Source organism: Anopheles coluzzii, chromosome 2 (genome assembly GCF_943734685.1).
Source record: "Anopheles coluzzii chromosome 2, AcolN3, whole genome shotgun sequence".
In the NCBI taxonomy this organism is placed as follows: Eukaryota; Metazoa; Arthropoda; class Insecta; order Diptera; family Culicidae; genus Anopheles; species Anopheles coluzzii.
Genome location: NC_064670.1, coordinates 57,874,166 through 58,117,958, shown reverse-complemented (window position 1 = coordinate 58,117,958; position 243,793 = coordinate 57,874,166). Strand labels below are relative to the sequence as shown.

Below are 243,793 nucleotides of genomic sequence, written 5' to 3'. Positions count from 1 at the left end.
ATAATAATAATAATAATCATAATAATAATAATAATAATAATAATAATAATCATAATAATAATAATAATAATAATAATAATAATAATAATAATAATAATAATAATAATGATAATAATAATAATAATAATTATTATTATTATTATTATTATTATTATTTTTATTATTATTGTTATACAAAATAATAATAATAATAATAATTATTATTATTATTATTATAATAATAATAATTATTATTATAATAATAATCTTTCTGTTCTTATCCGTTCTTTCTTTTCTTTTCGTTTCTTCCCAGCCTCCTTATCTCTTCTCACCCTCTCTTTTCAGGATTTATCTATTTCTTTCTCTCTTTAGCTCTCTTTTCTTTTTCTTCTATCAAATTTCGTTTCAGGAGAGCTGCCTTACGTACTTGGAGTGGTGATGCAGACCCCCCATTGCCCACCCGAACGATGCAGACCCCCCATTGCCCACCCGAAATGTGGGCGATAGGATCACAGGGTCCGCGTCGCACCGCGGAAAGCAGCGTAAAAAGCAGCAACATGAGACCAGATCGCCACAGCAGATGTGCGTCTTCAACCAGAGTGCAGCGCACGCACGAATCCGCATGAAGCAATACGCACCACAGCGCACCGGCAGAATTGGGTAAGTCGGGTAGGAAGATGGAATACGCTCACTCCTCGTTAACAAAAAAAAATCTGCGCCAGGGGGACGGGCTTGTCTCCCATTCAAATTGGCGCTAGAGAAAATTCACCTATCTTGGGTCAAAGGTTAGCAACGACAATAGCATGGTAGCTGAGTTGCGCGCAAGGATACTGGCTGCCAACCGGTCATTCTACAGCCTGAAAATCAGTTCACCTCAAATAACCTGTCGTGGCGGACGAAGCTGGGACTATATAGTACCTATATAGTACCGGTAATCACATACGTCTCTGAGACATGGACATTGTCCAAATCTGACGAAGCCCTCTTAGCCGCGTTCGAGAGGAAGATGATATTTGGAAGGATATTTGGCCCCGTATGTGTGGAAGGACAATGGAGGAGCCGCTATAATGACAAGCTATACGAGATGTACGGCGACCTCACTGTCGTGCGGCGTATAAAGCTCGCCAGGCTCCGGTGGGCTGGCCATGTTCTACGCATAGAAACAGACGACCCAGTCCGTAAAGTCGTCCGTCATTAAGGCCGGGATAACGGACTGGAAGACAAAGACGCGAGAACGTGAGCGGTTTCGGACACTCCTGAGGCAGGCCAAGACTGCAAAGCAGTTGTAGTGCCGGATAAGTAAGTAAGTAACTGTGGCTATTAGGAGACGGTTATAACAGCTAACTTACCAAATACGCAGTCTACAGGCCTCAACCCTATTAAGCATTTATGAAAAGTTTCTTAAGCTAGTCATACAAATTTTGAAACTTTATGGAAAGTAGTTCGGGACTCATGGAAAGCTATTTCTATAGCTCATTTCGTTAATATTGCTTTTATTTTGAACACAGCCTTTTGAAGTTTTACGGAATTAACCCACGGAAACAAAAGTAAAGTGAAATAAATAGGTATGCAATATAGTTTGATTTTATGTTTTTGTAATTTCAAAAAATATAAATTTAAGTTATCTTACTTACGTGTCTTTGATATAAATCGCAAACGTACTAATATTTAGGACCGTTAACTTAGAGAGATATTCATGTTAAGGAAAACTTATGAAGTTGTTGCTTTGAACTTTCCAAGAAATCACCAAAAAAACTAGGCACCCTTCGTTCATTATTTTTTATGAACTGTCGTTCAAAAAAGTATTTTAGAGAATTTCGGCTGCCAAATCGATTATGCACCTTATGGAATGTTCACCTTAGAGAGGACTTGGAATATGAAATATGACGAGTCCGTCAAAATATTCATCTTAAAGAAACAATTCATCTTCAAGAGGCTAGGGTAACTGTACAAGTATTCGGCAGTGTACCTGTTTTCGACAGGGTAACTAAAAACGCGTAATTACGCAAAAATGCGTTGAAAATTGTCTCAATACATATTTTTTAAATAAAGATATGCTCATTTGTTATAAATATACGAAGTTTCACATCATTTCCTTGCATATTTTTCAAAATATCAAACAAAATGTGCCGAGTTCAACATGTTTCGGTAAATTTGCTGTCAGCCAATAGTTCTGCAGGTTTCATTATTAAGAGAACCAGACCACTACCACAAGTAAAGTGTGTTTTTATGAAAGACTCTATGGTTGTTGAATTTATACTAGCTCGCTTGGTATGTTTAAATCACTAAAAACAATAAATTATTCACTTTAAATGCTGCCGAAAAATGGTACGCGGTAAATGTTGATTTTTGACAGATCAATGATGTGGGCTCTTGTTGCAACTGAAAACAGTAACACACTTTTGATTTTTCTAAATATTCACGAAGAACTTGCAATTCACAACACTGCAATGCGTAGGTCGACACATAAAACAACATTTCTTGTATTAAATATCACCAGTTTCACTATAAATAATCCAATAACATTTGAGAAAAATAATAATTTGTGAGTCGGTCGGAGCCGTACTCTATAGCCGTCAGGCAGTCTCATTTCTCCAATGCCTACTTTGTTTGTAACTCACATCAAAATGACTGTATAACTACCAAGCAAAATGCCCAAAATAGGCAACATAAATTTACTAATTTAAGTACTTTTCAACACCAATCTTAGGAAAGTGAGTGAGTGTACACTTGTTTGTTTTACAATTTTGTCTACCTATTGGTATTCATTAAAACATTTACCGACTCGTATTCGCGTACTAGGACGCGAAAATAGGACCAAATTGCCGAAAATAGGAACAAAAACAGTGTTTGCATTTTCATGAATATCGCTAGAAAATGCATTTGAAACGGCAAATAAAAAATAGCACAACATAATACGATATTTTATCGCCCATAATAATCTCACAGTAAAAAAACAATAATAAACATTGTGAGTGTACGAGTTGTTTTAGTGAAACTGCTGCACTAACCTGCCCAATACTGGTACATTTACCCTACATCTTAGAGAGATTTCACTGTATCTGGATTGCGCGATCTCATTATTATTGAATTCATCTAGTTGATTCTGTTCATCTTTTATTAATAAGGATTAATAAGGATGCTTGTCATTTTGCTGACATTGTAACAAAAAATGGCAACCTTTTACACGCTGCGTTTTTAGTGTTTCTAGAGAAAAGGTTCCAAGTATTTTTGTCCTACTTTATACGTTCTATTTAAATAATTAACTTTTGTCAATTAAACAAAATGTAATGATCAAGCGTTTAACATTATTTCCTTATATATATTTTTTGCGCATCCCAAATAGATATTTCAAGTAAACTGTAATAGAAGAGAGTAATATTGTTTCTCAACACAAAATAAACCATGCAAATCATAAATGCTATTAAGTTAATAGTATTAACCATAGAGGAATGTTAATGAGCTTGAACGATTATGTAATTGATTCGTATGCTTTATACATTTTCAAAGCTGTATACTTGTACTTATGTACCAGAAAACATCTATGAAAATAATGCATGTATTATTGTGTGAAATCCATATTCCCATCTTTGTATGTCTTACTTATCAAAATTTATAACTGTTGATATAGACTTATTACGAAAGAAACTAATTTAGCTACGGGATTCTTCTAAAATGTAGATAAAAAGCAATCTATAATTTTTGAATATTTATTTATATATCTATGTATAAAAGCTTTTAAAACAATTAGACTAGGCAATAATCTATTTATTCAACTTTTTTGGTTTGTGAAAAATAACACATATGTCTATAAAGCCCCCGTTGAAACGTCAATTAAATAATTAAAACTTTTCAAAACATCTCTGCTGTTTTCAAACGGCGTAGCATCTTTGCATGATTCTTGGTTTTTGTAAATGAGAGTCTGAACTCACAACTTTGTGGTTTACAATAATTTTCCTACCCATGAAATTATATAAGGTAGCGCTGTAATGTATCCGTGGGAGATAACGTAACAGCAATGTGCAATGTAACGATCTCAAATAAAAAGGAGAAGAAACCTTTAAATATTAAAAATAAAAATAAACAAGTTTAAAAGCCTTTTGACAGCTTCTGAGCTTTTTTAATACAAAAAAAAATCCTAAACACCGTGAGTATACTTTTATTGCTCCTTTGATTCAAATATTAATTGTATTTGTAGATATGAGTAGGGGAAGGTAGGTAAAGACGGACACTGCGGGAAAGATCAACACTTCTCATAAATGCATAAAAATGGTAATTTTCGAAAAAAAATCACCAATCCAGCATCCCAACTTAGAGTTAAACAACACATTTGAGAATATCTTTGGCATAATATATGCAAAATTGTTTAAATCCATGAAAAAAAGATGATCCACGAAAAAGATGGACTTCGAAATTATTGATTTATTTTTCTTGTATCAATTGGTGACGAAAAGATTCCTTCAAATACCTGCAATAAAGGTATTCCGAAGCTATAAACCAATGAGCAACTAGATAAAGTTTTGAAATAAGCGAGAAATGAAACACCGGTCAAAACAGTAACCATTTGTTATGCTATTACTTGCTCGACGCTGATGAGGCGCTTCACGAAATCCAACATCTTGTCACGACTTGGACAACTTAAAACAATAAAAAGATGAGACATTGATACGAAATCATTGAGGAATAGATGAGAAATTCTATGGGATTACAAATATCAAATGTTGAATTTTGACATGGTGGAAAATGGCTATCAAGAAGTTGCTTAAACAATACTGGGGTCGTGGACTTTTTGCGGAGTATTTTCCTGAAAGGAAGTTCTAGACTGTTGTTCTGTTAGCTGGAGCAACGTCAACTATTAGTGCGCGATATTTCATCAATGCTCTAGATGCTGCTTTTTGCGATATACTACAAGTATATCACACATGCGATATACTACAAGTACAAGAATCAAACGGCGTTGCAATTGACCTAGAATTGGTTTATGTACGTACCAGGACGTGGAAATCAATGGGATATGTTAAAATACTATAATTCTCTTAAATTTCCACGATTTGTACAAGTGTCCATCTAACCCTTCATGGTGACAATCTTTCCCATATTAGGTGTCCCGATACCCGATCATTTCAAAACTGCACGAAAAAAACATATTTTTAATTAATGAAAAAACACAAAAACCAATAGGCACTGAAAAGATTCAACATACTTTCTGATAAACCATAAGTGTAAGATAATGTATGCACAAGTTCATGGTCGTTGCATTTGTACATCCCTTGATTTTTACCATTTTCATTAACGTGTTCGTCTTTACCTACCTTCCCCTACACGTATCACCAGACATTGAACCGTTTATAACTTTACACTTTTGCAAAGTGAGTTGATGTATCAGGTGAGCTTATCTAGTACCATTTGACGTCTAAAAACGAAAAGAGGAAGAAAACCTGGGGTGACAGTTAGATCCATAACAAACTGGGTGATTTGATGATTTTTCTATGTACTTTTTTGAAAATCTATCCCAATTTTTCACAATGTTACACAATATTTGAGAACACTCGGAGGTCTGTTGAATTAAACAAATGGATATTTGCACAGTCACTCTAATAAGTTCCTCACTTTAAGTATGATACCGCATTTGGTTCGGTAGGTTCATCATCGGCTTTTTGTTTGCTGACAGAACAGGTTCAATAATTCTTGCCTATTTATCAGATTGTTCGAAGGAAATGTTTTGTTGGAATCTTGAAACCCTCAGATCTTCGTTTTAATCCAAGAACTGGATGCCTGTAAGTTTTTTTGTTTCGTTCGTCGTGCTACGCCTGAGTAAAACTAAATACGTACCATTTCTGTGAGATACCGTTTCAACTTCAAGACATACTAGATTTTGTTATGGAGCTGTCAAATTGTGTGTCGATGTATTATGAGGAAGAACACTATAAGCCTACATGATATACAGTGGAGCGCCGATTATCCAGGCTCTTCGGGACTCCACCTCGCACGGATAGTCAAAAAACACGGATATTGAGTCTAATAATTTATTTTATTTTCTAATTATATATTATTACCGTTTTTTCAAATATCCTCTTCAGTCCGCAATGTCACCTTTGTATTGAACTGCCATTTTTCAAAAGCACGGATAAACAGACAACCGGATAAAAGGTACCCGAATTAACGGCACTCCACTGAATACCAAAGTGTATGAAGACCATACGTATACGACCATACTATCCTGCTATGGTAACAATAAGTCAAAGAAAGCCAAGCTCACTTCTCCAGTGGGTACACAGGTAGGCCTTGACCGACAACGGTTGTTGTGCCAAAGAAGAAGAAGAAGAAGTAGAAGACCAGGTGGTTTCAAAAACTGTTTCATATGAGAAAATTTGAACGTCACTTTTTGACAGAACGGATTAAAAATTTCCTCAAAGAAGCTTTCTGGCGACTTTCCGAGTACACAAACATTCTTAAACTCTTGGTTCATTTCAATAAAATACCTTCAAAACACGTACAATATTTCTATACATTTTCATAGACAAAAGTAAACGACTTCAATAAAAAAGTGTAAAAAAGTGTACAATAAGAATAAGAATAATAAACAGCAAGTAAACTATAATGGAATCTTAGCTCATATTGTAACATCCAACCAAACTGCTAATCTTTGATTTAATATGTTAAGGTAATGATAAATAAAATTTCCCTCAACTCCCTCCTGAGTAGAAGAAAACTAAAAAAAGTATGCACTATTATTTGCATTTTAATTTTATGATAAATCATACAACGTCTGCAATAACAATATAGGTCGTCATTTTTGGGACTTACTTAAAATGTGGAAGATATCTGTAAACTCAATTCATGTATGACTTGAGTACAATGCTTTTTTTTATCTCTGCATGTTTTTCACATCGTAAATACCACTTTACCCCATCTGGGACGGATTTAAGGACGTAACATAACTATTCAAACATTTAAAAAAGTAGGGTTTTACATCAAAAAAATAATGTATTTAAACTTTGTCGATTTATCGTTGATTTAGCTTGTTTTTATTTGAACCATGAATAATTTGAAATAGTATCATACTGATGGTTTTGCTTTGACTGAAATTAACTGTTGTTGATCTGTGCATCAACTGCGTTGTGCACAGATAATACACCCGCGCGAAAACTGTGAAGGGGTTAAAAAGTGTAGTACAGTCTTTTCCCAAGTTACACGACATGCATACACAGGTATGCGAGTTACGCTCATTTTTATTTTTTGCAGCTTATATCAAATTAGTACCATTTTCTCCAACAATTCCCAAGTACAAAAAAGTTATTAAATTGTTACAATTTGGTAATCGGTAAAAAACAGAAATAACGGAATTGTATGTACGATTTGTAATAAATAAGTAATGAAGTTCACAAAAGTATTAAATTTATTCAAAAACAATTCTTAACCAACCATATTTTGGCTGTAATTCGACCATGGGCTATAAACGTGATATTCGACTCGAATATATCTGGAACACATTATACGCTTATCTCATGGAAAGACTCGTGAAAAACGACTAAAATAGAATGAACATTAAATTATAGATATATTTATTGTTTTGAAGTAGTTCTGATAATCATGACTAGCTTTTAATTCGTGTTTTATTTGTTCATTACACATTTTCATTGTTCGTGTTCAATCATTGATGAATGATTGTTTTCGAGAAAAATAGAGCATTCTCGCTTATTTAACGCAAGAGTTTTTTGCAGCACTTATTCATCTTGTTTTTGTCGGCGTCGCAATGGCTTATTTTTTATGAGATCCATTGCATTAAATTTCCTACTCGCTAAATTCTTTGGCATCCATATTTATCAGTATTATGATAATAAGTCTCGATCTTGAATAAATTTGAAATAAAATTGTTACGCCACGTCAAGCAAACGTGATATATTTGTTGATTTTTCCAAATATTTTTTTCTTCGTATGGCTTTTATTGTGAAGATTTTCGTACTATTAGTTGCAGTGCGTTTCCCATTTTGGTCACATTTTTTCTTCTTCGACGCAGTACCGCATTTCTGTGTCTTCCTTTATCAGGATTTCGATAGCATTTCCATGCTCCTTTTTGGCATTCCCTTATCTCCTAAGATGATCTTTTTTCCGTTTTCCCAGTTTCGCGATTTTGTTTGTTTCGTTCCAACAATGGGGAGAAAATTCCGCAATGTCATTTCCCACCATGTCCGTTCGCCATTTTCTCAAGATGCTCCTAGTAGTGCTAAGACTGCTAACGCTGAACCATCGTTCTCCCACATTTCTGACCAAAATAACTTTCTCGGGGAACAGCCTTCGGCGACGCGTTCTTCTAGACAGTCGGTTACTTGCTACCAGAAGTATCAGCAATAGATCTTCCTTTCTCATGAAAATTTATCGTTGTTCTTTGCAATTTTCTTTTTCTGACATATTTTATCTTTCTTTTCAGTATTCCAACACCCTCGAGTCATTGCCATGGAGATGGTAGGCAGGGCCACCAAGCTTCCATTTTCGTCAAATGTTTCGAATTTGGTTGGTTTCCCTCATTCTGCTTGTGTAGGGAAAAATAGTGTATAAACGGTATGAGGATGGTGCAATACAAGAGGTGGCAAGGTTTGCTACTCGGTATCCTTGAGATTGTTTCCTTCATGTGCCTGGTTATGTAATGGCAATGGCAGTATTTCTTCGGATAAAAGGATGTGGACCATTCGAATGTACATCCTTCGATCAATACAAGCTTCAGGGATATTTCCTCAATGTTTGCTGGCAACAATGAGTTGTGAAGATAGAGAAGGAGAAAATAAGATTTATTATTTGGTAGCACTATGTTTTATTTGTGAGATATGGTTTTGTTATATTTGGCTTATTTATGTACTAAATTGAATCAATTTGATCAATTGTGTCCGGTTTGTTTCTAGTTGTATAAATAATTCATTCAACGATATTACGAGTTTATCGATTCATCAATGAGGGTTTTAGAAAGTAATATGAATGTAAAATAATTTAATTTAATATAAATATAATATAAATATAACAATTTATTTCATAAAACTACCGTAGTCAGGTACTGTATCTAAATTATTTAAAGTGTTTACGGTATTGCATAGCTTTGCGTGTATTAATAAATAAATTCAAATGTGATTAACATTCTATTAAAATATTGTAAATCGGAATAAATAAAACAAAACACAGTTCTTTTTAATGTGTTGAAAAACATATCGTAAACTGTAGAAAATAACGTTTACTAGGCAAAGTGACTCGGAAAACCCTATAAAACATTGTATAGGATTGCTTATTTGGGAAAATATTGTATTGTTTATCATTTTTAATTCAATAATCTATGTTACTACCCTACATTTCACGGCTATCTGCACAAAATTAGAACCATGAAGAGCTTGCAAAAAATGTTATTATCGCTAACACATAAACATGACTTTATATTAGTATCTCCGCAACTTAATCCAATTAAAATGACACATGATTCTTTTCTAGAGCATCGCTACAAAATAGAACAGCATTGCACAAGTGTCTTGAAAGTCGACTATTAACCTCCACTCTTGAATCGTTTCAAGGGACACAACAGCATTCAATTTCATCAATTTAAAATAATTACCTGTAATTCAGTACGATAGTAAATGTTTTCAAATGTAAGACGAACAAGAGAAATTTTTTTAATATGGATGTAAACTGATGAAAGGTTGTACGAGTGAAAAGATTGCGAATATTATATTGTTCGTCATATTTAAAATCTATAATGCTTAAGAAATTAGAATGTATGGTTTCCAAGGGGCTAATCGGAGATTCATTCGAAAACTGCATCAACTTTTACAAAGCCAGACAAAATTGATTCCCAACCAGATCGTCCCCCATAGGACTGGAATATCCATGACACATTTCCTATGCCTTTTACAATTAAACATGTCTAATGAATGCATTATTAGGAGCGTACTAAGCCATATAGTTGTAACATGTACTTTGAAGATGCTAAACAGTCTTTAAAGTGGTAAAACCTTTAAAATGTTTTGATGTCGCTTATTAGATTGCCTGTTAAAACCAAAATTGGAGTTTTGATGGCTGGCTTTATTCAACCTGTAAACGTATTTGAAAGAACGTTTCCAAACTTTTTATTTAAGACCTAGGCTTCAAGATCTACTGATTTTATTAAACGCATGTTATGTCTTAGATGAAGGGTATACTGCCTATCCATGAAATACGCTATTAACGCGAAACGTGGAGAAACCGAGTATTTTTAATTGCTGGATAAGGCTTGGGACAGATCGAGTGAACGTGAAATGTTGTCGTTTTTTATACATTTTAATACATATTGATCATAATATGGCTTTTTTTCAGCAAAAGAAAGGAAAATTGTTTCGTCAACTAATTAGACCATGAAACATTTTTAAATTATGAATTTCTATGGGATTCTCCGCAGCCCACAATTTTTTATCGTGAATGAAGCTTAAATAGTTGAATTGAATTTCCTTTTTTTTGACGTTCAGTAAAACATATTCCGATTACAATTGTTTGTAATATAGCAAAAAATACGTTCGATTAAACTCGATCTGTAACCCGGGCTTAAGTTGTATCTCAAGGTTTTCTACCATAAAATATTTGATTTTCTTTTCGTTTTGCTCGCAGTAGTAGAATTAATCGACTGCATAGCCTATTAGATATGATTTCAAGTGATACGTATCATTCTCGTTTTTCTTTGGTTTTGAAACTTAAAAAAATCATTTTTTTCATTTTTTTTAAATCATTTTATAAAAATTATAGAGTTATCAATTTTTATTGTTTCAAATCAATATTATTTCTTCAAAGAACTGTCACATTCAGAAAACCGCCTAACAGGTTTCACGTGTTTGGACACTAGCTGTACGTGGAGAATCTTAAAAGTTGTTAGTCTGCACAAGTACTTTCTAAAGTTGTGTACTGTTCTAAAATTATCTTAGCCACACAGATTGAACTACAAATCGTCCCTGTGATGTAAAAACTTGTGTATAGGAAAGCCTTTCTTATATTGCTGATGGAATCTTATTGAAAGAATTGTTTATTTGTGTTTCTAGTATGTGGGCCGGTCCGGTGGTGCAGTCGTTAACTCGTGCGACTTAACAACATAACATGCCCGTCATGGGTCCAAGCTCCATACGTAGGACTTACTATCCTGCTATGGTAAGTCACTGAAAGCCAAGCCCACTTCTCACTACTGGATACAGGTAAGTCTTGACCGGCAATAGTTATGATGAGAGAAAAAAATGTGTAAGCCATGCTGATATTTTAATAACTAAATTCACAATTAACATGACAAATAGAAAAATTTCAATTTCTTTTTCAAAACGCACGTGTAATGATTAACATGGCATAACCTTAAAATAACCTTTGGCGCAAATTGCGTGCGTTTAAAACAAATCTATGCGTATAAAATAACACTGTTGAAACTAAAAAGATGCATTTTTTTTTCTTGAAAAAATGTAATGAAGGTTTTATTGCTTATAATGTAATGAAGGTTTATTGGCGTTTTAATAGCGCTATATTAATTCGTTGTTAAGTAAAATAATAACTAAATGTTTATAGTCTATTTTTCATTTTTCCTTTTTTTTATTCAGAACAATACGAATGCATATTTTGTAAATATCAAGTTGGCTTTCTTTTAAAATTCATGTATCATTTTATACATACTATTAATTTTAATGCAATATACTAATTTGTGTTTAACGGTTTACATTTGCACACAGAATTTACAATTAGGTTAAGCTACCATTTCCTTGCAAATATTTTTTCTCTGTAAAGATTTTTTTTGTTTATGAGTTCATAATATAAACTTCGTTCCTGTGAGATCATTTTAGTATTATTAGTGTTTTTTTCAAATGCTCTTCCAATTAAAATTTCCATTTTTGATATTTTTGCATTGTGCGGAGGGTTTCTATGGATAGCAGATTTAGTTTATTTGGATGATTGGCTGAAGTGGGAGATGTTCCTGTATGTTTAGGGGACATATGCAATTTCGGTGACTATTGTTTTTAAACAGGGATAAAGGCTTGATAAACGTGTTATGTTTGGAGGGTTTGCAATAAATTCTATTATTTTATTTGTATCATTAGGACTAGTGCATTTTTTGTGGTGGCTTCCCACTTTGAGTGCACCATTAGCAAGGAGTTTATTATTGGGGATTCAGAGCATTTTCCGATATACATTGAGACTGTTTTGTTACAATTTACTTTAGCTCCTGCATCATAGCCAAACTATTCAAATTAAATTTTAATATATTCGATTTTACTGCATAAGTTCGTGAATGCGTTAATTATATCATTCGGACTATTGCTAACATTTCCTAACTTGTTGATATATTTCTAATTGTTCTTCTATTTGGCGTAACGTCCTATGCGGACATGCCGGCCTATACAGGCTTTCGAGACTTAATTTCTAATTGTTATGAAGTATTTTTTGTTCATTCGAAATTTATTTCTTCAGAAAGATATCAAGACAACATTTGGAAACTATTTAATCATTATGATTCATTGGAAATTATTAATCATAACAATTGGCAGTAATTTTGATAGCTTATGTGCGCGTCAAACCTTTAAGATCTAGCAATCTTTTAACTAGTACGCGAGCTGTGTAGATGGGCCCTTTTTGTATTAAGTGAGTTTTATTACTTAATATGCATTCAAGACTAACATGACATTCAAATGAAAAAGGGAATCTTAATGAATCAATCGTTACGTGATACTAATTACTCTTGATTTTTTTTTTTTGACATAACCATGTCAATAAAACAAAACACATAAAACAGCAAAAAATTGATTTACGATTAATGTAATGTTTAAATTATTCCATCCGAAGGAGCCCTTCATTATTTCAAAAAGATTTTTTTCTCATATGCAATTTTATAGTGGACAGTTCATATCAACACTCCATTCAATAGCACGCGTCTAAATTATTATGTCAATAGACGACGATTTACCTCCTTCGCAATCGGGTTAGCTCATGTATGATTTTTTTTAAATGAATCATAAATATTTTGTCAAGAAAATCAAATGTGTGTATCGACGTTTTCAATTTTACAGTTAATGTAGTTTTTTAAGTATGGGAAATATAACCCGGAAGATACATATATTTCCTCTTACAGGTTGAAACGTCAGTCTGCGTTTGTCTGGTTGTGGGGTGTTTTACAATACTAGCCAGATGTTTTATATCGATCTTGACCCTTGGCTGTTGATATCATGTCAACTCTCCATACAAAACCACACGCAAAATTAGCCTCAGATGTTCAGCCTAGATTATTTTTAACCAGGAATGTATATAAACAAACGCCGATTAATGGCGACCTTGATCAGGCACTTTATGATAGATTGATTTGTGGTTTTTTTTTTGCTGAAAGTTTTATGAACATAGATATATTTATTTGTTATCGATACTTATTATGAGTACTATAATGCATTTCGAAAAGAAAACAAAACTATTTTAACATACATCTTTGTTTGTACTAAAATGCTGAAATCCTATATGGCGGAACGTAGTTGTAGGATACATCCCGGATTATAAAAATTGTTCTCTTATACTAAACATATTCACTAATAGCTTTTTTTTCTTCGTTTTGCTCGATAATTTATTCAAATTAATTTTTTTAACATCATATTTTATATTATCTATTCCAGCCAAACATTCTGTTAGATTAAATTATAGGTTCATAGTTTTAGTTTTAGATTAAAATGTTTAAAATTATTAGATTATTTTTGTAGATTTAATTATACAAAACCAGTAAATATGTACGAGCGTTGTATTGCAACGTATATGATACATAAAAAATCACTTCTTTCGTCCCATGTCCAACGATCTGGACAAAGCAGTGGCTGATTTATGGAAGGTAAGATTAATCAGGAAAAATAAATTGGTCACAGTAATGACTGAAGGCAAAGTTTGTCTCCTTTCCTGCAACCAACCATTAACATGGATTTTTTCTTCATTTCAAAACACAAATGCTAGAAAAGAAAATGAATGCTAGATAAATTTATAGAGCAAAGTTTTATTATTTGTTGAAGAAAACTTTTCCGAGATTTTTTATAGAGGAAAAGACAAAAGCATTCTGCGTCCAATTTTCTTTGTATCTTCAAAGGATAGAAATCACATGCGCTTGTTGCAAAAGAAACAATAAAAGACGGCGATGGCGCGGGCACGTATGTGTACTAAATTTTCCTTGAACTCGCGTAAATTTAATGAGAATTTATCGTCCTTTCCTGTGGATCATCATTATTCATCGTACTAGCGGCAGGTTTGTATGGACGAATAAGTCCCATGCAAATATGATATAAAGATGACAATAATGTAATTGAACATGTTATGGATGTAATTTCAATCAATCAATCTCGGTGTATGTTTATAACATTTGGTAAATTTAGATTTTCTTTTTCAATACGTTCATGAGAAGGATAAAACCAATTATTACGGTAAAAAATATACCACATTTATGCTTGGATAAATCATGCTTGGATTAAAGATATCTTGTTATAGATGATTAAAAAATCCAGGTTTTATTCGTGTATTGATATGTACGTCATATAATTAAGTTTATGAAAACTATCCTGCACAATTGCTGTGTCAACTATTAGCGCTTCGTATGCATTGGCGCTCCAAAATGGAATGAATGTTTTGAATATAAGATGAACAAATAGATAAACAAGTTTTTACACTTAGTGAGTTGTGTAAATGTTAGTAGCTGCTGAAACAATATGGCAGGGTAGATTACGAATTAATGTTATCAGCAATATTTATATTGCCCGGGTATAAAATTATTTGTTCAAAACTCCGACAACTTAAGAGCATTTCCTAACAAAATTAAATGAACAAATAACATTTTATTCAAAAACTAAACATTTTTTTTGGTTTCATTCATCAGTTTCTAGTTTTTGGCAACTATGAACCCCAAAAATTTCTCTAACAAATATAAGTTATTACTCAAACGGTTAGCTTTACAGTTGTTAGGTAATACAGGTGCTGCATATTGGCGTCAAGATCATCGTCGTAGTTTTGTGATGTGATAGGGTGCTTTAACTGCTTTGATTACGTTCTTCATACTTAACCCAGAAAGAGGATGATACAGTTTTAGATCTACTTTTCCTCTGGAACTAAGCGTAGTCATATAATCGTTTCATTCACGGAACTCGTAGGTTTTAGGCTCTCTATGCTTATTTTGTTCATAAATCACAGTTTGTTCATAAATCATTTCATGCGACAACATTCTCTCGTTTCTTTTTTACCTTTAACAGACTGCTTTACCAAACATTCGGCCATAGCACAGTCAATGCGTCCAACCTGGCACTAAGAAATGCTTCTTGATCATCTTGCAGCAAGGTTGGATGACAGAGAAAAAAATGTAACGTATGGTGAGGAGGAATACTCTACAAGGCCTTCGCAGAGCGGATGTTTTATTGTGTATCCTCGTCATTGGACAGGTCACCGTCACTGATGGCGTAAAGTTGTTTTCTGACTTATTATTTATCTTTTTTCTCGTCTTTGGGCCTAGCGACACCTTGGATAGAACCAGCACGCAACGATGTATTTTAATAGAACAAGTTGATTTCAGCATGCTGTAATGTCTGGGTTAAACATATACATATCCCAAAACAGGTATACATCCAAACCATTATCATTAACCTTGACGTGTTTGAGCAATAAACATTAAATTTGCAACATTGCAAACTATTATATAATGTGACACTGCAAACAGCCACCTAATAACGTTTCCATCTCTTTTGAGACACTTGTTCTTTGTAATGGTGATTTTTTTTCTGCCCTAACCCAAAATGAACCTTGAGTATAGCGAAGGTCTTTGACCAAATAAAAAGATGCTTTGTTCAAGACGATGGTAATGATTTTCTGTAGAGGTATACTGTAATATTTAATGTCACCTGCAAAACAAAACCATTATTTAAAACATTCAACGAATGCGTACTATTTTTTTAATTTAGGGTTTTTTATAATCGTAACACATATAGAGTTATAAGCCAAGTCATTTTTTCATTGATTTCTTCAAATTAAACAACCGACGTAAATTGTACAATGCTTCAATTCTATTCTTATCTATTTATCTTATATTATCTATTACAATAAATTTTATTATATTCTATCAATTTAATAGAATTGTTTTATGATCAACATGCTAATCTACTAATCTGATTCTATAGAAAATGTTATTTGATACCAAAAGAGACTTTTTTTACCTAAACCATCAGGTGAAATAATGGTCATGAATAAATAGCAAGCTGTGGTCCAATATTTATTGTCTACCCCACATTAGATGGGTGGGGGGAAGAAGATTGCAGGAATGGTAAAACAAATGGACAAAATTTCAAGAGCAAAAGATCGTTTTTTCGAGTGCAGCATCTGGAGCAGTAGGAAAGGTTTTACACATCTAGGGTGTTATAGTTTGAACCATCGGCCAAGAAGAGCCATGAAAGCTTGTATACATTTCATCCTATCCATGACGTGTGAGTATTTTGCATTGGTGTGCGTAGCTCGGGTTTTCGGGGGAAGAGTTTCGAATTTTATGGGGTATGCTCATTTTGTCGAGAATGGTAAGGAGTAGATTCGAAAGGTGTTTGCCCTAAAAATATCGGAAGTACGATTGGTTCGGAATCGGTGAGGCGTGAGTGAGACTCTGGCTAAACAGTATAGCAACGATGCAGTAGGCACGAGAATGAACAAGGGGAATGCGGTTGTTTCTGAATTAAGGAGGATGAGTTCCCGAGAAGATCGGAACCGAGAAGAGAGTGTGTGCGTGTGAAACAATATTTGCTGTTATACATTATTTTCCGTATAGCATGAGGGATTACATTGTGATTTATGAAGGATCCCGAAGATATATGGTGAGAGTGTGTCGGCAATTTTTATTTGAAATTTTTCCTGCAGGCCACCCGAGACTTGACTCGAAGGGGGACTAGTAGTAAAAGAAACAAAAGGAAAACAAAGTGAAAGATGCATACAGTGTCGGGGAGTCTTGCACGTTTTCTCAGCTCATGTTATGTTTTCCAAATATTCCTCAACCTTAATTTTCATTTTTTTTAAATATTTGTTTTCAAATTTATTTTCAACCTATATTCATCTATATATACTAACCATCCAATTGAATTATTAAAAATGGGAAGCTACTTTCTTTGTTTATTTTGTTTCAAATATCTATAGTACTTTGTACAACTTAGTTTATTACACTTCTGTTTGGTTGTCACAATAAACGTAATCTATCATCAATCAAACTCGCCTAATCGACTTATGAACTTGGCGATATGTGAACGATTGAGGTATACATAATAGGATAATTATGCGTTGTTTTGAATGATAGAAAAGTAGTGAATATAACAAATATAGTAAATAGAATAAGGAAAACAACACTCATGTAACAATCCTCCTTCTACTTGGCGTATCGTCCTACAGGACATGGTATTGTAGGCCGACTTACGAGACTTTTTAGGTAACACGTAGTTAAGTCATTGAAACGACGACTGTATTACCGAACCGTTCCGTATGTAACATATTTGAACATATTTATACACCATATTAAATCATACATAAAACTAATTTTGGTTTGTTAAACCATGAAAAAATTAACTTAGTTACTTCAAAAATCGCATTCTCTAATTCACCTTTTTATAACAATAAAAAAAAATCATTATCCTGATAAAACGTATGTATTTCTTAATTAAAAATATGTATAGATAATTAAATAATATTGCAACTAATAAAAATTAGGTCAATTAGGAAATTGACGCAAAGAACAATAATTTGTCTAAAAACGAGGTAAAAAGTAAAACAGAATCATTTTTTTCAATAAACCAAAAAAACATCTGTAATGTTCACTGCGGACTCGCTAAAGGGAATTTCATGCAAACTATTTAAACTAAATTTTGGAAACCTTTAGATATGTTTGAAATAAATAGTTTTTGGACATATCATTTGAATGTTATGATCATCATTTTAGTTGATGATTGGAAGATTTTATAATAAATTTCTTTTGGATAAAAAACAAAATAATTGACCCTGCGATAGCTTTTTTAATAGTAAATTAGAGAGGTTGTACAAGAAGCAATGTAAGGATTTATAGGAATTCCATATTTACGAGAACTACGCTACCAATTTCTGTTTAGATTTCGGCATATGGTTTGACAAAAAAATGAAGAAATACTTTTGTATAAAAATACGAACGTATGAAAATACCTGAAGAAATACACGAAAAATCATATTAGATTGAAAGGTACCTAAGAAATATTTATGAAATATATTAATGGTTTATACACTCTAAATGTTAAGTATTGTGACCAGTAGCGGTTTTTATCTTTATTAAGGGTGCTTTGAAACGCTCATGTGGCCTATCATTATTTATACATGTGTCTTATCTGTGATTTAATCATGTTTCATCACAAATTGTTGGAGATTGGTAAGCGTGTTTGTTCTTCTGGACCTTGTGTTGTTAATAATACAGTATATAAAACGTATAGATAGATATAAATATATCACGAGAATTATACAAGCCAAACTGTAAGATACATTTGGAATTTTAATTGATGGACGAATGTACAAATTTCATTTTTGTTGATCGATAGTGGTTACCAAAAGCGTAAAAAGAATTATGTTCCACCTTAAGTATGGGAAAAACACTCCACGTGGTGGCACGCAATCCATTATTTATGTTGTTCGGCAAAAAATGAGTTTTGATCGTGCGAAATGAAGTCATTAAATCAAATCCACACGCATAATAAAACAATTCAAAAGCAATACGGCCGAAGCCGTTCCTTCTGAATAAAACTAAAACAATTCAAAAGCAGAAACCCACTTCTTCCGATGGGTTTAGTTGATTTGATACACACTTGATTGTAGGTGATAGAACTCCATACTTTATTCCATTACGATTAATCATAGGATAATTTTACGTTTGCAATCAGCAATATATTTCATACTAGACCGTATGTGACGGATAACAGTTTTCTTCAAACAACAATCACAATCGCATCATACGCGCTAGTGTGTCACTGTATAACATTATTCGTATAACTGTGGAAGTAACAATGAATACTATTATGCAAATTAAGGAAATAATTAGTCGAAATTGTTAATGAATCACTAGCACAACCACAATATGCCTCATTTCGAATATTTTATACATCTTATCAACCTTCAAATCACCATTATTGTCTCATCGTACTGAAATAAAATGGTGTGATAGTAACGTTAAAAAACGAAAGAAGTTTCTACGTATATGTCTACGTGACGCTGGAAAATGTTTCTGACTCATTTATCATACTCCCTAAAATCCCATCCAAAGGGTCATTCTCTGTGCTGCTTCTAGCTTGAGTAGATCCGGCAAAGAATCGTAGATTGCTGGTTTCCGGGATCACAAGCGTTGCAACCACAGAGTCATTTTCGACAACTGTCCCACGAAACCGTTTAGCTTCGCTTACCGATGGTTGATGAAAATTTCACTTTCATGCTTCGCACGAACTACATCCTCAAGGTGTGAGAGAACGTATTAAAATGCTTTATAGCCAAGAGTCACATCTAACAGCTATCGATGCTCTTCTCTTTTTTTCTGTATAGATAGCTCACTTACACAGTCACAGAGTGGGGAAGGAATAAGGACAGCATGTCGAATTTCTAAAAGTGTCCGCCTCTCAAACTACATTGAGGAGGCTGGGGGCGGCACATACTTCTCGTTTCGTGAGTGTTGCTCGTGCTTTGTCTCACGGTAGGTGACGTCGCAGCGGTTGTGTGAGTTATTTGCGCCTGAGCTGTAAAATTTACGACGTATTTAAACGTATTGCTTATTGTATCGTATTTATGAGTGCTGAGTGTCCGAGTGACTAAGAGAGTGTGCGTCATTCAGTTTACTTCATGGAAACACCGTTCAAATGAGCGCCATGAAAGCAAACGAATATTCGCCCTCTGGGAGATTTCACTTCGATAATTGAGTTCCGAATCAAATCGTAGTAAACACAATTATGGCGATGTCAATTTCCAGTTAAATGATTTTCAAATCGTTCAAATAATGTTTACGACAGTTGCAAGTACACGCAATAACCTCCATACATTGATAAGAAATAAACCGACGAAGCTACCGTTAAAAAAAGTGCAATTTACAATGCATTGTGCATTGGTTTAAACTATCATGTGAGATCTCCATCTATTCAAATATTTCATTTCAGAACTAAAACGCCTGCTTGCAAATGGCATTCAATGCCCGTCGGGTGAATCCTGCTTGAATACCCCGTCGGTATTTTGAGAAAGCCAATTGCTTGTAGTTCAAACCAATATTAACCAATAATTCACGTTATTCAAGCCCACTACATCCCAGGCCTACACCGATTTCCTTTAGTTCATCTAATAAATTAAAACAAATAGAAGGTTTTTTTTCAGTCTCTAATCAAATCAAATTCAAGTCTAAAGACGAGCAGATATTGTAACATAATTTATGAAAACTTTAATTAATTTGCGTTCAGCCTATATATACATGCTAGACAAAAAAACTTGTTCTACATCCTAAAGAAGAGAAATTTAATTGTAAAATCAATATATGATGATCTTCCACGATTTTTTAAATAAAAATATTGTATGCGTGTGCTCTTTCATGTAATAAAGGCAAAATATCACCCATATATCAATCTTTCTTCAACATCAACCAACATTCAAAACATTAAGTCATTTGTGTTTTTAACAGTATGTTGTATTTATTCAAGCTATTGATAGTAGTCGTTGGTATTACCTGTCTGAATTATAAAATTACGTGACTCGAATGAGCAATGATATGGTTAGCGAGAGTGGGCTAGAGGGGGGCCCCCTCCAAATATCCGTATTCAGCTAAAACCTTACCATGAGCTAGGAAAGTGTAGCTTAAAATTGCACATGTTTTGCGTGTTTACTGCACCTGCATAAGTTATCAAGTTTAGCTATCTTTGTGGCTGATCGATTGACAAAAATATCAACGACGATGATATGAAACAGCAGTAATCGTGGTTAATCTTACATAAAACAATTTGTACGCACATCACATGCTTACTAACATGTACAGAGGTGGAAACGTTGGAAACGGTGGAAGAAAGGCACAGGAGAGTGAAAATAGCGTTGCTGGAAGATATGATAATTCGACCATGAGGTGAGAAAACAATACGTAATTAAAATTGCTTGAAGTTTTCTTTGCCTTTATAACGCCAGTCACGAAGATTCAGTACATGTTGCGTTTGGCGGCTGATCGACCAGCAATCCAAGAGTGTGAGGTTGTGTATAAAATGGACACACAGTGATTATTTTCATATTTAGAATGCTTTACGGCCTTTTTAACCAAAATGTTGAACAGCATGTCACACGTGAGAAGACAGGCTAAATTTAATGATTTATTGTTGTTGGGCTGGATTTGAGGGTGGTAGAAAGCTTCAGATTACTACTTTGTAATGTTTAACTTTTCGTTGTGTTTTGTTTCGAAGTAATTGCAATCAATCTGTATGCAGTATGCAAACAAGTCCAATTTAGCACTTTAAGTCAAACAATTTGCACATAATCACATTAACGCTCATGGTGGGCCATGACTTTAAACAAATATGTACATAGTGATACACGGAAATATGTGTCAATATTTGCATAGTTAAAACGAACAAACATATTACCTTTGTTTGCTTGTTTTTTATTACGGCCTGGCCGTATTAACCCCTTTGGGGGTAGTGTATTCCATATTACCTTCATGAATATATTTTTACATTTTTAAATATCTGTCAAATAATAAAGTTTTATTAACATTTACTTCTATTTACATTTTATATAAATTATTTTACTATTATTTGGCTCGTTTTCACTTAATTAATAATTAGTCATTTTAAGGCACGCATCAAAAACATTGAAAAGAAACATGTGTTATAATTTATAGATATATATACGACGTATGCGGACATTATTATTATTATAATTACCAATAATAATTATTATGAATGTGCTTTTTTTATACTGATTGATAATAACAAATTTCATTTTATATTATATTTAACAATTTCACATTACCTATGTTTTCACACCGCATATTCTGCTAGAGAAATCTGCCAAACACACTTTTTTGCATGGGTAAGGGAAGTCTAGCCACTTTCGGCGAATCTTTTTCGAGCAATCTAAGCTATCCATAGTTGGTTCGGTAACAACAATTTTTGCTTGCAATCTTTTGACAGGACGAGATAAATATCAGCTTTTTTCGTATTTAAACATTAGTTTACAATTGTTCTCAAGTCCTGAGTGTTCTAGCTTTGATTTATTGTGCATTTCTTAGTACAAACCCTATATATTACGCTTTATATAGTTAAAATACGGTAATTGTATCCAGAAAAGCTTCGTGGTGTGTAAACGCAAAAAGATTGGCGATTTTTTATTCCTTTTTTTCTCGTGGAAGGGAACAGACTCGTGAAAAAGATATGGCTTGTGAAAATGTAATTTTTAAATTTTGTTATGCGTTATTGCAAAAAAAAAAATAAATTTTAAAACATTAATGTTCTTTTTCCTGTTAGAGACGCATAGACAAAAATACAGGTCTATAAAATGTCAATAGGCCAAACTTCTTACCTCTTCTTCATTAAATAGGCTTAATAACTCAAAATGTGTTTGTATTAATTACTCATAAAGCCAAAAGGCGAAAAATTCAATTAATAAATGCAACTCTCCGTTTGATAAATTATTTCTCTTTGGTTTCGTTGGTGCTCATGGTAATGTATTTAGTAATACGATTCTTAGCTATATAAAGACAAACTTTTTCGATGCATGAAATGAAAATTTCCAGTTGGTAAGACTAGAACAATTAGAAAAGCAAGGTCAACACTTCCATGAGTTCTACCCTTTATAAATCACTAGTGAAAGCATACGCCACCAGTTACACGATTCTAATGACTACTGTACTAATACTTAGACGAAGAGTGTCGATGGGACAGTTGAGATACCAATTGATATTTTTCAAGGCTGCACACATACAACGTTGTCGGAACGCGATTATAATTGCTGAAAATTAATTATGGAACAACTGTTGATATTTCAAACGACATTGCGGAGGTAGATATAATTGTTATACTTTTTGTTTTGGTATTTTGATACTCAAAAGATAACTTTCCACGAAACGGTTGTTTAATAGCGCATCTTTCCCCTTGCATCGTGAAAAAGATTCGCGAAAGTTTTTGCGTTTCCATGACACAATTATTTTGTTGATTCGAAAATGGCGCTGTTATGATCGTATACACATGAACTCTTTTTTAAGCCATTGGAAATCACTAAAAACCTTTTAACGAATGTTCTCCCATTCGCAGGTATCCCAAAAATAAGTTAAATTGAGAATTTGTAAGCACCATAGTGCAAATAAAAAAAAAGTTGCTAAATTCGTAGAAAAACATTATCTGTTCTGCCTCGATTGTAATCCAAATCCTCGTTCAACTAGAACGTCAAACTTGTCTGATTTTGAATTTTTTACTCTTGAGCTCAAAATTAAATCGTTTTCTTTATCGTATCTTATCGTAAAGGCTATGCAGTTGATCCAACAGCACAAATCATCCCAATGTAAATATATTATATAACTAATCTATAACTATTATGAGACAATGAGACCAGGTATGAACTCCTATAGATTGATCTTTAATATTTGTTTTGTTTTGTTGGATGTTTCTATTGATAATAAATTGTGCGGTTGAACTTTTGCGTCGAACTACGCTACATGATCTTCAGTGATGAGTTTTCGGGTTCATTTGTGAAATTTTGTAAAGACTATTTTTTTAATTGACCGTATGAAAATATCAATAGCTTAATATAGTCAAATTCATGATTAAGCAGTTCTGACGTCACCTGTAAAATGTCAATCGTCATTTATTCTATTTTTGCGATCATGTCATCGCAAAAGCGCTCAAACTAAATAAAGCACGATGGGGATAACAGCGTGAATTTGTCGATGGGGATAACAGCCATGAACGAAAAATTATTTTGTGCCGCTTACTACTAATGTCGGTAATTAACAACACTGCTTGTGACATTGTTCTGCAACTTTCAAATATGTCATCCGTCTGTATGATAAGAAGGAAGATGCTTAGGTGGTTTATTGTATTGTTTTTTTTATTGTACTATAATTTTTATTAATTCGATTTGTCTGCCATGAGCTAACCTAATGCTGCTGCTATGCGTAAAGAAAAGATAGACTGAGAAAAAGCTAACTGTTCAGAAGAGGTAGTAAAAAGAACGGTACAAGACAAAGGATCGACGATGAGGGAGAGAAAGAAACAAACGATTATGTAACTTGTGTGCTGGGACATATAAGTTATTCTGAGATAACAAGAAGGGAACGTGGGTTGCATTAAGGAGTAAAGATGAACATATCTAATAGAACTCGAACTGGTATGAATGGTCTGTTTAAGAGATTTCACTGATGCAAGGAGTTGATAGCTAGAGTTTTCGTACGTTTGACATGACCACAGTGATTGATCGATGCCATGGTGTCCTATACCACACTGGCACTTTTTTGACAAGCCGATGCGCTGGATGTTCAAGCCATAAGGGCCAATTATGTGAATCAAGGGGAAAAGTGTCAAACAAAACCACTCTACACTAATGGAAACAAAATCAATATTATACACACTTTTTAGTAACTTCTCTATTTTATTGTAACGTAATAGAAAATCAGTATTTTTGACATATTTTCTCTTTTCTCGTTTGAAATAGCCCAGATAAAAGATCGTCATCTTCACTCCAGCTTTGTTACCACTTGTCAATACAAAAATGTCGTGGTACCATTAGCACTCCTAGCAGATATATAGTACGACTAAATATTAGAAATATTCGAGTTCGATCCTGCTTTCACCAGGCTGTCAGCATGCTCTTTACCAGTTATTGAGATGTGAGCATGATTCTAGGTAATGGTCATCTTGAAGCCTCTATCAGAAAGAAAACACAAACATATTTTTATCTATATTATCATTCATTGAGAGTAGTTCGAGTAACTGATGGAGACGACGAGACGTAATGGCACGTAATAGTCTCACTATTTGTAAAAAGTAAGCATCGACCCGGCTGTCTAGAAACGATGTCTTCCATCGCATAGGAGATTCGATAGGATGTGTCACTGTGTATCACGGGATTTGTCATTCAATAACTGTAGGATGTGTGAAATGGGCAGAAAAAAATGCGCCTTTTTCAGACAACACTGGCGGACTCAATGTCAGACGTCAAGCTAGAATTTCATCATCTTTCTGCTTCTGCACTACACTACACGTATCATTTTGATATCATAATATTTCTAAGACTCAAAAATACTCCACAACCTGTTTTACCATCCCTTTTCACTGCGCTGGAAAACTAACACGTAGTATCTCGCATACACACTAACAAAATGCAATTGAAAAATGCGAAAACTACCGTTAACAACAACAACAACAATCATCCCTTTTTGAACTATTCGTAAAGTACGTGTTATCGAAGTATATATTCCTAAAACGCCCTCTGAATAGTCTTAAATAGTTGAAAACTTACTTTAGCGATATCTTAGCTTTATCATCGAGTAACTCCATGTCCTATTTTTGTGCAACTACAATTGCAACTTCTTTTTCTAATTGAGTGCAAAATTTATTCATGACTAAAGGCCTGCTAACATAATTGACTGATGTGGCATGTTGACTGGTCGGAGTAGAAATGTTGGTGTAACCGGTTTGTTCGTTTTTGTGTAAAAATATTGGCGTTTGATTTTGAATATTGGTAAAAATATTGGCGTTTCAAATATTGTTTTCAAATATTCTCACATAGTTGCTTAAAAGCGACTTGTTGCAAATTAAAAGTTAAAGAGTTAAAGCAAAAGCTAAACACCTTTGTCATTTTAAACACACAGTTAAAAAAGTACATCGTTTTGACTACTAGAAATATGTTATCGATTTTACGAAGTTTACGAATATTTGTTTGCATGGAACTTCATACGTTTAGAAAGCCAACATATCCTAGTGCTATCACCTAAATTGTTACACCTCAGAAGGAAAGGTTTTATGCAGACAAGTATCATCAGAGACATTATTACTGCAGAAAATATTATACATCACTTGATATCACTCATGTTATCATCTTTACTACGAAGATTAACTCACAAATTAATGAAGGTCTAGCAAAATTGATAGGTTATATCGCAACTGGTAACGTAGAAGCTATTCAAGCAGTTAGATTGATAAGTTCAATCCTTTTAGGTGCATCAATGTTTAGATACACAACATGATTATTTTAAAAATGAATTGAATAAATTTCACAACACACATTGAAACCCAATCTTTCACATCCCATGGGAGTTAACAATATGCTCGTCATGGGTTCAAGCCCCGTATTGACCGTGCCTCAACGACAGACTATTCTGATATGGGTATTCAATACAGGGTTTTCCAAGTCAGTTTTGAATGTAAACATTGTTATTCATCGTACCCAAAATGTTTTTCAACAGCTGTCAGATGGATTATTTGTTTAAATGAAATTTCAAATTTCATTTTATTAATTAAATGAAATTTCAGCTTCAACTCATGTTTTTCAACACATAACAAAGAACTGTCATACTCAATTCAGCTTGAGACGTTTGAAATCAAGCTGTAGATTTCAAAAATTGTTATGATGGAAATGAAATGTTAGATCGATGTGGAACACCATTTTGCATGCGGTGAATAACAATGTTTACATTCGAAACTGACTTGGAAAATCCTGTAAGTCACTGATAGTTCAGACCGGTTGTTGCGCCAATTATTAAATACTAGATCTACTATCTCCTTCAAGCTTGAACCTTTGTGTCACCGAGGTTTTCAACCTCTCAATGTTTTCCTCGTGTCGTTAAGAGTCTGGCTGAGATCGAGACCATAGGGAAAGAGTGCGCATCGACAGAAATTTTAATACTAAGCTGTTAGAAACTAAAATAACCAAAAACGGGTGGAATTCGTTGCCAGGAATTATTACGTGAAACGCGTCAAAAAATTAGTCATTTTTTCCCGCTGGTTATTTTAAGAACCTCGAATCTTAACCCACCGCTCCTATTATGCCTTTTCCAATCAGTTCGGCTCCTATCGTTTCGGGTTCGGATTGCTTTTGTTTATGACAGGTCGTTGGGCACTTTCCTACCACAAAGTTAACAATAACAGTTAACAAAGGCGAATAACAGCGTTTACGTTCGAAACTGACATGAATAACCCTGTATAGCAAAAAAAACGAAAAACTTACAAAACATTTGTTTTTGTTCCATAAAATTAGCTATTGGAAGGTGGGAGGGCTCAATCTGTTACGTAGTTTTTGAAGGTCCAAAATGTTAATTACATCGCTTCGGCATTTCATTTCCATTACAAAACAAACAAGTCGTTTAATGGTTGGGCTCAAACATCCATACGTTCTAAAATTTTTATAACATTTTATTAGCATTAAGATAATATCATCCTTCTCGATACTAGACAGGCGAAAGGGAGGGACTATCATCATCATCATTATCATCATCATCAGTGGCGGATTTTCCTATAAGCGGACTGAGCGGCCGCGTGGGGCCCGGCCTGAAGGGGGCCCCGAGCTAATTTTTCATATGTTAGTTCACTTTTATAAGAGATTGATTTTTTGTTAATAATGCACAAACGAACGGAAAACTAAATCATTCTCAAAGTAATACATTCTTACAAGTAAGTGTGTGGAATGTGTTGATAACGTTTATAGCAATTAAAAGTTGTTACGAACTTTGGAGATAATTTTTGAAGGCCAAAACAAATATTACATACTTTCGCACTCTTGCATATTAAAAACAATAAATCCTCTCCTGACAATAAGACATTAAGAAGCTCCTGGGACGAATTATTTATATTTTTTAAGAACTTCCTAAACTGTCTCGATTGCAAGGACAAAAAGACTACAAATACGCAAGAGCAGGATAACCATTGTCGGACGCTTGGATTTCAGCCACATGTTTTATGTATCTGTGAAACAGGAAATCACACAAGCTTTGTATAGTGGCTTTCACTGCTCATGTACATGAATAAGCAAACAAATGTATTGCAAACTCTGCTCTAAAAATACAAAAGTATAAATAAGTAAAATTCAGATTTTTGTTAGGTTTTCCAGTTATATCTTTATCTAGATATGCCTAGATCTGTACTGAAATTCGGAAAGTTTGGAGTTTTAATAACTACAGTTTATCATTTCATCGTTCATTGATTCATTTCAATATAAAAGACTCTTAGCTTGGAAAAACGATCCAATGCGTACTTGTGTTGAAAAACTACTTCAGAGAATGAAATGCTTCTTTACTCTAAACACTAGTAAAACTAGTATAGCTAGTATTTAATATATATATTTTTGATGTTTGCAATACCGGAAACAACGATGATGCACATCCTAAAAATATGCAAAATATGTTAGCTTGATTACACGAAGACTATAGAAGCTATTAAAATAATTACCTAACTGCCATAAAAAAACGTTCGAAGAAAATTAATCCCTAACGAAATCAGGATGACATATTTGGTATTCGTAACGAGGTATTCATAAAAATGCGATATAATTTTCTGGACGTTTAAGGAAACTAGGGGCCTCAATTCTATCCCCCGCTTAGGGCCCCGAGAAGGATAAATCCGCCTCTGATCATCATCATCATCATCATCATCATCATCATCATCATCATCATCATCATAATCATATTTAATTCATTTGATTTAAATTTTATTTAGCATGATTTTCAACAATTCAACAGGATGTTGCCATCGTTTTTTTTTTCAGGATCGCAGGATCGCATCATCCGGCTGTTGAAGCGGTTGATACATAATACAGGGAATAACTTTTCAGCTGGCTCATTCAAAATAATCATAGCTGTAGGTTTAGCAACAAAACTTGTTTTTGCATGGAAAACAACTAAAACTAGTAACTTCTCCCCTTATTACTTATAAACCACTCCAATCCTCCTATTTACAGGGTTTACCTAGCCTATCTTGCATTGTAAAAGCGTTATCGGTCGCCGTAAATACTCATTCGGACGGAGTTAACCCTCAATTGGACACTGTCATTCCTATGTAAGCCTTACTAAGTATGAATCGGGCATAGTAAACAGCAAAATTTACCATGGATTTTCGTGTTTTGCAGTGTTAAAACAAATTACAGTTTTTTCAATCGTAATTTTTTAATAAATAAACAATAAAAATAATTCGTTCTTATGAGCAAGATTTTTGCGACCAAGAAATTTTTTGAACAAGGATTATGCTACCAAGAATTTTACGACCAAGAATTTTGCGAAAGAGATTTTTCCGACCAACAATATTGCTAGCAAAAAATCTTTAAGATCGCTTTCATTGTCTACTATGGTCATTCATACTTCACAAGGCTCGAAAATAAATGACAGAGCCCAATTGAGTGTTAGCGTTGCCCGAATGAGTATTTACGGCTTTTACGATATTGAATTGGCTAAGGAAACCCTGTATTTGACAATTCTTGTAGCATTCCAAAAATAAGTATTGACTTTCATTTTCGGGCTCGTTGTAGACCTTCATACAAACCTCAACACTGTCATTTCACTAATCTTGCGCATTTATATAATTTACAAGCGAAGCTTCGGAATAAATATGTTGCACTAGCATAATGGGGCCCTTCACGATATTAGCCAGTTTTTTGTATGGAGTTTGACAGTTGGAGGCTGAAATCATGTAAACACTCCATACAAAACCACACAAAAAAATAGCCTGCAATTTTCAGTCTAGATTATTTTAACCTCAAAGCTAGAATTATATTCGAGTACCTGCTCGAAAAATGGTAAAACAAGATGGTGTTTACGTTTATCCCAAGGTGCATTCAAGAGATCTGGTGATGGAATCTAGAATCAAAGTGTATGTAGTCCAGGTGGTCTTTTTACAACCAAATTTGAATATCACTTTTTGACTTGATGGGTGAAATTTTTTGTTCAATTATGCTCTCTAGAGGCTTGACAAATATATAAAACACTCTTAAAATCTTCATTCAGAAACAGAAGCGATAAAATCAGCCTTCTAAATTCATACACCTTGGGACAAGCTCATCTATATGTTATACCCACTTAGATAGCTGCTCGAAAAGTGCTATACAATGCAAACTGCTGGCAGGCTGAAATTTCAGCCTACCAACTTAAAACGGAAAGGACCCCAATGTCAGGTATTTTGCATTACTTTGAATGCTCTATTCGACCAACGAAATATGTAAAACTTCGAAATATTCAAAATTTCAGAAACATTCAAACTTTCTTGTATTTAAAATTTTAGTGAATTATTTTCTTCTTGGCACAAAGGGAGAGTAAGATCATTTCAATCTTCGTACTCGCTTTAAAACCTCGTAGTAACCCGATTGGTATCATTCCACTTAACTTGCGCAGATTCATCCGTTACACACGAAGCACCTTGGAGATGAACCATTATCTCACCATTATCTCACTCTCACACTTCGCTACAATGCATATATCAAGCTAGACCGCTGTTGATAAATAATATTTTTACTTCAATACCCTAGACCGGTCTCTTAGAAAAGTCGTCATCTCGCACATCTGTATAAGCCACCAAAGCGAATGAACCCCACCCGTTTAATTACGTCACGTGCAGAGCTGTGATTGGAACAATATACATCATACGGATTGTATTCATTTGATTATTAGGTTCAGCCATATTAGATTTCAGCATTTGTATGTATACAAACTAAGATGTATTTCCAATACGTTTTGTTTTCTTTTTTTCTATATGAAATGAAGTAAAACACTTTAAATACAATTCTAAACTAATATTCAACCAGTTTTTAACCTTCCTCGACACAATATTCATGCTTCAGTAAAAACATTATATCATACCAGAGCTAACCTTATTAAACATGGGACGAATCGGCATTTGTTTACATATTTTTCAGGCGGAAATAATCTAGACTGAAAATCAGTGGCTAGATTGACGAGCGGTAAGGAAAGTTGACATAATTTCAGCCACCAACTGTCAAACTCCATGTAAAAAAAGCTGGTTAGAATCGTGAAACTCCCCGCGAGACTACGGGAGTGACCAAATGCTGACAAATTGGCCAAAACTTGAGCTTTTGTCACTTTTTTGAGCTTTTGTCAATATTTTGTAACCTGGAACAGCTAGGAAATAAAATTGGCTAAAGTTTAAAAATTAGACGTTTTCGAAGAAGTATACACAAATGAATATCTGGCGCAGTTGTGATCTATTGCTAAGGTTTACTAAATAGCATGTTTCTTGTTGATTTATGTTCCTATTTAGTACTTTATAAACAGCATTTCGAGCTCTCGAAAGCTCTTCTCTTCACGATTCTAGTTAGTTTTTTGTATGGAATTTGACAGTTGGCTGAAATCATGTAAACACTTCATACAAAACCACACAAAAAACTAGCCTGCAATTTTCAGTCTAGATGATTCTAGCCTCAAAGCTATAATTAGATTCGAGTACCTGCTCGAAAACACGGTGTTGTTTACATTTATCCCAAGGTGCATTAAAGAGATCCGGTGGTGGAATCTAGAATCAAAGTGTATATATTCCAGGTGGTCTCATAGCATGTTTTATAACCAAATTTGAATATCACTTTTTTGACAGGATGGGTGAAAACTTTTGTTCAAACAAGCTTTCTGAAGGCATGACGAATACTCAAAACACTCTTAAATTCTCATTCAGAAGCAGAAGCGATAAAAATCGGCCTTCTAAATTCATACACCTTGGGATAAGCTCACCTATATATTATACTCAATTAGATAGCTGCTCGAAAACTGCTATACAATGCAAACAGCTGACAAGCAGAAATTTCAGCCTACGAACTTCAAACGGAAAGGGCCCCATTTATAGAATATATCTGTTATTGAGAAGCAATAGTCAGACGTTTAAAAAATAAACCCAGTAAATGAAGTCTTGTATCATTATAATTATAATCATACAATAATCATTGCTCTTGTTAATTTATCTTGCTCTTATTTTTATTATTAAAATTAATATTATTATTATCATTTGGTGACATCGCAAATGAAAGTCGTCCAAATTAACGACGGTTAAAAAAGACGACATCTGCTCGATAGCAGTGTTTCATCGTCAATTTAACAATGGTAGTAGGCTAAGAGTAGTTTGTTTTCCTGTTAAATTGAGGTGTGAATAGTGTGTATTTATATTTATGAATGTGTATTCATGGATTAGGCCGGTCTCGAAGTACAGTCGTCAACTCGTACGACTTAAAAACATGCCCGTCATGGGTTCAATCCCCAAACAGACCGTGCCGCCATACGTAGGATTGACTATCCTGCTATGGGGGGGAATCAATTAGTCACTGAAAGCCAAGCCCACAAGTGGGTACAGGCAGGCCTTGACCGACATCGGTTGTTGAGCCAAAGAAAGAAGAAGAAGATTCATGGGTTAACATATTCCAAACGAACAACATACCCGCCATGAGTTCAAGCTCCGAATGGACCGAGCGTCCATACGTAGTCCTATCAACATACGAACTATCTTGCTATGGTTAAGAAATATATCAGTGAAAGACCAGCCCATTAGTTGTAGAGGCAGACTAGACTTGACCAGCTATAATTATGGTGCCAAAGGAGAAGAAAAAAGAGAAGAAGAAAGATTGTTGAATGAAATGTTGCACAAAGCTGTAACTGTTACGCAGCCAATTGTCTATAGCATATGTGTCCACGTTCTTCATCCAGCGTTTCTACTACTGCGTGGTCTTGGCCTGTTGCAGGAGTGTCCAAAACTACACCACCAGACACCAATTTGTCCTATCATCATAAGCCCAAGGCGGATAATGGAGCCTCTAATGATGTCGGTGATTCGAGAATTAAGGCTAAATATAGAATTTACTCGCATTCTACGCGATCGCTTAGTCTTGATCCGCCATACATCTCTGGGAACCAGCGACCTGGAGTCATTCTGATCGACCCGAAAGGCTCAGCAGGTACTATAAAGCATAAGCGACTCCGAAATCGGGTCGAGCCAAAGTAAGTTCAAGACCCGACCTGAACTTGCTACAATAACAGGTCGATGTCACTTAAGTTTCATTGCACCTTCCGATCTTACGATCAAGCTGCATCCCTGGGTAGAAATCGATTCCGATAGACTCGCATCCGACTCCGGGTTGCGTCGTGAAATGAATCGTTTGACGCAGTACTAGTCCATAGTACTCATACACAGCACGCTCATAAACATTTATAAATTTGAGGTAGTGAAGGTTCTCGTTGATACTTACTAACTTACTTATCCGGCGCTACTTCCGCTTGACGGTTTTGGCCTGCCTCAGGAGTGTCCGAAACAGCTCTTGCTCCCGTGCCTTCGTTTGGCAGTCCGTTATCCCGTCCTTAATGGCAGAGGCGTCCTCCATCTTACCTTCACAATTTGGGCCTACCCTGCCTTTTATTTCATTGTGGTCGGCCTAAAAGACTACACGGGCATGAGACAGAGGTTGACGTACATCTCGTATACCTCGTCATTATAACGGCTCCTCCATTGCCCTTCCACGCATACGGGGTTAGGAATCCTTCTGAGCAAAATCCTCTCAAACGCGGTCAGAGGGGTTTCATCAGGTTTGCACAGTGCCGAACTTTCAGAGGCGTATGGGAGTACCGGTACTATATAGAAAATTGAGGAACGGAACGAACCTGACAATCTGAAGAAAAAGAATGGAACGCAGAACGAAGGTTCAAGATAACCTGGCATGATTACGCTTTTTTCGGTTGCTCGCTTTATATACAACTTTAAAGTATTCATCGAATATTGTGTAATATCTTTTATGTGCCATAATCACACATTTCCAATTCAAAATTAAATAATAGTTTATTGAATGAATAAAACTAATATACTTCTTAAAGAAAAACGCTTAACTTAAGTAACCCGATACATAGTGCATTTGTAATTAAAAAGTTAAGACATTTAGGATTTATTTAACTAAGTAGGATAAGTGAAGATTTTAACAATTGTTAAATGCACGTTAATTACTTACGAGATAGAAATTATTGTTTTTGGCTTAAAAAGTTAACATTTTTGGCGGCCACTATGCTTAATTTTTATTATACATTAACCACATATGTACTTAGTTTGAACCTTCCGAAATAGTTCTTTAAGTTAGCAACAAACGGTATCGGAATACTAAGTGCAAATAATTTCTGTAGGTTATTCATGACCAAGAAGCATATAATAAAATAAAATGAACTTCAAATCATCTAAACCATTTTATTGGTAGAAAATGCGTGATTACACGTACAACAGGATATTTTATGCCAAAGCCCACTTTTGAAGCAAGAACTAAAATTTAATATGATCTCCAACTCAGTATTTAGCCGTGTGTGATAACCACTTGGGGCCTGTCTGGTGGTACAGTCGTCAACTCGTACGACGTAACAACATGCCCGTCATGGGTTCAAGCCCCGAATAGACCGTACCCTCATACGTAGGACTGACTATCCTGCTATGGTAACAATAAGTCACTGAAAGCCAAGCTCACTTCACTAGTGGGTACAGGCAGGCCTTGACCGACAGCGGTTGTTGTGCCAAAGAAGAAGAAGAAGATAACCACTTTAGTAGTACGTTCGCAGCCCGCACGATAAGCCAAGAATGGAACGTCCTCCCCATAGCAAAGACTAACTATCTGGTTGTATTCTACTAAATAAGCATCGAAAATCTGTATAGGCCAGCACGTCCGCTTAGGACGTTCAAGAAGAAAATGAATTGGAATACTATCTTCGCATATTGATAAGAATTTGTTTTGGCTTTGCTGATGCAACCATGTTGACTTCTAGAAAATCATAAAAAAACACTTAGCAAAGCCATTAGAACATTTTTGGAACTGGTGTCCTAAACTTAAGATACATAAAACGCATATGAAGTACCAAAAAGTACTAATAACAATAATTATTTTGTTTCAACACCATATTGCATATGATTTGTAAGCAATTTCAGCAACGACATGGGTTTGGCAACAGCACAAGGATATGTATGCGGTCGGAACCAATGTCTCTCTTTACCCACCTGTTACCCATCACAATCTTCAGTAGCGATTAGAATTTTCAGTAGTGACAGTTACGATAAAAGGCACTTGGGAATTGCGTTGTCTTTACAAACAACCTATCCTGTGCCTGAATCCTGTGCCTTAATTCTGAATTTACTAGTTATCCCCAAAATTATATTGCTTAATCCTGTAACCGGGACAAATGGCAAAGTAAAATTGCAAGAAACTCAACAAACAAACTTGCTGAAAATTGGCATTCAGTCGTTATACAATATATATTATACTAAAATCAAAACGTAGTTTTTATGCACTCAATTGTTGTTGTTGTACAGTCGCTAATTGCAGCGTATTTTCCTTTTCCTAGCTTATGTTACGAAAGAAACCCAAAATTACAAAGCAAGTGATACGATTTTTCAATGGTTTCATTCAATGATTCACTTATGGAAAATTGAAGGAGAACTAGTTTTATTGAAAGATTTTCCCGGGGCAACAGATGATCTTGTACCATACTACTATCCTGTAGATGGGTCTAGTCTAAGTAAAAAGAAACGTAACAACAAAGGGGACATAACATAATTCAAAATGTATGCGATGAGCACTTAGATTTTTTTTACTGATGTGTTGAAAAATTAAAGCACTGATAGTTTTCTAGCATTCTTTTTCTAGATTTCCTTCTTTTTCATTCACTTTGGAGAATACAACCAGTTTCTTATCGGCATTATTACATGATGAATATACACATCCAGAAATTTCAAACACCAAACTACAACATCTTGTAACAATTTTGCAACCAATATTTGATTGACACTAGTTAATTTGGCCCGGCTACAGGGTTATGCAATATAATTGTGAGGTTATCAGGATGCGCGCACAGATTAATTTCAGGATATTTTACATAACCCGTACTGGAACTGATTCAGATTCCAGGTCTTAGAGTTGGTTTTAAACCTACACAGAGTCAGCGGTAACTCCTGCATCTTAACAACATGCCCTTTATGGGTTCAATGCTAGAATAGATCAGCCGCCCGTATTAAGGACTTACTATCCGGTTACTTGGTACTGAATAAAGCATGGAAAACCTGTGAAGTCCGGTATGTTCGAGTAGGACGTTTACATCAAATTGGAGAGTATCTATCTCAGTCAAGGAAATATTAAGCCCAGTTTTTTTCCTGTATGCTTATTTGCAACAGGTACAAAAACGTCCTATTTAAAAACCAAGATTTATTTATATTAAGCAAAATACATAGTACACAGTAGAATACATAAAAAAGAAAAATCTGGGTATGTTGCGATTGCAGTAAAATTGCCGCGACATTTTCATAGATCCGGATCAGTAGTAGCTGCTACCTAAAATCAGATATCTCATATTTTAACCTACCTTTTGACCGTTAGACTTCATGGACAGTTTTTGGACCAATTATCAGAGAACATTGTTTACACGTCGTAGAGAATACTTTTTGGTTATTATACTGTAATTTTTTACAGGTTCATTTTTAGTCCGATACCTTGAAATATCTCTGAAAACCATGCATAAATGTAATCTTAGCTCCTCAATAGTGACCAATATGAAGTAGAATTTGAATAATTAAAGTTGCTAGAAATTTTTGGTATTAAATGAGCGTACAGTATACGCTCGGTAATCTGCACCATTTTAATCCGTAAAACATGAATTTTCATGTATGTAATGTAACAATTATCTTATGAACCGAGACAACAATCAGAAGTTTGACGAATTAGACATATACTCATTCAATCATGTATGAGCACAAACACAAACCTTCATTATGAACCAAACCTGCGGCTTTGTAAGAACACACATTACACGCCACAATGGTACTTCGTAATAAGATTACGAATCCTGGACGATTTTTTTCCAATCATGTAAAATTACAAGCTTTGATGAAAAATAATTGTCCCTGCATTGATTTGTTACACCATGCCACTGTTGAAAATAAAAGTCAATATAAGATAGTCAGCAAAATCGAAAACTACGGAAGCTGATGAACCGACATATTTCCTCTTTATCAAAATGCACTTTCTTCTAGCTAGGATCTCTATTACAGCTAAACCACTCAGTGGATGTTACGTTATTGCTGTAGTACAGTTAACGGTTAATAATTAAATGATGATATTTTTTCTTTGATTTTAAACACTATATTCCTCCAGCAAGTGATTAGAAATGTGTTAACAGCAAACATAAGTAGTATAAAGTGCAGTAGTATGTTCCAAAGGCAAACAATTTTTAAAAAATGCCATGGTATTTCGTAGACTTGATTATGATTGATCCAGAAAAAAGAGTTATTGTTATATGAAATTTGAATTAGTTTTCAAAGAGGGTTCGAAACATGCAAACCAACACCAATACGTTATTGGTGATAACTAAAATAAAAATTATAAGATCATTTAAACATAATGTTAAAATATGTATGAATGGTTGCAATCTCTCTTTTTTATCTTGTATATTTATTAGATACCCGGTCTCGTAGTACAGTCGTCTACTCGTACGACTTAACAATATGCCCGTCATGGGTTCAATCCCCAAATAGACCGCGCCGCCATTCGTAGGACTGACTATCCTGCTATGGGGGGGAATCAATTAGTCACTGAAAGCCAAGCTCACAAGTGGGTACAGGCAGGCCTTGACCGACATCGATTGTTGAGCCAAAGAAGAAGAAGAAGATATTTATTAGATTCACAAATTAGTTTAATAAGCAAGTTAAATAAAACAGTAAATATATCCATATTTTTTCAAAGGATTGCTTGAACTACATCTAGGCTTGATCAATGGAAATCTATGATGACTAATATGTGTGCCCATAAGAGGATAATCTGTCCATGCCACTGACATTCGATAATCACTGTCCATGAAATATTTACATAGTCCAATGTTAACAGGGTCAGCACATATTAAGGAGTTTCATCATTTTATTCAGTGTGCTTTTTATTAAAACTTATGGAAACTGCGATAAGATGCTTGGATTTTGTGTTATTTTTTTCTCAATAAGTTGTACCAAGGCGGGCAATGTGGTACAAAAGTGTGTAAAGACCTAAATATTTTTTACTAAGCCAGTTCGAGAACCGGAAAAAGCCTGCGTGCGTGTCAATTCCAGGGTGATACTCTGGCCACGAATCAAGGTAGTTTAATTTAATTTTTTGGTGGTGTGAGATGCAATTTAAGCTGTCGTATCTAGAACCGTAAATCAAGTTGATGTATAGCGTCTTACAGTAAAAAGATAGATTCTATATTTTTTCTGCAAAGCTGTTTTTTACCTTTTCCCTCCCTAGCTTAATATCCCAGGTTCTTCAAGTGTTGGCGAACCGCAAAGGCCGTAGAGACTGATTCTTGTCCTATTTCATGATTCACGCCATCGCCCATCATCCGATAGCAAGGCGTTGATCTAATTTCTCTCTTCATGTCTTTTCAACATGCTTCGTACCAGCATCCCTTGCGACAAAACGATAACAGCAACCCGCTTAATGTCCTATGCTTTTCTAAACATGGAAGAAGGTAGCAAGACAGTGTATGAGAGGGTAAATAAGTGTGCGTTCGTAACATAGTGGTTGTTCTGAAAGCTGTAGTGGCCTTGAGCACAGCATGACTTACCGACACACGCCATGCAAAACGAGTTCACTTTCATCGCCTTCATTCTGAGGTAATTATAAATTCATGTTTATTAGATCCACTGCGATAATTAGTCACTGGCAGTCGTAAACACGAGAGCGAACATGAATTAGACATAAAAGAAGAAATAATTTAAAATAATAAAGAAATATGATTTTCTTGGGAATGAATCAAAACGACCCTTCGAATGAACATGACAAAACAGGTGAGAAAGGCTCACAAATACACCATTCCATGCTCTTTCTCTCCTTAACTTATTCTTCGCCGATATATTGCACCTTTTCAGTGGGTCAGTCCGTCCTGCAGAAAATAAAACTCACAACACAACTGAGCATGTAACAAGAACAAATGTCAAAAAATAAATTTGCTAAAACCATTCTACAAATGTCCCTATTATGTCAAGGAAGCACATTTTCCACCGTTTCATGTAACATCCTCTTGACTAATGTCAATTTATTGCTCTGAGTGCGCCATAATTGAAGTACAATGACACAAAAACGTGTGAAGTTGTTGTATAAAATGGAATATTAAAAATGTGGTTTAGTAAGTCTAGGCGTTACAATGTAAAAAGTATTAGGCGTTTCGTCCTACGTTATCAACAATCGATGAAATGTTTGGTATCTTGATACGGATGAGATTCGATCCTATCTAGTCTTATAGTAGCCAGTGCTTTGCCCCAATCTGCTGGATGCATTATGCCCCAGTTCGTTGTTGATTTTTCATTTTTTGATTTAAATACGCGTAAATCGGCATAGGTACCCATCGAAACATTTATGCGAAGTTTGAATTTATATATATATATATATATATATATATATATATATATATATATATATATATATATATATATATATATATATATATATATATATATATATATATATATATATATATATATATATATATATATATATATATATATATATATATATAGGCGTATATATATATATATATATATATATATATATATATATATATATATATATATATATATATATATATATATTTCTTTTCATGTGTTCTTCTCCAGTTCCAGAAGTACTCACCTAAAACTCTTTTCGTGGTTTTGTGTAACCCAGTTTTCTTTTCATCAATCTTCCTCTTGCTCATTTCCTGATATTATGCTTTGTGGCTTGTTGCACTTCCCATCACATTTCGTTGAGCGACGCAATGGCCTACATAAGCGTGATCATCAAACCCCTCTGTTACTGGGAGCTACATAGCATGAAACAGTTCACCACTATTTGTGCGTGTTTTCTCGATCTAAATCCGGAAAAAAGGATAACGCCATGTTGGAATAATTGCATAATCATTTTCACGCTCAAAGGATTTCAGAGTGCTGCTTTGATTTATGGGAGATATTAGAAAATGGAAACTAACGATGCTGTTACCAGCGGAGACCATTTATGAAAGAATGATTGTATTTTATTCACTATAAAAATAAAAAATCGTTATTCTGAAAAGGAGAGTAGATCAACTAAAAATTAATGCAAAGGTCTTCAATTACATTGCACAATAAACTTTCTAAACGCTTATTAAAAGCTGAAAAATGCAGAAGTGCTGTATATGCTGAAACAATTCAAAACAATTCAGAAAACAATTCAAAAACAATTCAGTTTGCAGGGACAACACAACATAAACAATACTGTGTAGCTCTATGTATTTTAGTTTAACTTAAGCGTGAGCCGGTTTCGTAGTGCAGTCGTCAACTCGTACGATTTAACAAAATGCCCTTCATGGGTTCAATCCCCAAATAGACCGCGCCGCCATACGTAGGACTGACTATCCTGCTATGGGGGGAATCAATTAGTCATTGAAAGCCAAGCCCACAAGTGGGTAGAGGCAGGCCTTGACCGACATCGGTTGTTGAGCCAAAGAAGAAGAAGAAGAAGAAGCGTGTTAAGCCAAGAATTGATGAACCCACTAAAGGGTACTAAACACATAGCAAAATAATTTGAAATTGTTTTTGTTCATATTTTTGATTAGCTCATTTACAAAATGAAATAGTCATATAATTCGTATTTACACTTTGTTATGAATATCGTTTAGACGAATGCTAAATATATTTAATCGTCTCTGTAGATGTCATCGATGTTTAAAGAAAACAAAATCTATATTTACCATTAAATTTCATCAATCCAATGCCTGTAGGTTTTCTATGCCTGCTGACATAAGTTGACCAACGATTATTATTTCCACCAGATAACTAAATTTTACTGCAATTGACACTTGCATGTTAGTTATTAACGAAAGATCATGAGTCACACTGTTTTATCCAAGCCTGTCAAAGTCAATATTTTATGTTAGTTGTGAGTCGTTTGAACGTTCCTCTTGCTAATTTCTCTAAAATTCATGTTCTGGTTTCATTGACAGGCTTTTATAATCGGCATAAGCAGATTGTCGATTTCGAGTCGAAAGCATTGAATATGGCTGTTCAAAGGCGAGCCACTGCCAGAAACATGTTCTTTCTAATATTGGCATTACTCAACCGAAAAAGTCGTGCATAATGCTAAAGATTCTAAAAAGCAATAAGGATTCTAAAGATTATTTTGTTCATGAACAAGCAAAGATGTAAGTTCAGTTAAATAAAAAAAAAAAAAAAAAAAAAGTTCAGTGAAATAAAAATTATATGGACTTAGTTAACTGATTGAAGCAAATATGTATTGTTACGTATAACAAAATGTTGCATCTTACATCCATACATTCATAGATTTTGTTTTTATGTTGTATGTGTCTCAGATGCTCAATTATAAAGATATCATTTCATATGCATAATCCATTATTTTTTTAATAATACAGTTTTACGAACACCGTACTGTATCTTCCCATTATGTTCTTTCATTGTTGTTATCATCATCTTGTTCTCTCAAGTCGACAAACCCCCAAAACGTTTCTCGGATATTCATTTGCCTCCTATTTTGATTAACAATTTATTCTTGTTGTTGTTTCATAAGCTACTAATACCCAAGTTTTTCAGCAACGTTCATTGAAGCTGATTTCTCAACGTGATGTCTTCCAAATGTTGACCATCAATTTAACATTACTTTTCGTTGGTTTTACAATATTTTCATTTCTCTCACGGCTAATGTCTTAATTTTTGTTATAGCAACCGCCCACCCTTCGGGTTTCACGCTCTTCCACACAACTGGCAGCTCCTGTCTTACAGTCACGCTGAGACATTGCTGGAGGAGTGTACGCAATGTTAAGGCATTTTTGAAAGGCAGTAAAACATTTGGCGGTAAACGGTGGGGAAGGAAAAATCTTCATATATTTTAATGATTTATGCGGTTGTTAATATTTTTGTTCACCCGGCTGGTTTTGCCATTTTCATCTTTACCTATTCTTCTTGCATTATTTTCTTTTTTCCCTATGGCCATACGCAATTTTTTTTTCGCTTGTGATCTACTTAACATGTTCTTCGAAAGTTTTCATTCATATCGGAAAATATTATATTTACATTTATTAAAAGGATAAAATGTGTATTAAATGTTTGTTTTCTGCAAAAAAAAATATTTTGGAGATCAATTTGATTCTAGAAGTAAATATATATTAATATTAATAATATAAATGGTGCTATACTATTGGCGCATTTAATTAATGTCTTAATTGTACATTTAATTTTTTTTTGCAAAAATATTCAAAAAATAATTGTTCAAACAGAAACTATGTAAAAAAATTCAAAGTACAAATGGATAAGACATTTAAAGGACATTTTGTTTGATGGCTTCAAGTATCGTTACTGGAAGTAAGGACATTGCCGAATGTCATCATATTTTCTTCATTTTTCTTTATGAAATGGACTAACGTCTACGAATTTTTCTTAGCTTTATAGAATTATTTATTTTATGACTCATTTTAACGACTTTTAACCTTTTTGTAGCGGATGCATCTATTAGGAGATAATGCTTAGAGATCTTTAAAACGTTAAAAATCTATCTTGTTAATTCAATAATGAGTTGTTTAAAGCGGGCAGTTGACAATGCATTGCTGCGTAATGCTTTCAATATCAATGCTTTTTATGTCTAAGCAAACAAAATTAAAATTCATGAAATTGTGCAATATTTCTAAAATATGGTCATTAAATAAAAAATATGTTTTTAAATAGTAATTTAGACGTTTGCACAGCAATACGAAGTATGTATAGGTGTAAAGATAAAATAAATTCATTCATTCAATATTTTGAATGGCACTCTTGTGTCTGATGACTCAGTAAGTGTCATATTTCATATACATGCCTATGAGATTGATTGTATTTAAATGTTGATAATTCACAATAAAGTACAATGTATAGTATTCAACTATGAATACATAAAACAGTAAATAAAAAACATAAACAATAAAATATTATAAATGATGTTTCATCTTCTTACATTTCGGGCACCGAGTTATTCGAACATGTTAGCCGCCTAAATGGACTTTCGATACTTATTAGTTCAGAGAAACCATATGAGGCTTGAACCCATGACGTTCAGGTTAATAAATCGTACCAGTTAATTATTGTACCACGGAACAGCCCCCATATATTTTTTTCAATTCGTGATGAACATAAAAAATCAATGAAATTTTGTTGGAAACATTTATATTAATTCAAACATTACTGTTTCAAATTCAAAACTTAAAAAAAATCATGCTATTGCAGGATTATAAACATAAAAGTAATACAAAAATGCCATGTACAATTTGCATATGGTACGTTTGATCAAATTCCATATGAAAACAACTCAAAAGGATGTTCTTTAGAAAATATCATCGAAATTAATTCGAAGCTTTTTATACAGGCACTCAAAGTCTGATGACAGCTCCGCAGTATTCTTGCAAACCTCCATATAATGCTTGCACGATTCCACTACTGGTTTAAAACATTTTTTATCATCAATATATAATTCGATATCTTGTAATATCTACTAGGTGATCGATAGGATCATTCGACAATAAAATGATTTATGTATCCCAGAATGTAGTTTTTTCGTCCAAATAAATGGCTTATTTATTAGATGAATCCTTTACCTTACCATTACAACTTTCACAATATTGATGCTAAATGATGGGCATGTTTCAACAGATGTTATTGAAATCAACTAAAACATGAACGGTCAATAATTTTACTACTCACGTCGTCAATAGTTTTCATATCCCACTGAGTGTTTCAATTGTGCTGTTGATATTAGGGAAACCGATTTGTACATTCATTCTCTCTTACATTCATTCTTAGTCCTGTTTGCGTAAAATAAAATTTTTAGTAGTTAGTTTCCCGTACTATGTTTCCCTAGCATGAATTACTATCACGCTGACTCGGTACCCTTCTAACACGTTCGATGTTCACACCCTCAAGTAATAAAAATCTTCATCATAAACCTACAGTGCGTCACAATTTTTGCGGAAGATCACACATTCTTCACATTGGTAACTCACTAAGACACTCATTGAACGAGAGAGTGAGCACCAAAAATATGGGTTGGCTATAAATAACATTTTTGTACACGGGCGGAATAGAAAAAGCGCCATATCTCTTCTCTGAATGGTTTATGACGATTGCTCCTCCTATTTGCTGTCACCATCTTTGTTTTGTGCCTATTCTCGGAGGGGAAATTGAGCATATGATTTTAATGTTTTTGCACTTCATTCGAGTCTCTATTGCAGACGTACCACAGCCAGCACGTGCTTCTGCAATCCCATTCGAAAGGAGAATGTATTCGAGGAGATAGAGCATAATCGTGCTTTATTGTATTGCTCAGCTCGGTTATTTGTGCACGCTACATTTTTTTTTTGCCTCGTGAGTTACCTCTACATTTGTTACCGCAATCGGGTTAGTAGAGGGCAGGAATAGGAAGCTCCACCACCGCGTGGCGCATACACGCTTAACGATCGTAAATTTCCGACGACTGCCTTCGCGTCGCTAGGAAACCCTTGCCGAACCCCGAGAGCAGAGTTCTCATCGTAAATCTTGACTCGCTCGCGTATGGTTTACGAGCGTAACGCCGAAAATAAAGCAAACCTGAGACAAAACCGTGTGCGCCAGGCCGGTTCGTTCATCTCTTTTTATCACAAATTTGATTGTTATTGTTGTCTCGTCTGTGGGTCACGCACTCTTCATCCTCCCTTTGATAGCTATTTCATCCAACAACTTTCGAAAGGTAGTTTATGTGAGAGAATCTCACAAATTTCAACCGTCATTTGAAGAGAGGTTTCCAACAAAGAGGGTGGATAGATGGCAAGTCAGAAAGGGCGAAAGAAACAGGAATGAAACGAAAATATACGAGGCAGATATTGAAGCACCCGCGTGCGTTCAGCCTCGATGTCGCCTGGTGGATAGTTTTACACATCGTATGAAAAAGCGGCATCGACATTCTCCACGAGAGTGTACCAAACTCGGTACAATTGTGTGCCACATGTGAGTGCGTTTAAAGGCTAGTCACAAACACATAGCCAAGCTTCTACTATTTGCCTCTCATTTTAGCCAATTGAAGCTGCTCTGCCCGGAACTGATGGGACAATCCATCACCGTCGGAGAGCTCAAGTCCCGACACACGCACACACTGGCAACCAGTAAAGGGGCATACACACTGTTTCGAACCTTTCTGATTGCTTGCACAGCACGGCCAACAAGGGGCCCTCGTACGCAATACGACTTACGACCAACCAGCCAGCATGCCCGAAGCCGGGTCAGTTTAGAGTGAGCAGAAAAGAAATCGTATTTTATGGTTTAGTTTGATAGAAATCGTAAAGAAATAAACATCAATTAGAAAGGCATAAATACGGACAAATAGAAGGATATCAACCACGCTTGCAGTCGCGTTCTAGAATCCTTTTGCCATTACTGTTGTTCCTAGAGCAGTGCATGTGGTAACTGTAGATTTTCACATCCTGGATTTATTCATGGTTCATGTCAATGCCTGACAAGACAAAGTTGTATGGCATGGCATGGCGGTGTAGAGATAAGCACAGCCGATATTCAGAATACTTGTGTGACAATTACGGTGTAGTAGTGTGTCGTCAACTCTAGAGTAAGGAAAGAGCGTCTGTTTAAGGCGGCAAAAACAGTCACAACAAATCGTAAAATTTTATTACGCTTCTTCTCTCCGTCAAGGCCGTTCAACAGCTTACTATGTATATCCCTCGATGGTCCTAAGCGAATCCTGCTGAGAAGGTTTGAAGTGATCGGTGAAGTGTTATTATTTACATATTTGGTTTGATGAAAATATTAATTATGGATTGAATGGTTCATATAGTGTAATTTTATGTACGGAACAGTTTTGAAACCTAAAACTGCCACATAGAAAATAGATAAAATAATGTTATTCTTCTTATGTAGTTCTGTGACGTGTGACTAGTCATTACATATATCTGACTTAAGTGTTATATTAAAACAGTGCAATCATTTAAGCTATTCTGTGTGCGTGATTTACTATACGTGCGGTGCATAAAAATGAACACATATGTTCTTTAACTGTACGAGTATGGTACATAAATAAGCAATAACGAAAGCTTAGTGGATCTATATAGTTGAATACATGTGACAAAAACAGTGCTTTTTAAGTGAATATTGAATACTAGAGTAAAAATTCATGCCTAATACAACAATTTACAGATCTTAAAGTAAAGATCTTAAGTTCATTCGCAAATTATAAAAAAATATGATGCCAATGTAGTGTGAAGTATCAAAATTTTATATTAACAAACGTTTCATGATTAGAGCTGTACTAGAAAAATTTCCAGACCAATAACCCAGGAAATTGGAAAGTGTTTAGCTGCTGTATGTAAGTAAGCATGTTTTTACTCTACTCTTATTGCCCGTCGGTAAAAAGCATGATTCAAAATGAGCATGCATTTATCTTGAATACTTGGTTTTCAAGGTTAATTTATAGTTAAAACGATGTATGTTACAAAAAGCCGTATTATTTTACAAAATTCTGTCTCATATTACAAGCTTTTAATATTTTAATTACGATTTAAAAAGATTTTTCAAAAGCATATTAAAAGATTAAAGTGTTTTTTTCACATTTGTATCGGGCCGCAATACGTTACGGCAAGTCGAAGTAGAATTTGATAGTTATTTAATATTAATATTTTAAATGATGGTGCAATTTAACTGTATTGAAAATTATTTAAATTAAGTATTTCATACAATTTTTTATTTAATAATGTACAGACTGTTTGTACATTGAAAACGATTCCTGGAATATAAAAAATAGTTGATGTATAAAATAAATATCGTATTACAGATCATTACCTTTTTACAGACACAAGTAAAAAATTAATTAGTTACTTTAAACAAATGACTCTTTAATCTGTCTTTGTTCTTTTATTACCTGAGTCCTTTTTTCAAAAATTAATAGAAATGTATTTGACTTATTCAGTATACATTTAATTGTTTTCTGCATTCGATTTTCATGAAAACCAGTACAAATTTGCATTACAAATAGTCTGTAATGATAGGCAATCCAATAAATAATACTGTATTTGCTAACAATACGAAAATATAATCAAAAAGTTTATAACCATAAAATACTTTTTATTTTTTCTTCGATTTTTTATTTTTCAAGTACAAAAGTTATAGCTAAATAAGAATGAGAACATAGAGCTGAAACATGTAAACCAGTTTTTGATTTGACAGACCTATATCGTTATGATTTTCAAAGATATCTATTTTATTTCCTTAGAATATATCACACGCTAAAACACTCATCGATTTTTTCTTGCTACAAAACAAACCCGGCTTTAGTCTGTCGGTAATTAACCGTGTTCACACAACACAAAGAACACGCAAGCTGTATAAAATCGACAAACATGGAAATTTTTGAATTGAAACGTTGGTACGTGTTATCGCATGAAACTTAAAAGTGACTTCTGCTTGTCGAAAGATGTTCCTGCATAGTGATGGCATTTCACATTATTTTTTCCTATCATGTCAATGGTGAGTTCTGTTCGCAAATCTGGAAAGGAGTGATATAGTTACGAACAAAAATAAAGCCGTAATCAAAAAACAGATGTGGGTAGCTCCAATGTAGTGTGATACAAAAGAAGCACAGGGGAAAATAAAAGTAAAGGTGAAATACGTATCTTAACAATTTTACAATGATATTTAATTTAATAATGTACGATTATAGAGCAAATGGTTTGTAATACGTTTATTGTATAACATGTATAACACTAATGAAACATAATCGATGTTATGAATTAAAAAAATCACTTGGCATAAAACCATGTCACCAAAAAGAAACTAAAAATTGCAAATATAATACACAATACCACAGACCTCGGCGTAATGATTTGGTGTATACGCATATATTGATGCTAATATCTAATCATTCAGCCAAGTTCAAGTAATGCTAATACTGGTGATAACGGAATATATCAAACAGATGTAATGCGAAACGTGGTACAATCATCAACTAGCATAATTTAACAGCATGTCCTTCGTGGGTTCAAGCTCTGGCTGCGTGGTACTTGATAAGCTGCAAAAACTTGTATATTAGTGAAAGTTTTGCACATTATGTCAAAAAATGGCTGAGTACTAAGTTGTACATTATTAAGTAAGAAAAAATAAAGTAAGAGTAAAGAAGACAATTCAACATCAAAACTAATACTTCATTTTTCAGACAGTAGACTACCGTCTACTAGTAGTAGACGTCGGTGAATGCAAACTGTATTTAACAGTATGTATAAAGTCGAAATCAAAATCCGTTAAATGAATTATGTAACAATCAAACATTTGCATGGCTTTCATCATTACCTTTTTCGTCAGAATTACTGTTATCAATCACAATCATGACACTCTTACAATAACTTCTAATGCCACAGCAAACTTGAATTGTCGGTATCATGAATAAGTTATTAAATGGTTATTTATCTTTTGTGTAACACGAATATTCCATTGGATTTTTCATTGGCGTTTTTATAGTTTTTGCAAACAACAACATTTCAAGTATGTACAGCGAAACAAGAACGATATAGCAAGAAGCTCCAATCCATCATCAATAAACATTATCATAGCTATTTGTATGAACTCAATTGCCACCTAATTTTGTATATTACATAAAAAAGACAATAATTAACCAATACGGCCGAAGCCGTTCTTTCTGAACAGAAAAAAAAGACAATACTCTCTGTTCAATGTACAAATTTCATTAAATTGTATCCTGTATAACTCATAGCAATGTTATCTTCAAAGTTATCAAACATATTTTTTAGCATATACATTATTTTTGATACCATGAACCATCAACATGCATTAACAACTATCTTCTTTGAAGCTTCTTCTGTTAAGAATAATAACACAGTACCCATGTGTATACATGAAAACAGATACAAATGATATGCATGAAATGTATTGAAATATTATACACAATCAATCTGTATGGTGGATCACTATGCTATAGAAGTCAATTGCATGAATTAGTTATGAAGGTGTCATACTTGATTCTTGATAAAAGGTCACGCTATTGTTTTCGTTCTTTCGAAATATCCAAAACATCGAAAGGATTACTATCGGTCATTCGAGTGTGTAACGAGCTCCAACCAAACGAGCTAAAAGGGTAGCAATTACAAACCCGTTCTAAATATGTCACTACGATAGTTGAGGATGGATTGGTCGATGCTTGTGATGAAGCAGTTAGGATCGAACAAGTTTTTTTGGCATACTTTTTAGCTCCTTTCGTGAGTTGTAACATCATACCACGAAGTGTGCGATATTATGTCAAACAAAGCATGCGTTAGCTATGTCAGTGCCGATGAGCTGCTTTACAAGCGTTCGAACATCGATAGCAATCTAGATATAAAAAGAGATGAACCACCTGCAACCACCACTCCCTCATAGGCTACGTTTGGAGTAACGCGGAATAGCCTACCTACTCCGGTGAATTCCGCAACCGCTGTCGTTTAAGTACTTAAGAACATCCGTGAGCTGCAAACTCGGTTCCCATGGATGACGTATTCACGTCCTGCACTTTTATGTTTATATCGATTTTCTTTTGGTGTTCGTTCATTGGCCGATTGTCCATGATGACTTTTTTCTGGACCAGCTGGATGCCGGTTTCACTACAGGCGTTTGTGTTCGGTGTAGCATGTGCGTGTTCGTGTCGCCAGACTGGGCTGCAAACTGAACTGAAAAAAGAGACACGTCGAGGCAATGAAGTGATTTATTGTGATAATAATAATGCAAATTTTCAGTCTCCTACTCAATTCTTTCTTGCATACGGCACGTTACTTGTGATGCACAATGGTTGCATTTGCCCACTATCTTTGCCGAATGGATGGATTGAAATTTTTGCTAGTAAATTCAAATGTTCAGAGAATGCCTATTTGGCAAAAAAATGGATTCAAACGTTTTGTTAAGAGTCATGTTGCTTAATGACTGCTAAAATAATAAGCAGTAATGTTATTTTTTATTTAAATAGTAATTTTAGTACACAGCGTTTATCAAAAGTTTACTTTATATATTGTTATATATAAAGGTTCTACGGTGCGTTATTTGTGGGTTGCTACTAATTTAATCAGCAACCGAATTCGGTCTTATCCTTCCCTGCCTAGGACTGAAAATGAATATATGTATGATTTGTTATGTATAATATTATGATTTGTTTAATTTGTTTTTCTCCCTTCTAAATTCGAATCGAATGTTGAGATCATTTTTGTATGTTGTTTAAAAATGTGTTGCTACATTCCTCTACAGTTTTTTTATAATGTGATTTTTTGTGTACTTTTATTTTCCTACAATACAACTCACATGCGATATTAATGCAAAATTAGTATATCTTTAAAAATTTTGTATGTGTTCATAACGTTATCTTTAGGGGAACTCGAATAGGATGCAAGTACCAACGAAATTACGTTGGTTAATTAAAAATCATTGTTTAATAGATAGCAATATGATTGCATATCTATTCACCAGAATAGCATGTCTATTTTTCATAGCATAGAAGCATGCATTTAAAGAAAATCTTCTGTCAAAAAATAGAACAGCTACCGAAACAATTTATAAGAAGACAAATTGTACTATTTACTCCTCGTGACAAAGCTTAGTTGATTTTCTTTGATAATTGAAAAACTAAAACTGGAATATTGAGTACCTGATACAAAGATACATTTCAAAATTGATTAGGACACTAAACATAAAAGCACAGTTTGAAACTTTGGTAGGAATAGAAGTTGACGAAAATGTTCGTCCGCACAACAAACAGAATGAAGAAAATGTGTAATGAATTGTTGGGGTTTTCCCGTCGTTGCATAGCAATCAAGAATAATCGTACTGCTACATAAAACAAGTAATAAATCAATCTCGGAACATATATATAATCTATATGGTACGTTCACCGATATAAATTCCACAGCGCCCGGTTATTGATTATGATACATATGCAATGTTAGAAATATAATAAAAGTTTGAAGCAAACAGATCAAGTTTTTTTTTAAATTCAGTTAAAATTGATTTAGAAAACTGAAGATTCAACCTTTAATACGCGAAAGAAAGAGCTTCGTTGCTGGAGGCAACATACACGTTAAGGATAAAAATAAACTTCTTGAGATGTATAAATACAGTGATTGTGAAAATGAACTAAACTTTTGGTTTTAAGTTTCTATCAAACTTCATGTGTTTGCCATTAATTACAAAAAAAAAGTGTTTTTATGCATTATTTGTACTTTCGGGAAAGGCGGACGTTTGATATGGGATAGTTGTACATCATAAAGGCTGAGATGAACATCGACTGAAATTGTTAAAATTTCAATAATGTTCAAACATTTTTATATTATGTATTAATTTTTGTTTCCTATTAAAGGAATACAAAATTCGCATCATTTGAGACGGCAATTCGCTCTGATGGTTATTTTAGGAGTATGAAAACGGTTTTCATTAACTGTAGAATATAAAAACTAAGGTGTTATTCAAAGCTCTGGAGTAGGTAGCTAAAACTAACACGGAAGAACAATGGGGCCCTTCATGATTAAGCTTTTTTATATGTAGTTTGACTGTTGGAGTCTGAAATCTTGTAAACACTCCATAAAAATCTACTCACAAAACTAGCCTGCGATTTGGAGTCTAGATTATTTCAGCCTCAAAGCTAGAATTATATTCGAGTACATGCTTGACAAAATGGAAAAATAAGGTTGTACTCAAATGACAATTGTGAGATCGAAAATCGGGCTTTCGAGCTATTTTCATTGAACTGGTGCCTTAAATATCCCTTAAACTGCACCAGTTTGAGGTATTTTTAGAACAAGTCGTTTAAAATCGACTGTGATGTTGCCTTTTCTTTGCTTTCTTCTCTGTCCTTTAGTAAATATCGTTTCCAATCCTTATCACTGGAAGTATAATAGTTTTATACGAAAAAAAGAACCCTAAGCTTCACAAAATAACACCGCACGAAGTGGGCCTTCTTTTTTGTCAAATATTACAGCAAATTAATCTGAAAGGAAGTGGACGTTATCTCCATTCAATAAAAGAAGGTCATACGCACACAAACGAAAATTTAACATTTTCTATACGATTTATTACAAACAATTTCACACTTTTTAGTATTTCGAGAACTATTTGAGCAAATTATGGTTACACATCTAGAACAAATGTCAGTTGAGTATTTTCATTTACCACAATGCGCATTAAAGAAATCAGATGGTGTAATCTTGAATCAAGGTGTATGTATCAAAGGTAGTCTCGTAGCATGTTTTATAACCAAATTTCAACATCACTTTTTTACAACTGGTGAAAGTTTTTGCTCAAACAGGCTTTCTGGTAGGTTGACGAATACACAAAACATTATTAAAATCTTCATTCAGAAGCAGAAGCAATAAAAATCAGCCTTCTAAATACATATAACTTGTCATCATTATCATTATACCGACTTTTATAGCTGCTCGAAAACTCCTTTACAATGCAAACAGCAGACAGACTGAAAATACAGCCTGTTGACTTAAAACAGAAAGGGGTTCAATGGAAGATTTCACTTTAGGAAATTACTTAAGTATGCGACCCCACAAGGTTTGGTGAACTAGGTCAGGGGTCTCCAAACTACGGCCCGCGTGCCGCATGCGGCCCTCAAGAGCTTATAATGCGGCCCACGATGACTTTGCCAGAGTTAATATAAATATACGTAATGATTATGACTTTTTCAAATAAAATTTTATTTTTTACTTTTCTTAGACAAAAATCAACCTTTAGTAATACCAAACTGTACAAGTATTGTTAGTTTTTTGTCATAAAAATGAGATTTAAACGTTCACCCATCAGTTGAAGGTAGTGTCAAATGGCCCTTAACATAGCTATTTTTGAAGCAATGCGGCCCGCGAGCTGAAAAGTTTGGAGGCCCCTGAACTAGGTCTTTTGGCAACCACCAGTGTAAAATGCAATATTTAATCTTCGATCGTTCAGATTTCACAGAAATTTTGAGTTCTTTTTATTTCATTATTTCCATAATAAACTATACTATACTAGTATTAAATTTAATATCCGCCATCAAGGCTAAATAACGCAGATTTACAACTAATTTATAACTAGCAAACGAACAAAATCATTCATGAAAAACTAACAATAACTAAACTAGTCCAGACCTAGCAAAAAATAAAAGAAAAAAAACACAGGTAGAGCGAAGAGACTATCAAAAACCTAGAGAAAAATAATTAAAAGAAAACTAAGAAGAATAATTATAGAAAAATAGAAGAAAGAAGACGGTTACAGGAAGAATTAAGAAAGGAGTGGAAATTAAAGGTATAGTAAAAGTGGTTAAACAACCTGAAACAGGATAGAAGAGGTTCATTGAAAGTATAAAGAGTATGACGTGTTTCAATTGACAGAGGATCAGGTGGACGAAGAGAATGAGAGGGAACATACAGCATAATGGACGAGAGTTAATCAGGAGCATCAGTAGCGGAAAGTAATAAGCCACCAATAAAACATGGATGAAACACTTGGCGGGGGAAATTTACTATGTAAGAAAGGTGTTGTATCAGTTTCCTATTCTTGTTGTTGAATTAATACATCATACATACATCAGTGTCGTGCCAGTCACAGTATAATCTATGGCTACTGTTCACCGGTGTTCATAGTAGATTTCAAATGTTTTTACTTGATTTGCTGATCTTGACTTTTTATTGCTTTTATTGGAGCTGTACATGTTAATTTTATTTATATCTATTTATTTAACAGACAAATCTACTTTGCTAACATCTGCGCTTTAAACATTGATAACAGAAGCAAATTAAATCTAATACAGTGAACCCTCTCTTATTTGACACCTCTCCAATTTGAAAAACCTCTCTTATTTGAACATTTTGCACAGTCCCTTGATTTCCAGTACATTTTTGTTCCTCTAATTTGGAAAACCTCTGAAATCTGTGTCCCTCTTATTTGTGTATGGTGTTGCCATGGTTATTGAATGATGTATGCTCAAATTGGCAATCCTGTTCGCAGTTTCCTATAGCAACTGTTAAGGCTGCATACTGAATGTTCTGTCTCTTTCTTGTTTGGATGGACCTTTCATTCACTTTCCACCTCTGTAATTTGAAAACCCCTCTTATTCGACAGTCCCATCGCCTCTCAAATAAGAGAGGGTTCACTGTATTTCTATGTATATCCTTGTCCACTACTGGAAGCGCATGTTTTACAATGTACAATGCAAGTTTTAATACCCGTAGTATTAAAATTAAAGCGTGCACAAGGTTTATAAATTTTGATTTTTAATTTCACCAAATAGACATGATAAAAAAAGTTTTCAAATGTATTTTTACAATCTTGGATTGGATCCTACATTGTTGCATTATTTAGTGATTACTTTTATAATCTCGGTTTTTATGACATCCCGGTTTTTTACTTCTCCAAAGTAACTGACTTCACCAACATTCGCCTTCTTTTTCTTATTGGCATACGACCTACTAAATCACACCAGCCTATACAGACTCTCAGAGTATCACTTAGCTGGATCGTCTATTTCATCACGATAGTAAGAAACGTGTGTCTAAAAATAGACTTGTTTTCCATTTTTTTTTAATTTTTCTTCATTAATTATAATTTTCATGCATGAAAAATCAGACTCATAGCTTAGATAATCTTTTTTTCACTAAAAATAATTAATTTTTATCGTTGGTGCAACAATCATTTTCGGTCAAAACCTTAAAAATCACAAATGGCTTTGACTATTAGTTTTTTATTGATTTACCCACAAAAGAATAGTTATTTATTGCTTTGGGGTACATAGTCCATACATGATTTGAACTCAAAATGGTTTTGTTGGTAAGTAAACCATTAATAATAATAATAATAATAATAATAATAATAATAAAACAGGACAATGATTTCATAAATTCAATACATACTTGTTAAAGAGTTGAAAGAATGAAAGAACTACAAAAGATATATCAAGGCATAGTAAATTATTAATATAGGTAAAATTCATTCCATGTTACGTTAAGCTTTAAAAAATATATCGAACAAAATTTCAATTTTAATTCCTTTGTGCTCAGCTGAATCTTTCGAGTGTTCTAACTTTCGGGCTATAAAATATCGATGATGATCTACATATTTAATCCCTATACGTACAACAGTATATATTTTCTCTTTCCGAACGCACATACACACCTTTATCGTTCATTAGAAATAGTTAGACATGTTGTGGTGTTAGTAATGGCGAATGAATGAGCATTATGGCTTCCTTGAGCATTTCCACCGCCATTCCAAAAGAAAATTTCACGCATACTGTCGAACAGTGAAACAGATTCATCATTTATTTTGTACCCAGATGAGCGCAGACTAGAATCTGTTGGTTAAATTTGAAAAAGTTGTATGAAACAAAATGGAGAACGAATATGAGTGGCTTTGGTGGCCATTATAATTAACACCACGATTTTACATTAAAAATAGCTCTTGTAGCTAGCTGCTTGTTTGTTTGCTGTGTCTTATTGCGTTATGGTTTATTACGTAACCAAAATGATAAATGATTAAGTTCTTACTGATTCTTAATAAGTGAGCTGAATTATTGAAAGTCATTTCAGTGATTCAGATTCTGGTCTGGTCTGGTCTGGTACTAAAGAGACGATGTTGTCGATAATTTTTTGTGAAGGAATTTATTATCTTAGAAAGATTGCAATAGACACTCACGTCGGCTACAAAGGGTATCGATAAACAGATAAACGTTTTTATAAAAATTGTATATTTGACTACGTGGTAGTAAATCAATTTTATTCGAATAAAACCGGCGCAACCTTCAAGAAGAAAATATTTTATAATCTTTTTATGAAAAACATCAAATAGCGTAGTCAAGTCTTTAACTGTCCATTAAATAAAGGCATTATGAATCAATGTCGGTCTGACTAATCTTAGGTTTTATATTTAAGAATTGCAAACATCTCGTTGTTCACTGCAAAATCATCATAAGGAAATAGATAAATTAATAAATAAATAAATAAATAAATAAACGAATAAATAAATACAATTAGCATTTTTTAGATAAAGAATTTTAATTATTCTAGGTCGTGTTAATCGCAAATTCAACATATTAGAATAATATGGAATTATACTTAGTCTGCTATAATAAAAAATATCGGGGTCGTCGTGATTTTTATGGAAAATCTATACAGGGGTTCAAGTCACTTTTGAATGCAAATGTTGTTATTCACTGCGTGCGAGAAGTTATTCTATATGACTATGATATTTCATTTTCATCATAATAATTTTTAATTTCTTCAGCATGACTCTCAATAACTTATGGGTCTATCTCTATGTTAAAGAGGTTCTGAAGCCGAATCCCATTACTCTTTAAGAGTTGAAGTGTTGCAAATTATGTTATAGTAGTTAAAAAATATCACAGGGTTAAAAATAATACCAGGAAAGTGATTAGGAAAACCCTGTAATATTAAACTGCCATCGTTTTTTCACCGGATTTTAAAGCCAGATCTCATCACCCGTTGACAGATGAAGTGTTGAAAAACATACTGAAGAAATTAAAAATTATTTTATAAAAAATGAAATATCAGAGTGGATTAGCATTAAAAACAATGTTTGCAATCAAAACTGAAAACCCTGTATTACATGACATAAGTCTAACAAAACTCATATAACCTTAAAAACAAGTTACAAAAATACTTTATAAATGTATAAATGTTTTTCTGTGAAACCTTTCTATAATATGTAATTTCTATTTTTGGAAGATTTTTAAATGCATTAGTAAGTACAAAACACTTTTTTCAAAGTGTCTTTATAATTCTGGCTCGTTCCTAAATTTATTTTTTATGACTATGGCATTGAAGTCATATAATCTTTATAATATGCCTTAAATTTTTTTAAACAAAATACATAAAAAGATGTGAAATAATATTTTGCACAATTCATACATTCAATGTTTCTATCTATTTCTTCCAGATTTTTGCAAATCCCAAAAAATGACGTACAGTTTAGGTAGGCGGTGTTTATCAGTACCAATAAAAATATTTTTTATTCAATGAAGCAAAAATATTATAACAAATCACGAATATTTACTATAAACATTTTCAAATTCGGTTCATTATTACAATTAATAGATATGAACTTTTTCAGCAGAAATTTAAAAATTTGAAATTGAGCATTATTATCACAATTATTAATAATAAATCAAAAATAGCTTAGTTTATTATTCAAAGCGTAACGATCTTTACCGTTAATCTGTAACAAGAACGTAATATACAGTGACGTCATATAATTTGATCCAGTAAGAGGATGTTGGACATAAATGTATCACGTTACTTTATATTATGTTATTGTTGCCGGTTGACGGTCAAGGTAACTCTTAGTAATAAAAATGCATTTGAGCGATTTTTACAAGTAAAATTCTGTACAAATATAGTTTTTTTCCTGCATCAGATCGCTAAAAGCAGCATATAGCGTTTACTATTTGATCAATCGGTGCAAGGTCAATGTGTAGGCACGTTATGCGTATCGCAAACTTACAAACTCAGATATAGGCTCAAATTTAAAAAAAATGAAAAGACTTAGGTGTTTGAATAAAGCACTATGAATGTTCATAGCTGATCTTTGAAAGAAAGAACAAACCAAATCACTTCCTTAATAGTCGAAAGCCGTTGGTCACAGAAAAAGTAAAATGGATTGGACGGCCAAGGGATGATATAAAAAATGACACATGTATACGTTGCAAACGACAACACAAAAGCAATGCGAGTTTTCACAGAATTGGTACATCGCTGAATCACAGCAGAGGTGCCACAGAATCGATTTTGGGTAAGGCAACGCCAAAAGAAAAACAATCGAATTTTTCAAACGAATACACCGCGGGATCTTGTCTGATCTTATTCGAAGATCCTTAATACCGCTTATTGATTCCTACCAAATAACTTACACCGACTAACCTAACAGAACGAGATCACATGTGATTGAGATTATTTTTTATCATTAATGTACAATAACAGCTCATTTTCCAGTGCTGCAGTGTTTCTTATGCTCATCCTCTTACTTAGATGATTAGATTGATTTTATCGAACAGTAAAACACAGCTCTTCTTCTTATAGACCGCCCTATTTTCTATTTGTTGCAACAGCCCTGATTTGCCAAGGGCTGCATATATCATTAATAAGCTTGACAACCATTCACTTATTTATTATCCGAAGGAAGGTTATGACGGGCAGTTGTTAAATTGTGCGAGTTGACTGTTGTACTGTTGAACTGTTGACCGGGACTGTTACCCAAAACAGTTATGATTTGCATTTCGTATTATCAAGTCTATCAATAAGATCGCTTGCAATACACAACATTTTATACTTGTTTATAATTTCACACCATCAGTATCAGATCAGTATCTACAGCTCAGTAACTAACCAATAATAAGGCCATAAGATTATTATCCGGCTTGACTTGATCCGACTAACAAAAGCATAAAATGCTTTACAATCAAAAGATTGCATTCAATATTCAATGTATTCGAACAATTGTCTGTTTTTTTATCCAAAACAATGCATTGCATCAGATACCAAATTGCAAATAGTAATGATAATGGCAATAGATGCTATCATTACGACTGAAGTTATTGTATAATAGTCAGGCACAGCATAAATATCGTATTGCAGTGTCAACTCACATTTACAATGGAAGGCTTGCAAAACAACTGAAGGACTAATGGACGAAGTAAGAGTAACATATCTCAAAACTGTTCAAAGTTCAAGTCAAAAAAAACATTTTTTGTTTTGCTTTTTAATAGCTGATTAAGTTCTCCAAATAATTTGACCTATGATGTAAAATTTTAAATTGCAGGATTTAAATGATTTAAATAAATATAGAAGATCTACTTCGACTATACTGAAACAAAAACTTGTTAAAATTTTGTTGCATACATGTTTGAAAAGTTTATTATTATTATTATTATTTATTATCATCATTATTATTATTATTAGTATTCTTATTATTATTATTATTTTTATTATTATTATTTTTATTATTATTATTATTATTATTATTATCATTATTATTATTATTATTATTATTATTATCATTATTATTATTGTTATTCCAATTACTATTAGTATTATTATTATTGTTATTAGTATTATTATTATGCAAATAATTGTGTTAGCTCACATATTGAATCCGTAAAACATTGAGCGTTATTACAAACATATGCTACTGTTATGTACCGTTTAATTTTTTTTTATCAAAAATGTTATGTACAAATTTAGCGTAACTGCACATATCAAAACGGTTGTCAAAATCAAGTATGCAATCTCAGTTGCGCTGTGATTGCGCTCAATGTTTGCTTGCTCAATGCTTTAATATTGGATTGTTACTGTTCCAGTGTGTCGGAATAATATTCTTCTTTTTTTAGTAAGTTGCAGTTCTTCGAAGGATTAAATTTTAAAATGCCGTGAATTTTATTCAAAGGATTTTTTACAATTGTTCAATGCTAGTGTCATCTGTATCACATTTCATATATTACAGCGCCACCTAGTGTTAAATCTTTACTTAAATGTATGCAATGTTACGAACAGTCTTGATTTTATTCCACTACTATCAGCCTAGTTGTATGCAATGTGCTAACCTTTCATCTGGATGACTGATACATAAACCTATTTGAAATTATAAACGTTTTTGAATTTTGTAACGTCACATTCTTACAGCAAAAACAGGAAGGACGTTATGTGCTAATAAATAATTGCTATTGATATAAATATTCATTTTGCAACTATTTACGTGTATGCATGGATAAAACAATATTTAAAAAAAATATAATAAATAGTACTAAATAGTAAAGTTGTTGCAGAAATTAGTTGAATTAAAATGCTCCCTGCAAAAGTTTGCTATGTGGAAGCTAAATAAACAATTGTTAAGCCCCTGAATATTTGTTTATAAATATATAGAAACAAAAAAAAATATATATATATATATATATATATATATATATATATATATATATATATATATATATATATATATATATATATATATATATATATATATATATATATATTTTCTTTTTTTTTATTTATGTCTTTATTTTTTTATTTATGTATTACTTTCTATACATATATCATATTACATACTGTATGCTACATGAATAATATTTTTGTAATCATTTGTTTAAATTTATTTTTTGCAGATAGACTGTTTCACTCCATGTAGCAAAAACAAATTATCAAACCAAAGAAACGATTACATTGAGCTTATCTTATCAAAGGTGAGTGGAAATTAAACAACTCTGATTACCAACGTACCATTGATTACTCTATAATAAGTATATTGAAAATAGGTTTAACAAAACCAATATCATTGATATAGCATATATAGCAATGATAAAGTCCTTTAAACATCATTACAGAAATATATTAATTATTTACTAAGAATAATCAACCTTTTTTTCATTACAAAAAATAAATACTTGATGAAAGGGAAACCATATCAGATACCACTTTAACTGGAAAGGGGGAAACAATGATTTATAATCTATAATTTGTCTAATATTGAGGTACATTTATGATAAAGCGGACTAAAGTCTCGTCGATTCAATCATTATATTTATATCCAGAAATGATTTTCTTGTAAAAGAATTGAACGACCACGATGGGTCCCGGCTTACAGGGTTTCTCTAACCATTTGAACACAATAAGTTTCATTTCTAATCCGTAAAAATGCAATTTAATATTGTCAAATGTGTTTAACATATACAAAGCCACCAATCATCCGTTTACAGTTTCCAGCCATTAAGATGAAATTTCAGCCGGTCAGTGGAACAATAACCATCATTCGAGCAATAGCGCATTAACATGAGTGGAGGCCCCAAGCGGGCACAAGAATGTATGCCTATCTAAAGTGTCGAACGAGAAGTTGTATGAGACATTCTAAACCAAGGAAAGATTGAGAAGCAAATTCACTTGTGAGCAAGCGTTGGTCTCTATTTCTCAGGGAACGTCAAGTTGTAGAATAAAACAGAGAAACAAACCTCACCACACTCAATATTGAAAACTGTTACTGGGGCCCTTTCCGTTTGAAGCTCGTAGGCTGAAATTTCAGCCTGTCAGCTGTTTGCATTGTATAGCAGTTTTCGGGCAGCTATCTAAGTGAGTATAATATACAGGTGGGCTTATCCCAAGGTGTATGAATTGAGAAAGCTGATTTTTATCGCTTCTGCTTCTGAATGAAGATTGTAAGAGTGTTTTGAGTATTCGTCAAACCTCCAGAAAGCTCGTTGGAGCAAAAGTTTTCACTCGTTCTGTCAAAAAGTGATGTTCAAAATTAGTTATGAAAAAATGCTATGAGACCACCTGGACTACATACACTTTGATTCTAGATTCGATCACCTGATTTCTTTAATGCACCTTGGGATAAATGTAAACAAACCCGTGTTTTCGAGCAGGTACTCGAATCTAATTCTAGCTTTTAGGCTAAAATGTTCTAGACTGAAAATCGCAGGCTAGTTTTTTGTGTGGTTTTGTATGGATTGTTTACATGATTTCAGCCTCCAACTGTCAAACTCCATACAAAAAACTAACTAGAATCGTGAAGGCCCCCACTTTTGGAGTTTTTATTTTCATTGCAAATATAAGAGCTATTAGGCAAAGATAGATATAAAGATATAAGAGCCCAACATTTACCTTTATAATACGTATTCAAACAGTAGAATTTATTTAGTAAGGAAAATGAAAAAAAAAAAACAGACAAACGTTGGATTATCATTAACAATATTTTGATTGAGAACTGGGATTCATAAACATTATAATAGGTTTTAATGTTGGTGCATTTCCTCTGTGTGAAGTTTTTCAGAGCTTAAGTCGCTACACACTGCTTAAAGCCTAGAAATGTATAATTCTTACTTAGTTTAAAAATAAGTGAAATGAGCTACCTATTTGTCAAAATAATTTATTGATAATTGACAACAATGGAAAATAAATAGTTTTTTTAATTGTAATGAATGGATGTAAACAATTAACAATAGGCTTATTTTTCATTCTTAGAGCAGTTTGATAAGAACTGTACTAAATTTTTGTATAGAACTGTACATGTTTTTTCTTCGTGATTATCTTCCAATGTTAGTATGTTTGCTGATTTGTTTTTTTTTTGTAAATTTGAAAGACAAGTCCGTAATTCGCATAAAATTTACGTACATCCGTTAGTCGCACCAAATTAGTAAATCAGAGAATAGCTGCAAAACAGATTTGTTTTCATTTTGGCATAATGACCTACACCGTCGTGCCGACCTATGCAAACTCCCGAGACTTATGAGTACCACGCATCCGGATAGTCAGTCTTTACTACTTAAGACGGCCCGGATGTGAATCGAATCCTACGGGCCTTTTTGAAGCCGACGCAGTTCAAATAGGCAACCGGACCTTCAATAGCAATTTAATAAAACTAAATTTAAAGCACGCTAACCTTAAAAGCTTTTTCTAGTATAATCCGCATAGACTGACATACATACATAGTCTAGTCTTTTAACTGAAGTTGTAAACAACTATTGAATATCAATCTAGTGTTTTCATTGTTTTAGTTTGTGGTAGGTTAATCCCGTTTCCTGTGAGCTGTACGTAGCTTATGGATGGCCTCTTACTTTTCGAAACTTAAAAAAAGGTTGTAATGTCAGAAATGGTAACGCAAAAAACATTTTTTTATGTTTTCAACATTTGACGATCAACAAACTTTACAGATTTTGCACCTAACAATGTAGATCTTTTTTATCTTTTTTTGGTTTCAGACCAGGAGCCCTTTCCAACCACCGATCTATCATATTAGTACATCATAGTTACATAGGTACTTCGAATAATAGATCATTTTGAAAATATGCTCGTCATGGGTTCAACCCCCGAATGGACTGTGTCCTCATTCGTAGAATTGACTACCGGTTGTTATGCCAAAGAAGAAGAAGAAGAAGAAGAAGAAGAAGAAGAAGAAGAAGAAGAAGAAGAAGAAGAAGAGGAATAAGAAGAATAAGAATAAGAATAATAAGAAGAAGAAGAAGAAGAAGAAGAAGAATAAGAAGAATAAGAAAAAGAAGAAGAAGAAGAAGAAGAAGAAGAAAAAGAACATTTATTTCATTTAAATACGCTCGACAAAACATCTTGAGCCTGTCTCATGGTATAATCGTCCAATCGTGCGACCAGACAACATGCCTTCATAGGTTCAAATTCAGAATAAACTGAGCTCCTATTTCGACTGTTTTACGATCTGGCTTTTGATAAACCTATAAAACTAAATTTTCTTATGTTGTTAATGCATCATCAGTGATTTACGCATTGTTCACAAAATAGTCCATAACGTGTATGTGGTATAGTTAATCCGAAATGGTATATTTTCTTTAAAAAACGAATGAATTATATTCAAATAACTTTCGTAAGGAACCTATCATACCGACGGCTTTTCAAATCCATCTGGGTAGTGTTGACATATACTGGTAAATGAATAATGGCCGCTCTTTAAAATATACACACAAACACACTTGCATGTTCTCTCACCAGTTCGTGTTGGTGTTGCAATTATCCAGGTAGTGTATTTAACACTGGATGAGCTTTTTGTTATATTAGCAGGTATATTTGCTCATGAATAATTTCTTCAACTAAGCAATTTTTTTGGACTTCTAAAATATAGTATAACTTTACAATTCCAGTCTTTTTTGTAAGATTCATTTGATATAAAATCCGTTTTTCCAAAGAGAGAGACTCTTTGCTCTCTCGTAGAGTCATTCTCACAAAATTGATATGTTGCGTCGCGTTGAACAGACACAGGAAATGAAAAATGCGTTTCTTAAAAATGTTACCAAAATATTATGCTTTAGCATGGTAAAGTAGTTACATTGATTGAACTACGTGGGTTTAGATTCATGTACATGGAAGTGATTCATTCTAATAAGAATATATCGACTGAACCGTATGTATTTCTTTTCGATAGACATATTTGAAAAAAGAGTGTTTTTAATTGTTGGGTATGGTGTCTAGAAATATAACATGAAAAATAAAAAAAAATAATATTTCTAGTTTCATACGAAAAAACAAACGATAAACAAACTGAACGCCTTGTAGATATTTTTTATTAATGGCCATCCCACTTAATATTTTAAGAACCCCGACGGCATTTTGAAGTTGGACTTACTCAGAGCCTCATGCCGTGTAATCTTTATGAATTACTGATGAAATAAAATTTCCATTGAAAAATATATTAATTTCTATTCAAATAATTGAATCCTGGGGTAATAGGCACAACTGGACTAATGAAACATTCCCAGTTGGATATTTAAAATATAATATTTACACATACCGCCAAACCACTGTTATAATCAGGCACATTTTTGACAAATTGAAAACAATGAGGGAACATTTGTTGCCAAATTGTATTTACCAAATAAAATATGAAAATACCAAAGATGAAAATGGAAAGCTATATAACAAATACTTCAGTCCTACAAAATAACGCATATTGTGTGGTTCTTTCCAAAATTGTGATAATTCACTAAGTCATAGGTGTTTAGCGTTTTATTATCATTTTTTGTATGATGGATTCTCAGAAATTAATTTTCATAAATAAATAAACATAAATATCAAAAAAACATACAAATAAATTAAATAACAAATTGAATAACCAATACTTTCAATTTGTGATCTAAAAATATATTTCTTAATGTGTTTGGTTACCATTTCTTTTTTACATTTGTCAATGCCTTTTCTCCTTTGCTTGTTCATTTCGGATCATAGTGCTGTGAAATTACCGTGATATCATTGTTAATGAATTAAGTTGTTTCAAATAAATATTTGCCCTACATACAAGACTTCATAAGTCATTTGCAAACAGTTTTATTTGCAGTTATTGCTTTTCTTTGCAATGTTGTTACAGTCGAATATCTTTATGCCCTTATTTAAAAAAATACCAAAAAATGTATGACAAAGGTATGGAATCAACATTGAATCATAAGTAAATGTTTATTCTAACAGCAAAATTAGAGGAGCAAGATTGTGCGATTCGGTAACTGCTCTCAAATTACCAGAAAACAATCAATCTGAATAAGAAACAATCTGCTGGACACTGATGGCCTATCCTAAGATCTTGAGAGTAAGACAATAACTGGAAGAGACCATAACACTCAATTCGTATGAAAAAAAATGCACATGTCTTCGAGCATACGTTAATTGAACAGAAAACTATAAACATAAATAAATGCTCCTGCTAACCAGTAGCAAAATACGGAAAATGATGAATGAATAAGTGAATGTGGGGAATTAAATTGTTCATTGACTTACATGATAAATAAACATAAATCTACCTTTTCCTAAAGAACCTTTGGCACAACAATTGAGTATTCATTGTTCTCGTCAAGGAAAACTAGATAATTAGAAAGGTGTTACAACGATTAAAAACAAAATGCAATATTAATTTTATTAAACGGCATACACGTCTGTGAATTCAAAATTTGTCAACATGTGATCGCATAGGAATTAACATACCTGTTTGTTTTTATCATCGGCGTGTTTTCGAAATAAAATTATAATAAGAAATTCTTGCTCTTGTTTGCTTCATTGCAAACTGTTTTTTTAGATTCAGAACAATGCCTTAAGAAATTTGATCCTTCTGAAGGCATTGTTCTAAACTTAAACTTAAAAACTTAAACTTACACTGGTATCGTATTTACCTTATGAATGGAACATCAATGGATTTTCTTTGCGACTATCCTGAGATTGTCACCCTAGTTTCTTGACGTTCTTCAATTTTGTGAGTGCGACAATCTTTTGGTTTGCGAGTGGAAAATCAACATTCAGTTCAGTCAAAACCGTGATTTACGAGCATTGGATGGAATTTTAAACTGTTCCATTTTCTACTTCTATTCGTTGCTGTTGAAGTCGTAACGACAAGCCAAATGTTGGCGCATTAAATCTATAAAGGTGCAATAGCGATTTCATGCAAGAGAAACCATAAGATTACATTTTGTTATTGATTAATTAAATGTAATGTTAAAGTTTTGTATTTTTTATATCACACAAAAAAGAATAAGAATACATTTTTTAATTAAAATAAAACACCTTATTACTCTATTTGTCTTTGCCTTTTTGCCTCTTTTGCCAGATATTTGAATTTGAGATCGTCTAATCATCAAAGGGGTCCCGTCATACAGTAGGTACGTAGGACGTTACTCCAAATGGAAGACGAAATATATAAAAATTTAGTTCAAAAAGTTTACAAGTGATCCTCGGTTGTTTATATATTTAAATATTTGTGACTATGGAGTGTGGAGAGAAATAATTGTGTCTTTTCTTATTTTTAATTTCTTTTTCTGATACCTTACCCGGTTCTTATGTGTCTTATCAAGTTTTGATAAAGATGTATTATACAAAACATGTTTACAAGTATGTGTATATATATTTAGGATTAATCAACATGATCATTTGTCTTTTTTGATGTCTGTTCTTCATGCTCAATCAAGTTTTAACGAGTATAATAAGAGCTTCGTTATTTAACCTGTCAGGCAAACTCAAAGCTAAGCTTCTTTCAAAAGTTTGTTCTGCTACGTGGAACAAAGTAACTTTTTTTATCTTTCCTGAAAATAGGTTCAGCAAATTACAAAAGGGATCAGTTGCTCAGGAAAATCTTATGAGTAGTTAAATTACTTTTCATTCATTTTAGTTTACTTTGTAGTGTGAATTAATTTTATTTGTTCCGCTGTTCTTATATATTATTGTCTCGATTTTCGTAATTTTGTTTAAACTATTTCTATAGAAAAGCTTGAACGTAAACAAAAATAAATCTTATAAGCATTTTGGTAATAATGCGTGATGTGCAGTTTTGTGAAACTTCATTATGTTCCTAAAGATTTAATTAAAAAAGTAGATGTGCTGCACAAGAAACTAAAACTCAGTTTACAAATGAAATCTCAACTTAGCGAATTGAGTCCATGCAACGGATACCAATTGTTATGTACAAATAACGAGTGATAATACTCATTTGATGACACATATGGGGCGTTGTGAACATGTTATTGTTGTTTTACATGTCTCCCTTATTCATTTTTAGTATGAAGCTACGGTTATTTCAATACATTTATCTTTATTGTAAATGATCGCCACACTGAAGACGCATTAAACATATTAAAAACCCCATAACTAAAAACGCTGGCATAAAACGGTTGTGGCATGAAAGTGAGTTGTTTAACTAGATTGCAAAACCAAATTGCCATAAACAACCATGATACAGACATAACATTTTTACTCAGGTTTCTTTCAAACGACAAAAGACATCCCGTGCAGACACAGTTGCTTTAAGAGTACCTTACGATTTGTTCGTACTCGCCTTTTTTCTTTGCAGTTCCTTATCGGGATGTCACGATCATGATCGTGTGTCAGCGGGCCTGCTCCAATAAACGTCGCTCAATGGTGGAATTGATTGAATAATTCTACAATTGTCAGTCACTACATAAAATTTCGGTATCGATATAAATGTTGTATTTCTGAGTGATTGCACAGTTGCAAAACATTCAAAAAGAAGAAACAAGAAATGTGAACATCAATGAATAAAATGTAAGACGCTCAGAGATCTAATGATACAGCTCATTGTCGTCGTTAAAAGATATTAAAAGATATAGAAGATATTAAAAAAAAAAACAAAAAAGAGATTTCGTTAACAAAATTTTCCAATATGGATTCAATTTTCGAGTTTTAGAGTGGGTTTGTTTGACACTTTTACGTTTGACTTGGATAATTGCCTGACATGATAGGGTTAAGGTATAGAATAAGGAGAGGAAAAACTTAGAAATAAAACATTTTCTACATCAGCTTTGCATATATGATGATCTGTTTTTCGTTTGATAGTTCACAATTTTGCCGGCTGGATTATCTTCTCTGCCCTGATTATCGCTCTGATTTCCTTCTTCTTCTTCTTCTTCTTCTTCTTCTTCTGCTTCTATTTGGCTAACGTCCTACGCAAACATGCCGGCCTATAAGGCTTTCGAGACTTAATGCATTACCACACAGCCGGATAGTCAATCCTTGCTACGGGTAGATGGTCCACTCAAGGCTTGAACTCATGACGGGCATGTTATTGAGTCGTTCGAGTTGACCACTGTATCAAGGGTCCGCCCGTAATAATAAGATAGGTAATTATTTTTTCCGACCCAGTAATACGACCTTTCTGGACAGCTTTCTAGGTTGTTAAGCTTGCAATCATTAGTTAGGCAGTCAAGCTAAAACTTTTAAAGTAAGGTATAAGCGAAAGCAACATTTGAAATAATGATTGAGAGTAAGGGAAACCATTAAGTTACTTGTTATAGAAATTATCTCAGCAAATGAGCGTTTACTATTCTATTCAAAGATTCTTATTTGCAACTATACTAAGCTTAAATACACGTATATTGAATAGACTTCTCTGTTTACAACCACTTACACTACAGTTAAAAGCAAAAGAAGCTGAAGAAATGATTTATGGCTCTCAATGCTGAAAGAGGCGTTTTTGGTTTGGGTGAAGGGAATATAATAAAAAGCAACAAAAACAGAAGCGACAAAACGCAGGGAAAGATGAAAGAAGCGCTTGTTCATCGTTTGATTCGCAAGAAATTCTAGAAAGCTTTGAATGTTGTTGCATATGCGCTGTGGTTGTTTAAGATATGAACACACTACAAATATCAGGACAAACTATCATTTTCCAGGTAAATAACTCATTTAAGACTGCAGTTGCTGCTGACGAAAGAGGACAAAAGATACTAGAACTAAACTCAAAATATTAAACTCACAAACTCACAAACAGTAGCTATTTTTCATATAAATCGTACACATTAGCGTATAATCGTATATTGTATAATCTTAAAGGAAATTATAACGCTACAGTCTATATAATATGTGAAATGGCAGATTTGTATGCATACCGGACAAAAGGCAGTTCATACCCAATCCCAAACAATTGGTAATTTCGAGAAGGCAGAACAGAGATCCTAATGAATGATTTCATCAATTTCAGTAAACATAAGAGAATGTTTAAAGTGTGCAATATTCTATTTTTTATGCTCTTTATGATTTTTTACAGCACCGGATACCAGATGTTGTTGTAATACTGTTGTTTGTAGTTTCTTTCACCACACGAACCATCTTCGGTTCATTCTCCTATGCTTAAAGTACGCTTTATACTTGAATTAGAGAGAATACATTGCTCAGTATGGATTGAGTTTCTCAGAGAATATTGTTGAATTGCAAGAGTAAATAATGAATATTGAGTATAATCGTACTGCTTACGATTTATGATTTGTTATTGTTGATCTCTCTTTCATACTACCGTTCATATCCTCATTTAGATACATAAAAGCACTCGTACAGGTATTTAATTGAGTCAAATAGAAAAAAAATTTATGTTTTGGTTAATACAATTTAGCCAAAAAAAAAATTAAACACCTATTTTCAGTTTCGATTTCGTTTATTTTACATGACAGATAAAAAGATAAATACATATAAAAAATCAACACAAGTATTTCATTACGCTTATTTATGCCTATGATTGTAAATACTTGTAAAGCAACATTTAAGCAGCAGCATGTATGTATATTGAAATAGAAGAAGGCATTTTTGAATTGTATTACGGACTGGCTCCATGCAGCATCTTTTCAAAGCAATATGCAGAGAGTGCAGAGAGTGTGCAAAAACTATGAGTATCACAATCTACGTGAGAGTAATTCATTCGCTCTCATTATCAGAATCGTAGAATCGTGGTCGAAAGCTGTCCTGAAAAGGATTCAGTATGATATTCTACATTTTTGACCAGTTGTCAGCAGCATTCTTCATAGTCGTGCCTTGGTGATCGGATGTTGAATAAACAATTTAAAGATAATTTCGTGTCCTTGTACGTTTTAGCTTGTCTCGATATGTGGCAACCTTGGTTTACCAGTGTACGCCAGTTTTTTTTGGTTGTGTCTTATAACATTACTACGTTAATACCTATTCTGACATGATTGAAATCATTTTATTAGGCAAAATGTTGTGACGAAAATAATTATTGGTACATGAAATAATATCATGTTTTTGAAGTGTATATGCTTGATTGGAATCATCTGCTGCCGAAATCAAGTTGATTTTTGTTTGCTTCAATATTGTGTTGCTGATTGAACAGAAAAGGTGTAAAATGAATCCTTAACTTATGCGTAAAACTTAATTAGGTAATAAGATCTCTAATAAATTTGGTTTCGAGTGTCATTAAATCTTTTTTCTATTATTTAGTAAACAACTTCATTACGAATGTATTTTTTTCAGTGGGAGTGAATTTCAATTCAATTGTAAATTATCCAAAACTAAACATAAAGCTACTAATTTGACATCGTATATGAGAGTATTTACAATAATGATTCCGTTAGACATAAAGTGTCCAGAAACTATGTTTAGTGAACAATGCTTTTGTGCAATAAAAATGCAAGTTTCTTGGAATGAAAAAATGAACCCGTGGGAATTTTCAGCATCATGGATGACTAATGTTAAATCTATAAATGAATCAAATCTTAAATCTGATTTGATATTGTCTCACCAGGAAAAAAAGGTAACTATGAAAATGGTATTTTAAGTCTTACATATTTCACCATAAGTAATATGTGTGCAATAGCTAAAAAAATGCAACATAGATTAAAAATAAATAAACATAAATACATTAATCTATTACGAGTAAAACAATTTATCAATGGACTTGCGTAGATAAAAACTGATGTAAGTTATGACGATGGTCTTGAAAATTACCATCTAAGCAAGATGTTTAATAGTTGCTCTTTTACCTTATTAATGCTATAGAAAATTAGCTTGTTGATGTTTGTGTTTTTCATCTTTTGATATGTGTAATCGTTCCTTTAATCATGTAAATTTTTGACATCGAGCGTTAAATTTTTTATTTCCAGCACTAATTTTTTAGATATCCAGCACAAGGCACAAATATGGAAAAAATAAATAGTTAATCTATTTTAGAACAAACCATTCTGATTTTTCTAGCCTTTTTTCATTCATATATGCTTGATATTATGTCATTAACAAAATCCTACTTTTAGATTTTGGCGATAGGGTAAATGTACCAATAGTGGTGCAATTTGTAGTGGTGCCGATGTGTTTTAATGGATTTAAAGTGTCAGGAAGGACAATTTCTGAATATTTTAACACAAACCAATTGGAATATGTTTTATCTACGCAATCACAAACATTTTTATCATAAAAAAACATCAATTTTACGAAAAAATACATATTTTTGTGACTGCTTCGTTGTACCTATAATGGAGGTATGGTTCCTATAGTCGTCGTATTGTGTTCCTATAGTGGTGGTAAACAAAGATGCATTAAAAACGGTGTATAATATCAATGAAACTTAGTTTCGAAGCTGTTTTTCGTATGAATAGCAAGGATTACTGCCATAATATAGGTTTCTTGCGTAATTTGATCGTAAAAAAATGTATAAATTTGATCAATGAAACTGTTGACAAAAGTACTGCATCACACCTGTCGTCAACCTACACCCGGAAGAGTGTGATTGATTTGAAGTCAATTTTTATTCAGCCATAAAAGCAAATTTTGGCCTGTTTTTCGTAAATTATCTACATAAAACTCATTTCTGTTGCTTATTTTAGTGAAAACAGTACGACATGTCAAAAATATCCTCGAAAAAATCTAAAACGACCTGCTTTCATTGATTTTATAACTATAACCACTATAGGTTGTTTTGTGTACCTATAATGGCACTATGGTAAAAAAACACTTAAAAATGCATAAATATGGTCAAAAGACAAATCATTTTAGTAAAACAATAACATTTCATAACAGTTATGTTGAAAAACTAGTAATTGCGTGGTTATGTGGTCATTTAGAACGTTAACAGAAAAATGAGTTTCGTTATGAAATCCTAAGGATTTTGGAAAAATGTTGACACATTTCACAAAATAATGGATTTTTCGGTCACTAAATAACGGAATGGCCCCATTTAACTTTTAAAACCTTTGTAAAAGGCTAAAGAACATTTCACACTAACGTAAATAACGTAATTACTTGTAATTTGCCGTATGAGCCGCATTTTAGTGCAATACCACCACTATTGGTACTACCACCACTATAGGTACATTTACCCTACTTGGTATTTGGTTTTGAAAATTGGCCGGAACTCAATGACTTTTTTGCAATGAGCTATTGATTATGACAAGCTTAGGCTGGCAATAATGGGCATAAACACAACCAATAAAACATAATTTGTTTTCATTGCAATTGATTTTTTAGTAGTCTTACAGCTATAACATGTCAGTCATAACTTTTAGTTTGTTTCTTATGATACATTTTAAAAGCATGTTTATTTGAATAAAACTTCATCTACAACAAAAAATCTATTCAAATTATTTCTAAACCAAAATGTAAGCTTTGGTTTTCATATGTTGAATAACAATGATATAAAAGCACAAGTAGAAGAAACGAAAAAGGTGTTACAACAGTGAAAAAAAACAAATTTGAAGACATTTTACGAGGATATACCGAGTAACGACAACTAATTGTTAATTTTAGTTATTAGTTCTCCTTAAGCTTCTTCTTCTTGGCGTAGCATCATACACGGGCATGTTGGTCTAAACAGACTTTGGAGACTTATTCGGTACCACGCAGCCGGAAGGACTATTACTAGCTACGTAGGGAACTTTGCATTCTAGACTTGAACTTACGACGACTGAACCACACGACCGCCTCTCAAACAATTTTAGTTTTATTCTTTCTCTAACATATAAAGTTGGATTATTTTAGCATGTATATCAATAAACAAACGCCGATTCGTCGCAGATGCGATCATGTGAGTCCATGAAAGATTGAGAAGGATAAGTAAGGTGTAAAAAATCTAGATTTATTTTTTTCTAGTCTTTAGAAGTAATATAAATCATTTCCAACAGTTTTAAACAACAAACAATTTTAAATGCATATTTGTTCAAAAATGCTGAAATCCAATATGGTGGACCGTAACTGTCAAATGGATACAATCAAAATGATGAATACTGTTTCACTGACGGATTGAAAATGGCAGTGAAAATATGAGATACAGCAACTCTAGAAAAGAAAACAATCATTAATACCCGATTTTGTATTAAGCATGATCTTAGTGTTTTGTCAATGTTTTTAAGATGGCGTACGATTGCAGGCTGGAAGTCAATAGTAAGCTAGTTAGTCGCCGAAGTAACACAAATGTCACGCGTATGGACATTTTTGAGTGAATTTGTTTTAAGGAAAACGAAATATAATTAATATATATATTGTGAAATTTTAGTTCCATGGTAACTGTCGTCTTGACGAATCTTTTACCCTTTCTCTATGCTGTGTAACAATCTACCGACTGTTATTCATCCACGCATGTATATTCTTATTGATCATTTTCTTCAACTTGCTGGTCGCTGTTAAAATGTAGCCAAATAAGAAGTTTTTTTTAAGGTCCGAAGGAAATTTTTGACAGAAACATAATTTATGACTCTCCACTTACTAGACTTTAAGGAGTGTGCGTGGATGGAAAAGAGCGAGGCATAATGGTTAGTTAGGAAGACAGACGCAGATAACAAAAAGAAGAGACTACGAACCAGATCAAACCATACTGCTATCGAGCGTATGCAATAAAAGAAACAACTGAAAACTAAGGAAACATCACATCTTCGAGCTTTTCGTGTATGTTTTTTTCTGGGTCCTCGCCACGTCCTGGATTGTTACATCTTTTGCAGTCTAACCTTGGACTTTATGCATTTTTGAAAGATAAATAAAATAAAACCTAAAGAACTGTCAATGAAGAGTCACCAAAAACTCTATAAATGTATAATATAAATTTAAACAATATAATAAAACATAGTATAATATAATATAATATAATGTAATATAATTTTCTTCTTTTTGGCGTAACGTCCTACGTGGACATTCCGGCCTATACAGGCGTTCGAAACTTAAATCATTACCACGTAGCCGAATATTCAATCCTTGCTACGGAGGGACGTTCCATTTTGGGCTTGAATCCATTACGGGCATGTTATTGAGTAGTTAGAGTTGACGACTGTACCCCGCCCCAATATAATATAATGTTATAGAATATAATATTATGTTATATTAATATATTATAATATAATATAATCTAAAATACACTTCCTCGAAAGGGGTGAATACGGCCAGGCCGTAATAAAAAAACAAACAAACAATCAAATCATGTAATATGATATAACTTATTGTACTATAACATAATATAATATAATATAATATTCATCCACCTATAACTTTATAGCATATTTTTATAACTTTGAGTCTTTTTTACAAGTAACACATTGCTTAGTTAGGCACAAAAAATCCCAACACATCTATTTCAATGCAGACCTTATTTTACTTTAGCAATTTAGTTATTATTTGCAATTGCATAAAAGCTTTTTTATTGAAATATATGACAGACATTCTCGTAAAACTTCAAAACAGCAGCATGGTTTCATACTATTCAGTTCCGGAGCGTCTGTATCACTACGAACTGGTTCGAGAGGGTCATAAATCAATTCCATCACAAACAGTTTGTTGACGCACACCTGACAACCCCTTTCTTGCTGCTCTAACCGTTGAATATCATACATAGTCGAGTATTGGAGTTCCATCAGAATCCTTCCGCATTCCATAACCCTCAAACAACATAACAATACTGATATGAGTTATTGTTCAACGGAAATGGAAGCCATTTCCACGCTTTGTCTGTTGTTTTTTTTCCAATTGCATAGGATTTACATTCTCGTCATCCTTTCATTTGCTTCTATTAACAAGAGATCCCAGAGTCTCCCAAGTAAGTCATGCGTCCTTTACCAACAGAATCATTGGCAAAATTTTATTTAATAGGCATTATCACTTACATACCAAAATAGATACAGAGATTTGTATGGTATATTGTATTCTTCTATCACAATCATCAGTTTCAGTAGACGTAACCGGATAAAATCAATGAAATACTGCATCGTATGTTCCCAGAGTGTACTTCATACATTCATACATTTAATGCGTATCGAGATAGCGAGATAAGTAAAGTAAACATCTACATTTTATAATCATTAATTAGTCAATTATTGGTTAAAATACAAACGTCAAAGAAATTTTTAATATTTACGAATAAGTGAACTACGGTTCGGTTCTATTCTATTTTCGAAAACCACTGTGCACACTGTGCTAAGAAAAGCGATTCGTTCATATGGAAATTCATTTCACCCATTCTATGAAAAGGAGCTTTTTATTATTATTATGCGTTTTATTATTGAAGTCGCTTACTTTTGGCTACGAAAATGTAATGCTTGTCACATCGCCGTGTTTTGCGTGCATCATTCTCACAAAATCTCTCGTATCTTACGCTCTAGATTGCGCTCAAAGTGTGTGTATACCAGGTGGTCTCGTCCCATACAAATTGATAACTAATTTCAGAAACATAAAAAGCTCCTCGTTCCAGAATGGGTGAAATGAATTTCCATAGCAACGGTTCGCTTTTTTTTGCAACACATACGTAGTATACACTGGTGTCCTCATCCACGGCATTATTTTGCTACAGAAATGAATTTTAATTAGTTCAGATTTGATTTAGCTTACAATTAGAAATATTCTACGTGTTTCAAGGTATTTTATTGAAAAGAACGAAGAGTTTAAGAGTGTTTGTGTCATAAAAAAACAGTCTTTGAAACCACCTGGTCTTCATAGATTTTGATGGCGCTCTGCCTTTTTCTATTCGTTGCTAGAGTGAACTTTGCCTTCTTTCTCTGTTTCTTGGATTTGGTGCAATGTACTTGAAATGATTCTAGTAACCATGCTCATAAAACCATAACCATCCGTTCATAAAAAAATATTAATCGCAGTTGGATAAAAATACTAGAAAAAATAATTCAAAAATTAAAACACGTTTTTCATACCCTTACAGAAAATGAAGTTACCTAAAAACGTGTTTTAATTTTTTTAATATTTTTTTTACTCAGAAATTTGTTGTCAATTTACATGGGACAAGGCCTGGTCTACATACTCTTTGATGGTTGGCATTTATTTTGTTGGGTTTTGCCCAAGGTGCCTAGATAGACTACAGTTGGGTCCTTAGCTTTGATTTTGGTTTTGATTTTGGAGATTTATATGGAGATTGGCAGATAAGGAGGAAGGGTTGTTAAGGACTTTTTATGAATTGCTAAGTAACTTTGGACTGCCTAGCTGTCAAATGAAAATTTGTCGAATTACACTGGACGGATCGGCTAGTAGGAATGTATGGACTTTGATTTTGCCCCGATGTTTATGGCGTTTTTTAAGTATGTATGACTTTAGACCTTCAGATACATCGCGAGATAGTAAGTATCTCATTATTAAACCATTTTGCAACAGCTAACAATGTGAATGCTCGTATCGCTCAGCAACATACTCTTTCGGAGAAAAACTATTCAAGAGAGTTTAGGGCGTTTTTCAAGATGCGTTATTAACATGCGTTATGTCCCGTTGTTATGGTACATTTTACCCCAGCACATGTGCATATTGCTCTTTACAGAATCATAAAATTAATTAATGAAATGAAATTAATTGATAACATCAACAGTCGCTAGCAAATTTTATTTTAAATTAATCAATTTACCTTAAATGGCGGCAAAATTCCATGAACCTTTAATAAATCCAACTGAAACTGGGACATGATATATGTTTTATTACATGTAAGCCTCAAACTACGGCTTCATGTCCAGTTCAGGCTTTTGCCAGAAACCGGTTTCAAAAATGCGGCTCCGAACTAAAAGTTTTTACATGTTGGTGGAACTACCTACTTACTTGTTTAAACAATGATGTATACTATTAAATATTAAAATAAAACGCTTGGATTCAAAGAGTACTTGTCATAAAAAGTGATAGAAAAAGATAGCAGTCGAACATCAAAGCGACCCAGGCAAACAGCCACTTTCCAAAACTCGATCGAATTCGGGAACGATCGTAGCTACTGACTCAAAATGACATAAAATGGTGGTTTCCTTGGTTGTTTTTTTTTACATTTTGCCATATAGTACTTATAAGTGAGCAGGATACTCATGAAATAAATAAAGCGGTAGATACAATGGTTTCTAGGCAACTGCAACTATTGTTCCTCTTAGATCGAGTTTGGGAAAGTGGCTGAAAGTTTTATTGTTCGCCGACATTCTCGCGATACGCTGATTGCGGGCTTTTGGTGAATGTTATACAGTTCAAATGATGTTTCATCTTTGACAGTCGTTTTGAGTTATCATGCTTATTCTGTTTCAGTAGCTTTTAGTTTTTTTGCCATTATTTTGCAGCTCTTAGGTGCATTTGTAATATGTCTTATGTGTTTAGATATGCCGTTATGGTCTACTGATTAGGTTTACGGGACCATGGTGTGAAAAAGAATCGATCCAAATTCGTAATATGTAGCTGACGGGAAACTCGATGTATAACTAATCCCCCGTTGAGCAAACGTGTTTCCGCACAATATCAGAATGGAATATGTGGGAGAAATGGTAGCAGACGAAAAGGACCAAAAAATGTTCTTCAATCCCAGGAAATGTACGCCCCTTATAATGTTCGATGAAACGAACGAAGGGTCGTAGTAAACAAAATTTGAACTGAAACCAACTGTAGAACAACACACACACATAGGACAAGACTCGACACGCTACCCTTACCGGACTAGCGACTTTTTGCGGAAAAAAGCCCGTTCTGTTTTTGTTAACACCACGACGCTCGTTGTACTTCCCTGACATAAAAGAAACTACTGCCTATGATATTTGGTAGCGGGTTTGCCGATGTGTCAGCTGCATTTGGTGTAGCTGTAGGTTCACAATTCTGGTGGCGTAACTTAATTCCTGCCAGTTACTTCCAACTGAGCAGACTATCATCGAACTCCTACCTTAAAAAAAATCCCTTGGAATTTTTATAAAAAAATCTTCTAAGTTTATGGCAAAATATTGCCCAAGCTTCATAGACAAGTCAAACAGTCATGTCTATAATGTTTTGTGAAACATGTTTATTTAGTGCTATTTTCACTTAATATTTCCCACTCTTCTGATCCCAGAATACCATTTAAATGTTTGATGGAAAATGCGGGAGTATCTTTACAGGGTGAACTATTTTCACTAGTGGTATCAAAATGTTTGTTATTATAATACAATATACAATATACAATAATACAATCTCCAGCGCATAGGCTTGTCAAAGACAAAAGAGTGTCCGTGTGGTATAGGACACCATGACATTGACCACTTACTGTGGTCGTGTCAAACGTACGAAAGCTGTAGGTATCAACTCCTTGCATCAGTGAAAACTATAAAAAAGACACCACTCATCCCAGTTCGAGACCTATTAGCTATGTTTGATATAGATTATCTTAAAATTATCCACACGTTTATTCAAAATAATAATATTTCCATATGATCATTACATTTCACACACTTCTACACAATCAATACAGCTTACAATAGACAGGTTTTTTTCAAGTTTAACAACATACACTTCCTCGAAAGGGGTTGATACGGCCAGGCCGTAATAAAAAAAAAACAAACTAACAAACAAAAATACAATATACTAAATAGAGATAGTTTTCTTTTCATTTTTAAATCATGCGATTACACTAGCCGCCGATCTGGTGGTACAGTCGTCAACTCGAACGACTTAACAACATGACCGTCATGGGTTCAAGCCCCGAATAGACCGTGCCCCCATACGTAGGACTGACTATCCTGCTTCGATAACAAAAAGTCACTGAAAGCTAAGCCCGCTTCACTAGTGGGTTCAGGCAGGCCTTGACCGGCAGTGGTTGTTGTGCCAAAAGAATAAGATTACACTAGCCTGTGAGTATATTAATATTAATCGTCAATAATATTAGTCATCCTGGTTATACTATGTTCCATATCGTATTTGCAGTTGCATTTTACTACATTGGAATTCAATAAAGTAGAGCGTCGATTATCCGGGCAGCTCGGGACCGGACAGTTGCCGATTAAACGATTTGCACGGATAATGGTCCAAGAAATACCATACGCATATTAAAATTATAAAATTCACTTATTTTATGATTTATTCTTTTTGAATCAATCGGTTAATCGATAGTAGAATATTATTTTAATCAATAACTATAGGTTTAACAACTGTTTATGAACAAAAATGAATTTCGAAAATACCACTAGACACTAAAGAGCTGCACAAAAAATTGGTTACCCACTTGACTATGAATCTAAGAGCCACTGAAAGCCAACTCTTCAAATAATACAGGCAGGCTTTGACCAACAACGGTTGTTGGGCCAAAAAGAAGAAGAAGAAGACTAATCTAAACACAAAGCTTAACCTATTAGAATATAGGTTCGTAAGCTATCTAACCAAATAGCTTCAAAATATCTTATAAAATAACAAACACTTAGATGACGACAAAGACGATCTTTAACCCCTGACGATTAAATAAATGCATTAAGTAAGACCGAACAAGCCAAACACAAGATTTAAATCATGATGCATAGTTTGCAGTGGGTTACATTGTCCGTTAATAGTCCTCGTCGGCGCGGTACAGAAGTAAAACCACGTGTTCGGTATCCGGAACTACCAGAAGTTAGTGCGAAAAAGGATATTTGTATCAACATTGTTTGTTGACTATATATGCCATATCGTTGGTAACAACGATGGTTTGATAAATCTAGAAGTTCTTAAAACTTCAATAAATTATTTTATTTAGCCCGGTTACAGGGTTTCACTATCGAATTTATGAAGGTATTCGAAAAAACCAAAGCGTATGATATCGGATTTCCGTAAATAGTGTATACTCATAATGTTTCACTGTTCCTGTTTTTTCATTTTTTCAGTTCATGTTTTCAATAACAGGTTACACAATGCCAGGCCCGGGAATGCGTCTATTTAGTATTTTTGTATTAATTGTGCGTACAGTTTTTATTCGCATCATGGGACAACCGGTTATCCTGAAGTCATATTCTATCAAAAACTCTATTCATCGTTTTTTTCTTTATCGTTTTCATTTTTTTTGACCAGGTAGTTATCGCTTCTTTGGTTTGTAATTTCGGTTACACGTTTTGGTTTATTCCCAATTCTTGTTAATATGGCCCGATGACAGAGTTGTGCCAGGACGTATGGTAATGGAAGGTTGCAAGGATTTATTGGACACATTTTCTTTAATTTACCTTATACTCTCGTTTTAAATTCTGAAACACATGAATTTAACGATTTCATAAGTAATTTCTAAAATTGTTTCATTTCAATCGATGCTAAATATTATAGATTATAATCAATCAAACTGATTGCTGAAATATTCACAATTTCTACTTCGTAAAAAAAACCTTTCTGTTTGTTTTTTCTACTTTTCAGAGCCATTTTGTCCTGTTAATAGTATTTTACGTTACTGACACCACCTCACTTTTCGTGCCATAATTCAATTTATTTACGTCATCAACAAACAATTCAGGCAAATAGCTAAAAGTGTAGATAGGATAGATGTCATCAATGAAATTGAATAGAAATTCAATTTTCACACGTAACAGCGCATTGCTTCTCCTATATCTATTTCACTTCAATTTTACATTGCAGGACCTGAGAGAATTAGTTTCCTGCGCAAGACAAAAACAGCCAGAGATAAACGTGTCCGTATTCTCGTTTCGTAGGCAGACAGTATAGATAAATCGCCTTTGCCACCGTGGGGTAAAATACATGAGAGTTTAGATCAATCTAAAACCATCGTATCGAATAAATTCGTCCATAGCGTCGTCTGTTGCGTGGCCACTCTCAACCATTGCATTCTGTAATATATCCCCTACATTGCGTAGGTTTTTCGGCAATGCTCAAAGACATTTATTGACTAAAGAGCACGGCCAATGCCAGATTCATCGTTTGTTGCGTACGTCAAATAATACGTAGACTGTGTATTCTGATCGTTACCATGCACATGGTGTAATGAAACAATAAGTTGACTATAGCGATATACAAACATCATGCACAATTAAGGTAAATTGAGGTCACCCTACGCTGCAATTTCTGCTTGGTTTTCAATTTTGCTGCTTCTTGACAAGCGACAATTTGTGTTATACAGTGTTTAGGGTGAAACCTGGCGAAATCTATAAATATCTTTCATAGCCTTAGGAAATTTTGCATGAGACAGTCTGGTGGTCTATTCAATAGACTCAACAGTACCTGCAAGGCCACGCAGGCTCGAATCTTATCCGGGCCGTCCCTCCGTATCAAGAACAGATTTTTCTGTTCCATATTGCTGATGAGTATAAGAACCATATGAAGGCACTGCATGATCGTGAAGATCGTAACATAATTAAATATGGTATAATAACATATGCTCTAGAATCCAACCTTAGACAAGTAGTATCGAAATGTGTTTTTGCATCAATAACATTAGCAGCTTTAGAAAGAACTCTAAGGAAAATTGGGAGGATGCACAATAAAATGCAATTCATATCAACTACTGATCATGATGGAAAATAACAACAAAAACATTTCCGGCTAATGTTTTTAAAGTTTATTCTAGAAGTGATGGTCCTTCTGTTCATCTGATTCCGCAGCATGCTAAACATACCTTTTTACAAAGGTTGTTTTTTCCTTTACAATGGCCATACCGCATTTTTAAATTATAAAATCTTTTCTTTTGTGTATAAAAACATTCATTTTCTTTTATTTCCATTATTTACTAAGCAGACGATCTCCAGAATATAATATTGTTTATGAAAAAACATTTATATTCATGTTATTTTACACAAGCTTAGCAATTTCCACGTTTTTCATGTCTATATCAATACTAGCATAGAAACAAATATCAATTTTAAAAATCTATCAAAAAATCAATATGTAAATAGTAAAAGCTATACATAGATTTATGTATATTTGTTAATCAAAAACATTGATTTGAAAATATTTTTTTTGTTCTGCATACAAATGTACGATTGTTTTCAATCGATATTTGTAAAGAATAGAATTTATTGAAAGTAGTTCGCTTTAAGTAATTTCACAGTTTCATTTAGTTACATCCTATAACAAGATCGGAATGAAGCAATGGCGTTGTACCCAATCCGTGACAATGGCAGCATTTGGGATGGAAAACATATTAGTAATACGCTTTCAATGATGGGGAAAATAAAATGAAGAGGAAACACAAACGTCAATTCCTGATTGATTGATGTTCTTTTCTCCTGAGTAATTCTAGAGGCCTCTGATTGCAGAATCCATCCATTGCTTCATGATGCACCCCTAATGCTCGTTCCACACAACATCATTGGTTTTCTTTTGAGTTAGATCAGCGTGAAATGGTTTTCTGCTAAAATGAAACTAAACACAAGAGGGAAAAAACTTTTTTCACTCGCAACACACTTGCTAACTAACAATGGCGAGTGCGTTTCTTGTAACATTGCCCGATCTCAAAAACTTGGCTAATCTATACTTTTTACGTCGAGGGAAAGTGAACAGATGACTGCTCTGCAACTTAACCTCGGTGTCTTTCAATCATGCCTTTGGTATTATCCACCATTCACATTGTTGTGGTTGTATCACGGCTATCGTTGTTCTATAAGTTTCGAAAACAGGGGGAGAATATCGATTCTGTTGGGACAAAGACAAATGCGTGAAATCACGATGCGTTCAGTTCGACATATTATTTTATCCAGTGTGTCTACTTGTGCTGTCTTTTTACTAAAACATACTGTTTTGAAGATCACAAAATTAACACAAACGCATTCGGATTACAACAAATAGAAAAACTTGAATTTTTTACATTCGCATCTTTTTTTACAAAACCAGTTCAAATATATAAATAACGTTCAAGGAAACGTTCACACGTTTGAAATCAATATAAAAAGTCTTGAATGTTACTAAAATCATCCATTCTTTCTCACGAATATTTTTATTCAACCACTATCCTTGAAAAATAATAACAGAACTACTCCGATTTGGACAGATGAGCCTCGATGCCAACATTTCCGATAGCCTCTAGCAACACACGAACGGAAACATGGTACATAGCGCAGAAAACAACTGGTCTCGCCGTCGGCCAAATAATTATAATGTAATAAAAACGTTCCACATTATTGATTTATTGTTTTTTTTTTCAAAGCTATTAATGATGGTAGACATTTGTGAGACGAGTGAGCCGTATTCACATTGTTGTAAGTGATAGCTTTGAGCCTTTAACTTGCTTTACGTAGTGGTGAAGGTATCTCTACAGACCGATTGTAATATTTCCATGACGAGATATCTTGAAGTAAGCGACTAATATTGCCCTGACCACTTTACCTAGGAACTGGTTATTCTTGACAGCAAAGAGTAACATATTTTTCAACCTTTACTTTATCCTGGTCTTGAAAGATTACAGCGATCAACCGCTCGATTCATATGGCAGTGGTTTTGAAGACCTTCATCCAGCATACCTGCAAAACATTTCAGCATATAAAGCAAATGAAAAACTGCCTGTTATTCTACTCGGTCGTCTTCTGGCATCCTATAATTGGGATAAAATATTACAAATTATATAGCTTTACTGTAGATTTTAAAGGTTGTTGTGGGAAATGATGATGGGGAACCATTGTTAATCAGTGATGAACACGATTTTGGCATTTATCTGACACTATTTTAGTGGTGTAATAAGAGTTTATAAAAATAAATTCATAACATACATATGACAAGATCGTATACGATTTTTTTTAATATTACAATACAAAATCAAATCGGAAAATGGTAATACCATATGAATCGACCAACGCAGTCATCCCGCGTTATATTCATATGGAAGACATAAAGCTTCATTATATAACATTTTCATTTGTAGTAAAATGCAAGACAGTTAATAGAGAATACATGAGTTTTTTGGGATATCTTTTTATTCTAATTTTTAAAGGAAGAAGTAAATAGTTTGAGGACAAATTTTATTATTTTCTATTCACAATATGAACATTGCACCGCTAACCTCAGCTCTCCCAAAATGAAGAATTAACTGTTCCAGGGTAACTGTTGCACAGTGGGGTAATATAGACCAAAGACACCCACTGTTACCCAACCGTGACGAATATGACTCACATGATATTATGGTACAATGGTATGGATAACATAAAAAGTACTTTTTTGTATTTTGGATATAAAATGTGCCATACTTGATACTTAATAATTAATAAATAAGTAGATAACCAACAGGTTTGGTAGCAAACACATCACATTAAAAAAAATTTACTATCCTTGCGTGATTTGAACATTTTCAGTGAAAAACATTCTTCTCAATCTTGTAAAAACTAAAGTAATATACATTAGTACCCATCCAAAATAGACTACAAGCCAAGAGAACGGCCTGTCTATTAGACCATTCCTATTCATAAAAATGTTCTGTATTGTTTTATGATAATATTATTATAGAATGTGGTAATAAAACAAATTTTTGCTTTTTTTATAAACTATTCAAAGCGAAAAGTTTTAGGTAAATTTGCATAATAACCATTTTCTTGAATTTTTTTAGGAGATATCTTTTTTTTCGCGAAAATTTGTATACACGCACAAGCGGGATTAATTCAGACCCAGATCGTCCTCCCACGGCAAGAACTGGTTATTGGGTTCTTCATTTTTATAGAACGCTTGCACATTCCAATCGTTACAATTATCGCCATTATTTTTTAGTCAATGTCCGCCCTTTGTCCCAACGTGCGTGCGACGAAAGCCCTGCAATAAATCACTGGATGACTCTTTTGCTCCTCACCGCTCTACTCAGCTGCGAGTACAGAAAATGGTATGTTGTCTGTATGTCCGCCATATTCCTGGACCTTTTTTCACACGCTACTCAACATTCGCATATCACCAATCATAGTTGGCCTCGAGCTCGATCCAACTTTTATGCCGTTATTGGTTTACAGGGTCTAGGAAATAAAATAATTTATGCATGTGACGATATTTGCTGATGTTAGTAAAAATTGCTGGCTGGATCAGCGAATCGTATAGTTCAGCGACAAAAACTGTACTGGCCCACATCAAACGCATTCGTTGAGCTTGCTCCTGCACTTTCACGCATTTAATTTTCTCTTGCGTTTTTAAGTGTTGACGTTCAATGAATTAATAGAACTCACCGGACACTAGAATCAGTCCTATAGGAAAAAAAAACATAATGTATGATCCTATATCCCAAATTGTATGAAAACCAGGTGGTCTCAAAGACTGTTTTTATGACAAAATTTGTACATCACTTTTATTTTTTTTTATTTATCTACATAATTGCTGTCTAAATTTAATTCTTAACAACATACTTACTTACCAAACTTATTAAATATTCACTCGGAGGATGGTAAGGGGAGATGATGGTCAAACAAATGGGCGCAGCAATTAAACAATCTTACAGCACGTAATCAAGGATCATTTAAACCAACTGATGTGCGTCGATTTAGAACAAATAGAGGAGCACGAGGGCGTAAGGAACGGGTTGGGACATAAAAATGCAGGAATGAAAGAATGTTTACTTTTTGACATAACGGGTGAAAACTTTTCCTCAAACAAGCTATCTGGCGACTTGCCGAATACACAAACACTCTTAAACTCTTCGTTCTTTTCAATAAAATACCTTGAAAACACGTAAAATATTTCTAATTGTAAGCTAAATCAAATCTGAACTAATTAAAATCCATTTCTGTAGCAAAATAATGCCGTAGATGAGAACACCAGTGTATACTACGTATGTGTTGCAAAGAAAAGCGAACCGTTGCTATGGAAATTATGTTCACCCATTCTGGAAAGAGGAGCTTTTTTTTGTTTTTGAAATTAGTTATCAATTTGTATGGGACGAGCCACCTGGTATACACACACTTTGCTCTATCTTCCAAAAATACCCCTCGTTAAACGCGAAACGCGTAACCATGATGTGCTGATGAAGACATTATGCATCAATGGGGTAAATATATTAAAACCACGACTCTTTTGGTAAATTGTATATGCTTTACTGCAAATGATCCGATATTGACACTTGTAAGTTTGATCCAAATTAAGTTATATATATATTTTTTAAGTATTGTTTATATATTCTTTTATACATTTAAACCTATTATGTATCCTCGACCATACCTACGCGATAAGGATAGTTTCTAACAACTTGTTCTAAACATGTTTCTGATTTTGTTCCATATGGGATTAATCACTTAAAAAGTGGTTGAGACTAGTAGAGGTTAAGTTTTCCTTAATTTCGTTCTTTTATCTGTTACTATGTACATTTATTCATATATGTTCGACCTCGAACGTTACCAACAGTTCTAAATTTTTTTTACAGATGTTTGCAAGTCGGCAACCTTCATGGTAACAAAATTGATCATAGCCTTAAATCATAGTACCTTGTATTAGTATGAAAGGGGTATTTGAATATCTCGACCTTGCTACTAAAAGAAGTTTTTGAGTACTATACAAAGTTCAGGTGAATTATAAAATGTATTCAAAATAAGAATTTATGAATTTAATTTTTGTTGTTTCAAACTTTTATAATTTTGTAAGGAGCTAGACTATAATTACAATATTTATTAATAATTCTAAGATAAACAATCACATAACATGGTTGTAAACTCGTCGTGAAAAGGTTGGAAACCAACATGCACCACACAAATATGTACATCGTACAATGCAGCGTAACTGAAAAAAAGCAAACTCATCAAAGGCCTACTACATAAAGGGGGAGTGCCGTTGAAGTGAATACACATATAGAAGATATGATGTCCCTTTCGAGATAGTTATCCATCAAACATCGTATGTTTTCATTGTAGTATTCATGAAAATGTCCTCTTAATTCGTAATATATGTACCACAAGCTTTGTGTAACTGTATTGTCCTTGCAGATTAATATGTATTCTCAAGTCGCAGCATAAATTTTGCAATGAAAAGAATTTTTTCTAGTTAAATTTCGTTACTAGACGATTTTACTGTACTCTACTCTACATACAGTAAACTTTCATTAGGACTCTCTTTTTTACTGTCTGCTTGTTCTATGATGCTGTCCCTTTTTCTACAGAGTGCCAGCTGCACTGATCCTGTATATAAACAAAGCATAAATCTTTCCACACACGCGTCAATAGCGCTCATCATTTCGCGTTTCTGCTCGTGCAATTCTCTCACTCTCGTCAAACCGCAGCACGCTCTCTGGTGCAAATGGATTCGTTGGATTATTTACTCTGCCGCTTAGAAAGTTAGCAGTACATCCTTATGTATAGCTTTAATTCTCTTGTTCGCTATTCTCTGGGACTTATTCGTCCTCCTCTTTCGTTCTTGTTTGAATGTACGTAGAGTATAAAAATAAATGAGTGCTAGATGTTCAAAGTAATGGCGGTGGCTTTGCCAAATGTGAGCATTTTAACTAAATTGGTGAGAGAACAGTTCTCAATTGGGAAGAACATAAAATATGGCCTGTTTACAATTTTTAGTATATCACCAGCGCCGGATTGTAAAAATATGGAATATTTTTGCTTCACCAACTTTCGAGCATTGCTATTATGATGTGGAAAGATGGAACCGATATGCTTTAGTGTATTATGTAGACAAAAATTTTGAATATTTCACTAAATGTATGATTTGTTTACAAAAATTCAGCACGTGTAACATACCTTAATATGTTATTATCTAATTGAAAAAGGTGATGGCGTTGTAAAAAGTTTTCATTTGAAAAAGCATGCTTGCTATAGATTGTCACTCGAGTCACTCAGTTGATGTACATGTCTCAACTTGCGTATTTCCTCTCCTATAAATCATACATCTGCTCATCTGTGTACGATTTCTGCTCGTCACGCTCTTCTTGCAAAAAGAAACCATTTTTGAGAATATAGCAGCGCATATAAACGGTGGAAGAGTGTTTAAAGAGAATGAGCGATGCAGAGAGCAAAAAGAGTTCAATACATCTGCAAAACTGCAACAATGTGAGAAGTGACTGAAAATTTCATTCATCGTCTATTGAAACGCTCTCCGCAAACGCTCACTGCAACGGATTCGTGAAACGAAGTGTAGTTGTAGCGTAGAGTAAAGCACGCGTCTCAATAAGAACGATCGCAACGGAAGGGCGCCAGATGGATTGACTACTGTCGGTAAGGGTAGCAGTTGCACATTTGGAACCCAGCCGAGATGGCTTAGTTGAAATGCAAGCACTCTTTTACTCTCCCATATCTGTTCTCCCTATACCGCAACGACGCCGGTTGAATCAGCAACAAATGGCTTGTATCGAGTATGTGTGTTACGCGAGTTTTACATTTAGGCTGGTTTAGTATTTGGATGCCGTTCGAGTAAATAAGACATACACACATCCCCGAGCAGTTTCCGTGAATGTATTAAGTGAATGAAATTTACGAGCACAGATTGTCGAGTTTTTTTGACTAGTGATCAATTGTACTCTTTTTAAGAGCGACACAAAATGTCCCTGTAACTCGGTTGGTGTGTTTAAAACATATCGGTCTTAAAATGATTTTCTTGGGATGGTTTTTTTTAAATAAGCCGGCGTCAACAGTGTAACCCAGTAATAAAATTATAATGATCGGTCGGTAGCTTATCACATAGGATCACGAGGTACTCAACAGTTTGTTGGGTCCGCCCAATCGGGATAGAGTTTTCAATTGTTCTTTCTCATATCATAGTGAAACCCAAGAATTGCTGCCAATCACAGCAGTCTGCGACAAACCAGTTACCGACGTTGTTTATAAGTGTAATTTTTGGTCGTTTGATTAAACAAGAAAATGTGAATGAAAACAAGTGTCCGCTTGATGTGGTTTCAAAAGTTCAAAGCGTGACAAATTGTGATTAAAAATTCAGTGATTCATAAAAAAGGTTTTTTGCGCAGATCATAGCACGGTGGTATAATACGTCTAGTGTACGATCAGTGATCTAGTGATAAGTGAGCGATTCGAAATCATTCCTAAATGTACGTTTTAAACGTACGCTCTGCTTTGTGCCTTTGTGTATTTTGATGATAGAATCATGCAAACACCAACGTCATGTATATTCAGCCACATATGCGAATTTAAATATTAAAAATGAGAGTGTGATGATGTTTCCATGTTCGTTGTTAGTTATTCAGTTTGGTGAAACAAGAAATGATCTTCTTTTTCTTAATCGAAAACACGGTCGGTAGCCCAAAGCAGCTCATCATAAAAAAATGGACGATCAAACGAATTCGTTATCGTTAGGATCTACGATATAACGACATCACGGATGTAATACATTTCCAGTTACATTTGAGTTTTATTTGGGCAAAAAGTGCTTGACTATATGAGGTATTTATATTATGCAATGATTAAATGCTTGAACATTTCGAAATTAAGTCTAAACAAAAATTGATTTTAAAAATTTAGTTTCGCTCCACATTACACGAATTTAAAAATATATATTAAAGGAAAACTGCCATATCTTGGATTTTCATTCTTAACCACTTCACCGAATGAAAAAGAACACGCATTTTGAGTTGTTGCATAAGGCTACAAATTGAGACCTTGTTATCCCTTCTTTGTCATTCTCTATGCCCAGTAATGATAGAAACCTGCGTACACTGCAGTGTTTGTGTCTTCTTACTGGGAATCGTTAGAGAACCGATCTCTATCCCTGATCATATCGATGTTCAAATTAAAAGTAAATAAACATAGTAATAAATTATTATCCATGGCAGTCACTGTGTCACACTATACTCTCTTCAACGAAGAGCTAAACGAAATACTGTACTACCTGAAAGGGGGGTTTTGTAGGGATACGCATATTTCAAAACTAGGTGTGACGCTTTGTTGATTTGATTTGCTTTATATATAAACTTTGCACTTATTAGTGTGTATATTAAACAATTATTCAAACCGAAAATGATCAGATATATTAGTTGATAGTTTTTTCAGCATGTAGGGGTACAAGTACACACGTTCGTCGCAAAAACCAAATGCCTTTATTTGCATTACAACTCAAATGAGGATGTATGTATGATTTGAAATAAAAAATATTCGTATTACGTCATTAAAAGAGTCTTATTCAAATTTTACACTGAGTTGGTGTCGCCAACATATATTGTATAACCTCGTCTTTAATTCCTACTTTAAAAATTAACATTTGACAATTTATACAACTTTCTGGATGAGAAACCTTCCGAGTCAAAGACATGTTTTTAGAAAATTTTCAACAAAACATTTTAGTTTACGTTTCTTGTTATTATCGTTATCGTTTTCTTGTTCTTCTTTATTTCTTATTATCGACAAAAATAATCCGCAAACAGAAGAAACAATTCTTAATTTTCCATCATACTTTGTTATGCGCTTCATACGTTAGCCGTTAGAGCTGTACCTCAAACTTCGTAAACAAATATTTTACTGCCTCAAAAACTGGCATTCAAAACACCACAACAAACCGTGACCACTGTTTTAATGCCATTTATTAATATTGCTTCAAATCTGAAAATTCGTCTTAAATTATAATATTGCAGGATAAAAACATATATGCGAAACATACATGTGAAAAAATAAGAAAAAGAAATGCAATAATACCATTTGAACACTAAACCGTAAAAACCTGTAGTTTCGGAGATAGTTGTATTTGTTTTTTATCTAACAGAACTTTGAATTTAAAAAGGTCACGGTTTTTCGGACACAAAGAACATAAATAATTTGATTTTTGTATTGTTGGTGTGATCAGTTTCAAAGGTATAACTAGTTATTAAATTTCCAACAGTAGACACTCACACGAGCATTTTTTTCTACTTCCTGAAGTTCGCAAGACTTACATGAAAAAACCATAATTTGGTAAAGAGGAACAGTAAGAACCGTAACCTCTTACTGGATTATCGTTAGAAATATTTTGATAAAATATCTTCTTCCCGATTTTATGATTTGCGTTTTCCCGAACTTTCACCCAGTAAATCAAAATAGGTATTTTCATTCCAACTGTATTTGTATGTGATGATTGTAATAAAAAAATATATCTGGTGAATATAATTTTTATATAAGGTTGACAATTGAATAGCACTGCTTAGTTATTTTTTCACATTTACACGTTGAAACCTTCTTCATCTCATGATAAAAAAATAAAACAGTGCCTATAAAAAACATTTTTAACAATCGCAGCCCATTATGCAATGCATGGATTAATTTTAAACTAGAATCCTTTCTGCATAAACCACCTATGTAACTGTGAAAAGAAAATATTTTTGGCAATTCAGGTGAAATCATAGCAAAACGCAACCTTCAGCAATTATACAATGCAATTGTCATTTGTTTGTAAAAGAAAGCGGCATGTATACTGTTATTCAATAAAGGTATGCCAGATCTCTTTAACCAGTGTTTAACCGTTGCATCTGCATTGCCCATGATACAAACGATTGGCATATGTACAGACATCACGATTTAAATATAGAACAACCTCATAGATTGGAATATGATTACGTGGTAAGTAGTCGATTCGAGCCTGATAATTTGGTTGTTTGAGAATGTCCGAGAATGTCATGAATAAAATCTGCACGGAACTATCGGCGTTACTACCGAACTTTTTTCCGTAAACAATAATTTGTAGCTTGGATGACAACCCAACTACAGTATACGCTCGATAATCCGCACCTTTTTAATCTACACGCTCGATAAACAGCACCTCGATAATCCGCACTTTTGACATTCAAATTCATGAGCTTAACAGTGTTCTATCAAAACTAGTGAACTATGATTAAAAAGATAAATATCTTTCCATTTTTTTATTATAAACATTCTTTGAACAACATGAAAATGTATGTAATGTAACAATTAACTCATGGACCTCGACATAAATAAGAAAACACGTTATTTTGTTTTTTTTTTTCTTTGCTTCATGCGTAGTGAACATGTTTGTAAAAAAACTGTACATCAATCGGCCTCATATGCTTTACTGTAAATTATAGTTAAAAAAGTAATTACATTATGGAAGCATCGATTAGCATGCCTTGGAAAAGGTTGACAACAAATTCAAAGATAATTTTATTGAAACCCTTGAATGTTACGTATAAGTAATTTACAAAATAGCATATTACGGAGTTACTACACGATACCATAATTTGGCAATTGAACTGAAGATTGTGGCACACTCAATTGAAATTTTAATTGAAGAACCTTGAGTAAGGCAAACAAAGCGTCACTAATGATAGGTTTACACTAGCCGGCCGCAAACTTTACGACCGAAAGAACCAAATTCTACAATAATGTTCGTAGGGTTTTACGCGAAGAGCCAAATTGTTAAACCAAGAGCAAAACTGTGTAAAAATGCTATGAAATATATGAAATGTTAAGAACCGCCATCTTGATATCAAAGATGCTGATTACAAAAAAAAAATTATTTCACGTTCTGCTAGACTATGATGCCACAATGTTATCTTTCGTTGCGTGATCATTAATATTTATTCACTTGCATTGCAAAAAAAAACTACAGCAATTTTAACTAATATCATTACAGTCTAATTACGAATTGAACGCATCTGATCACTTTAAAAAAAAACATGATTGTTAAAATTTCATAACGGATCGTTATACATTATAAGTACATACATTCAGAGGAATAACAATTGCATGAATAGCATTATCAATAGAATAACCCAGAAAAAGTTTCAAGCTAAGCATTTTTTTACAGCTTACTTATTGTTATTAATTACTCAATTTTAATAACGTTGCTATTGTTGTTAGTATGGTTTAGAGAGGCTTTGGCTCATGCGGAGTTCTTTCGCCTCTAATGTTGCTATTAGTAGTGAAATTGAAACATGACAATTTTTTTTCCTTTCCTCTTATCTTGTTTTTCTTGTCATTCCTACTTACTTACTTATCCGGCGCTACAACCGCTTTGCGGTCTTGGCCTGCCTCAGGAGTGTCCGAAACCGCTCGCGGTCTTGGCCTGCCTCAGGAGTGTCCGAAACCGCTCGCGGTCTCGCGGCAAATTCCTATCAATCAGTTTATTTACAGCTTCAACAATATTAGTCAGTTTAAAGCAACAGTCGGCAATCTTTGTGACTTAGTGATCCAAATTTTATAAAAATACTATGAATTCTGTAAAATACAAATTCTTTAAAAAACCTCATATTCTTCTTCCTAACGAGCCAAAATCATTAGCTACGCATGAAAATGCATGTACCCATACCATAACCAAGTGTTACCAAGTGCATTACGCGTCTTACGGGTCTTGAACCTATGAGGGACATATTGCTAAATCGCGTAAGTAGACGGTAGTACTATAGTACCATTATTCTCAAATGGTTACATATACATATTATGATCAAATGTGTCAAGATCAAGAATTGAATAAAGAGATTTGAGTCTTCTATTAAGCACTATATGCCATTGTGGATGGCTCATCTATTGTCTTAAGTTGGAAGTATTTGGTGTATTAAGTTGGAAAAACCGGTTTTTCAAGATTTTACATTTAATCGTTGATTGGTGCATATTTCAGCATATTTTCTGATAAACTGATTTTGCAGATAAATCATTTTGCTACTTGATAATCTTATGCTGGATTTAATAGAGAGTTTTAGTCCTACAATTATAGTTGCAACAAACTTTTACAATGTTTAGCTGATTATTAGATGAATAATCGTTTTTTATCTTTCTTTTAAAAAAATATGAATTATCTAGTTTTGGCGCATCGCCATTTTGTTAAATTTTTATCGAAGATCCCCCCAAAAAAGTCAAAATTCTCCCTGTATATATATATATATATATATATATATATATATATATATATATATATAAATATATATATATATTTAAATTTTTTAAATTTAATAATAAATATATTTGAAAACAGCTTAAATGAAATAAAGTAAAAAAGAAAAGAGCTGCTATTTTTTTTAATTCGTAAAACTGCCCGCGTTGGCCTACTTAACTATTTTATGCAGCATTTTGACATGTGAGGGCAAGATAGACATTGCTGATGTGGGCTTTATTAAGCAAAATTACTGCATTTCGTGAGAGAATTGTGGATATTAAAAGTAATTTTCGACTGAAAAGTTGGCACTATAGGGCCTTACTATTTGGCGCAACATGCGTAGTCGGTCTAGCTCAGCGGTGTTAAACCGGAGGAGAATTCTCCCCAAGGGAGAATTTTGACTTTGTTGGAGGGGATCTAAACTTGCTTGCTAACTTCTAAAAAAGATCAAAACTAGATAATTCATATTTTTTTAAGAGAAAGATAAAAAAACGGTTATTATATATACAGCAGGAACAATATTACATTAGAAGGTGGTAATTATTTTTCATTACCTTCTTCTTCTTCATTAGCACAACAACCGTTGTCGATCAAGGCCTGCCTGTACCCACTTGTGAAGTGAGCTTGGCTTTCAGTGACTTATTGTTACCATAGCAGGATAGTCAGTCCTACGTATGGGAGCACGGTCTATTCGGGGCTTGAACCCATGACGGGCATGTTGTTAAGTCGTGCAAGTTGACGACTGTACCACCAGACCGGCCCACCTTCATTACCTTAGTGTATGTTATGTAACAATTTTTTTTCAACTATTATCTCTAATATATTAAATAAGTTCGTCACTCAAAATTACGCTTTTTAATTTACTGTATATGCTTTTTTGCAACTGTATGAATGGTATTTCGCTAACGAACGATTTCAGAATTGATATGAATTTTCTTTCGAGCGTACCATATTTCTCATTTACTTATTTTTAACTTGTTAGTATTTTCTCTTTTTCTGTTTTGCGCTGCATTATACATTGCAATTAAAAATAGCCCAAATCTACCACCGTGAAACAATAAGAATTCCTTAAGCGTATGATTTAACACATGCTATAATAATTACAACGCCGTTTCCAGGTGTTTAATTGCTATTGCGTTTGAACGAGCATAGTAATATAAATATGGAATGTACTTTATACGAGTATGGTCAAAGGGATTTAGTTTTACGTCTTTAATATAAAACTCTCCAAAAGGTCATAAGACTCTGGACATAACCGTGATTCTTGTTTGTCATGCAGTAGGCCCAAACATGATGGACTTTAGACGTTAGAGAATATTATCTAATTCAAGACTATGAAAAGGTATTGTAATTTTTCGTCATGTACTACATTCAGTTATGAATATGAAATGGTATAACATTGTTATTTTTAAGTGATAATAGTAAAGGATAATTAAATCCTCTCGTTTCGTTATTTTTTTACACATTTAAAGATAATTTAAGATAATTCTGTAAGAAAAAAAAGTGAGCAAAATTCATACAACTACACATAAAACTCACAGTCAAATCATAATAGCTACGGAACCATAACCATCTGACTTTTTGAAATGGGAACACCTCTGGGGGACGGCGCAACATGCGGCAATAAATGAATGCAACTGAAGCGTTTGCGGATACAACCTCAAAATAAATGTACCAAAGTTTGAAACATGTGAGGGGTGACAAGTGATCCAAATCAAATGAACATCAAACAATAAACCCCTATATATTTTTTTAATAATAAAAGGTCTCTTTCGACGTGCTATGTCATATCATACATGACCCTAGTATTATAGCAATTTTTGCGGTTTAAAATGAGGCTCTAAACTCATTTAATTATGTGTTACACTATTGTTCTTTATATATGTTTCTATAATCCAATTATATTCTCTTGATCCATATTTCCACCCGTTATTACCCGTTATGAAGTTATTTCGATGTAAGTAAATGCATTCATTATGCATTTCGTACACTGCCAAACTCGGATGAAACCATCGTTTTCTTACAGTCATTGCAAGTAAATATAATAGTATGAGTCATTATCATATTTCACCAAGTTGACGCTATTAATAGCTGGTAGAATTAATAGTCGGTGGAATTGCAAGGGATCTGTTTGTTGAAGTAGAGATGAAATTCATAGGACTTTTTTCTTGCTGAATATAACTCTTATGTTCTGCTTGTCTTGACAGCCGACTTGCTAATATTAATGTAGTTGATTGCACTCTGATCGTTGTTGCAATGTGTTGTGATCGTCAACGTCGTAGAATGATCATTCAGGAGGATGGAATACATTTCGTGCATTTGATGGGTGACAAATAGTCACTGTGCTGAAGAGTGGAATTGTGACACCATGAAATCATGATCAAGACGATCATGTCATTCTATCCTTTGCCATTCATATTAGATGTAGACAGGACGACACACATTGAAACATAATAATAGACAATCGTGGAATAAAAAAAAATCAGGCTGTTGCACATAATCTCTGTGATCTCATAGACATATATACAAATAAGTTATTAAATATAAATTTATAAGGAAACAAGGATTGAATGCAAATACTTTCAATTAGATTTAAAGCACAAAATGAACAACATCGATAATTTTGTTACTTAATTTTATTCTTAAGCTATATCGTGTTGCGTTATCGTCACGGAATTTTTCAAGTAAATATATCATCGAATAGGTTTATCTATATGACTTGAATGTTTTATAGTGCCACTGATTCATTTTTGCAATATTATTGACTACCTCATTTAATTTAGTAGTAATAGTAAGTAACCATCTTTATCGTTTGTTTTCGTTCGAAAACTTGTTATATGCAAAGCACATGTTGTCAAAAACAAGTAAAAATTTCAATTATATTTCAATTATTATTGTTTCTATCTTTTTTCGACAATTTTTTTGTAATCAATTTTCAACAAACTTGTTTACAAAACTAGTAAACAATTATTCCATTTTGGAATATAGTTTCAGAATTATGTAATCGTTTTTATTAATGTAATATGTCTATTGATCACAATGTACAGTTACGCATTACAAGGCAATAGGTTGTGCGTAATATGTTGTGCGTTTGGCTTCTTCAAAGACCTGTTTTTCATGACATGGTTGTTGCTTATTCGTTAGTAGTACTTATATGTAGTGCTATAAACATATAAGTGGTATTAACACAACAAAAGTCCAAGTGAAAAAAAAACCAGAAAAATCAAGAATGCCAATGAAGAGGAAAACCATTTAAACCAAAATCAACTTGAGCAGCACGTAAAATGTTTCAAACATATTATGAGACAGCCTGGTATGGGTAAAGCATCAGAATGGCAAGATGCCTGTCATGTGGTGTTGAAGCTGACTTTAATCGTGTTTTCACAGTTGCATCATCTAAGGTCACTTTTGCCGTATCCTAGCTATGGCCTTATTTTACTGTTGGTTCAAGGTTAAAATTAGAAAGCTACATTATTTGTCCCCGATTCGGCACCAGATGAGACCTTCAACAGTGACAAAGGAAGTGAAAGTTGGGACATGTGGAATAATTCTCACCTTACCTCTAGCACAAATGATATTGTAAAAGTATCAATTGAAAGCAATATAATTGAAACTTTCTCCGTGTGTATCTGGATATGTTATACAGTGAGATTGGAATATTGGGTTCTACTGTTTATTTTAATGAGCTCCATGTAATGTTTTAGAAAGCGAAGAATGAATAATTTGTTACATGTGATAATGGACAAAGCATTTTATGTATACAGGATACCCTCACCATGGCGTTAGCGATTTGCGTGTTCAAAGCTAATTAATAATTATACACTCTGTGCTGTACATTCTAAAACAGTCGTTATTTTAGTGTACAGAAACCTTACAGAACACAGACATATAATCCCTTTACAATCCTCGGAAATACAAAAACCTAATTCAATAACTTTTTTCTTGAAACTTTATCAGACCGTAATATCAATCAGCTCCGGTCTCGTAGTACACTCGTCAACTCGTACGACTTAACAATATGCCCGTCATGGGTTCAATCCCCAAATAGACCGCGCCGCCATACGTAGGACTGACTATCCTGCTATGGGGGGGGAATCAATTAGTCACTGAAAGCCAAGCCCACAAGTGGGTACAGGCAGGCCTTGACCGACATCGGTTGTTGAGCCAAAGAAGAAGAAGAAGAAGAATATCAATCGTTAACTCGTACAACTAAACAATCTGCCCGTCATGGGTTGAATCCCCAAATAGACGGTGCCTTCATACGTAGGCCTGACTATCCTACTATGGTAATCAATATCTCAGTATAAGCCAAGCCCACTAGTGGTACAGGCAGGCCTTGACGAATAACGGTCGTAGTGTCAAACAACAACAAAATTTTGCTACAACCACCAAAATAGTTTATTTTGTTTTACTAAGCTTTTCATTTTACGAGTAGAGGTTAATGCATAACTCGATTTCGGCCCACCATTTTCAAAACTTGTTTTTAACAGTTGGATAATATACAAAAATTTTCACATAACCAAACATATTTTGAGGCAAATTGTACTGTTACTGTACGAAATGTAGTATAAATATACATTTCGATTTTACGAACGTAATTTCATCAGGATACCACAACCAGGATACTAGCCTTCTAACTTTTGCCATTTTGAACTGTACATAGTTTTGTCATGATTTCAGGCAATACTTTTATTATGTTCGGTGATTGCACTATTTTTATCTATTTTGTTGAATTATTTAACTTTTTTACAATAAATGTACCAAACTTGTAAAATTAGTACATATAATTAGAATACTTCATGCAATACAACCAACTAACCAACGTATGGTACGATGAAACGTTTGAAAATATTTCTGTTGAAACTGTCAAATATTTCACATGGTTTGTGAACAAATTCACCGACTCGTCTCGACCTTTATATTACATATACTCTGCTGTCAACGATCCGTTCTCATAGAATGTGAACCGTAGCAATCGGGTAACTCTTCAAAGGAAAGTGAGAATACATGTAAATAAACGAATGTTCACGATTCTATCGAACCAGTTTGCCAAACTTGATCCAAAGAGAAATGGTAGCTACAATCATCCTATTTAGTTATGCGTATAATACGGCGAATTATTCTAAAATATGTTTGAGGGACTGGCTAATTGTATAAAACGCATGGTTTTATGTGATGAAGATATTAAATGGTTTGTATAGAGAACACAGCTATTAATTTAAGTTATTTCTACTTTATCAATCGCTATTAGTCATTTCCCATTTTCCAGTAAAGGTTATGTTTTAAGTGAGTTGAGTGTTTGATAAAAACAATAGGGTAGACTTAAGTACCTGACAAAGTCCTCCGTTTTCCTAACGCAACGATCTTCACAGGAACGTACATACGTGTTTTTGTAATCTATATGAAAACATAAAAAATTAAATAAAAACACGTAAAACACGTTGTTCACGAAATTTTATTTTGGTGTTGATGAATTAAAGGCGCGTTTTAATGTATTTATTATATTTGTTTTTAGTATTTCTTATCTAACTTCGTTTGATTTCCGTTAAACAGATGGTTATGGTTTTCTGAACATGGTTCCTAGGATCATTTCAAGTACATTGCACCAAATCCAAGAAATAGAGAAAGAAGGCAAAGTTCACGTTAGCAACGAATAGAAAAAGAGGAGAGCGCAATATAGAGTGTTAGGTGCATTTGAGAGTGTTGGTGAGAATAATGCTCGCAAAACACGGCGATGTGACGAGCATTACATTTTCATAGCCAAAAGTAAGCGACTTCATGAAAAAGAAAGCGAAAAAACATGCAATAAAAAAAGAAATCACTCAACACTGAACAAGTAAAACTCAATTTTTACGAAAAAAAGTTATTAAAAAAATATATTGAGTGATTTTAGTAAATACAGATACAGCATTAAACTCTATTTTGTGAAGTATTAAGAGATAAAAAAATTGAGTGCTTGAAATGGTAAAAATGTATATAATTATTATTTATTGATATTATTGTAATGGGTAATGAATAGTGTGTAAATAAATGTGTGAATAAATTTACATTATATTAAAATTAATGAGATATCTTATACATCTTAGCTAAGTAAATGTGCCACAAAACTAAAAATGGTCAGATAAATTCAACAACTAACAGAACGATACTCAAAACTCGGTATGATAACGACATAACGACTCTTTCTAGATTTGTGTAACATAAATGTCTTTCATTCCTTCATTCAATTCTGGAGTAAGCGGTTTCTCAACACAATGAACTATAAAGCAATTTTGGTACATACTTGCTATGTTGCAGATAATGTATTTGATGTGAATTGCTTTATCATAAAATCATTTCAACATTTTAATCCCCGAAAGACTGTGGCTTTGTATGAAAGCTCGAGAATATAAAATATTGTTTTACATAGTAATTATATTGATCAACGTTGTATGCTCATTTTTTTTATTTATTTATTTATTAATCAGGTATTGAGCCTCCATGGCCTACATACACAAATACAACTAATGTCTTAAACTATGGGTTCCTAAAATTAGACGTAATGCAGTCTCGTATGACACTAGTACATTTCGGTACACTAAAGGATAGGTCTACAAAATTTGAAAATAAATTAAAATTCTTGGACATCAATAACAACGGATAACTAGCACAGAAAAGACGATAACGAAAACCAGTTATTAAAAATTGTCGAGTTCTTAAAGGTCTAGTAGGGACATAAAAATTTACATTACTTAGCAATAGAGGTGCATCGATTCTTCCAGTTAATAGTTTCAACATAAACATTCCTTGGGCAACCATTCTTCTCTTTTCCAAAGTTTCAAGCCATAACAACTGACACCTTGTATGATAAGCTGGTAGCACGTCGGTATGTCTCCATGGAAGCCGCTTACTATATATAATTTAAAACAACAATACAATTTAATATAATTTACAAATCCATAATACAAATCACAAGTACAAGTTGACTTAAGCCACTCCTTTAATCTTTTATTACCATTGAGAAAAGAATTTATAGTTCCAACTGTTTTGTCATCTTTACACGAATGCTTAGAACGCTCTATGAAAACAGTGAAACAATGCTGAAACATATATTTCTGTTTGTTAAAAATTAAACGCACTTGATTTCGTTATGTTGCAGTTAATTTTAAGCTGTCCTCATTATGTATACGTCATAACGTCATTTAAAGCAACAAGTGGGATGTATAATTTATTCTATCACAATCTCAGTAACGAAAACAAAATCTCTGTTGTCATCGATACGAAGCGCATGTGAGAAATAAATTGACCAATAGCTAATATACGAGACACATTGCCGCCGGCAAATGAGATACCCCCATGTTATTCCAATAGCAAAGGGAAATCAAGTGAATAACAATAATAAAGTAATATTATTGTTTACTGTAATAACACCAATATTTATGAAATAAAACACCCTATTTAATAACTATCTAGGGAATAGTAAATACTGGACTGTATACGGGACCTCATGTTTCGTAAAAGAACAACCTAAGTAAGGCAATAATTAATCATGGTCATCATCATCATCACAATCATGTTGTTGGAGGTCAGTTTGATATGAATAATGACTATAAAGCTTCGTTTTTGTACATCATCGTCCGTTATTTGTCTTTAACTCCACCAAATTAATATTTTCCTACTGGGGAAAAAAATAAATAGACCCCAAGAAATTCAGGCTGCTCCGAATCTTTTTCTTATTCAATATTTTCAAATACACACATAAAGTAGTTATTATAATGATGGCGCATAACACGAGAGAAACAGGAATAACACTGATCACTTTGAAAAGGAACCGCAGAAGCTGGATGGCATGAGAATTTCGCATTGAAATTTATTACCCTCGATTAACACATCGTTAAATTGAATTACTCCGAATTAAACTTTGAACGCCAGAGCTCGTCACACACGTTGCATTGGAACGATCGACAAGCGATGTTGTTTAGCTTTTTCTACCTCATACCCACAACATGATCTTAAAACATTGTTGTAGCATAATAACAAATATAATAATCACTCGAATGTATTCTTCTGTTGATTAAACAGTTTCTATACTTTTATTTATGTGTTTTTTTTATGTAATGAACGAGAGATACGGCTTTTTTGTACTTTGTTGGTAAACAAAATACTGCAAATTATTTTGAGATATAGATAACATTCTGATTTTGACTAGCTTCTTAAACAATAGAAGGATATTGAGATAGGTTGCCGACAATGGCTAAATTAACAATGATGGTCGAACTAAAATTGATAACAAATGTGGGTATTTTTTAAACACTCTCAGAGAAAGAACATCAAGAGAATATGCAAAATAGCAAAAAGCCAACCAACTTACGTTTTCATCAAAACCATTTAGCAGTTGTGACCGAGGTAGAATACATTCGTTTTTATGACTTAATTATCTTTGGAACGACCCTGTTGCTTTCGATCGCATTACACCTCGTAGCACAACGTGAGCGTTGCATTGAGAGGACACGCATTGGTACGTGCGTCAAAGTGACATCGATTTACATTTTATTCGCTTTTTCGCGATAAATCTCACAGCAACCCTGTCTTGAACAATCTCAGTTCCACGGGTCGCTCTCCACACCACCCGATGCGTTATTTAATTCGTCGTTTTCAGTTGAATTCGATGATAGCTTGTGGTATAATGTATGCTGTGCACGTGGCAGGTACCGTTGTCGGACATCTTTTCTGCAATAAATGTAAGCATGGAACATTATTTTGAATGTTCTTCACTAATACATCTATGATATTCGCACTAAAGGTGTTTATCTGATGTTACTTTTTTTTCATGTAAATTATAATGGTGTGAACCATTAAATTTGAAGTATCAAATATTGAATTTGTGTTATTGCGTAATCATTATCATCATCGTCATCATCATCATCATCATCATCATCATCATCATCATCATCATTACTTTTAATTTTTTCCTAATTGAATGGAATGGCCATTTTGCCGACGGCAAATTTTATTACATCTGCAAGATGGGCTTGTATCTACTTTTGATTCAGTATACAAAGGAAAGGTTTTAGTAGGATTTTTTCTCCTTTTAAGTTTAATCATGTATTATTTTAAAACGAGACTTGTAGTAATAAATTGGTTCGTTTATATCATTATCTTGTAAGGATTCAACTAAAAGTACAATACGAAGATAATGTAAACCAAAACGCGATAAAACCTACAAAATATTATAACCTTGCAAGACGTTTCAATCAAATTAGCTAACGTCTACGTACAAATACTGCCACAAACGAAATGGCCAAACGACGCAGTAAAAACAGAATGGAAGAATTGAATTATTATTTATAGGCACGCCCATCCATCAAATTCTTTTTCGAGTCGAGCAGAAAACTGCTCGAAAATAATCACTATGGACTATGAAATGTATGCATACGTTATTGAATCATTTTTATTCTTAGGTTAACTTAAACAAATAATTTCAAAAAAACATTCTGCATTGAAATCGAACTAATTAAATAAAGTGAATAAAAAATTTATACGTTTTACCCTTTCCTTTTTTGCTCTTGACTGACTGTGGATGTAAACCATACATGCAGTCTACTTGATTTAATACACTTATGTTCATGTACAGAAAACTTAATAAGGAACATAACAATATTAATAGTTTTTATAATAATAATAATGATTAAAAATTATCATAATAATGACCAAAATAATGAAATTAAGAATAATAACATGATTACAAATAAAAATAATGATTATAATCAAAATAATAAAAAGTTAAAAAATTATAGTAATAGTTTTTTTTATAAAATGTTTTATTGAAAACGTGCTAAGGTTCTAATTAACATTAATATTTACAAAGAACAACGCAGAACTTCTATGTCAATCACAGCATCATTGTTTCCAATGATGTGGATGACGTAGTTCGCAAACAAACTTAGGATATGGGTAGTAAAAATAATATTGAATGAAAATAAAAATGATCAATGATATTAAAAATTGTTGTTGATTGATATTATTATTATTATGATATCAAAAATAATAATCACAAAGAAATAAATATATTAATGATAATAATAATAATAATAATAATAATAATAATAATAATAATAATAATAAAAATAATAATAATAATAACATTAATAATAACAATAATAATAATAATAATAATAATAATAATAATAATAATAATAATAATAATAATAATAATAATAATAATAATAATAATAATAATAATAATAATAATAATAATAATAATAACAAACATAATAATAATAATAATAATAATATTAAAAATAATAATAATAATAATAATAATAATAATAATAATAATAATAAGCATTTTTTTTTTATAAAACATATATATATATATATTTGCGAGTAAAGTTTAATGCTTATGAACTAATTTATGTACAAAAACAGAATGACGCGGGGAAAAAAACATAACATATTTTATAACGTTAGACAACAATTGAGTATTATAATAATAAATTTAATAATAAAGATAATAATAATTATAATAACAATAATAATAATAGAAGTGACAAAATTAATTCCAAAATCACTGTTATTGTAGTGATAATTATGCAAATAATAAAAAAAGATAATTATAATCAATATAATATTTATAACAACTTTAATAAAAATAAAAATTGTTATTAAAATACTGAGAAAAATAATATCAATAATATTCATAATACTAGCGTTTTTTAGAATATTAAAATAATAATAGTTCCAGACAACTCTCTCTAATTTGAGAGGCGATGGGACTGTCGAATAATACGGGTTTTCAAATTACAGAGGTTGAAAGTGAATGAAAGGTCCATACAAACAAGAAAGAGACAGAACATTGAGTATGAAGCCTTGCTATAGAAAACTGCGAACGCGATTGCCAATTTGAGCATACATCATTCAATAACCATGGCAACGCCATGCACAAATAAAAGGGATACAGATTTCAGAGGTTTTCTAAATTAGAGGACAAAAATGTACTGGAAATGAAGGGATTGTAAAAAAAATTCAAATAAGAGAGGTTTTTCAAATTGGAGAGGTGTCAAATAATAGAGGGTTCACTGTAATATTATTATTATTCTTATTCAATTTATTTTTTTATTAAAGCTATATTTTTTAAATAAATACTATAGAAGCTATAGAAATATCCCCACTGTAGAAACATGCCATATAGCCGCAGTATTGACGGGAAACGTGTATAGCTTGTATTGTCAATTTGATTATACAATGTAACATTCAGTTGATCGTGGAGTAATCGTGGAAATACTCGTTAAAGTTCAAACACTGTTTTTGTTCCTATTTTCGAAAGTTTGTTCTTAATTACGTTAGTACATCTATTTTTGGCAACGCAAATACGGGTCAGAAAACGTAAGTAATATCAATAGGTAGAAAAATGTTTAAAATAGTTTTACAATCTCACATTCCTGATATTGACGTTGAGAAGCACTTTAGTTAATCATTTCATGTTGTTTTGATCACTTCGCTGACAATATTTACAGTCCTTTGGATATGAGTTACACATAAAGTAGGTATTGAAAAAAGTAAGAGTCTGACGGCTAAGGAATACGGCACAAATTATTATTTTTCTGTTAAGTTTTTGCATTATTCGTCCTGAAATATGTGATGTGATATGTGAATCTTTATCCGGTTGCTATGGATCGCAATCCATGAAAATGGATCGCAATCAACTACGTCTGAATCGTTTTCAGCTACGTTTGAATCGCTCTCAGCTTTTTTTGTATGTTCCAGTAGCTGAGCCGTCTCGTGGTATAGTCGTCAACTCGAACGACTTAAGAACATGCCCGTCATGAGTTCAAGCCCCCAATGGACCGTGCTGCCATACGTAAGACTGACTATCTAAGCCAATCCCACAAGTGGTACAGGCAGGCCTTGACCGACAACGGTTGTTGAGCTAAAAGAAGAAGAATTAGTACTGTATCATTTGAATCGTTATTTATCAGTGAATACAAACTGTAAAATTACCTGTTGCGTGTAGTTGTTGATTGTTTTTCGAAAAAAAAATATTATCACAATACAAAGAATTCTAAATTACTTTCTTATCGACTAATTAACAAATCAATGATTTCAATATAAGATTATCTTTTATCTAGAGTATTTCTTTCTTTCATATAAGTTCTACATAATTTTTGAATAGACACATTAATTAAGGGGCCGTACATAAATTACGTAACGCTGAAATTGGGATTTCTCGACCCCCTCCCCCCCTATCGTAACAAAACGTAACGTTGGAGGAGACCCCCCTTCCAAAATTACGTAACGCATGATCGAACACCCCCCCCCCTTAATTTGGTTTTGCATCAACAAATACAAAAAAATATGGGTTTATATTTTTTTATTTGATTGCTTTTAGAAAGTATTCAGAGTTGTTTTAATTAATGTTTAATTAAAATTAATGTTTAATTAATGAAAGGAAAGTTAGATAAAAAAATTATAATTAAAGAAACGCATAATATATATGTTGAGCATTTTTAGACATCTTGCCAGATTGGCTTCAATTGTTCAGTAATGTTTATGATGGGAACACTATCTGTTTCGATTACATTGGCATCTTCTTTATTCCATATGGCATCTTCATTATGTATGTGTATTACTTCTTTAAACCTATCATCATTCTTTTGTTCTGAAGTAAGGTTTTTTTCCCTTCTCCTTGGCTAGCATGCATTCTCAAATGCTCGTTTAGCAAAACATGTGATGCAAAATATATTTCACATTTTTTACAAATTCGGTTTTGTATAATCTTTTGGACAGAAGGGCAATATAAATCGTATGGCTGCTCCCTAAACGAAAGCAGCGATTTTGGAAGTATTTTAGCAATAAAAAGGTGGGCGATCATTTGTCAGTGACTAGTGATAGGATTGTATTACGTTACGTAACAGAATGTGAACCCCCCCTCTCCCCTATGTAACAAACCGTAACGCTACAGGGAACCCCCTCCCCCCCTTTGAGCGTTACGTAATTTATGGATGCCCCCTAAGAACATTTTGTCAAATTCAAAAATTTTAATTGTATTCTTACCAGCTCTTTGAATGCGGAAAACCTTATGTTAAATCATGTTTCTGCTTCTACAAACATCTAACAGCGGTTTTCAACTGATTTGCAGGTTTTAAATTTATTCATTGTTTGGTAAAATTAAAAACAACGGTTGTTTACTTGTTACACCTGAAACACATATGCGCTGGGTTATCTGCTCATACATACAGCCCGTCCCCAAGTTACGTGGTTTATGAGTTCCCAAGAAATCCGTGGATGTTTTGATCGGGCAAATTCGGAAAACAGCGTAATTCCGAATCCGCGTAAATCGAGAACCGTGTAGCTCGGGAACAGACTATACACATTACAAGCAAATACAAAATAGCGTCCAAAACGAAGGTAGCAGAATAAAGGAGATAAGAACAACCTGGGGGCCAAAATGCGCTCCCCCAGGGCGAGCGCAAATGTAGAACACCTCGAGCACTGTTCTAGCAAAACTGTGAAAGGGTTAAAGTCATTGATACAATTTGATTTTATTTCGACCTAAATATGTTATGTTACGTTATGTTACGTTATGAAAGGAAAATAATCAGACTTCAGTTTTTACGTGTAACTGTTACAATGTTTAGTGCTTAGGAGTTCATAATCAGTGCAAACTTTAAAAACTTTAGCCTCCATTTTAAAGCGCATGTGTAATCTAGTTTCAATTCCGTTATATTGCGGACTTCTCATTTGTTTATTTAGCTATGACTTACAGTTTTAGACCAAATAATCAAATAATTGATCAAACTTTGCATAATTAAATTAAAAAAAAAACAATAAAAAAGGGTCGAATCTATGCAAATTCCAAAATCATTTGTTGAAAAATTTAATGGACGACATGCCAAAATCTGAAGCGAGAAAAGCAAGCATAAGCATGAAATATTTTCTTATTGCAAGAACGTTTTCAAACGCATGTTCAAACCAAAACGTTGATGAATGAATCTTCTTCTTAATTTCAAATAATTTTTGTGCACAGTTTTGTACGTGTACTGTTTTTGGAATGAATATAAATTTCTTAAAGCCATTTAACTAATGGCACGGTTTGACGAGTAGTTGAGCACGCTGTAAAACATATCTTTTTGATTTTTTGACGTACAGTAAAACCGTTATTCCATCCTAGAGCATATTCGAAGTAATCCGAATAGTTGCTGTACCAAGGCCTTGAAGACGTGAAATAGGCAATTTAAAGCATGTGTTCAATGTTCCTTTCGCTAGACGTAGGTTCACGTTTATTTATCTAGTTTGTTTATTTGATCAAGTAAACCCATCGAACTCGTTTGGTTTAAACGAGTAATGTTAAAAATAACTACGGTCATATTAGGATAAATGTACCAATTGTGATTATAGCACCAATTATGGCTATAACCAGTAGGGGCCTTTTTTGTTTTTAAGGCCCGTGTCTGTGCTCCATCGCATGCGATTTTATCGCACGTGGTGTCAAACGCTTTTTCGTATAATATTGCGATTATTTGGATGATTTTAATAATATTACGATTATGTAAAATTAAGTTGAGATTGTTCCTACAAAACACCACACATTTAGTTTGACAGATAAAATCGGATGCGGTGTCTGACGAAATCAAAATTTTTTGATTCCGTCGTACGACCAAATCGCACGTCCGACGTTATCTGTCAAATCTCATATACAATTTTGACAGGCCTTCCGATAAAATCGCATCCGATGGAGCACAGACACGGGCCTAAGTTTCTGTAGTAACGGTAGTCTGAAATTTCTGCCTGTCAGCTGTTTGCATTTTATAGTTTTTGAGCAGCTATCTAAGTGGGTATAATATACAATTAGGCCTATCCCAGGATGTATGTATTTTGAAAACTGATTTTTATTGCTTCTGCTTCTGAATGAAGTTTTTAAGAGTGTTTTGTGTATTCGTCAAGCCTCCAGAAAGCCTGTTTGAGCAAAAGTTTTCACACGTCTTGTCAATAAGTGATGTTCAAATTTGGTTTTAAAAAACATGCTATGAGACCAGCTGACCTACATACACTTTGATTCTACATTCCACCACCTGATCTCTTTAATACACCTTGGGATAAATTAAAACGCCCGTTAAACATTGCGAGGGTTGCGAATAGTACTATCTACTCGAAGTCTTATGGTGTTGTAAATAATCTTTATGTTTAATTCATTTTTTTACGGTGTAATTCGTTGAAATTATCACTATTTCAATGTTTGTGGATGTTTGCAAAATAAAATGTGAAAACTCAGATGTTTAGTATGCTGCCAATTGCACTGTTATACCTGCTCTGGGGGGTGCTATAATTATAACTGCTATAACTATACTCGCTGGGCAAAATCGAGCAGTTTTCTGTCTAGTTTTGTGCGTCGTTTTTGCGCTGGCCAGCGCAGTTATGGCAGTTTTTAGGTGCGGAAGCACCATCTGTTGAAGGAATGAGTGAACTATTTTCGACGGTGAAGTAAAAAAACGGCCGAAAAGTTCAAAAATATTTGCGCTCATTTCATCCTCCTCTTGCTCTCGTTCCTTCACCATGCCGTGCCTTACTTGCACTCCAATCCGTGTCTTCCACCGGGCTGATTGTGTGTTGTGGTGTATGCGTAGATACATATACAGTGTAGTACGTCGATTATCCGGGCAGCTCGGGACCGAACGGTTGCCGGTTACTCGATTTGCGCGGATAATCGTCCAAGAAATGTCAAATTCATATAAACATTATAAAATTCACAAGTTTTATAATTAATTCACTCGAACTAATCGAATCAATCGATTAATTGTTAGTAGAATATTGTTTCAATCAATAACTATAGGTTTAACAACTGTTCATGACCAAAAATGATTTTTGAAAATACCTCTAGACACTAAAGAGCTGCACAAAAACCTGGTTGCCCACTTGACTATGCAAATTTTCGCAGTATGTTTGAACAGCTGTCACATTTATGCGCACGGTTAAGTCGTCCTACGGTTAATCCGACCCCAGATAATCGACGTTCGACGTTCTGACTGTGCATTGCGGTTGTGTATTTTAGTTGGTTGGTGCAGTGCTGCAAAATGTCGCTATCAATGTCATAAAAAAAAGCTGACTGACACAAAATCCATATCAGCGTCATGCACTTAATTGTGATAATCAGAGGTGATACTCAGAATGATTGGTGTGACTAATACATGCTCATGACATGTTAGCGACCATCGCTTGGTCAGTCACTATGTCACGACTTTTTTTTTGCTGTGATCAATTTTGCAAAATATCACTGACATAGTCATGACAAATTCCGGCTGAAATAAAATCATATCAGCGTCACGAGCTCTGCTGCAAAGATCAGAGGCGAGCCTCAAACAGTTGGTGCGACCATCACATGCTTGGTGACATTGTGTGCAACCAACTCTTGGTCAGTCACTTGGTCGCGACATTTTCAGTCGGTGATTATCGCGATGGTCACGGGAGATATGCGGTGCGTGTGAGTGGTTCCAAGAAAAAAAAAAATGAGCATGTTTTCTCGCTCTGTTTGACCGGACAAATAATCAAAACAGATAGAGGGAGAAAGCATGCTCATTTTGTTGCTAGAACTCATTTGACCAGCAAACAGAGGAGGTGATTACCCGAGGTAATCAATTGCTTGGCATGTTGTTTCGGATAACAAGAGATTTCAAAGACCCAGTCTGCATCAAAGCGTTATACTGTGGTATTATCCGCCCGGTACTCGAATACGCCTGTGTCGTCTGGAAGCCCTCAACCCAAAGACTTTCTGAGAGAATGGAATCGATACAGCGTCGCTTATCCCGATACGCAACACGCTTGTTACTTTGGCCACCTGGCAGTCAGTTACCACCTTATGAAACGCGACTTCTGCTCCTTGGACTGCAACCGCTCCACATCCTACGCCGTACCGCACAACAACTATTTGTGGCTGGTTTACTGCAAAGTAACATCGACTGTCCTTCCCTACTCCAGCAGTTAAACTTTTACGCGCCTGCTGTTCAGCTTCGCTCTTGTCCGTTACTTGCCCTGAACCGTAGTCGAACTGGATATGGATCTAGAGACCCCCTCAACTCCATGATTAGGGTGTTTAACGAAGTTCGTCATTTGTTTGATTTTGGAACCTCAGTGCAATCCTTTAAAAACTGCCTTAGAAGCGAATTATTAAGATGATCTTACTACTTATTTTAATTTAATATTAGACTTAAGAACATTCACACGGATCCATTGTTATCCATTGAACGAGTAATAAACAAATTAAACAAAAATTAAACAAATTAAACTCACGCGCCACGTATATTCCAAGAATGTCGCGATTATCGCCGACAAAAATCTCGTGACCAAGTGAGTGACCAAAAGTTGGGTGCTAAACTAAATGTCACCAAGCATGTGATTGATTCTCCATCTGTTGGAATATAGTCACTGATCATCTCAGCTGTGTATGTGATCTGATTTGAGCTTCGTTTCAGTCATGAGTGTTGATGATTGAAACAGTGGCAGTTGGCAGCACTATTCACAGCCTGGAAAAAATCATGATTATGCTTGCCACGGCATTAAGCTAAGCTTGTTAGTCAGAGTATCGCGTTGGACTCAATTATTCGCATGTCGTGTTCAGCATGTCACGACGCACTTTAATTGACAATCGGCAATGAGCATCAAGCTACAACGGATATGTTCATTCTTTTCGTAGGAGAAAATCTCGTGATACTTATGACATTTAACAGCACTGGGAAGGTGTTTTCATTTATTTGTGTGACCTCAACGATTCGGGAGAAGCTGGTTAATTTTGGGATTGAAAGTATTATCGGCATAACGCCCTACGCGAGCATGCACAAACAAACACAAACACACACAAACAAACACAAACACAAACACACACACACACACACACACACACACACACACACACACACACACACACACACACACACACACACACACACACACACACACACACACACACACACACACACACACACAAACACACACACGGCATAAAGGCCGGGCTACATTGATCGTACTCGCAAGCGTAATTTTGATTTTCACTAGCGCATCTGGCGGCGGCTGACCGAAGCATTTTGCCAAACAATTTGAAGCCGCTCCAGAAAATATGTTATTTCTCCATGTTTTTTACGTTAACTGGACTGGAAAAGCTTTGTAATTGATAGATAAATATATTGTGCAGTTCAGCCGTTTTCGCATCAAAAAACGATGAAAAAACTACTTAATTTTGAGATCCGGCACAACCATTCCCTCGATGACCAAAAAAAGCTTCCTCCAGCCGCCGCCAGATGCGCTAGTGTAAATCAAAACTACACTACGGAGTACGATCAATGTAGCCCGGCCTTTAGAAAAATCAATGATTTCATGTTCAATTGCATTGGAGCTGTAACCAGGGCTTATGCTGGGACCATTGGCCTTTATCGCATACCATTTCGATTGCGATCGAAATCGATATCCGATGAACAAAAGTTCATTTTGAATGTAAAAAAATCACTTTGGCATCTCATACGGATTGTTAATTCGAACGTAATCGAAATGGAAAAGTCAGTTTCGACCAGTAGACAGATCCTATGTAAAACATCGAGCTGTCGACAATTTTGTCGACAATTGGTATCGCATACGCTCTTTGTCGATGAAATTCATTTCGAAAAGGTACGGAGTAGTCAAAATCTCTTGTATTATCTGATTTAATTCAATTTTTTTTAGAAAAATTATTTCAATATGCATGTAAACATGAAATATATATATATATATATATATATATATATATATATATATATATATATATATATATATATATATATATATATATATATATATATATATATATATATATATCTATATCTATATATATATATATATATATATATATATATATATATATATATATATATATATATATATATATATATATATATATATATATATATATATATATATATATATATATATATATATACATTTATTTTATAATCCCATTCCATTCTTTTGTTGATTTCTTATTTCTTAGCTTGAAGTATAAAAACTAGATATCTATTATAAACCTAAATTTATGTATTTTGATTGTATATTAAAAAAGGTTAATTTATATTCTCTAAAAATAATATATAAGCTAAATAGAGTGAAAAAACATCTCAAATAACTCAAACAGCGATAAAACATCCTTTTTACGAGCTGATAAACATTTTTTTTGATATAATTTAGTTTTCCACTGGTATATTGATACATCAACTGGGGTAGAGAAGTAGATGTGGCTATCCGACTGAAATGATGTTTTTATATGAAGTTTTCAACTGCTCGACATTTTAACCACGTTGCTATGGTGGCAAACACCATTCCACTCCACTGCCAAATCGATCGGTTAGCGAAGATTATGATTGAGAAAACGCAATTGGATAACATTGGAAATTTGCTAACCGATCGACTAAATTATCCACTCCGTTATCGATTTTCGTTCCCGATCAGGCCCATATTACATTTACTATAAATCCACACTTTCCACAAATTATACCGCTTGCGCATACTAAAAAAAACGCTTCATCCTGGATGTAGTTTGCTATAATTCTTTTATTTGACGTAACGTCTTACGCGAACATGGCAACCTATACAAGCTTTCGAAACTTAATTCATTACTACTGCAGCCAGATATTCAATCCTTTCTACGGGGCATGTAATTGAGTCAATCGAATTGAAGACTGTATCATGGGACCGCCCGTTTGATATTTATGTATGTTTGCTATAATATACAACACAATTTCACGTCGGCAAGTTTTTATAGGAAAGTGTTGAAATATTTCTATAGTAACGGTCGTTTTCAACCATTAACTATAAAATTGAAAATTGCTCGAAATTTGAAATATTTTTATAATATTTCACATCTGATCCGTTGCAATCCACGTTAGGCCCGGGTCTATGAACATATTTCGGAACATAAACATATATATAATATTTGTTCTATGGTAACATTTCTGGATATTTCTATTTACATACTTCATTTACTTGGAGGAAGACGAATGTCTACACTCGCACTTGTCTCGCTTATCCGGCCCAAGTGGTTTAGCAGTATCGTCTAAGTCAGGGGACGGCCGAATAAGCCAAATTCTACACAAAATGTTCGTAGAGTTCCATGCGAAGAGCCAAATAAATAAGCCAAACCAAAAATTGTATGCAATGTAAATGAAATATTTAAACGATCATTTCGAAATCAAAGAGCCTCATGCGGCTCGAGAGTCGCACTTCTCTGATCGCTGGTTAAGCATTTGACCCGGCATTCCATTGAAACACCCGGCTAAAGCTAGCGATTTTTTAAACACAAGAAAATATTGTTTACCAATCGAATAAAGTGTTTAAAAAAGATAGCTAAAGTCTTATCATTTCGAATTAAGATCAAATCACCTGTTGCTCGAAGTAATACCAGCATAAATATTTGACTGTATGACAATCAAAACGTATTAGGTGGAGTCTTATCGCGTTTGCCTGAGGCCCGTGCATGGTTCATTAACTGTAGTGTCTACGACCAAAAAATACACGTTGTTCTATGACCGTTTATTCGGCTAGGACCATATATTTTGTATGGGAGATTGCAATTATGCGGATTCAAAAGAGTGTTTTTTTATTTGCTTGTCGTATTTGCATGAATTTTTTATCAGACGTTAGTCATCTTGTTTGTCAACTAATTACATGATTCTAGAATGTAAAAAATAGTTTTTCTATTTATTTCAAACCGTACAACCAGACATATCGAGTAGAGGTATCTCAAATGAAATAGAACCGTGCGGTTCATTCAGTTCCCGCTAAAAAATGAAAGAAACAGTTCACAGAAACAGAATGGTATGGTTCATTTGAAATATCACAATATAATAAGAGTCTACAAAATGAGCGCATGCATTCATGATCATTTTTAAAAAGAAAAAAACAAGTATTACAAGTATTTTTCGATTTACGGTATTGATGCGGACCGGAGACAATACCGGACAATACGGACCGGAGTATTTCGAATATTAGCGTATGTCAAATTTCGAGGTTCTCGGTCAAATTTTATAAAATTTTATATAATTTTGCTGGAAATAGCAGGTTTTAGTCATTAAATTAATTATTTGATCTAATGTCAAATGAAGATGAAAATGTTGCACCTTTTGAAATAGTTTTAAAAATCTAAATAAAATGGAATTTAATTGTAGTTGATAAATGATGTGTCAAATCAGTTCAATTTGCTCAAAGAACAGCCAAATTTAGAATATCGCGTAAAACGAAATCGCTTCTGTCGAGTATGGCGTATTTCAAGGAATACCTGTTTGCGCAAAACCAAGAAAATTGGATTTTAATCTGCGCAATGCTTACTTTTCAGGAAACCAGGCCAACCGATCTTTAGTTTTACTGATTTTAGAATTGTGTAACGATTCACAGACTCTACAAGTTAAAATTCAATTCACTGCCAACTATTGAAAATGTGCTTTTTAGTTGACACATTCCTGACCCGACCATAGTGACTGACATGACCATAGTATCAAATTATTATGAACGGATTACGACCATAATAATGACAACTGTACGATCTTATGAAGTGTCACAATAAAGAACCATTCTGCTTTGGATAGTTGCTTAGGCAACATCTTTAGCGTTTCACCTTTAGTCTTCAACCTTCAGTTCTTGCGTCTTCAGTTCTTCCGCCTTCAGTTCTACAGACATCGGTCTTCTGCCTTCTGTCAGTTGATTGTTGTAAAATCAGTGCACATTATAATACAAAAAAATCTGAAAATTTCTCGACAAGTCATGATATTTTTGTGATTTTTTTTCCAAAACCGGGTTTTTTTATACAAACGCATCTATTTTAATTTAACTGTCAGCCAACTATTGAGCATTCAACTAAAAAGCATACCGATTAAAAACCGTTCAACTATTGAATTCTGACTGTATTGCGAATGAACGTTCACGTGATAAATAATATTTTTTACCTTTGTTCCTAACCTAACAAAAACTAAGGCAGCTCGGGATTCTGAGGCGGGATCGGAAAGAGGATAAGGGAAGATTGAAATCAAACAGAAGGAAGGGTATCCCTTTGGCCCTTTTCGATTCAAATTTTAAATTTTAGTTTTAATAGTGACACGGGCTGGTAATTGCAAGAAAATTGTTAATTCTTTCATAAATTTTACAGGAAGAGTATGTATGCCTCTAGTAATAGTAAATGTTTGAGGGTATGATGAATTTTCTATGACCCTCTGCTATCAAATAACAGCCAAAATGGCCAAACTAATTTTGGCTAATATTTGACCTCGTTCCTACACAGTCCTTGGATTCAACTATTTGTTGAAGTATGCATGTAAATTCCAACGGCGGTGCGGTTTGAGTGTCGTAGCGTGTGTTAAATCGTATCACAAGCGAATACACTCGTGTCATACGCATATTCAATAAGGCGTTACCGCCAAAGTTATAAGTCAACCAAGTCCCTATACCCACTTTGATAACAACATTCAAAATTTGAATCGAAAAATGTCAAACTGCCTGTAACGATCTTTTTGCATCTCGTAAAATCGTTCTACTTGACGGGACCACGTTCCTACACATATTTTGTTCTCCATATATTTACATATTCACTTTGAGTTTGCAGCAGGTACTATCGCTTGAATGTCGGCGACATTACTGCACAGTCGGTGTTTAGGATTGCAATGCGCCAAAATATAGGCAATTTGATTTACACCTTAATTAAGCCACAATACGACAGCAGCGCCATCTTAAGGCGATAAAGCAACTACTGCACACTTAACAATAGCGCTATCTACATAGTTAGTTACGCAAATCATGGGGTAAAAGGGTGTTGTATTAGTTAATAATTGTGAAGCATTTGTATATTAACGGTAAGATAGGAAAATTTTGGATTTCTCTAAAAATGTCACAACAAAAATGCATTTCATTTGTAAGATATGTTGTACTGAAGGGCTTTATATATCTTCTTCTTCTTCTATTTGGCATAACATCCTACGCGGACATGCTGACCTGTACATCATTTACGCCGTCGAATAGACAGCCCTTGCTACCGGGGGACGGTCTCTTCTAGGACTGAACACACGAGTTGACGACTGTTTCATGTAATTGATAGTATTCATTTATAGTATGATTTTTTTATCATTTTATTAGGCGATTTTTTTTAACATGGTATTTATATAGACAGTTTATAATTTCAGTGGCAATATTCAATTGGTCCAAATGTGAATTCGAAAACTGTAATATAAATGGCAAAAATTATACTTGATGAAGCTTCACAACAAGTTAATAAACTACATTCATTTGGCTTATAATGGAATAAGACTTATGCTTACAACCCACAAGGGCCAGCATAGTTACACTTACTTTAAATTTAATTAAATTCAATTACATGTGACAAGGAACATTATTGCTCTGGTATTATTAAATTGCTGCCCATATCGTACCCATAAGATTTTAATTTAAAGGTAAAAACAAGAACGACGTGTGTAAAGATATACTGCATGACGTGTGTCATACATTCTGAAATGCGGGTGTGCTTTGTCTTAGATGTCGGATGTTTTATTTTAAAAGGTTATTTTATATTCTTGTAAAGGAGCAGAAATATGCAATCTCGTTTGATGTGATGTATGATGTAAGAATATGTTAAATGTAATAGACTACTGCAAGAATCTTCAGATCGGAGAAAGTAGATATCATAGTAGGTAAATAGGTAACATTGCACGAAACGATTGTTCGATGGCGAATTTTTCGAAATCCGTTTCGCGTTTCCATGGCACGATTCTTATATGGATTCTAAAATGATGATTTTGTGAACGTATACACATTAACACTCATTATTACCGTATGCAAATCACTAGAAATCTTTAAATGAATGCACAGGAATGCCAAAACTAAGTTTAAATATCAAAATGCACAGTTTTCTTTGCACCAATCAAAAAATAACAAACAAAGATTCGTGCCATCCAGCCTACAGCAGGATTTCACGAAAATGATTCGCCAAACTCTGCTCGAATTTTACGTTACTATGGAAAACTGCAATTTTGACACGAGTTTTCAAGCAGCAATCCTTCCGTCAAAACAAAGCAAAACAAAACAAAGTTTAAATGTATTCTAAAATCCAATAGTTGCACTCTTAGCAAAAATTCACAATTATTTTATTACACACTGTATAGTCAGATATCGTACACTTTCCAATACATTGAAATATACTAAAAAGATTCCTAAAGTTTATATTTTTCTATAGTCGCGTTCAAACACGGCATATTCTGCTAGAAAATATCTGTCAAACACACTTTTTCACTGAGCTAGGGGCAAATGAGTCAAGCAGACTGTGGTAAATCTTTTTCAAGCCATTCAAGCTATCCATCGCTAGATGGATTAAAAACATATTTGCTTGCAATCTTTTGACGGGCCGAGAGAAACATCGTGTTTTTTCATCTTTAAACAGTAGTTTTTGATTGTTTCCTGGTCTTAAACGTTCTAACGGTTGTATATTGTGCATTTCTTACTACAAGAACCGGTGTTATAGGAATTATTTTGTTAAATTACGAAAATTGTATCCTGCTAAGATTCGTGGCATGTGAACGCATAAATATTGGCGAATCTTTTTTTGACACTTGTTTCTGGTGGAAGGGGAAAGATTCACGAAGAAAGATATGCCGTGTCTGAGCGTACCTTATCGAATAGTGTTTAGCACATTACAAAACGCTGTTACATTACACGTTTGTCTTTGGATTAAGCCAGAATTCCGCAAAACATGTATGATGGCACAGAAGACTTTGGGCTGTGCAATAACATAGGATCGAAGCAAGCATAAGTGTTTTTTTTTCTACAAAAAATCAAAATTTTTGCTACCTAATCGTGAGAATTAACTATATTTGTTCTATTTCAACCAAATTAAACGATTCTTAGTGTACAAATCCATTCATTGTGAAAGAAATGAGTCGAAATATTTTCATATTTTCATATTTTAAAAACTTCTAAAAATTACTTAATACTTAAGGACTCTTTAATAAAAAAAAAGTAGATACAAATGCTCAATTTTCACGAAAAATGCTGGTTTTCATTAATGTTTTATTGTTATTTGGATAAACAACAATGTATACGCAGTATGCAATAATAGGGCGAGGGCCACAAATGGCAAATTACCCTGTATGATTTTGTTTTACGGAATTTATTTTTTTTATACATTTTTCAATTCATGAAAAAAGTAGACAATTTCACACGACGAAGCTCGAACTACTTCGTTGAGTCGTCTTGCATACATGACTAAGACTATAACCATCGGCAAGAATGTTTAAGTACATTTAAGTAGAGGTCGGAGCTAGCAGTACAGGGAGAAGCTCACTGCACGGTTAATGGGCTAAAGTAGACATGTCTCTTAATCATTACGTTGGCCAATGTCACGTTTTTTAACATGCGTAACACTTGAGAAGAAATCAAACAAAACTTTTGTAATAGATGAGCGTAGTATATGTACTTATTCGACTGTTTCCTTTCGCAGAAAACACGGTAGTCAGCTGTAAATGCCACATACCCTCTTTAGTAAAACAAAACATTCCGCCAGTCAGTTGCCCTGGATTGTTGGCCTAGTTGAGTTCAATGTAGCTTTGAATATTCTGATTAAATAAAAAACTAGTAGGAATAAATAAAAAATATTAAATATATCTTGTATAGAGCAATAATTCATACATCCAATCGTTTTTCTCTATTACAGTCGTTATTTGAAGAACCATGTTCTTTGCTTTGTTCAGTCATCTCTACATTACATCATTTTACTATCCTTGTTCAAGAGCCTTCAATGCGTGGAGGGAAATACTTAATTATACTAATTAATACGTTGGACTTTTGCTTAAATAATAAGTAGATCTAAAACAATTAAGTGTGTCACATCGGAATTAAACGTTCGGGCGTATTTTCCAATGTACTACAAAGAAAAAACGAATTTTATCAAAGGCTAATCCAAGCTGATGTCTGGTATTATAAGCAAATTATTTAAGAAATATTCTATATTTTAAAATATGTGTTATATTTTGTACTAATTTTTCCCGTTTATTTTTCTTTTCAGAACTCAATAATCCACACTACAGCTTATACATAGTAGTATGCTATGTATAAATGTGTTTTGATGACCTGACTTAAATTAGTGCTTTGAAGCTTGAATTTAAGTTTCGTCGATTGTATTTTTGTTTGCTGCTCGCCTTCTATCCATAGCTCCAAAGCCAAAGAGCATCGTCATTTGGCAAGCACATAGCAGATCAACAATAAAACATGACTACAACTTTATCCATCTGATCGAACGAATTACAACAACATAAAATTGCGAAACGAACAACCAGTTATGCTCTGATAATCACTCTAATATTTGCGTATCCACGAATTCATTTTGGTACAGCTACAAAAGGTTCAGGTTGCTTTTGATTACCATTGTATATGCGTTTAGCTAAAGATAGCTGAAAAAGTCCTCACCTTTTGAACGTGTTACGATACATTTACGTTACGATATATTTCGCTACAGCGATACAAAATCATCTATAAGTGCTCTTGGCGATATCGCGTCGATTCTTGAATCATATGATTGGAACATCGCAAACACCATTCAATGACATAGTTGGTGATCGAAAACACAATCCATTAGTAGCCAGTTCTCTCTTGGAACATCCACGAAGGCATCAGTGTTGTTCGATAGGATTCGGTGGCCCCAAAACCAAAGCGACGACTGTATAGCTACGCATTTTCATGTGATATCTTTTTGTATTTTATGCTACCAATTGTGAGCAAGAAATTAAACATCAAATTCCACATAAATTCATGGATTTATGATACTCATTTGCCCAATGCGACACACACATTGGTGTAGCTAACGGAGCTAAGTTGTCTGGTCAAATAATCGTTACTGTCATATTCACCTGCAAATTTCTCAATCAGTCAGATCAATCCAAAGACAAAAGCTAAACATTCACCATGACTATGAGTACAAATAACTGTGAAAGTATGACATCATACTTCACAAATTCCTATATGAACTCAGATATGCACGGCCACTACCCGGGGACGGGGGTGGACGGCCTGGACACGAGTCAACAGATGTACAGTCATCATAACCAAGCCCACGCGAACCAGGCAAACATGCCACCATATCCGAGGTTTCCTCCCTACGATCGAATGGGCTACTATCAACAAACGATGGATCCAGCGGGATACGCGAGGGCAGACAGTCCGTCAAGTCAGGTGGGTGGCGTGATACCTCCTCAATCCAACGGCAATCCGTTACAGCAGACGCAAGTACAACCCCAGCAACAGCAACCTATCGTTTATGCGAGCTGTAAATTACAGGCTGCCGTTGGCAACGGTCCAAATGGGCTTGGTACGTATGGGACCGAGAATGGGTCTCCTCCGCTGGATCAGATGGGGCATCATATGGGCACAGCACAAATGACAATACCTCAGCACCACATGGGTCACTCGCAAGGACAGGTAAATTGAACAGGCAATTGAATGAATCGGTATTTTGAAAAGTAATCCAGGTTGTTATTGCAAATGCCTTGTTTGTTTGTTTAAGATGTTATGTTTTCATTTATTAACGAAACATCTTTGCTAGTTATTTTTTACGCCATATCGTGTCTAATTATTCTCGTCCTACCACTCTTCTTAGACCGTTTTCCGAATATGTTATCGATAGAAATAACATTATTAAACACTTTCAAGATGTTTTTGCCCAGCTGTCATTATTTGTGACATTCGGAGTGTTAAAAAACATCCCGCGATTGTTGAATAATGCTGTTTCTCACTGGGAACTAATCCGGAAAGCAGTGTATCAAGTACTATCTTCCTAAACTAATAATTGAGTAATAGCTGGTACTCCAATACTAATTTGTATATCAAATACTAGTTTTGAATCAAAAGTATAAAACAACTAAATAAACCGGAAAACCAAACTAATGTTTTTGATAACATTGATTTCGATATTTTTCGAATTACTGAAGTTTTGCACTCTGGACTTAACGCAAAATCTGCCATTCATCCATATTTTACATACCATATAAATTTATAACTGTTTAACTTCCAAATATTTTTTAATAAGCGTTTACACTTATAATTGTAATATGTGTTAATGACATAGTACGATCAAGTAAGCAAATTGTTTGTATAGAGCAGTTGTTATGTTTGCTGCATAACTTTTCATATGATTGTTGTTTGGTTTCCCAGGAATGCTATCCTGAACAAGTACATCAAACCCCACAACACATGGCAATGTATACGAACGCGGGCGGAGGTCCACCGGGTGTAACACAGCAGCAGCCAAATATGATGCATCAGCAACCTCCTCCACTCCATCAAGGACAACAAGCTCCGCCAAATAGCCAAAATGCTAGCTCTGGTCTTCAGTCGCCTTTATATCCTTGGATGAGGAGCCAGTTCGGTAAGCTAACAAAATGGGTGATATTTTTTAAAGTTTTAATGTAAGTACTATAGTTTTTGTATTTTTTTTTCATTGTCTGTAATTATGATGTATATCTACATTTGCTGTATTTTTATATGGAATCAGAATCGTACTTCTGCGATTTGATGCTGGACATTGCATATCTCGTAAGGCTCATAAATAGCTCCCACAACGATAAGGTTTAGGGAAAAGGTTTGCATGATCTATTTCTTGGGGCAGTCCCATGGTACATCAACTCGAACGAATTTTCAACATACACGTCGTGGGTTCAAGTCTCATGCCCGGCTGTTTGACCTAAATAAATCTCGAAAACCGATATCGGCCGGCATGACTGCGTAGGTCGTTATGTCAACAAAAAGAAAATCTGTGGCTGTAATAGAAATATCTGATTTTTTTTCACTGTGAACCCTCTTTTCTCATACTTAAATGTTTGAAGTACGATTATGAAATGTTTGAAGTACGATATGTACGCTAAATTTCTCGTCTGATTATATATTTTTTTAGATTTTTTATAATACTAGTCAGGGAAACTTACTATAATGAAATGTATGTGTTTCCCTGACGTCAAAATACATAATTGGAAAATAGGGGATTCTTTTGGGAAACAAGTAAACGCCAACACATGATCAGTCGAATTATTTTTCGATTACAATCCTTCCACAAGGGTTGAGCCATTTTGAGCTATCTAGCTGAAGTCAATTTTCAGCTCAATCATTAAACCAGTCGTAATGTCGTGTATGCGTCAAATGTATTGTGTCAAAATGGCCTCCTAATGATTTTTTAATTTTATGCTTCACAATCGTCCATCTTCTTCAGCCTCGATTTGCCCCACTACCAAGAATGTACATGATCATTAGGCAGCTTGTGTAGAGTGACTGCGTACCAAGTAGTTATTATGTATTTTGTTGTGAAGGCACTGATGGTTTTTGATTGACAGGTTTTAATTTCATTGCACCGGTATACTCCAAATACATTAATGATAATTCTCGTTCCTAGAGTCGTTATTGGGCGCAAGGCATTCACTAGGAGGAGCGTTTCACCTGAAATGAAACAAATAATTTCAACATCAATCATCAAGCAAGATACTTAGTTGATTCGAATGTGTGAAAAACTATGCAAAGGATTCTAAAGACTTTGGTCTGCCATTTTGTTAAACCAAAATGTTTAAAACAATGTCTTGATTTTTTGGTCATTAGAAACCACAATACAACACGTAAAACATTTTTTTAATGATAGCAATCATTGTCAATTGCTAAAATACTTTCGAAATCGAAATTACGCCATTTTCAATAAAACAAATAAGAACATGTATAACTTTCTTTAGTTCTACAGTGCATGAAGTGTTTGTCTAAAATACAACAAAAACATATATAGTGAAATCCTTCTAAGATGGAGTCTCTTCAAGATGAATTATTGAAGTTAAACATTGAAGGTCCCGTCATATTCCATACATTTTAATTCTATTCAAGATGATTTTAGTTGCATATGCGATTTGGCAAGGTGATTTTTTGCATGACAGTTCACAAAAATATTGATCAAAGGAAGTCAGGTTTTTCCCACGGTTTCTTCGATACTTTATAGTTTTCTTCAATGAATATCTCTCTAAGCTGACTGTTCTTTAAAAATTCACCTTAGAGAGATTTCACTGTATAATAATTTTGTCAAGCTAAATTACAATAAGCATAATTCAAGATTACAAAGACATTATTCAAATGTTTTGCTGTATAACTTCGGAGATTTTAAACTTTTTGTTGCATGTTCGACATTGTAGCTTACCAGTGGCATGTTCGATCCGTTACTTTCTTTTAATATGTTAAGGAAAATCCTTTCCAACAAACCAGCAGGATATGATTGAGCAATTGTTTCTTGAAACAATGTTCGGTCATTCTAGTATGTACGACCTTAGGTTATGTTATTTGAAGTTACGACTGCCAGCTCGGTGGGATGTCCCATCGACCTTTTTTGCATGCTGCGATATCCTACGTCTGACTGACAATGCGATGCGTGCTCTACTTTTACCGGATCAATGCAAATTTTTCACCCAGTTTTGCATTTTAAGCTTGAAGAAAATGCGTAGTACCAGTTTGACTTTCTATAATTCCCTTTTTGTTTCTGTTTGTTCCATTTTGGTTCTTCTTTGGTTCAGTTGGTTCTTGCCAACAAAGTTGACAAGGGTATTGCTCTCAAATGCGGAATACATTCAATTTTGTATGCTCATTTTCAATACAATTTATGGCGTAATTTACAGCCTTTCAAGTTGGCTATCGCAAATTACTTGCTATTTACACGTATAAAACACTGTTGCATTCAATCAGGTATAATACACACATTGCAGAAGTAAAGCTGAAAGAAAATAACAGATATTAGCCACACGTAAAGTTAACCATAGGCTCTAGTTTCAAAGACGGTATGGTAATTTGCTATAATATTCGATGCTGTTTTATTTATTGATATAATATGATAACAACAATTCATGAGTTTGAGAAAAGTGGCCTCTTGGGTCATCTTTGCGAAGACTACTATGACATAATCCCGACCATACATTGTAAGATTACCTTTGTACACCTTCATACGTCATTTTAATGTAACTTATCCTCATTTTCAAAATGAGTTGGACTCCTACATGCGTTGTGGAAGCAAAAAGGGTATCTTAAACCGAGAGTCTTAAAACGCCATCAGGTGATACCGAAGCAATCAAGCTGGTGGGTAACACTCGATGCACTCCTGATGATGGTTCCTATCCGTGCACATCATGATTACCCAGAACCTTTTGCACCTTGTGAAATTGTAGTCTTGCACATACAATCTGAAACCCCGCAAAGTGAACCCTTAAAATAATTCATTTTCTTTTGCAATGTGATCTACATTCTGCTTACCATCCTTTTTCTTACAAGTGCAAATAATTTATTTGGACGTTAGGAATCATGTCTTGAATTTTCTTAGTTCATCAGCGTGTAGTATTCAACAAAGATAAGCAAACCCAATCCGCACATGACACCGATTCTTTCCTATGTGTAGGAGGAAATTTGATGAAAAATCTCTTTTGATTGTGTTTCCGATGTTGATAAATGTTACCACCGGCGTCGTTTATGGACGAAGAAAGCGAACATGTATGCGTTGAAGTGTGTGAAGCATCACTTCCGTTTGCGTTCATGCGTCGGAAAAACGGGCATTCAAAAAAAACGGTAGAAAGAGTGTATCCAATCTTTCCTTTAACTTACGTTATAGTTTATATTATATTGTTCATCCAACAAGCCTTGTACAACAAGGCTTATACACTTTTTAATATTTTTCACTGACACAAACTGTATACATTGAGTACTGCAGAATAGGTATCGGAAAAGAAGATAGAAACTAAATATCATATATCAAAACGTTTTTGATCCTTGAAAGTAAAAAGAAAAATAAAAAATAAAAAATAAACTGTGAAAGTCTTCCTTTTGGCATTCCATGCCAAAGTGTTCCATTTTCAAGCCTATGTACAAGGTAAGATTCTTCTTACCTCATCATTGCTTTGCATCCAAGAGTCTATAATATCATATAACTATCATATAACCATTCCAATATATTATAACATAATATAATATAATGGAGCATACTCTTTTGACATTAAATTACGTCTCTTTTTCAGTTGTATCATGTAAAATCAAAAGTTTACACAATCGCATAGACAGCAATATCAAAACTGCAATTTAACTCAAATTTATTAAAACTTATGTTTAAAATGTATTATTTTATTTGCGTAACGGCTACACGTAATCGAGACGTTGTGATTATTCACAGCAAATTGTAATGATAACGTCATGCTCAATGATTTATCCTCAGGAATAAAAAAAATGAAACATTTGTTTCATATTAACGTTTTGTGTAGTTTGAATCGATTCTTTCAGTTGCTCAGTGTGATGGATCATTTTCAGACAATCTTTTGTAAATTGTGTTTTTAATGTTTTTGTTTTCAGTTTGGGATCATTTAGTTTTTAAACCCCAAAAATTTAGGTAAATGCTGTTTAGAGAACTTTTTGTGCTTGTTAGTGAAATTTGATTTATATCCAACGGTAGTATTGTGCAAAATAAGTAAAACTAGACATATATTTGACCATTTTACGGTGTAGCAAATGGTGGTGTTAATATTAGCCTCTAAATTATTAGTTTATATTATTTAGAAGGTGCCGTTTATATTAGCGTCAGATACAGCTAATTTGTATTGTTCGTGATGCAATAAATACTTGATTGCTCTATAAATTTTGCTGTTGGTATGGTTTTGACGGTAATATAAGCGTGGGAAGTAGCGATCACCCTTTTTTCCTGATTAGTGTTGGAATAGAAAACTATTGTTGCAGAAAATAAGCAATTGAAATTTTAGGGGGTCGACAAAAACTTAAAACTTAAAACGTAAAATGAGAGTTTTACGAACTAACGCAATACATAAAACTATAACCGAAAACGATTTATCAACTATCAATATAAATAAAGGGATACATTTTTTAATACATCAACATGATCGTCAACAAAAAAGTACAATGTGTTGAAAACTTTCAACTGAAGTATTCAACATTTCTTTAATGACACAACAATAAGTGGATTACTTCACGGTTCACATTCAATTTATTCTTTAGAATTATTGAAACGTTGAAGAATCTCCTAGTTGAATAATCTCCACATTGAAGAATCTCCTAGTTCAGCTGCCGGCAAACTTGGCGACCAAAATAGCCAAATTATTCAAAAATGTTCGTAAAGTTTCACGTGAAAGGCCAAATTGTAAAACCAGAAGTAAACATGTGTGAAAGTTTTATGCAATATATGAACTTTTTAGAGACGCCATCTCGCTGTCAAAGAGCCGCATGCGGCTAGCGAGGCTTAGCAAACCGAACGGCAAACCGATCGCTGTCCTAGTCAATTCATTTGGGTCGTTCCCGTAATACAGTAGTCAACTCAAACGTCTTAATAACATGCCTATCATAGGTTCAAATCACATATGGACCATGCCTCCCATTCGTAGGACTGAATATCCTACTATGTGTAATTAATAACTCACCGATAGCTAAGCCCATTAATGATACAGGCATTCTTTTAATTACTAACAACGGTAATTGTGCCAAAAAATAAGAAGAATCTCATCCATGATTAAGCTTTATTAAACTCATGAAAACTGGCTTGTAAAGCTGGATTTAAATAGCATTTAGTGTTTGTGTATATAAAATAAATATTTTCTCAGACACATGACGTATTTTCTCAACAAACATACCATCAAAAAATTGTGTTTTCCGCATTTGAATTCAGTCTCAGCCTCATGCGTGAATGCGTCAATCCACGGAGTGTATAATACCCTTTTAATTACCCCTATGAGATGTTTATGGTAACAGCACAAAACGCAGCAAAATTAATCATTTAATGCTCTTACTAGATAATATGGTACCTTTCGCTGTCCTCGATTATCATGTTATTAAATATTCATTTCTTGCTGGGTACTGACTGCTTCTGGGAGCTTGTTGTGTGCTGAGGGTCTGTGAACTTTATTATCCCTTTCCTCTATGGTAGCACTTAAAGTTATCTTTTACTTCCTGAAGCTTACAGAAAATAATTAACTGCTTAAAAAAGTGTTGCAATTTTCTTAGCCATTGCTAGAGGCTTTTAGTTTAAGTTTCTAGTCCAAATTTCTTCGTGAATGGTTTGTTGGATTGGTTGATTTTGTATATATTGTTAATAAAATACGGATCAAACGATTATTGATTATTTTTGCATGTAGATGATGACGTTTTCAAAATTGTGTACACAACGAATGAACGAAATGTACATTTAATTATAATTTTTAGTTTTTTATACTTTGAAGATGATAAAATGGATAGATGTAATAAAATAAATGCATGTGAGACCAAATCAGAGCAAATCTAAAGTTCAATTTTGTCCATAGCAAGAGTTAACAAAATATATAAAATACAGGTCAATATTCAGTACTATTTAAATATGTACAACATTCAGCCTAATCAATGCTCGCTTGTGTAGTGAATGCTGCACAATGGTTTATTTGGACTTTTTTGCTCTTAGGCTATGGACTGAAGAAGCAACATTTTGCATATAGTATCGATGGGTAACTAAACATGACCAGTCTAAAAATACTTTCCCAATGCGAAGGAATACACTTCCTTTTTCAAAGCTTGACAGGTTCGAGCGTTTAAAGGCATACGAATCGAAATCGAAAAAAATGCCTCAGGTTTCTTAAAACCTGCATTTTTCTTCTACTCACATCCTGTGAAAAGAAAGCTGCGTACAAGAGATGAATAATAAGCATCGTCAACAGCGCAATACTTGGCCCATCCCAATGGCCCCTATCGTTTTTCGTTATTCTAAGGACGTGTATGCTCGGATCCGATGCGGTGAAACGTTTGCAAAGAGCCTAGATGATAGACCCATATCAACATATTTGACAGCCGACTGGAGTACAAACATGACCACCACCATAGCCCAAAAACCGATTGTTTTCACTTTTCTCCATCCGCTACCAGTGAAACTCCTATCCTTGCTTAGTGAAGAATGAGAGCTTATTTCCCTTCATTTTGTTTTTCTCAAAAAAAAACGGAACATCAAGCATCATCAGTTTCTTCTAATACTTCTACTTCTACTTCTCATTCCCAAGAATTGAAAAGAGAAGATATTTGAATTAAACAATAAGAAAGCAGGATCACAGATTGACGGTAAAGTAAGATAAACATTTTTAGGATAAAAAAGAACAATATTTTTTACTCAATATTTTTATATAAGTTTATAGCATGCCTAAATCATTCATATTTGAAATAAAAGTAACATTCGCAGAAAATAATATATCGTGATATTCCTCTTAAGCCCGCTAGATATGCAAATGTTGCATCTTAAGGTTTGAAAGATATTGGTCATTGTTCATAAATAAAATCAATAGCTATATAGACCGTATACATCGTTTTACCTTAAAAAAATTAAGTTATTTCAATTGTAATCTTTATATTTTACATACTCTACATATTTATATGCTATTTTAATTATTCGTCAAAATATTTCTGGAATGTATAGAACAAAGCATGTTTCTGATGCAAATGAAACAAAATTGCATGTGATACATGCGTGAACTTGAATTGTCAATCGATTTTTTTTGTGTAACTAATAATTTTCATGTGCATTACTTGAAATTGTTGGACTAACAAAATCAATAATAATACACAACAAACAAGAGTGCTTTTTTGCCTGGATACAAAAAAAATAGTAGCATTATTGAGCATAATTTAGAAAAGCCCTGAATGAGTCGCTTAACTGGCATTGGTTAATTATTTTTTTATGGCAGTGGATTGAGATATTGAAACGGTATGTGTCAATAACATTTTCACAGAAGTGTAATAAATTTTAAAATGGCCAGTCCCATTCGATGAATTAACTTAAAAATCTTCAGACCTGTTTCAGTAGAAATATGTTTCAATCAAAAATGAGTAATGCATCCTACATTATATTTCATTACATTGTTTAAAACTGTTTTGTATCTTTCCTGACAATATTTGTACTTCAATAACCAAATTCAGCTTATATCAGCTTATATGAAGGAACATCAAACCAATCCAACAAATGTTATAAGTTTTGTTTAAACTTTGAAGGCTTAAATTATTAAGGCTAAAAACCTTCTCTTCTGGGATGGTCCAGTGTTACAGTCGTCAACTCACATCACCGTCATCGGCTGGTATCAAGCCCTGTATTGACCGTGTCGTCCATACGTTGAACTAATTATACTGTTATGAGTAATCAATAGTCTCTGAGAGCATGCCCATTAGTGATACAGGCTGGATACCCGTTAAGGGTTGTGGCATCAAAGAAGAAGAAATCCTTAGGTTTGGTATTGGTGTGTAACCAATGTAAGTCTTTTAACTGTTAATTTTCCGCGCCCGCAATCCCTGATGCTGTTTCGCAACAATTCTTATATGCAGTTCATCTTTGATTTCGCGAACGCGAAATTTCGGTTCGTGTATTTTAATGCTAAGACAGCGGGCCACTTTTACGATATGATGTAAGTCAATCATATGCCAGCGGCACGATGCTTGAAAACATTAACCATACTCGGGATTGCGGAACGTAAATCAATCAGAAGCAATCAGCAATATAACAAGCAGAAGAACTATTCTTATATTTCAGATGCTTTTTTTGCTCATACTGTACAAACTGTAGACGTACAATTTTAGACTGGAGTATCAACCAAAATAATGTTTTCCCAACACCTAATAAATGTAAAAATTCAACGTGTTAGAAAAAAAATTAGTTTAATGCTCTCAAAAACTTTATTATTATTATTATTTATTTATTTATTATTATTTTTATTACATTTTTTCATTATTGTTATTATAATTTTTATTATAATTTTTTTTATTGTTATATTTATTATTATTATTGTTATTACTTGTATTATTACATCGCTTAATTTAAAGATTTAGTAGTGCAACATCCTTTGTTTGTCCTTATAATGCCATACTAAAAGCATCTCATTCATTTCCATTATTCAATTGATTTACAGAAAAATAGTTAAACAAGAAGATTTTACTAATATTGTTTATCTTTTTGTATTTTTTTCTTCTAGAACGAAAACGTGGGCGGCAAACTTACACCCGTTATCAAACCTTGGAACTGGAGAAAGAGTTTCACTTCAATCGCTATTTAACACGACGACGAAGAATTGAAATTGCACATGCTCTATGCTTGACTGAACGCCAAATCAAAATCTGGTTCCAGAATCGACGAATGAAGTGGAAAAAAGAAAACAAAACCAAAGGTGAACCGGGCTCGGGTGATGAGAATGACATGACACCACCGCAGTCTCCAGCATAAAAACGGCACGGTACCGTCGAGAATCGTTCAAAGCAACAGTAATTACTTCTCGCACCAAACACAAATAGGAGTAACTGCCGTCCGCGTGTTAGCAGATTATCGGAATCGAGTTCCTCCATCATTAAATTAACGATCTAGGATCAAAAATTTGAGTCTTCGCAGTGACATGAATACAAAACGGTGTGTGTTTCAAGTGTGTGTTACTATTCTTTTGCCTATCGAATTATTTGAGCTCCAATACAATCATTTTATTTACATACATGGTGGTTATGGTTTCGTATTTGAAATTAATCACATACATTTATAATCTCGTTGTACTAGCTAAAGTAAGCAACACATCAAATATGAATTCATTGGATCATGTAGCGATCAATCAAATGTATTTTGGGCAGAAAAATATTAGGAATGCGCGATGTAATAAAAACAACTTATGTGACCTCAAACTTAATTTTAAAGACAGAACTAAACAATTATAAGAATTGACTTTCATACATAAACACGCAAAATGGCCAGCAGGTCGTTAAATTACTACATAGAAATTAAACATAAACTGTTACTAGTAGGTTGTACACTATCAAAGAAAACAAATTGTGTGTACAAGGATTTCTAATAAACATGGACTACTCTAACATAGTAGTTCCAATGACGATGTGTAGTCGAAACGAGGTCATAGAAAAAATCATCATGGAATTGTATAAAGAAAGGTCAAATCAGAGTATAAAAAAGGAAAGAACTGGGTTAACTCATATGAATGTACAAAATTGCGTCAGTGACCGCAACCATTTCTCTTAGAGGAATATGGATTTTCATCCAAACGTTGTGGTGCGACTAATTATAATTAAACAAAAAGAGACAAATGTATACAATTATCTCATAATTATTGTGAACAAAAAAGTGAAATACGCATAATTTGAATCCAGAAAAATCATCATCTGAATAATGTTGGAAAACTGATTCGAAAACTGAAAACATATAAGAGAGAAAACAAATAGTCTGCTTGGTCCTCATGTAACATCAACAAACAACTTGCATTACCAAAAACATGGATCACAATTATATGAATTCGATTCAAAACTTCACTTTGATTGGCACAGTAAAAAAGAAAAAAAAATCAATAGCTGTGATGCTCTTACGTAAAACAATGAATCAAACATGTGAAATTCGAACCAGTTGCTGTGTATTGGAATAATATGATCATATTGTAAATGTGACATTGAGTAAAGCAAACATCGTTTTAATTCACTATTACAGCGACGATTCGAATTTCTGTAAGCAGAATGGCTCAAAGTACATAGCATAAAGCATTAGAAATATGTTGTCTAATTCTCTTGAACTACATGTTTTTCTAAGCCACGAAGAAACAACAACATTTCAAAGCAAGAACCCCCAAAATGAACTCATACCAAAGTCAATAGAATAATTATGTTTTTTAAGCTCCTTTTATCAGCATCATAGTTTTCATAGTAATCATCAGCAATTCATGAGTTTTTGTATTCTGTTCAGCTATTTGCAATACCCTGCAATTCATTGTTTGTTTGTTTTTTTTTTCTTCATTAAATGTTTTACTGTTATTGTATCAGAACGACGTATCTAGAAATATGAACGTAATTTATTATCATGACAAGCTTTAGTTACTCGCTCATTAAACAAACTAGTAGAACAAACTGGTAACAAGCTAAAGTGAATACACAAACACAATGACAACATAATTTTAAATGTCTCAAATAACAAGAAAAATCCGAATTATTCCTTAAGAAAGACATAATAAAACACCCAGTGGAATAATAGTTAAGGAAAATGGAATCTGGTCAATATTCTCCTTCGAGATGAATGTGCATTATAAATAAGTGCACCATTGAATAAATTTTGGTAATTTACCGTCTTATGCTATGCGCCTGAGACCAAAATGATGAAAAAGGAATCGGTAACGTTGTATACGATTTTGTACAAAAATCTTACAGTCGCTATTTACTGTGCTATTTAAATAGTAAAATTTACTTGACACTGATTGTATACATTTTTTTAAATTACGTTTTCAGGATAATAGGAAACATAATTGGATGGGTTAGAGTTTTTATCATCTCACATGAATGTGTGAATCTGTAAGTTGCAGGTAAATTTATTTCGTTGTGATATTATGGAATTTAAACTTTTCTACTTGTCTGTCTAATGTTGGCACAATGTTCAACTCATCAAAATCAAAACATAAGGGAGCATTCAGAAGCCTAATTTCCAAAAAACGAATATACGTAAACAATGATACATTGAAAGTAGAAAAGCAAACCGAAAAATAACAGTAATTTATAAATATAACAAGATTTGGTGGTTTGATTTGCGATCGCCGTTCTGAAAAAAAGCAACAAAAACAAATAAAGCAAGCACAAAAATAAACATAAAAACTGTTAGCCTTTAAGGGACTGTGTAACTGTAAAGCAAAACGAAATGATAATATGTATCTTGGATGATCGGAACAAACTCTAGGAAGTGTTTGTTGCCATCGTTCTGTTTCTTTTTTTTTAGAAATAGTAGCACTAGCTGCGCCCAAGTGACATGAAAATTGTGGTGACATCTCTGATTGAAATATGAAAGTGGAAGTATGTAAAAACTGTTTCCGTAACAATTTTTCCTTCATGTAATTGCTGCAAAAATATCAAGATGATAAAAGGGGACAAAATCTACAACATTATTTTAGCTTGATTTTGGAAGAAACAGTTTACCAGGAGTTGGCCGAAAGAAATTGGATGTATTAGATGTCCACAGAATTTAACCATTTAGCATAAGAGCAGAAAAAGCAACCTTGCAAAGAAGGTCCAGTAATTTACTTATTGCTGGTACACACAAAATTCAAACAGTAACAGCAAATACATGTCCCATCCCGTGATTGACACAAAATTTATCACGTGAGCACAACAAGTGAAACAAAGAAAAAACCAACAAATGTGTAACTAAATTTGTACATAAAACTAAGTCCCGAAGGCAGCCAGAAAGTAATAAATGCGAAAAACAAAATCCAAATTTCAAAGCATGAAAACAATATTCTGCAACATTTCGACGAAATCGTAAAGATCGTTGAATCATTGAACCACGCCTACTGCGCAGGTGTAACACACTTTACCACGCCTATTTTACAACAAAACAAGATGAAGAAAATTCGGAATCATGTTCAGATAACGAAGCCATTACGAAATATTTCATAAGTTGAAATATTTCGCGAATGACTCAGAGCTAGCAAAACAAACAAATATTAGATTTTTTTCATTTCGTCTTCATCTCTAGTCGCTTATTGCGTCTTTTATAAATGCTCTATGAAAATATCTGCCGATTTGTGTTTATACGAGTCAATGTGGTTGAAAGTGAACGAGTGCATTTCTATATTGAAAATTTCATTTTGAGCTCAAACAAGATTTTAATCTCAAAATCATAATAATTCAAGGTAAGTCATTATGTAGTCCGTTTTATTACATTTAAAAAGTTTTTAGTTTTAGCTAATTCCTTGTCTTATAACACTACTAGAAACATTTAAATTAAATCATCATTGTGAAATTCTGCTATTCATTGGCATGTGCTGTGAGGGAATTTAGGCAACCTAAGACTTAAGCTTAAATATTTTGCCTGGCGTTCATAAATCATAGTATCTGACTAGGAACGTCAGAAATAATCATTTATTAAAACAATTTTTCTTGTATTTATACCCAGTGTTGCACATGTGCTACATGCGAAGAAAGGTTTGCTCCAAAAACGATTTAGAGACTGTCATCTGAATTTTTTTTTTCAGGTGTAAGTTGCAGTGATTTTTGATAGTTGCAGTGATTTGTAAGGCTTCTAAAACTGGAACATTACTTAAAAACTTTTCAATGTAATTGCTTTTTTATCATTATGTAATGAATCCAACAAACATGAATTATTTATTTAAAGTTTTATTATACAATCTTTGGTTTGTTTAATCGTACAATTACTCCATTTCATTGCAACATGATCATGCCAAGCTATAAATATAACACTTATTCTAAAAAAAACTACATCATCTAAATCACCTAACCATTTCAAAGCAGTAAAATAATTGGGTGGGTATGTAAAAACTCAATTACTTTTCGTTCATTTTCGTACACGTTTGATGTTTGCAGTCATATCTATTGTACGATATTATTTAAACTTCAACAACGCAAACATGGTATAACAGCAGAAAGATAAAAACATGTAATGGCTCTCAGTTCTACTAATCTACCAAATCTACTAATTCATCTTATATTCTTCGTTGATGCGTACTCTACTTCTAAAATTAGCTATGATAAAATGAACTTTGCGCACAAATAATACAACCAATAATACAACACCGGCTTAGTTTCTCGATTAGTATATTTTTTGCTAGTATATTTTTTGCGTAATTCCCGTTTACCATCGCCTATAGTTACACTCTCATGTGCTTTTGGGTGTGAATGGTCTTACGGAAATTCTGGAGCATACTATAAAATATACACCCTGCTCCAACAGCATGAATCCAACAGGCATTGTCCGTCTTTTTGTTTTCTTTCGTATAATCGGTCAATGTTACAGAGAAACAACGAACAATGTATTTTCTGTAATACAAAATAATTTTACTATTGTCATTCAATTTTCTGTTTTGCTTGTGCTACATCCTTCTCAAGAACTTTCTAGCAATAGATTAAGTTTATGTGTCCATCTAACTGATCTGAAATTGATGTGTATGAAAGTTCTGCTACCTTTGGTCTTATGAAAAGATATCCCTGATTTTGATTACGTTTGGAGTCAACACAAAATGTGTAAATGCCTGTTTGACACAAAATCTCAAAGGGAAAAGTTTGTTTTACAAATACTTTTGAGCAACTCTACGATTCGTTCGTATTTCATCCTATAAAGAAAAAAAAAAAGACAGCTGAGTACTGATGGTTCAGGACACACGCACCTACTTAAACGGAGCAGAAACATAAATCCATATAACCTAATACGACGGGGTGACGAGTCTCTGACAGAAAATTGATCACTCTGTCAGTTCACGACACAGTTCGGCGACAACACTCAATCAACGACTATAAAAAACACGCTAGTCTTTATGTGATAAGGAGCATCTATGGAATATCACAAAATAAGCCTACACTAAATGCTAAAATACCAAACTGTACAGTATTATAAAAAAACCTATACCAAATGCTAAAGTACCATACTGTACAACACATGAAAAAGTCTTCAAAAATCTTGAATATTTTGAAAATGCAATCGGTCTTAAAACACTTGAACCATAACTTTTCAATATTTATGATACATAGTTTGTAATGTTGTTTCTAATTTCGATAAAAAAATCAAGCCACATATAGTGTAAGGTTTCCTTTTAGATTTAAATTTTTTACTGCTTAAGACATAGTTTGCTTCTATTAAAATTTATGAATAACATATGACCAATATTAGATATTTATTTTCCCAACAACAATCTTTTCCAACCATTCCAGAACAACAAGATATTTTTTTACAGATTTATAACAGATTTTATGTATACATAATGCTGTTATAGCATAAAAGATGTGATGTTAGATTTTTATAGTCAAAATAGAACAAACAATCATTTATTAACACTTCCAACGTCAAATTATTTAAAAGCTTGATCGGTGTGAATGATCCAATGATTACGCATATAGAAACAATCTTCTGCATTTTTGAGTTTTTTTTTATATACGGTAGATTATAAATAATGCAAATATTGAACGTAGTATTGTATGGTTTTGCATTTATGAAATCGCTAAATGGTGAAATGTTGCCAATTTGCTATAAAAGCAAATTTATTCTATTTTTGATAGACTCTATCATTTTCTCAAATTTTAAATGTTTCTGATTTTATACCTATAATCATCATAGTAGGCCCCGCGGTGCAGTCGTCAATTAGTATGACGGAATAACATATCCACCATGGATTCAGACCCCGTATGTACTGAATTTCTTTGCACTGGACTGACTGCTATAAGTCACCAATAATACACAGATGAAAATCATATAAGCAGCTTAGGGAAGCATAGACCGACTACGCTTGTTGCGCCAAATGAGAAAAGAAGAAAAGGAAGATGGTTATGGGACTATAAAAACCAGGTTTTTTACTACTCCTTTATTGGCTCTATGCTAAAAACTACAACAAATGTTAACGGACAACAAAACGCATTGGATTTTAATAACATTTTGTTATCAATGATTTTATTTTTGACAAATTATTATTTTCGTGCTTTGCAGTCTGTTCTAGCGTCAATGAAATGATATGAAATTGCAAAAACCATTGGATTTTAATAACATTTTTTATCAATGATTTTGTTTTTAACAAATTATTAGTTTCATGCTTTGCAGTCTGTTCTAGCGTCAAAAACCCCTCCAATTTACGGAACTGATTCATTTAAGATTGAAATAATTCGTTTGACTCAGGAAAACATTTTAAAACTAGGATAATTTACTTGTCGTAAAGAAATTATTTCTGTGCACTATGAGCAAAATTCTTACTATCATCACAATTGGTACGCTTACCCATTACCGTTTCCAGCACCTTTCATTTACCCATTCCCATTGAAAACTATTATCATTACTGCACCATTGCACAGGTAACGGAAAGGCTGAGAAATTGTTTGAATTTATGGTCTGATTTAAGACTGCACAGATTTGACCTTCATCTATGTTCACTCGAGCTCGTCCTATTGGTACTACATTTGGTAATGTGGTATGATTCTTTTTTTCCAGCAACAAATTATTCAGCAAGGACTATACCTTTTTGCGGTTCCTTTTATTGGTTTCATTTTTGTCCTGTTACACTCTACTGTCTTTTATGTTCAATCAAAGAGTTCTATAGTAGTTGAACCCATTATTTTCTCTAGAAATAATGAAATCTTAAGTCAAGGTTGGTAAAGGCTATTTTAAAATCCTTGAAACAAGTGAAATAGACCTGTCCTGTGTGTAGATAGGAGCATAATAATCTCACTGTTAAGCCTTTAACCAAATTTACAGGTTGGACACACAATTTTGCACCAGGACTTTTTTTGTCAATATCTGTACCTAATACACAATGACTGAACTGTATTTTTATGTTTTAATCCATCTCAATAATTCCACATCGTTTTATTACATGGTTTAATGAAAAAAAATATTACCGAACCAAGTTATATCTTCAATTTCGACAATCACAACTAAGTTGTCAGCTTATTTTAATCCTTTCACGATCAAGGGAAATATTCTTCGTTCGCTCGTTCAAAATTCGTTATTGATTCATTCATTGTATTGATTCATTTCATTGTATTCATAAAATGCTAAAGCAAAAAACATATGTCGATGATAGCAAATTTATATCTAAACTAAATAAAAAAAACTTTTTTGAAATATTGTTTTACTTTATGTTCATAATATTATTGTATTGACATATTTAGACATCGAAGTCTTATGATTGTAAAAGAGTTAAAGAATTTCTAATCATCTACGAACATCCTGAAGTGAATGGAGTATTATTTAGTATAACAGAACGACCTGAGTGGTTTGGTAGTCTTTTGTTATCACGGCATGAAAATTGATAGAAGAATGTATAAACATAGTGGACCACAATATCGCTTTTCGTGCTTAACTCATTGACAAAAAGCAGCAATACATGAGCGATTGTGCAGATGACGGTTGCGATGGATGCAAAGAAGATGAATCTGGTTTTCTGCTATTATTGAATCCTCAGGCTACATACCATGCTATGCTGTTTCTCGCCATTGACTCAAAGTCTGGCCGATAGCCTTTTTTGCGTCAAGTTTTGAAAAACTGCCACATCGTTAAATTTAATATGAAACTCATTTAGTTAAAGTGCTGCCAATTTATTTATTTATATGTTATGCTTGTTTTGCTCTCTGGTCAGCGAAGAAATGAATATTACATCACGAGCCACTGACACCTTTTGCAGTATTCTCTTGGTTAAAACTACCGTATGGGACAGACTGTCGCTTAAGCAAAACACCATTTTCCAAAGAGGAGGTTTATATCATCAAGAGTGATCATGAAAACTAAGTATTTGCATATTGCAATTTTAATTTTGGTTGTGTTTAATTCATCAAAATAAGTGATCTTGTAACTTCATCATGCTAACTTAACCAAAATTATGCTAACTTTGCACAATATTAAACTGACGATTGATGAAGTGATGAAAAACTTTTTATCGTGTAATTTGTTTCTGTTTTGACCTCAACTCTTCACTATGGAACTTCCTTAAATTTATATTCACAAGTCCGCTTCACCAAACTATTAAAACTACTTTTCTATTTACATTTTTACTTTATGTCATATAAAAAAACAAGTAATCTATACATAACACCCTTCTGCATGCTTGAAAGTATCACATTATTTGTTTTGTTGTTTTTATGTAATGTTCCAAATGTATTATCATGTGATTTAATATTGCTACAGAATTTAATATAACTTTCCGCAAAATTGCGTTATCAAGTTGACTACTGTAATGATTGGAAGCTAACTAAATCACTACAATAGTATACACTAGTAGCTTTATATACCAACAAAGCAAACAAAATGGGGATATAATCAATACATTCTACCATGCTCCCTCTTAAAATGACCAACCTAATCATAAAAAAGAAAAAGGCATAGGCAACGTAAGATACACTTAAAATGTATGCAATGCTTGATAGCTCTTCATTTATCATTCGCCGTGTGATTGATGAATCTGTCACCCACGCGTTTTCATTTTCCTATTTTCCTTGGCTAGTCATGTATCGTTTTTTCGATGTTTTGGAAAAGCCGGAAGTAAAAAAAGAAAACGCATGCTTATAGTGCGACCTTCTCGATACATTTTTTTCAATGTGGAATGGTTTCATAGTCATTTTATCAAGTAAAACACGATTTGAAATGTAAAAATTACACAAAAGACTAACAATATTAGACTTAACAATATTGTTAAATTAAAAAAAAAATCTGCAATAGAAACTTCAATCTCTGCTTTGTTACATGCGATATTTAAGACCCCTAGGCACTTTACATGGGGTAAAAGCCGCTAGACACGAAGACACGATATATGTATGTATATATATAGGGCCGGTCTGGTGGCACAGTCGTCAACTCGTACGACTTAACAATATGCCCGTCATGGGTTCAAGCCCCAAATAGACCGTGCCCCCCATACGTAGGACTGACTATCCTGCAAAGGTAACAATAAGTCACTGAAAGCCAAGCTAACTTCACTAGTGGGTACAAGGGCAGGCCTTGACCGACAACGGTTGTTGTGCCAAAGAAGAAGAAGAAGAAGTATATATATGTATATATATATATATATATATATATATATATATATATATATATATATATATATATATATATATATATATATATATATATATATATATATATATATATATATATATATATATATATATATATTATAGATATCTATATATATATCCACGAAACATATTCACATACATATACATGTATGTCAATTGTCATTCTAATACAGTCTCAAAACTCGTTACAAACTTTTTTAAATTCTATGACGGGTTATCTAATGCAGGTGCAAAGTCCGGCCCGCCGCAACATTCAATCCGGCCCACGAAAGAAGTGATTCAGTGATTTTGAAAGATGAGAATTAACTATTCATATAAAAATGACTGAAGATCTATAAGTATGACATTTTATACCATTGTACTTTTTTCAACTTTATTGGAAGTAATATAGAATGACGGACCGAATAATATGTTTGACACCGTGGTCTATATGTAATATAAAATTCCCGTATGTTATATAAAAAAGTTACAACACGACAATAACACTTTTGGAATAGAAGTCGCCTAAGAAATGTTGTATAGAGAAGATATACTAAAGTCTGGTTGCAGTAAGTTTATTTAATGTTTTCAATGCGACTTAGCAACTTAGCAACTAGAAATATAGTGTAATAGCTTTTTTGCCATTCGTTTTTTTTTATTTCACACAAATCAGTTGGTTTCATTTTCATCTATTTCAGGACTATTTTCAGTTTAATTTGAAGATAAAGACAATCATAAAAAAACCCTGTTGTTTTTACGAGTGCGACGATTCCACACGGTTGCAATTTACCAGTATAACGATCTTCAAAGTGCTTTTTCGTAAGGAATCAGTTAACAATTTGTCTGACATGACATTACTTGTTCTTGAAGCATTTTGATATTTACTAAATGCACGTTTGTCTTGATAAACTCAGCCGTTAAGGCTTTTGTATCATAGTCATAATATCCTCAATAGTTTTTGGCGGCGTGAGAGGATTGACTGATTACACTTTTGTTCCTCTGTTGTCGATGCTTAAATGATTAAACATTACAATTAGTTTTTCCAATAAGTATTAGCACTGCACTGCTAGTGTGCCAATAAGTTGAACCACGCTTAGATGATATAATTACAGAAAACAGCAAATATACCAATTGACATCTTCAACCAATTGTTTTGTTTCTGAAATTGTATAATGTAATGATTTAAGCGCAAAAATAAAAAAAAACTGCATTTTCTTCCGGCTTTCGATCATTTGCTAAATTAGCTCTTTATTTCACAAGTTAGCCGATTCTTGATCTAATGTGTTCCCTCCTGGAGGGCTCACACAACACGAAACCACATTAGTCTACCACATCATTGTTTTACCTACAACTCTCAGTTATGTGTCAAGGTTGTAGTAATTTAAAAAGTACATCCCTCTTGCTACTGATGCTGTATAAATTTATGACGTAAACAAGATTGGAAGCATAAGCAGGACGCAACTATATGTTAAGCTTAAAAACCATATTGACAGGAATGATTCAATCTATTCGTAGCAGCCACGTTCATTCCGACAACACTTTCTCTACTTTTGTTACGATTGCTGCACGTACAGACATTGCAAATAAGTATTAATATAAAAAGAAATTTTGAATACAGTGACCGGCAATATAAAGTGGCCACTACTTACAATATTACATCTTCTACATTTTTTCCGTGAAAAATGAAGTTATTGTACTGCTTTATTTTTTGAAACTTTGCTCGTGATATGCTTTAGAATCCGCAGTACCATAGCATGACAAAAATGAGAAGTTTGCTTCAAGAAAAAATATTTTTTCCAAAATTGATCAAAATCACTGTGCCAAAATAAAGTGCCCACTTTATTCATTCTACAGAAAATATTTTTCTGAACAAATATAACACCAAACTTATAATTTATATGCGTAGAAATTGATTGCATGCTTTATTGTTTGTAATATGTATGCTAGTTTCTAACCTTTTCATTTTTATCTCAAATAACGAATGTTTCTCAAGAATAATGGGCAGTAGGTTTTTATTGCATTAATAATAAAGTAATATGAAATATTTATTGTGTATACATAAAATAAACTTTTATTAATCGCTATTAAGTCAATCAAACTAACATGAATTTAAACAAATTGTACATATCGTTCAATACTGTTTGATATGAGTGATATTATGTTACAAAATGAAGTTGCACACTGTGTTTTTGATCATAACCTGCAAGCCTGATCTTTTCTGTACACAATGCTACTATGTCGGCTTCATGTAGTTGATAGTATAAAATGTGTGCTGGTAAAATTATCTTATTCATTATTTTCTGCAATACTATCAAATCTGGTTACATGTTGTAATTATTATATAAGAAATTTTAGATTTTAGTTAAAGAAAGCATTTCACCCAACAATAACCAATTGATGATTGTAGTACCAAAACATAAAACTAGTTTCACGTTATTAACTAACCTGAACAAACTGATCAAACTGAACAATCAGCTTCAAATGGTTTAATCTTTGTCAAATATTTTGGAGATATTAAAGGTATCCATTAAACATAATTATTGTTTTTACACTTGTATTACTTATACATTATTTTTTCCTTTTTTTACTGGCTACAATTATGGTTTATCGATTCATCGAAATGGATTGCACTGGAGCGATTCAAAATAATTAAATATAATTAGAATCATCCTCATTACTAATGTATTGCCTCTACTGGCAAATTGCGACTCCAAAGCCTATAAGATGCACGTAAATGTCTGCATCTCATCCTTTTGCATTTTTTTTATTTTAACTGATCAGTATCTCAGCTGGTACGTAGTTCCGTTTGACAATATTATTTTTTCCACAAACTGCTTTAAATTTTAAAAACCTTCAATACGCCGAATTGCCCATCATTCGTTGAAAACCATTACATTTTTCACGCTTTTAAAAAAAAATAACTACTTCAATTGTAAATTTTAATAAAATTTTTCGCTTTAGTATTTTTAAATTTAAAATAAAAATTAAAATATGATCTTATATATCAAGAAAGAACAAACCATACAAGTTAATCACTTTAACTAAATACTTTATTGCAATTAACATACATTTCACGACAAGAAAAATATCAAATGAGCTGTTATGTTATTCCATAGAGGAGAGAAAATTTGCAAGACAAATATGAATAGTTTGATATTTTTGTTCATCGAAAACAATTGACTGGACTGTAAATGTATTTATACCTGCAAGGAATGAGCTTAGGGAAAAGGTCAGCCTTTTTACTCAATGTACCTGTCCACATTTAGTTTAGTTTTTGTTTCGACATGACCTGGCATGTCCGAGTAGATCGTTATTTTTTGGATAGCTATAGATACAATATTCAATTATAAATATTATAAATATTATAAGCTGCGATGCTCAATAACTAGCTTAAAGTAAAATGTACAATCCCGGAATCCCAGTACGCAGTTCCCCTTGTTACTATTGAAATAAGAATACGTTGAAATTCAATCTTTATCATTCCTCTGCCCTCAGAGGTTTTCAAAACGTGTTACTCTTACCGCTCAAAAACAACTGTGTTTCTTCGTCATCATTACAAAGCGTCTCCGAATTCCCCCATCTTTGGTGCTGAATGATTCGGTATGGCGGAGTTTCTCTTGATGTTGACGGATTGCTATCATTAATCTATGACGTGCACGATTTTCCTAGGGAAACACGACTAAGCCGTAGCCGACCTGTCAGTCATTCAGCCAGCCAACCGTCATTCAGCATCCCGATTTTCGGAAAACTCATATCAAGAGAATCTTATTCGTCCTCTGGAGAATTCTATATATTCCTCTCTTTGTCTTGTTCTATGCTTTCACTCTTTTTTTCCTCTGGCATTCTTTCGATTACGTGCTCCCCTCTTTGTCTCCCTCTTGTCAAATTTTCAGCATTCTCTCTCTCCCTTTCACTCTTTGTATTTGTTACTCTACCAGTCGTCCTTTCCATATATGTTCGTACCAAATTGTTCTTGTGACTGTTGTCCTGATACATTTTGTGCGATGCTTTGCACCCAAATTAGCATTACTGGAAAAGATATGGTGAGAGTGTGTTGTTCCATTGAATTTAAGTGTTCTGAAGTCTTCTGATGCTTCTGAAGGTGATGCTATAGACATATCAAACAACAAACACGGATCCACGTTCGGGAACGCGAATGCAATGAAAATAGGAGAGTTTTAACATATTTTTTTTCCTCTATTCCTTCATCTGGACAGTTTTATATATTTTTGCATGAATTATCCTGTTTTACCTATCATGTTAGTAGCAGTTGATTTGAGCCATTTTCTTATCATCATTTGCTGACAGTGATTTTCTCGTATTTTTGTTATTAGGTGATTATAATTTGATGTTCACTTCTTATTATCTATTACCGTACTATTCAAATGATTATTTTTAAAAAAAGCAGACCTAGCTATGAATCGCTTTGAACACTCATCGTGGATGTACCATAGTAATTTGAGACAAACAGCTACAATTCGTGATCAAATATATTTTTACATTTTATTTTATTTTACATTTTATTTATAGCTAACGTCAGTCGTTGCTAAAAGGGTCCATTCGAGACTAGAACCAACGACGGGAATGTTAGAAAGTTGTGCGAGTTGATGACTGCATCTGTCAATGTAATTGTGTAGGGTCAATGTTCCCAAATTGTATGCAAAGGCGAAAGGCATCGAAACGTAGCGAAAACCGGGTTCCCTCAATGAATCCCAATATGTATCATTGTATCGATTACTATCACAATGTTAATCGACAGTGTTTTTTTATTTACTATTTGAATTGACTTTTTTTTATTTTAGAAACAATTTCAAACAGCATGTTCTAAATTCGTGCTCGTTGATTTTGCATTTTATATGTTGGTATTTTTGAATCAGTCCATGAACAAAAAAAAATGAATAGCTCACTTATAGATCATTTAAAGTTAATCATGAACTTTAGATACAGTAACTAATATTAAAATTTGAATAATTTCTTTAAACAATGAACATTTGGTCATTAGCTGCGGGATTAAAAAAATCTTAATATCGAAATATCACAATTTTTAAGTAGAATATTCCCAAATAGCTCAGAACTAACCATAACATTATCTAACATTCATAGCTCCAAACTTACCATAACTAACCTAAACTCTAAACAAACAACTCAAAAAACCACTGAATGCTATGATCCCTCCGCTTCCTCGAAGAAATGGTAACAAATTTTAGATCAAGTTCACACTATTTTTGTACCTCAGTCCAGATTTTTTATACTTCAATTTTTCATTAAAGTCGCTTTTGTTTTGCTATGAAAATGTAATGCTCGTTACATCGTAGTGTTTTTATAGCATTATTCTTACCAACTTTCCCATATACACCTTGCACTCTAGATTGCGTTCTCATCTGTTTCTATTCTTTGCTAGGGTGAATCGTGTTTTCTTTCTATATTGCTATTTTTCTTTCTCTCTTCACTTTGGATTTGGCGCAATGTTTTTGAAATGATGCAAGTAATCATGTTAAGGTAATCTTTAATGTAACGTTAGGTAACGTTATGGTAACGTTATAAAATGTCTTATGTCTGGTGATATGTGTACTATGATGAGTCAGAAATATCAAACGAAATCATATTAAACAATATAAACAATCTATGTTTTATTTTGTATTCAAACATTGCTTAAAACAAAACAAAAACAAATCTTACGAACGTGAGGTTTGAGCATTACTCACTTTTACTGTAATATTAAATGCTAAGATTACACAAACAGGAATTTCGCGGTCGCGAAGTTTCACAAGTCAAAAACCTATATAGAAACTGGCAATTATATATTTTTCGGACTGTCACTTACATGTGATTTTCAACAGGCGGAATATCACGCCCGCGTAAATTAGATTCCTGCATTTTTGAAAGGTTGAAGATCAGTGATAAGCGATAATGGTTAAAAATGGTTTTGATCGACTTTTTTAAAGTTAAATTAAAGTATTATAACTCATTTCAAACAGACAAAAACAAAAAAAAACTTTAAAATGCATCTTTGTTTGTACACAATAGCTGATATCCAATATGGTGGACCGTAACTGTCAAATGGATACCAACCGGATTATTTTTATGGAAATTTCAGTTTATTTGCTGGAATTGTTAGCGATTAAAAAGTGACGAAAAATATCTTTTAGATTGAGTGTTTTTGTTTTGCAGAGAGGCAGCCTTTCCGTTAATTGTCATTCATAATTTATATTGTTTGGTACAGTTTTTAAGCTGTAATTTTCCGAAACAAGTTTGATGATTCGGTAAGAATCATCACACAAGCATAGCGAAATGTAGCTAAGGTTTTAAAAACCAACTCGACTATCCATTCTTTCAAATTAATCCTGCAAGCCGAATTATCACCAGAAATTGTATCGGAGTGTCCCTAAGCATCTACCAAATATACTTTTTGCATATCGCGAGAAAATGGCATCACGTTGTTTTGAAATTCTAACTGACAGTTTGATTTGTCAAGATAAATTGTTTAATTTTCAGTTATTTGTCTTACTGATATTTAGTGAAGAAATTGTTCACTGCATTAGATGATTTTCAGTAAAATATTTTGTAATGTGACCGATTGTGCACGGGGCCACAGCGGCCATCGAGTAACGTCTTGCGGGAGGTCAGTTTTACTGACATGAGCCGAGGTGGTACGAACTTGTTCAACTGTTCCAGTTGAACAGTGTCGGTATCCACACATGCGGTCCAAAACAGCTGAAGTCATACAAAATCATGAAAAAGTCTGCGCCTTTGCGTTCTGACGTCCATCCGAGGTTTACCGACCCGAAACGAATAATTGTGTTTGTTAAATATGTGTGCGTATCAGGTAGCAGCATTTGTACTGCTTACTTGCCGTATTCCGGTGTGATACCGAGCGAGACGCATAGACAACGCATCTAGAGGAAATGTGTAGCCGTGAGGAAACTTTTCTGTGTTTCTTTTGCCTTGTCCTTGCCTTTAGATCCTGATGGGTGAAGCATGCATACCTTTCGGGTACGTTCGTGGTATAAACCCTGTCTCTCTCATCTTAACGGTGAAGATAGAGTCGTATGCAATCGGCTCTGCATTCGGGCGTGGGCAGGCCTGTGGGCGCCGTCTGTACTCGGGTAACACCGGATTAAATCCGGATTTCGATAGTCCAGGCAATCATGGAAACCCGGAAGAGGGTTCCCTTACTGGTTGTAGCTTGAAGGGGTTGGTCTTACCTTGGGTAGGCGACATTTTCAAGCTCATCAAATGAGTAGTTGTAGACGAGGTTTATAGGAAGCGTAGCGTAACGTAACAGTCCAAACGAATCTGATCAGCCACATCGGTGGTGGTTTTATTTATGCTCATCGGAAATTATGTGTTTCTTACATTTAGTTTACTGACAAAACAGTTTCATTTAAACAATAAACTGAATAATTTTGAGCAGTACATTGCAGCATATCTGCTTCACAAAACTTATTATAATACACATTAGCAGGTATGCGTGTCAAACGATAAATGTTATGAAGCGTGCAAGGCATCTCAATACCTCGGAGATCACCCGGCCACTTTTTGCGTACTGCTTAATCTGTGCCTGATATTCATAAACGACATCGTCTACGCGTTTCCAAACTGTCAAAAATTACTTTATGCCGACGATCTCAAGATTTTCACGCCTATTTCTGATACTGATGACTACTTGAGATTTCAGAACCGTCTGTACAGATTCATATCTTGGTGCAAACTAAATCGTTTGAGTGCCAACGTAAATTTACTTTCGAAGAACTAACTTTGTACGTGATTTTTCTGGCATTTTAAGTTAGCATGAAACCTATAGATATATATGTATATATATATATATATATATAGATATTTATATATATATATATATATATATATATATATATATATATATATATATATATATATATATATATATATATATATAAATATCTATATATACATATACATGATATATGTATACATATAAATATATGATATACATATATCATATATTTATATGACAATTGAACTTTTGTCAGTCTCTCCTAACACTGGTTTTTGACGAACGAAAAAAACTTCCGCGACATTTTTTGACGACACTTTTCATCCGTCACATTGTATCTAGACGACCAACTTACCGCGATAAATTTACTGCGAGCTCTTTGTGCTAATAAAACTTAACGATTTTAGAACAAAATCAAGGGCACCCGTGATTGTCGTGGGTTAGTGAAATTTTCACAGAAAAACTGCTTCGAGGACCCAAAAAGTGTTCTTCTACAATTACTACGACACTTTCCATCTCTCACTCTGTGTATAAACGACCAACTTTTGTTTCATGATAAAGTTTTTGCAAGCTTCTTGTTCTAAAAACACGTCTCAGTTGTTTTGTGTTTTTTTTCACAAAAAGGCAACGCTCGCATTTCGCAACATTACGGTCGAAGTAAGCCATACATTTGTGCTAAAATATAGACGGTCCGACTGATAGAAAGTGTTGCCAAAAATTGTCACTGAAGACTTTTTGGGTCGTCTAGAAGTAGTGGTGAATATTTTATAAGCTGCATATGCGATTTGGCAGCCCAAATTCTATAAGATAAATATTTTTACGACAGTCTAAAAAATGTTTGTCAAAGGAAGCCAGTTTTTTTCTGAGATTTCTTGGATACTTCATAGCAACACTTTCATTACACTGCTTCTAGACGACCCAAAAAGTCTTCCGCGACCATTTTTGCGACACTTTCTATCTGTTAAACCGTCCTTGTTTTAGCACGAATGTATGGCTTACTTTGATTGTAATGTCGCGAAACGCGAGCATTGCCTTTCTGTGAAAATTTCACAAACCCGCGACAATCTTGGTTGCCTCTGATTTTGTTCTTAGAACATGTTTTAGAACTTAGAAGATGTTTTAGAACAAAGAGCTCGCAGAAAATTTGTCGCGGTACAAAAGTTGGTCGTCTAGAAGCAGTGTTAGTTTTTCTCAACATGAATATGTCGCTAAGCTCCTTGAAGATTCTCCTACGAGACATTTTACTCCATTACTGAACAGCTTTCATTAAACAAAAATACTGAAGCAAACTTAAAAATGGTTGAGCGTCCATCGTTTATTTGCAAATTATACCATCCACATCATTGGAAACCTCGTCATCGGTGACGTCTAGGCCTTTAGCAAATCGTAGGAATTGTAAATGAAACTTCCCCCCGGTAAAAAAAATGCATGCATTCCGGTTACGGAAGGTGTAATTGTTGCTAAGGAGAGTGAAAAAGCTCGATGATTTTGCGTAGACCTTGGCCAGTTTTTTTTTCAATTTGATTTAATGCAAATGTGATGTAACGAAAAAAAAACGACTTATTGCAATCAAAATTAACTAATATTTAAGATTCAAAGTCTGGTTTCAGTTAAACAGGTCTGCTTTGATTAGTAGTAGTATGTATGTATACATAAAATTAGTTTTTTTTCACAAAATCATTACATTGGTTCTGGTAGCTTATTTCCATTTTAACTTAAGTCAGTATTTCCTGGCTCCTTTCTTGTTATATGCCATTTGGGACTTAATCGTTATGGGATGATTATAGAGGACGATTCTTTTTAATATTATTTTATTTACACATTAATGTTAATTTTTGGGTTTCTTTTAGTCTTAGTTGTATTTCGTTATATTTATCAATAGTATTTATTATTATTATTATTATTATTATTATTATTATTATTATTATTATTATTATTACTATTATTATTATTATTATTATTATTATTATTATTATTATTATTATTATTATTATTATTATTATTATTATTATTATTATTATTATTATTATTATTATTATTATTATTATTATTATTATTATTATTATTATTACTATTACTATTATTAATATTATTATTATTATTATTATTATTATTATTATTATTGTTATTATTATTATTATTATTATTATTATTATTATTATTATTATTATTATTATTATTATTATTATTATTATTATTATTATTATTATTATTATTATTATTATTATTATTATTATTATTATTATTATTAATATTATTATTATTATTATTATTATTATTATTATTATTATTATTATTGTTATTATTATTATTATTATTATTATTATTATTATTATTATTATTATTATTATTATTATTATTATTATTATTATTATTATTATTATTATTATTATTATTATTATTATTATTATTATTATTATTATTATTATTATTATTATTATTATTATTATTATTATTATTATTATTGTTATTATTATTATTATATTTATAAGATAAGATCGACACCTTGTGAGGTGATTACGACTAGTGGTGGGAGCTCGGAATCGGACCTACCCGATTCCGATTCCGTCTTCGGAATCAATTCCGGAGCCGATTCCGATGATGGAATCGATTCCGATTCCGGAGCCGATTCCGGAGTCGATTCCGGAGCCGATTCCGGAGCCGATTCAGGAGCCGATTCCGGAGCCGATTCCGGAGTTGGCTCCGGAGCCGATTCCGATGTTGACTCCGGAGGAAAATCAGTCCGGGAATCTCCATGAGAATGGATCTTTTACAAGTAAATTTGGATTTTTGCGGTTAGCAATACGTAGTATGATTGGCCCAAACGCCTTTTTTATGGCGATGCCGAAACTGACTCCGTTTGGTAGCCGATTCTAATTTATGAGCCATTTCCGATTAGAGAGCCGACTTCGATTCTGGCGCCGATTCCAGAGTCGATTCCGGAGCCGATTCCGATTCCGGAGCCGATTCCGGAGTCGATTCCGGAATCGATTCCGGAATCAATTCTGGAGTCGATTCCGGAGTCGATTCCGATTCCGGAGCCGATTCCGGAATCGATTCCGGAAACTGATTCCGGACCTAGTATCCGGAATCGATTCCAGAAAACTGCGGAGCTAGTCGGAATCGATTCCGACAAAAACTTCATTTTTCCCATCACTAATTACGACACATTAATTTTAACTTTTAAAATTACTAACTCTGATGGCCGGTTGTTTTTTATTTAAGTTTAACAAAATATTTCGTACCAATTTTAAGAAAAATTAACACAATTGATATATGCGAAAGAAATAAAGTTACAAGCAAGAACAAAAATTTCGTTACAAATAGCATGGGACCAGAATCCATATAGTAGAAGCTGCGGAGATAGTATCTAGTTTGTGGAATGAATAGTTAAGATTCTTTTGAAATATAACAATCTTCTTCTTTTTTCATAAAACCGAAGTGTGTTCAATTTTGTTTTTCTCTGCCAACTCGAAAGCCAAAAGTCTAACATCGGTCAATGTGATTCCATACCAGCGACTATTTTTTTCTACAGTTAAGCCTAAACCGGCCTAAAGTAAGCCTACAATACGGTCAAAGACATAACAATATTAATTTTAATGAGCCTAAACCATATATTAAGTACATGTTTTGTGTAAGAGTTTGGCAAACATTCCATGAGAGAATGATAGCTAAATTCCATAATTATAAGCTCTCTGGTTTGTTGACATCGCGAGTTTTAAAACTTCCAAGGTATTTTAAATATTTTTAAAATTATATTTTTTTTTTGAGTGTTTGTTCATCTTGATCATTACGTTTGCCGTACATAGTTACGAGACATCTGTAGAAAATATAAGCACTTTCAAATTACGATATAAAAAATTTTAACATGCTACAAATCAGCATTACACTACTACCGAGTGTTGTGTCGATTTTACCCCCATTGGTCGCACAAGTTTTAGTGACATTTTAAACTATATAGTTAAATATAAAAACTACGCACTTTGATACGGAACTAATCAATAGTGTTTATAAAACAAAACTATAAACGCTAAAACTATAATTTTGTTGAATTAACGCCACAATTTCTTAAGTCCCAGAAATAAAAATTTACATCGGCTATCATTTAGAACCATCACGTGATTATTTTGTTGTTTTTTGACAATTGAATGGTTTCTGATCAGTGAAGTGAACTCAAATATTAGAAATAGTTTAAGTGAATAATGTATACTAATTGTTTTCTTCAAAAAGCTCTGTAAATACTAAAACGACAAGGTGTCGATCTTACCCATAGTATCAAACCAACCCTGACTTCTCCTACGCTTTGTGGAAAATCCGTGGAATGTTCATTATTTCCAAGAATAGAAAATATACCTTTTAATCAACATCTTTTCTTACAAAACTTACATTCTTGCAATTATTTCTGCCATGGAATGAAATCCAGGAACATCTGTTGATTAGGTTAGGAATTTGGCAAAGTACTTCAGCACATACACCTCTTTAAGATATTGTATTGTTCGCTCATTCTTAGTTATTCTTCCGATTATGAAATGAAGTAAAATAAAGATGCTTAAACATTAACTCTCACACAGCTATAATAAAAATGTTAGGTTTCTGCATCCAACAAATTCAGGGAAAATTGGCACATCATCCTATTATCGAGATCATCATAATTCTGTTCTTTTTTGTTGATTCGTTTTAGTTTTCTGTTCGCTCCATTTACTTGCTACTAAAATCCTTTTTTTGATGTTCACGTGTGTCTGTATAGTTTGATCACTATATCGAGCTACATCACCTAATGGTCATCATCATTAACATTATCATCACTCACATCATCTTAAGCAACACCATCATCATCATCATTACATTGAGTTAATTGGTTCTTATCGTGATAAAAACTGATTTTCCTTAAACTCATAAACTGCGCCGATGCATGAAAAGATGATAAGTCATGCAAATAATTTCTTACGATGTTATGTATGAAGGAAACATTGTGACTTTCCTTCCTTATATTTAATGTTGTTCAGCATTCCATCGCGGAGCTTGAATGGTGAAGTACACTTTCTTGTACAAATTATATGTTTCTAATTTAACATTGAACGTTTTTGAAAGTTTATCAAAGCCTAAGCATTTTATTAGGCTTTCACAAAGGTTTAAAATGAACACAATCACTAAACATACTTTTGGTACCCTGGAAGGGAAAATATATTTATAATCCGGGCTTTATTTTCCATATTCCACTTGATAGCTGAGTTTTGACTTATAGCATTTCGACAATTATACACAAAAAAACGAAAAATGTATCGAGAAAAGAGCAAGTTGTGATTTTTATGTTTCAATTTATGTTATACTTATATACTACTACTACTACTACTACTACTACTACTACTACTACTACTACTACTACTACTACTGCTGCTACTACTACTACTACTACTACTACTACTACTACTATATTAAATCATGTGTATGTAGCTGGCTCGAAGCTATTGAACTAGTAAATCGTATCATAATTGTGTAGCTCATGTGCTGAGTAAATGTAAAGATTTTATTATTTTCTCTTTTTGTGCAATATAAATGATCATCATTAATTTTTATGAGGAGATAATTTATTGTGATATTATCATCGTACTTAATCTTCGTAGGTAGAGACATCCCTCGCATGTCTTTGGGTTGTGCTTTTTCCGTTTTGTTCTTGTACTCAAATTCAGCTGATTATATGTCAACGAACTTTACGACTCTATTACTGTTTATTGAGCCTTCGGGTCTATTGAGTAACGGGTTATTTCAAATCAAGTGTCGAAATCAATAGATTTTAAATCAATGCGTCGATTATCCTACGTTGAGCTATCTAAGATTGGTTACATGTATAAGGAGATCTTAGAAATTTTCCGACAATAACTTAAAATAGGGCGAAAATGCGGCGCTCTACCAACTATTGAACAAAACAAACGTATCGAATTGTATGGAGGCACGCCGTCGGAAAACTTGATCAAACAAGACCAACATGGTCTGAAACCTTGCAAATTCATCGTTTTTCGGGCGCATTTAGAGGGGATTTCAAGATCGAAAATAAAGTTGAGTATGAAGGAAAAGCTCATACGAACTAAAAAGAGATGTAACATTTAGTACGCAAGCATGCGTTTTAAATGCTTATATGACTTTTACTGTTGAAAAGGCAAACACGGTTGCAGTTTAAGGGCGTTTACACACCCCATACTTCCATATATTTAGAGAATGATTGTGTGTGTGTTTTTTTTTATTTCAATACACCGTAAATGAGTGTGTATTAAGTCCCTCTTTTAGGTCAAAAGTGAACTAAATCAGATTAAGGGGGTACAAAATTTTCGTTTACATCAGAGACATTACATCCGATTAAGTACAAAGATATTCAGGTGCATGGATATCCAAAAAGATAATACTGGAAAAAGCCATGAGTTTTGTCTAGGAAATGCAACAAGAAAAAAGTTTGAAAATTGAGAAAACAATTGATCTCACTGGTTTATTAAATTAGAAAGACTAATTCATAAGAGAAAAGCGCTTAAGTGTAAGGTCAAAACTAAACTTTCTCAGAAAATAACAAAAGAATACAAAGCTAAACTAATGGCTTTTCATTTGCATGTGCTAGAAGCACGAAAAACATGGCCTGAATCTGTTAGTTAAATTTAAAATAGCTTTTTTGTAGCTTTTTAATTTTGTTAATATAAAAGTGCTACAATATATCTAACAAAGTTACAATGTTTGTTTCAAATGGTCCCGTGGTACATACGTTGATTCTCACGACTTAACAAAATGTCAGTCGTAGGTTCAAGTCTCTGATGGGCCGTCCGCTCGCTTCAAGCACTGACTGAACTGACTAACTGCATGGTACCGAAAGCCGGCAAAGGCTAGAATGACCGGGGTAGGTCGATACGCCATTAAGAAGTATCCGACAAAGACTCGTGATGAGTGCGAATCTTTTTTAACATTTATTTCTGGTGAAAGGAGAAATATTCATCTACAAAGTGAAAGGGTATGTTAATTTACCTATAATTAGAACATGCATTATTGCGTACTGAATGGCAACACCATTCTCAAATAAGTTTTGAAGCAGGGTGCTTATTGTTTTATTTATTGTTTTATTTTATTGAGACACATATATTCGTTCAATTGAACTTGATAAAATCATGCTAAATCAGCTAAATTGTAAATTAATAATAATAATATTTATTATGATTATTATTTATCTAATCTTCAATGGGCCGTATGGCCTAATTAAGATGTGATAGATAGATAGATAATATGTGTAAATACTTTATTATTTAGATTTTTCAATTATTTTCCTGAAATAATTTCATTCTTTTGATCCAAAACAACATTTTTTTCGCTTTGGATTGTTTTCTTATCTGGCAATATTTGGCGACGAGTTTTGTCTCCCATGAGGTAGAAACATATACAAATACCCAAAACATGCTTTTGGCTCAAAATGCATTGAACAAGGAAAAAAAACTTCATAAGGAAGACAACAATTTAAGGTGGAGAAGAGACAGAAACAGAATAAACAAAAATAGTTACAGTCTAATGTATTCTGACATTGACGAATGAATGACAATTTATCAATCTTCATTGTGTTTTAGCGCGTTTTAATTTGCTAGGGAACGCAAACAGCACGCCACCGGTGCACTACGCATAGACAAGCTTTATATGAATGTTCTTTAGGGGACCTCTATGAGAATCTCAATTCTGCGCAAAGGCTGCTGTGACGATTCGTGACAGTGACGTTTGTAGCAATCGACTTGTGTAGAACCAGCGTTCATATCAACTCAAAATGGTTGATATGTTTGTATTGTCCCTTGACACACTGATATGTAGCATTTGATAGTATCTAACGCCATTCCTTCTTTTCTTGTCTTAAAAATGTCTTAAGAAAAAAGACATTGACAACAAAACAGATCTTAACATTTCTTGCAATGTATACAATAATCTATCATAAATGTTTGCTCTTCGTTTATTTTTGTTAAATTTAACTTATAGCTTCCTTACAGGATTACTAAAAACCTGATTAGTTCTACATATTGAGTCAAAATCCACACATTTTAGAGCCAATGTTTCCCTCTGTTATAAATGGCCGACGTTTCCAAATTGTGAGGAAACAATGTATATTTTAGTACTAGCTTAAGTAGCTTTAGGACATTTTTACACAGTTTAGTTTGACGATTTTAAGAACAAATAATTTATTTTACTATTCAACGTTCGGGTACTATGTTTATGATGTTATTGTGACAGTTTCTTAACCGTCGGTTTTCTTTCTTGCAAATTATTTTATTTGTATAAACATTAGGATGTTTTGTCAGTTTACGACAGCTTGATAAATCTTCTTCTTCTTTGAATCAACAACCGTTGTCGGTCAAGGCCTGCCTGTACATCTTGTGGGGTTTGCTTTCAATGACTTATGGATTACCTCCCATAGCAGTACGTATGGCGAAGATCCATATGGGGTTTGAACCTATGACGGGCATGTTGTTAATATGTTTAATATTAAGACTTGACGACTGTACCACGAGACCGGCTTAACATGATAAAACCGGCTTGATAACAACAATAACAATAAAACAATAATTAATAACAATTATTTTAATAATTCATACACCATCCATCCATTCCAGCTGCTTTGTTTGATTGATTAAATAAACTTTGAATCACTCATATTAGATTCATGTCTATCCATGCAACTTGTTAAACTCTCTTGTCTCATTTTTTTCCTTTGAACAATAAAAAAAAGATTCAGTACACTATAGAATTCATATTTGATAAACTGAAATATTGAAAATGTTTACTCCTCTTTCAGATTGCGTGCGAGTAACACTCGACAGAAATCATTTTGTACATCACTTGAAGGTGTGACTGCATAGCATCAACAAGCATTGGTCGATTATGCCTGTGTTTTCAATTTGGGTTTCTTTTTATCAACACCATTAAAATATCATCAATCAAAAGCTCTTCATACCACACCCTTTGGTTGGGTATTACTTTAGCTGTTACAATAGACATGGTTACATTGATAATTTATTGCTTTTAAACGAAAGTCTTCACACTTCAATCGCTTGATGAGGTTATCAGAGCTCTCGTTGACCTTATGTCACGAATGAAAAAATTATGATAAACAATACAAATGAGGATTCACGAACTAAGAAATGGGATCTAAAAAGTCGCTATCAGTTTTTATGCATTTAAACAATATAACACATTTTTTTAATTATGTTTTCGTGCACTATACAACGAAGTATCACAAGAAAAATATTTCAAAAAATTATAATACCTTTCGAAATTTTTATTTTCGATTTTTATCGCATTTGCGCACTTAAATAAAGCATTTAAATAAACATTTTTCAATGAATTTAAGAACATTTCACATATATTACATCTGTCCTTATCAAATTAGCTACTAGTGCTTAGTTGCTTAGCTGCTTAGTGTATACAGCGTGTACAGAGTTGGATAAAAACATTGTTCAAAATACTATTTTACATATTTGTTTATATATTTTTTTTTAATTTTATAGACCATTATTGTATAAATTATCATATAAAAGTAATTTAGTGGTTTAAAATAACTAAAAAACACTTTCAAAGTTTTTTACTAACTAATGCATATAAAAATATTTTTTGCAGCTAATGTTTGTTAAAAAAAATACAAACCATAGTATGTAAGAAGATTTTCAAATCGAATATTTGCTACTACCACCAAGATCTGTGCCAGTGGCGGCTCCATGCCGGTTTGCGCCAAACACTTCGACGCGCACCACCGATAAAACAAAAGTGACACAAAATACAGCGATTTTTGGCGCAATCCAAATATTTGCTGTTAAACATACTTAAAGAATGTAATCATAACCTGATTGTTTACGCTATACCAATTTTTACGCTGTTCTCTTGGACCGCCTCAAAGGCGCCCGTAGTTGCCTGCTTGTAAAACTTGGTCGTGTATTCGCAAGGTTGTTTATGAGTCTAAATAAGAGCTGGCTTAGCTCCATCCTGGTTTGAATGATCAAGTGTAATATAATTTCCAATTAAATATTTGGTAATAATACACATTAACATAAACTACATATGTTTCATAAGTCTCGAAAGCCTGTATAGGCCGGCATGTCCGCGTAGGTCGTTACGCCAAATAGAAGAAGAACATGTCACATGAATAGTATATTGAATTTAAAAAAAGTTTATGCAGATGCTGCTGTTTGAAAAATGATTCACTGTGATATGTTGATTCCAATAATACGAATACTAAAATTACGAGCTAAGGATGAAAAACATGACAAATTCAAATGATGATATCACAACCCTTTCAGATGAAACTTATTTCAAAAAGTCTTACAATACAGACTTACTCAGTGAGCATGCTATCAAATCTGTAAAACGACATTGGAAAAGGAATTTCGACAGGTTTGATAGGTAATCGTTTGTAATTAATGATTCTGTCTTTACATTTATTCATCTACATTGCGACCTTTTCTCCTAGGATCAGTATATTGGAATATGTGACGACTATGTTCTCTCGCAGCTAGCTTAGAAAAATTGAAAGTGTACGAATACGAAGATTTTAAATAGTATTAATCTCTCTGACTATTATCGTATTCTGTTGCGATCAACGTCCATAGAGAGAAGCACAAAGAGAGGGCAAACAGGAGAGACATAGCACGAGAGAGAGAAAGAGAGAGAACTAGCTACATTTTTCTTATGACAACGACAACATAGGTATGAAACTGTTGAAGGAAATACCTTACCACGGTATTGGAAACCAAAACGCCGTCCTCAGCTGGTGGCGTGTCGATCGTTGGTTCGGCATAATTAATGGAGTGCTGCGTATCTTCTGTTTCCTACCTTAAGTCACGGTTCAACGATCTTCGCAGATCAAGAATTCTTTTCTATTCTTTTTTATGGTGTCCACTTTATTAAGTAAGTTGTAGTGTTATTTTTCTTTTGTCGCTTAGTACGGTTCTTCGAGTTTCACCAGAAGTTCCAACACTGCGATTGGTAGATCGAGCTCTTGGTTTGCTCGGCATAGTAATGAATTAAGACATCTTTTTTATTCGTCCAATCCCTACACACATACGCCTACAGCGTCGTCTCGCCGTGACAGAGTGGAAGTAAAACATTATAACTAACTTATTAAATTTAAAGATCATTAAGAAAATTTATCATTATATTTAAGATCATCAATTACAGAATTGTTACGTTCCCAGTTTCTGATTGCAGACGACGCGTTTGGACGATTCATGTAGGGTTTTTTTGTTTTACTTTTGGATTCTCTCGATCTTAGAGTTGAAAAATGAACATAGATTGTCGGCCAATACTGCTAACCGATCGACGATCTGATCAAAAGAGTGTAAGATACAAGCGTTGTTACTACATTTTTAGTCACATTTGAAATGCTTATTGGATATTGAATAAAAACATTCCGAATTGGAAAACTTTTTTTAAATTTGTTTTACAGAGGCTTTGGACCTTCTAGCTGACATTCGCCTACAAAAATTGGAAAAAAATCTTTTAAAGTACTGGTAATATATTTCAGGAAGTTAAGATGTGAAAATAATGTTTATGTTATTTATTTATTTATTTATTCGTCATATACAACTTGGTTCTTATTAAAAATAATTTTACTATCCTTTTCAATATGTGACATCTTGGCAATTGCAATTCAACTGATATGATCTCTGTTTAAATAACAAACTGCCAAATTTGCTGAACATATTTTAAATCGCAACACGATTAATTATCTTGATCCTGGACATGATGCTCTCTAGCGCTGGTGAAAAATAAAAAAAAAATCACTTATGTTAAAATTTGCAGTAAAGAGCTGCAAAACTACACCATATAGTTGTATTCTATTCAGTTTTTCTGTAAATGCAGTTGACGCTTCTATATCAATAAAGTATGTATATTGTATATCATATTGAAACTTTTCACAAATACTGCCACGTATTAGGCTATTATATAATAGCATTTTCACATTGCAGTAGCTTCGGTGCGATGGTCATTAGACGCGTGCAAATGCTTACCTAAATATAGCATCCTTATTTGTGCCTGTAATCTTAACGCCAAAGCTAAAGGATTGTGATTGTATGCGACACGGATTAATTACTGTTCATAAATAATATTTCAAACCACATGAATTGGGATTGGAGACAGCTTTGTCTCCCGGTGAGATGGATCTCGCTACAAAGCCTTTTTCTAGGCTTTTTCTCTACTTGTCTGCAAGAGTGAACCAAGAAATAGCTAGAATACGCTAGTTAACAATACAATTGTTGTCCCTCGTTATTCGCATGCGTATGTTAAGACTGTTTTCAATAGAGTGAGCGATTGATCTTGATAACGACGAAGCAAAAATTAGCATGATGGAGTTAACTCTCTGTTTTCAGTTTCCTCCCCTTTTCTTGATGAAATAATAGCTACTGCTACAGCAACAATCATAATTGATTCAATGTCAACGTATTTCCAGACCAATGTTTTAGCAGTTATTAAATCCAATTTCCATCTCAAACAACTCTTTCATTTTAAGTCATTAAAGGATACAGGGTTCAAACATCTTTTCAATTATTGTTTAAAACTTTCTTACAAGTATCGTTGTTCAAAAGTGTAATTTATTATTTGGAATTGTTTGTTAATGTTATTCAAAGATAGAAAACTGGGAACAATTCAATTTTAAATTTAAAACTCCTATGATTAAGGTAATTTTTCAATTGTTGGTCACTTAAGGGAACAGCCATCGTATTTCATATGTTTGAGGTGGATAATATTACAATTTTCTTGTTATTTGTGTCTATTTTACGTGATTTTTGTTTAAAAATAGTATGTTTATTTTATTTAAGGAAGAAAAATTATAAATAATTTCAAAGCATACCGTTTTTTTACCTATTCAAAAGTCCCTTTCTGCATTATTGTGTGCATTATTGCACACTTTCCAACACACTGAAATAGACAAAAAAGAGCCCTGAAATGGATGTTTTTTCGATCGAATAGTGTTTAGGACAATACGAAACGCTATTATATTGCACGTTTGTCCTTGGTTCAAGCCGGTATTCCGCAAAATAAGTAGCGAACTTGCACCTGCTGCCGCACGTTAATGGTTAACAAAACACTGTCAAAACACTGTCAATTGTACCTGCTCTTTGTTCCAATTATTAAACAATAGATTAAAATGAGTGTTCTTTATAAAAAGACAAAAATGTTGCTACCTAATCGTGAAGATTAATTATATTTCTTTGATTTCAATCAAAATATTCGGTTCGATTATTTCACAGGGAGAAATAAGCCTTATTTTGTTGTGCATAATTATTAGTTGATTATTTAAGAAATTAGTTCGATTGGATCGAAAGCTGACGTGTATTTGTGTATAAAAAAATTTATTGCCCTTTAAAAATTGTAAGTGTAGAATATGCGCCAGATATGCTCAATATTGAAGGAGAAATGCTTATTTTCATAAATGTTTCATAAATGTTTGGAAAAACAACAAGTTATACGTATTGTGCAACAATTGGAAAATTACCCTATATGGATTTCAATGGAAGTAAGATATAACTGCAAAAAAGGTAAGATTTTGCTATTGTTTTTTTTTTTGTGTTGAACGTACGCCGACTCATATTTACAAGAGTTCCGAAAGTGGGCTGTTGTTGAAGCGATTAAAAATCTGGACCAATTGATAATGAAATTTTGTGAAAGGTGGTAGAGCTGTCATTTATCAGTTAGAATCAGCCCGGTGGGGGTGAGGGGGGAGGGGAGAGAGGGGTTGGGGGAGGTTTAGGGGGTGGGGCTTGGTACAATGTATTCATGCAAACGTTGCTCTTGAAACGGAGGAATAAGGCATTTCAATAATTATCATAATTATTTGCGACAGCCGCAATCGTAGTGGTTGTATTTTGCGGTATTTTAGGATGAATTACATAATTTGACCAAAGAACAACGTCACACACACTTTCTTCAGTCCTCTCCTTTCCAAAACTCAACAAACATATCACAATCATCACGAAAACGTTTTAATGAAAATGAAACGTGGCTGAAAGCTGTCATATCAATAAAGATTGTGCACTGCTTACATCACACCAAATACCATGTGTATTTTTTGTTATTCACAGCAAATGGATTAGGCCGTATTGCTCTATTCACCCAGTGCACTTGACATTTTCGAAAATTCTTAAGCCACGTTACATTACAACTCATATCCTGCAATTAATTTGAGGCTATTTTTTATTCGTTATTTATCTAACACTATCTTTAATATTGTTTTTAATAAATCTTCCTTTAACTCTGCTTAACGGTTGTAAGCAAGGTGTATGTATATAGAAGGTGTCATTCAGAACAAATTGACAATTCACGACTTGACGTAACAATACTAGGGGCACTGATATAAAAATCGATGGTGGCTCGAGAGAATATGGAAAATTCTATGCATTTTAACATAACAATACTCAATCATGGATATCAGGCAAACGCGACAAGACTTCACCTTCTCAATACATACACCTTGGGTTATCAGTGCTAAATTTTCCAATTAACATAAAAAAAATCCTATTGTATCTTTCACCAATAGTAATACACGGAAAGTTCAAAGTATAAATAAATCAAGCTCTACGGATTGTTTAATTCGTGTTGCGGGAACATTCCTGTTGCAAGAGAAACAAACAAATTTGTACAAATGTAAAATTATCATGTCTCTATCTTTAATCATTTTTAAAAAGAAACATGCACACAGTATTTTTTTATAAGAGCTCATACAATCAATAATATGAAAGTGTTGCCATTGAGCAAATGTTACCGCAACATATTCATAGACCCGAACCTGTATCATGATGTCCATATGTGAATATGTATCTCGCTATAGTGAGAAATCTGCTCGAATCACTGGAACGCAACACGTCTAAAACAAGGAACTCTGTTCAAGCTTCTAGTTTAAACCGCAAGGTGGCACTTTTGCCAGGGTTCTAAACTAGGGAATCCAACGTTCCTTGCTAAAACTTACAATTACTGGTCAAATGGAGAACAAATAGAAAAAAAATAGGTATATCAAAACAGTAAAGGAGACAAGCAGATAAATAAATAAATAGAAAATATAAAAAATAAATAGAAAAATCTGTATACATCTGTATACATCTCTATATCTGTATACAAAATTAAATTGCAAACTAGAACAATATCCTAAATAATTTCAAAGCTGATCAAAAGTCATTTTAAGGTCAACTTGAATGCTTAAATTGCTATTAATTTGGGTCATTTGTATAATAATTGGCCTTTTCTATTTTTAGAACCTTTAGGAAAGTTGCAATTAAATACAAATTTCGATGTAAAGGCATTTTTGCTGTATCATTTTTGGTTCATTGAAAACTTGTGTTTTTACTTCATTTTTATATTTTTCCGTCGTCGTTACTTACTCTACTGACCAGCAGAAAGTTTGAAACTTTTTTTCATTAATAGGAAGAGATATCTGGGATTCTTTGTGACCCTATTACTTAAATCTTTCAATTTTTATTTTTTATTTACTCAGTATTTACTTACTGATTTTGATACATTTCTTTGCTTTTTTAGTCTTAGATGGCCAATATCGTCGTTTTCTATTCCACGCTTATCTGTTTTCATGTCTGCGCTTCTCTAACCGTAGATAAAGCTTTTTGATTATTTCAAGTATGATTATTACAATTATCGCGAGGCATACCACCATTTAACGTTTAAAGTTTACTAAACATGGTTACTTGACCATAATAATATAAAAAAAAACCCGAGTGAGTATGATATACAGGTGGACTTTTCTCGAACGATTTGACAACTACACTGTAGAAAAGCCTCAGCACAATTTTTCTATAGATAATGCTGTCATTTTGATGTCATTTAACACTCATTTCGTCACCAAGGTGTTCATTTTACTGGTCTTTTTGAAAACTGGTATACCATGACACTTACGAGCAAAATGAACAATGCTACAAAAAATCGATCATTCCGCTTTGTATGGGGAAAAATCCGTGATGCATTGAGCGGTGCAAATTATCGACTATCAGAAAAATGCCATTAATCAAGGTTGATGTTTTTGAAAAACATTATGCAAAAGCAAGTTGGTAAATGTGTTGGTTCTTTTTCATTATTACGGGTGATAAAAAAAGTCATTTATAAAATATAAAAAAAATGATTTGCCTACACTAAATACTGAACTCGAAGGGAATCGTATTCATGTAGGAGTATGAAAGAAATAGTTATACTGTCAGTTTTACGTGAGCGCCTATCGAATTTTTTCGATCGAAAAATTGTGCTGAGGCCGATAGAAATGTTATTGAATATTGTTGAACGCCGTGCAATTGCATTGGATTGTGTCGTCCTAAACTATTGAAAGTCATGTTTTAGAACTGTCCTGAACTGATTATGATGTTAGAAGAATGTAAAAAACTAGATTTTAATCGCCGCTCGTAGATGGTTTGTTGTTATGTTAGTGAAACTGTTAAGTGTAAAAGGGTTCCTCGACCTGACAAAACTGATTATCAATATCACTTGACGAGACGAACTTTAAGCTCACCTGTATATTGTACCCCCATTAAAATACATTTCTCCAAATTCAACGCCAGTAGAAAAAGATGAACAAATATAGGCACAACCACCATAGCAACGAATAGAAAAAGGGGAGAGCGCATTGTAGAGCGCAAAATGCATATGATAAAGTCTGGTAAACATAAGGCTCACAAAATTCTGCGACATACCGAGAATTACATTTTCACAGCAAACACAAAAGCGACTTCAATAAAAAAAAGTGTCTTTCGTCACATTTATATCCTTCATTGTAAGAAAAATATGCAAGCTAGATTGTAAACCAATGCTCTATTTTTATAACATACAGGCTTATTCTATTCTCGCAATCGAGATGTCTCGACGTCGAGGTGAATATTACGAAGGAAAAATAGTTTTACATTATAACTAACCTTCCGTGCTTCTAAAAGCGGTTTCGAGGTGTCCATATAAATGTGTCAAGTAGTAGAGTTTTACCCATGAAAGCTTCCACGTGGCTTTCAATTCAAGCCAGCTCTTCTCGATATCAAACCCCTAGCGGGAAATGTTTCAAAAGGGGTACTTTAATAATTGGTTTTGTGAGTTGACGCATACTGCAATTTTCGATGTTCGTCTCGATTGACATTTTCTTCCGGACTTCTAAGACAAAAAGCATATTTCAAATAGCAATCGAGCAATCTCGACTCGAATCGAATAAAGTAAAATAATAGAATAAGCCCCACAATTATGTTTCGTACAACGTCGGATATTCAAGCCATGTCTCCAGATCATGTATAGTTTGCAAGTAGTAAGGTTAGAATAGCATACAAATTTAAAAAAAAAACTTGTTGTACAAATATTTTAACTGTTTTGGAGTCAACGAAGACTTGTGGGCGGTCATGGTACAGTGGTTAATTCATGCGAATCAATACTATGCCTGTCATGGGTTCAAGCCTCATATGGATTCCTCCAGTAACAAGGAATAACTATTTGGTTGCGTGATACTAAATAAGTCTCGAAAGCCTATATAGGAAGACATGATAACGCAGACATGATGTTATACCAAATAGAAGAAAAAGAAGAAGATTTTAATTATTATTTTTGTTGTTGAGAGATCGTTCCATATTGCTAACTTTTAACCTTTTCAATACAACACTTATTCCCACGTGAATTAAAATGCGACGTCTAAGATCATTGTGGATCTTCTCTGCTCTTGCATTGATTACCCTACTCTGCTCGTTTGAATCTACCTTTACGCTACTGCTCTAACTCGTCGAACACAGGATCTGATCGTCATTGGTGACCGCCAGTCAAGTTCGGGCCACCACGATTCTTTTTATGTAATGTGTCGTGAATTGATTGCTGCTTGTTGTACATTTCAAAAAGAATTGTTGCGTACTGAGCTCCTTCGTCATGCATGCTAGCTTCTTGTGTGTTTTTATCGCTGTCTTTAGGTTGAGACTTAGTGTGTAAATGTATTCGAAAGGATCAATAAGGTCTATTAAACTGAATAAATGAAAAATGAAAAAGATAGTTTCACAAAATGAAATTTTACGAATTGTTAAATGTATTTTAAAATAAGTTTTCTATTTATCAATGCAGGATTATTTCGATTTCAAGCTTCAACAAAGTCGTATTTGTTTCATTAAATGATTTGCAACATATGTTATGGTTCACACATACAACAAAATATCTATCAACAAGACACACTTCTACTAATATTTACTGAGCTCAAGGCCCTACGGAAGATGCTGCCATTCGTGTGGCAGCAATTTGTTTCCGTTGTGGACGCTTGGCTCAAGGAAAAAATCATTAACATTATTATCCTTCCGAGGGTATGGCACGGTTGTACGTCATCACCCACTACTGTTAAAGTATACATTGATGAAAGGAGGCAAAAGGTGAAATATCCTGCTGATGCCATTTTGACGGCTACATTCCAGTGCTCGGATTGCTATACAGTATATATATATCCACAACTACAAGGTCACGGCAATAAATTCGTCGTGCGTAGAAAACGGTGTCGATAGTTCAGTGACCTTGAGAGATCCTGTTTTCGTCTCGTGGCTCGGCCTCTATCTGATACTGTAAATTCAGTCATTATTTTTGAGAGCAGGCAAGATACCGGTCGTGTGACCATCCGATGATAGAATGTGCGAGTATATAGAGTCGTGTGCATCTTTACCCACAGGCCTATACGTTTAGAATAGTGATCCCACCTAGCGGGAAGTCTGGGCGGATCTAACAAGGACAGTTTGGAAATGTTTGCTTTGTAACTTTTAATTTGTTTTGAACAAACTAATAAACAAATAAAGAATCACACACTGCGTGCGCGTAGAGCATCGACATGTTTGGTAGAAATCATACACCTTTTAAAAATGATAGTTTACCTTTGATTGATTTCCATCTATGTAAGATTTTACTCATGGATAGAAAGTATGGCTGATGATAAATTTCGATAGAATAAAACCAAGTCTTGAGATGCAAATGTCAACGATCCATAGAGTATTTTCACTGAGCTTAAACTTCTGGTGAGTTTATGATCTTGCTCCAAACCTCCAAATCTCCAATCTTGTTCGGCTAAGAAAAATCGCACTTTTTATTGCGAATGGTATGGAATGGTATCGCCTTGTATTTTAAAGACGATTCAGAATGTAGATTTAAGCATATAACAAAATCATTAAGCTATATTTGATTTGTAGTTTAGAAAGCTATATTATAAGAATATCTTTAGTCAAATTTAACATCAACTACCATCTTATTTTGTACAAACCCCTTAGAAAGGAAGAGAATGAGAAAATCAAACAAGAAGTCTTCTTGACGGATTATTTTATCACTTTATTAGGCATATTTTATCATAAACCTCCTAAATTTTCAAAACGGTTCTCAGAGTGTCTAAGGTTAATATGACTCATGGAAATGTTTGCCACCATCAAAGCTCGTGCCCAAAAGTCCCAAATGAAATATTGTTTACTGGTGTATATTTTCAAATATTTTAATTTTTATGATTAGATCCTTTATAAATAGGTCTGATCTGGCTGGATGCCTTACCGTTGTAGCAAATATGACGTATCGGTAAATAGAGAAGCGCTTGTCCTACCTATTGTACCTTAAGTATTAAATCTTTGCTCAGCGAACCACAGGGAAGCCTGAATCGTTCCCTTGATAAAGTAGAAAAAGGCGAAGGATCAGACAACGGGTATGAGCGGATTTTATTGGCATCATCACGAGTGTAAACTAATAAAACTATCGCTGGAACACCATCGAGCTTCATCGTTCGTGTGCCTGTACAACATTTTAAAGTTTTACAGAGTGAGAACGATACTCAATCTATTCCCATCCCCATATACACGGAAAGCACCAGAAAATTTTTATTTTTACAACAGGTAAAGCAATGTATGGTCAATGCCTTCTGTATTTGTAAAATATTTAAAAAAATATCGGAGTTGTTATAATTTAAAGGAAACAAAATTTTGAGAATTGCTTATGCGCCAAGTATATATTGTTTTTTCTCCAAAATAAAACAAAAACACACGATGATTACCACACTGTAACCAACTATCTATTGAAAAGCAAAAATGGTTTCAATGATGATGTTTTGTTTAAAGTTTATGTTATGTTTTTAATATGATTATGTAATTTTAGTTTTTGTTTATTACTATTTTTTACAACAAACATCAAAAGAACATTTTGTCTCTAAGCAACATATTATTATTTTACAAAAACTTTATCTATTCAATGCTACGTTAAATTATCGCCAGGAGCTTTCAGTAATACACTATCTCCAATCCATAGCATTAATTTATGTCAGTACTTTTTCGCATTTCCCTCAGTTTTATTCATTCTGGATGATCGGCGTCAAAACTAAAAAAATCGTAATCAGCGCATTTTTAAGACGTATGGCGTTTGACTTAGTCACTACGTTTAGATAATATGTTGATATTAACTGAGCAATTTATGAATAATCTATCACCTTCTACGTATTTTATTATTATTTGTTATAAAATTCCATTTCATAATGTGATGCCACAAAGCAACACAAAAAAATCATTAATCAGTTTACAGGATCAAAAACAACCCGGCTAAAAAATAAACCAACCATATACTCTAATACAGCTAATGATCATAGCACATACATATGCAGCAGGAAAGACATATGCAAAACATATCTTAATAAAAAACAATGTTGTAATGACTTCCCTTCGGTCAAACCAGCTAAAAATCGCAACAAAAACATTCAAAAGTATTTCGGGCCACAGCAAATAAAAAAATATGTCATGATTAAAATTATGTGGCGACTGTCACGCTACATAAACGTTTTATGGTCCGAACCAAATACATGTTCGTCTTTGGCGGAACTACAATTTAATTATGTTTAGCACTCTAACGTTCGCATATTCCAAGAAAAACGATGATGATAATGGTCTTCTTAAAAATCGAAATTATCAGAATAATATTAGTTAAGCAACCAAATGAATTCTAAGAACACTATGTATCTTATTTACATTTAATCCACCTGATATGGAATTGACACGTCGTGTTTGTATTTCATGCAATTGCCCTGTTTATTTTTACATGAACATTACACTTGCCAAAATTGCAACCATTCGTAGAAGTGATTTTATTCAACAGGTAATTCGATCGGATTAACTTCTAAGCCCGTACGTCCGCCTTTCGAGACTACTTATGCACTGTTTTAACTTCCAAAACGCCCTTGCTGTGCTAACTGTGAGGCGATTATCGCGTCCTAAGCTGTCACTGTGGCATATTTTACTCGCCTGTTGTTAATTCAATTCAAACGCCTGTGGCAGTACATAACTGTCTCCGTCAAACGCCACCCCTGCCGAACGTTGAAACTGCATGAGACTTTTCTTTCTGTACACCGTTCATAGGATACACTTCATAGCATCCCACAACCGCTGAGGGAAATGATTGTCCCCTCGTATAGTTTCCTATTCTCTTTTATCTTTTTCCTTCTATAGATGCAATGCAAAGGTGAATATCCAAAAACACATATGGTGAGCATTTTGCTTCACACGTTGGTTCTTTGAAAAGACATATAGTTTGCAAGCTTCCTCTATGCCACACAGCTCACAGTTATTGATACTCGCGTCGAGTAAAGCGAGAATATGAGTAAAATACACTTTACCAAAACTGGAAAAAAAAACTTCGCCCTATGACAGCTGTGTTTCTAGTAGAATGTGGCTAGAAAGTGTGCCTTTTAGGGTGAATTGCACAAAGATTTCTAATCATGTTAAATTCAACGCGTGTAGAATCGTACTTTTGAAAAAGAGAGTGATTATTTCTTCCTATTTTTATTTAATAATTACAGATTTTGTACTACAATTATTATCACATTTAATTAAGCTCTAGGACTACAACTAATTCCTCACAACATAAGTTTTTTGAGCAACATTATATTACATGGTTTTTCGTTGATTTCTCATGTAAGACTCGGAGATGAAATGTAAGTTGCAATTGTTTGATGTGGATGATGCCCGTTGTATAGGCCACTAGAAATAGGACCCGCAGTTTGAAAATTATGTTGCGAATAATTAGAATAATTTTGCATGTAATAATACTGGTTATGTGAGTAGTTTGAATGAGGATACGACCAGCCGTCCATCATTTGCTGATCACAATGACGGCCTACCTGTTGAGTAACAGTACTAGCCGACGTATTCATCGACAATGGTTGCGAATCAGACGCAGTATGATGTTGTGACTGAACTGCTACGATAGATTCTAAAGATTGCTGTGGTATTTCACCATCATATGTCAGATCTGGTGTATTGGCTGATGCTGAATTATCCTTTTTTGCCTTCATGCGGCGATTTTGGAACCAAATCTTGATTTGCCTTTCGGTGAGCTTCAACATGCTAGCAATTTCGATACGACGTCTCCGATTAAGATACCGATTGAAATGGAACTCCTTTTCCAATTCTATCGTTTGGTGACGGGAATAAGACTGTCGAGTTCGTTTAGATGATTCTTTAGGATGATCTGTGGAAGGAAAGGGAAAAGTTAGTTGGAGATCATCATTTTTATTCATCTAAACATACCTTCATGATCGCTATTTTGGGTCCAAGAATTACTCTCTACTCCTTGAGATGAGATTGCACTTTCCATATTCTTTGGAGAAAGGGGTGGAGTGCTAACGCCATCATACTTTGGTGTGGCCGTAATTTGGCGCAGACTATTTAACGTATAGTCCACACATTGCATCGTTACTATATCTTGCTTGGACGAATTATCCAACAAGCTATCAATGCTATCATCGGTTTTGTTGGGTGATAATGGTACAATGTCAGGAACAATGCGGTCACTTGCAGCAGGCGAAAGAAAGCCATTATTATATCCGAACGTAGCTTCGATGCGACGACTAGATTCGTTCGTCATGGAATGAGCATAATGAGGGTTGTACTTTAGTTTTTTGGCTGGATTAGTTAGCAGTGCTCTTAGTGCTGGAGAATCTTTTTCATTATCGTTTGTTTCTTTCTCACTGATCTTTCTTTTCATGGCAGGTGGTTTGATGGGCTCACAACTCTTCTCGCAAGACCTTTTTTCCACATTAGAGCGTTCGACTTCAGTTGGTTTGTAAAAGTATTCTTCGAAATGTTCTTGTGCTCCACACAAACTATAATGGGCAGTGGTTTGATACGGATAGCCGTAATAACTATCAAACTGATTTCCATAATTTTCTAATTGGTGATGTCTAGTATGTAACGAATTCGAGCTAAATTGCTCATCATGGTTATATTGCGCCGTAGCCGAATATCCATAAGCTGAAGACGATATGGATGATATGTTTTGAATTTCCTGTTGTGACTGCTGCGCGTATTGTGAGTTTTGCAAGAGTTGCGATTGTGGTATACTCATATTACTGTCACCATATTGAAGTGCTGTTTGATAATAATTTGGAATAAACTGCTCTGGCCCACGTTGAGAATAGTTGTAACACGAGTTATAATAGCTGGATTGATACTCATTGTAGACCGAATGTGCTGCTGCCATGCTTTCCGATTATAACGTTATATTCTCACTCACTTTCACAAGAATTTTCAAAACTTTTCTGTTGATTCAACTATTTGATCTTATCACATGCGATATTCAGTGACGAATGAATGTTACATCGGCGTGGTAGTTGATTTTTGTCATCGAATTCTCTACCTTTACGTTTTGTCCGACTTTTCGCGTCTAGGGCAATAAAATCCAGTGGCACACGACCTAACACAACACACGACTGGCAGAAAATAAATACAATAAATGTGTGTGCATCCTTTGCTCTCACGTTCACTTGGACTCTCCGAAGGGTACATTCTGCAACAAGAATAATCGTAGGAAAACGTAGGCAAGCACAGAATAGAATGATATTTTCCCCTTCGCCCTGGGTAGCACCGATGATTACCCTAATCCTAATGCGGATGCAGTACCCATAAATGCACATGTATGAGTCTATAGTATATAACAATATTCGGCATAAGGGATGTCTAGAATGTATATAATATTGAGGCTCAGATACATAACCATTTGCACCCACGAATTATGTATTTTAATTTTTCTGAAAGAATTTTAAAATTCTTAAAGCCTGTAACGTTACGCCAAATAGAAGAAGAAGAAGAAAACCTGTAAACTTTGATAGTGTTCAATGTGAAAGCATTTTATGTTACCTTGCAATAAAATGCTTTCGTCCGATGCTTACGCTTGAAGTAGGTCCATAACTAAAAATTAAAAAAATAAACAAATAAAATCTTAATACAAAGATGTAAACGCGACGGAGGCATTACCATGGTTTCTAATGTTTTTATTTTTTCTCATAAAAAAACACCTGTTACGTTAACATGTGCACATGAACTCTCATTTAAACAAAATATTTCAGCGAGTTTTTAAATTATCGTTTTTCACGCTTGGACTGCTATCGACGTTGCACATTGAATCGTTATAGTAAGCATACGTTTGACATGAATGATTTTAACACGATTGGATTTGTACGTTGTGACTATTTGGTAGTATAAAAATGTTTTAAACATAAATATTCGAGATTACCAAACGACATAAACTGATTCGTAACTTATCAATTAACCGTAAAATGTAAAATTGATACATATGCTTGGGAAAATATGATCCGACCTTACTTTATTCTACAATTCCTTCATAACCACCCGCTAAAAAGAGGATTGACATGTTTCAATCTCGTCCATTTTGATTGCACTGTTGAAAGGATGTTCAAATTTGTGTAGATTTTAGAATCTCTTCCTGTTATACACACCCTAATACCATTATTATATGATTGTATGGATCTACTGGAATACGAAGCTACGCCATCTGCGGAGAGAAAAATAGCGAAACAAGGGGAAACTCAGTAAAATATGTGGGGAGTGTGTTAAATAAATGTCGTAAATTAAGATATTGTACCAGACCTGGATCAATTGTTCCCAATTTGGACCGAATTGAATCACGGGGTAGTAATATAAAGGAAGAAAATTTGCGAGAAATGCATAAAAATCTCGCCATTGACAGTTGCAACACATCATTTATCTCCCAACGTGAAACTGCTCTCATATAGAAAAGTTTTATTTTAGAAAGCGACATATGTAAGCCACAATCAAAATCCACCGGCTTTAGATGACCACACATATTCTACTTTAGCATGAACACTTTCGTCACCAATAAACCTACTTACAGCTTTACAGTGTCCTACATTAAGCTCCAACAATATTCAATTCATTAATCATCGATGTCGAGCTGTACGTTGTCAAGCAACAGGCGCCGCAAGATTGCATTCTATTTGTTTGCTCGCATCTCTTCCCTTCACAGGCTACAGTATTTTAAAACCAGTGATGATGTTATAACCTTGTCCGTGAAACTCTAGCCAGTGCTTTACCATGTTTTCTAATGGATTTCCATTCAAGAGAAACGATTACTCCGACAGGTACTCATCAATTATTATTAATAAATGAGACCTGATGCAGCATAAATGTAAAAAGCTAAAACAAAAGAATTTTGATGCATATCATATATTCAAAGGATTATTAACAACAAAGCTGAACACAAACCTTTATTCCAATACAGTATCATTCATTCGATTTGAAAAAAAAATACATTACTATTTTTATAACAAATGTGATTGGTCACTTATTTTAAGACTATACAGTGGTGGCAACCGAAAGCTGGACGCATGATATTTCCATTTTTTTGAAAAAAGACCACGTAGCTTGCCCAAATAGCCGATATGATTGTTAACTCATTTGATATTAGAATCAATTATTATAGATCATTGGACTATTTGGGACGCGTGTTACATAATCTATACCAAACGGTCTCAGAAAAAGTTACAATAGCATGGTAACTTCAAAGTGAGTGTTATGTTGTTCGTCACTTCAACGGACACAGAGAATAATCAACGAAGAGAGAGAGCGAACAACAAGACACTTATTGAATAATTCATAATTTTAAAGTTATTGAATCTATGAGCAATGTCAGAAACATAACTGAAAAGTGTCCTCATCGATGCATGATTGTGAAGATTGATGCATGAAAAAGATTTCTCATAAGTGGAAGGAACTGTCCAAAGCACCGCAACGTCTGAAAAGCGGTAGAAATATGAGTTGAATTGAAAATTTCCATTTCTAACGAATTTATAATAATATAACTCATATAAATATATTAATAATATATAAATAAATATAAATATATTAACTCATATAATATATAAATATTTTTTAAATCGAATGAATGATACTCTATTGGTATAAATGTTTTTGTTCAGCTTTGTTGTTAATAATCCTTTGAATGTGTGATATCATGTACAGGTGCAATTGTTAGCTATTGAGGTGATCAGCGAAGCCTGTATTCAAACAAAAATTATGGGTTTTGTTACCTTGAACAAGGTAATACTGTGAAATATGTGGTTTGTATTTAAAGGTACTGTAAATTATGTGGTTTGTATTTAAAGGTAATTTGAAGTATACATATGGTTTGTATTTAAAGGCAGTAACAGTTAAAAAAAATATTTCATTTTGTACACAGCTTATACTTATTTTCTCTTTGCCTTCTCAACATGATTATTCAGGTTTTCTGGGTACGCTTGTCGAGATATGGATATGGTTGGTATTGAGCAAGAAACTTTGTTTTTAAATTTAGGAATAAAATAAATAGCATAAATAGAAATGCATGTAAATGTGTTACCATATTAGTATGAAACGACAGTCCTTCTGGATTGAGTTTGGTAAAAAAACATGTTAGCGATAGCTATGTTCTTAGTGATAAGAAACATGGTTTAGATCTAATCACATATTAAACAAGGCTATTAATAACTTAAAACGCATTTATCAATAAGTTATCAAGTACAGCAGAGGTCAGAAAGGTTCGGGACCGAATGCGAATAGCAATCTTAATTTGTTTGGTATAAGAGGTTATTTTATAGAGACAAACTGGGATCCGAAAACAGTAGAATGTTAATTTAATCTTTTGTTATATGGCGTAACCAGCTAAACGGCTATGCCGGCCTGCACCAGTTTAGGTGACTTATTTGACCTCGTAGTCACATATTCTTTCCTTGCTACAGAATACGAATCATATGAGACTTGAACCCAATACGGGCATGTTGTTAAGCCGTGCTAGTTAATGAGAGTATCACGGGACTGCGCTTGAATATACCACTGTTTATTGCAACGGTTTTCAATATTTGGTCATAAGTTCGCTAAATACTATGGGTTGCCACGCTCTCATGCCGCTCATGAACTTGTGAGTGAAATCCTACAAGCCCCCTGCATGGGGTAAAAGCTGCTAAGAGGATAAACAACAATGGTTCATTGCATATGCACATTACAGTGGATAAGTTTTAAAGCTCAAAAGTACAGATATTTATCGCAAATGGCTAATGGATAAAAGGAAACGGTTAAGCAAAAAAAAAAAGCAACACAGCGACTTCATTGATCAAGTATAATAATGATGTTTTGACTATCAATTAATAGCTTTTTTATCTGTTTTGACAGAACTAAACAATATTGATAAATGTGGCAACTACTAGTTTAATTGGATACATTTTTAGCTGTGCCGTTCAGCATCTTAGATCTTAGAAAATTAATGACAATTGGCCAAAATCATCATTTAACTAAATTCATCTAACAAGTTTCATCATCATTGAGGTTTTTTTACATATCTGAGTCTACATTCATATAACGTATTGGTTGATTTGGTAACCAATACGAATGCCTAGAATTAAATAATAATAAAACTTAAAAATCTCATACAATTGACCTAAATCTTGAATATTACAATAAGGGTTTAATTGACTTTTGAGAATGTAAGCAATGGTTTTTTTACGACAACTGATTGAATTAACAATTTCCGAGTTAACAGTGATGTGTTGGCGGTGTTCACGCAAAAGCATATTTTTAGCTGTTCTATGATACACCTGTTCTCACTTTCCTTTGAATTTTTATCCGGTTGCTATGGATCGCAATCTATGGGAATGGATCGTAGTCAACTACGTCTGAATCGTTTTCAGCTACGTTTGGATCCCTTTCAGCTACGTTTGAAGTAAGCCTCAAATAAAAAAAAAAGTCAATTAGACTTTACAATTGAATGCATTAATTACTTGATTATTTCTTGCGATGTGAATGCATCCCGCAGTCACTGAATAAGCGGTGCGCTACAACGAAATTTGCGCGGTTACTGCAAAATCCAAACGTGGGGCCCTTTCCGTTTGAAGTTCGTAGGCTGAAGTTTCAGCCTGTCAGCTGTTTGCATTGTATAGCAGTTTTCGAACAGCTATCTAAGTGAGTATAATATACAGGTGGACTTATCTCAAGGTGTATGAATTTTGAAGGCTGATTTTTATCGCTTTTGCTTCTGAATGAAGATTTTAAGAATGTATTGAGTATTTGTCAAGCCTCCAGAAAGCTCGTTGGATCTTGTTCTGCCAAAAAGTGATGTTCAAAATGGGTTATAATAAAAATGAGACCATCTGGACTACATACACTTTGATTCTAGATTCCACCACGTGATCTCTTTAATGCACCTTGGGGTAAATGTAAACAACACCGTGTTTTCAAGCAGGTACTCGAATCTAATTTTAGCTTTGTGGCTAGAATAATCTAGACTGAAAATTGCACTGCCAAACTGTCAAACTCCATACAAAAAACTAACTAGAATCGTGAAAGCTCCCCGTAGCAGAAAACGATCCAGGCGTTGCTGAAAACGATTCAAGCATAGTTGAAAACGATTTAGATGTAGTTGATTACGATCCATAACAGCCGGATAACGATTCAAAGGAAAGTGAGACAGGTGTAAATAACTGAAAACTTTACAATGACAAAATCGCGGAACAAATTCATCCGCTCATACTACTGCGTCAAACTAATGAAACTATTTTGTGGTTTTGATGGAAGCTACATTACCTTATATAAAAAACACAACAGGTCACAACCATTGAGAAAGTTACCATCTTCTGTCGAAAAACTTGCCACAGCTCATGAATTTCATTACTCAGGCCATTTACTTTAAAGGTTTAAAGTGTCCTGAAGTGGAGTGTTTGATTATCAGAAATTATTATGAGTAGTCCTGCTACTTTTGTAATTTTGTTATCCATTTTCATTTCATTTCATTTATTATTAAAATTCAACAGACATATGTGGCCTCCTTGAAGCAGTCTTAATTTCAAGTGTTTTAAATTAGTACAATCTTGTCATGTCGAAGAAGGACGCACAGAACGAATACAATTTAGAAACGCAGTTCGCGACATGTCACCGCGCGGCTACATGGGGTGAAATATACAGCGAAATGAACTATTTGACAGGTGAAATATCTGACAGGTACAGCTAAAGGGTTGGGGGAGACACAACATCCGCTTTTGAAATTCACTTTAAAATAATATCTTCTTAAGCAGAACATTCCCTAATTGGAAGAAATTATGAACTGTTGACTCAAAATTGACGAAGTACTGGATATTGAAGTTATTCAATGGATTTAGTTACGATTTTGTGCACGTTATTTGTTTACATTGCACATGAGCTGGTTGCTGTGATGCTTTATCCGTCAGATATTTCGCTTATCAAATTGTTCATTTCGCTGTATATTTCACTTCATGTAGCCCCGCGGTCAGGTTCGTAACGATCACAGACAGCATTGAATTCGCGACACATAGCAAGAATGGGATCGGAGGAGCCAAAAAACGTGCATCGCTCCTTCACGTTAAGTAGTAACGTGTTAGAAATAGTTTTCTATGTTTTAAAAGCAAGCTTCAACCCTGACAAAGCAGGTTTTTAAAATATTGTAGTTTCTGAGTTTGCTCGATTACAAAGGCTTTAATGAAAAGGACCAAACAGGATACACGAAATTACATTTTCGCACGGCACTTCACAAAGTCACTTTGGCAATATATAGATCAGTAGTAGTAAAACTATATATTGGCCGGTCTGGTAGTACAGTCATTAACTCGTACGACATGGCAACATGCCCTTCATGGTTCCAAGCCCCGAATAGACCGTTCCCTCATACGTAGGACTGACTATCCTGCTATCACCATCGATGTTCTCTTAGACCATAGAAGATATTTTTAAATGTGCAAGTTAGCACAAAAAATCTGTTTTTCTAAGTCTCTTTATAGTTATGGTACGACCATAAATTAGTTTTTTCGTCATAATTCATGTAAAAATTTCCTTAATTTAAAAAAAAGTTAAATAGTATTCTGCACAACTCACACATTCACTGTTTTTGTCTATCTCTTACGGAATTTCCGAAAATCGTGAAAACCGACCGTTCATATAGTTGTGGTAGGTGCTGTACTTGTTCATACTATAGTTTAGTTGGTTTGTTTGTTTTTTTTTTTTTTATCACAGCCAGACCATAAAACCCCCTTTCGGGGGATATAATTATGTACACACCAAATTTTCTCATCTAGTTTCAGTAAAAAAAAAAAATACAGAGCAAGTTCAGTATTAGAACATTCTACCGGTTTTCAGCATAAATGTTATGTTTTTACTGACTTTCGACAAAAAAATCCTGAATGCGTTTCAGTAATACACATTTCACTGAAAACCAGTAAAATAAGTGTCAAATTATTCGTTTCACCGGATATCAGTAAAAAAAATACTGAACATGCAGCTATTCATTCTGTCAAATTGACCAGTCAGTCAGAACTTCAAAACAAAACAATGCGGTACCCACTTGCTCGTGATGTGCAAAAATTGGTTTGGTAGGCGCTTACAGACACCCTGGAAATATTTCAGATAAGATTTTGGCTTGCGAGATTAATTTGTAACAATAGGCAGCCGTGTTTTTGTGTAGCATCTTTGCTACAATCCACTGTGCTCACTGAAATTCGTGGTGTGTGTGAGCGTTTTTTGAACCAGCTTCACTTATTGCGGCAAAATATAATATAAAAATTGTATCAAACAACAAAAACCATGTATCAACATGAAATGAGGGACTGACAATCTTTACGCATCCATAAAGTACTAAATTTAAAGACATATTTCGTCATTTTTTAATCGCTATCAATTACTGAAAAATCAGTAACATGAGAATAACTTTATTGTAATTTTAGTTAACGAGCTGTCATTTTAGTGAGCACCGAGCATTACTGAACGATTCAGTAAACATTCTTTTTACTGAAAGGATTACTGAATCTTCAGCTCAAAAACATCAGTAAAATTGTACTCATGTTCAGTTAAAAATGTTTTCTGTGCACGTACTATAGTTGTGAAGCAAATAGAAGCATACAAATGTATTTCTGTATTGCAAATGAAAGTGTTTCTTTTTTTTCGTGTAACACTTCTTAGCCCTAAAGGTCCCAAAAATTGTGCATAAGAAACCGTTGAGCTTATTGAAACTACCACACAATCGTGTCAGTTGTTTTGATTAAATATGCTTCGTGTGATAATTTTGTTGTATAATATATATGTTCAACAAATTAAATAAATGTTGTAAGTACTTTAACATATATTTAATATTTTTCAAACATTACCTAATTGTATGCTATTGTTTTTGAATAATAAATTATATTTTGAAAAATATGTTATTTTGGTAAACATCTTGTATAAATCTGTAATAAACAATATTATGCTTACATTTCTAAAAAAACAGTAAATTAAAAGGCAAAAGCTATTACACTTAATCTACACGCGTTGCGTGCAACTTGTTCCATAGTTTAGGCGAATTAATGGTGTTGAAAGACAGTTCAAAACAAACGCATAAACTACTTGTTATCCATCACATAACAATCATTCAGTCGATAGACCAAGGCGAAGGGGACAGAAAGCACCAATCAGATTCAAACGTTGTGAGTCGCCGTTTTACTACCGTGCTATACAGTCTTCGGTGTGCCGGTTGAAAATAACTGAACCATAAACAACCCGAAACATACCACACCATTGCTCCGTCTTTTCTTTACTCGCTGCTCCAATCGCCCGAGTGAGGACAACCTGCGCGTTAATAAATTACAATAATTTGTTGAAATTTATAATTTATTTCTTCATTTTCAATTCGTGATCGAGTCGAGTTGATTCTGATGAACGATTGTACTATCGTTCCTAATATTTAGTATGTGATGATTCCAAAGGGGTTGATAATTTTGAATTTTGAGCACCATTCAAGTAGTAAACGAATGTAATCACTTCCGCCTTCCCTTCCTGCTGTCCTCTCCTATCCTGTCTACCGATCCCGTCTTCGCTCCTTTTCCGTACCATAAACTCCTTCCTACTCCTTCGTGAATAATTGTATACTATGTATGTATAAGTACTATTGCTGTAACCCAACGTGGCCGAGCAATTAATAAAATAAAAATAAATAAATAAAATAAATAAATTAAAGCTACTCATGTGCAATCCAATCAAATTCAAGCTTTCACCAAAGCCACAATCTATGGTCCGTGTTTTGCTTTGCACACGACAAAACTTCGCTGAAACTATGTACATACTGGGTTACCAAAGGACGTTCCAAGAGGAAATATCTACCATAGAGCTACGTTTACGCTATTGGGCATAAAAAAGAAAAAGAAATGCAGTTTACGCCCTTTGCTTTGGTCTGCATAATTTATTAGGTTAAAAATTAGTTAATATTTAATTTATAGCATTTCAGCATTTCCTTTTTCCAAGCAGCGCAGGAACGAAATACACATATTCTGTGGCCTGTACTCTTGCCAAAGAGAGAAACGGAAACACAAACCCCCACATGATCCAAACCAGTGTCATCGAAACGATCCAAAAACAACAGGCACCCTGAGTAACAACTCGAACAAATTTATATGAGAACTTTCTGTGTCGACTCTACTGTAGCCGTTGGAGACGATAAACGATGCTTATAGAAGCTAGAGCGGTGAAGCGATCGTGTCGGCTCAGGTAGTATTTTGTGTCAAGCGGAAAGAAAATTTATGACCTTTTAAGCTATGCTTTGACGTTTTGGGGTTGATTTTACCTCACCTTTTTATTTATGATAAAAACTTAAGCTTTATCTGCTTACTGTTTCCTTCCCGTGACTTGATCTCATTTTCGTTAGCAAATGCTCGTACGAACGATCTCCACTTCACCTATAAAAAACTAATACGTATACCGAATGCGAAACATGCTCTCAATGAGTTTTCTTTAGCTTCTTAAAAAATTCATACGACTTGGCAGAACGCAGAATATACAGATTGAAGATGTTTAAAAAGCTATCATCTGTTGACTATAGTGGACTGAAGTCTGATCCCCAACAGGCACGTTATCGTTCGCCATGCAGAAGCGTAACATAATATACTTCAATTCGAAACAAAGACCGGGGTATGCTCATGCAACAGCATCAACCGGATACCGAACTATCACAAGACATTTGAATGAGACAGCAAGGATAAAATTAATTATATTTTTAAGGCCAGCGAAACGTGTGCTATGTTTTATTTGAACTACGCGCCGCTACTTTATTATAAATATTTCATTGTATGCTGTGCAAGATTGTGGATATTTGAGAGGCATAATAGTGTTTCAGAAGCTATGATGTACATTAAAAAGGCGATGATTAGCACCTTATCTTTTTTCCCTGTGCCTTGTTATTATGCGCCAAGATTTTTTGTGATGTTTTCAGATCAAATGAGAGCCATAGTGTATATGTAAGTAAACTTGATATTCTGTCAGAAAGGAACAGATAACAATCGCATTTAGCTTTAAATCCAAATCATTAACATTTCCGACCACTGGTGTTGGTTTTTTCTTTCGGAGTAGAGATTTGTTATGAATTGAAAGGAGGACCTTTTGCCTTTAATATCAACAATACTCTTGTTTATGTTGTTTACAACAAAGTTTAAAAAACACAAATAAATCCCCTTAAATATGTATATATATATTTATATATATATATATATATATATATATATATATATATATATATATATATATATATATATATATATATATATATATATATATATATATATATATATATATATATATATATATATATGTATATATACATATATATATATATATATATATATATATATATATACAACATTACAACATTACAACATCTGTTACAACATTTTCTATTTTATAAAAGCTCATCATTAGCAAAAGCTCATCCTGTTATCTCAACTTCAATTATCAACTCTTCGACTATCAACAACTCAAGTAAACTATCCTGAAAATTTGTTATCTTTGACTCTCTTCGGAGTCAAATCTTCTCGAAAATCTTAAGATAATGGTTCATGCATAAAACTCTTTCCCAAAACAATACTTACAAAAATGTTCCATTTGAGATAATTTTATTTGGCAAAACAATTTAATTTGATCTAAATACTTTGAAAAACTATAATTTCTATTTCATTATTAACGTACGATTAACGATTAAATAATACAACGTACATTTATTAACAATACAAAAAAAACGAAATACCTCGCAGAACTTTCAATCGAGCATTTAAAGTATGATGTTTGACTGGATATTTCTGTCATAGCAGTTGACAATTTCAGTTTTCTCCAAAAAAAATGAATGGCAAATAGAAAATACGTTGTTTTCAAAATTAAATTAAATTTGAATGATTTTTGAATAGTTTCTTTTAAATATTTATAACACAATCTATTTTCCGATCTTTTCACACAATTAGTAACTTTTGATAAATTTTAAGTCCTGGTAAGTTATGAATAACTTGTGCTGATCATATATTTGATAATCCTAAAACTATACTTATAAAACATGTACTCTTTTTATTCTAAACTTTCACTTCTAATAATTTGTTAGAAATTGATAAAATGATTGTTCAATTGTAAATTTATAAAAACACACACATTTGGATATCAGAATATTGTAAATAAATGTCATTTAGTTTTCAAAGAGGCTTGTCAAATACCATATATTCAGAAGATATATTCAGTAGCCCGTGAGTTTTTGTAGAAGGTTGATTAATGAATTTTCGCCGCAGGTCTAGAGAACATCTTCTTTTGCGTTAACATGTCATTCGTTTTTTGCGGCTAACCAGCAGCACGAGTTCATCCTATAGAGAGCATACATCTATGGTATTGAAGCACTCCCGTGTTCATGGAAGGTTGTTGTTTAAGATTGTTCATTTCAAATGATTGCAGGATCAAACACGAAGGTGGATATCAGGATTCATTACAAAGGAAGGAAATCCTACTTGAAACTAAAAAGCTTTTTGGACGATCTGGAATTTGATTTTGAACAACTATCACTCTTGAAGGAAACATAACATACAACAACAATTATAGGCTTTTCAATCTAAGTAAATTTGACATGTCATCTGATTGTAACAATGTTAGCCATCCTTCTGCGTTCTACAATTCTCAAGCCAATAAAAATGCTTCAGCAAAACTTAAACCTGTTCGTAGTATATCAGCAGAAATTATGACAATTGCCGAATAGACCTTCCACTATATGGGTAAAACATTTGATTTAATAAAGATTATAAAAGAACAAATGAAAAGGAAATACACGCCAATTTTACCAACGCAGCTTCTGCAACATACAGCGAGGTAAATACAACGGATCATTTCACAATAGAAATTGGGAAATGATATTCTACCGTCATCTATCGGAGTGCGTATGAACTAACTACTCGAATTCAATTAGCTATTTATTTAGAGCAAATATTTTAGAGCGTGTTTCTCACTACAGAATATTTCTTCCTATATGACTAGGGTATTTCGATCCGCGTATTCGTATTAAAAATAGGCGACGAGAATTTGTGTCGATATGAATATCGCATTTCGTATCATATAAGATTTTAAAACATGAATCATATTGATTGTTTATTGGTGAAATAGTTAATTTATTGGAATATCAGCTATCTCAATAATGAAATAGATGAAAGCATCAGCAATATGGTTGCAAATAACAATAAGCATTTAAAATTTGGCTTTAGTCTGAAAATTATTAAATAATGGAATGTGCAATCAATTCATGTTTCAACAATTTGCGATGTGTCTTTGTTAGAATTGAATTGATATGAATTGAATTCACCTTAATTACTAAGAAAACTTGACATATTGCTATAAGGCGCACACTAGATGGAGCAAACGATCGTATTGTATTAATCGTTAGGCAGTTTAACGACTGATTGATTTTAACCGCTCGACTGCTACGTGTAACACGAACGTTTTATTGCTATTCAATATCGGCGAAAAGAGTTGCTGAATTAGGGCTTAGTTCGAATTTTAAATTTAAGATAATTCAATAAGTGGTCGTCGCTCAAGTGTCTAGGATTTGAACTTTCATTTGATTGAAATAAAAAAACTGTCTGAGTAGATGTCAAATTCTGAAGAAAGGGGGTTGAATCTGTTAATCGTAGAATTTGTAAACGGGTAATATCGTTGAGTCGGTCTGGTGGTACAGTCGTTCGCGATCTTCATTCAGAATGTTGTTGATTTAACTAACTAATAAATAGAAATAATGCTTTATGTGTTAAAATCTTACTGGAATACGACAGCGCGATATTCATAAGGATTCATATTAATTTGATTAATTTAATGAATAAAATAATTTAAAAACAGATGAGTAAAGTGCAAATGATGAAATAAGTAATTTTATTTAAAAGCCCAAACTGCGCATTTTAAACGTTAATCATTAATCATCTAACTAAGCATCCAGTTTGTGCCCTTTCGAAAAGTTAAACTTATTTATGTTCTTCAATTCATTATTTCAGCTCTTTTTTGCAACACAACAAATAGCATTTGCTTATTATATTTATTATATATTTCAGTTGACCATGAGTTTTAATTATGGCTAGGAACAGAATACCAATAATGCCAATAATGAAACGGCATGATCATCGGCCCTGAACATATATACCTGCGCCATGGAACGAAACCCTTTGATAAAGGAAAGGCTAAGACAGCCTATAGCTCAAATCATCCCAATCGCACATTAGAATATTTGCACCAGTTTGGCACCTTACAAAGAATATACAAAAGCTGCCAGGATATTAGTTATAATAAACGTTCTCGGTTACACATATGTTTGCCAAATCGATTGCTCGAATGTGTTTCTATTTAGTGCTTAATGTAGTGCCTTTTGCTCAAGGTCAGCAACGGAATAGATCCTCAATATTCTTGTACAGAAGTATTTTTGTTAGAGTTTCTTGTCAACCAGGCAAATCACTCAAAACTCAGCTCTTTTCGTACCAATTCATTGATCACATTCCTTAAATTAAAGCAAAAGGGATATAGTTTTCCATCGCATTGAACTTGGTAGATATCATATCCATCAACGCCCACTTGCAATCGGAACGCGAATCAAATGGCTTTGTTTAATGACATATTCATAGCTTTAATTCGTAAATCTGCTTCGTTAAACTGCACAAATGATAAATTAGGCGCCTGCGTATTCGAGAGAAGCACGTAAGTGGTCAAATCTTTTAGAAGAGATACTCGGAGAAATCTATGATTGTAGATTGCTTTATGTAGTTGGAACTTGCGTTTCTTCACTATCCTAAACTATGTATTAAACAATATATATTTCACGTGTTATTACTGCATTTTATATAAACATTTACATAAATCATCATAAATGCATTCAGCATGCATGTTATCATCATTTAATTAGCTCCAAAGCATTTTTTTAACTTCTTCTTTGTCATGTGATACAGGGTTGTAATAGTCAAAATCAAATGAAAACAAATTGATCATGTGATATAGGGTTGTAATAGTCAAATTCAAATGTCAACAAATCATTTTTAGTACATAAAGATTATCTTTAGCTGTAAAACGTTGTTGTTTCACTGTACAAATCAAAACTTTTGAATGGTTTATATATTTTTTCACACGCTCAAGATTGTTTTCCAGAAACTGGAGCGAATTGTATTTCCTCGTTTAAATTAATAAATTAATCAAATAAATTTAAAAAATATATGAATATTTGTTTGAAATCAATGTTTAAAAAAAGGACGAGCACTCGCTCATTTAAAAAAAGCTAAGTGTGTTGGAAATATATTAGGCCCTTGAAAATAACTGCAGTGTGAAGAAACAAAAACGTGGCAGTGAAAGTGAAAATTGAGGTACTGAAATTCTTTTGGTGATATTAAATTTTGACTTGCAAAACTGTATCGCAATCATGGCATACGTCAGCAGCAATTTTCATCCAGGTTATATCTAGCCAACAATAAATATCGGAATTTACAATTCGGTATTTATTTTTCAACTTCAATTGCCAGAAGCTCCTACCTTTTGCTTCCAATATACTTAAGACAATTGCGATATACGCATTTACTTGATCCACAGATTACAGTCATTTTGAATCGATTATGTCATCGAGGTATTGCCGTCGTATTGAAAAATAATTTATGTTTCAACAGCATCCAATGCTTCATGGTATAAACTGCCACAAAGCTTTCGTTTGCTGATCATAAGGTGCATTCCCATGCGTCAAGTGAATTTGAAAGAAACGTTTAGGTAACCATTGAAGATTAAATTCGCCTTGAGAGAATTATGTATCTCTTTCTATTCGTTCAATGCATGCATAACTGTGTCCTTGTTAGTGTCGATTTTTTTGGATTCGGTCAAATCACAATAGTGCGGTTATTTACGATTCATGAATTGCTCATGCGCTCCCGAATAAAGCTAGCTTTTGTTGTCTCGCATTAATAATTCCCGTGAGTTAGGAAGAGATAGAACTGGTTCGATGCTTAAAAATGGGCGGTAACAAATGTGTATGCGCCGTCTCTCTTACACGTATGTTTTTTCAAGGGAACTGGGTGGGCTTTTTACAGCTGTTCGGTGTCTCAGGAACAGTAATGCGATTACATTCGCGTTGAATCGGTCGGCTTCGGATCTCTTTCACTCCACTTTGTTCAGTTTTCTCGACGAACTACGCAAGTTGCTCGACTGTTAAACATATGAAATCGACGGACCATCTTCGCTGGTATGCTATGCACAAAGCCAGCAGCAAACGAGAGTAAAAGAGACATTAAACATATTAGTAAGAGACTGAAACATTTGTTTGGTTGTACCGACCAGCATCTTCGGTACGACGCGAACGCAATCGAAGGAGATACGCGAGGGGCGAATAGTGTTGTAGCGACTGTTCACTTCATTCCGGATTTCCAACACTTTCAGTCGTAATGTGAGACTCGTCGCATGGATTGTGTGCTTACGATGGGTCAAACCAATGATTGATCAACCGCGTATCTAGCTGTGTGGTGATTATTTTGATTTGGTCAGTGTTTGAGTGCTTTACTGTTTTCTTGGGTGTGTTTGAACATAGAGTGCTACCTGGTTGATCGAAGTATGTGAGTTACAAACATTTGCCGTAAGGCGTGTGAAAAGTATTCAACATTATTCGGTGATCAATACAATATATATTTCTGTGCAAAGCTTAAAGTGGTGACATTATTCCAATGAATACGCGATTCTTCTATAAGTGTAAGGCACACACATAAAAATGAAACAAAATAACATAATTGAGTACCATTAGTGCTGATCGACGTTATACTAAAGAGGGTTTGCAGCGCTCTTAAAATATCGCAAACCGTAAAAGAAATGATATTGTTGCTTTTTTTACAATAATTATAGTGTTAATTTTCTAAAGTGTAATTAAACAATAATGAGTGATGCAAAAAGGATATGATAATCAAGTTTGAAATGTCGCATTTAACAGTGTATTATAGAAATGATCGAAGTGTATGAATTCAAAAGTTGCAAATGCTGATATATTCCGGAAAATCAATTGCATACTTTCAAAATCATAGGTTATTATTACTTCTAGACTTAATTGTAACTGTGCATTATCTTAGTAGATAACATTTCATTTGCATTGTATGAGTGTTTATGTATTCCAAGTGTATGTGTGTGTAATAATCAGTAATTATAGTTATCATCATACGCTTTTTGGTGGAAAATGTCTTTGTTCGAATGACTGTCATGCTTCTCAATTTGTGATTTTAGTTAAAAACACCTGTTTTAACTGCGTTTGGCAATTCAAATCATTCAACTCCAGCTACAAGTGGTTAAACCGTCATTATCACGGCAAACAGCCACCCTAAATCGTACTGATACATTAACCTGAGGGTGAGTATTGTTGCGGTATGTCTATGAACCCCTATCACAATACAGAACCGGCGTAACCATTGAAAAGGGTCAGACACTAACACATGAAAAGGTAAAAGAAAAGCAACAACTGAAAACAAATACTGTAGCTCTAAACACTATTTTACTATTTTATTCATTTTACTGGCATAATTGCTGCCTATTTATTGTAAGTTTATGGTATAAGAAAGATAACATGTAAAATGTTCACTAACCCGCTTAGTTTTCTCATTTTAAAACAATTGATTAGCAACCAAATGGATTTACTTTCATACACATCTACCAAAATCTGTTACTCTTCGCCCCATAACAGTTATAATTGTCCGTATAAAAAGGCAAAACAATGAAATGAAATCATTGGTGCTAGTTTGCAAACTTCAAACGATTCCGACAGTACTCACTCTCCTCTCTTAAGATGATAAACAGAAACATTAGGCAACCTGTAATGTAAGCTGGTGAAAGATTGAGTTATTATGATCTCATTAAATCCGTACGGGTCTTACCTTGATTACCATCATTCTCGTAGGAGACTGTGATTTTTCGTAAACACAAGCTCTCCAACTAGTAATATGGTCGAGTAATAAAATATAAGATAAACGTATGATAGAACCATTTTACCATAAATTGTATTGCCTAGTACTTTGAAACAATATAGACTGGAGTCTTTTTTATGTTTATTGCATAAGGAATATATGATAATATTTAACAATGATTTCGACTGGTAGGATGTTTTCATTTAGAATAATGTTGAACTGCAAAATTTGTGAAGCCCATTTGATGCAAATTACACGAAGTTTGAACAATTCTTAGATTTAATAAAGTATTCCCGAAAATTTTAAATTATTAAACACAAACTATTATTAACTATTATTAACTAACTATTTGGAGAAGGGAAATTAATTGAAAGTTAATTAATCATTCAACAACATTGAATTATGTTAATGGATCAAACGGAGAACATAACACGTCTATATTAAAAAGAAAATGATGCGACATTTTCTATATGCAACCATAAGTTGTACTGTTTTTACATAAGAGCTTTTTAACAACATATGAATTACTTATGTTAAATTTGTTAGCAATATTTCTCTTAAGTATTTATACAATCTGTTGGCTGTTGATTTATCTATAAAAGAAAGGAAACAGAGAGAAAATAGAAAAAAAGTAAAAATCTTTTTAGTTAATAAAATGCTTCTTGTAAACCATCTTTGTTAGCCGGGTCTGTACCCAAGTGACATTTGTTCGAAATTGTATTGCCATATCTGCTCTACTAGTACACGATACTCCTGAAATTCTGGATTTGAGTGTGATCAACTGTAATGAAAGCGCCAGGTTTTTGTTAAATCGTAAATTGGACCTTCTTCAATCGACACACGTTAAGCTCATTTTACATTCATAACTTTGGTTATCGATGAAGAACGCAAGCATACTTTGTGGGACGTTTTTTTGTGAAAATTCGGTTTTTAAGTATAAAATGGCTAGATCACCAAAAATAGGTGAATCGTTATTTGCCGGCAAAACTATAAGAAAGAGAAAAAATTTCGAGTTACAGTTGATTTTTATAAGGGTTTTCTAAATTCCCTTAAACTGTAGCTGTTTAAGAGAAGTTTAAGGAGCCAGATTAAGGAAAATAGCTCGAATTCTAAAATTCGTGCTCGAAAATGTCAATTGGGTATCGTTACCCAATTGACATTTTTGAATTCTTAAATTGCGGTTTTGACCTATCTCCATTAAACTGGCACTTTTAACTTCCCTTAAACTGAGCCAGGTTAAGGGACTTTTAGAACAAGCCCTATAAAATCGACTGTGATGTGGCTTTTTAGTTGCATTCTTCTCTAACCTTTGGGAAATAACGTTTCCAATTCTTATTACCGGTCGTTTAGTCATTTTATACAAAAAACCACCGAATTTTCACCAAATAACGCCTACGAAATATACCTTTCTTTTTCGCCATATATTAAAGCAAATGAATCTAAAACGAATTCAACGCCATCATCATCCAATGGAACATGGTCATTCGCACGCACAACCGAAATCTCGACGCCTTCTACACGGTTTATCACACACAAATCCACAATTGTTGGTATCTCGATCACCATTCGAGCAGATCAAGGTTAAAAATTTCGAAGAAATGTCACTTGGGTAAGGAAAGAAGTGTTTGGCTGAATGTAGGTCTGACATTACGCCAGCCATGCTGACTACCTGGTCACTAAGACCCATAAAACGCTTGGAGTGTTGAAATGTAATTTCTCCGATTTCACAGGTCTCCAAACTTGGGCCCGTGGTCCGCATGCGGCACTCGAGAGCCTATATGCGGCCCGCGTTTATTTTATGAAGGATAAAGTAAATATCATGTTAGTTTTACAATTTTCATTATTTTTTTCATTTGACCAAGAAAAATCAAGTTAAAAATAAGAAAAACGTAGAATTTTAAAATATTCACTAAGTATTTTCTAGTCAAAACGATATTTACGAAACAATGCGGTTCGCGAACTGAAATTTTTGAAGACCCATTTTATATGCCTTAAGACTTTATACTGTTCTTTGGTACGGTCCCTGGATGAATATTTTCGTTGATCTGGTCGCCGTCGGCCAGGATCCATGTCAACCTATCGAGAGATAGCAGCGGTTCTTTACAAGTTTCGCTGTTCGCAAGGTCCATGGAGTTAGCTCTACTGCATTTCATTCTTATGAGGATAGATGCGGTTGTTTGGCTTGCTGTACCTGTTTCGTCCATCTGCTTATATGTTGTTATCAAACAATTTGTGTTTCGCAAATTTGTAGCACCATATAAGAATATAGATTTGAGTTTGGGTTTTTATATCTTTTTGCCTTAAAATACAATTAAAATTCTATATCAAAAAAGTATCCACAGCTTTCTCTAATATTTGTCTCTTCTAAATGTGTTTACTGTTTGTAAATCATACGATTTGAATTGGGTGTTCTACGATTTACCAGACCAAACTACCAAACTACCACACTACCAAACTGTACGGTCTTGTGACATTCCTATAAAAGTGAACCGCATTGATCTATTCAATGGGAAAATTTTCAAGATAGTAAAGGGACTTGAACCGGTTTTTTTTAGGATTGTATCTACATTAGAGGTGGCAATTTCGGTTCTTTTAAGTGAACGTGAGTCAATCATCACAATGAACGTGAACCCGATCTCGGTTCTTTCGTTCATTTACAAATAGCACCTTTAATGCCCCTTAGGATGAATGAAGACATTGGTCTATCGCGTACAATTTTTCCCGGTGCGTGTAGATACGCAAAAGAGTATGTACACGTATGCATTCGATGTCTCACTGGTGTTTGACGATCTGTTCCAGCATTTTCTCAGTGTGGCATAATTGTCTGCAAGATCTATGCTCTCGTAGGCTGATTTTTTCAAAATGTATTTTTAGTAGTATAGCTCAGCAAAATCGATGTTATTTTTTTTCCTCTACCCCCCATGCTCTCATAAACAACAAATGATGTAAAAGAAACGTCCACACGTCCTTACACGTCCACATTAGTGATGGGCGTTTCGGAGCGCACTAACGGCTCCGGAGCCAGCTCCGACTTTTGCCCGAAACCGGTTCCGCACCAACGGCTCCGGAGCCGTTAGTTAATATAATTATTACGCCTTTTTATGGTGCAGTAAAAAGCTAGCTCCGGAGCCGTGGTGCGGAGCTGTTGTTTCGGAGCCGGCTCCGGCTTCGGAGCCGTTTTGCCCATTACTAGTCCACATTAATAGCAACACTCTAGTGATATGCTTTGTGTCTTTCTTGAGATAGTGTCTTACAGCTATTCACACTTGTATGAGTTTAATCTCGAATTATATCCTTTAACTATATCATATTCCTTTTCTTTATCGTACATTATTATAACAATAGTGATGGTAATAGTTATTACAGAGTCCATGTAAGGAGTCAGAGTCTATCTTTAAACTGCTCTGTAGATATCCCAAAGTCAAATGCGATGGCACCGTTGAGAAGACCACCGGCGAAAAGGCACTGTGCGTTTTGTCTCCTACAAAGATTCTACATAGAGATGTTATCATCCTTGTTGATAAGAACTATTGTCACTTAGTAAAAGCATTTCATTCTTCTTTCGTTTTGTGTTGAATGACATGTCACGATTCTCACCTTATACTGCACCCGTTGGGCCAAAAATACACGAACCAATTTTCGCAGGCGCGAAATACTAGTTCATCTATTTTCAGCCTTAAATGGTTAAACCAGATTAATCTGATTCACAATGAAACGTATTCCCTACACAATATATGCCATAACTAGCTTCAGTTGGGCCGGTCTGGTGGTACAGTCATCAGTTCGTCCGACGTAACAACATGCCCGTCATGGGTTCAAGTCCCGAATAGACCGTGCCCCCATACGAAGGTCTGACTATCCTGCTATGGTAACAATAAGCCACTGAAAGCCAAGCTCACTTCACTAGTGGGTACAGGCAGGCCTTGACCGACAACGGTTGTTGTTCCAAAAGAAAAAAAGAAAAAAAAGCTTCGGTTAATTGTGCATTAGCCCGACCTTGTTCATTGGTTCGTGGTACATTGGAATCTTACGCTTTTTTATGGTGGATTAACATCACGCAGACTCAACATGGTAGCTGCCACTACTATTTGTATAAAGGAGTGTAAATATGTAGAACAAGATCTGAGATAAATAGATATTAGATAATAATCTTATCATAATATGCAGGGTGGCATGAATGGTTGAGCAAACCTGGTTGTTTTATTTATATGTAGTGGGTGAATGACTTCTAGTTTTATGTGCGGATGTTCTCGATACGATGGTTCAGCACGACAAAAAGCCTATTCGTCCGTATCTTGACGAACTCTGCTACCAGGACCACATTGGCAGCTGAACAGCGGCTCTCAAGCATCCCTACCACCAGTGGACGATAAGAATGACATAGTCTTCAGATAAGTGTTGGACACTTATGTCTTCTCAATGTTGGCTATTTTATGTTATTGTTTTTTTTCACCGCATGATATTTTTTATTTTAAACAACATACTGTTTTCCAGATAGTGAAATTCCACAGAAACTCAAATAAGTAAATAAATAGAATAGATGCAAAAATGCTAAAAAAGTTGTCTGTTTAAAAAACACAAATCCGCAGATTTCCGATGTAATAACAAAATAGATGATCATGTGTTGATCAGGACCTCTCTCAGCAATGAAAATTAAACAAACGAGCTAAAAACAATGGAAACAAAGCTATGAAATCAATGACCTTGTTTCTTCTTCTTCTTTGTCACAATAACCGTTGTCAATCAAGGCCTGTCTGTAACTCTATTGGACTTGGCTTTGAGGGAGCGCAGGACAGTCAGTCCTACAAATAGAGTCACGGTCCATCCGGGACTTGAACTAATCACGGGCATGTTGTTAAGTCGTACGAGTTAATAGGGTATATGTACCTATAGTGGTGGTAGTACCAATAGTGGTGCTATTGCTCTAAAATGCGCTTCATACGGCAAATTAAAAGTAATTAAGTTATTTACGTTAGTGTGAAATGTTCTTTTGCCTTTTAAAAAGGGTTTAAAACTTAAATGGGGCCATTCCGTTACTTAGTGACCGAAAAATCCATTATTTTGTGAAATGTGTCAACATTTTTCCAAAATCCTTAGGATTTCGTAACGAAACTTTTTTTTCTGTTAACGTTCTAAACGACCACATAACCACGCAATTACTAGTTTTTCAATATAACTGTTATGTAATGTTATTGTTTTACTAAAATTATTTGCCTTTTGATCATATTTATGCATTTTTAAGTGTTTTTTACCATAGTGCCATTATAGGTACACCAAACAGGCATGTTCCTATAGTGGTTATAGTTATAAAATCAATAAAAACAGTTCGTTTTAGAATTTTTCGAGGATATTTTTGACATGTCGTACTGTTTTCACTAAAATAAGCAACAGAAATAAGTTTTATGTAGGTAATTTACCAAAAACAGGCCAAAATTCGCTTATATGGCTGAATGATAAATTGACTTCAAATCAAGCACACTCTTCCGGGTGTAGGTTGACGACAGGTGTGATGCAGTACTTTAGTGAATAGTTTCATCAACCAAATTTATACATTTTTTTACGATCAAATTACGCAAGAAACCAACATTATGGCAGTAATCGTTGATATTTATACGAAAACAGCTTCGAAACTAAGTTTCATTAATATTATACACCGTTTTTGATGCACCACCACTATAGGAACACAATACGACGACTATAGGAACCATTGCAACATTGCTAAAATGGTTCGAGAGGGCATTACTGTCCATCGATAGACAAATAAACATAAACATAAACATAAACATAAACATACCACCATTATAGGTACAACAAAGCAATCACAAAAATATGCATTTTTTCGTAAAATTGATGTGTTTCATGATAAAAATGATTGTGATTGCAAAGATAAAACATATTCCAATTGCTATGGGTTAAAATATTCAGAAATTGTCCTTCCTGACAATTTAAATCCATTAAAACACATCGGTACCACTACAAATTGCACCATTTTTGGTACAGATACCCTAACTGTATCACGAGACTGGCCCATGAGTTTGTTTGGATTCCGATATAATTAGCTGTGGAATATAAAACCAGACGTATATACTACATGATGGAAGATTGTAACTATCATTACACAATTTTCTCTTCAAATCAGTAGAGGGCTATTGCTCTTGGAACGATTCTTTAACTCCAACGGAATCAGTGATGAAAAGATGTTTATGCTGATACAAAACGATATAAAAGAGGGCAGTCATCCTGATCCTTAGCCTGACTCTCCTTGCTCATCTAAAATCCGTGAGATCAAAATAAACTTTTTAAAAGAATCTTATAAAAAAGAGCTATTGAGTGAACACCCAAGTCCCCGAGGAATGAAATTTCATCTGTGTCTGTGAATATGAATGAGTATAAGTAGAAGATTGATAAAAGACTTTTCCCTGTTATTTATTTTGTTGAGAATTTACTAGTTCTACTCAATGCCAAATCAATCGGTTAGCGCTGAGGTCGATTCTAGTCGTTCTACACTCCTCGCGTTAATCCCTCTCCTCTACGCAAAATTAACAGCTGTCGCGATATCAATTATATTGAGAAAAGATATCTCCTCTCATCTTACATCAGTGTTAATATCTCCGTTGACGATATTACGATAATCTACCTGTCGTGTTGTATGCAATGATGCTGTGCCTTTCCCTGATTTGTTTAGTAGAGCTCTTTTTTGTTAAGTACTTTCAAGGTGTGAACTATTTATTATATTAATGTTTTTAACTGCCATAAATTCTTACCCTGCGTATTAGTTAATCGCCCGACCTTAATCCGTTCAGTTGTTGTTACATCTAACCCTGTGCAATGAACATTGAACAAAGCTTAAACTTATTTATTTTTGTAGTAGCGGCAAATTTTTCACGTCGTTATCCTTTTACAGCTCTGCTTTTAAAGTACTCCTAGCTCAAAGCTGCGGGTCTTAATTGGTTCGAAAGTATTTAGTTCACTCCAGCGGATGTCCAGTGTTTTGTGTTTCGAGAATGTTTGATAGACTTTTTTTTAGCAATGGATGAACTTTTAGAACTTATGTAAAACATTTCAAAGAACTAAATCTTCTTAGGCTCTTTTGATGATTCTTGGGGGTATACAATTATCGTTAATCCCAACAGAAGACGCCATCTAAGTGATGTCGAGTGGCTGACCGCCAATTACCCGGGCCGATGTTCCCCAAATTTCCGATCGAGAATTTCCGAAAAAATAAAAACAATAAACTGTACTTAAACCTTAACCATTCAATCTGTCTGAATCAGCGTTGTTAACGGTGACGTACTTCTACACGAAATAGCCTACTTTGACAATATTTGAAGCTACGCATTCAATTTTTGCTCTTTTATCCTACAGTCATGTTAAACAATGGGTTGTACCACTAGGTTGGCCAGTACAAAATTTATACGGTTTTCTAAATTATTATCTAGCGGGCTATGAAATGAGTGAAAATGAGCGTTGCGGCGAACGTTCCCAGGAACGAACGAGTTCGCCGGTACGGCTGAATGTCGTTTGATTCAATGACATTTGTGTCACTGATCTTCTTCAGGTGTACTAGATTTTCTTCTTACATAAGTAAGTCTCATTATTATTTTTGTAACCCTTTTTCTCTTATATTCATGTACTCCAGCAAATGAACGAAAACTTTCGAACTGTTCAAGTGAGAATATTTTAGGTTTCAGTCACTTACAATCGGTGAAAGCACTAGGATGTTCTAGATTCACAAGATGAATATGAAATGATATTCAAAATAGATTTTTTACAGTCTTGTTATTGCAAAGATTTTGACGAAAAGCCTTATGCGAACGCCTAAAAACGTCTATAGTTTACAACACTAGACAATATCATAAGTAGTATGCTATGGTGAAATCGATCAATTCTGCTATGTTATCAATTCTACAGTGCTCTCCAACCTTTGAAATCCACTTGGCTTTGAAAAAACATTTGCCGCTTCTCATATATATTAAGGGCATTCATTATGTAGACTTAGTACAAAGTTTTATGATCAAACATAAGATTCAATCATACTCTAGACATGGTTGTTGAAATTTGAATCTTGATGATGCAAAAAAATACACATTTTGTTTTGTAATAAGCTTTTGTTTTTCAAAAATACATTCTATCGCGGACCACGTCTGTTAACGTGATCGACTACAGCTGATCCGCAGACCAATATAATATTAGGTTTTATACCACTGTTTTGGGGAACCAGCAAAAGAAGCCCAGGGAAATCTGATGTTCGAATTATTCGCCTGAATTTCAGTGTCTTTTAATTTATCTTTTTATTTCGTCATGTTGCGCAAAGTTCGAGATAAATTTAGCCCCAAAAGTATCAAAGTATCAAAGTTTTCCCTTTTTTTCCAAAGGATTTTTCAGTATTACTAAAATTTGTGACAGAACGTTTGAAGACAAGTGTCAAAATAGATATATAGCTCAGTATCTTAATAAAAAAATAAAACCTTTTAAAATTTTAATTAATTAAGTTTAAACTTAAAAAACTAAATAAAGTTTAAACACTTTATGAAATTTCATTCACCAGCCTACTACGGTACACTTTACTCTAAAATATAAACTCGTTTCCGAATAATCCATAGAAGCATTACATTTTTTTTGACGAAAATGATTTCAAAATTAAAGTAATCGAAAAATATGTCTGACAGAATAACACATTTTATCAATACTAATCTAACCAAACCAAACGAACATATACATATTGCAACCGATGCATAGCAAGTAATTTTTTGAAGGGTGATATGGCTTTGCGCCCTTTTCAGTGCTTTTTTTTAGTATCATTGAAGACAATTATGATAATTATTTGTTAAAATCATTTAATTTTTTTTATTTATTGTTTTAGAAAAAACGGAACAATCATATGATATGAGCATATGAAATTGCGTCAAATATTTCAACATTCAATGAATTAAATACATAAAAATGTGTTTCTTTCCGTTTTGGCATAAATCTTGGTGTTATAAAAATGATCATGTCATTTGAATCTAGTTTTTGCAAACCCGGGCAGTAATGAGTTAAACACGTGGAAGGAGCTTCGAGACTGTTTCCTATTAGTTCGGAAGTTTTGCAAAGCAGCGATCTCAGGCGTTTACTCTTTGCGATAGTATATGTTTGCGTTTATATATCGATCATATAGGTTACTCGTTTCCTGAAAATTGTTACACGCGGTAAATGATGTGGCATAAACTCTCTGATGCTATATATAGATGAATGTTTTGTGTTATCATTTACACGGATGACGAAGCCAATTAAACACCCATACGGCCTTAATACCATTTTTCGATCGAAAAATTCGATCATAGCCGGATCTGTCATGTTGTTGTTATTTTTAGCTGTTTTTCAATGTTTTGCTGATAAAAAATCATTTTAGATTTATTAAAAAAAAATTGTTTGCCTACACTTACTGAATTTGATGTGAATCGACTTCATGTAGGGTAATGAAAGATATAGTTACACTGTCAGTTTAATGTGAGTGGCTATCGATTTTTTAATCGAAAAATGGTGCTGAGACCGATATTTTATCGATGAGATATCAATCAAAAGAAAGAATTACATACATGACCTTGACGTAATTTTAGAATACGAGCTAGATTTTAGACTCCACTCAGCAGAGCACATCTTCTTGTTCTTATTCTTTGTCTCAACAACCGTTGTCGGTCAAGGCCTGCCTGTACATCTTGTGGGGTTGGCTTTCAGTGACTTATTGATTACTACCCATAGCAAGATAGTCAGTCCTACGTATGGCGGCACGGTCCATATGGGGCTTGATGTGTTAAGGCAGCGGTCTAATGTTGTTGCGCGCAACATTGTTGCTCGGAAACATATCGCTGAGGTGGTCTATGAATGTTGCTGGCAACATTTCACTTTGACATTGTTTAGCATCAAAAATTAGCCAATCAACAGCTCAGAGTTTATTTTTTATCATTCACTTATTCAATAAAGTGTTGAAAAAATAAAATAAACGCCAAAAAATTTATTATAAATGCAACAATTCCAAATTTAACGGATGTCAACAAAACGCACACTGCTGCTGTGTCATTTCATACACCCGATTACCATGACCAAGGCAAATAGAAAATGTTGCCAGACAAAAATCAAATTGGTTTGAATTTGGCCGGCAACAAAGTTGCGCTAGCTGTCAAAATCTATACATTTTGCCAGCAACAATGTTGCGCACAACAAGATTAGACCGACGACTGTTGACGACTGTACCACGAGACTGGCTAGACAAGCAAATAGAGCACTCGATACCCTCGAATGACAAAGGATTTTGACGAACCAATGTGCTTGAAGCCGGTCTCGTAGTACAGTCGTCAACTCGTACGACTTAACAACATGCCCGTCATGGGTTCAATCCCCAAATAGACCGCGCCGCCATACGTAGGACTGACTATCCTGCTATGATATGGGGAATCAATTAGTCACTGAAAGCCAAGCCCACAAGTGGGTACAGGCAGGCCTTGACCGACATCGGTATTTGAGCCAAAGAAGAAGAATGTGCTTGAAGTTTTTATTCTGCGGTCTAGCCAGACCGATATTAGAATACGCGTTAGTAGTTTGATGTCCATAAACAGAGTTATAAAACAGTAGGATTGAGACGGTACAAAGGAAATTTACCATATACAGTATCCATTGGAATAGCTGGTATGATATAAGACACAAGATCGTACCAGTCACGGTGTCAACAACTAGGATTTAAAACGAGGGAAAGTAGACGAAAAAATGCGTGTTTCGTTCCGAAATTGTTGTTACGAAATTGGTGTTGTTCTTTCTTAATACGGGCATTTTTGTATGTCTATTGATTTTATGGAAAAGAGAGATGTATTAACGAAAAGGGATGGGGACCTTACGTCAAGTGACGAATTGTCAAAATGCTCCTAGATTCCACCACCTAATAATTTTAATCCACCTTGGTTTTCTCTAGAAGAAAGTGATACTCCTTGTCGACCGGGCTCACATCGAGCTGACAGGTAGTACTGTACCCACATGTACAGTGAAGTGCCGTTTATCCGGGTACCTTTTATCCGGCTGTCTGTTTATCCGTGCTGTTTAAAAATGACAGTTCAATTTAAAGGTGATATTGCGTTATGAGGAGGATATTTGTAAAAAAACGGTTATCAGTGCACACTGTCAGAAAAAAAGACATTATTCATGACAAATTTCAAATTTTATTCTCAATGGAAAAACATGATGTTAATGAAACCTGGGTAATTTTTATAAAAAAAGGAAAATTTTAAAAACTAATCAGGAGTTTGTGATAAAATATATTATTTGACTCATTATCCGTGTTATTCGCATATCCGGGCAAGGTCAAGTCCCGATGAGCCCGGATAAACGGCGCTCTACTGTATGTTGGGCAAGTTGCATCAATTGCTCAATTAAATCAAAATGATAGTGGAATAGAATGATTGACCGAATAAACGTCGTAATAATTCAGCAGAAATAACTATGATAAGCAGTGACTTAACAAACAGAAAAAGTTAAACCTATTATAATTTATCCCTAATAGTTGGCAGCTGAAATCATGTCAACACGCCAACAAAACTATAGTCTCTTCACGAAATACGCGGTTTATGCGTTCCCGAGGAATTCGCGTAACTCGAATATCTGCGTAAGTCGAATTTCACTTTTGCTGCAACAATGCAGATGATTAATCGATATTTTTGATTATATTTAGTACTTTAATACATATCATCATTTATTTGGTATGATTCGTGCAGAAAATTATGATATTGGGGCCCTTCACGATTCTAGTCAGCTTTTTTATATGAAGTGTGACAGTTGTCTAATCATGTCAACACTCCATACAAAACCACACACAAAACTAGCTTAAGATTTTAAGTCGAGATCAGCGCTCAGTAAACTTTTGAGGTAAAGGGCCAAATTGTGTAAATGATCAAGAGCCGCGGGCCAGTTCAAGTAGCACTTAAATTATTACATTATGAAAGATTTCAAACCAAATAGTCGGATAATGATATCAAGCAATACAATTGTTGATATTGTTGTTTTTATGTAAAAATATCATCCAAGCAAGGTTATAGATTATTAAATTCCTATTATTAAAACTAATGGTAATAATAGTACGGTAGTCAGATCTTAGTTGCTGCTTAAAGCGCATCCTTATTATTATATTTAACATTATTGTTTTGTACAAAAAAATTTATTGCTATTGTGGTAGCTTTCAACAAGCAAAATGATCGTATTTTTGAAGCATGTCTTGATATACCTACATTTAACGGCTTCATGATATACAAGCAGTCAAACGATATCAAAATGCATCACCTGAGTTGATTTGGGGAGCTATGCCAACCAAAGAGGAACTGTCATTGTTTTTCATTATCAAAAACTATTTTAATCTTTGCGCTAAAATACATTTGAGACAATACAGATTTTGCTTCCAACAGGGTTCAAATTCAAACCATAAGGCTTCAACAAAGTTGTGCTTGCGGCTTGCAATGACTTTCAATAGCGTTTACGTGCGTGCATTATTAGTGTTATTATTTTCAAAATATGCAATGTTGCGTTTTATTTAAAACACTAATCTAAAAGCCTGGTTAGAAAATTAAAAAACACAATTAAACTTAAACAACAAAATTAAACAACACAACACTGGGTTGTTTCTTGTCTTGTTGCCCGGAACAACATTAGGCATTTAAAACACAGAGAAAAAGTTTATCTTCTTTAGTAATTTAAAGAATCATCCTTATAACATCCTTAAGCAAAAGTACTTTTCATGTTTTGTTTATACATTGCTTGCGAATAAATTGCTGATTTATAGCTAAACCTAACCAATGTTTGAAATTTTTGTAGGAGTTTTGTATTGGATGGATATATCGGATGTGGCCATCACATAACAAATATACATGAACGATGTTTATGGATAACGCAAGCAGAAACAGAATTATATTTAATATGTCATGCTTTATGTTTGTCAAAATATAACTAATATACTTTTGATTGGTTTATTTATTCACAACCAGATTAATCAATATTTTATGTTATTAAATAAAAAAACTGAAATTTGATTGTTTATATTCGACAATGTCAGAACAATTTTGAAGTAAAATGGGTTTGCTATGAACGACACAAGTTTTGTTAAATCTTTAGCAGTGCAAAATATCATGTTGCTTTTTTCTTTATTATTTCTCTCATTCTTTTAAAATTCTATTAACAAAAATCAAGGAATACGCAAATGTTTACGCAAGATCAGACTGTTGGATAAAATGCAGCCAAAGTGGGACTGAAAAACCGTCTTCAAAGTTTAAAGCCATTTTAGTGTTGTTCTTTTATTTCTGCATGCAGTTTTCAACCATTTTCTGATAGGTGCGTTGAATTCAGGTAGACTTAATTTTTTGTTCTCATGATGTTTCGTTTTCATCTTTTCTGTATCTCCGTTTTCATCATCAAAGTATTTTTCTTTGCACGTCTCGAGAGGGTTTTCTCTTTAATTTTGGCTTTTGCAGATGCTTTTTGGCATATCTTTACAAAAAACCAATTTCGTATTGAGGTAAAATTCAAAGGCTGGGCTGAACGCGTACAGTCCAAACTTATTGTACGAGACCTGCGATAGGTGATACTGCCATCGGGTTAAATTGTTCATTGACTCAAAATTGCAGGGTACCATTGGAAATTATTTTCCTTTCTTTATTCCTTAATGTTGCTCGTTGACGCTTTCTGTTATCTTCATGGTTTCCAACCACTTACCAGCCTACATTTGTCTTGTTTATGATGCGGTGTTGTCTTCTTTATTTCATCGCAGCATGTTACCTCTGTTAACGTTGTCGCCATCATTAAAGACAAGGTAAAAGTTTCAAACGTAACACGACCTGCAAACGGCTGCGTTCATAATTTATGTTGGGTTCGTGATTTGTTTTTCAGTAGCATTTTGTTCGACTTGCTAATCTCGGAGAATGAAGTGAAGACGTGTTTGAAAAGTGTTGTATTATTTTTTCTTGTTTATCGTGAAAAGCTTGATTTTCAATAGGACGATAATAATTGATTTTAAAGTGTAAAAACATATTTTTGAGGTAAAATTTTGCAGTATCAATTAATGATATAGGCTTTTTTTCTCTTTTCAGTCAACTGTAAAAACGTTTTAGTGACTCCGTAACTGCACAACCATGGATGCCAACAACTTTGTGATGTCTTCCTATCAGTTCGTAAACTCGATTGCCTCCTGCTATCCGAATAACTCACAGAACACAAATAGTTCACCAAATACGGCTGGCAGTCAAGGTGGCCAAAACGATGGCTATTTCCCACCATCGACATACGCTCCAAATATTTATCCCGGCACTCCACATCAGGCCCATTACAGCCCTCAATCGTACAATCCGCTTGCAGGGGCTGGAGCGACCAGTGTAAACAGTGCTAGTACTGGCGCTGTAGGTGGCGGACATCAGTCTACCGATATGGTGGATTACACTCAGTTACAACCACAAAAATTCCTACTTTCACAGCAACAACAACCGCAATCCGCCCTTACTTCACAAAGTTGTAAATACGCAAGTGAAGGCCCTAGCACAGGTACAAATGTAATTAATAACAACAATAACAATAGCACCACCAGTCCTCAGGATTTAAGTACAGCCAGTGGAGGAAGCAGTGGAGCCAATGATGGAAATAGTGGTAGGCCTGAGATTTCGCCAAAACTGTCCCCAGGATCAGTAGTTGAAAGTGTAAGCCGATCTCTGAAATCGGGTAATCCATCAACTGCCGTGAGTTCTAGTAGCACGAACAATAACACCAGCAACATAAGCAATCGAAACCAGGTGAACCTGCCACTCGCAAGTCCGGAAGAGGAGTCTGAAGCCAGCGATGATGATAGTGGCACGGAAGGAGGCAGCTCTCAAGGTGGTGGAGGAAGTAGCAGTAAGAAAGGAGGACCTCCACCCCATATTTATCCATGGATGAAACGAGTGCATATTGGACAAAGTGAGTAGTATTTTGTTTTGTTTTTTTTAGAGATTAGACAAAGTTCAGATTGTTTTGAGTGATTTTTTTTTTGTTGTGTAATTAGTGATTATTTTTACCTTGTCATTCATTTTTCCAATCAATCAAACTGTACATTGTTCAATTTATTTTTACCTTTCCAACCCTTTGACCTACATATGTTTCATTAACACAGCCTCCACACACATGTTAAAGATAGAAATTATCAATCAATCACTTCACACTTGTCCATAACAACCGTTTTGATGATGGTAAGCATCTTTTTACCATCAATACAAACTATAAACGGTGAAAAGTTAGTATATACACAGACAATATGAGTTTTGCTTCACGTATGACAATGAACGATCTAATAAGACCGCAGCCGTTTCAAAAAATGCGTAAAACGGACAAGTGAAAATTGATGAAAAAGCAAACAAAAATGTTTCTCAAAGTAAACATGCTGATTATACCTTTAATTCATAGGTCAGACCATGAGACTAGCAAAGAAAGGGGAAAGAAATGCAAAATGTACAGAGCGATGCGCGGCATGTAATCCTTTTGTTCTCCCACTAATCATTTTCATCACTCATGTAAAATGAAACAGTGTTTCGTGTGTGGAAGACGTTACTAAGAGGAAATTGTTTGCATTTACTCATCGTGTTCCACCCGCCTGTCAGCAAACATTGTACGGTAGCCGCATATTAGGATGTATTTGTTTGGTATACTCAACCATCGATCGCACGCCGATCGCTCTTTCGATGGTGACGATGGATGGTTTGTATATTTACTGTGCCGCGTTGAGAGAACGAGAGAACCACCCCGTTCTATTTCTTCGGCGTTACTAAGCTAATATGGATGGAGCATACGATGCAAGTAGTGTTAGCCCAGCTAACTGTAGGTAGCCTTATAAGCCATTTCCGGCTCTTGGGTCTAAAATCGTTGATGAGCGCAACAAGTGTGAATGACAAAATAGAAGCTACGACCACTTATGATGCATATTTCAATCACGCACGTCATATGTTGATTTCCACGCCAATTGAAAACTGAAGCATGTTCATGGGATCAGAAATAAAACATAGAGAAATTTAAGAGCTGACGATGTATTCGAGTCATACTGGCACACAAACATGAGCAGTGTTATTTTAGTTATCCTATTTGCGTTAGTTTTAATTACTAATTCTTCTTCTTCTTTGGCACAACAACCGTTGACGGTCAAGGCCTGCCTGTACCCACTAGTGAAGTGAGCTTGGCTTTCAGTGGCTTATTGTTACCATAGCAGGATAGTCAGTCCTACGTATGGGGGCCCGGTCTATTTGGGGCTTGAACCCATGACGGGCATGTTGTTAAGTCGTATGAGTTGACGACTGTACCACCAGACCGGAATTACTTATTACCTCCATTAATTGAAACACACATGTAATTGAAATTGTATGCGTATTTTCGTACCCATTTCATTAATAACTTTATGCATTTGACACATTTATCATCACAGAATAAATAAATTTATCAATGAATCTGTTTTTTCTGTTGATTAACAATGAATAACACACATATATCTGGCTTTAAAGATCCAATATGTATGAGATTTGATTCCAAAACATGTTGTTAAGCATTGCATTCAACGATTTTACTAATATCATATCATCATTATATAGATGCTTGTAAACACACATAAACGGCAGTTTTCAAACTAAATTTCAAAATGGCAACCTGTCTGATTCTAGGAATATATCTGCAGATTATTCAACCATAATAAAAAAATTACTAAATTCCGGTTTTCTGTATTTATGTTATCTTTTAAAAAGTTACCAAATTTCGATTCATTAAAAAGCTTTTTAGCTGAAAATAAAATTTTCCTTTTTTTAGAAAAGTCAAACATTACTTGAAATAAGCAATACGGCCTTTTTGGACCGTTACTACTTAATAAAAAAAACATTACTTGAAAAAGTTTATTTTTTATCTTTTCATAATTACGAAAACTAAAACCCACTAAAACCGAACACATGGTTTGCAATTCTACTCATGATAATGGTTCGATCCGTCGTGAGTCAATGGGGGCCTTTCCGTTTTAAGCTCGTAGGCTGAAGTTTCAGCCTGTCAGCTGTTTGCATTGTATATCAGTTTTCGAGCAGCTATCTAAGTGGGTATAATATACAGGTGGGCTTATCCCAAGGTGTATGAATTTTGAAGACTGATTTTTATCGCTTCTGTTTCTGAATGAAGATTTTAAGAGTGTTTTGTGTATTCGTCATGCCTTCAGAAAGCTTGTTTGAACAAAAGTTTTCATCCATCCTGTCAAAAAGTGATATTCAAATTTGGTTATAAAACATGCTATGAGACCACCTGGGCTACATGCACTTTGATTCTGGATTCCACCACGTGATCTCTTTAATGCACCTTGGGATAAATGTAAACAAACCCGTGTTTTCGAGCAGGCACTCGAATCTAATTCAAGCTTTGTGGCTAGAATAATCTAGACTGAAAATTGCAGGCTAGTTTTTTGTATGGTTTTGTATGGAGTGTTTACATGATTTCAGCCTCCAACTGTCAAACTCCATACAAAAAACTAACTAGAATCGTGAAGGCCCCCAATGTCTGTGGCATGATGCTTGAGTGCGTTCGCATCAGATCGGTTTTACGTTTTCCCCTATATATGGAAAATCGTAAGTGATTACGATGAAGGTATGTTCAGAAAAAAAAAGGATTCACGAAGTATCCTTACGAAAGGTGGATAGGATATATTCATATAAGGTTTTTCATAGGTTTTTGTTTGATCCAAGGCATCCGACCTGATTAATTAGCCGTAGTGTGATATTTATATAACAATTTTCAAAAATTTCAGCCATTTTATGGAGGATGCTCCTAACATATGGCGTTGTATGGCGTACGAACAAAATTGAACATGAGAAGTGGAAATAGTAACAAATTCCCCTATCAACAGGCAGATAATTTATGATTTCCACAAATTACAAAAATTCCTTTCAATGCGACACCCATGACATATAAACTTTATAACGTAGGAAGTAACGTATAATGTGGATTTAAAGGTTCAAATGTCATTACTTTTAACATTACCTTTCAAATTGGAATATTTGTTTTTTAAAACGAAACCGAGCTTCAATCATAGAATGCTTTAGTTATGAAATGTATTCATTTAAACTTCCATCCATTAGCTAAAGTCCAACATTGCTCTCAACAAAGCGGCTTGCTAATTGATTCCGTATCCTATGCGATTGGCAACAAAATGATTTTATTTTGTGCATGTTATTTTTATCTAAACATAACCATTGTAAAAGTAGAAATAAGAAAGTTGTAATGAACAAAATTTTGAAAGATTTTTTTTTAATTTTAAATTGTTTATTTTATGTTCAAATTCTTACGGCTTTAGCCACTTCATATATTCAATATTGTACTTTACTGATATTTTTAATTATTATATACAAATACATCGATTTGTTTCCGTTTTTATTTTTAATATAATCTAAATCATTCATTTTAATACATTTTAAAACATCGTTTCACTCTTAAGTGTTTTTTACCTCTCTTGGAATATTATTTGTTTGTTTACTTCTTTTCATTCTGAATTTATACAGGCTGAACACTTTAATAACTCTCTATGGGTTGTAGGAATGATTTCGTTTGGTTAACTTTATTTATAAAACTGGCTGAGATTAAAGGCTCTAATATTAGTCAATTAGTATATATCCTTTGCTGGACTAAGACACTCATATTTTCATAATTTTGAAAACAATAGCATATTTGCAGGTTTCTCCTGATTTAAAAAATAAGTTAATGGGTACTAGACGAAATAATTGTAATCCTTCTCTAGCGCAATGACCTTATTATATAAAAAAGTTTGATCCGGCTGTCATTTTGGTGTCATTTGACACTCATTTCGCTGCCAAGGAGTTCGTTTTATCGTTTCTTTTTTGTTTTGTTTTTGAAACAGGTATACCATAACGCTCACGAGAAAAGTGTACTATGCTACAAACATTTGATCGTTCCGCTTTGTATGGGAACAAATTGAGCTGCGCAAAATTATCGAATATCAGAAAAATGCTTTTAGTTTTTTTTCACCGTTATGTTTCAGCAATTTGATAAAAATATGGTACTTTTTCAATGTTTTGGTAGATAACAAATCATTTATTAATTATTTTAAAAAATAGAGTGGCTACACTAGATACTGAACTTGATCGACTTTTGTGAGAGTATGAAAACAATCAAGGTCTTTGAAAGAGAACAGGTTGAAGCGTTTAGAATAAATTGAGAAAAAGCCATGGGAAAATTTGGACAGTTAAAGTGAACATTGTTTATGTTTAGCGATGGACGTTGCTATGGAGTGAATGAGACTTTTATTCAGCATTTTGCACTCAGTTCATTTCAGAATAATATAAGAATTAGAATCTAAAAAGAATTTCACATGACTGATACAATCCACAGATCTCATTTATCATTCGTCCCCGGATTATAAGCAAAGGACGGTATGCATATTATACGAGTGTGTGCCGATTGGATTTTTCATTTTACTCTCAGTGTTTAATTGAAAGTAAATAGGACTTCTTTTACCCAGTTGGAACATGTACTGTTCTGTTTTATGCATGTTTAACGTTTCGTTCTTCCAGCAGGATTGTTGCAAACGGTAGTGATTCGTGGTCACGGAATGCCAAACAATTAAAAAGGATTTCAGTGTTTCTGAATACAGAGTAAACTGCAATCACTTCTATTTTATTCTTCAGAAGTGGGTGACCGCAAGAAATTTATCCAATATAATTTTCCTAATAGTAAATTTGTCCACTTTTCCGCGTTAACTATTAGCCGTTTGTTTATAAACACTTTTTCACGAAACTGGCAAAACCGTGCTGAAATTGGCAACCTAGCGACGGGCTTTGTATCGACCTGTTCTCCTTAATAGATCTAGGAAAAAAAATAGTTATTTTGTCAGATTAGCTTAGTGTAATGACGGCCTGTCGATTTTTTTCGATCAAAAATTAGTCCTGAGGCCGATTTTGATAAAAGGTGTCTAATGATTCCGAACTGTACGATTCATTCAAAACAAACATGAACGGGCAAAAATCGCAAATATCGTAATTCAACTAAAAAAATCACACCGAACAGGAAAGCGTTCACACGGTACGGGAAAGCGGGAAAAATGGGTCCCTTTAATTCAAGCATTATTTCACAACAAGGATAAACTTGTTCTTCTATGGCACAACAATTGAGGTCGGTCAAAGCCTGCCTATGCCCCCCAAGTGGGATTGGCTTTCAGTGACTTACTGATTACCCGTAGCAGGATAGTCAGTCCTATGGAGGCACGGTCCATTCGGGGCTTGTGCCTATGACAAACATGTTGTTAAGTTGTTCGAGTTGACGGTTGATCCTGAAATGTTTAGAGAAAACTGGGGCAAAATGGACAAGTTAAGCAGTTTAACGAAAATTAATTTGAATTTGAATACTTGAACCACAATATTCTGAGATCATTATTTATCTATGAATTAAAATAACTACAAAAACCTCAAAATAATGCAAACGTATGAAAAACAAAATGAAAGAACAATTAGGGTTTCATATGCTATTTTGACACGCGGGGTAAACGATCATATGTTAACAAAACGTAAAACTTAAACATTTGCGCAATACGGGTACCTCCACACTAACTCAGTGGCAAAGTGTGGTTGACAGATATTTTTCTGTTTACGCTTGTTTTGATCATGTGATTTATTATTCCGAAATTTAACCTAATTTGTATTAGTCGATTCGCAGCACCCACCACTATCTACAGTGGGGGATTTCTAAAATCAGACACCTAATATTTTCACTAAGTTTCTGTTTTTGAGGCTCCCTGGAAAGTTCTTGAGACTACTTTAGACTACTACTATTACTAACATTTTTCATTTCTTAACAAATGACCTCGTAGCTTGCATATACAGTCTAAAATGGTGTTTAAATCGAATAATTGTGAATTTTACGATACTAGCCTGATTTATTGTATGGAGTTCAACACTTGGCGGCTGAAATCATGTCAACGCTACATACAAAACCTAACGCAAAACTAGCATCAGATTTTCAGCCTGTAAAATTTGTAAACAAACGTCGATGCGTGGCAGGCCCGATCAGTTTACTTCATAAGGGTTGCCTTTTTTGCTGAAGCGTGAATATTTCGCAAGGAAAGGTTAAACATTGTTTGGGTCGATTTAATTTTCAATTTAATAAATGCACTATAACCCATTTCAAACAGAAGAAAACAAAAGAACACGATTTTAAAATGCACCTTTGCTTGCACACAAATGGCGAAATCCATTGTGACGGAACGTAACTGTCAAATGGATGCAACCCGGATAATGTTTGACTGACATTCGTGGCGATGCGTTTCGATGACACGATTCATTTGTGGATTTGAAAATGGCTATTTCATAAACGTTTACGTTAATGTGTATTTTTAATTGTTATTACCGTAAGCAAATCACTAGAAACTTTAAGAAGAATGTTTCATCGTGCACAGGGATCCAAACACTAAGTTTTAATACCCAAGAACACAGTTTTATTTGCACCTGTCAAATATTATAATGTAAAATATCAAATATAATAAATAATGCAAGCAAATATTTGTGCCATCCAGCCACCAGCGGATGGTAAAAATTACACGAAAAAGATTCGCCGTACTCTGTTCGGGTTTTCGTTGCTATGAGAAATGGTGATTTTGATTTTGGTGGGTTTCAAGTAGCAATCGCTCCACGGAAACAAAGTTAATAGGCTGTATATGTACTTATATATGTATATATGTAACTACAACAAAAATATCCACGTCTATTTGTTGCATCTTCAACAGTTGGATTTCGAATGAAATCACGTTCTTGCTCACAGTGACCAGCTTGAACGGTATAATGTGAACCGTTCACAAGTGGTTCACATTATAATCTACCACGTATTTTAAAAGTCAGTTCTTCCTATCGCTGGATGGTTTGCATAGGAATTGAAGCTCGGCCATATAAAAACCGGCGTGTTTATCGAATAGATTCCTGGGCCTGCTGCTGGATCCTGGTTGTTTGAAACACATACCTATATGCAATATACTCACATTTTAACTTGGAACTATACCTCAAGTACCAGCTTACTATGTGACCTCTGAACATTTTCTTTCCCGTTGTAGGTAGTGTTATTGACACACAAAATATGCGAAAATCTGATGAAAGTAATTTTTCCATTAATAGCAATTTACTCGATACATTTGATGTTCTTCTGAACGGTCGACCATTTTCATCTTTGTGCCAACACCCTAACTACCAGTTTTTTCTTTCTTTATTTTGCACTGCCCTTATAATTTCACAATAAACTAGATCAGAGTGGAACATGATTGCACAAAAAGCATGATGGGAATCAAATTAAAAAATATTTTCACCCAATAACTGGTTTCGTTTATGCCTTACAGCTCTTTTTGTCTGTTTTCTGTGGTTCCTTTTTATTTATATTCTTTCGTTCCTACCATACGAAATTTCTGCTGTGCTTATACCGTGTTGGTTGATATTAAGCAGAAAAATCTGCTAACGTAAGCATGATAATTTGCATTTTAAGGGACATCGATGTTGCAATTTTCTTAAATACGACCTACACAATGTTCAGTACCTTGTCTCCACGGTTAATGGTAGGGTTCCTGTATTCAGTAGTTACTGTGAATAATTAGTTATAAGCATTCTTCATACTTGTTTGTTTATCTTGCTTTTTTTATATACAGAATCATTAAAAGTTTTCGTTTTTAAATTGATCAAATATAGTGACGAATCAAAGACCTTCTGAGGTCTGTTTAAAATAAAACTATTAAAAATATTATAAATCGCTTTCTAAAGTCTTTTGCTTACAACAATTCCATTACGACGGATTCATATAGGTGTTCAATAAATTGTAATTATATTTGTTCATCATTAATAAAAATTTAGCAAAAGTTTTGCTAACCCGATAAAAAGCGATAAAGATCTGCTCATGTTAAGACGTTTGTTGTCATACCAAAAAAAGAAATAAACTATGCTAAGTAACTGATTTATTTATGTATATGATACAGTCTTTCAGATACTTACAAAAAAATATTTCAGCTTAAACTGTTAACGTTTTAAAACTCGCTGATATAAGTCTCTGATCGCTTATCAGAATGACTATTTTGCGATGCATAACTATGTACATAAAAAGTTAACTATTTTTTTATTTTTTTTTCTTTATTCAAATTGATACCATGCTTTGAATTTCAGCTGATTGTTATTCCGAAATTAATGCTATTATGTACTTGCATTACAATGTGACTGTTCTGTCAGAATGAAAACAAAAATAGCATCAATCAGAATACATTGTTAACGCAAATTCAGATCACTCTTCACTTCACTGAAGCACCTGTACGATATTAGCTTGAAAGAATGTTAGGCTATGGATGCATAAATTGTGATGTATAAATCAATCAAACTAACCGAAGCTACAGCAAGTACGTTTTGGGATGATCAAATTTTTGGTAATACATAGCAGAACATGCACATTTTGTTTGCATATTATGCCGTTTGCATGCAGATGCCTTCGCCAGAAAAGTGTGCTGCTATGCTCTTCTGATAAAAGCATGAATTTTCATATGCTCGTTACATTCATACATATTGCATGCTAACTTTCTCATCTAAATCGAGAGTTTGGCCCAGCAAGCACATTTAGGTAAAGAATGAAAAATTCAATAACTCGATGCTTTGTCGTGAACCCGGTACATTCATGAAATCATAGTCATCGATACAAACGCATACATAAATATATATTATTAAATTTACAAATATTTTGCGTGCTAAAATAGATTTATTAGCTCGAAAAAAAATTAAATGGAATTAGTTTAGAAAAATTAATCTAAAGTAACACAAAAAAAGAAAACAGAATATCGCAAAACTTTCTTAGATGATTGCAAACAATTAGGAATTTGTTTATGTCATTTGTTAAATGATCCTATTGAGAATTATTATACAGCGCCTACCACAATTATATGGACAGTCGTTTTTCGCGATTTGGGGAAAATCCATGAGATAGGTAAAAACAGTGAATGTATGAGTTATGCAGAATACTATTTCACGTCTTTGTACAGTCTGAACTGACTGGTTGAACTTCGATTCCCTGCCAACTATTGAATATGTGCTTTTTAGTTGGCCCGTTTTTCCATACAAAAAAATTCTGAAATTTTTCGCGGCCATGAGATTTTTTGTGAATTTTACAAAAACCGGATTTTCCATACAAACGCATGCTTTTAATTGAACTGTCAGCCAACTATTGAGCGTTTAACTTTAAAGCATGCAAACTAAAAAGCGTTCATTATTGACTTCTGACTGTAGTTATAAATTAATTATTAACCGACTAGACATATTGGTCTTCCACTTGGAACGAACGAACGACGAAAATCATAGTAGGCATCATAGTAGGCGAGAATTCATACTACTTGATTTTTAGGAAGATTTTCATAACAGGGAGCTGAAGGAGAAAATGAACTATGCTACACGACAACGTTCCTTCCAATTTCTATGGTGGGAAATCTGCCAGGTTTTGAGCTACAGATTTCTAATGGAGTAGTTTTAAGGTGAAAACGAGTAACCTGTAAACCTTACGGTATATAAAGTTGAGCCATGTTATGAATTTTGAACAGTGAACAACTAAACTGTTGGTCAGAAAAAGCAGCATTTATTTTTTTAAGAATAATCTATTCAATAGGATTATTTGTAAGTAACGGAACGTAAGTCCGTGAGCGACGAACGGATTTTCGTCATTCGCTACAATATGCTGAGGATACCATTATGCTTATAAAATGTAAATGTAAATAAATAATTTATCAACAATAATTATTTTAATGAAAATCATTTTACACAATGTGGAATACGCTTCATTGTAGTGGGGGGTTAACGATACTAACCAGTTTCGTATTTATGGAGTTTAACAGTTGGCTGCTGAAATCATATCAAAACTCCATACAAAACCACAGGCAAAACTAGCTTCCGAGTTTCAGCTTTAAAAATATGTAGGGGAAGGTAGGTAAAGACGGACACTACGGGTAAGATGGACACTTCTCATAAATGCATCAAAATGGTAATTTTTGAAAAAATCAACAATGCAGCATCCTAACTTAAAGTTAAACAACACATTTGAGAACATTTTTGGCATAATATATGCAAAATTGGTTAAATCCACGAACAAAATAAATGTTCAATCATGTGCACCCTTGTGGATCTAATTTGACTACTGCCGATCTAAAGCTCTACAACTTGTATTATTTATATTTCCGGAACTTTTATTTCATGAATGGGTTGTCGCGATCATTAATGAAAAAACTGGCGAAAGAACGAGAATGAAAGCAATACAAAATATTGTTTATTGGTCTTTTAAACATCCTGACACCAAAGCGGGAAAGTCGGACACTTTGTTGTAGAGAAAGATGGACACCGAATTTATTTATTTATTTTACTTCTTACATCAATTGGTGATGAATAGTTTTCTAAAAAACCTTATATAAGGGTATTCCGAAGCTATAAACCAATTAGCAACTAAAGAAAGTATTGAAATACGCGAGAAATGAAACACCGGTCAAAATAGCAGCCATGCGTTATACTATTACTCGCTCGACGCTGATGAGGCGCTTCACAAAATCCAATATCTTCTCACGACTTGGACAACTTTAAGCAATAAAAAGATGAGGCATTTATACGACATTGTTCAGGAATACATGAGAGATTCTATTGGATTACAAAAATCAAATGTTGAATTTTGACATGGTGGAAAATGGATTTAACTGTTAACAATTCCCTCATGAATACTGGAGTCGTGGACTTTTTGCGGAGTAATTTCCTAAAAGGAAGTTTTAGATTGTTTTTCTTTAAGCAGGAGCAACGTCAGTGGTAAGTGCGCGATATGTCAATAATGCTTTAGATGCTACATTCTACGATATATTACAAGTGCCGTTTACAATTCCTATATTCATGGCTGAATGAATCGCCGTTGCAATAGACCAAGAATTGGTTTATAAACGTACCAGGGCGTGGAAAGCGATAGAATTTGTTAAAATATTGTAAAACTCTTCACTTTCTAACCTTTTCTACAGGTGTTCATCTTACCCTTCATGGTGTCCATCTTTCCCATATCAGGTGTCCGTCTTACCCGAACATTTCAAAACTGCACGAAAAAAAACATGTTTTTCATTCATGAAAAAAACGCAAAAACCGATAGAAACTTAAAAGTTTCAACACATTTTCTGATAAAACATGAGTGTAAGATAATGTATGCACATTTTCATGGTCGTTGCACTTATATTTCCCTAGATTTTTACCATTTCCCTTAAGGTGTCCGTCTTTACCTACCTTCCCCTAAACAAACTCAAATTCGTGGCGAGCTCGAGCAGGATTGTTTTTAGTTGAAACATACCTGTTGTGTCAAGAAGAAAGGTGAAGTCGATTGTTTGAATCAATATATTTTAATTTATTAAAAGTGCTTTAACTCATTTTCAACATAAAAAATAAAAACAATTTTAAAACGTATCTTTGTTTGTACAAAAATGAAGAAATCGTGTCACGTTCCACGTTCCAGTTATTGTCAAATGGATACAACTTGGATGATCGATTTTGTTTCCAAGACTGGCTGAATTTTTAGTTTGTTGGCTAGATATAAAAAAAATTAGCAAAATAATTGCATTTAAACATGGCCCAATCATAACTAATACCTTTTTTTTTTTGGTTTAAAGGTGACTTTAATAAGCAAAGTGATAACAATTGTTTTTGACGGCGAACGAATAGAACTCAGACATGGCTTATAAAAAATGTGTATTATTAATTCCTGATTAGACTCGCACATTTTTGCATTCATTTAAAATTATCGAGTATCTTTATCGTGCCTATTTCAATGTGTTTTGTTCAGTAACATTTGGTCTTACGTTGTTTGTGGCCTGTGTATCATTCTTCATTGCCTGCTTATTTGTAATGAATGTTATAGTTTTTTTGTTGCTTTTGCTTGGAATGTGCCATCTGGATCTCAGTCAATCTCATCGATTATAAAACTCGTTGAATTAAGGCTCATAGCCATTATCGTATCCACCACGACGTGGGACAAATGATTTATGATCATAAATATCCTGATGCCAGTTGCTCTATATCCGGGACTCTGCAAGTTCGATGACGTGTGCGGTGAGTTTCGAGTTGCCACTGCATGACCGAACAATATCATATTAATGAAGGTGAAAAAGTACTTTTATTTCCGTGCAGACGAATTGCAATAGCTTTCTCAATAATCTAATTGTTAATTTAGTATTGAAAAGAGTACATCACGATTATTCGGAATAAAAATCTTGCATTCCTGTAATAATACGGTTTTCTAAGTTATAGTTTCACCTACAATAGGGTCAACCATTTTTCTATATTTCAAATGTTCCATACGCCAGTAAGACGTTAACACTTGATTCTGTAGACTTAATAGATAAAGTGCAAAGGTTAATCCCTGTCCAGACGAACTGCCCATCTACACAACTCACAAGGTTAAGGATTTTATTGTCGTACAAAAGATTTGATAAACACCCTTGAGTCGATGTTTTGACTTAAGTAAAATTTATTGCTTTTTTTGACATTCCTTCTCTCCCAGCAGTATGCCGTGCGTTGAGTATCTTTCATACCATTTTCCACGGTGTTAAGATTATTATCATTGAATCCAAAGACACCGCTACACCAAATGTACCTGTAGTAGCTTTATGCGTGCAGCAACCAGTGATAATCCAATGTGTTCGTGTAAAATATCTTTTAGTAGCGATTAAACAAAACCAAAAAAAATTTTAGTGGTAAAAGGTAAAGATATAAAAACTGAAAAGCCTCGTATAAAGATACCCGGTACGCATCAAAGAGTTGTTTCTATTTGGGTTAAATGAGCATTTTTTTATCCAGAGGGTTAGCTACACGATTTTTTTTCTTTTTTGCGGAAGCCAAAAAGGTACAGGTCATAATTCAATCGCTGATTTATTGCTCATTCAAGGAATGAATCGAAAAGAAATAGCGCTACACACAAACAGTATAGATGGAAACAAATCGTATGTGGCATATGTTATGTGGTGAAATTAGTCGAAATTTTAATACTTCACACTTTGTGAACCCGTTCGCAAGCTGTTATTTGTATCCTTCTAATGACTTTTTTTGTAAATATTACTTAACCTTTAATAATTAAACATGTATATATTTTTTAAAAATAGTTAGCGTTCTACTTCAATCGTTTATCATGTATAGAATGCATTGAAAGTAATATAATGGTTGTATATTTTCAGCTCGAACGAAGCGTGGTTTGACAATTTACATGTTAATATATATACATATATATATATACACACACATATATATATATATATATATATATATATATATATATATATATATATATATATATATATATATATATATATATATATATATATATAGTTATATATATATATGTATATATATATATATATATATATATATACATACATTACATGTTAATGTTAATAATTACATTATATGTTACATGTTAATACAGGTTACATGTTAATATATATATATATATATATATATATATATACACACATATACTCAGTTACTCATTCTCATAAAGTATCTGGTACATAACGACACATCTCCAGTACATCTCATATATGTGTATAGTTGAAAGATAGATTCATATAAATGTGTAAGTGTATATAATACATATGTTATGTAAAAACATATTGTTTTCTTTTATTATCAAAACATGCATGCAGCGAACATTTCAATGGGCCTAGTGTTAATATAACAAAACATGTAATTATAACTTGAAACGAATAAGACTCTACATTAAAACAAAAATAAAACTGTAGCTTCGTGACATCACTTTAACACCGTACCCCTCCACGGCTTAAAAATTTGTCATCTTGACATTTCACGATTAACAATTTGTCCGTCATGGGTTCAAGCCCCTTGTGGATCGTGTCTCACAGACTATTCTGCTATGAGTAATCAATAAGTCATTGAAATCCAAGTTCATTTAAGTTACAGGCTTAAATCGACATTGATCGACAATGGTTGTAGTGCCAAAGAAGAAGAAGATTCATTATAAGTTTCTAATGACGTTAATAACATATAATACATACAAAACACAAAGTCTTACGACCTTTTTTTATTTTTTTGTTTTGGCTGTGTATAAAAAACTCAAGCATATATGGATCGGTTTAAATTAAAAACAAGCTAGTTTCAGCTTTGCAAGCACACCAGCCTTTTAAGAATTCACGAAGATATGAATCTGCAGTCAAAAGAAAAATGGAAAATTTTAAATCAATTTTAAATCGCATGCCATTACCCGTATAGATTTTTTTCATGACGCTGATGCACGACTCTACATTTTGTTTAAAGCGATTCTATTGATAATTTGTTTGATGGACTTTCACTTTAATCATGGAACAACGTTTTTAGAAGCAGATTTTGGTACTACATCTAATTTTTAGTGTATATTTGTGTTTATTTCTAACATTGTACTTTACATTCTTTAATTAATTTTAAACAATGGCTATACCTTTCTCGCAGTCAACCTGATCTGACGCCCGCCAGGTCAATTTTTTTCCAAATTTTTAAATGTTTTGTTGACTCTATGCGCATGCCATTTAAAATGAACACGCTATCAATACTCGAATTGACGTAGTTAGTTAAAAAAAAGAAAAGATAGGAAAAGAAAACAGCGAAAGAAAATAACTCATTTGCCGTAATTCTGTGTTTGCATGCTTCTCTTTCGTGCTTTGCGATCATTTCAATCGGTTTGCGAACGCAATATACATGTTCTATATGTATGTAACGTACTGCACTGCAAGGTGCACTGGCATGAGCTATTTACTGTTGTGTTTGGAAAGTTTTTTTTTTAAGTTTTATCCTTATGCTCGGCTACTTTATCCTTGTTCTTAAGTTTTCGCTCCATAGCTTAGTGTATGTTACAGTACTTAACTCATGAATTCAGATGTTTATGCATAGTTTAATCAATGGGTCACACGGTAAAGTCGTCGAATCGCATGATTTAACAACATACCTGCCAAGTTTATGCCACATATTGACTGTGATTTTCATTCGTAAGACTAAATCTCATGCTATTGGTTATAATATCAATTATAATTAATATGGTTGTAAAATAAATTGTTGTTGATTGATTCAAGAGTGTTGAGACTACAATAACGAATGGTAAAAATTGACAAACTATTAAAACATTTTAAAACAGATTCAAAAGAAAAAATGTGACAAATTCATAGTTATTTTTATTTAAAATTTTAACTTTAACATTTACCACTTAAAAATATGCCATTTTAATAAGGATACTTAGGCAAGCCAAATCAGTCGTTAATTTAAACATATTTTAGTGTTTTTATATCCATTTAATAGCACAGCCTGTCTTGACTTCCTTTATCTACCTTGTTTCAAAAGAGAATACGTAACCTCTAAACGCAATCGATAGTTCGTACTTTCATGTGGATACTACCCTGACCTTGGTTACCAAACACATTAATAACTAATGAACAAAAAGCGAATCGTCAAGGAAAATGACTATTCGGGTATGAAAAATGCATTATTGATCACACCGTCAAAACCGTGTCGCATGCAATTCATACTCATGCGATATACAGCCTGTTTCCGAGTTACGCGGTTCTCGACTTACGCGGATTAACGATAAGCGGTTTTCTAAATTTGACAGAACAAATGCCAAATCAGTACAATTCGCTTCGACAATTGTCCAATAAAGTATAAATTGCATTTTTATTGTAAGTTTCAACGGCTTAAAAGCAAATAATTATAGATTGTCCTGGACGAATCAAACCAAATTAAAGATAAAGTGTATAAAAGTTCTAAATGTAATTATAAATACCAAGTAATCAATTGTATTATGATCGACAAACGCGAAATTCTACTAACGCAAATATTCGAGTTACGCGGATTCCTCGGGAACGCATAAATCTCGCATATCCCGACAACAAACTGTACTTCTCAATATTTGAACTTGGATCTCTCGGTTGAGGAACCAGATAGTAATAATGTTTGTGCACTATCGAATGAATTTACTTGAGTATCGTATCACTTTTCCAGTTATACGTACAAGGTTTTTATTTAAATTAGCTATCCGCTTTATCAATAACACGTTCCATTCTTTCGATTGCTACGTTTGAAAAATGTATACTCTAATGGTTTCCTTAATTTATGTTTCGAACAAGTTGCTTCGTATATGTGATTCAGTCTTTTAACCGTATAACATCCTTCCAATAGTACCTTAAAGTATCTATGAAAGACCTTAGAAATCGTGTTCCTGTCAATTGTGAAAAGAGTGGGAGTTCTTCGATTTTCAAAAGAATTAAAGTGTTCAGTAAACGAACATGGGGTTTAGGAAAATTTGTCCCCTCCAGTTTATTTCAGAGGTATTGGTGAAATTTACTTTGAAAATGGTATGCGAAAATGTGAAGTCATGATTAATGATCAACTGAGTATTGTTCAACGTGCCAATTGCTTGAAAGTTATATTTCTGTACGACATCACACAATATTGACATAATTTTTTTTTTTTCAACATTTCAAGCCTGTGTTTAAAAGTGCTGTGTAAAACAAAAACAATTGAATTCGAATAATTGTTGGAAATAGATATATTTCTTTATGGACTTCCAATTAAAAACAGAATAATAAAAAAAAATAAATATAGACTTGTGAAACGATCCAATAACAATAACCATATTAAAACTTGGGAAACGACATCAGATGTCGACATCTGTTATAGGTAAGTGAGCTAGACAAAAGTTGGACGAACCATACCTAAGCATTATTGCGAGCCAATATGATATTGAAGAGAACAGCACATAAGTGGTCACATATGATTACGAGCTACTCACAAGTAGCTGTCATAGTAGCGATTGTCTCGCTTGATTGATGAATATTTGATATGGTTTAGTGTTATTTGAGCCATGTTTTTTCTTCTTTATATTCTATAAGATAGCCATTCGGACCGTGGCGAAATAGACAAATGGAATGTTTGGGTTATGCTATGTGTTTACATGCTTACGTCCTTTTTACGTCCTTTGCTTCAACAAAATTAGATTGCATTTTATGTAGTTTAATATTCTTCAATCCTAATGTTTAATATTCATGTTTTTTACATGTGATATTATTTGCACCGCTGAAGGATCGCACTGCCTTTCCGTAAAAAATACATATTACTTGGAACATATTACATAAACATATCATTTGGATAGTGGAAAGCAGGTTGACGTGATATACCGATTTCTCCTCTTCTTCGATTCTGTAAATCGTTTGTAATCTAACGTGGAAACTAACCCGGTCTCGTGGCACAATCGTCAACTCGTACGACTTAATAACATGCTCGTCATGGGTTGAAGCCTAGAATGAACCGTGCCGCCATACGTAGGACAGACTATCCTGTTATGGGGGAAATCAATAAGTCACTGAAAGCCAAGCCCAGAAGTAGTGGTACAAGCAAGCCTTAGCCGACAAGGGTTGTTGACCCAAAAAGAAGTAAAAGAAGAACGAGAAATCTATTAAAATGTGGAGTAAATGGTGCGTTAGTGCAATGATTATTAACCAGTTATTTAAGCAACAGGCTCATCACTGTGAATATCGCATCATCCTTATCAACACCGTTCACGAATGTCTCTGGAGTATCACAAGGCAGCAATCTTAGGGCCCATATTTTTCACAATATTCGTTAACGACATTGTTAACGTTTTTCCTGATTGCGACAAATTACTATAAGCCGATGACTTAAAGATCTTTTTGCCAGTCACTTCTTATGCCGATTGCCCAAAACTACAAGATTGTTTGAACAGATTCAATGCGTGGTACAGTTATGCGTGTGCAGTACCTAATGCGTGTGAATACCAAGAAATGCATTGTAATAACGTTGCCTAGAAAAAGATTCCCAATCATCTTTAATTGTAAATTAAATTATACTTCTGTGTCTCGTTCAAGTGTAGTTTGTTATTTAGGAGTTTACATTGACTGCAAGCTTACATTTAGGGAACATTTTGAGCATATGATATCAAAAGCAAATCACATGCTAGGTTTTATGTTACGTGTTGCAAATAATTTTAAAGACTGTTTTGGTGTGAAGGCCTTGTATTGTGCAATTTTCCGACCAATATTAGAGTTTGCTTGTATAAACAGGCATCCATCTCAACGATACATGATTGACAGAATTGAATCAATCCAGAATAAGGTTACTCGTTGTATGTTCCATCGTATTCCGTGGTCTTGTGTTTTTGTATGTCCATCCTACCGTGTTAGGTGTCTTTTGTTTAGATTTAAACCACTCGAATGCAGGACAATGGCAACACAGTGCCTATTTTTCACAAGCTTGTTTGCGGTTCTATTGACGCCCCGTCAGTTCTCGACAAGGTAAACTTTCAGGCACCTGGTAGGGTTTTGATACCTGGGGCTCTTTTGAGCACGAACTGCAGATCATCAATTTTTTGTAATGATCCTTTGATTAAAATGGTTAATGTTGATTGTACATTAGGATATATATATATATATATATCAATTATTATATATATATATTATATATATATATATATATATATATATATATATATATATATATATATATATATATATATATATATATATATATATATATATATATATATATATATATATATATATATATATATATATATATATATATATATTATTGTTATATTATATTACATTAACTAAATAAATCGATTTGTAATACTTGTTTTAATTTAAAACTTTTTAAAGTATACACATCGCAAAACTAATAAAAGTTTTGAAAATAGTCATGTGTTATTTTATTTTATCCCTTTGACAATGCGAGGTCAACAAACAGATTTTAAATATGAGAATGACATCTATCGTGGAAGCAAAAAATCAAACACTAAAGCTAGAGCGGCCTAGTTCTTGATCATTGCTCTAATTATATAATTAACCAAGAAGCCAACACACTTTTCACACTCATCGAACATGCACAGTGAATCTGAAGAATTCGTCCATCCGCTTGAATTGAATATGTAGTTTAGAATCAATAAGCCGGATTGTATAAGTAAGTAAGTATATTCATCGTAAGAAGTTTCTTACAAGTGTGAATGTTTCTGTTGTCTAATACACTCTTAATGCTTAAATATATAAATCTCAACAATTCAAAATACTACAACTCATTCTACTGCGATTTATATGAGTATCTTGCAATGCTATCCATAAATTGAAATTTCTTGAATTTCCGAACTATTTTTTGCATGAGTGCAAATAGATTTAAAGTATAAAATTATATATCAATTGGATAGGTTGCAATTAATAGTGCTAATTGATATTGATATGGAATAACATGAATGAAATTATCATAAATATAACACAATTCCGTATCGCAAGTAGAAATATTTTGAACAAAATAAAACATTTGAAAAGCACTATAACATGTTTAATAATCTTAACCTCATTTAATGCATCCCCTATTGCGAACATTTATGTCTACCTAAGTTGTTGTCGTTTATGCATGTGTGATTGTTGCGTGTCAACATTTTGTCACTTGTCTTTTAGACGATTCATGTCATTGGTAAAAAGAAGAAATAACTGACTCAAAAACAAGTGAGAAGCACAGAGGAAGGTAAAACGTGGCGTTTTGAAGTGATCATTCGGTTACGAAAACATTCTTCTAAACACAAAACATGATCTTCTTTGCTAACGTACAACGCGGCCTTAATGCGATTGAGCAGCAAGCAAGGAATTTAGTTTACCGAAAGCCAGAAATCATGCGTCAACGGAAAAAGTAGCCGACAGCTCTACAACGTGTGATCCGCAGACATTTTCAATCAACTGTAGAATTCTTTTGGCCTTTCTCATCGGTCCGAAGGCCACTGCTGAAGATATTACATATTGTCAAGACTTGGATTAGCTCTCATTTTAAACGACGCTATGCTGTGATGTAGCAATGATGAATGTGATGTTGTCCTACTTAAAACCATTCAGATCTGGATAAAGAATTTGTTGCACAGTTTGTTTTGTTGTATCATTAAGTTTTTTTTTCTTGATCTTGTTGTTTATGAAATGAGTTAATATGAATTATTTTGGTATTCAGCCAATTCAGAATTTGGAATATCATACAAAAAATATCCTAAAAATGACGCGGCATTTAGTAAGTATATATCTATTTACACGAAAAACGTTAAATGAACGAAAAACAAACTTTTTACTTTTTATTATTATTTCTTTGATTTGCATGTTTTAGAATTGTTTAATTAATGCTAACTTGCATTAAAACACATTACATATTCGGCTTGTGAAAACGATCTTTTTTTAAATATAAAAATGTATAATTTTATTGTAGAGTAACATTAAATGCTATTTTATTAAAAAACTAAATAGTCAGCTTTACGATTTTGAAAAACAGAAACATGTTTCAAAATATTACAGCATTGACTTGTCTGCAAATGTTGGAAAAAACAGGTGTATAAAAAATCACAACATTATTAGCATTATTCAACAATGGTGAACAATTTGATTTCTTGTATGTTTTTTTTAAGTCCAAAAATAATTCACTTCAAATGAAATGATTATATTACACCGTCTACAGTACCATAACGGAATTAGTGCTCGGTTCTTGGTTCAAACTACTAATGAAGCAATTCGGGACAACAAATTAATCATGCAAAATTAATTCAGCAAAGACTTCAATTCAGATTGATATTGTGACCTAAATTTAAACTTATCTTGTTACATATTTACTCTGATAAAAAAAATCATTGTAAACAGGGGATAGGTTGGCCGGTCTCGTGGTACAGTCATCAACTCGTACGACTTAATAATACGAACGTCATGGGTTCAAGCCCCAAATGGACCGTGCCGCCATACGTAGGACTGACTATCCTGATATGGGGGAAATCAATAAGTCACTGAAAGCTAAACCACAAAGTGGTACAGGCAGGCCTTGGCCGACAACGGTTGTTGAGCCAAAGAAGAAGAAGAAGAAACAGGTTATGCATGAATGAACGTTATATTGCCAATTCGCTATACATGGTAAACCAAGATTTTCAACGGCTATGCTCTATGCTTCAACTGACAATCACATCTTGCTCAATTCAGTTTGAAGTTCATCTATATTATAATATTTATTTAATTTGATAAACCATCTATGTTTTATGGCATAAACCATACGGCATTGAAGAAAAAACTCACACATAATGTGTGTATATTCTGTATAGCAATCAATCCCTTTGAAATGTCTTAACAGCTTAGAAATGACCAGACCAGCAAGAATGATAAATTACATTTGCGAAATTTGCTATGAATATAACAACCTCGACATCACTACAACTCATAAAAGGAGTTGTATTGGAAATTGGAATTGGGAATTCTCAGACCATCACATTCCTTATTTGTGTTGAAGGTTTCCAATGTTTGTTATCTTCTATGTTGTTTGTTTAGTGGTACGAGTTGATGCAGCTCCGGATTGTTTTGTTAAATATAAAGTGTTGCATTCAAGCATGTAGCCTAAAAAATAAATGAAAACTTATATTTATACAGTAAAGTATATAAATCACTTACAAAAAAATGAAAGAGCTCTTTATTCGAGATGACAGTTGGTTTAATGTTTTTGGAGCAAATCCATTTCAACTTACATTTCTTTGTGTGTGCCTACAATTCTACATAAAGAATCGTTGGATGTATCGAACTTTTGGGATTTCGTATTATTTAGAATGTATATGTATCATATGAAAATGAGCAATCGATAGCAAAAATTTGAACGTTTCTAAAACGTGCCTACGTTTGTGAGGATAATAAAAACACGATTGAAAAGGGGTCTTCATTATCATTTTGATAAACCTACATTGTAAATTGAAGGTTTGACTACGTTGACAGCGTATGCTGAAATTCTGAAACGATTGAGCTACTGACAACCGCATAACAATGCTCCAGTGAGTAAACATCTCGAGGAAATTTCATGAAGAAGATTAATTATGGTTTTCCTGAAAGCTGGCATTTATTTGAATTCCTCTAGCGGGGTGTTGTTTTCTAGCATTTAAAAGAGGATAGGGTCCGTTGTGTTAACGCCTTAATGCTGTAAGAATGAAAGTATAACCTTTTTGCATTTATTTTTCTTAGTTTTGTTCTTCATCTAATTCCGTAAAATCAAAAGTTACAAAAGGACGTGATTCACTCATTAAATGAGTGTACTCAATATCTCAATTACTCAAGTCTAGCCACTTTCATACTGATTAGCTGATTGTAGATAAAAAGTTAATCTATATTAGTCTATCTATAACAGTTAATCTATATCTAATGGATCCTGTTTATTTACTAACTCTTTTTATTATTTTTTTTCTCTTTCTTACATGTCTCCATATCAACGCTGGTATGTGTTGGACTTTGCATCGTGGTCATCAATTTGATCAATGGACCAACGTACTTGTCAATGACCGTATAATAAGGCACGGTGAATGCTAATGGAGAAACGAAACGACAACGCACTTCATACACGCGTTATCAAACGCTCGAGCTAGAGAAAGAGTTTCACTTCAACCGATATTTAACTCGCAGACGACGGATCGAGATAGCACACGCACTGTGTTTAACCGAGCGACAGATCAAAATCTGGTTCCAGAATCGACGAATGAAGTGGAAAAAAGAACACAAGATGGCATCGATGAATATTGTGCCGTATCACATGTCTCCATATGGTCATCCTTATCAATTTGATATTCATCCGTCACAGTTTGCGCATTTGAGCGCATAGGACGCGTGGCACTTTTCGGGTACTGGTTAGAGACTCAACCAGCTCTACCAGGAACAGTATCAGGGATATCAGGGCAATCAAGATAGCGTACTATTTGGAGGCGGCGGTGTAAGTGGTGGTGGTGGAAGCAGTACGCCTTCTGATACTACGAAGTATAATCAGGAGTTTTGATTTGTCTATGGTCTACAATATGTGACTAGTTCTGATCAAGAAGGGACATCCAATTTTAGTTTAGAACATCTTTTCTCCTGTAAGATGTTCATAAGTCCGTGATATCTCTGATGGAATGCTTTATAGCAACTGTAACTGTATTGTGAGCTGTCGTTGGGATGCTAACACAACATGAATGTGACATTCTTTGTTCATTAGAATGCATGCTACATACAGCACACCCATCGAAGTGTGTCTAGATTGTACGCTCAATAATGGATACGAGATTTGCAAACTGATTTTCTTCCACTGTACTTTAAAACTCCTACATATCCTTTGTACTACGTGCAGCATACAACCACTTTATTTGCTCTTTCATCGTAGTAACTAAATTACCATACAATGTAAATAATTTTCGCTAAACAATCCACCCTTCCCACAACCATAACGTACAGTGGAAGAGAATTATAGCGGATTCTCCTATCGATTACAAGCTCTTCTCTAATCAGTATTCGAAAAGCTAGCCTCGCAATACACGTGGCTCCCCTATATTAGATTGTAAGAAATGTTTCAAAAATGTTCCCGAAACATTTATGTAGGATAAGCTAGTGTTGCAAATCTGATGGGTACTTAAGTTGAGAAGAATAAAATATACTCTCAACATGTTCCAGTCCTACCAAGCTCAACATCAATCTTCTATATAGGTTAAAAGAAATGATAATTACTTGTGAAAATTTATTTCAGCAGCTAACTGGCTCTTCTGTTTTGTTTTCTAAATACTTTCTTTATGTTTTTGTTTAACTATCTTGACTATAGTCGGAATTTCATGTCTAAGGTTTGATATTCCTGATTTGAGTACAATTTCAAGACTCGAACATGTAATGCAATACGAATAGATCACACTTAGGACCATATCGAATTTTTTAAACGAAAAGATAAGCTTCGAGCAGTAAAACATTAATATTTATTTTGTGTTCATTATATCCTACGTTCTATCTATCAAAAACATGATTTCGTGAGGTAAATGTTATCACAGATATGAAGAATCACGTATGTTTGGAAAATGTTTTTTTTTTAGGAAAGTTACGGAAAATTACAACGGTTAACAAATTCACTATAATATTTACAACGAATGATTTGTGTGTATTTGACAGGTTGAATGGATCATAATTTAAGCACAAAAATCGTATTTAATACATCTACAAATTCCGTCAAACATTTTCGAATCACTTTTCTTACTTCGTTAGTTAAAACAAATTCATTTAAAATTATGTACATTTTAAAACACTGCAACGTAAGAACTATGGAGGCTTTTGTGGAAATTTAATATTTGATTGTGATCAAAGCAGGGAAGCAGCCAGTTAATCATTGTCAACGTACATCATTAAATGCTCATTATTGACATACGTATAGTAATGACAGCAAATTCGGACTCGTACAGGGCTGTTTTATTTTATTAGCCTATTTGGCTAATAACCATATCCTGCACATAAGTGGATTATAATCATTCATTTTTACTTTGATTGTTTAAGTTACACCGTAGCTATGAGACGAAAAAGTTGGATTAAAACAATTAAATTAAATTCGAAACATTAGTGAATGACTCGTTTTTGTACATAGCATCTCAAACAAAATTACATATTGCAGGAATCTATAGGAAGTAGAGTGCAGGTTCTTTTCTTTTTGTTGCTCGTTAAAAGATTGCGGAAATTAATAGCAATCAATATAATTACAAGAGAAACTCCATCAAACAAAAGTGAGATAGGTACAATGTAACACATTTGTAATGATATATGAAAAATAATGTCTATACCAAGCAACAGAATTATAGACCTTGCAGACTTTAGAAAAAAGTCTAATAAAATGAAAAATCTAATAATGTTAAAACATTTGATCCCAAACAAAACAAATGATACAACCTCCTTCATGCACACTTAAAATAAGGTAAATCAAAAAATGTTATATCATGGAGGGAACAAAAAATCAAGAAGTTATTGATCAATTTTTGCAGCATTCCGGGAAAATTACACAAAACGTCTTATAAGACTGTAAAGCATTGTTCTGACATTTGAATAGTGAGACAAATAATTTGAATCATAGTTGGTGTTAAAAAATATACACAGCGGTATTCTATTCTGACAGTGGAGTCATTTCGAGTTCGAGTTTAAGAATTTAGTGAGTATGTTTGAATGAATATATTTACATTGGAGTTCATTGTCTCGACTAGTATCGAACGGAGATCAGAATAGATAAGCCTGATAATTTTGATAATATATAGAAAACATACCCATTTTATGTTTACGTTCATACATGTACTAGCTCTCACAGACTGTATATAGTTTTATTTTTTCTGAATAATTGAAAACATCTGCTTAGCAATTACCAGCTTGACATACGGACGATGATATTATGATGGAAATGACTACAAATTCCAAAAAGTAATTCTGTTCGAATACATTTCTTTAAATTTAATTATGACCTCTGTATGTTCACAATCTTCTTTCTTAATTTTCTTTGGAACAATAACCGTTGTCGGGTAAAACCTGCCTGTACCTCTAATGAGCTTTACTGATTCATTTCAATATTATTAGGGTCTGCTATTTGTTTCACTATTCAATTGTCAAAACATTGTCTTTGTCAGCTGGATGTAAAACCTAATTGGAATACCTCGTATATTCCAATAATGTGTTTTTATTAGGGTATTTTATTTATTTTGTTTTAGTACACTTTACATTTAAGGCAAGATTCGTCTTGCGAAAGTCATAGATTCAATGAAGAGACTTCTAACAATATATTCGAGCACATCATGGAAAACAGCAATACACTGAAAGATTATCGTGTACTGATACATCTAGGTACACAAGAAGTAAAAATTATGCTGTAACTACATAAAATACCACTGAACTAGCTTCAGTATCCTCTTCAAAAAACAGGCGATTATTAAACAACAATTAATAATCAATAGCTATGTTTCAGGAGCAAAAGACAGGGAAATTATAACAAAAATTCTCTTCTTTCCGTGATACATGAACTACGGCGTGTTATGTCACAATTGCAATATCAGTGGAAAAATAATGTTAAGACATTGTCATAATCGAATGACACATAAATAAACACTGAATACCTGGCAAAAATGCAGAATAAAGCACATAAACATGAAGCCTATTGAAGTTATTATGTTATCTATTAATTTTACTTTGTTAATTGTTAACTAGCTGATTTCATCTTGTTTTACTCTTTTTTTTAGATGAGGTAACTATTTAATTTGAAAAAATAGGGCTATTTTTGATTAGTTCATTAAATAGAGTTATGCAATATACATAATTGTGGGGATATTTAACAACTTTAATATAAAAGCCTAGGTTTTATTTTTTAAGACAATGCAAATCTTAGAGAAATTATCTTAGATTCAAGAGACACATAAAGACAAACAGATAAACCCTTCACAGTTTTGTGAATTTTGAAAAAAAGGCCTTTAAATTTTCACGCATTACACCAATATTTGTTTTCCTGTGAAATTAATCCAGTCTATTTGCCGATCTTCACAGGCTTTTGAGAACTATTAGGTAACATACAGTCGAATAGTCAGTTCTTGCTACGGACGAATGGTCCAAATGAGGCTTAAACTCAAGACGGGCTTATCATTAAGTCGTACGAGTTGACGACTATACCAGCGGACCGCACCCCAACTACAATTAATCCGAAAAATTTAGTCTAATAAAAAAAAATCAATAATCTTTTAGGAATAGCTGAAGCACTCGGCAAAACTGTAAAGGCCTGTTTAACTAGCCACTACTCGGGCAAAACTGTAATAGGGCTAGGAACCCATCACGATCCTGGAACTGATTTCAAATCCGTGTCGTTCCAGGAACTTTTACATAACTTATAACGGTACTGAAACTGATTCCAGATCTTAAAACTGGTTTAAACACGACACAGGCCCTGGGACGGATCCCGACACCATACTGGTACTGAAACTAATCCTTGTTCTGTGTCGAGATGGAAACTGATGCTGACACCATACAGATACTGAAACTGATCCCATACCAATCCTGGAATCCATACCAGTAACTGAACTTATACTAGTCCTGGAACAGATCCCGTATCTATAATGGTTCTGGATTTTTTCCGTCTACATATCGTTTGGTAAGTGAATCCGAACCTGTACCAATCCAGGAACAGATCGTGACAACATTCGGAACGTTAAATGTTAGCGTTGTTAAAAACGGTTCTTTTTGATGATCGGCTCAGTTCCGGTTCATTCATAAAGGAGATCCGGATCATTTGATCGGACCAATCATTTAATCGTTCGTTCTCTGCTAAACCTGTCAGTTGATGCCAAAAAGAAAGAGAACATCTTTTACATGCCTCTACCAAGTTTTTTTTTTATTGTTTCCAATTTTTTTATGCTTTCCATAGTTTTTATTGCGTTCCCACTTTTTATTGGGCGTTGCCTTTTTTTTGTGAACTGTATTGATGTCCAATAGGACGGTACCAAAATTATTAGGAAACTATACAAAAATATATTGGAGACGGTGAATAAATCGTGAGATCATTTGTCAACATTTAGACTTAAACATTTCAGGAATAAATTGTAAAAATCCTATATCCAATGTTGTTCGTCCTTGAGTCTGGATGAAACAAAGCACGAGGCGATAACATGCATTACGTGTTAACGAGTGAACGAATGAGAGAGCCAGTTATATTTTTATCGTCATTAGCGAGTAGACAATACGCTAACATATTGCTAAAGCTGCATCCACATTAGCGCAAAAAAGCCCAGGTGTCAAGTTATGTATGGAATTGACGCCTCGCACGCAGATATTTCCATACATTGTGAACAAATGTGCTTTTCGTGTATACACTGCTTAAAATACTTGTGTGATCGAATTCAAAGCGTTATTCAGATCTGAGCAGTGTGACCAGTCATGTTTTCTCGTTTTGGTATAAAGATAAAGGTATAAATAATACGTGTAAGATATGTCTGTTATGCTATCTGAAGAGAGAAGAATGCTGATCCGATAATGATACCTGCTCACTTGCTCATTTGGTACATTCGCTCATTCGCCTCTGTTTCTTTCAGAGAAACCATGATTCAGAGAAACCATGAAAAACTGATGCATTTTTCACTCGCTCAATTTACTGATCAGGATCATTTGAACCAATCCGAATCTGATCTTACATCTCTAATTCCTATGTTGGATCTGGCTCCAAAAAAACCTGTCTGAAACTTCTATCCTTTTTATCGTGGTCTAAAAGAGTACAGATGCCTACTCGTACGATACAACATGTCTGTCATAGGTTCAAGCCCAGAATGGACTATCGCCCTGTAGAACTGACTATCAGGCTAAGTAGTACTGTATAAATTCTGTTCTCACTTTCCCTTGAATCTTTAGCCGTTTGCTATGGATCGCAATCCATGAGAATGAATCGCAGTCAACTCAACGTCTGAATCGTTTTCAACTACAGTCTTCTTTCTCTTATTTTAGAGGCGATGAGAATGGCAACTAAGAGGTATTTTTAAATTACAGAGGTTGAAAGTGAATAAAAAATTCATAAAAACTAGAAAAAGACAAAACATTTAGTAAACAGCCTTGACTGTTGTTATAGGAAACTTCGAACACGATTGGTATGACAACACTATACACAAATAAAAGCTGTAAAGATTTCCAAACTAAAGGGACAAACATGTACTGAAAAAAGAAGGACTATCAATAATGTTCAAATAAGACAATCGCTGGCGGTTCCGGCCTGCATTTACCCCAAATGGACATAGCTATCAGTCTGTCCTACGTATGAGCGGCATGGTACAAACGGATCTTCCCGCGAAGCAATGCGAGGGTTTTTTGGGGATCTCTTGCTCTAATAGTCTCTCACTCTGTAGTTGTCTCGCTTCCGCATAGAACAGTACTCGCCAGCCAAGCTTTCAACCCTCCCTTCACTGAACTTCTTCCTACCCCTCGGCTATGGTCGTATGACTTCTTGCATAATACCTTTCAGTGTGTTGGTGCGCAAGGCTGGCTTTACAGGTTTTCCTACAACTTGATGGTTAGTTCCGTATTTGTTTGGTTTCGTCGTATGATTTATTCACTGTAATCCATAGATTATCGAATCATTTTTTTACAATTGATGACAATTCCATGCAAATCATCCAGTAATAATGGGATTCGCTCAATAAATCGTGGGATTGATTAATAAAACATCCAAAAATTTTGAGTAAACAAATAAAAATCATTCAAACCCTGTATATGTCGGCTCCTGCCTGGCTTACTGCCTATGTAAAATGTAAACAAATTTGACTGTAGATAAAGTGGAAAGTTTTTCAATAATTTTTGGTATAAATCTAATGTGGTGAAGTGAAAAATAAAGGATGAAAGTGGTAGCAAGCCGTGGGTGTGCAGCACAATTTGAGCTTCCTTCATTTGAAGCACCGCGCGCGCAGTAAGGTTGTGTTAGAAACGACACCACACCAGAGTACGGGTAAGTTTCATACAACAATGGGCCTGATCGGGAACGAAAGTCGATAACGGAGTGGATAATTTAGTCGATCGATTAGCAAAATTCCATTGTTATCTGTAGGGATCGAGAGCAGGAAGGAAAATAAATATACATCATAGATTCGATTTATGCAAGTAACAATCATTTAATGATGATCAGATAATCAGAAAATCAGATAGGAACATACAAATATAAGTTTATTAGGTAGAAACATGAACATATTTACTATAGAATAGCGATTAACGAAAAGTATCGGCGCATTCAAAATAAAAATCAGGCTAATCGCAGAGAGAGTGAGATAGCGAGAGGCGATACATCCATTCGTACGGAAGTGTCAAAATATGAGGCTTTTAGAGGAGAGGAGGAAAATCGTCAGTCTTGTGATTGATCTTAGCAAGGATGGACGCAACTATTCGATTGGACGAAATAAAAAGCTGTAATTAATAAAAAATGTTTCGGAAATCACCACATTATCCAATTGCGTTTTCTCAATCAGAATCTTCGCTAACCGATCGGTTTGGCGGTGGAGTGGAATGGTGTTTGCCGCCATAGCAACGTGGTTAAAAAGTCGAGCAGTGGGATATGCAGTTGAAAACTTCATATAAAAAAACCATTTCAGTCGGTTAGCCATATCTACTGCTCCACCCCAGTTGATATAACAGTGTAAATAATATTAAAAACCATGTTTAAAAGCTCACAAAAAGGATATTTTATCGCTGTTTGAGTTATTTGAGATGTTTTATCACTCTATTTAGTTAAAATATGGTTTTTTTTTATATAATATAAATTTACTTGTTTTTTTTTTATAAACAATCAACATCAAATCAACACATAAATTTATAACATGTATCTAGTTTTTATAGTTCAAGCTAAGAAATAAGAAACCAACAAAAGAAATCCTTTTCTGCTAATCCTTCTCTTTTATCCAACGTTATGCTATGGCCTTATAGCATGTTAGAATCAGTTCCAACACGTAAATGCAACGAGATTGAGAAGATCATTAGGATCACTAGGTACAAAAAACTAAAAGCAACTCCTATCCGCTGGAGCGGCGAGTTCCGGTCGTAATTGTTTGCGTTGCGTTGCACATATCGAAGTTGTTGTGCCTACTTGTACCTTCCGGATTATCCCCAAAAACTGGGAATCGCTTATGGATGGATACAGCCCGGGAATATTCGGATTGACTCACACATCGCTAAGTTCCACGCCTTGTCACAAACGCGTCACCCAATGACTTTTTTGTTCACCCATTTAAACGAATTTGTCCTGCGAAAGATTCCTGCGAAATCATCATCGTATGTGTGGAAGCACACTCATTGTCGTATCAAGCACGCCAGGCTTCAGTGGACAGGCCATGTTAAACGCATGGAAACGAACGACCCAGGTTTTGTGGGGTGGGGGGGGGGGGGGAGGTGGACTTCGTCACTTGGCTTTGAATCAAATAGGCTTTAATTTTTTTTTTGGGAGTGGGGGGTATTGGTCGGAATCCCTCATATATGGGCCCCCTTTAGTCTTTGAGTCCCTTCGTCCATGGAGTCTCTATCATTCACGGAGTCCCGCGATGAAACTACTGTACACACCATACCCTATCCGCAAAAGGCGGTTTTCGCCGCGATTTCCGACCAAGCGAAAATGTTTTTTTGACGATTTGTATGGAGCGAAGACACACACCCAAATTATGGTCACAAATTATGGATGGAAAGTTTATGGTTCTGACTTTTGTTTCACTCTCGCTCACAGACGATGATGTCCCGTCGCATTCTCACAATCGTATCTACGCTGCGGTTTGAATGTTGCTGCTCTTTCTCGCACGTGAGGGAGTTTTCTTTCTCCTTGTTTTTCCCGTGTGTGGCATTGGCTGCGAACGATCAGTATCCTCATGATCCGTTAGTTAGTTAAAGGAAAATTGCTAGAAGCAATCCCAAGTGACATTTGCTCGAAATTGTTTTCCCATATCTGCTCGATTAGTACTCGATACGCCTGAAATTGTAGATTTGTGTATGATCGAGTGAGTTGAAAGCGCTAAGATTTGGTGAGTTCGTAAATTAGACTTTCTTCTATCGATTGACGATGCCGTCGAGCTCGTTTTACATTCGTAGCTTAGATTTTTTATGAAAAACAAAAGCAAATTTTGTGTGATGTTATTTTATAAAAAATCGATAGTAGATATGTATAAAATGGGTACATGACCAACTATAACGATAGGAAACATTATTTTCGAGCGAATCTAAAAGAAAGTAACGAATAAGCCACATCACAGTTGATTTTAAAGGCCTTTTTCTAAATTCCCTTAAACTGGTGCAGTTTAAGGGAAGTTTAACCCAAGTGACATTTGCTCGAAATTGTTTTACCATATCTGCTCGATTAGTACTCGATACGCCTGAAATTGTGGATTTGTGTGTGATCAAGTGTGTTAAAAGCGCCAAGATTTGGTGTGATCGTAAATTAGACGTTCCTCTATCGATGGACGATGCCGTCGAGCTCATTTTTCATTCAAAGCTATGGTTTTTTGATGAAAAACAAAAGCTAATTTTATGTGACGTTGGGCCTCATCGCGAACGAAAGTCGATAAAATGTATCCGATCGGTTAATTTGCTCGAATCCACCGGTGGAGTTTATTTTCCACCGGTGGATAATTTTCTCCACCGGTGGATAATTTCTCCACCGGTGGATAACTCTTTCCGATTCGAGTAGCCATTGATTTTGCCTATCTGTCAATCACACTTTTGTATACATTTAGAGGTGTTGTTTTGCGGAATGAATAAAATAGTAAATTTGGCTTATTTACGGACCATCTAGTGAAGAATCCACACCAGGCCTTAGACAGTACTGACTGTAGGCCTATTCAAACAATCCGGGTAAAGTGTAAAACGGGTTGTAGGCTGAACAAGTCTAGTTGAAACAAAATCGTATGAAATGGAGGACGAGGTTTGAATCCTTTCTGAGCTTGCCACCTTCACTGACGCTTGTCCTGTGCCATATACCATGTGCGTCCATCAACTCCAGCCACCGCGAACGTTGGATCCGTGAACGTCCGTATTTTACGCCCTCGTGCAAAAATATATTGAAACAACGCCGTACACTTATTCCGTGCAATAAGGAGTGTCCGAAACCGCTCACGGTCTCTCGCCCTCGCCAGTCCATTATCCTGGCCTTAATGACTGACGCCTCCAAGTCATCTGGCTACTTAAATTTAAACCTACTACGCCCTCTCCGCAATTGCGGATTTAACCGTAAGCGGACTGATTGGCCGCAGGAGGCTCCGTGGATATAAAGTCCAGCATATATGGTGTGTACAGTAGTCTCATCGTGGACCTCCATGAACGATAGAGGCTCCATGGACGAAGAGACTCAAAGACTACAGGGGCCCAAAAATGAGGGATTCCGACCAATACCCCCCACTCCCCCAAGAAAAAAATTAAAGTGTATTTGAAAGCCAAGAGATGAAATCTCCCCCCAACCCCTCTCCCTGCAAAACACCTGGGACGATCGTTTCCATGCCTTGAACAAGGACCGTCCACTGAAGACTGGCGAGCTTGATACGACAATGAGTGTGCTTCCACACGTACGATGATGATTGCGTCAGATTTGATAAAAATAAAATAACTACGTTAAAATTGTAATGTATGTGATTCAGAAGAGAAGCTATTCAAGTGTACATATTCGTTTAAATGGATGAACAAAAAAAATCATTGGGTGACACGTTTGTCACGAGGCGTGGAACATAGCGATGTGTGTGTCAATCCGAACACTTCCGGGCTGTACCCTACCATAAGCGACCCTGAGTTTTTGGGGATAGTCCGGAAGGTACAAGTAGGCACAACACCTTCGATAGGTGCAAAACAACGAAAACGATTCCGACCGGAACTCGCCGCTCCAACGGATATGAGTTGCTTATAATTTCTTGTACGTACTGATAATACTGGTCTTCCCAATCTCGTTGCATTTACGTGTCGGAACCGATTCTAACATGCCATAAGGCCATAACATAAGGTTGGATAAAAGAGAAGGATTAGCAGAAAAGGATTTTTTTGGGTTCTTATTTCTTAGCTTGAACTATAAAAACTAGATACCTGTTATAAAGCTTAATTTATGTGTTTTGATTATTTATTTAAAAAAAAACAGGCAAATTTATTTTTTCTAAAAAAGAATATTTTAGCTAAATCGTGTGATAAAACATCTTAAATAACTCAAATAGCGATAAAATATCCTTTTTTGCGAGCTGTGAAACATGGTTTTTAATATTATTTAGTTTTCCACTGTTATATCAACTGGGGTGGAGCAGTAGATATGGCTATCCGACTGAAATGGTTTTTTTATATGAAGTTTTCAACTGCATATCCCACTGCTCGACTTTTTAACCACGTTGCTATGGCGGCAAACACCATTCCACACCACCGCCAAACCGATCGGTTAGCGAAGATTCTGATTGAGAAAACGCAATTGGATAACATTGGAATTTTGCTAACCGATCGGCTAAATTATCCACTCCGTTATCGACTTTCGTTCGCGATGAGGCCCGTTATTCTATAAAAATGGGTATTATTTAAGTATAAAATGGGTACATGACCAACTATAACGATAGGAAATATCGTTTCCGAGCGAATCTATAAGAAAGTAACGAAAAAGTCGCATCACATTTGATTTTAAAGGACTTTTTCTAAATTCTCTTAAACTGGTGCAGTTTAAGGGAAGTTTAAGGCTCCAGTTTAAGGGAATTTGCTCGAATGCCCGATTATTCGTGCTATAAAATGTCAGTTGGGAACCCAAGTGACATTTGCTCGAAATTGTTTTCCCATATCTGCTCGATTAGTACTCGATACGCTTAAAATTGTGAATTTGTGTGTGATCAAGTGTGTTGCAAGCGCCAAGACTTGATGTGTTGGTAAATTAGACGTTTCTCTATCAATGGACAATGCCGTCAAACTCATTTTTCTTCATAGCTATGGTTTTTTGATGAAAAACAAAAACTAATTTTGTGTGACGTTATTCTATAAAAAAAATTGGTATTTTTAATATATAAAATGGGTACATGACCAACTATAACGATAGGAAACACCATTTCCGAGCGAATCTAGAAGAAAGTAACGAAACAGCCGCATCACAGTTGATTTGAAAGGACTTTTTCTAAATTCCCTTAAACTAGTTCAGTTTAAGGGAAGTTTAAGGCTCCAGTTTAAGGGAATTTGCTCGAATTCCCGATTATTCGTGCTATAAAATGTCAGTTCCCAATTGTCATTTTCGAGCACGAATAATCGGGAATTCGAACAAATTCCCTTAAACTGGAGCCTTAAACTTCCCTTAAACTGCACCAGTTTAAGGGAATTTAGAAAAAGGCCTTTAAAATCAACTGTGATACGGCTTTTTCGTTGTTTTCTTCTAGATTCGCTCGGAAATGATGTTTCCTATCGTTATAGTTGGTCATGTACCCATTTTATACTTAAATAATATCCATTTTTTATAGAATAACGTCAGACAAAATTAGCTTTTGTTTTTCATCGAAAAACCATAGCTATGAATGAAAAATGAGCTCGACGGCATCGTCCATCGATAGAAGAAAGTCTAATTTACGATCACACCAAATATTGGCGCTTTTAACACACTTGGTCACACACAAATCCACAATTTCAGGCGTATCGAGTACTAATCGAGCAGATATGGTAAAACAATTTCGAGCAAATGTCACTTGGGTGGGATGGCTCTGGCACACCAAATGATGCACAAATTCTTGCCTGTTTATTTGTCACATTGTACGGAAAGCGTTTTGTGACTAGCACCGCAACACAATCTAATAACACAGCCCGGCCTTTGATCATGAATAATAAAAAAATAACCTTGGGCACATGTATGATGTTGTGTGTAGATTTCCGCATATTGTATGCCCTTTAAACCAAACGGCAGAATGATTTTAATCATCTCTCTGCTGCTCTATTCAACATGCATAGCGACTCATTTGACGCGGTCGATCATCACAACGAGACCGGTTCCTACGAGGCCATACGAGATCGATTCTCGTCCGGACCATTCCCACGATAGCAAGAACCGGCTATTCGATAGCGTGAAAAAAGAAGAAAATTTGTACGGGAGGCAATTGGCTTGGTATACAGATGGCAGGAAGCTGTAGGATCTTATTTGCCACGGGCTCTAATCGACTACGTGGTTCAAAGAAGCGCTGATATGTGGTCAGCGGGGCGCCAGGTAGTTCGGCAGGTACCATTCCGACTCGTGGGAGCAGCGATTTGGAATGGAATCGCACCTCCCAAATGATCCGGATGGTTCCGACCCGGTAGGACGACCCGCATCCAGTGGCGTATTAGCACTTGTGGAGGCCCTAAGCGGACACACGAAAGTTGACCATTCCGATGTGTCGAGCGAGAAGTTGTATGAGAAATTCTAAACCCGAGAAAGATTGCGAAGCACTTTTACTTCCGAGTGGGGGGATGGGTTCCTAACCCATACTACATCCTAACCCATACTAGCTTTATTGAACAGCAATACGATTAGAAAGGAAAGAAGGGGGAAGGGAGTGAGGAAAAGGGGGGTATACAAGAGCGGTAGGAGGAACGGGAAGGGTGATAATCGAAGAGATGAGATGAAAAGATGAAGGCGTGGGTTGCGTGCAGCAGCGCGCATTGTTCCGGAGCGACGATGAGTTCTAAACAATGGGGGACGAAAGCGAAGCGAGTTGAAGGGAGCATACAGGAACGGGAAGGACATACAGGAAGCGAGCAACGTGCATTTTTTGTAGGTCGATGTTCTTCCTTCGAGCCACACTTTGGAAAGAAATTTCGGATAGTTAGCCCTTGCTACGAGAGATAGTCCATACGAGGATTGAACCGAAAACGAGCATGTTGTTAATTCGTGCGAGTTGACTTTACCTGTTACTAATTGGTTTTCCGGGACAGCGGGATAGCCAGTCCTGGGTCATTATGGCCACGCAACGGGGCTTGAACCTAGGACGGGTATGTTGTTGTCTTGTGTTCGAGTAGCACGATAACGGGCGGCCTCAAACCAGCTAAGCCATCCATAGAATGCGGGGACTCGTAGAGCAGCTTGGCGCGTGGCTCCGGCTGCACCATCGGCATTTGAGGCTCCCGGGGGGCCGGTCGCCACAGCCAATCCCCGACCGCAGCCGCGGCGCTATCGACAATGCATGCAGCATAAACGTCCCTTACGCATGCTGCGTCAATGGCGAGTGCAGCGACGGGCTAGAACACAACTCTCTATGCCACCCTCCAGATAGCGATATGGCCGCGCAGCACCATCCGCAACGATGATGCGTTTCCAAAAAAGCGAGAGAAGATGCAAGCTAAGCAACGCGAGCGAGAGAAGCGTGCGCTACTTAAGCCGAGGCGGGTCCTGCTCGCTTACAGCATTGAGCGAGAGGCAGGGGAGACGTGCCTTTTTCTCTTCCGTAGAGGAGCCCCCGTTAATAAGGAAGAAGGCGGTACAACATGGTGTTTTAATCCTTACCTGCATTCCCTATTGTGTGGGAAGGAAGGAGAGGGGGGGGGATTGCAGGAATTGTGGATTGTTGAACAAAAACAATTAAAAAATGAAAAGAAAAATGTGTTCAAAGACATCATCCTTAATTTGAATATTTGACAACTTTAAAAATTCGTTGGCTTCACATGTGTGTGCTAGTGCATTGATGATCGTCCATTGATTGATTATTATTTTTTTTACAAGTGCAACTAACTGCATTAAGAAACAATATAAAACCCGTACGCAGCATGCAATCAATCGATCCGGTAAATAGCTCCAACGGTAAATCTATTCATACATCCACACGACAACTTGCACGCTGATCAAATCCAGATTCGAACGACAGCTCCTAGCCAACGCGCAATGCATCAAGCAGCTAAAAAAAAAACGGGAAGGAAAAAAACAATAACCAAGTCAAGCACACAAGGCAAGGTCAAGCATTCGCCAATAACTGTACCCACATAGAAAGAGGGGGAGAGAGAGGGTATCGACTTTTTGAACCACTTTTTTATGGCCATTGTCTTAGACAAAAACCACGAGCGAAATACTCCAGAAAACATGCCATAATTGTGGCGTTTTTCGTTTGAAAAAATTTCGCTTCGTCGTATATTGACTTAAATGCGACGAGCACCCGACGTCGGGTGAACGTTTACACGACGTACACACGACGTCGAAAATATTTGAAATTGTCGGTTGGGTCCATGATAATGGACTGCACGTCCTTATTGCACGAAATAATTATACCGCGTTGTTCCAAAATATTTTTGCACTAGAGCGTAAAATACGGACGTTAACGGATCCAATGTTCGCGGTGGCTGGAGTTGATGGGCGCACATGATACATGACACAGGACAAGGGTCTGCAAAGGCGGCTAGTTCAGAAAGGATTCAAACCTCGTCCTCGAGTTCATACGATTTTGTTTCATCTAGACTTGTTCAGTCAACAACCCGTTTTACACTTTACCCGGATTGTTTGAACAGGCTTACAGTCGGTACTGTCTAAGGCCACTTCTGGTATGGATTCTTCACTAGATGGTCCGTAAATAAGCCAAATTTACTATTTTATTCATTCCGCAAAACAACACCTCTGAATGTAAACAAAAGTGTGATTGACAAATAGGCAAAACCAATGGCAACTCGAATCAGAAAGAGTTATCCACCAGTGGAGAAATTTTCCACCAGTGGAAAATAAATTCCACCGGTGGATTCGAGCATATTAACCGATCGGATAAATTTTATCGACTTTCGTAGGCGATCAGGCACAATAATCGTAATCATGTAGCTTCTTCTTCTACTGTTTGGCTTACGCGTCCTACGCGGACATGCCGGCCTAAACAGGCATTGGAGACTTAATTTATTATCAAGTAGCCGAATAGCCAATCCTTGCTTCGGGGGGACGGTCCATTCTGAGTCGTTCGAGTTGACAACTGTACCACGGGATCGCCCCCACCATGTAGCATTCTTTTGATAAACAATGGCCTCTTTTAACTTACAGCCAGTGGAACTGAATGAAATGAATGCGTGCCTACCACAGGTGTGTGCGATTGTTGTGCATCATTTGGTATGTTATGAGCGAACCACCAAAGAAGATGAAGATGGATTGGTAAAGCTAGTTCCTTTGGTGCTAATCGTGTTATTTTTTTTCCTTTTTTGCAGCCAGCTTTCCTCAGGGTCAGGCAGGGCGCTGATGTCTGAATCCTCCGGAATTGTGAAGCACAATGAGGACAGCTGTACGACGATGAGTCTGGCCATTGGCTTTACCAGCACAACACGTATAAATCCTTGGTGGCCCCGGCCAACCCGATTCATAGAGTACTGCTAATGGCAGCAGAAGCAACAAATACATTAAGCGACAGCCTTGGGCCTGGCCGGACTGAGGCAAAACGGATTTCAACCGCCCGGCACGATGCGGCACCCGGTTAAATTTTCATGGCACAAGCAAACGCATACAAGTGAGTTCCTTTTCGGTATACAATCGCTACATCTTAACCTGGTGTCTATAGCAAATGTTGATTATTCCCTCAGATATATCGATTTTCTCGACGTACTGCAGTGGTTGCAGTGGCCTGTTACTGAAGAACCCCGTAATGGTGTCAAGCACTCATCGTAAGCCCCCTAAAGTTTTGAACGAGTTTCATGTATAAAGTGCGGTTTAAGGAACAGATTGCAATTCCTTTTTTAAATGTTTCGCAATATGTGTGCGAGTATGTGATTATCGTTTACAGTTTATCCGTCATGCACAGCATTTTTCTAATGGTGCTCCTTTAACAAACAGGCAAGTAGTGCAGTGACAGCGGATATAATCAGCTTTGAATCAGATGTAGTGACCTTCGCCGCTATGATATAGGCCGTCGATTGCAGCTGATAAAGGCGGCCGTATTCGTAGAGGCGGCTAAAGAACCTGAACCATGAAATAGGAGTAAAGGTGAGAGAAAAATGATCGTGAGAATGGAGAGAAGTCAAGGTGGATGATCGAAGGAGCTACCGGGCGATGGCGGCAAAAAGATGAAGGGGATTCTAGTGTCGATGCTTAGCTAGAGAAGAAGTGTAGAAAATTAAAAAAAAGTTGAGTAGTGTTGGAGATCATTAAGTTTATTGCGTATAGTATTTTCTTTATATAGGGTGACTGTACCAATATTCGGCGAGGTACCTGTTTTCGGCAGGGTAACTAGAAACGTGTAATTACTCAAAAACGCGTTGAAAATTGTATCAACACATATTTTTTACTATTAATTATATGCTCATTTGTTATTCATATACGAAATTTCACATCATTTCCATGCATATTTTACAAAATATCAAGCAAAATGTGCAGAGTTCAACATGTTTCGGCAGATTTGCTGTTAGCCAATAGTTCGGCAGGTTTCATTATTAACAGAATCAGAGCACCTAAACAAAAAAAGTATGGTTTTTATGAACCATAGAGTTGCAGAATTTATACTATCCCGCTTCGAATTTTAAAATCACTAAAAACAAGTAATAATTCACTTTATATGCTGCCGAAAATTGGTACACGGTAAATGTTTATTTTTGACAGACCAATGCTTTGGGCTACTGCCGAAACTTGAAACCAAAACACACTTTTGATTTCGTTGAATATTCATTTAAAACTTGATCAGAAAAATGTAAGGCGTATGTTGACACATAAAACCACATTTTTTGTATCAAATATCACCAATTTCACTATAAATTATCCAATAACTTGAGATAAACATAATAATAAGTGAGCCAGTCGGTGCCGTACTATGCAGCCGCCAGACTGTCAACGCCTACTTAGTTTGCAACTCACATCAAAGTGACTGTAAAAATTGCCAACAAAATGCCCAAAATGGGCAACATTAAATTAGTAATTTAAGTACTTTTTTCACGCCATTCTTAGGAAAGTGAGAGTGTAAAACTGTTTTAAACATTTTTGTCTACCTATTGGCATTAATTAAAGCATTATGGCTGCAAAACATCGCACAACTGTCAAAATGTCACAAATACGTATTGTCACAAAGAGCACATGTTTAAGGTAGAAGAAGACAGGAACGCGTCACCCTCAGTTCCCAT

At 34.1% G+C, this 243,793-nt stretch overlaps 3 protein-coding genes across 17 annotated transcripts; 2 read left to right on the top strand and 1 right to left on the bottom strand.

The window, feature by feature from the left end:
- The first annotated feature begins 314 nt into the window (after window positions 1–314).
- LOC120950399 (homeotic protein antennapedia) lies at window positions 315–134,149 on the top strand. 7 transcript variants are annotated; one of them, XM_049608026.1, is made up of 7 exons: window positions 44,733–44,948; window positions 45,015–46,314; window positions 60,121–60,198; window positions 119,625–120,787; window positions 120,893–121,033; window positions 121,766–121,979; window positions 130,588–134,149. In XM_049608026.1, exons 4-7 carry the CDS (start codon window positions 120,521–120,523, stop codon window positions 130,833–130,835), a joined length of 870 nt encoding a protein of 289 aa, XP_049463983.1. In that variant the 5' UTR covers window positions 44,733–44,948; window positions 45,015–46,314; window positions 60,121–60,198; window positions 119,625–120,520; the 3' UTR covers window positions 130,836–134,149. The 7 variants fall into 7 exon arrangements, with proteins under 7 accessions (XP_049463981.1, XP_049463983.1, XP_049463980.1 ...); XM_049608023.1 differs by having other exon boundaries at window positions 44,740–44,948; window positions 45,015–45,219; window positions 45,870–46,314; window positions 119,625–121,033; XM_049608022.1 differs by having other exon boundaries at window positions 44,740–44,948; window positions 45,015–45,400; window positions 45,870–46,314; window positions 119,625–121,033.
- A 35,645-nt stretch (window positions 134,150–169,794) lies between these two features.
- LOC120961159 (segmentation protein fushi tarazu-like) lies at window positions 169,795–171,365 on the bottom strand. The gene is made up of 2 exons (XM_049610985.1): window positions 170,459–171,365; window positions 169,795–170,375 (listed from the first exon to the last, which is right to left on the bottom strand). Exons 1-2 carry the CDS (start codon window positions 171,363–171,365, stop codon window positions 169,795–169,797), a joined length of 1,488 nt encoding a protein of 495 aa, XP_049466942.1.
- A 15,453-nt stretch (window positions 171,366–186,818) lies between these two features.
- Window positions 186,819–229,419, top strand: LOC120949887 (homeotic protein Sex combs reduced-like). 9 transcript variants are annotated; one of them, XM_040367469.2, is made up of 4 exons: window positions 186,819–186,992; window positions 187,721–187,843; window positions 202,494–203,349; window positions 225,805–229,419. In XM_040367469.2, the coding sequence occupies exons 3-4, from the start codon at window positions 202,536–202,538 to the stop codon at window positions 226,107–226,109; spliced, it is 1,119 nt and encodes a 372-aa protein (XP_040223403.2). In that variant the 5' UTR covers window positions 186,819–186,992; window positions 187,721–187,843; window positions 202,494–202,535; the 3' UTR covers window positions 226,110–229,419. The 9 variants fall into 9 exon arrangements, with proteins under 9 accessions (XP_040223403.2, XP_040223402.2, XP_040223401.2 ...); XM_040367468.2 differs by having other exon boundaries at window positions 187,647–187,843; XM_040367467.2 differs by having other exon boundaries at window positions 187,616–187,843.
- Window positions 229,420–243,793: the final 14,374 nt, after the last annotated feature.

What these genes read in the sequence shown, in the direction of transcription:
- LOC120950399 (XM_049608024.1), top strand. Translation starts at nt 120,521, where the DNA reads ATGACTATGAGTACAAATAACTGTGAAAGTATGACATCATACTTCACA. An exon ending in TGGGTCACTCGCAAGGACAG is followed by an intron (nt 121,034 to 121,765) that starts GTAAATTGAACA and finishes TTGGTTTCCCAG; the next exon opens with GAATGCTATCCTGAACAAGT. An exon ending in TTGGATGAGGAGCCAGTTCG is followed by an intron (nt 121,980 to 130,587) that starts GTAAGCTAACAA and finishes TTTTTCTTCTAG; the next exon opens with AACGAAAACGTGGGCGGCAA.
- LOC120961159 (XM_049610985.1), bottom strand. Translation starts at nt 171,365, where the DNA reads ATGGCAGCAGCACATTCGGTCTACAATGAGTATCAATCCAGCTATTAT. An exon ending in GGAAAGTGCAATCTCATCTC is followed by an intron (nt 170,376 to 170,458) that starts AAGGAGTAGAGA and finishes ATCTCCAACTAA; the next exon opens with CTTTTCCCTTTCCTTCCACA.
- LOC120949887 (XM_040367469.2), top strand. Translation starts at nt 202,536, where the DNA reads ATGGATGCCAACAACTTTGTGATGTCTTCCTATCAGTTCGTAAACTCG. An exon ending in ACGAGTGCATATTGGACAAA is followed by an intron (nt 203,350 to 225,804) that starts GTGAGTAGTATT and finishes CCGTATAATAAG; the next exon opens with GCACGGTGAATGCTAATGGA.